At 41.4% G+C, this 260,480-nt stretch overlaps 5 protein-coding genes and 1 long non-coding RNA gene across 18 annotated transcripts; 4 read left to right on the top strand and 2 right to left on the bottom strand.

Moving 5' to 3' along the window:
* The first annotated feature begins 25,128 nt into the window (after nucleotides 1-25,128).
* Nucleotides 25,129-97,023, top strand: RLF (RLF zinc finger). 4 transcript variants are annotated; one of them, XM_070260236.1, is made up of 9 exons: nucleotides 25,132-25,436; nucleotides 51,298-51,452; nucleotides 52,863-52,944; nucleotides 56,914-57,046; nucleotides 62,711-62,799; nucleotides 63,318-63,520; nucleotides 82,832-82,968; nucleotides 88,161-88,302; nucleotides 92,090-97,023. In XM_070260236.1, the coding sequence occupies exons 6-9, from the start codon at nucleotides 63,359-63,361 to the stop codon at nucleotides 96,740-96,742; spliced, it is 5,094 nt and encodes a 1,697-aa protein (XP_070116337.1). In that variant the 5' UTR covers nucleotides 25,132-25,436; nucleotides 51,298-51,452; nucleotides 52,863-52,944; nucleotides 56,914-57,046; nucleotides 62,711-62,799; nucleotides 63,318-63,358; the 3' UTR covers nucleotides 96,743-97,023. The 4 variants fall into 4 exon arrangements, with proteins under 4 accessions (XP_001916484.1, XP_070116337.1, XP_070116338.1 ...); XM_001916449.6 differs by lacking the exon at nucleotides 62,711-62,799 and having other exon boundaries at nucleotides 25,129-25,436; XM_070260237.1 differs by lacking the exon at nucleotides 82,832-82,968 and having other exon boundaries at nucleotides 25,189-25,436.
* Nucleotides 97,024-99,584: 2,561 nt separating this feature from the next.
* LOC138923184 (uncharacterized) lies at nucleotides 99,585-105,813 on the bottom strand. Its single transcript, XR_011436438.1, has 3 exons — nucleotides 105,684-105,813; nucleotides 100,821-100,892; nucleotides 99,585-99,722 (listed from the first exon to the last, which is right to left on the bottom strand). It is a non-coding gene; the product is annotated as an uncharacterized lncRNA (long non-coding RNA).
* Nucleotides 104,225-106,975, top strand: TMCO2 (transmembrane and coiled-coil domains 2). The gene is made up of 2 exons (XM_001503332.5): nucleotides 104,225-104,561; nucleotides 106,575-106,975. The coding sequence occupies exons 1-2, from the start codon at nucleotides 104,325-104,327 to the stop codon at nucleotides 106,887-106,889; spliced, it is 552 nt and encodes a 183-aa protein (XP_001503382.1). The 5' UTR covers nucleotides 104,225-104,324; the 3' UTR covers nucleotides 106,890-106,975.
* Nucleotides 106,976-112,413: 5,438 nt separating this feature from the next.
* Nucleotides 112,414-166,369, top strand: ZMPSTE24 (zinc metallopeptidase STE24). Of its 3 annotated transcripts, XM_014737160.3 has the most exons (11): nucleotides 112,414-113,075; nucleotides 114,910-115,056; nucleotides 121,766-121,852; nucleotides 128,874-128,990; nucleotides 129,578-129,730; nucleotides 131,050-131,191; nucleotides 136,241-136,425; nucleotides 150,701-150,805; nucleotides 153,463-153,606; nucleotides 164,398-164,495; nucleotides 166,295-166,369. In XM_014737160.3, exons 1-11 carry the CDS (start codon nucleotides 112,953-112,955, stop codon nucleotides 166,299-166,301), a joined length of 1,308 nt encoding a protein of 435 aa, XP_014592646.2. In that variant the 5' UTR covers nucleotides 112,414-112,952; the 3' UTR covers nucleotides 166,302-166,369.
* On the bottom strand, nucleotides 164,867-180,145 carry COL9A2 (collagen type IX alpha 2 chain). Of its 2 annotated transcripts, XM_023632587.2 has the most exons (32): nucleotides 179,979-180,145; nucleotides 178,640-178,714; nucleotides 177,378-177,413; nucleotides 177,233-177,295; nucleotides 176,150-176,203; nucleotides 175,991-176,026; nucleotides 175,874-175,897; nucleotides 175,503-175,556; nucleotides 175,117-175,170; nucleotides 174,963-175,010; nucleotides 174,689-174,745; nucleotides 174,496-174,549; nucleotides 174,116-174,169; nucleotides 173,663-173,716; nucleotides 173,511-173,564; nucleotides 173,338-173,391; nucleotides 172,147-172,200; nucleotides 171,667-171,720; nucleotides 171,379-171,432; nucleotides 170,354-170,398; nucleotides 169,891-169,944; nucleotides 169,228-169,281; nucleotides 168,881-168,934; nucleotides 168,724-168,795; nucleotides 168,447-168,482; nucleotides 168,257-168,301; nucleotides 168,138-168,170; nucleotides 167,809-167,955; nucleotides 167,470-167,524; nucleotides 166,973-167,161; nucleotides 166,104-166,181; nucleotides 164,867-165,658 (listed from the first exon to the last, which is right to left on the bottom strand). In XM_023632587.2, the coding sequence occupies exons 1-32, from the start codon at nucleotides 180,048-180,050 to the stop codon at nucleotides 165,459-165,461; spliced, it is 2,067 nt and encodes a 688-aa protein (XP_023488355.2). In that variant the 5' UTR covers nucleotides 180,051-180,145; the 3' UTR covers nucleotides 164,867-165,458. The 2 variants fall into 2 exon arrangements, with proteins under 2 accessions (XP_023488355.2, XP_070116382.1); XM_070260281.1 differs by lacking the exons at nucleotides 178,640-178,714; nucleotides 179,979-180,145 and adding an exon at nucleotides 178,284-178,384.
* On the top strand, nucleotides 179,643-259,482 carry SMAP2 (small ArfGAP2). 7 transcript variants are annotated; one of them, XM_070260327.1, is made up of 13 exons: nucleotides 179,643-179,789; nucleotides 180,966-181,135; nucleotides 199,647-199,705; nucleotides 200,039-200,169; nucleotides 242,983-243,116; nucleotides 244,352-244,437; nucleotides 245,404-245,482; nucleotides 249,019-249,105; nucleotides 250,136-250,217; nucleotides 251,234-251,343; nucleotides 252,119-252,284; nucleotides 252,703-253,019; nucleotides 258,135-259,482. In XM_070260327.1, exons 3-13 carry the CDS (start codon nucleotides 199,692-199,694, stop codon nucleotides 258,258-258,260), a joined length of 1,332 nt encoding a protein of 443 aa, XP_070116428.1. In that variant the 5' UTR covers nucleotides 179,643-179,789; nucleotides 180,966-181,135; nucleotides 199,647-199,691; the 3' UTR covers nucleotides 258,261-259,482. The 7 variants fall into 7 exon arrangements, with proteins under 7 accessions (XP_070116428.1, XP_070116427.1, XP_070116429.1 ...); XM_070260326.1 differs by having other exon boundaries at nucleotides 179,646-179,789; nucleotides 180,792-181,135; XM_070260328.1 differs by lacking the exon at nucleotides 199,647-199,705 and having other exon boundaries at nucleotides 179,662-179,789; nucleotides 180,792-181,135.
* Nucleotides 259,483-260,480: the final 998 nt, after the last annotated feature.

Raw genomic sequence — 260,480 nt, 5'->3', positions numbered from 1 at the left:
AAAAAGACAATGGGAGACATAGAGAGGCAGTATACGATGATAAAAGGGACACTCCACCAAGAGGACATACCACATAAAATATATGTACCTAACACAGGAGCACCAAAGTACATAAAGCAACTATTAATAGACCTAAAGGGAGAAATTAACAGCAACACAGTAATAGAAGGGGACCTCAACACCCCACCTACGTTGATGGATAGATCATCCAGGCAGAAAGCCAACAAGGAAATAGTGGAATTGAATGCAAAAGCAGACCAGATGGACTTAATAGATATATATATAGAACACTCCATCCAAAAACAGCAGAATACGCATTCTTCTCAAGTGTACATGGAACATTCTCAAAGATAGACCATATGTTGGGAAACAAGGCAAGCCTCAATAAATTTAAGAAGATTGAAATCATATCAAGCATCTTTTCTGACGATAATGCTATGAAACTAGAAATCAACTGCAAGAAAAAATCTAGGAAAGTCACAAATATGTGGAAACAAAACAACATGCTACTGAACAACCATTGGATCAATGAAGAAATCAAAGGAGAAATAAAAAAATATCTGGATACAAATGAAAATGAAAATACATCATATCGATTCTTATGGGATGCAGCAGTTCTAAGAAGAAAATTCATAGCAATGCAGGTCCACCTCAACAAAGAAGAAAAATCTCAATTGAGTAATCTTAAACTACACTTTAACAGAACTAGAAAAAGAAGATCACACAAAACTCAAAGTCAGCAGAAGGAGAGAAATAATAAAAATTAGAACAGAAATAAACGAAACAGAGACCCACCCCTCAAAAAAGTAGAAAGGATTAATGAAACTAAAAGCTGATTCTTTGAGAAGATAAACAAAACTAACAAATGAATCACTAACAAAAAAAGAGAGAAGCCTCAAATAAATAAAATTAGAAATGAAAGAGGAGAAAGTACAATGGATACCACAGAAATACAAAGGAGTATAAGAGAATACTACGAAAAACTATATGTCAACAAATTAGGTAACCTAGAAGAAATGAATAAATTGTTAGACTCACACAACCTCCCAAAACTGAATCAAGAGGAAATACAGAATCTGAATAGACAAATCACAAGAGATTGAAACAGTAATCAGAAACCTCCCACAAAAAAAATCTAGGACCAGATGGCTTCTCTGGAGAATTCTACTAAACATTCAAAGATGATTTAATAGCTATCCTTCTCACACTATTCCAAAAAACTGAAGAAAACAGAATGCCTCCTAACTCATTCTACGAGGCCAACATCACCCTGATCCCCAAACCAGACAAGGACCAACACAAAGAAGGAAAATTACAGTCTAATATCACAGATGAACATAGATACAAAAATCCTCAACAAAATATTGGCAAACTGAATACAGCAGTACATTAAAAGGATCATACACCATGATTAAGTGGAATTTATGCCAGGGATGCAGGGATGGTTCAACATCCACAAATCAATCAATGTGATACACCACGTTAACAAAATGAGGAATAAAAATTACATGGTCATCTCAATAGATGCAGAGAAAGCATTTGACAAGATCCAACAACCATTTATAATAAAAACTCTCAATAAGGGGCTGGCCCGGTGGTGCAGCGGTATAAGTTCGCATGTTCCGCTTTGGTGGCCCGGGTTTCGCCGGTTTGGATCCCAGGTGCGGACATGGCACCGCTTGGCAAGCCATCCTGTGACAGGCGTCCCACATATAAAGTGGAGGAAGATGGGCACGGATGTTAGCTCAGGGCCAGGCTTCCTCAGCAAAAAGAGGAGGATTGGCAGCAGTTAGCTCAGGGCTCATCTTCCTCCAAAAAAAAAATTTTTTTTAAATAAGTAACTTCATACAATTCTTCCAGCAAACACTGCAGCTATTTTTATTTTTGCATGCCACCTTCCAGATTTTGCCCACAAGCAGACATCTTTTCAACCTTTTGGAAACACAGAAGACGCCATCAAAATTTTGTCCATGGGGAACATCTCCAAGGCTAGAGTCTGCGGCTCAGATGGGGCCACCCAGGGCAGAACCTTCGCTTCTCATAGGCACTTGGAAAGCCCCATGAGTGGAGACACAGGGATCGGCCCCGGGTATGCAGCAACTGGTAGTCATTTGGGGCGGCCAGAAATTGAGGAAAGCAAGCACTCTGCTGGTATATTCACATATCCAACAATCAGTATACTCTGTTACGGAATCTTATAAACATTTTCCTTGATTCTATAAGCTCTGCTTTTTTCCCTTTTATGACCGGGTAGTAGACACACAATAATTTATTAAACCTATTCTATATTGGATTATTGAAATTTAAGTTATACACATTTTTGAATCTTACAGAATTCTGCAATTAACTCTTCCTGCATCAAGCTTTTTACTTTCTTTGTACTATTCGCTTATTGTGCAGTAGTTAAGACTGCAGGCTCAGGAAAGACAATGTCTGGTTTTTAACACTAGTTCCACGATATCTGTGGTACTTTGGGCAAATTAGTTCTCTGGGTCTCAATATTTCATTTGTATAATGGAGTCACTGATATCACCTTCCTTATGTGATCGTTGAGGGAATTGAAAGAAAGAAATTACATGCAAAACGCTTGGTCCCAAGTTAGAACTCAATAGGGGATAACCACTACTGTTATTAATTATTCACCCAGGAGTAATTTCAAGGATATTAGTATCTTCCAGACTGTTTCGAGATTGTGGTGATGGTTGTACAACTCTGAGAATATACCAGAAGTCATTGAATTATATGCTAAATAAAAGACTATTGCTAATTATGTCTATTTTGTTTTTCCAAATGGTATTCCTATTTTCATTCCTATTCTCACATCCATTTTAGCCTGATCTCATCAGCAATGGAGGTATTATTTTAAATATAGTTTTGTTTATTTGAGAAGGGTCCAACAGAGCGTGCTTTCTTTTGAATTTTCCTTCCTGGTTACTAGCAAGGAGGAATACTGTTGCATGTATTCTTGACTCTATTTGTTCGTCATTTTCAAACCCTTTGCCGATTTAATTACTGCAGTTGAAGCCCTTCTTTAACAATCTGTTTCTTAATATATTTAATTCAGTCACAATAGTGGGTCAGTCTCTAACAGGGAGACCTTCAAAGAGGCCAACTTTTTCTCCTCAAACGGCTCTTCAATGTTGCCCCAGATTAGCCAAGGATCTTCCCACTAATTAGATCTTCTCCCAGTATAGTCTTTCCACCCTAAAGAACATTCAGTGTTTGCCTGAGGGATGCACTTTAAAGATAGAACAAGAAAAATCTTTGAACATATGCTCTTTTCTTCTTGATCTTTGTAACAGCTGATTGGGGCTGGGAATTCTGCCAAGGTAAACACGTCCTCTTTAGGAAAGTGCAAGCTTCTCTGCCATCTTCGAGGGGCGCGCTGGAAGGAACGATTACGCAGCATGCTCACAGGATAACTTTGGACTGAGAACACCCCCAATTTGGAGACGATAACACCCCAACCGGAAAGAAACCATCACTATCTTTTCCTAGTAGGACGGTGTTTCATGAAATATACAGAATGTTGTAACTCTCATGATTCCATCTAGATAAACCGAGGATGACTTGCAGGGAGGTTGGTAAGCTGCCCAAACAAGGGCCTCCTAGGCCAGCGGCTGAGCTCTGTCAGTGTGCCCAAAGGGATCAGGCTCAGAGACTCACACTAACCAAATTCACAGGAGTATAAGCCTCCATAAAGGGGTTCTGCGGGTTCTACTTGTGATGGTCATGCCCTGAAAGATGAGAAAAGGAGTAGGTGTTAGTCCGTTTATGTGGGAAAGGAGAATGGTTCAGTAGCAAAAAGACTGGAAATCTCTAAAAGGACTGAGTGGTCTGGGGGTGGGCCTGCTGCTGGGTGCATCCTGCTTGTTCAGATGGTATCCTGAGACCACGGATGACTCAGTGACTTTTTCCTTCTGAATATACAACTTAAGTTGTCAGTCCGTGAACAATCTGTGGTTCAGGAGGGGCCACTAGCAGCCCTTCCAGACTCTCCATTCTGAGAGAGAGCACCGCTGAGAGAAGGTTGGGTCATTAGAGAGAATGAGGCTATTAGCGTCATTGCTTATTTCTTTGTCTACTGTAATATTGTCTACCCAATAAGTAAGTACCCTTTCTCCCTCTTATTAATAGCCTCAAGATACAAGGGATCCATTCAATGATCTCTTATGAGTGGATTAGGAAGAATTGGAATTTCTTCTATCCTTAATTCTCCTGGCTCACTTGGGAGCCATTCAGAACGAAACAGATGCCAATTTATTAATAAATATTCCCTTTGATGAGATGTTCTTATCTGCTGAGAAGCAAAATAAAAGGTTAGCAGTTTAGCCCTTGAAAAGCGTTGGGATGCTTGAAGCTCAGCTTTATTGGATGTCAGCCAGAAACACTAAGCCATCAAACAGAGTCTGTTTAAGTGGACACAGTCAGTTATTTACTTAGAACAAATAAAAATTCTTATGTCTAAGTGAAATATAAAATGAACACAAGATTATTTCACCATACAGCAGCTACCAAAACTTGCAGACCACACAAGATAATTGAACTCTACAGAACCGGCAATCCCTGATCGCTTGCTGGTTGCCCTGAATTATTTTGATGCCAGCTACCAGAATTTGATAATTCAACTATTAGTAATAGTTGAATGGTACTTTATAATCAATAGATAAACTGAATTACAATGATCAGTGGCCCTTAATAGAATATGATTACAGCCATTGGAAAAAAACATCTACAGGTAAGAGGGAATTGGATAGGGGCACTAAGATTTTAATCAGGTTATGCAAAAATACCACAGTAGGAAACTGGTGGAGAATGCAGCTTGTCTCAAATGTATCTTCTATTTGGGACTCGGTTATAAGGTCACCTCTACCACTAAGTCCGGTCAGTGTACTAGGATTTTTCCAGAGAACACAAGCTTCAACTCCGGACTGCCGACACCCATTAAAAGTCTATCGTAATAAGTGTAAAAAGTATTTTTCAACTAAAAAATTAATTTTTAAAAAAGCAAAGTCTAACAAAATGAACTTATATTTATGGATGATTACATGAGGGGTACATTCTTTAAAACATATTTTTTGAATGCCTCCTATATGCCAGACACCATGTTGGGTCCTGGGGATACAGAGGTGAGCAAAAAGGAGTAGGCCTTGCCCTTGTGGGACCACAATTTGATGGCGAATGAGATACAAATGCAATAACTATGTAAAAAATTATAACCTTACACTTCTCATCAGTTCTGTACAGAAAAGGTGTAGAAAGAGGGTTTGACCTAGACTGGGAGGTCGGCGAAAGTTTTCTTTCAGAAGTCACGCTTGAGCTGTAATCTGAAAGATATGTTTACTTTGCAAAACTGGAGTTGGAGATGAACAGGGGAGCATTTTAGCCAGAAGACGGAGGCCCTGTGGAAAGAGTAAGTGTGGAATCTGCCCCTCATGTTAGTACTCTTAACACCATCTATGGGTCAGATCAAAACCGCCCAAAAGCTCTACATCTTTTAGTAGCCATAGCCTCCCTGGAGGCCCAGGGAGGAGACAAAGACAAATAATCACCACTAACTTTTGTGAAGTGCTTATGATGAGCCATGACCTTTGTGAGAGGTTGTAAAGGAAAATCTACACTCCTCCTGCAGCTTTCTCCTTTACTCTCACACTACGACCACACTTGATTTCACTTCTGACACCAGATAGGTGGGGCTCCCACACATCAAGCAATTCTCCAACACCAGTTGGCTGTCCTACAATTTAACTCAATTCTGACACTACAGCGTCAGATCCCACAAGTTAAGGGCTCGGTCCCACAAGACTGCTCACCCCCTTCAGGCACTAATTGCAGGTCCCAGGTTGTCACCTGTACTTATGACCAACCAGCTATAAATCTGGGTTCCCATGACACCCTCCTTGGGTTTAGTAATTTGCTAGAATGGCTCACAGAACTCATGGAAATACTTACTTATGTTTACTGGTTTATTATAAAGGTTGTAATAAAGGATATGAATGAACAGCCAGGTGAAGAGATATATAGGGCGAAGTCCATGGAATTGGGGTGCACCACCCTCCTGGCATTTAAATGTGTTCACTAACCCTGAAGCTCTCTGAACCCCGTACTTTTGAGATTTTTATGGAGGCTGCATCACGTAGGCATGATTGATCATTAACTTAATCTCCCTCTCCCCTTCCAGAGCATGTGTGGTAGGGCTGGAAAGTTCCAAGCACCTAGTCATGGCTTAGTCTTTTTTAGTGACCAGCCCCATCCTGACGCTGTCCAGAAGCCCACCAGAGTTGCCTCATTCGAACCAAAGATATTCCTATTGTCCAGGAGATTCCAAGGGTTTAGGAGCTCTGTGCTGGGAACTAAGGTCAAAGACCAAATATTAGAATAGAAGATGCTTCTAGTGCTCTTATCACTTGAGAAATTACGAAAGTTTTAGGAGCTTTGTGCCAGGAACTGGAGGCAGAGACCAATATATATATATATTTTATTATTTCACAGAGGTTTATGGAGATTATTTAATCTAAGCCAACAACAACTCTATGAAGTGAGCTCAATCATTTTCAATTTTCAGATGAAAAAACTGAGACATGACGTCAAAGCCAAGGTGAGGCAGCAAGTAAGAAACAGAATTTGAAGCAAGCAATTGTGACTGCGGAGCCCAAGCACCCAGCCTAACTGCTACTTATGACTTGCAAGTTCTCATGAGACTTATGAACTCATGAGGCACAGTGGCATCCTGGAGTCACAATTCTAAAGAATCACCTTTTACAAAGGATTTTATATGCGCATGCTAAACCGTTCCCTCCCGATCCAGCCCCTCTCCTCCATCCCACTCAAGTCCTGTATATCAGTAGCAGACGAGCAGTGGTGGGTGCAGGAGATTTTTGACCAGGAGAGATAGAAAGAGGAAGCCAGTCAGCCCGGATCAAGAGATGTTTTCCTGGGGAGGTCTGGGGTTCTTCTTGCTTTATCTTCTTGTGGCTTCTTGTAGCACCTTCCCATAAGCCTTAGTAAAGCCTTCAGATGGGCCTCCAAGAATCCTGACACCTTGGCAACAAGGCTATTCCTTCCCCAGTATCTAGCAATACACCAAGAGAAGACAAATTCTGAGAACATTTTTCCAATCATTCTCCACACTCCAAAAGAGATTGTAAAATATACTATTGGAAGGGAAACAAGGAAACGAAAGGAAGAGGAATCAGGACCACGTGTCCAAGACTGCAGAGCGCTGCACCCAAGGCCGCATGCCTGGGTTCCTCAATGAACATGGTGCCCCACTTCAATTCCTAGTTTATTGCATGTGTTCTCGCTATAAGTTGTTTCAAATGTTTTTATTTTTTATGAGTTTGGGCGCAAATAAATCTATTTATTTAGTCATACATTGTTGATATAGAAACTTCTTTTTTCGTATGAGAGATAGATGTGGTACAGAGGCCAAGAGTAGGAGACAGACCATACTATGACATCTCTTATCAGAGTTTTTTCACTTTTAAAACTGGGTGGGGCAGCGATGGCCTAAATTACTTAATTCTTTCACTTCCAAGATTCTGTGCTTCTAGGGGCTGGCCCAGTGGCGCAGAGGTTAAGTTCACATGTTCCGCTTCTCAGCGGCCTGGGGTTTGCCGGTTCGGATCCCGGGTGCAGACATGGCACTGCTTGGCAAGCCATGCTGTGGTAGGCGCCCCACATATAAAATAGAGGAAGATGGGCATGGATGTTAGCTCAGGGACAGTCTTCCTCAGCAAAAAGAGGAGGATTGGCAGCAGTTAGCTCAGAGCTAATCTTCCTCAAAAAAAAAAAAAAAGAATTACTTGATTCTGTGTGGTGGAGTTGTTGATTACTAAATAAGAGCTGCCTGACTCATGGAAATAATTTTCATGAGGAAAAACAAACTGTTGCTTTTGTGTCTGTGTGTCTGTGTGTGTGTGTGTGTGTGTGTGAGGAAGATTGGCCCAGAGCTAACACCTGTGCCAATCTTCCTCTGTTTTATGTGGGATTCCGCCACAGCATGGCTTCACAAGGCATATTGGGTCTCTGCCTGGGATCCGGGCCTGCAAACCCCAGACCACTGAAGTGGGGCATGCAAACTTAACCACTATGCCACTGGGCCAGCCCCAACTATTGCTTTTAAAGATAAACTATTGCTGTAATTTGTGTGCATGTGTATGTATGTTTATATGAGGGGAGTGTTTTCTGTGTCTGCAGTTATTTGAAAAATTTGAGAGCAAAATAAAAAATGAACAGAGATGGATCTAATTAATTTTGTTAATATCAAAATGCAGTGTGTTTCTCAAAATGCAATGGACAGAGCTAGGGTGACTAGGCTGGCCCAGTGCTTACCCGAATACAATTTTATCTTAAATCCTCAATATAGGGACAACGAGATTCTGGGAACCTAGTGAGAGTTTAACTGGCTGTGCAATTTATCTCCTGGAGACCAGCACAGCAGAGTAAGAGAATAATCTATGGACTTTCAAAAAGTCTTGTCTGGGGGCCGGCCCTGTGGCCAAGTGGTTAAGTTCACGTGCTCTGCTTTGGCAGCCCAGGGTTTCGCTGGTTCAGATCCTGGGAGCAGACCTAGCACCGCTCATCAGGCCATGCTGAGGCAGCGCCTGCATGCCACAACTAGAAGGACCCACAACTAAAATATACAACTATGTACTGAGGGACTTTGGGGAGAAGAAAGAGAAATAAAATCTTTAAAAAAAAGAAGTCTTGTCTGCAGGCAAGAGTGCATTGTTAGTATAAGTTGCAATGTATAATTCAGATTTTTTTTAATTCTTTATTTTTAAAAGTCTTTTGGAAATTTGGAATTGGTAGTGAATAGAGAATACCTATGTTTCAAAAGGCTTTGGAAATTATCAAGTTCATTTGTTCAATTCATTGAATTAATATTTATTGACAACTGCTATATATCAGATACTGTTTCAGGCACTTGGGATAAGTCTGTGAGCAAACCGGACAAAGATCCTGGGGGTGCTTATAGTCTGGAAAACAGACAACAGCAATAAACATAATAAATAAGCAAGGTGAATAATGTGTTAGAAGGCGATAAGTAAATTGGAATTAAAAAAAAATAGAACAAGGCGAGAAGGATTGCTAGTGCCTGCAAGGGTGCTGTAATTTTAAATAGGATGGTCAAGGTAGGTCTTATTGAGAAAGGACATTGTTTAAAGACTTGTAAAAGGAGAGGGGATTTAGCCATGTGATTATTGGGGGAAGAGGCTCTTAAGCAAAGGGACTAACCTGTGCACAAGTGTGCCTAGGGAGTTTGAGAAACAGCAAATGGGCCAGCGTGACTGAAGGAGAGCGTGGAGGCAGCTGACGACAGACCAGCCAGCACCAGATCAGGTAGAGCTTTATAGGTCATTACAAAGACCTTGCTTTTTCCTCTAGATCAAGGTGGCTCAATGTCGGCACTATTGACATTTTGGGCTGGATAATTCTTTCTTTCTTTCTTTTTCTTAAGGAAGATTAGCCCTGAGCTAACATCTGCCACCAATCCTCCTCTTTTTGCTGAGGAAGACTGGCCCTGAGCTAACATCCGTGCCCATATTCCTCTACTTTATATGTGTGACGCCTACTACAGCATGGCTGGACTAGCGGTGCGTAGGTGCGCACCCAGGATTCGAACTGGTGAACCCCGAGCCACCAAAGTGGAACGTGTGCACTTAACTGCTGAGCCACCAGGCTGGCCCCTGGGCTGGATAGTTCTTTGTTGTGGAGCACTGTCTTGTGCATTGAAAGATGTTAAGTAAGCGGCATCCTTGGCATCTCCCCACTAGATGCCAGTAGCACCCTGCCAGTGAGACGACAAAAAATGTCTCCAGACAATGTCAAACATGCCCTGGAAAAAAAGCCTCTTCCCCTCTAACCTTGGTCAAGAACTGCTACCCTAGAGTACATGGAAAGCCACTGGACTTGTAAGCAGAGGAGTGACATCTGCTGTATTTTTAAACAGCTTTATTGATGTACAATTACATATCATAAAATCCACCTATTTACAGTGTGTAATTCAATGGTTTTCAGTATGTAGAGTTATGCAGCCAAACCATTCATTGAAAAGATTATTCTTTCTGATTGAATTCTTTTGACACCCTTGTCAAAAATCAATTGACCATAAATATGAGGACTTATTTCTGAGCTCTCAATTCTATTCTGTTGATCTGTGTCCTTCCTCACGTCCCTGCCACACTGTTTTCATCACTGTAGCTTTATAGTAAGTTTTGAAATCACAAAGTGTGAGTCCTCCAACTTTGTCCCTCCTTTTCAAGACGGTTTTGGCTATTCGAGGTCCCTTAAATTTCTACATGAATTTTAGGATCAGCTCATCAATTTCCGCAAAAAACTCAGCTGGAATTTTGATAGGAATTGCATTGACTTTTTAGATCCATTCAGGGGGTATTTCCAACTCTGCGATATTAAGTTTTCTTATCCACAGACGTGGGATGTCTTTCCATTTATTTAGATCTTTAGTTTCTTTCAACAACGTTTTGCAGTTTTCATTGGACAACTCTTGCACTTCCTTTGTTAAATTTATTCCTAAGTATTTTATTCTTTTTGGCGCTCTTGTAAATGGACTTATTTTCTTAATTCAATCTTTGGACTGTCCATTGTAGAAATGCAGTTTATTTTTGTATATTAATCTTGTATCCCAAAATCTGCTCAACTTGTTTATTAGTTCTAATAGCATTGTGGTTTTCCTTTTTCTAAATAAATTTCTTTTTTCCAAAGCAATACTTCCACTTTATCACAAACAGTACAAAAAGACTTAAACTGAAAAAAACAAGTTTTATTTTTTTTAAGATTTTATTTTTCCTTTTTCTCCCCAAACCCCCCAGGTACATAGTGGTGTATTTTTAGTTGTGGGTCCCTCTAGTTGTGGCATGTGGGATGCCACCCCAGCATGGCCTGATGAGCGTGCCATGTCCACGCCCAGGATTTGAACTGGCGAAACCCCCGGCCTCCGAAGCAGAGCATGCGAACCCTTCTTCTGCCCTATTTCCCCGTGGGAAGCTTCTTTTTTTAACTATTAAAAGAGTTTTTCCCCCTTGCGCTTATCTTTGCATTTCTAAATAATACACCATGCTGCTATTTCTTGATTTATTTATTTTTGGCTTCCTGCTAAGACAGACAGGGGTTTAGCTTACTTAAATATACCCCGTCTCCTTCTATCAATACAATTATAGCACTATTTTAGATCCTCTCTTCTTAAGTTAGTAATTCTAATCAATATTTTACTTTTTTTTTGCTAAGGAAGATTTGCCATGAGCTAATATCTGTGCCAATCTTCCTCTCTTTTGTCTGTGGGTTGCCGCCACATCATGGCCGCTGACAAATGGTGTAGGTCTGCACCTCGGAACCCAACCAGGGCCACTGAAGCAGAGCATGCTGAACGTAACCACTAGGCCACAGGGCCGGCCCTTACATATTTGTTTTATGTCTGCTCAACAATAGAAACAGCTCTAGACTCCTCATTTAGTAAAATGCACATGTCAGCAACTTCACCTTCCCCTGGGCATTCTTCCTCCTGTCGCTCCCAACTTCTATTACCTGTATTTTTACTTTTACATGATCAAGATGGAAAATATTTACATTCAGTTTTCTGTGCTTTGTCTAAAGTTGATTCCAAAAGTTGAAAGCAACAACATAATATTTCTATTGTTTTGACTGTGGAGTTATTACTCAGAGACAAGCCAAATCCACAATTGTAGTTTATATAAATTAATTATATTTCCTTTCTTGTTTGTGTTTTTTTTTAAATTAAATCATTAGCAAAGCTGTTTAGGACAAAAACATGAGCAAGGGAACTCATTTTTCCCCTATTGACAGGAAACAGCCAAAGTACAGTTTTTTGACAAGATTTTCATGAATGTAAAAATTCAAAAGGAGAGATGAAAATAAATGAAAGATTTTATTCATATAGTAGAAATAACATATGCTTAAGATATATGGTAAATTATGGGACATCTCAATTTGGGCTTTAAGATTGTCTTAGTGAGCTAGTCTAGTTTATAGACAGCCATTTGGTGTGATGCAGATTTTATGTAATGTTTCAACGCTTCTTATTCATTGTGATAATAGTCTTGAATTGAATGTATATTGTTGGTCAAATTATTCTACATGTTAGCTCAAACGTCTAAAAATTTATCCTATTGAATCCTTATGTACCTCCCCCCAATATTTCTTTATAATATCCTTAGATAAGATTAGTTTTGATGAAATTGATATTGCTATGAGTGTCTTGAATCTATTAGCTATGAATATATTAATATTGAGTTGAATAAACTAGGAAAGTTAAATTCAGAAGTCTTGCAAGGGTAGGCCTTCTGGCCAAAAGAAATTAATAGACATCGGGTAAATTTAATGAGAACAAGCTGCCATACATTGATAATTGAACATAAATGTTTCTAAAGCTTTAAGATGCATTGCAGTTTAACCCAATGATATGGTGTGGCCATACGTGGCATGTCAGTCGAAGACCAGAAGGAGCACAACTGTAGGAGATCAAAGTGGGGCATTGCAACGAGGGAGACGGTAAACACGGAATCGGTTGGGCATCTCGGCAAGAGGATGTCATAGAGGATTTATTACGGAGTTTGAGTTTGTGCTCGATGATTTGAGGGAGGGTTTAAGGAAGCAGGGCTTTGCTCTCGATTGGATACTTTCAGGAAGCAGGAGTAATTCTATAATTGAGTATCTGAATAATTTTTATCCAGAAGGCAGGAGAAACAAAGCAGAGCTAAAGCAATACTTGGTAAAGAAACAGTAGTCACTCATATTATCCGGGGAAAGGGCATGTGCTCAGTCATTTTTGCGGTTTTTAGACAACATTCTTGTTTTTGTCTACTCAGACATGTTACAGAGCGGTCTTGTTTTGTCTGCCTCTATCATAGTCAGAGTGGCCTTATCTGATGCTTGGGCTCTGTAAAATTTTCTTATCTATGTCCAAGAGAACACCATGGCTGAGCTGAGTACCAGGCCAGCGACTCACTATGCTAAGGCCCAGGTATGAGTGCCAGGACAGCTCCAGATGCCAGAGGCTGCTTTTCTCTTTCCCATGATATTAAGAACGTGCATGGTATGAATATATCACGTATTAAAAGTTAAAAAGCTGACTATTCAGATAAGAGAATAAATGAATATTGATGGTGTGTTGGAAAATGTAAATACCATTGTAAAACTAGAACAGGCAGGATAAGAGGGATCTGGAATGTTGGGGAGGGGGAATTGCAGTGTTAAATGCCTAGAATTTTTATGTAGAATTTTAATTTTTATTTAGAATTATTGTGTTAGGGGCTGGCCCGGTGGCGCAGTGGTTAAGTTCACACGTTTCGCTTCTCGGCAGCCTGGGGTTCGCCAGTTTGGATCCCAGGTGCAGACATGGCACCACTTGGCATGCCATGCTGTGGTAGGAATCCCACATATAACGCAGAGGAAGATGGGCACGGATGTTAGCTCAGGGCCAGGCTTCCTCAGCAAAAAAGAGGAGGACTGGCAGTAGTTAGCTCAGGGTTAATCTGCCTCAAAAAAAGAATTATTGTGTTAGACTAAGATAAAAATGGTGAGGTTAAGGTTAAATTGAACTCATGACTCTGAAAGGCTTCCACTCAGCCAGTGATGGTTAACGTTTGCTTTGCTGTGGGCCAGCTGACACCCAACGGTCACTGAGAATGATACAGATGCAGCCCTAGTGCCTAAATCCTTCAGTTATTCTTCACTGGAAGGAACCACGGCTTCTTGGAGGGCAGCCAGTGCCAAATCTCCAGGCAGGGAAACTCCTGGTACATCTTGTTACTGACAGGAAGTAGCAGCTCTTTGGGGATCTCATGTATAGCGTTGGAGGAGGCAACAGGCCAGTTGGAGAAGAAAGTTTTCAGTTCCTTGGGACATGCAAGCCACAACAAGCCGAATGTTGAAATCAATGACAGAAAATCAACTGCAAAAAGTTCAATCTGTAAAAATGGCTTGAATCCAGGATAAAGTTTATAAACATTTGGAAATATTATTTATTGACTAAGCCAAATTATGCAAAGTCTACCTTAAAGCCGTGGTCATGATGTGAGTAACAATCACAGATTATCACCCTACGAGGCAGCACTGTCCAATAGAAAGGAAATGTGAGCCACATAGGTAACTTTATGTTTCTGACATTTTTTAGTAGACTTTATTTTTTAGAGCAGTTTTAAGTTCACAGCAAAATTGAGAGGAAGGTACAGAGATTTCCCAGATATCTCTGCCCCTTCACAAATGCATACACACATGCAACCATGACCACAAGCAAGATTTAGAACATTTCTGCCACCCCAAAAGGTCCTGAGTGCCTCTTCTCAACCGATTTCTACCCTCCCACCCCTGGCCACTGGCAACCACTTAATATTCACTTTATTGCCTTTTTGTGGATTTAAAATATATTTAACCACAGATGTTCCATTTATTAACAGAATATCCGTATTTTATTACTAAACCAAAAAGCAAAAGACAGGTTACAAAACAGTGCAGTTTACCATATTCTTGTTTCAATCCATCTTTTTGATTCTCTCTTTATTAATAGAGAATAAATTTGTCACATGGCATAAGGAAGGAAAGCGGAGGGGCTGCCTTCTTTTCAAGAATAATAGCAGTTGCCATGTATTGAGCATCTAATATGTATCAGGCACCATTTGCACACTTTACATGAACCATTTTCTCATTTGATCCTCACAACAACCCTGACAGGTAGATATTTATTATCCTCATTTTACATGTGGCTCAGAAATACCCCTGACCTCACTTACATTCTGTTAACATAAATGTATCATATATTTAGCAATATCCCAAATCTCCAAACTCTGAACAATCCACCACTTGTTTAAGTCGTAGTAAATTCAGTCTTTCAACTAGGTCCCCTCTTTTCCCCATTTCTCAGAAATAACTGGAACTACCGCTGTCACTCAGCTGCTTGAGAATTGCTGACGTTGTCGAAGTCTGTGCTGCCCTCTGAGACCAGTGAACTTTTCACCTGTGGCCCACTGTCTGTGCTGGGGCCAACACTGTCAGTGCTCTGCAGGGCTGCGCTGGAGCCCTCCTCTCTCTCCAGGGGGTCAGAGCAGTTCACAAAGATCCCCACATTCCTGGGATTCGGAGTCCACAAGAGTCCTCTAGGGGGCAGTGTAGATTAACTCCTTGGGCCAGCCCAACAAGGGATCTCTGCTCAAGCTAAAATTCTGTTAAACTTAAAGGATGAACCTTGAGGCTCAGAGAAGTTAAAAGACTTGGTCAAGATCACCAGCTAGGCAGTAGCAGTGTTAGGATTCGATCTCAGTCTGTCTGACTTCTGAACTACTACTGCTTTTCACTCTGTTGGGCTATCTTTGTGTCCATTCATTAGACGGAAGGGAAAGGGCCATAGCCAGTAACTGGTAATTAAATAAACATATACAGAGCAACCAGTCTGTGTGAGGCCCCAATCTATTAAGTGAACAGCAGAGAAAAGCCAGCCCTTGTGGGGAGCAGTGTTCTTTGGGGAGAGCAAGGTCTGAGTCAAAGCAGAGAAGAGATTGAGGATGTAGGGATTTTGCTGCTGATAGACCATGAGTTCCATGCACTATAACCCGTTCACTCACTCATGCATTCAGCAAACATTCACGCTTACTGTGGCCTGGCACTGTGTTAGGCACTGAAATGGGGCGGGGAACAAACAGACATGAACACTGTCTGCAAGTTCACAATCTAGTTGGGGGGGATGGTAAATAAATAAACGAATACTTAAATGTATAATTACAGATTGTGGTAAGTGCTATGAAGGAAACACAAAGAATAGGATGCTAAAAGAGAGGAAAGTAAGGGACCTACTTTAAAAGAAGAACCCTGAAGACTGAGAAGGAGCTGGGCAGGTGAAGAATGTTCCAGACAGAGAGAACAGCCAATTACAAAGGCCCTGAGGTAAGAAAAAGATCAGGGTTCCAGGGGCTGAAGGAAGGCCAGTGTAGCTGGGGGCCACTCTACCATGACTGGATGATACTGTGTCTTATCCATTTAGTACAAGTGGCAGGAAGTTCCAGGAAGAAGTGACAGATTGAGCAAAGCCACAAAAGCAGGGAAACTGTGTATAATTCGGGGTGGGGTGGTGACATGTTTGAGGAGCTTGCAAGCAACTCTGTGAAGGAATAGCAAGTGATAAGTGCTTGGACTTAAAGGCCAGGCTGAAGATTTTGATTCTATTTGAAGCAAGAAGAGGCTGAACCTTTTTAAGCAATGGAGGTAACTTTAGAAAGATGAATTGCAGGGAGCAAGTGGGATGACCTAGAAGCAGGGAGACCTGTGGGAAGCTCTTGCAATAGCCCAAGCAAGAGAAAAGCAGGACTTGTCTAAGGGAGGTGGTCCAAACAAGAGAAAATCCCCCAAAAGGCAGAGCAAGGAAGAGCTCCTGCGGGACTCCCTGGCAGGAAGGAAAAGGCTGCCACAGCGTCTGTGAGGTTTGGGGGTTTCCATCTCCTTTGGGGCTTCTCTGCCTTTGGACCCCCAGACCCTTCATCAAAACACAGCAACAAAGCCTCTTAGGAAGGAGCACTGAGCTCCTGGGGCCCCAGTGAGGTGACGACAGCGAGTCCAAGGGGGAGAGCCTGGGAGGGCGTGGTGACAGTCATGAAGGATAATCATTCAAAATGAGATTCTGAGGTATAAACACTGGTCCCCTCATCCGGCAGCTACTCGCCCTCCAAGCTTCTTAGACCTTAGAGGATGTTATGTTCTGTAATGCATACATTCTCATTCCCCAGGCATGAATAAGTGGAAATGGATCAGAGAAAAGAGGGATGGAAGAAATTCCCTGAGGACAAATTGATAGAATTTGCCATTCAACCTGGTTAGATTTTGAGGAAGAGAAAGAGAGAGAATAGAAAATAATTATGGGAGAAGCCTGGGTGTTGGAATTGGGGTGGTTTAAGATCTTCTGGCTCCCTTAACACCAATCCTACTGTCCGTAAGCTAATGCTTCTGATGTTAATTTTCTTTCCCAAGCTGACTTTTCTATAGGGATGCCATTATATTTTTCAGGATAAATTAGTAAATTAGGCTCTTGTGACTTACTCACCACCTAGGTGAAATGATAGAATCCAGTTCTTCAACTTGCAATCAGAAATTCTAGCCTAATCGGCTCCTTCAATGACCCACAATGTGGGGTGTCTGTCCTCTGATCATTTTGTCATTCACAGGACAGTCATGAAAATAGATCGTTTTCACAGTCAGTACATGTGGGGGTCTACAATAAGGGAAGCTAAAGTTATTATCTGAGACTGAACCTCATGGGAGTAATAATAATAATACTTATTGAGTGCTTTCTATGTGTCTTACTGTCCCTATTCTGGTACTTTACACACATCTCATCAGATCTTACAACATTCCTATGAGATACATGCTATTTTTAGTTTTCTTTTTAGGAAGATTAGCTCTGAGCTAACATTTACCACTAACCTTCCTCTTTTTTGCTGAGCTAACATCCAAGCCCATCTTCCTCTACTTTATATGTGGGATGCCTACCATAGCGTGGCTTGACAAGTGGTGCGTAGGTCCACACCCAGGATCTGAACCAGTGAACCCCAGGCTGCCAAAGCAGAACATGTGAACTTAACCACTGAGCCACCGGGCCGGCCCCATACATCCTATTTTTATGCCCACCTTAGGAAGAGGAACCTGAGGCTCAAAGAAGTTAAATGATCTAGAAGCACTCAATTGCTATGCAGTGGAAGTGGGATTCAAACTAAGCAAACTTGACCCCCGGACCCTCTGCTTTTTACCTGTATTGAGAGGAAGTTACCATGACCACAGCAGGCGTGCACAGTGCTTTTTGAATGTGAATAGATGACTCCGCAAAATGAAACTACCCTAAGTTGTCACTTGAAAATGTGTTACTGATGGTGTACTGAGAAACACCCAGCTTCCATCAAGGGGAACTGGGAGTATCCGTAGACCTGGAACATGACTAAAGAAAGTTACAAACAAATGAAGTGTATTGTAACTTGTGGGAAAAAAGAATACAAAACCCGGGGATGTCATGACATATTTCTGCCCCAGGACAGGACCTGAAACATAGTAGACTGTCAATGAATACTTGTTAAACAAAAATGAATGAATGCCATTCAACACAGCCCTGAAATTTTCCTGCACGTATCTAGTAAGTATTCTTTCCTATCTCATGCTGAAACAACTCTAACAAAATTTTTTCCCTCTCCTCAAATGCTCTCTTTTGTTAAAATAAAAATGTGTCTCGGGGCTGGCCCCGTGGCCGAGTGGTTAAGTTCGCGCGCTCCGCTGCAGGCAGCCCAGTGTTTCGTTAGTTCGAATCCTGGGCGCGGACATGGCACTGCTCATCAAACCACGCTGAGGCGGCGTCCCACATGCCACAACTAGAAGGATCCACAACGAAGAATATACAACTATGTACTGGGGGGCTTTGGGGAGAAAAAGGAAAAAATAAAATCTTTAAAAAAATAAAATAAAATAATAAAAATAAATAAAAATAAAAATGTGTCTCTCATTCCTACCCTAGACCAAACCTTTGCTTGTATTCAGGAGGCCATCTCCTCTTGCCTTCTCAAGGACTTTTCTCCTGCAGTTTTCCCCCCTCTTTCTTTTCTGCATCGGAACTTCTTCCCTTTTTCCTGTATCATTTCCATATGCATACAACCATAATCTAAAATGTCCTTATCTTTAGGAATTCCTTCCCAAACCTCACATCCCCTTACAGCACAGGCCCATTTTTATGCTCTTCTTTCACAGAAAAACTTTACAAAGTGGTTAACTTCCTTCGCCCCCCATCCCGGCCTCCCCTCTCCCCCCCTCCCCGTCCCCCCCCCCCGCCTTTTTTTTAACTTCCTCACCTTGCATTTAATTCTTGAACCCTCTCCAGTTAGGCTTCTGTGACAGACATCTGCAGAAACTTCTCTAGTCAAGATTATCAACAATCCCCATATATCATATGAAATGATCACTTTTCTGTCCTCATCTTAGGCAAACCCTCGTTAGCAGTCCACACAGCTGACTGTTCTCTTCCTGCCACTTTCTTCCTTCATCTTCAGGAATATCACACTCTTCTGGTTTTCCTTCCACCTCTTCGGCAGCTGCTTCTCAACATTCTTTGTTGGCTGGATCCTCCTCCAGGATGTCCACGTTGGAGTGATCTTGGACTCTCCTTCTCCTTTTTTCTGTTTAAGGTCGCATACTTTCGGCTCATCATGCAAACCAAACTCACCAGTGGGCATTATATGGCCTGCTGTTTTTTAAATGGAGAATGGTGTTTAAAAACCCCAACCACCAGGATTTCCAATTCTCTTGGAGAATTAGAAGATCTAACAAAATGGGATCTGCATTCTCACATAGCAATAATCTGCAGGAGCTGAGTATCTGCTGCCTCGGGTCATTTCTTAGTCAGTTTACTATTTCCAATTATCTGATATCCAGCCCGCTTTGTTCATTTAGGCCACCTGCCTAAGATGTGTCAGAATAAGAGTTTGTGACCCTTGACTTACACTTTCCTCAGGTGATCTCATCCAGTCTCATTTAATACCATAAGCTTTTAAAATTTCTTCTTTTGTTTAACAAATATTGTGTGGCCAAATATGCCAGGAACTACTGTACCAGACCCTAGGGATACAGCATTAAATAAAACAAGTCATCCTACTTTCAAAGAACTTACCTTCTAGCAAGGAGAGACACACAGAATAGTGATAATGTAGAGCCAATTAATATGAAAAAATGCAAAGAGAGCAAGGGGATAGAGAGGGCTATTTTAGATAAGGTCATCGGGGAATTGACTCTCTGAGGTGATACTGGAACCTGAATGAAATTTAAAAAGGAAGGATTTCCCAGGGGGAGGGAACAGTTGGTGCAAAAGTCATGGAGTTTGTTTATCTTGCTTAAGAATGTCAAGGTCAATGTGGCTGGAGCCCAATGAGTGAGATGAAGAGGTAGAAAGTTTGGAGAAATCTCAGGGGCCAATACAGGTAGGACCTTATAGTAAGGATGATGGTAAGACACTGGAATGCTCTGAACGGGGCAGTGATGTGATCTGAATTATGTTTTAAAAGGATTAATGTGGCTGTTGTGTGGAGAATTGATTGCCAGAGGATAAGAATAGAAACAGCTAGTCCACTAAAAAGGTTATTACTTAAGTTTAGATGGGAGGTGTTAGTGCAGGGGTCTAGGGTGGTAGAGCTGGAGCAGGCGAGAAAGGACATATTTGAGAATACATTTTCAATCTAGAGCTTGGATTAGATATGGAGTTGAGAGAAAGAATGGAGTTGAGCGTGACTCCAATGTCTCTGGCTTAAGCAACTGAAGGAATAGAGTGCCATTTACTAGGAGAGGAGCAGTTCTGGACATGTTTTGTGTGAGATGCCTGCTAGACATCCAAAAGAGATAGTTAGGAGGCAGAGTATGGATTTCAGGGCAGTGGTGATAGCAGGTTCACTCTTATTATTTGTAGGGCCTGGGAGCATGAGCATAAATGGAGGCCCACATATCATATATCTAACTATTTAGAAGGTATAACCAAGCTAACAAGACACTGTTAGATAAAACATGCTCTATCCTTCTACCTTGATAAATATACCTTTACAACAATAAAATTATAAAAGACATATTATAAAGCTGAGATTTTTATAACTGAATATTGGCAAAATACCAAAGATGACTGAATTTAGTTATTATTGTACATTTCTGGATGTTCTATTGATGGGCCAGGGATGTTTAGATAAATTATAACATACATAATTAACAAATTATTACATGCTTATTCCATACAATTAATTTTTCTTTCCGTAGCAAAATCACTAGTTATATTGTTGCAATACCATTTTTCACATAGTTTCTGTCTATGGTAATAATGAGCTAAAAAGGATTAAAAATTAAATGTAATTGTATTCAAAGTGTACCAAATTTAAATGTATTTTGATAAAAAGTTAAAAATGTAAAATGTCAAGAAATTGTTTTCATTAGTTTTCAAAAAAGTTATTTTTGTCTTAAAACATTCAAATCATTGGGGCCAGCCTCGTGGTGGAGTGGTTAAGTTGGCGCACTCCGCTTCAGTGGCCCAGGGTTTTATTGGTTTGGATCCTGGGTGCAGACATGGCACCACTCATCAAGCCATGCTGAGGCGGCGTCCCACATAGCACAACTAGAAGGACCTACAACTAGAATATACAACTATGTACTGGGGGGCTTTGGGGAGAAGAAAAAACAAAACAAAACAAAACGAAAGATTGGTAACAGATGTTAGCTCAGGGGCCAATTTTCTAAAAAAAAACCCCAGAAAACAGAAAACTCTTAAAAAAAAAACATTCAAATTATCTGTTAAAATTAAAACACAAAATACAAAAATAGCAAAAATTTAAATCAAAATTATATAAAGAATGCTGGAAATATAAATTTAATTTAATTTTTAAAAACTAAATTGTTTTAGTAAATATTTTTATAAAAATAAAACTATTCCCTATGCAGTAGCACTCATTGCTCGTCTATTAACAAAGTAAAGGATCAGTCTCTCTTTTCACTCATGTTACATCTAGACAGAGATATACATATGCATATAGAGAGATAAATATCTATGTCTATATAAAATTTAAGGGTTATAGGAAGTGTTTAATATTGCAAAATTTTCTTCAGCCACCATGGGAAATTATGCTAATTCATCAGCTGTTTCCCAACCATGGAGTGGAACATGAAGAGAGGCAATGAAAAAAAGGAACATTCACTACTCCTGGGAAACCATACTTGGTTACCCACGAATATCTCGAACTTGTGCTATGGGAGAGGAAGGGTATAACAAGTTAATTTGGATTTTCTCTTACCTAAGTGCTTCTGCTGTTCAAATTCTCTCGGCACTTTAAAGCAATGCCTGTTTCTCTTAAGTGGCACAACACAAAACCTTAAAGGCATTAGGATGCAACTGCCTTTCAGATTTTTTATATTGTGGTAAAATTTGCCATTTTCACCATTTTTAATGATATAGTTCAGTGGCATTAAGTACATTCACATCGTTGTGTAACCATCACCACATCCTTCTTCAGAACTTTATCTTCCCAAATTGAAACTGTACCTATTAAACACTAATTCTGTGTTCTCCCCTCCCCTCATCCCCTTGCAGCCACTGTTCTACTTTCTATCTCTATGGCTTTGGCTATTCTGGGTACTCTAGGTATGGGGGAATCATACAATATTTGTCTCTCTTTGATTTGCTTATTTCACTTAGCATGTCTTCAAGGTTCATCTGTGGTATAGCATGAGTCAGAATTTCCTTCCTTTTTAAGGCTGCGTAATATTCCATTGTATGTATATACCACATTTTGTTTATCTATTCATCTGTCCATGGACACTTGGTTGCTTCCACCTCTTGGATATTATGAATAATATTGCTGTGAATATGAGTATACAAATATCTGTTCAAATCCCTGCTTTCAATTCTTTTGGTGCTTTCAGTTTTGAGGACATAGCAAGAGATAGAGAGAAGAGGTTCGCTGGAGCCTGAACAGTGTTAGTTATAAAAGCATATACTTAGGGTCATACTTTTTGGTAAGTGCTGGATCTTGAATGATAGAGGCCTCTATGTGTTGTTTAATATAGTTATATTGTGTATGTGGAGGGGTGGACTAAGATTTGTGGAGGCAGGGCCCCTTTTTGCCTGGGCCTCAGGAGAGTATTAATGGTTATAAGTATACAGTAAATAGTACATAAGTGGTTAATACCATTTATAACCATTATAAATAGTTAATACCATTAGGCTGGATGAGTATATCAATGAGTGTACATAGAAAAGAGATTGACGGACATTTATGCCTGGGGCATTTAGAAATCAGAAAGAGAAGGGAGAACAAGAAAAGAAACCAAGAAGAAACACCAGAAGAAAGTGTAGACTTGGAAATCAAGCAAAATTAAATGTTGGGGAATGATCAACAATGCCAGGGGCTGGCCCCATGGCCTAGTGGTTAAGTTCGTGCGCTCCGCTGCAGGCGGCCCAGTGTTTCGTTGGTTTGAATCCTGGGCCCGGACACGGCACTGCTCATCAAACCACGCTGAGGCAGCGTCCCACATGCCACAACTAGAAGGACCCACAACAAAGAATATACAACTATGTACCAGGGGGCTCTGGGGAGAAAAAAGAAAAAAATAAAATCTTTAAAAAAACAACAAAAAAAACAATGCCAAATACTGCTAAGAGAGTGGATAAACCAGGCCTGAGAATTTACCATTTGACACAGCAAAAGTGGTAATTACTGGTGATGTTAAAAAGAGAAGTTTTAGTGAGGAGTCAGGATGAAAACCTGGCTGAAAATGGTTCAAGAATGAAAAGAATGTAAGTGGAAACAGAGGGTTTGGCCAGCTCTTCAGAAGAGTTTTTCTATGAAAGAGAGCAAAGTGGGATGGAAACTAGAGGAGGATGTGGTGAAGTCAAGGAAGATTTTTTTTGTCTAATAACAGGGGACATATCAACGGACAGCTCTGCACCTCCAGCCCCGCCCTCTCTGAAGCTCCACAGTCGTATATCCAAGTGCCTACCTGATATCTGTATTTAGACGTCTCATAGGAAAATCAAAAAATCTGTCCCCAACAGAACTCTTGGTTCTCCCTCCCTTTTTCCCCAATCTGTTCTTTCCTAAGTCTTCATTTTTCTCAGTCAGCATCATTGCCAACCATTTAAACCAAAATCCATGTAGCCATTCCAGATTCCTCTTTCCCTCATTCCTCAAAACCAAGGCATTAGCCTGTTGGTTCTACTTCTAAAATGTATCCTTCATCTCTTCACTTTTATCATCTGGACTGCTGCAGTAGCTGCTCTGTTTTCATCCTTGCCTCCCACCACTTATTCTGCATATGGCAGCCAGAATGTAAGTCAGATGATGTCATACCACCACTTAACACTTTCCAGTGGTTATCCGTCTGTCTCACTTTAAATCCTCGTTGCTTACCCTGCGCTATAAGTCCTTATGATCTGGCCCTTTACTCCTTCTCCGGCCTCATCTCCACCACTTTGCCTCTTATGCACCATGCTCCAGATACACTGATCGTCTCTCCTTTTTTTTTTAACCTAATTATTTGTATTGTAAAAATACCAAAAAAAGTACAGAGAAAAATATTACAGACAACCCTGTGCCCACTATGCAGATTTACACATTAAAATTAATATATGAGAGGCTGGCCCAGTGGCGCAGCGGTTAAGCGTGCACGTTCTGCTTCAGCAGCCCAGGGTTCACAGGTTCAGATCCCAGGTGCAGACATGGCACCGCTTGGCAAGCCATGCTATGGTAGGCGTCCCACATATAAAGTAGAGGAAGATGGGCATGGATGTTAGCTCAGGGCCAGTCTTCCTCAGCAAAAAGAGGAGGATTGGCAGCAGATGTCAGCTCAGGGCTAATCTTCCTCAAAAAAAAAAAAAATTAACACACGAATATAAATAACATTGACATTTAACCACATTTGTTCATTAAAATGTAAACTACATGTTCTCCTCTGCTGTCTCTTAAAACTTATTACAGAATTAACAAATTTAAAGGCAAATTCAACAATATTTTCCCTTATGGTTTGTGCTTTTTGGATCTTATTTAAGAAATTCTTCCCTATTTTGATATCGTAAAGATATTTAGTATTTTCTGAAAAATATTTTTGAGGTCTTTATCTGGGATTTATTTTTGGATATGGTTTGAGTAGAAATCTTTTTTCCCCCTTTTTGGAAAAACCATCTCAGCGCCATTTATTGAAGAGCTCATCCTTTCCCTCCCGACCTGTAACAACATCTCTGTTATAAATCAAGTTCCCATGGAGCTGGTCTTCATTTGGGCCTCACAACCTCTGCTGCTTATTTTCCTTCTACTGAAGATGCTTTTTTGTAGGCTCTTCTCAGGGCACCTTTCTCTCATTCTTCAGATCGCAGCTCAAACGTCCTCCCCCTCATATCTAGATCATGTCTACAGGTATGTGTGGCTCCACGACCCCATGACTCCAAAGGGTCTGCCAGGGCTGAGATGGGAACACGCCTCTGGCCAGTTGTTGACAGGCTGTTGCCAGGGCGGCGGATGCGGGGGCCGCCGAGAGCAGGAGCGCCCCGAGGCCGCGTGACGGAATCCGGCGGGCGCCGGCGTCGCTAGGGAGTGCGTCAGCACGCGCGGGCGGCCGGGGGCGGGGCCAGGGCTGAGTCACGTGGCTTGGTTGCCTACGCGCTGCTGGGCCGTGGGAAGATGGCGGACGGAAAGGGAGACGCCGCCGCCGCCGCCGCCGGGGCCGAGGCTCCGGCGGGAGCCGGAGCCGGAGACGGAACCGAGACGGAGTCCATGGCTCGGGGTCATCGCCCCGCATCTCCGGCGCCGGGAGCCCCGGGATTGCGACCGTGTCTGTGGCAGCTAGAGACAGAGCTGAGGGAGCAGGAGGTGTCGGAGGTCTCATCTTTGAACTACTGCCGGAGCTTCTGCCAGGTGAGAGGCTGACTGGCTGGCCGAAGGCGGCGGGGCGGGGAGGCCAGGGGAAGAGGCCCCGGAGCCGACGCCGCGGCCGGGGCCGCGCTGAAAGGCGCCACCTCCGTGTCTCGCCGCGCCCCCGGGCCGGGAAGGCCCAGCTCGGAAGCTCAACCGCTGGCCCCCCTCCGCCGCTGCCCGACTTTGGCTACCACCAGGGCGGGTTGCGCTGGGCCGGACAGAGGAGCCCGGAGGGCCCCCGCGGCTCCCAGGAAGGGCCGTGCCCTGTCGCCGGTGCCCGTGCCCCGGCCGAGTGGTTGGAGCGCCATTGCCCCCTCAGGGATTGATTACTCGTTCCTGCCAGGAGATCCTTTTTTGAGTAGAGTGCATATCTCCAAACTGGAAAACCTGGGTTTTTCTGAATAATCCGGAGATATGTGTTGTGGCCAGAGACTTATCTTTGGAGTGAACATCTTCTTGGTCCCTTAAAAGGTATGACAGTTGGCTTTGAAAGGCGTCTAGGGTTTCATGATTAGAGATTGCGGAGCCGCGTGGTGGTTGGGTTTTTGCGCTTTTTTTTTTTTGACGTTTAAGCCGTCCTTTCGCCCCTTCTGTACTCCTTTGAGGATTGTGCTACCAGGAATGAGGCTGGTGAGCCTTGTAGTGGCGGTTTGGTCCCTTGAGTAGAAGAGGATCGAGGAAGATGTGGCGTGTGGTCTCTTTTGCCAGTTGTGTGACCATTTCTGTGCCATAGTGGGTCCTAACCTGTGATTTACATATTTATTGATGTGTTTAGTTTAGTCTCCATGATCGCTCCGAGGTTTTTCTCAATGTTTTCGAGTCCTTTATAGATGTAACGATATGCCATTATTGTTTCTGCTGTTTGTTTTATCAGGTTTCAGAGCCATGCCTCTGTTCCTCACCTGGTATACCTTAGAGAATGCAAAATAATCCTAGTATGTTGGTACTTAGACTCTTAATGAGTAGTTGAGTGTGCTGAATAAATTGCGGTGTTCCAAAGTTATAATTTTGGGGGACAATTTGCTCTTTTGGTCCGGAGGAGAATCAAAAATGGACTTGCTTGATTGGCTTTTCTCCCTCCTCTCAGCTGAGCCAGAAGCACCTCATCTCTTTGAATGGAATTTTGTCTTTGCTAATTTTTCCATACATTGTATCGCTCCAGTTTTTGTGTCTACAGCCTGCAGCATTTCTGCACTATGAGGTATTAAGATGTTCTTTGCTTCCTTCCTAGTAATGAGCGTTCGTACTTACTACACACATTTATTCTACAAACTTTTACTGACTCCTTAGGATGGTGTCAGACACTTTACTAAGTGCTGAGGAAACATAAGACAGCACTCACCGCATGCAGTTTTGGTAATGATGGAAAAGGAGGTGTTGTAGAGACAGCGGTGAGGGGAGATCTCATGCGACATCCCGATGCCAACAACAGTTAACTAGTAAAAGTAAATAAAAAGGTGAACTATAGATTGTGATGTGTACTTAGAAAGAAGTAACTGGGAGAAGCCATTTTAGATAGGGTGGTCCAGGAAGGCTCCTTGGCTGAAAGGATGAAAATGAGTCATGTGAAGGTGTGTCGGGGGAGCATTCCAGTGCCAAAGGTAGAGAGGAGAAGGAAAACAGTGCTTTGGAAGAAGGGGGAGCTAATGGGACAAAGAAGAGTGGGGAGGAGGACCGGAGAAGAACTGAGAGTTTGGGGTAAGGTTTCTAAGCTTGAGTTGTCTTCCTAGAAAGATAACAAGAATGAATGTAACCAATCAAATTGAAGCTTTTCAAAGGATACTATATATATTTTTTGCTTTATGCCTAGTGCTTGCAGCTCTTATTTTAACTGAATGCTTTCATGTCTTGAGTCTTGGGGATGTCTAGAGATGTGAGGGCACAGAAGAATTTTCTTAAAAAGAACTTTTATAATTTGTCTTTTTTTTTTTTTTTGAGGAAGATTAGCCCTGAGCTAACTACTGCCAGTCCTCTTTTTGCTGAGGAAGACTGGCCCTGAGCTAACATCCATGCCCATCTTCCTCTTCTTTGTAAGTGGGATGCCTACCACAGCATGACTTTTGCCAAGCGATGCCATGTCCGCACCGGGATCTGAACCGGCAAACCCCGGGCCGCGTAGAAGCAGAATGTGCGAACTTAACTGCTGCACCACCAGGCCGGCCCCTGTAATTTGTCTTTTCTATGGAGATATTTTTTGGCCTAACATTTTTCGGAGAACATTTTTTGGACTAATAAATGAAATAAGAAAAGGTGTTCCTGTGACGATATATCGTAATAGAAAGGACATTGGATTGGGAGTTAGTTGGGTCCTAATTGCAGCTCTACCACTTACTAGCTAATAACCTTGGGCAAACTATGACTGTGAAATTATATTTTGTTCTCTGATCTTTATCTCCTTGTAATGCTTTATACAAACAATAGCAGATAAAGTTTACATACAGCTCTTTGCAATATTTGTCACAATATTTGTGTCACATTTTTTCCAGTAGCCCAGATAAAATCAACTTAGGGTGTCCTTGCTCACCAGATACAGAAAAAAAATAAAAATAAAAATTTATAATGAAGCAGGAAAAATTTCTCCATCCAAATTTGGTTGAGTAGCTCTTGGTTTCACGTTTGAAAGGCAGAATAAGATTTATTCATCCTCTTAGGAAACACTGATTGTGTGTGTGCCTGACATTGCACTGAGCGCTGGAGATAGGTACCTGCCCTCTACAAGCGGATAATATGTAAAGATAGGTAGTAGCATTACATTATCATAAAGCCCTGACCTGAGCTCTCTGGGATGCTTAACTGCCACAAAAGTATCTTCATCAGATGTTTAGTTTAGAAATGTTGTCCTAAAAACTTAGATTGTTTCAGGTAGATCCCTCAGGCAACAGACTGGATCTCCATCTCTTGCAGCGCTGAGAAGAAATGGCTCTATCTTTGGAATTGCACCAAATCAAGAAATAAACTAACATATGAAAGGATAGAGAAGCTTGTTTCATTCTGGGCATGTTTTCAATTTTCAGAAGTTTGTGAAGATGATAAAAACGAAACTCCAGAAGTAATAGTTACTAAGAAAATGATACTTAGATCAAGTTGTATTGAGTGAGAATTTGTATTCAGTGACTATGCGATGTGGGGTTTTTTTCTTCTTCTTCTTCTTCTTTCCCTTGGTTTCTTTTCTGAAAACATTGTCTGCCAGACAGTGTGGATAAGATTAACTCCAGAAAACAGTCTTTCTTTGTTTGCTGAAAAATTGATGATACCTTCTCAAGTTTTTGCTGTATTTTGGAAACCAAAATTCCTGAAGTTTTACAACTGGTAGTTCTATTTGTAACACACATGTTGAAGACTTTTTAGGTAGACTTCATTAATAAACTTGAAATTAATTAAGTGAATGATTATACTTTGAGAATACCAGGCAAAGTAGTTTTATGAGTAAACCTTGTTTATGTGAGACATTTTTAGGTTCTGGGCTAACAGTGATTTTGTAGATTTTTCAGTGGTTAAAATAGATAATTACTGCATATTTTTCAGTTTTTCCTAGATTAGTAATTGAGTACAAAGGGTCTAAGTCAGATAGGCATACTGGCTTCACCATTTAAATTAGCTGTGGTACCTTGGGCATGTTACTTTCTTTGAATCTTAGTTTTCGCATTTGCAAGTGAAATAATAATAGTACTTATTGTTCTGTATGTAAATACATTATTGTGTGTACTATGTAAGACAATCTCTGTAAAAAGAAAAAAAACCATGCCCCCGGAATTGTCTGAGTTATCACATTTCTTAGCCTTGGGCTAAAAAGTCTTCACAACCCTGCCCCCCTTACTTTTCAGCTCTTACCTAGCCAATCCCATCACCCCAGTCCTATTCTTACTTATTTGAGGGTGCTTTACTTGGAGTCCGTGGACCAAAGTGTCATCTCACTTGTTACTCTGGTTAAAATTTTGACTGTGAATTTCTAAGTGCATCATTTTGGGAAAGATAATCTTAAGTCTCATTTGATTCTTTGATCCAAGACATATTAGGCTTTCAGTAAATATTACCAACTGACTGACTGATCTCCAAAAGGAGAGAATTACTGCTTTAACAAGCTCTCAGGTCATCAAGCGTTCTTATGTCTTTCCCTTTCATTGTGCTATTCTGTCTTTTTCCTCACTTTCTGCATGGGAAATTTTCCTTCTCTAGGGCTCAGTGCAAATATTACCTCCTCTGTGAAGCGTTCTCTGATTTCACTAGGTAGAGTTCCTCTTAGTTTGTGTTCTTTTGATACTTTGTGCATACCTATGGTTTTAACTCTTGATTTTCTTTCTTACTGTCACTTTCTTGGTTCAGGCTTCATAATATCCTATTGCGGCAACCTCTTCACTAATCTCCCTTGCCTTCTGACTGGCCTTATCTACCATCTATTTGGGTGTTCTTTCTAAATTGTAAATATAATCCTGTTAGTCACGTTATTCCCTAAAATTCTTCAATGGCCTCCTGCCCCAAAGGCAAGATAAAATTCAGACTTGTTAGCCTGGCATACAAAGCCTATTAGAATCTGGACCACCCACGCTCCCCCCCCCCCCCCCCCGCCCCCGCCCACCCCCCAGCAGCCACCTTTCTAGCCTCTTTATTTTTTTGGTCCACCTTCACAACACTGTCCATCTCTCAGTCTGACTGATTAACCCCAGGATCCTCCCTTCCCATCTGCCTATTTATCCTTTAAGACCTGGCTCAAATATTTACAGTCTTTCAGAAGTGTTTTCAGATTTCAGCAGACAGAGTGAAGTGATTCTTTCACTTAGTATATTCAGTAGCATCTTGTACATAAGTGTGGCGCCTGAATGTTTGTTTCCATGTTTGTCTCTTGCTTTGACTAGTAAGCCAACAAGAGCAGGGGTCTTGTTTCGTTTTTTTGTATACTTGGTACTCAGCAATTAATACAGTACCTGGTACACAAAACTAATTTGTTGAATGAATTATATTGTAAGGACTTGATGATACACACAAGAGAAGAGTACCCAAAAGGAACACCTAAAGTAAAACCTAGTATGTAAAAAAGCAATTTTACCATATGAAATTACTGTCAAGGAACAGGATAGGAGATACTGGTCATTTCTTGAAGATGTTACTGGCAACTTAGCCTCCATTCATTTAATAATGTACACACTTAGATGTGTAGAAGGAGGGCTAGTGTTGATGGAGGGAGAAAATGGTAGGCATTCTGGTAGTTAGGAAGAGTTAGCCTAATAGGAAAGCAGTTTGGAGATGTTGAGATGGGGAGGATCACTCTTCCTAACTCCTTGGGGTTGGTGGCCATGAATACTCTTGAGCATTACCTCTTTCATTCATTTTAAAGACTTTTTAGTGCATTAGTTTTTCTCCTTGTGCTGCCTTCTTTTGGGCAATGTCTAGATAGAACTAGATGAGAGGTAGTTACAATAGCAAAAGCTACGTTTGTAGTGCATATAACCAAAACGTATTATAAATGCGACCTGTTGAAGCAGTGGGAACTTTGGGTGATGCCATTTATTGTGGTGCCATCCAGTCTCGTGTATACTGTGGCTTTGTCTACCTGTAGATCACGCTCTTCTGAACAATGTTAATAAAAAATCTAAATAGAGAGCACCTCTTATTTCAAGACTGTGAATCACTGGCAAGCTAAAATGTACTTTGTTTTCATTCAGTGTAGACACCTGTCACCTCTCCCAGAGGCCTTTCTGACTGTCTTATCTAAAACAGCTCTTTCCTGTATTCTTCCAACTCCTTAACACTGCTTTGTATTTTTTCAAGTCACTGACTACTATCTGTCTGTTTGTTTGTCTCCCCACCTGGAATGTAAGCATTCTGAGGGTGTTGACTATTTTGTTTACCTAAGTGCCTAGGATGGCCCCTGGAACTTGATGGGTACTCAATATTTGTTGATCTTTCATCTCCTCTCTTCCTTAAATCGCCACCTAGACTTCCTGAGGGTAACAAGCAAGTCTTACCGGTCTTTATCAAGAAACAGGGACATTTTTTGTCAGCTAGTTTATGCTGCTACTCAGCAGGGATTAGGTCTTAGTGTTCTTTGTATCTTGATTACGTAAGAGTAGAACCTCATTTTTATTTTATCTATGTTTTTTAAGAACTTCCTATGCCTGCTTATATTCCACAAATATTTAAAGTAATGACTTTTTCCACAAGGTTTGCTTAGCCAGATTGAAACCATTATTTTGGTGTGATTGACACCATACTTGAAAACCTGAAGATGGATAAGGGATTGAGCAAGATGGTATAAAAAATAGATTCCTAAAACTGTCATTGCTTGTGTAAAACCAACAGACAAGCTATCATAAGAAAAATGAGAGGGGCTGTTTAATTTATCGAGCATATTTTATGTGGCAAGCACTTGAGTAGGTGATATTATTTTCATTTTACAGATGGAAAACTGAGGCCCAGGAAAGTTAAGTAACTGTGCTAGGGGCATTTAGTTAATAAGTAAGCTGTAACAAAAGAGCCCATGCTCTTTTTCCTATATCAGCATTTCGTAAACTGTGTTTTGTTCCGTGAGATGTGTGTATTGGTAAGTACTTCTTGAAATAAGGATTCTGTGTTCATATAAGTTGGGATAAGTATTTTTTTTTCCCTGAGGAAGATAAACCCTGAGCAAATGTCTGTTGCCAATCTTCCTCATTTTTGGTTGAGGAAGATTTGCCCTCAGCTAACATCTGGGCCAGTCTTCCTCTTTTTGTATGTGGATTGCTACCACAGCATGGCCATTGACGAGTAGTGTAGGTCTGCACCCGGGAACTGAACCCTGGCCACTGAAGCAGAGCATGAAACTTAACCACTAGGCCAGGGGACCTGCCCAGGATAAGTGTTTTTTAAGGTGTCCTTTTATATGTTAAGTTGCACTGTGAATCTCCTAGAGAAACATTAAGTGTTGTGCAGCATTTGCTAAATTTAGCAGGTCCAAACATTTAACGTAATGCTGTGTTCTGAACCCTGTGTCAGCCCAAAAATCACATGCTTTTCTTTCATTAAGGTAAGGCAAAACACTCTGGTGAAGAGTTGATTGCCGTATATTTCTGTAGACTACTGGGTTTTGGTTCCCTAGTTTCAGCCTAAAACATGACTGTGAGCTTTTTATGGAAAAAAAAAAATCCCTCCAAAGTTTTTGCAGGTTTTAAATTATACTTATTGTCCTATATGAAAAATATTTCAGTGTACAGTATTATAATTTTTTGGAAGTTGAGAATGACTTATATTTCAGGCATATCTTGAATTCAGGTTTATTCATTTAGGTTTACCCATATTTCTGCAACATTAGCTAGCCTGGAAACTACTAATGTATTTGTTTCTCTTCATTTTTGTGCTGTGCCTGATTTCTTTAATTTTTTTTTTTTTTTTGAGGAAGATTAGCCCTGAGCTACCCACTACCAATCCTCTTTTTGCTGAGGAAGACTGGCCCTGAGCTAACATCCAATGCCCATCTTCCTCTACTTTGTATGTAGGACGCCTACCACAGCATGGCTTTTGCCAAGCGTTGCCATGTCTGCACCCGGGATCTGAACCAGCAAACCCTGGGCCGCTGAGAAGCGGAATGTGTAAACTTGACTGCTGTGCCACCGTGCTGGCCCGTCTTTAATGTTTAAGTGCCTTTCTTGTCCTTTTTTGGGGGGGTCTAGTAGCTTATTGTGCTGACATTTGATTTCATAGTATTTTTACTCCCAAGGATATAACCTGAGTATGTCACATTAGCCAACACAAGAATACTTTACTAATATGGACACTTATAAGAATTATTACCAGATACGATAGAATGAATGGCCTAGCTTGAGAATTGCATTTTTATGATATATGGTTGTATAAAATTGGCCTGCTGTTACTTGTAATTTTGTTTTCTTTAGGTTGCTTTTTTCATATATATGTTTAAAATATATGTTATCTTAAAGTAATAAAACTAAATATATGTATGTACTTTGTGATTCCAAACTAATACATGCTCGTTCTAAAAGCTTAACCTAAGAGGTATAAATGCATAAAGCAGAAAGTGAAAGTCCCATGTAATCTCACTGTTCATAGCTTGGTATATTTATCTAATTTTTGGAAAAATACATATATAGTATGTGTGTATATATAAATGTTAAAATGTTTAATTGCTGAAGCAATTCATGAATATTTTCTTTTTATTCTTAGAGATTGGCACCTGAGCTAACAGCTGTTGCCAATCTTTTTTTTTTTCCTTCTTCTCTCCAAGGCCCCCCAGTACATAGTTGTATATTCTAGTTATAAGTGCAGTTGGTTGTGCTGTGTGGGGCGCCACCTCAGCATGGCCTGATGAGCAGTGCCATGTCCGCTCCCAGGATCCGAACCAGTGAAACCCTGGGCCGCTGAAGTGGAGTGCGCGAACTTAACCACTTGGCCATGGGGCTGGACCCATGAATACATTCTAACTGTTAAAAATTAGAACAATGAAAAGAAGAGAGAGTAAAGATGAAAACTGTCACATACACCCTTATATCCCAATACTATGTTTTCCTAGGTTAACAGTTTGGAAATGTATACTTACAGAATTTTTCTATATGCTATGTACATGTATATGTACTGTTTTTAGAAAAATAATATCAAACTTTATACTAAAACTTCCTTATTTCACTTAATGTATTATCGACATCTTTCCATGTGGAATACACACATTTATCCCATTAGAAAAAAAACTACATAGAGGCTGGCCTGGTGGCGCAGCGGTTAAGTGTGCACGTTCCGCTTTGGCGGCCTCAGGTTCACAGGTTCAGATCCCAGGTGCAGACATGGCGCTGCTTGGCAAGCCATGCTGTGGTAGGCATCCCACATATAAAAGTAGAGGAAGATGGGCATGGATGTTAGCTCAGGGCCAGTCTTCCTCAGCAGAAAGAGGAGGATGGGCAGCAGTTAGCTCAGGGCTAATCTTCCTCAAAAAAAATAAAAATAAAAAATAAAGTGAAGGCTTATTTAAAAAAAATTTTAAAAAGCTACATAGCATTCCATTGAAACCTCATGGATTTTAAATTCTACGGGTAGCAAAACCTTTAACATTCTTAATTAAAAAAAATTTTTTTAAACTATCAAAGCAGTGCTCAAGGCATAAAATGCAATGCTACAAAAGGTTTATGGGGAAAGTCAAAGTCTCCTGTGCCCTCCATCCCTCCAGTCACTCCCCAGAGGAGTTAACAGTCTCTTGTGTATTCTTAAAAACTCAAAATACACACTCTTCTGTAATTCACTTTTTAATTTAATATATTGAAGACAATTTTGTGTGTCAGTACATGGTGAACATGGTACCAGAATAAACCATCTGTGTTCTTTTTTGTTGTTAACACAAATAATGTAGTGAACATCCTTGAACATTAAACATTGGTTATTTATATCTATAGTATAAATTCCGGAAATTAAAAATTACTGGATTAAAGAGAATGCTTATTTTGAATTTTCATGAATACTGGATTACAAAAAGCTGAATGTGTACTTCTACCAATAGTGTTTGAGAGTCCCTGTTTCACTGTATCCTTGCCAACTCTGGTGTTATTGAACTTTTTAATATTTGCCAATCTAATAGTAAAAAATTATCACACTTATATTAATTTGCATTTTAACAGCATTTGCTTATTTTTTCTATGTATTAGATATTTAAATTTTTTCCTGTGAGGTTTATTTTTACTTTTTATTTTTACATACCTGTATTTTAAAATGTTGCTAGTTAAAAGTCATTAAAATTTGATTGTGTTTAATCATCGAGTTATGATCATGTAATCTTGAGATTCCATGCTGCTTTGAGGTTCTCAAGAAGCAAAACATATAGTTAGTTGCAACCTAACCTGAAGCCATTGGAATGTATAATACATTCCAATAGTGATTGATTAGTAATTGCTTGTTGCTGTGAGAGATTTTCAGTGTGCTCATTTCCAACAAACATTTATTAATCTCTTATATATCAATGCTGTTAGAGTCTGGGAAGACTAAGTTATAGCTAAATAACTGGAAAGACCCTAGTGCTTTCCATTAGCTAACTTATATTGTTACCTTTATATCTTTTCAAATCAAGTGCCACCAAATGGGTGTTTGACGTTGGGCCACATGAGTTTATTTGGGGCCTCAAATTGCTTAAATGAGATGACCTTTAAGGTTTGATTCTCCTCCAAAATTATATCATTCTGTTGAAAAACATTTGCTAAGGATTGTTTTCTGAATCATCTCCAAACATTTGTCTTGTGCATCCTTATTGAAATAAATGAATATTTAAATTTTTTTTTTTTTTGAGGAAGATTAGCCTGAGCTTACTGTGCCAGTCCTCCTCTTTTTGCTGAGGAGAGGAAGCTTGGCCCTGAGCTAATATCCATGCCCATCTTCCTCTACTTTTATATGTGGGATGCCTACCACAGCATGGCTTGATGAGCAGTGCTATGTCCACACCCGGGGGCCGAACTGGTGAACTCCAGGCCGCCGAGAAGCGGAACGTGCGAACTTAACGGCTGTGCCACCGGGCCAGCCCTAATATGTTTTATTTGTACAGTACCGATATGTTATAAGCAAACAGAAAAATATAAAAGGGATGAGATTTTTGAAAACTCATTTAAATAAGAGTATTATTAATATATTCCTTCCCCCTCATAGGTTATTATTTACTCCTCTAGGGTAAACGTGCATCCCAGTGGAAACCACTCTACTAATTTGAACTGAAATTGTGTGTTTACATTAGTTGTCATGCTCACTATCCTTACTTGGCTTTTTCCTTCATAGTGAAATCTTTTTTTTTTTTTAAGATAGGCACCTGAGCTAACATCTGTTGCCAATCTTCTTTTTTTTCTTCTTCTTCTTCTCCCCAAAGCCCCACAATGCATAGTTGTATATTCTAGTTGTGAGTGCCTCTGGTTGTGCTATATGGGATGCTGCCTCAGCATGGTTTGATGAGCAGTGCTGCATCTGTGCCTGGGATCCAAACCGGTGAAACCCTGAGCAGCCGAAGTGGAGCGCTCAAACGTAACCATTTGGCCACGGGGCCGGCCCCCATAGTGAAATCTTGATTTCAGCATTTAAAGAACTTGGTAAATGAAAATGTTAAATCTAGAGCAGATTATCCCTGAGTTCTGACAGTAAGTGTGGATAAAACACCACGTTTGGTCAGTCTGATGTTTTATTGTCTTATGAAATGGAGAACATATCCAGTAGAATGTAGATTTGAAGTTAGGAGATTTCACTTTAACTCTTCATTCCAACAACTTGCTTTGGAACTATATTCTTGTCTATAAAATTGGGGATAATAGAAAACTACCCCATGGTTGGTTGTGAGGATCAAATGGAACAGTACAACACTGCCCTTAGCATAGCTTTTGGTAGCAGATAGGTATCCACTGTGTCAATTTCTTTATTTCCTTTCTATCTTGAATATTATTTTACAAAAGAATTTCATGTAGAGCAGCTTTTTCTATTTTCCGGTCAATGTACAGCCTATTGAAAGAAAAAAGAAGTTTCCTAGATCTTTACAGAGCATTTGCTAGCATAGTTTTAGATTTAGAGAGCATATGATGAGCTTTGTAGACTGGAAGTATAATTTACAATGAATGTCTGCTATATTGAAGCACTGTGGGTGCTCTTTGGGGTTTATAGTGGGTATAATGGATTTGATCTGTTGCAACCAACAGATCATTCTATATTAAAATATTTTTGATTCTTTTGGCTATTGGCTTTAACTTTGGTTTATTGTTTGGTATTTAAATTATGTATTTCGTTTTACTGAAATATGCATATATCAAAAATGATTTGAATTTGTAGTACATTAGATTTGAGTCCCTGGGGAAAAGCTGGCCGTGTTTTCATAAAATCGTAGAATCTTATGTTTAGGGGAAGAACTTTAGAGGTTATCCAGCCCATTCCCTTTCCAGCTTAAAGCTTTTAAGGGGGAACGCCCTCTCAATCTAGGGTGCTAGCTGAGGATCAGAATAGGCTATGGTAGCAATAGCTCTGAACTTTGGCATATCTGTTTGCCACCAGACAAAATTCAGGACTAGTGTATCATTGTAATCTGATGTGAGCACCCTTCTAAAAAATATGATCTAAAAAACGAAAAATGTGATCTAAGCATTCCCTTTTTAAAATTTCACAAGTGCAGTTTGTTCAACATTTTGCCGCTCTCCTCCTTTATAGGGTTTGAATGAAGCAATGAGAATTTGGAATCAAATCTACTTAGTTGAATTTGTTTTAGTATATAGGTATATTTCACTCTAATCAAAGATATGTGTCTGAAAAACTGTCTTAATCAAACCTGAAAAATAAGTTAGCATATCCTTTAACAATAGTGTCAAGCATCAAAAGCAAATAATTACAGAATACCTGCTATGTACTACTCAGTATGCTGGGTTCTGGTCTGCTTTGATGAAAAAACAGATGTGGTTCTTGTCCTTTGTGAGTTTACTGTCTAGCGGAAAATATACATATTCAACAATTTTTTGTGTTAGATTTGCTTATGATACAATACAGCAGTAGTCAGTGTTTGATCATGTGTATTTATCCACCTTCCAGCTAGTTTGTCCTTAGGCAACAGGAACATAAGTAAAACAATTCCCAGTGCCTAAGTATTGCATAATAATTTTGAAGTCTAATATAAATCATTTTGAATAAGCAACATTATTGCTCTTTTCCAAATAGGTTATAAAGAAATGATTTTTCATGCTACTTTTGTATTATCAGCTTCATTGATGTCGGTTGCTAAAGTAAAAATTTAAAGCAAATGTGTGATTAAGAAGGGAAGAACCCCGGGGGCTGGCCCCGTGGCCGAGTGGTTAAGTTTGCGCGCTCCGCTGCAGGCGGCCCAGAGTTTCGTCGGTTCGAATCCTGGGCGCGGACATGGCACTGCTCGTCAGACCACGCTGAGGCAGCGTCCCACATGCCACAACTAGAGGAACCCACAACGAAGAATACACAACTATGTACCGGGGGGCTTTGGGGAGAAAAAGGAAAAAGTAAAATCTTTAAAAAAAAAAAAAAAAAAAGAAGGGAAGACCCTACTAATTTAAGGAAGAGCAGAAATGCCAGGAATCCATCTTGGACTGGATGAGGGTTTTTAGAGATATTTTAGGTTTGGAAATGCCAAAAACTAAGTACCCTTTGAACATCCCAGAGCCATAAAACATTTGAACCCAGGAGATTATTACAAAGAATTAGAAAGCTGTTGTCTTTGTATATAAGGCATATGCACGAAATTGTTTATAGGAGTTATTTGGGGGTGAGGAGTGGGAATGGAACACAGGTGTGATCTTTCACTTCTTTATTGCAGACAAAATTTGTAGGTGGTGTGATTGTGTGAATTTTACTTTTTTGTATTTCAGTATTTTTTCGAATAAAGTTTAAACAGGCAAAAAAGGTAGTGCTATATGTATTGATATGAAAGGATATCCAAGATGCGTTGTTTTAAAAAAAAGTTAGAAAACTATCTCATTTTATAAAGCAGTGATATATAGAAAAAGTTGTGAAAGACAATTACAATTACACAAAAGTGTTATTTGTTGCCTTTCAGTGAAGAATTAATGGGACATTCACTTTATGTTACTTGTTTTTGTACTTGTGTATTACCCTTTTAAATAATTTCCATTTTATCAGCTATTGTTTTAGTGCTTGTTTTGGCTTCTCTCTCTTGTTAGATCCTCTATTTCCTGGCCGTCATGTCTTTTTCTTGTTTTACTCTCTTATATTTTGGATATGGGAGGGTACTCTCCAGTAGCTTCCTGAGTAGATCCCTCTGGGCTGGGTATAGGGAATATAGGTTGGAAATCCATTTTGCTCAGAACTTTGACGGGTATGTAACTTTTTGAAAAATAAAATATCTCCAACATGCAAAGTAGTAAAGAACGTACTAAAGTGCACACAACCTAAGAAATAAAACGATTGAAGCTAACTATGTATCCTTTCACAGATACCATGTCCCTCTCACTGCCATCCCGATTTTAGTATTTAATCATTCCCCTGCATCTTTATGCTTTGCATTTGTGCATTTCAACACAATGTATAGTAGTATTTTGTAGCTTTGCTTAAATGATGTACTGTGTGTATTCTTAGGCTTTTAAAATTCAGTATGTTTCTAAGATTCATCTATAGTGGTATGTATAGCTTTGATGCATTCATTTTTCACTGGTGTGTAGTATTTTATTATGTAAATATATCACAGTTCATTTGTCTATTCTTTTGTTGTTGGATTTAAAGGTATTTACATTAACTGCTGGGGTGGATATCTTTCCAGTATATCTTGATACATGGGTGCAAGAATTTCTTTAGGGTTTATGCTTGCAGTGGAATTCCTGGGTTCATATATAGGTCTATCTTCAATTATAATAAATACTGCCAAGTTGCTCTCCGAAGTATTTGCAGCAGTTTGTGCTAGTTATCAGTATGAAAGTTATTGTTGCCCCACGTTCTTGCCAGTACTTGGTGTAGTCACACAGTTTAATTTTAGCTATTCTGATGAGTGGACTGTGGTATCTCATTGTGGTTTTGTTTTTTTCTGTTTACTTGGGAAGGGTTCTTTATCTTTTTAGTATATATTTATTGCTATTCAGATTTCCTCTTCTGTGAATTGCCTTTTCTTATTTTTTGCTCCTTTTTTCAGTTAGGTTGTCTTTTTCATAACAGTTTTTATGAAGTTATATATTCTAGACATGAATCCTTTGTTGGTCATAGACATTAGGATTATCTTCTTTCCAGTTTATCTCTTCATTTTTTATGTTATCTTTATGCACAGAAGTTTTATATTTTATTGCAGTAAAAATTAAAAATCTGACAATCAAGACATTGAAATTTATTTAAATTCCTTTTATGATTTTGTGCATTTTATTGCCCATTTGTCTTTTTAAAAAACTTTTATTGAGGTATAATTGACTTACAATAAACTGCTCATATTTAAAATGTACAATTTGATAAGCTTTGGCATATCTATATACACATGAAAGCATCACCCTAATCAAGATAACAAATCCATCACCCCTAAAAGTTTCTTCCTACCCCTTTGTATTTCTTCTTTCTTACCTTCCTCCCCTACACGTTTCCACCCTCACTCAAACTGTTGATCTGCTTTGTCTCTATAGATTAGATTGTATTTTTTAGAATTTTATATAAATAAAATTATCCAGTCTTTCTCTTTGGCTTCTTTAACTTAATATAATTATTTTCAAATTCATGTATATATTAATAATTAATTGCTTTTATTCCTGAGTATTCATAATATGGCTATATGATGATTTGTTTATTCATTCACCTGTTGATAGACATTTGGCTTGTTACCAGTTTTTAGCTATTACAAATAAAGCTGCTATGAACATTTGTGTGTAAGTCTTTGTGTAGACAAATACTTTCTCTTTCTCTTGGGTAAATACCTAGGTGGAATGGCTCGGTCATGTGACGGGTTTTTAAGAGTAGTTGTATCATCTTACATACCCACCAATAATGTATGAGAGTTCTAGTTTTCCACCTCCTTTCCACTTAGTGTGGCCAGTCTTTTTAATTTTAGCTATTCTAAAATTAGTGGTAGCTCATTGTGGTTCTAATTTGCATTTCCTTAATGACTTACTATGTTGAGTATCTTTTCATGTGCTTATTTACCATCCTTATATCTTTGGTGAAATATCTTTTCAAATCTTTGGCACATTGAAAAGAAATTGTCATCTTATTATTGAGTTTTGAGAGGAATGTGTTTCTGGAGACAAACCCTTATCAAATACATTCCCTCTTTTTTTGAGGCTGGCTTGGTGGCATAGTGGTTAAGTTTGTGCGCTCTGCTTTGGCAGCCTGGGGTTTGCGGATTTGGATCCTGGATGCAGACCTACATACTGCTCATGAAGCTGTGCTGTGGTGGTGTCCCACATACGCAATGGAGGAAGATTGGCACAGATGTTTGCTCACCGACAATCTTTCTCTAGCAAAAAGAGGAAGATTGGCAACTGATGTTAGTTCAGGGCCAATCTTCCTCACCAAAAATATAACATAGATATAGATATTCTCTTTTTTTTTAGTGCTGGGGCTTAGATGCCAAAGGGTAGACAGATTGGGGATGGTGATTTGTATCATTTCTAAGTTACACACATTCTCTGCCTATGGTTCACTTGGGACTCTGGAGGGAACACTCTTGGCCATGACACAGATTCCATTGTGGTGATGTGGGCATGGGGAAAGGCTGAGGTGCTTTTCACCAGCTTGCAGGGAGCAGATCACAACAAGGGTGAACTGAAGCAGAAGAACATGGAGAGTGTCACTCGTTCTGGACAACTGTTGGTGAACTCATGTGAGATACCATCAAGAACTTCCAGGAAAAACTGGGTGAGACAAACAGGAAAGAAAAGTCCTACATTATTAGGTGGGCATAAGAGCAGCCAAGCCATGGTTATTTCTGTTAAGTTGATTGCTTCTATAACCACAGAGCTGATAGGGTCAAGGAAAATAGTACATGCTTTGCAAAGAAGTTCTCCTAGGCTATGGCTTGTCTTTTTATTCTCTTAACAGTATCTTTTGAAGAACGTAAGTTAATTTTGATAAACTTAAATTAATTAACATTTTTGTTTATAGATTGTTTTTTATCTTATATCTGAGAAATCTACCTAACGCAAGACCACAAAGATTTTGTCTTTTGTTCCCTTCTAGAAATTTTACTGTTTTAAGTTTTACATTTAGATCTATGATCCATTTGGAGTTAATTTTTGTATATTATGTGAGGGATGGATGGAAGTTCTTTTTTTTAATACGAATATCTAAATGTTCCAGCATCATTTTTTGAAAAGACTGCTTTCTCATTGAGTTGAGAAATTGCCTTTGCACCTTGTTGAAAATCAATTAGCCGTATGTGTGTGGGTCTATTTCTGGACTCTATTCTGTTCCATTGGTCTATTTGTCTACCTTGATGCCATTACCACACTCTTGTGTTGCTTTTTCACATAGAAAGTATAATATTATTAAAGCTGTATTGCACATTGAGACAGGAAGTAGAAGGGTGGTTGCCAGGGGCTGAAGGGAGAGGGAAATGGGGAGTTACTGTTTAATGGGTTCAGTTTCAGTTTTGCAAGATGAAAAGAGTTCTGTTGATGGATGTTGGTGATGATAGCACAACAGTGTAAATATACTTAATGCCACAGAACTGTACTCTTAAAAATGATTAAGATGGTAAATTTTGTTATATATTTTTACAAGTTTTTAAAAATCTGTATTGCACAATGCCTGCCGCAAAATAAGTACTCAGTCAATTTCAGTTGACTGATTTTAAAAAACCAAGATCCAGAGAGGTTAGCTGGTAAATGATGGAGACAGAGGTTTGAATCCACACCCAAAGGACGTTATTTCACTCTATTACACAGCTACCTCAGAATTGTGTTACTTTTCCCCAGTGTGATAAAGCTTGGATCTTAAAGTCTCCAGATTTAAGAAGTATTTCAGATCAATCCTTTTAGTAGTAGTGACTCACTGAAGCAGAAAATGGGAGATATTTGAATTTATCCTCCTCTCTCTCTCTAGTCTTCCTGTTGCACACTCACCTACTTCTGTTTCTTGAAAATTTCTAATCTAAAATGTTGAGACATAGAGGTAACTCTTTTTTTTATATTTTTTTATTGTGGTAAAATATGCATAATATAAAATTTGCCATTTTAACAATTTTTAAGTATATAGTTCAGTGGCATTAAATATATTCCATTGTTATGCAACCATCACCACCATTCCTCTCCAGAATTTTTTCATCTTCCCACACTGAACCTCTGAAACCATTAGACACTAATTCTCCATTCCTCCCACTCCCCAGTGTCTGCAACCAGCATTCTAGTCTACGTCTCTGAATTTGACTATGGTACCTCATATAAGTGGAATTATACAGTATTTGTCTCTTTATGCTTTGCTTATTTCACGTAGTGTGATGGCTTCAAGATTCATCCATGTTGTAGCATATGTCAAATTTCCTTTCTTTGTAGAGCTGAGTAATATTCCATTGTATGAATATACCGCAATTTATTTATTCATTCATCTGTTGATGGATTCTTGGTTTGCTTTCTCCTTTTGGCTGTTGTAAATAATGCTGCAATGAACATGATTGTACAAATACCTCTTCAAGTCCCTGCTTTCAGTTCTTTTGCGTATATATCCAGAAGTGGAATTGCTGGTTCATATGATAAATTGTGTTTCGTTTTTGGAGGAACCACCATACCATTTTCCACAGTGGCTCCACCATTTTACATTCTCACTAACAATGCACAGGGGTTCCAAATTCTCTACATCCTCACCAACACTTATTTTCTTTTTTTTTGATAATAGCTATCCTAATGGGTGTAAAGTGGTGTCTTGTGGTTTTGATTTGCATTTCCTAATTAGTGACGCTAAGCATCTTATGTGTGCTTGTTGGCCATTTAATATCTTCTTTGGAGAAATGTCTAATCCAGTCCTTTGCCCATTTTTAATTGGGTTGTTTTATTTTGTCGTTGCTGAGTTTTAAGTCTTCTTTATATATTCTGGATATTAATCCCTTAACAGATAGATAATTTGCAAGTATTTTCTCCCGTTCTGTGGGTTGCCTTTTTAGTATGTTGGTAGTGTCCTTTGGTGTACAAAAGTTTCTAATTTTGATGTAGTACAATTTAAGCTATTTTTGCTTTTGTTTGTGCTTTTGGTATCACATCCAAGAAATCATTGCCAAATCCCATATCATTAAGCTTTTCCTGTCTGTTTTCTTCTGAAAGTTCTATGCTTTTAGCTGTTAAATCTATTTGAGTTAATTTTTGCATATGTTGTAAGGTAAAAGTCTTAATTCATTCTTTTGCATATGGATATCCAATTTTCCTGGCACCATTTGTTGAAAAGACTGTCCTGTCCCCCATTGAATGGTCTTGGCACCCTTGTGGAAAATCATTTCACCTTATATGTGAGGGTTTATTTCTGGATTCTCTGTTGTATTCCATTGATCTGTGTGTCTGTCTGTATGCCAGTACACACTGCTTTGAGTACCATCACTTTATAGAAGATTTTGAAATCAGGAAGTATGAGATCTACAACTTTGTTCTTCTTTTTCAAGATTGTTTTCGCAATTCAGGGTCCCTTGAAATTCCATATCAATTTCAGGATGGATTTTTCTGTTTCTCCAAAACAAAACAAAAAGCTATCATTGGAATTTTGATAGGGATTGCATTGAATCTGTAGATTGCTTTGGGTAGTATTGACATCTTAACAATATTGTGTTCTAATCCATGAACATTTCCATGTCATGTCTTTCCATTTATTTGTGTCGTCTTTAATTTCTTTCAGCAAGGTTTTGTAGTTTTCACTGTGCAAGTTTTTCACTTTCTTGGTTAAATTTATTCCTAACAATATTTTTGATGCTGTTGTAAATGGAGTAATTAACTTCCTGTTCAGATTGTTCCTTGTTAATGTATAAAAACACAACTGATTTTTATGTATTGATTTTGTGTCCTGCAACTTTGCTGAATGTTTATTCTAATAGTTTTTTTGTGTGGAATCTTTCGTATTTTCTACATATAAAATCATGTCATCTGCAAACAGTGATACTTTTACCTCATTCCAATTTGGATGCCTTTTATTTCTTTTTCTTGCCTAATTACTTTGCTAGACCTTTTAGTACTATGTTGAATAGAAGTGGTAAAAGTAGGCATCCTTGTTCCTGATCTTAAAGGAAAAGCTTTCAGTCTTTCACCATTGAGTAAAATGTTAGTTGTTGGGTTTTCATCTATGGTCTGTGTTATGTTTGAAGAAGTTTCTTTCTATTCCTAGTTTGTTGCGTGTTTTTTATTATGAAAGGGTGTTGAATTTGTCAAATGTCCTTTCTGCGTCAGTTAAGGTGATCATGTTTTTTTCCCTCTTCATTCTCTTAATGTGGAATATCACATTGATTTTCATATGCTGAACCGTCCTTGCATTCCAGAAACAAATCCCACTTGGTCATGGTGTGTAATCTGTTTTAACATACCATTGAATTCAGTTTGCTAGTATTTCGTTGATCGTTTTTATATCAATGTTCATGAGGAATATTGGTCTGTAGTTTTCTGTACTTATAATCTTTGTCTGGCTTTGGGATCAGGGTAATGCCCACCTTATAGAATGAGTTAGGAAGTGTTCCCTCTTCGTTTTTTGGAAGATTAAAGTTAACTGTTGATTCTCTTCTCATCCAAGGTCTCTTCCTCACTGATATTGATAATTCAGATGAAGATACCACACAGTACTATAGTAATTAAATTTTAAGATTATATCATAAAAGAAATGTATGAAAAATTTTAACTGCAACAATAATGAAAGGATTGTAAATTGAATAAATAAAATATTGTATTTCCCCTGTCCAGCTGACCCTCAAAAAATTGTGTTTAGATTGTAAGGTACAATAATTGTGACATTTCCTCAATCTGTCACTATCTGACAATAATAATAGGAATAATTGGAACAAATTTTCTGGAGCAGAATTTGGCACTATACAAAGCCATAACAATTATTCATCCTTTGACTCAGCAATTCCACTTGTAGGACATAATTCTAAGAAAATTGTCTTGGATACATGGAAAAAATTAGGTAGAGGAGTGCTCTGAACATTATGTATAATAATGCAAAGATAGAAACTATAATGTCCAGAAATGGAGAATTGGGTAATAAATTGTGGTATGCACACAAGGCTGTGCAGCTATAAAAATACTGATATTGAAGAAAACTTTACAAAACAGTATCTAGTATGCTTCTATTAAAATGCTTAATTTAGGCATAAAACCCCCTTGAACTTAATATTAACAGTGGTCTATTTCTGGGTGGTAATAGTGTGGATTATTGAAATATTTATTTTTACTTCTCCATCTATCTGTCTTCCTGTTTTTTAAACAGTAAGTGATATTACTTTTATGATAAAACAGCACAAAGTACTTTTAAAAATCGAAAACAAAATGAAGCTAGAAAGCACAGTTAAATCCCATGACAGAATCAGTATCTAAAAATAATCTTGGTAGGCTGGATGATGGATGGAATCCAGTGAAATTTAATCAGGATGGATGAATAGGTAGATAGAGTAATAAGTAAGTCATATTTCTGGGTTTAGGGCCGGCTCCGTGGCTGAGTGGTTAAGTTAGCGTGCTCTGCTGCGGTGGCCCAGGGTTTGGATCCTGGGCGCGGACATGGCACCGCTCGTCAGGACACGTTGAGGTGGCATCCCGCATCCCACAACTAGAAGGACCTGCAACTAAGATATGCAACTGTGTACAGGGGGGGTTTGGGGAGATAAAGCAGAAAAAAAAAAAAAAAAAAAAGATTGGCAACAGTTGTTAGCCCAGGTGCCAATCTTTAAAAAAAAAAAACCAAATGTAGCCAGTGTATAAAGTGTGAGAGGGGTGCCTAATAGCAATGTATGTAACAGACTTAAAGATTTTCCTTTACTCTAGCCACTTTCTCAGTATAAGCAGCCAGCTGTTCTCTTCCCATTCCATTTCATCTCACACCCAGATTTGTCTCTTCATGGGAAGCCTCCGGTGCTTCCTTGCCGACTGACCATTTGTCCCCATCTGTTCTAGTTGTCTTTTCTGACTTTGTTCAAGTTGTTGTCTACTTGGAGCCCTCCTGTTCCCCTCACTTACACGTTTTCAGACTTGACCTATACTTCACAATTCCAGCTCAAGTGCTACCCCCTGCTGGAAGTCTGTTTGTCATAGTGCAATCGCTTTTTACTCAAATTTATTTAATTCTGGGAATTTCATCTGTTGAGAAATTAAAATCAGTAAAACTTCTCACTTTATGTGCAAAATGTGAAATAATGCAAATCCTCCTCTATTAAAAGTCACATAATTTCCTATGGCCATAGGACATGCAGCTTTAACAGTAAATACCAGAAACATTTTGTCATTTCTTTGTGAACCACCAACATTCTAAAGTGTGGAGTGTCAGTCATCACCATTACTGGAAAACTTTCCCCAGAAGCAGCCACTTTAATTGAAAATTAGATGTTGTAAACTCTCAGGAAGGAGGCCAAATGATGACCATGATACTAGTTGCTGCAAAATATTAAACATAATGCTTAAGGGGGAAAAAGCAGAATTTAAAAGTGCCCTTAAAATAGTTGTAGAATTGTGCATTCTGAAAAGACATGAAGCAAAATGATTAAGCGTGGGCTCTGGAGTCAGATGACCCTAGTTCAAATCCTGAAGTCAGCACTTACCTGCTGAGTGACTTTGGGCAGATAACTTAATTTCTCTATGCCGTCGTTTCCTCATTTTTAAAATGGGCTGGTGATAAATCATCTAGTTCACAGGGTTGTTGTAAGTATTAAATGTTAGTAGTCTGTAAAGCTCTTAGGAAAGTGCCTAGCCCATACTATTGCTCAAAAATATTAATTTTGTTTATTTCATTGGAAAAATTAGTCTTGAACCATTTGAATTTTAAATTGGAATGCATCCCTGCATAAATTATGACCATCCTGAAAGAAAATTCTCCCTCCTTGATAGTTTCAGAAAATAGGATACTGCCAACCTCTTTGAAACTATGTAGTGGGGAGTGTAGATAGAGTAGGGATGAGGGGAGATTTTTTTTCCTTCATTATAAATGTAATAATGCTTATTAAAGAAAATTTGGGGAGTTTAAAAAATATAAAGATGATAAAAAATTGTTCATAATCCTACCACTACCCCAGTGCTGATAACCGTATTAGCATTTTAGTTGAGTTCCTTCTAGTTTTTTTTTTTTCCTGTGCATTAAGTTTTTTATACAAGTATGTCATGATTATAACACATTTACAGAACTGGAGGGTATTTAGCCTAGAGAAGTAAACTGTTGTAGCTCGGGAGGGATGTTGGGGGGTTGATCTAGGTCACTGGCTATAGAAATAAAGCATAGGGAATGGAGACGAAGGTATTTCTGAGGTTGAATCAACAAACTTTGGTGTAGTGATTTCAAAGATAGTTTTTTAGCTCTAACTCCTGAAAAGAGGCAGATGGAACATAGGAGGAAGAGCATATTTGCTGAGGAACGTGTCTGTTTTGGACATGTTGAGTTGGAAATTTGAATAGGATATCCAGATGGAAATGTCTAATTGGCAGTTAAGGTATATACCGAGGACTTGAGAGTAATCTGCCTGGGATGCGAATGAGAGCACCCCAATAAGAATGTTTAAAATCATCAAAGTTGGTGCCTGATTGGGCTAATTTTTCTATACATGACTTCTCAGTGTAGTTAGCTCTTTAAGGGCAGGGAGAGTCTCCATCCTCATTACCCAGCACACTATTGGCACATGGCAGACATTTGTGGAATAAATGAGTTTATTGAAACAGAGAAGAGCCCATTAATTTGGTCTTTGCAGAATGCCAGTAAACTTGAGGGAGTCATATTATCATTTATTACTCCTTTCTCTTTCAGGTTTTTTGGTGTCTAAAATTTAAATTTCTAAAGAGAAAATGTGACCTTACTGCTTTTGGTAGAATTTTGTTTACATGAGATATGTAAAATGTTATTTGGATGGCTATAATTCATTCAGCTTAATCTTGAGCTTTTAAAAAAGATGATAGTGAAGATTGTTCCAGTGATTCTTCAGATGCCCTGAGTATGCCCATAACGGATATATTAAAGAGATCTCACTGTTTCATTGGACTAACACATGAGGGGGAAAAGATTTAGGAATATAAAAAATATTGAATCTTTAATAATATAAAAAATATTGAATCTTTGAAATTATGTGACTTGTGGAAGTCTTAATGGAATGTCTGTGTCAGAAGATATTGATTGGTGGCAGGAACATTCTAAGTGGCAAGGGGGGACTGTGGAAAGACACACCTGATCTGTATACACTCTGCCCTTCTCTTTGCATACTTTAGCCAGCAGTTGGTTAATTTGCATGTGTAGTTTCAACTGTCATGTTGTGTTGACTCGTTCTGAAAGCTCCATGAAGATAGCCTCCCATATCTTTTTCGCCAGCACCTAGCGCTATACATAGAATAGACCATCAATAAATATTTGTCAAATGAATAAAATGGTGAATGTGTTCAACAAACATTTAGTGAGACTTGAGAATGTCTGGGGGTGGGGGCTAGAAGTGAGTGGAGGAATGTTAGGCCTATATTGATAAGACATGGTATCTGACTTTAGAGAGCATAAAATCTCGTACTGAATATAAATTTGGAAAGCTCTCTGCTTTTTAGGTTAACCAGTTCGGACAATAAGTAATTTGCTGACCTAAAACAGAATTTCTTTCTAACATAGATTTTAATAAATTTTTTAAGAGAGATTATGTGAAATCTTATTTACATAACAGATAAGCACATATTCTCTGTTACTTCTCTCTATTCATTTAGCTGAAAGGATTGTTATGGAGTCAGTTCTATGATCCTGTTATTATTCAGTTTTTTCTTTTTTATTAAAATTTGGGATTTGAAAATGGGGACATAATGCTTTTCTGAAAACACAGAAGGAGCCCACTTCTCTGAAGTGTCTGTGATAAAGCAAAGATACTTAATTGAATGGATATACTAAAATAGCTTAACTGGCTTGATCATTCAGGTATGCAAAGATCAGACAATCCAATGTGTTGGTTGAGAGAGCTTTTTCTGTATATGATTTAAAGGTTTATCATGTATTTCCTTGTAAGGTAGCCCCCCCCTCCCCGCCCCAAGTAATCAAGACCAGTCAGTTCTTAATTATCAGAACTGATATAGGGACTGTTAGTGTGGAAACTGAAGCTGCAGAAAACCCAGTGGAATCCGGCATTGTTACCACGGCTATTTGTAGTTCTTTAGGCAGAAAAATCAAAGTGAAGACAGGACGTTAGGAATCTTTGAAGTTTTGGGAGTAATCAATTCAAATCATATGTAATTCACTCAAGATGAAGCTACCCTCTGAAAAAAAGACTTTCCTATTGAAGTAGTCCCAACCAAAGATTGTTAGGAACCCCCTAGCCCAGTCAGAAGGTGTATTCTGGGGGAAAAACTTGTATCCTGCCTATGTATAATTCAAGTATTAATCTAACTAGATATATCATTTAAGCATAAGTAAAACCTAATCATTTGTTAGAAGAAAGAAATATATTAATAGAAGAGAGAGCAGCTCCCTGGAACCTAGAGAGTCCCTAGACAAGAATATGGCAGTAGTTTTCCAGCACTTCCCAGAGAGAACATAAGCTGGCTTTCCACTATCATTTCAACAGATTCTTAGCGTTGGGCACATGTAACATATTAGACTTTATTGTGGTTTAATTTTCCTTTGTTTTAGATTTCCTACTTACCAGATATCTTCTTAGATACCAAACTATGGGAAATGGGGTACCTTGGGTGGTAATATGACTATCCCCCACTGTAAACAAATAAACTGGCATTTGGCCTATATGTTAATTTCAAAAAAAAAAAAAAAAATCATTAAAAATACAAATATAACATCAACCTTTTATAAATTGGTTAGTGTAAATAAAGCCTAATCAATTCTGTGTGTGCAGAAAAAAATGGATTTTATGGAGCTCTAGAACTGAAGGCCGTACTCAATAGTATTTTCTTGTAGAAGGCAGGGATCATAGTCCTATTCTTGTAGACCCAGTGCTCGGCACATGGTTGGTGCTCAATTTAATGTTGTAGTAACGAAACTCACTGAATTTCAGAGACGTTAACTTGAGACCTCTAGTGAGAACAACTGTAGGTGTTTTATGGCTCTACTATTAGATTTGTTCTCATGTCAAAAGAACAGTTCTCACTTTTCTTTAACTCAAAATAACAATTCATTAAGTGATGAAAATAGAATCCTCTAAACAAACTGGAGGAAAGTAAAAGGTATATGCACCTGTTAGGGAAAAAGAGACAGGGTGGTGTGGGTAGTGTGTTTAAGAACAAAGATAATCTATTTGTTTCATTGTTTTTATTTTTCAAATAATTAAAACTTTAATTTTATATTTTAGACCTTATTGCAATATGCAAGCAACAAGAATGCATCAGAACATATTGTGTATCTTCTGGAGGTATATCGACTTGCCATCCAAAGTTTTGCCAGTGCACGCCCGTATTTAACTACTGAATGTGAAGATGTCCTCTTAGTGCTTGGCAGATTAGTACTGTAAGTTTAAGAACTTAAATCACTTTAAAATTGAGTACTTTTGGTTGTAATGTTTGCCTGACTTCTCTTTACTGTGGCAGGACTTTATTCAGAGCACCATTAGAGCTATACCTTCTAACGAAATTTCCTTTGCTCTTAGCCTTCATGCTCAGGTTCCCAGGAGATAAAGTACAAATGAAGCTCCAGCCAAACAACATAATCTTTAATTGCCTCTAGAGTCACTTTTCCTACTCAGGCTTAGAATCCAAGAATGATACTTCTGTCCTTAGGTATAGATCAGTTCAAGTGACAGAGTATCTGCAAACCGTAGTGGTCTTTGAGGAACACTTTGGGGAGAAACACTATGAAATTCTGCGATTCAATTATATTATTTCAACTAAGAATAATTTTACTAGCAGAAAATATTGAGGTGTAGTATCAGAGTAGACTCTTAGATTACCACCCTAAGAGTCCTTGATAATTTAGCTGCTGTTTTAATATTTGGCTGCCTAGTAGCAGACAAAACTACACCTTTAATGTAGTTTTCATCTACAAATTGAAAAAATACACAGCTATTTAGTTCTTAGCTGGGGAATCCCCTTGGTTTACTTTACGGATTGTTTGATGGGATAACTTCTAGTCTGGGTGGTCCGTTTTATTTTTCTCTGGCCTTACCTGTTTTCCTTTCTATTTTCCAAAGCCCAAAACCTGAAACACCATACCTTTATGAAACACAAACATTCTTGGTTTTATAATCCCATTATTTCTCCTACTAATCCCACTTTCTCTGTTACCTGTGCTAAGGGGTAAAATAACATTCTGTAAGATTTTAGAGAGGTGTTGGTTGCTTGGTATTTTGAGTTGGTCTTTATTCAAGTTGTTAAGCATTTCCTTTTTAAAATTCTTCTTGTTATTTCTTCCAGGTAATGGTTAGGGTAGAAAGAAGAAACTGTTTTTTTTCTTGCTTCATTTGTTAGAGGTAAAGAAATGACCTTGCCGGTCTTTCTGCTTCCTCTGCAAGTGACAGGAACCTATATAGATGACAGTTACATGTATTTATCACTTTATCAGCTGAATTGACAACAGTATGAACTCCTGTTTCTGTCTTCTGGAATCAGAATGGTTCTTACATGGGTACCCTCCCCATACCCTAATAAACTAAATAAAACTGCTTGGAATATGATTTCTAAAGGGCTTATATTACTACCAAATGTCTTAAAGCAGCAGTGTAATTATAAAGCCTCTTGGTTTTTCTTCTCCGTTTTAAAGTTGAAAAGCCAATATGACAATGTTGAAGAAAATTTTGAAGAATAAAAACAAATTTGGAATAGTCTAAACAAATGTAAAATGTATATTCAGTATCACTGTTATACTGTACCTGATTATGACTATAACCACCTTTATATACTGACTTAGTTGTTTATATTGTAGGAGTTGTTTTGAATTACTGCTTTCAGTGTCTGAAAGTGAACTGCCATGTGAAGTCTGGGTACTCTTCCTTCAGACTCTACAGGTGAGTTGATTCGGGCTCAAAAAAGGTTTCTGTTTAGGTATCCAAGACACCTAGTTAATTTCTCCCAGAAAACTAAAATTGGAAACTTAGAAGAAAAACATATTTGTAGTACTGGTATTCATGAAATGAGAAGGAGGCCTTCCAGATGAAGAGGGTATCTTAAAAATTGTGGTTTTTTTCTTTCGTTTGGTTTTGTTAGCCTTTACATAGCTTGGAAATCAACAAAAAAGTTTTCATTATTCAAAAACAAACCTTTAGACAGAATAAAGCTGTTAAAAATGTAAAATCGTATATGGTTATAAGGTAGCTATATTTAGATTATTCGTAGTACAGTTGTCTAGTTAATTTCCCCCTAACGCTTCAGGGATTGTGTCAAGCATTAAAAGTCTCCTGTACAGCCATAATTGTCATCATAGATTCTGTTCATGCATTTTACTTATAAGAGAGCTACGTTGCCTCTCATTGGCTTGATTATCAGCTTTCTTAGTAGGTGAGCAGATCAGAAAGTAGCAAGTTGGAAAGGGAGAGTAGGGTAGGAGGAAAAGCAAGTGCAATGCCAGCAACAGGAGGCAAATTTGCCTGTAACTGGTAGAGACAGAAAAACTATTTTTAAAAAATACGATATAATAAATAGTAATAGCCTTCATTCATTTATTATCACTAATTATGTGCCAGTGCTCTACATGATCTTTTACGTGTTTCATATCTTTTGATCAAATTACAAACCTTATAATGTAGGAATCTCCGTTTCCAACTGGGGAAACAGGTGTAGAGAGGTTAATTAGCTCGCCCAAAGTTACACTGAGATTTGTCCCCAGAGCTTGCTTTGTTAACTGCTTCTTGGAGGACACAAACTCCATAGTAGCCTGGACCTGTTTCATGTAGACACAAGTAAAGATTTGCATATTAACAGACATGCCTCATTATCTGGAAACGTCTTTCCTCTGGGATATATAACCCAAAATGAAATGATAGAACGTTAATCATTTTCTCTTTGGGGAGGAGAGGATTCTTTCTCATATTCTTGGCCTATTTTAATCCCTGTAATGTGGTCCTAATTCCTTACATATTAATATGGCTGCTAAAATCATCTTTCATACTTGGCACATTGATTTTGTCACTCTGTGTTTTGAAGCCCACCAGAAGTTTTGTCCTGACATACAACATTCTAGAAGGGCAAATCTACTTATTAGGGCTGTTACTCTTATTTTCATTCGTATCCTTAGCACAGAGAATACTTTCATATTTCTTCATTCTTTTCTTAGATTGTATGCCTGAATAAAATATTTGCCTTTTTTTCCCACCTGTATAACTTTTTCCAGCATTTATGAGACATTTAGGGTATATTTTGGGTTTTTTTGTTTTTTGTTTTTAAAGATTTTATTTTTCCTTTTTCTCCCAAAGCCCCCCGGTACATAGTTGTGTATTTTTAGTTGTGAGTCCTTCTAGTTGTGGCATGTGGGATGCCACCTCGGCATGGCCCAATGAGTGGTGCCATGTCTGCGCCCAGGACTTGAACATGCGAAACCCTGGGCCACCGAAGCAGAGTGTGCGAACTTAACCACTTGGCCATGGGGCTGGCCCCAGGAGGTATTTTTGAATAAGTGTTCAGTAAGATAAATGCAGTAGAGTTACAGATAAATGTAAGACATGGTCCCTGTTGAAATCTAAAAAATACAACCTTGAAGTTTTCCTATTTTAGATGATAAATAGACAAGGCAGCAGAGGGTTTTGAGGATACTTTTGATAAGAGAATAGTTTTATCAGAATAGGCCATGGATAGAATACTCTCAATCACTATTGACAGTTTGTGTAACCCTTCCAGACCTTTTCCCTATGGATATAAAAATACACTCTGAAATGGATTTTTTAATAAACAAAAATAAGATCCTCATTTTTTGCAACTTTTTTAAAACTTAATTTATCATGGGCGTATGTGTCTAGGATTGCATATATAGATCTCCTTTTTTAATTACTGCCTGGGGTTGTCTTATGTGGTTGCACCATAAATTGTTTGGCCAAATCTCTTCACTATTTGTTGTAAAAAGTGCTAGAGTGAACATCTTACTCTAGTATTTCTGTATTGTAGAGTACAAGATGTGGAGCAGGATATTTTTACCTTGAAAAAGAAACAGTGGCTGGCTCAGTGGTGCTGCACTTAAGTTCATGCGTTCTGCTTTGGCGGCCTGGGGCTCACCAGTTTGGATCCTGGGTGTGGACCTGTGCACTGCTTATCAAGACATACTGTGGCAGGCGTCCCACATATACAGAGGAGGATGAGCATGGATGTTAGCTCAGGGCTAATCTTCCTCAAAAAAAAAAAAGAAAGAAACAAACAAATCTAAGTTCTAAAATTATTTTAAAAATTCCACCATAGCTTTTAAAGACTCTATTTAATGTTACTTTTAAAAAAAATTTTGCTGTAATAAATATATATCTATTGGTAACCAAGGATTACACACATCCTTCTTACTCAGAATAAACTGTATTTTGAACAGATGAAAAAGTAGAAACTGTTTTTGTTTTCAACCAAAACTGTGGCTTTTTATTTTAGTTGCTGTGTATCATGGTAGGTGATAGTGTTTTCTGCTAAAGTGTAGTAGTAGTCTGTTACATATTACCAATATGGTTAACACAGAAAATTCTGGAATGTTCATGTGGAGTCTTCATCTTCACTGCAAAGTAAATACCTGTCGCCCTAAGTGAAGGAGAAAGAAGCCTGAAGACATGTCAAGCCATTAAAGGAAAATTGCAGCATTAGTTAAATATTGCTATTAGTAAACTATTAATTGGAAATATTACTTCCTGTGTTAATTTTATATCTTAAACCCTTTCTTAGCAGAAGATAACTCAGCATATTGGGAGTGTGTATGTTAAAAACCTGTCATTTTGACATGAAAATTAAGGTGAAAAAATGAACTTTTTTTTTATATTTTACTTAAGTGAATATGGTTATATTCTTATGTCTGTGAACATTTTGTTTTGTTTTGGCTTTTTGTTTTGTTTTTTTAGTGAGAAAGATTGGCCCTGAGCTAACGTCTGTGCCAGTCTTCCTGTATTTTGTATATGGGACGCCCCCACAGCATGGCTCAATGAGTGGTGTGTTAGTCTGCACCAGAGACCCGAACCTGTGGACTCCGGGCCGCTGAAGCAGAGCACGTGAACTTAACCACTATGCCACTGGGCTGGCCCTGGAACGTTTTTAACTTACATTTTACAAAGGAATAGTCCTATAAATGGAAGCTTATGTTCTTTGAGAATTTCAGCAGTCTAAAATAAGGGAAAATGAATTCAAATTTTAGAATATGGGAACAACCAATAATCCACTAGTAATAGAAGACAGTGAGAGATACACTTAACCATTTATGTCAGGTTAAATTTCTGACCTCTTTCTTTCCAGCCTTTGTGTTTATAAGTATTTTAAAGAACAAACCATTGGCAATTACATTTTATTTGTTTTCTGAGGCGGTAGAATGACACCTAACAATGTATACTTTCCATGACAGTATAGAGAGCCACCTCATTTAAAAAGTCATTTGATAGAAAAATTTAAATAACTAAAAAAGTATATTAACAATTGGTGTTATTTAGTATTTCTCTTGGAAGAAATAGGTTGCCTGTGTGAATACTGTAGAATCCTTTAAAAGAAAGCTGTACCAAAGACCTTAAAATAATTAAATAATTAAAATAATTAGTAATGCAAAGATGTAAATTGAATTGTGATAATTTTACATACGGAGAATTCAGGAAAACATTATAAAGGTGCACTTTAACAGTGAAAACACACCCTACTTTTAAAACAGCAACAGAATTTCACAAAGCTTTCAGGATAGTTGCTTTTCTACTTGTTTCTTTTTAGGAAATCCAAGATAGAGGTCCTTGCATAGATGTCCAGATATATTGAAAAGGCAAAACTACTTTTTATATTGCTTATTAGCCTGTTTTCTGGATATGCTGTTTTTGTTTTAGGAGTCACATGATGCATTATTGGAATTTGGAAATAATAACCTACAAATATTGGTTCATGTTACCAAGGAAGGGGTGTGGAAAAACCCAATTCTTCTTAAAATTCTGTCTCAACAGCCAGTAGAAACAGAAGAAGGTAAGCCTTAAAATTTCGCTGACTATATTGAAGGAGGATTTAGTTCTAAGAGAATTAAAATTATTTATAGGTTAAAATTTTGTAAATTTCACCTGTATATCTATACCAGTCATTCTGTTCTCCTTTGAATAATAAAAGCTAACCATTAGCATTTAATGTTTTGCCTAAGGATTCTTGCATTTTTTGGTAGTGTGTTAAGTATCCCTTTGTATTTATTTTAAAATGCTGCATTGAGTGAGAATGTTCATACAAAGTTCCTGAGGAAGAAATGAATAATCTGCTTCTGAGTCTTTGGTATATAGTAGAACTTTGCTCATATTTTGTTCACTGGTTACTACAGCTGAGGACCATGAAAAAAACTGCTATTTTATTTTAAACTTATGAAATATGGAATTTAGTGTTTTGTATAGAAATGCAAAGAATGAAAATTTTTGTTTGCAAAAAATTGTTGGTTTAGGTCCAGAAGATTTATGAATTTGAGTTGACATTTGCATTCTAGACACACAAAAGTATCTCATTTGATGTGACCAACAATTGTGATTTCATTTGCTTTAAATTAGTGGAAAATTAAAAGGATCACATTCTGTTATGTTAAGTATGTTTTGGGAATAAAAATGAGTTTCAGAACAGCTTTTATTTACACTTTTGGTACCTCCTTAGTTTAGGTCTTAGTACAGGCCGTTTGAATATTGATGCTTTAAAATATTCCAGTTAGTTTATTCATTCACCAGGTTTGACAACCTACTGTATACATGCTCTTTGGGTTTTTCTGTATAGTGAAAATGAGAAGATTGTCAGTAAGGGTACTTAGATTTTCTCTTGGTCCCCTTCCTCTGATAATTCTGCTTATCAGTTAGACTGACAAAAAAGGAAAAAAGTAAGGAAAAGAGCTATTAAATAGAAAAGAGATGGGTGTTTATTTTCTGTTGAGGTTCCCAATAAATGGCATCCCTTTGTAAATATAGGCAGATGGAGGCCAAAATATCACCTTTGTTATTAAAAAACGTTGTTAGAGGACAGAGCCAAATAATTTCAGAATTGCCAGAATTAGGCAGATCCCAGTCCAGATAAGGCCTGACTAGGGTGGAGAAGAACACATGCTCTTTGTAGGCAGGTCCAAGCCCAAGAGGAAAATGGATAGAGTTCCGTTAAATGTCTCCTGTTTATTTTCCCCTGATGTACTAATTAAATATATCACCCCACCTCAGGAGTTAACAGTACTTAATTTCTTTTCATGTAGAAAAGATCAAGAAATGGGGAGAAGCACTGTTTGCCTAACATTCCATGGTATTGTATCTATTGAATAAAGATTAATGAACTACCCACTATCTATAAGACTCTGAATGGAGACAGAATACCTACATATCTAAGGAATTATTCTGAGAACCACGGTATAAGTGGTGAGCAGCCTGTGGCTTGCCTGCTTTCTCAGTTGGCTCTTACCCTAATTTCCGGTCAAAAGATTAGAAAGCTTCCTTTATAGTTCTGCTGCCCATGCAGCCCAGATACTAACATTTGATGCCAGAAAGTAATGATTATCATCTCATTGTCTTCTGTTCAATAATGTAGTAGTCAGAAGCATAAAAACACACATTTTTTTTAACATCCGAGGAACTCAATAAGTGCTTTTCAGTAGTTTTTTGAATAAAAGAAAAGTCTATAGGATTTTTGTTTTTTTCTGCTTTGAATTCTTGAATTTTATTCCCAATCCCCTCCCCCCCCATAAGCCCAGTTTATTACTGAAGTGTGTAATAATTACTAGTTCTTGATGCTTCTGCCTGACGTGATCAGCAGGGAAATGAGTGGGTCCCCCCACCCAGATTCTGGCCCATGTACTGAAGGCCTTTCCACACCCAGCAGCCTACCATAGAAGGTGGGGATGGTAAGGCCAAGGCCCCATTGATGCTTCATGGCCTGAGCCCCAGGAGTGATGGCACCAGCTGCCTGGGCATAGGCAGCCCACAGCCCCAGAGACCTAAGCCCCCATCAACAGTGGACCACATGGCCCTGGCCCCCCGACTTTCACCCCCCTTCCCCCGGAGTGATTCCACCTCAGAGCTCAGAGGACACCCAGAGTTACCATTTGGTATCTGCCAGTTTTTCCAACTGACCTATACCCTAGCCAGCACCTTCCTCCCCTACTTTCCTGATTCATGACATCAAAACACTGGCTTTTCTCCTTTTCCTTGAGGCTCAGGAGGGCCAAAGCAACAACCCTTCGCTGCTTTTTCTCTCTCCCCTACCGTGGGTTGAAGGAAGGGATCCATCTTGTGTAGAGGCACGAACTCCCTCCCCTAAATCAGGCTGAAAAGGAACCAGCCAGCTCTTAGCTCCTCCTAATTGTTTTTCTTTCCAAACCCAGTTTATTTTTTGCTTCTCTTCTACCCCTACCCCCGACCTCTGAAGCCATTTTATGAATTGTTATATGCCACCTGAGCCTCCAGTAAAAACAAAAGTAGGCTTTCCTGTTAAAAAAGAAAAAAAGAAACTGCTTTTTAACTGGGCCTTAAATATTACCATTTTTTACATGATGGAATATATACGGGGTAAACTGTCATGATATTTGCAACTTATTTTTAAATGGCTTGGAAAAAGAAAAGCTAGGTAAAGAAATATGGCAAAACAGTTCAGTTGTTGAATCTAGATGGAGGAGAGGATATATGATTAAAAATTTTTTTGTATTAAAATCTTTGGGAAAAAATACAGAAAGGATCATATTTGGGAATGAGACTTCTCAGTGTGCATTTATTATATCCTTTTAAGTATTGAAGAGTATGGGTGGATTTCCTTTTAGAAAGTAACATTAAGTAAAAATTGATTTTAACATAACTTAGAATGATTTTTAAAATGCAAGATTGATCTGTATGTTAAAAATTGATACAGCGGTTTAACTGTAGTTATAATGTATTCAGTAAAATAGTTTTACCTCATAGAAATAATAGCAGACCTATAGAGTACCTGTTATGTGATGGGTGTTGTATTAGTGCTTGCTGTATCTCATTTAATCCATAAAATAGGTGAGAGATTACATATGTCCAAGGCCACATAGTTAAAATTGTGGAGGCAGAATTTGAGCCCAGGTGAGGAGATATTAAAAGCATTTGATTGAGGAGTGATAACCATTCAGTAGCAAAATACATGATTTTATTAAATATCTCTAATATACAAGGCATTGTGCTTAGTGCTGTTGTAGGGAATACAAAAGTTAGCAAGACATGTATTTGTTCAAATTGCTGGTAGTGTAATGAGGAAGATATCAGAGAGAAATAACAACAACTAATATTGAGCATTTGCCCTCTGCCTTGCCGTGTGCTAAGTGTCTTATCTGCATTACTGGTATTTCATTTATGATTTTTTCACCTCTGTGAGGTGGATATTACAAAACCTTTTTACAGATGAAGAAACCAGAGGCTCAGAGAGGTCAGTTAATTTGTCCAAGGGTCTCATAGCTAGTATGTGTGCGAGTCATGATTCAACTTCAGATTGGTGATTTCAAAACCTGAGATCTTAACCTTTATACTCTATAACCCTTTGTTACTGTACTTAAAGAGAAAACTAAGTGTGGTGAAGGAAGTAAAATGCTGTGGGAATTTAGAAGGGGGTGGGTTGTGTAGATTACATGCCTGTTTGCAGGTGTGGGGTTTGTGAAAATGCTTACAACTTGGTAGGGCAAATACACAGAACAGAATCTGATGTCAGGCAGAATAGGATGTAGGGCTGGCGAGAAATAATATGGACAAATTAGTTTGGAGAGAGTTTTTTTTTTTTTTTAAAGATTTTATTTTTTTTCTTTTTTTCCCCAAAGCCCCCCGGTACATAGTTGCACATTCTTCGTTGTGGGTCCTTCTATTTGTGGCATGTGGGACGCTGCCTCAGCGTGGTTTGATGAGCAGTGCTATGTCCGCGCCCAGGATTCGAACCAATGAAACACTGGGCCGCCTGCAGCAGAGCGCGCGAACTTAACCACTCGGCCACGGGGCCAGCCCGCTGGAGAGAGTTTTAAAAAGAATTGCTTGGTTATACTAACTGAGTTGATATCCTTGAGGAAAGGAGTTGACAAGGAAAGATAATGCCAAAATTTCATTTCTGTATGATTGAGAGAATACCATTATGGAAAATAGAAGTAAGAATGAGGAGCTATGTAAGTAGGAGATAGTGATTGTGAGTTCATTTTGTGGGACTAAAATGGAGAAGTGCAAGTGAAAGTGATGCTTTCCATCCATGTTTTTTGACCTTGACTGCATATTAGAGTATCTACAGAATTTAAAACCAAAACAACAAACACACACACCCCGCAGTCCAGGCTCCACCTGCTAAATCAAAATCTCCAGAGTTGGAGCTCTGGAATCCAGACCCTTTTGAAGTGCTGCAGGAAATGTGTACTATCTACCTGTAAGTAGTGAGAGTAGAAATTGGTACAATCTCTGGAGATGAATTTGGCAGCAGTTCTGCTTCCAGGAATTTTATCTGTAGATACAGTCCTGCATATGTGAAACGGCCTGTGTACAGGGCTGTAAAATGTAGCATTATTGGTCATTGCCAAAGATTGGAAAGAGCTTGCAAGTGTACCAGCAGGGGATTGCTTAAATTAATTGTAGTACATCTATACAGTGGAATACTATTCAGTTGTTAAAAGTATGGCAGTAGCTGTAAATGTCCAGTGATGATAGAATGACCTGTATGATATATTAAGTGAGTAAAGAAATACGTCTTCTGTACTCAGAATGTTTCTGAAAGGATAAAGAAGAAATTGGAAATGGTTACTGTTTCTTGGAGAGAGAGACTAGGGGACTGGAGTCAGAGTAGAAAGGAGACAACTTGTGTGTGTGTGCGTGCATGCTCTTTTTGTCTGGTTTATTTTGCTTTTCATCATGTATAATCTGAATCCAGCATTAGTTTCTCACATCTTCCACAAGTGGGGAGGCAACTTTCAACTCTACCCTTTTTTGTGTGCCTTTTGAATTTTGTGTGATGTGCCAATGTGGTATTACCTATTTAAAAAAAGAGAATTTTAAAAACTGTACAGTTGATTTTGCTGTGTAGTTAAGAGTGGGTGAATGGTTTGTGCCCCTCCCCTTCAGTGGTTTATGGTTAATATTAATGATTTCTACTTCATATGTCCCCTGCAGATCTAGCAGCATGGGTATCACCTGAGAGGCTTTTTTTAGAAAAGCAAAAATCTCTAGTCCCATCCCAGACCTACTGAATTAGAATTTGCATTTTGATAAGGTTCCCCAGGTGATTCAGAAGACACTTTCATATTTGAGAAACACTATTTTAGATGAACCACCTGAAGCAGTACCTGAAGCAGTTTATTTGCTCCCTACTTGTCTTGACATGCAGTTTTCTCACCTCTGTTCTTTAAATAATACTATGTAGTGATATCACCCGCTTGTTGAGTATCTACTATTCATAAATCGAGGGCTTGTCCAGAACACTGTACAAATCAGTGCTCAGGTGCTTAATCTTCAGTACTACTCAGAGCAGCGTTTTCCAAAGTGTGTACTGAATCAGGAACATTATTAGTACATTGTACTGATAATATACGTAAAAGGGTTCTCTGGTCAAATCAGTTTGGGAAACATTGGGTTAAATAAAAGTGAACAGTTTTCTTTATTGCAGGACTGTTCAGAGATTTGACCAAGGAATCCTTTTTTTTTCTAGGAATATCTCTCAGGTGTTTTGGTCGGTGGAATACACTTTGAGAAATGCCTGGTTTAGAGGAAAGAGCACCACTGGCTTTGGAATCCTTGGCAAGTTACCTAATTTCTCTGAATATTCATTTTCCTAACCTTAAACTGGGGATAATAATACTTGCCTTGGTGGTGGTGTGAAGAATAAATGAGAGGTATATAAAAACACTCAGCTTAAAGCTTCGTACCTCCTCAGTGTTCCAATGGTATTTAATATTACATAGGTTACTTCTTTTTCTTGCTGTTATGCTTATAGTTCATTTCACTATGTCTTACTGTCCTTATCAGAAAGTGAGGGAGGAGAAGGTTAAATGATTCATTTTGGTGAAATATTAGTAGCTTTATTAAAAGTTTTGGTGTTCAAAAGAAAACTACTAAGTAATATGAGAATCATTAGCAAAATTAATTTATTTTGCTCTGCTCTATTGGATGAGTATTGAGACCAGAATAAACTTCCCAGTTATATCAAAGGAATTTTTAGTCACTAAAAACAAATCAACAACAACAAAAGATATCAAACTTTCATCTGAACACCCTTGACATGTTTTGTTAAACTGTTTTCTTTTTTCTTTTTTTAGTCAATAAATTGATTGCACAAGAGGGTCCTTCCTTTCTCCAAATGCGAATAAAACATCTGTTGAAATCTAACTGTATCTCCCAGGCTACTGCTTTATCAAAACTGTGTGCAGAATCTAAAGAAATTTCAAATGTGTCATCCTTTCAGCAAGCGTATATCACATGCTTATGTTCCATTCTCCCTAATGAAGATGCTATTAAGGAGGTGAGTAAAGCAGATAACTGCTGTTGTCATTCACACTTACTATGAATTTAATAGATTTTGATAAATATTGCACAGCAGGATGAAAACCAAGACTCATTTTTTCAGGCTACTGAAAAGTACTATTTTAGTTGTATATTTAACTGTTCAACAGATTGAATATAAAGTTATGTGTTGTAGGTGGATTTGAAAAGTAGATAATTAAAGAATATGCAGATGGATGTTTATGTGTTTGGGGGATGGTTTGCTTTTAAATCTTTAAACGTGAAAGTTGTTTTTTCTTCTTAAAGTAATGATTTCTCTGTGTTTGGGAAATGAAGAAATTATTAATACTGGTGTCAAGGGATAAACTAAAGACAATGGCGCTTAACTTTAAGTAGCTTTATACATTTAACTCTGTAAGCAGAGAAGTATAGAACTTTAGAACCCATGAATACGTTTTGAACAATGGTTAAGTGGACAAACTGGATATCATGGAAAATAATTAAGTAATTGAGTTTTTTTTAAAACTATTTTATCAGTCAGATTGCATCCTTTTTTTTTAACCTGAATCATTGTTTTCCTTAGAAAAGTTGGAATTAGTTTTCGCTAATAGTTTTTGATAAATTATACAGAGAAAAATGAGGAATTCCTAGGCTCTATTCCATCGTCTTTAATTCTCTTCCCTGTCGTTCAGATCTGACATAAGCATTCTCATTTTACCTCTACACTGAATTTTCTTATTAAATGTAGGGATCCCAAGGATCTGGTTTTATGCTGTAGTAATTTTTAAACTTTTATGACAATTTCACCTATAAATATGCAACTCTGTCTTTCCTCCTCACTCCTTTAATATACAGACTCCACCAAGACCAACAACTTATTGATCCTGTTACCTTTCGCTCTCCCTCATCCTTCTTATGGACTCACTTCCCTCTGTACTCTGCTTTTCCATAGTCACTCAGTGTTATCGCTCCATTTCATACACACTCAATTCCTCTGCTGGTCTCTCCCTTAATTAATTGTACTTATTTGACTAACCAGTATCCTGATTATCCCTAAATCTCCACCTACTCTATATTTTTACCGGCACCAGTGGCACTAAACTTGGGTGGAGAAAAATCTGCCAATGGATTTTACTTTAATTCAGTCACATTGTATTTCCTTAGTTCAGTCACTCTCCCACTCTTAGATTACCATTTCATACTTTTTCCTTTCTCTTCAAACCTATGCTATAATACCTTCTATCCCATCTCACTCTCCATTGATGAACTTTCTCCCTGTTTCTCTGAGGAAATTCGGGCAGTTGGAAGAGAATTTCCATAAGCTACTTCCATGACATCTATTCGTCTACCTGCATCTCTGCATATACACCTTCTCTTCTGTTACTAAGGATAAACTACATCTGTTCTGGGTAAGGCTAGTCCCCCTGACTTCTGCATCAGATCCCATCTGCTCTTGCTCCATCAAGGATAATGGGACAGCAGTTCTCCTTTTCTCTACTGTGTCATCAGTTTCCCCCTCAGCTGTAACCATCCCGTCAGCGTTTATGCTGTTATGTCTTCCATTTTTAAAAAAGAATCTTGAGATTCTACTTCCCCTTCCAGCTGCCACCCCATTTCCCTCTTGGTTTTCCAGTGTACTTTCTTGAGTGAATTGTCTGAATTTACTGTTTGACATTTTTCTCCTTGAACACATTCTAATATGGCGTTCACCCCTGCCAGGCCACCACATCACTAAATCCAATGATGATGTCTCAATTTTCGTTTTACTGAATCTGACTTCTTAACTTTGTCTTTTGAACTTCTGACAGAGTTTTTCCACTTGGCTTGTGGAAACTCTCCTGGTTTCCGTCTACCTAACTGGTTGCTCGTTCTCATTTCTACCTTGCTCTTCCTCCTCATCTTTCTGATGAGTAAATGTTCCCATACTCTAGGACTCTGTCCTTGCATGTCCTCTCTTTTTCTATCTACACTTACTCCTTTGGTGATGTCATCTAGACTTAGTGGCTTTGATTACCAAATGTGGTCTGAATCCCAAATGTTTTATTTCCAGCCCAGTCCTCTCCTTTGAACTCCAGACTCATATATCCAACTACCTAATCACTGTCTCTACTTGTATTACTGATAGCATCTCAAACCTAACATGCCCACAGCTAAGCTCCTGATATTAGGGCTTTGTTTTTATGAGTTTTCTTCTGAATAAAGTCAGTTTCCTTCCAACTATATTCTCAGTGTTGGAGGTGGTAGGGGCAGGGCAGGTAGTGAATAACCAGCTACTGGTTTGTTTTTTTTTTTTTTTGAGTCCTTATTATATGTTAGGCACTATGCTAAATGCTTTATGTACATTGTCACATTTAATCCTCACAACTCTTAGGTAGCCCCATTTTATTGGCGAGGAAAGTGAGGCTCAGATTAAGTAATAGGTTCATGGTTATGAAGCTTAAAGTGGTTAAGCTGAGATTCAAACCTGAGTTTGGTATACTATCACTAATATTATATTAAAGATACAGGATAATAAGTATTATCCTAGGTGGTATATATCTAAGGATTTATATACCAAATGCTGTCTTAGGCATTGGGGATACAAAGATGAATCCAGAAGCCTCCGCACTGGTGTACTTGCTTTCAGTCTTGCCCTCTACATTTTGTTCCTCCCAAATGTAGCCAGAATAATCTCTTTAAAACTTAAGTCAGGCCATGTCACTCCCTTGATCAAAACCATTCAATAGCTGTCATTTTCCTCAGAATAAATCCAGAAGTCTTTATTCTATGTGTTATGGCCCCTGGTTGCTTCTCTAACTGCCTCTGACCTTCAGTGCTCACTGCTCTCCAGCCACCTTGTCTTTGCTGTTCTTTGAACAAGCCAAGCGTTTTTCTGCCTTAGAGCTTTGTGCTTGCTATTCCTTCCACCTGCAGTACCCTTCCAGCAAGATAATTTGAATGGCTCATTCCCTTACATCATTCACGTCTCCTCAATATTGCCATATCAGAGAGGCCGTTCTCACTTTTCCATCTAAAATAACACCCCATCCCCTTACTCTCTCCTATTTTTCTTCAATAAATATCTGCTGTCATTATTATAGATATATTCAAACGCGTCTGAAATGGACCCCATCACTCTCTGTCCCCTTACTATATCTGTTTTTTCCTTATAGTACATGTTAACTACTACTTCCACTGGACATCATATTTTCTTGTTTTCTGTTTCCTCCCACTAGATTGAAAACTTTATAAGGACAGGGACATAGGTTGGTTCACTGCCATATCCCTGCATTGTAGAGGAATACTTAGCCACATAGTAGGTATTCATAAGAGACTAACTGTAAGCCTTTATGCTGATTTGTTTATTTACATGGGGAGGGTAAGGAGATGAGAAACTGCTTACCTCTAATAACTGCTGCACTATTTTGTTTTGGGGAAACTTAATAAGAGTAAGATGTAGTAATGGTTATTCCCACCACCTGATATATGCCAAAGAATTCAGAAGAAGCAAAAATCTTAGAGCTTCAATTTGATTCCTTTTCATCCTGTGACATTACCAGCTAAGTCTTCCTTTAATCTCTCAGCCTTTGTTTATTTGATACGTGTTTTGTTTTTAGCATTGTATTAGGCATTGGCAAATACAGAGGAGTATGTATGGCCTAGTTTGGTTTTCAGAAACAGTTATAGGAAGATAAGTACTAAGCTATATGGTACTGCCCGTAAATTCAGTAGAAGTGTACACATAGAAACTGTCTTTGTAGACTGGCATATGAGGCTTTATAAAAATTGATTCTTGAGTTGTACCTTGAAATAATGGTGGGATTTGGATGGGTAGAAGGAATGGTTGTAGGATAACTAATTGTGGTAGTAAAGGCACAGAAATGAATGTGTACTTTGCATGGACCCACTAGAGAACACCTTGCCTGGGGCAGAGAGTGGGTGTTGAGGTCTTGTGAGAAATAATACCTGGGGGAAAAGGAAGGCCTTGGGAACTCCAATGCATTGGAGCTTAGATTTGATGCATTAGAAATTAGGAAAGTTTTGAAGGTAGGAAGTGAAATGAGTGAAACAGTGTTTTAGGAATCTTAGAGTATACCTTAGGTTTAGGAGAAGGGATTGGAGTTAGCAAGAGGAGAAGAGACAGGATTTGCTGACAGGACAAAAGTAGAGGATGATGTGTAAAAATACCTTCCAGACACTCATAAGGCCTGGAAGAATGGCGGTGCTCTGCCACTGACTAGAATGGCAAGGGAGGGAATGGGAAGATAGTCAGCTTTGTTTTTTACGTGATCTTTCCTGGTTTATTAATAACAAGTGAATAAAACAGGATTTTTTCCTAAAGTTATATAATTTCTTTCAACAAATTTGTTGAGTTTGCAAGACACTGGACTATAGGAAATGTGATTTGATTCTCTACAACAGGGGTTGGCAAACTGTGGCCTGTGGGCCAAATCCACCCAACTAACTGTTTTTGTAAATAAAGTTTAACTGGCACACAGTCATGCCTATTTGTTTATTGTCTATGGCTATTTTTGCTCTATAACAGCAGAGTTAAGTAGCTGTAACAGAGACCACCTGGCCTGCAAGGCTGAAAATATTTTCTGTCTGGCCCTTTGCCGAAAATGTTTGCTGACCCCTGCTCTACGAGGATCAGATTTTCCAGTGTATTACAACCACTAAATAACATTTAGTTTAACCCTCCATGTTTTATCAGTGTTGAAACTAAGGCCAAGATGGTAATGTTTCCAAGGCCCTACCTGCATTAAGCTACTTATGGAGTCCAAGCCCAAGCTAGAACACAGATCTCCTGGCTGCCTGGCCAGCCCTCTTCCACTGTACAACGTATTTCTAGTTGGTAAACACTGATGAGCCATGTTCTAATAGGAAGCATCTTGGTGGTATATCATGCCGTTCATACTTATACATGTATAGGTGTGATTTAAAACATTTTTATAATGTTTGGGATTAATTTGTTAAATATATCAATGCAAAAACACTTAACACACATCCATAAAATTATTTTAAAAAGGAACACTGGTACCATCGTAATTACTCTCTTATCCAGTGATGTTTCCTTTTGCAAGTGAGAACAGAATTAAAGAGAATCTTTAAAATTTGCTTTGGAAAAGTACTAATGAATCACTAGATGTTCATTAATTGGAGTTTAAAATCAGCATATGTTCTAAGGTAGATTTATACACACTTTTTGCTATTTACTTCAGCTCAGTTCAGGAGCGAAGTCAAATTAACTTGAGCAACAGCTGGGAATAAAAGTACTTGTATGTTGGCACCTGTGGGTATCGCAGTAATGGATGTGTGTAATGGGAAACCTCTGTTGGGGAAGATTTAGCCAGACACATACAATTAAGATTAATTGATGAGGTCAGCTTGAAAGCCAAAATTCAAAACCCAAAATTTAGTACTCAGTGGAATCCTTGAGTTTTAGGTTGTAAATACTTCATTTAGAATTGAATGCGATGGCATGACACTGCTGTTAAGTTTTACGTATGAGAGGATTTTAATTTTGCATATGAGAGAGACCTGGCCATGGCCTAGTGTCCCAAGTGGATGTTTCCTATATTTTTTCATTACTGAAAGAGGAAATCTTTGCAAAGATCAAGTTTTCCACACATATGATGAAGGATAATGATGTTTTAAACATGAAGCACTTCTGTTATTATGAAGAGCCAAGAAATCTGTCAGCAGGCGTTTTGGCATAGTTAAGTAAGGTCCATTTCTGTCGATCCCTAAGTGAACTACATCTTCAGTGTCTAATGTGGTTAATAGACACAGTAGCAGAGACTTGTTTCTTCTCATGATGGGGAAAGGAAAAGAAAACAGGACCTAATCTACCCACCAGTGTAACACTGTTGGGAATTAACACCGTCACTAGGTATAAATGATAAACAGAGCAAATACATTCAAACAGGACCCACTGGGAATTCAATTTGGAAGAAAAAGTAAACAAGCATAGAAATTCCAGGTGTAGCTTAAATAAGAATCAAGATTAAAATGGATCCTGAACAAGGAATAACAACAAAATGTATAATTAAATTGAATGTTAAAATCTAAATAATTTTACTTTATTCTTATGGTCATATGGGGAATGAGATGTACACTCAAAAATTGCACTGAAGGTAGAAAGGCTGTGTGAAAAAATTGAAGATTTGCCTAATAAACATTTCATCTCCTACAGCAGAGTTCTTTTAAATAGCTTTGAAGAGACATCTTCCCAGGAGGTAGTATGTATCTGGATCTCACTTCTAGTCTGCCTTTCATGGGTTATGTATGGGTATTCTGGTTGATGTGTGATTACGCTGGAGGGATCATTATGGAGAGTTAGTCAGACACATCATTTTCAAGACTTCACTAGGACATTTCAGGCTGCTCTCAGATACACATAGTCAGAGGGTTTAATTAGAAACATCAATGACCGTTTATTTCTTTAAGAAACATACAGGTGACCATTTGATAGCATAGTGCTGGTCTGTGGTATTGCTACAGTTTAAAAGAAGGCGATTGGAAGCACAGCTTTTTTTTCAGGTCATGTCTATGAACCTAACAGGGACGATTCTCCCAAAGGTAGACTCTTAACTTCCACCATTCTCCTACTCAAAGTTGCAAGTGTGGTGAAGCTTATATGGATAACCTTAAATCCACCTTGATTCCTTTTTGAAAAAATATTTACCAGCTTCAGTTTTTAAAATCTGTTATTAGGAGCAAATTATTTGTATTACATCTCAGACTGATCAGGAAAATACTAGATTGAAAATCACTATTCTAGAGAAAGGTAAATGATAAAATATTCCAGTAATGGCACTGACCTGAATGCTAGTTTACCCTGGTAGCCGAAGCATGAAAATAACTTAGGAAGACAGATAGGCTGCCTCTACCCACCTTCTTTTATGTTAGTTGGCCCCTGTCATACCATTGATGTTTAATTTGCTGATTATTATGAAAGTCTTCTAATTGCATCTGTTCTTGTGCTCACAGTTCATTTTCTACAATAGCCAACGTGATCTTTTTTCTTTTCTTTTTTTTAGGTAATATTAGGCATTTTATTTTAAGATTATTTTAGTTTTACGTGTTAATGTAAGAAATAAAATAGATGTCCTTCCAGTCATTTAACATATATTCATTAGAGGACACTGCTAGGCACTGGGGATACAAAGGTAAACAAGACACCAGGGAGCAGACGGTATTCACACAATGTGAGACTTAGGGGAGAGGTCGGAGCTGGAAATTAAGAGTTCCAAGTCATCAGCATTTGAAACCAGAGAATGAATGAGATTAACTTTTTGAGAACTCTGGAAGTTAAATAAAGGCTTACCAGAATCCAAGGAGGTTTTATTCAAGAAAAACTGATGGATATCAGTAAGAGCAGTGAGTTTGGTGACATTTTACCTTGCCCTACTTCCCATCTCCCTCTCCCCAGGCTTGAAAACAAACAGCCTCAAAACTATGGTGACTGTGAAAACCAGCAGCCTAACAGCCACCAGAGGAAGCAGAATGGTTTTGGAATTCTACAAATTGCCCAGAGAATTGTCACTATTTGGCCTATCTGGCAACTTTGTCAAAAGCTCCCTCCTCAGGATTTGTCTTTATTTGACTCAGAGCTCCCTCTGCCAAAAGCTCTGTGCCCAGGGCATTTTCAAAAACAATTAACGGTGATTGCTTAACATGACAGTTGTCTGAGGAGGCATTACCAGTCAGAGACTGGCCAAAAAGATTGAAGAGAAAAACTGGGATATGGGATGTCCATAGGGGACTTTGAAAACCTCTGATATATTCCAAGGGCTCTGGAAAGCAACACACATGTACAGGTCTGTGTATCTGCCAAGGAATGACCTGAGAAGGCTCCAATTACTCACCTCTTGATTACCTTGAGGTGCTGCACAAGTAGGAAGTGAAAGGTAAGGCAGAGTTGGAAACTGGCTACTGAAATATTGAAGGCGTGCCCAACACACAAAACAGAGCTGCTTGGCAAAAGCAGAGATATACACTTGTTCAAGGCATTTAAGTAGATTTCTTGAATATGTTGAATATGTCGCTGACAATTAAGCTATCCAAACAGAGACTATAGTGGCCACACATGACAGACAATACAGACTTTACAGAATTATTCCAGGAAAATCACTAAACAAACAAATAGTAACACTAACAAACCCTGAAGAGGTGGGGGAGTCTGATTTCCACATTTGCCATAATATATTGTTTAAAATATCTACTTACCATATAAGGAAATGTGATAGTCCATACACAGGGAAAAAAGCAGCCAATAGAACTGTTCCTAAGGACACACAGATGTTGGGCTTAGTAGACAAAGGACTTTATTTATTTTTTCAGTTATTTTATTGAGGTCATATTGGTTTATAACGTTGTGTAATTTCAGGTGTACATTATTATGTATCAGTTTCTATATAGAGTGCATTGTGCTCACCACCAGGAGTCTTAATTTTTATGTCACCATACGTATGTGCCTCTTTACCCCTATCACTTGTACCCACTACTCCCTTCCTTTCTTGTAACCACTAATCTGTTCTTATTATCCTTGTGTTTGTCTTCCACATATGAGTGAAATCATGCAGTGTTTGTCTTTCTCTGTCCAGCTTATTTCGCTTAACGTAGTACCCTCAAGATCCATCCATGTTGTTGCGAATGGGATGATTTTATCCTTTTTTATGGCTGAGTAGTATTCCATTGTGTATATATACCACATCTTCTGTATCCATTCATCAGTCGATGGGCAGTTGGGCTGCTTCTGTGTCTTGGCTATTGTGAATAATGCTGCAGTGAACATAGGGATGCATAAATATCTTTGAATTGTTGATTTCCTGTTCTTTGGATAAATACCCAGTAGTAGGATAGCTGGAGCATAAGGTATTTCTATTTTTAATTTTTTTAAGAAATCTCCATACTGTTTTCCATAGTGGCTCTACCAGTTTGCATTCCCACCAGTAGTGTGTGAGGGTTCCGTTTTCTCCCCATCCTCTCCAACATTTGTTATTTTTTGTCTTGGTAATTAAAGCCATTCTGACAGGTGTAAGGTGATATCTCATTGTAGTTTTGATTTTCATTTCCCTAATGATTAGTGATGTTGAACATCTTTTCATGTGCCTGTTGGCCATCTGTATATCTTCTTTGGAAATATATCTGTTCGTATCCTCTGCCCATTTTTTGATCGGGTTGTTTGTTTTTTGTTGTTGAGTTGTATGTGTCCTTTATATTTTTTGGAAATTAACCCCTTCGACAGGGCTTTAAATCAGCTTTTACAAATAAGTCAATTCTTGTTATTTGTGGTAGTTATGTTTTATATAGTCACTGCAAACAATGAATTAGCAAATACTGAAACCATTGCTCTGAGGGGAAGTACAATGTTAGGTTCCTCTGGTCACAACATTTTTGTTAGCTGATCAATACATAACCTTGGGTTATGTGTGCTTCTGTTTAACGACACCATGTTTATATTGTTGATTCATTAATATTGAACTCACAGCCAACAGCACTGTAACTTGTGCCTGAATGAAGCTTATCTAACAAATATATTTTCTTTTAATGCACATCATAGCCTCTTGCACTTAGTAAAACTAGACAGCACTGCTACACTACACTTGGGGGCTGTTTGTTTTGTTTTGGTATTTTTGTGAGGAAGATGGACCCTGAGCTAACATCCATTGCCAGTCTTCCTCTTTTTGCTTGAAGAAGATTGTCCCTGAGCTAACATCATGCCAGTCTTGTTGTACTTTATATGTGGGACACTGACACAGCATGGCTTGATGAGTGGTGTGTGGTCTGCGCCTGGGATCCGAACCTGCAAACCCAGGGCTGCTGAAGTGGCGTGTGCAAATTTAACCAGCACACCACCAGGCCCCACTTGGGTGCTGTATTAAACAGCAAAATCACCAATGAAAAGCATGGAAGATCCAAAAAAAGTGGCACTAAGTAGAACGTGAAAAAGATGCTTGTTACGGTATGAGAACTGAAACAAGAAGGCAGAGCATCATTTTGTTTGATCTTAGCTGGGGACATGCACATCAGGAGACTCAAATTTTTTGCTGCTCTGTGCATATTCATGAATGACTGTGAAAGCACTGTGAGTAATGAATTTTGGGGTTAAAAAGAAATTTTAGCAAGTAGGCTAATTTGTACACACAGAATCTGCAAATAATGAAGAGCAATTGTATGTTCAGAGAACTGCGTCTAAAGAATTAAAGGAAAGTATACAATGTCTCAATAAATAGAGAATAGCAGTAAAGAAATGGGAGTTATTTAAAAAGAACCAAATAGAGATTCTGGAGTGGAAGAGTACAATAATTGAAATTAATTTGCTAGAGAGGCTCAACATTAGATTTGAATTAGCAGAAGAAAGAATCAGCAAACTTGAATGAAGGAGGTTAGTTGAGATTATCTAGTCTGAGGAACAAGAGTCCCAAAAGACATGAGCTGACAAAATTGAAGGGGGAAATAGACAATTGACATATAGTCGTTGGAGAGTTTAACACCTCACTTTCAGTAATGGATAGACCAGCTAGATTATAAGGAAATGTAAGGCTAGAGCAACACTATGAACCAACCAGATCTAGCAGACATCTATAGAATACTCCACCCAATAGCAGCAGAGTATACATTCTTCTCAAATGCACATCGAGCATTCTCCAGGATAGAGCATATGTTAGGCCACAAAACAAACATTGATAAATTTAAAAGGATTGAAATCATACAAAGTATATTCTTTGGCAAGAATGAAATGAAATTAGAAATCAGTAACAGAAGGAAATTTGGGAAATTCACAAATATGTGAAAATTAAACATACCTTCTCAAGCAATGGATCAAAAAAAAAACCCCAAGAAATTATAAAGTACACTGAGATGAATGATGAAAGCACAACATGCTAAAGTTAATGGGGTGCAGCTAAAGCAATGCTTAGAGGGAAGTTTATAGTTGTAAAATGTCAATCTTAAAAAGGAAGGATGAAGGACGATCTCTTATCACCTCATGCCTGTCAGAATGGCTATTATTAATAAAACAAGAAATAAGTGTTGGAGAGGATGTAGAGAACAGGGAACCTTTGTACACTGCTATTAGGAATGTAAATTGATGCAGTATGGAGATTCCTCAAAACACTAAAAATACAAATACCATATGATGCAGCTATCTAATTCTGGGTATTTATCCAAAGAAAACAAAAACACTAATTCAAAAAGATACATGCACCTCTATGTTCATTGCAGTATTATTCACAATAGCCAAGACTTGGAAATAACCTAAGTTCCCTTTGATGGATGAATGGATAAAGACGTGTATATGTACACACACGCGCGCGCACACACACACACACACACACACACTGGAGTGCTATTCAGCCATAAAAAAAAGAAATCTTGTCATTTGTGACAACATGGCTGGACCTTAAGGGTGTTACACTAAGCGAAAAAAATCAGAGAAAGACACATACTGTGTGATTTCATTCATATGTCGAAGATAAACACATACAGAGAAAAGATTGGTGGTTACCAGAGGGGAATGGGGGTGAGGGGTGGCAAAAGGGCACTCTTGTATGGTGACAGATGGAAACTAGACTTGTGGTGGTGAACACGATGTAGTCTGTACAGAAGTTGAAATATAATGGTGTACACCTGAAATTTACATAATGTTATAAACCAGTGTTATCTCAATTTAAAAAAAGAGGAAGATCTGAAATTAATAACCTAACCATCTACCTTAAAGTACTAGATAAAGAAGAGCAAACTAAACTTACCTTTTAATCTCTTATCCACAACTTGTAAAATCCAAACCTCTTAGTGAAATTAGCAACGATCTGGTGAGTTAGGGTAGTTCTCTAGTTAGACTTAAACATTTTTTTCCTCTTAGTGATTTCTTTTACTTTGTTGAGTGTTCAGCTATGCATTTATAAAAGACATTTGTTAGGTTTTATCCATGATTTCTAAGTGCTTTGCCACAGGAGAATTTTCAGGCATTAATCTTGTCAAATCCAACTCTTTGTTTTTATTCCTTATTCAGCATTAGGGTTGGCAGGGAGGTTTGTAACCATTATGTATAAAATTCATAGGGTAAGGTGGTACGTTTTCATCTTTCCTACCTGAGTTTCCAGCATTAGCCACTTCGTGCCTTTATCCTGAAAGTTTTGATACTGGTAAATTCAAATGCCATTGATAGTGCTTATGCATGATTTGTACTTTTGTATCATTAAGTTTATCAGACTTTTGTTATGAAGTAAATTTTAATTAGGAAAGATCTGAGGGAACTGTTTAGGATTTGGAAGAGGCTTAAGGTGAGAACATGGTGTGGAATGAATGATCCTGAGTAGTCTTTCAGATGCTTCTAAGTTCTTAGCTAGTTCTGCTCACTTTCCATTCATTTCAGTACAGTAGATGTTTATTGACTACCCTTCGAAATAAAATAATCAGCATTCCTTGTCTTCAAGGAACACACACTTGAGGAAAACCAAAGGTATACAGTTTCCTTTCTGTTTAGTCATAATATATTGTCAATTCTACTGTTAAAACATCTCAATATATTATAGTGACTAAGAGTATGGACTCTGCAGCCAGACTGGCTGGGGTAGATCCTGGGCCTCTTACTACGTGTATAACCTTTGGCAAGTTACTTAACCTCTCTGTGCCTCAAGTTTTGTAATCTGCAAAAGGGGGTGACAGTAGTGTACCTATATTGTAGAGCTATTGTGAAGATGTAATAGTTTATGTAAGCTTGTAGAGCAGTGCTCGGCATATAGGAATGCTGGATGAGTTAGAAACATTATCATCATCATCTTTATTACCTTTCCACTGCTTTTGTTTCTTCACATCTCCTTATTGCTCTTCTGTCTCTACAGTCTTCTTACCCTCTCCTGTTTATCTTGTGGGCTGACAAAAACTCTCACTTAAGTTACAGCAGAACATTACGGGAAACAAAGGAATATACAGCCAGCACAATCTCACCTTTCTTTAAAATAGGTGCATATTTGCAGTAGTCTTATATTGAATCCATCCTGTACAGTTAGTGTGTATAGACAAAATGCTGGAATAAAACTCACCACATTGTTAACATTGGTTATCACTGAGTTGTAAGATCTAAGGACAATTTTTATTCTCTGTATTTTTCAGGTTTTTGATTATAAATATTTTCATAATCAGAAATCTAATAAATAGAAGTAATCAAACTAAAAACTATTACTAATTTCAAGTCATCCCTTTCAGATGTGTATCCAAAAGAAACAACAACAGCAAACTGATTCCCCATAAAACCCAAACGATGAGTTTCATGTCTTCCAGTCTCCTACTGTCATTAGCTCACATGGTACCTTTATTGAAATCAGCAAAAAATACCATGCTCCATTATGCCCCTTTTCACATGGTTGCCTTTCAGAGGTCTCCCTTCTTCTGAGAGGAAAAACCCCATGCCAACACTTAGGGCTTGGCAAGCAGACTGAATTTTAGTCCCCACTAACCTCCTTAGCTGGTTACCTTTGTGTACTGTGAAACTGGAGAACTCTATGGCATGGCCTTATTCAGGATATCTTCCATTGTCTCTAACTTTATTTGATTCAACCTTTCATTCACGGACTGCCAGCTAGGTGGTAAATATCACTCTTTACAGTTACATCAGATAACCTACCCGCCACCCCCCACCCCCTCACACACACACGCCATGATTACTCTCACATTTATTAGTTTGCTCATTCTGGCATCTTTTTTTGAGACCCTGATATCCCCCAAGAGCTGTTTTCCTCGGAGACTTCTTTGCTTACTCCAGTCCACGTTCTTCTTGTCTTCAATCTGTCCCGCTTATTCATTCTGCCATTTGGTGACCACTAAGTTATTTATCTTGTAGTTATCTTTCATTCCAACAAATATTTATTGATGTTCCCCCATGTGCCTGACACTGTTGTAGACCCTAAAGATACAATGGTGAACGAAACAAACTTTTGCCCTCATGGAACATATATGCTAGTTGATAAGATAAGGATAATAAACAAAGATTTAATTATTTGATGCATGTGTCCTACTTGTCTTAATGGCTCTGGAAACTCCATGGGATAGTAAACTCCATAGTAAACTCCAGGGATAGGAATCATGTTTAAGAACAAAAAAATTATTTGATTCCCTATCCAGGTACAAGGTATTTTCTAGATACTCACTGAAATTCTCAAAAGCTTGTCAGTGACCTTCATTTTAATTTACTTTAGCTGAAGAGTATTTTGTGGCATATATTTGATTTTTAGTGTGGTCTTAAGCTATTTATTACAAAAGGTTGAGGACAAGTAGTGTAACTATATTATATTATTAGTGAGGTGTTAAAAGTATGTCATTTTAATTTACCTGGATTTTTCTTTTTATTTACTTAATTTTATTTCTTTGTCATACCTCTTTCTTCTCTGTATTCAAGAAAATACAAGTATTTGGGGTCACATGCTGAGATTCTCTTCAGTTAAAAAAATCTTAACTGAGTGCTTATTTGTCATGCAGAGATTCTGAAGCAGGCACTAAGGGAGATAAAAGTATGAAATAAAATACCATACCAGGGGCTGGCCCAGTGGTGCAGTGGTTAAGTGCACACATTCCACTTTGGCAGGCCGGGGTTTGCCGGTTTGGATCCTGGGTACAGACATGGCACCAGTTGGTACGCCACACTGTGGTAGGCGTCCCACATATAAAGTAGAGGAATATGGGCGTGGATGTTAGCTCAGAGCCAGTCTTCCTCAGCAAAAAGAGGAGGATTGGCAGCAGTTAGCTCAGGGCTAATCTTCCAAAAAAAGGAAAATATCGTACCAGCTTTCAAGGGATTTAGAGTCTATAAGGAGGGGCAGATAACAGACTAAAGAAACTCTGGCTTCAGTTTCTTCACTTGTAAAAATGATCAGCTTTTTTTTAATTATCACTTAAATGAAAGTGGAAAATAAGTCTAGAAGGACGTTTCTGTGTTATTAGCCTAAATAAGTGCATGTGAAGTAAATGTGTTATAGAATTGGAAGGTTGTACAAAAACACCACCATAAACTAGTCCTACTTTCTCAATAGATACCTTGATGGAAGTAAAACAATCATGTAAATGGATAATAAAAATGTGTGTAAGATACCATGCTTAGGTGTTATGGACCACTTAGAAACTTCATTATCAGGCATATAGTGGTGTTCTAAATGTCAGGTAAATTGCAATACTAAGCACAAACTAAAAGAATTTTAGTATTTTAAGTTTACTACAAAATATGTAACACTTTGAGAAAGTTGAGGTGAAGTTTGAGAAGTTAGTAGAGAGATTAGGCCAGTGTGAGAGTATGGTTATCAGCATCCCTATGGTAGACTCAGAAGGCACTGAGATACTGGAAGAACGAAAGTGCTTCCCTGTTAGGAACTCCCTAGATTGATGCTCCAACAATACTGCTGTGTTACCCTTAGCTGTATTGAGATAATATATTTCTGTTCCTCTGATATTATGCACACTCTCGCGCGTTAGGCCCTTGCATGTGTTTTTCTCCCTGTCTGGAACAATTTTTGTATTTTGCTCTACCTTTCCCCATGGCTTATTCCTACTCATTCCTTAATTCTCATCTTAATTGTGACTTCATCAAGGAAGTTGTTTTCAATCCTCCAGATTTAGGGTAGATTTTTCTTACCAAAGGTATTTGAAGAATATGCTATATACTGCCCCCTGTGTAGCATTTAACGTACATTGTTATTCTTTGTAATTGCCTGCCTCCTTATTTATTTTCCCTGACTAGACTGTGAGTTCCATGAGGGCAAAAATCAGGTTGGCTTGTATTGCCTGTATTTAGCATAGTACAGGTACTTAGTAAATAGCGCTGCTTTGACAGATATAAACATTTTAATGTGGCTGTTTTCCTTCCTGAGAGATTTTGTGCACAGAGGATTTTGGATATCATTTATAAGACTGTGTTCTTGTCCTCAAAGAATTTGTAGTCTAGTTGGAGACCAAAGTACAAGCACAAAAAAGTGAAATGAATGGTAAAGGCCAGTGTGAGTCACTAGTTCAAAAGTTGACCCAAAGAAGAAGAAAAAATAGCCCAAATAGAAGTGTTGAGGAGATGCTGTGAATTCAGAGCAGGGCAAGACACATCATTGGGTGCTAGAGCAGTCTTCTGAAGGAAGACTTCTTAATGAACAGAGTTTCAGTTGGATTTTGAAGGATGAGAAGAATTGGCTGAGCAGGGGAGAGGAGGCGGGGCTCTTTAGGCCTAATATGCACTAACTGTTAGTGATCATCTGTAGAGTATTTGTAATAAATGGAAATAATAAAACTATATATACCTTATAAACTCATCCAGATTTTTCCTATCATTTCCTTCCTCCCCCATCATTTTAGGTTAAAGAATTTTTACTTGAAATGTATATTTCTAATTTTCTTCACTTTTGTCCCTTTTTTCTTACCACTTTCTTTCCAAAAGATGAAAGCCTGTACATCTCTGAAATATACCCTTTTAAAATGTAAAGGCTTCTCCATAGGAATAAAACAACATGAGATTAGTTTTTCATTTTGTTTACTATTACTTCTGATTATTTCCCAAAATGACTTGAGACAAGAAACACTCTCTTCATAGGCCCTCCTTTTTCTTTTTCTTTTTTTTTTTTTTTGTGAGGAAGATTGGTCCTGAGCTAACATTTTTTGCCAGTCTTCCTTTTTTCCTTGAGGAAGATTGTTGCTGAGCTAACATTTGTGCCAGTCTTCCTCTATTTTTTGTATGTGGGACACTGACACAACATGGCTTGATGAGTGGTGTGCAGGTCCATGCCTAGGGTCCGAACCTGTGAACCCTGGGCCGCCAAAATGGCGCACACAAACTTAACCACTACACCACTGGGCCGGTCCCCTTAGGCTCATTTTTTATTTGTGAAGTAAAAGTAATGTTTCCTGCCTTGCTAATCTTACAGATTTATCGTGTTGATAAAATGAGATAATATAATAAAAGTTATTTGAAAAGGATAAAAAATGTTCTAGAAATGCAAGTTGTATGTTATTTCCTTTCTAATTTATGTGTGTGGTTTAGAGAGTTTCTTGTGCTGTTTCTCAGTTTGGAGATGTTATATTGCTGTCAAAATCAAATTTTAGAATTCTCGGGTTTTGACAGGAACTTTAACATGGCATGGATGGTAGGCGGTATTTCCTCTGGAACAGCTGTTTTCACTTGCAATGGAATTCTCATTTTGGTCCTTCAGTCAGTGCAGTTTTAAGTGGCCATGTGGTGGGCATTTCCTCTCTGGATGATGCTTCTGATTCATTCAGCTAGGGATGAGGACGTGGTTGTTTAGGGCATCAGTAAAATTTTATCTTCATAATGTATGATGAGGTCTTTTTTTTCCCCCTGAAAACTGAATTTAACTTTATGTTTTAAGCTTTAGCAACTTTACTTTGCCTCCCAGTACTCATTAGATATAAATTTGCATCGAGTGATATTACATCTGAGAGTGATCCTTTGAAATGCTTTCTAGTATTCTTAAGGTTCACTTTTTAAAATTTATATATTTCACAAAAACAATTTTTAATGGCACTTTTAACGTGCTGCCTATTTGCCAATCCTTTTAAAAACATTATTTTAAAACTGAGCTGTGACTTTAATAGACGCACATACTACATTTTTTTAAGTTGAGGTATAATTGACATATAACATTATATTAGTTTCGGGTGTACGACATGATGATTCGATCTTTGTATGTATTGTGAAATGATCACCACAATAAATCTAGTTAGCATCCATCACCATACATGGTTACAGTTTTTTTTTCTTGTGATGAGGACTTCTAAGATCTGCTCTCTTTTAGCAACTTTCAGATATTCAATACAGTATTAACTATAGTCACTATGCTGTACTAAAACATATTATTAATTCTTAGAGTAACTCTGTGAGGGAGGGAGGTTCTCTTACACCCATTTTACAGATGAGGAAACTGAGGCACTAAGTTACTGAGAAGTTATGTAACTTATCCAGGGTCACACAGCTAGTAGCTATAGAGCTGAGAAGAGAATATGCACAATCTGGTTCTAGAACAATTGGTTTTAACCACTACACTCTACTGCTTATGTCATCTCATTGTATTAGAAAAGATTAGGAAACACAGAATAGTAAAGGGTTCACTTTGTAAACATAAACTTTTTAACCCTGATTAAACTTGATTTATGCATTCTATTCATCAGCACCTATTTACTGTCTTCTATGTTCCAGACGCTGATAAATGCTGAGATTGAAAAAGATGTATGTAGCCCCTGACCTCATGGATTTTATATTCTAGCAGAGAAGACAGATGCTAATATGTTGTTCAACTAATGGTTGAATTGCAGTTGTGATAAATGCTGCAAAGGAGGAATTTGAGAGTAGAGTTTTTGACAGGAATTCTAACATGGTCTTAGAAGTTAGAACGATTCTGAGAGGAAAATCGCCTTTGAGCTAAGCTTTGAAAGAAGTCTTTCTGTGACTACCTAAGGGTGTGACTAAAATTAGAACTGCATGGCACTTTGGAAGAGATGAGCTAAACTCCACATACCTCATTTGTCCTGAAATTATTGTTTTGTATATTTGGTTCCTGGTATAATTGACATTTCTAATGCTGACACAGTCATGAAATAGATTATGTTCTTCCTATTCTGACAGAGAAGTGATAAAATAGAGAGTGGGAGTCGTTAGAGCTCTTATTCTCCTGTTTTACCAGTATACAAAAAGACCCCTAGGAAATTCTGCTGATTTCCCCAGAGGTATTTTTTTTTAAGATTTCTATGAATAGTGTAGATGAAAAAGATGTGTTTCTAAAAGTGTTTAGTTTGAAAAATTCAGTTATGCAAAAGATTTTTTCCTTAATTATATGAGAAAATGATATGTTAATACAGCAGTTGTATTTAAATCAGTTTCTCAGCAGGCCTCCCTTAGCCCTACTGGCAGTAAGGGTAAGCCTTGTATTTTTCTATCTGTGACTAGAGTGACTGGAATAAAATGGAAAAAGAAAGAAAGGAAAAACAAAAAAAAGATGAGGTACTTCAGGTGAAAATAACCTGACGTTACTACGCATAATTCAACTCATTTATATGGTAGCAGTGTTCATGAGTAATTTTTTTAAAACTGTACAAAAATGTTTTTATCTGTGTTGGGACTTCAGTGAAACTTCCTTATAGCATCTATTCTCTTCTCCATTTAATATTTGCCTATATGAAATAGTCATTCCAGAAGACTTAGCTGTTAGATAATAGAAGGAAATTATTTCCTTCTAATTCTTGCCTCATCAGTTATCAAAGATAGAAAACGTTATAAAGAAGCTTCACGTTATATAACAGAGTTTACAGGAAAGTCACCATTTTCCTTTTGACTTAGTCATCTCATTTTTGATAGATTGCAAAGGTCGACTGCAAGGAAGTACTAGACATCATATGTAATCTGGAATCCGAGGGTCAGGATAACACAGCATTTGTTCTTTGTACGACTTACCTTACCCAGCAGCTCCAAACTGCAAGTGTATATTGTTCTTGGTAAGTATATTTAGTTTTTATTCCCTTTATTTGTGAGTACATAGTATAGCATTTAGGATTTGTGTAAAACATTGGTTTGTTTCAAATTTGAAGTCTAAGCAAATTAAATGATAAGGTGAATTAAATCTCGCTTACAAGCTAAACTATTTAATTAAAGATGTTATTGGTTTAATCTTTTCCAGAAGAGTTCAAAACATAAAGGGTAAAAAGTTTGAGCTCCTCTTAACCATTCCAAAGAGGGTTGTCTGTTAACTCCAATATATGTTGTCGTCTTTTAAGATAAAATTATGGCAATATGAGACAAATTGGTGTTATGTTGTTTTCCTTTACATTTATCATATCTTCTGGTAGTCACTTTCCCCCTCTTATTTGGAAACCCACTAATTATCTAGGTTTCTAGGTCAGTCTTGCACTAGAGAAGGAAATCCATTTGAATAGTAATCTTTTGCAATTTTCGTACTGTATAGCAGAAGTGCATTGTTTTGGTTTTAATTCAGTTTATATCTTGTTTGCTTACAGAGTACTTAGTTGCTAAAAAGGAAACAGTAATTGTAACCCATGATTCTCTCATTCTGATGGTAGTGATTCTGTTTAGGCCAGAGGGACAAACCTGATACACAGGAAATCTCTAAAATGCAAGACTCTGTCAATAAGTATGAGATGAGTGGTGGGGATAATGCTATATGAGATAGTGAAAGGTGCTCACTGTACACCAGTGTTTTAAGAAAGGTGTCAGAGAGGAGGTAGTATTTGAGCTTTAATTCAAAGAACGGATTGGATTAGCATAATCTTGGTTAGAGGAACCTTGAATATTTCAGAACCTAAGGATGACTTGAAGTTGGAAATGAGCATTTTGTTTATAGTAAAACCTTTTGTGTACTTCAGACCTCATTGATCTCCCTCTGGAGCATCTGTGTATTTATGTAGTTTTATCGTTATTAGCATTTTGTATCTTACTGTATTTCTTTATGTTTACTATTGTATATAGAAATATTATTTTTGTACTGTAAATTATCTCACCCAATCCTCATAATAATCATTGTATAGATGAGGCAGTGGAGGATCAGAGGGATCTGAGAAGTCTTGTGATTGCCCAGGGTCTCAAGGCTAAAGTGGTAGAGCTTCGATTCAAGACCAGGGTGTTTGACTCCTAATCCAGTGCTTTTTTTCTATGTGGTTTCTTGGCACATGGCTGGAATTCAGATTTCAGTCCTCTGCCACTAAGTCCACTATGCCAGAGTTATATGTCCTGTGAGAAAGGAAATAGTGGGATAGGGACTTAAATATATTTTGTAATAATCATTGTGGGCATTTTGTTAAGAAACCAAAAAAGAGATGATATAAATAAAAAGACTGTTAAATAGCAGTGAGGTTTATGATCACTAAATCAAGTGGAAGAGGTTTTTTTCCCCTGCATTAGAGATTAAAGATTTTAACCTCAGGAAATAGATGTATTTACTTGAGGAACAAACCCCAATTTTTCTTGTTAGAGTTAATTTCTTTGCTTATAATGAGAAAATACCTGCTAGTTATAGCTAGGTTTTCAGTGCAAAGAATATATTAAAATCACATATGGGATATGTTATAGACTAAAAGTGTTTTTAAAACTATAGTCACACCGTTCTTTTAATATTCCTGATACTACTTCCCTTTGACAGTGACCCATAACTTTTTTTCTTCCCTTCTTCTCTCAGCCACCATTAGCCCTTCTGAGGATGTTAGTGGCTCTAGGATTAGTGCTGTTCCCCTGCAGCAGGAAGGGATTAACAGGGATTGCCCTCTTGTTGGCCTCCTGAGGAGCTATAATGAATGAAGGAAAGAAAATCTTAAATCACTTCACACTTTGTTAAAAGTAGGCTTCTTCCAAGCAATTCAAAGAGAAATAGAGTCTAAAATTTTAGGATTTGGAAACTTTTTTTACCCTTCTATTGTTTTCAGAGACTTTTTTTTCTTCTTTCTATTTTTTTTACTAAGGAAAATGAATCCCAGGAATTCTATTCAAATCGGGTAGATTCAAATAGGGTGTGAAAATAGTGGGCTATATAAAGTATTTGTCTAGAAAAGAAATTTTTTTTATTATGTGGTGTTTTTGATGAGAGATATTTGTAAAAATACGACAATAAAGTTGGAATAGGAAATAAAAGCCATCACTTATCTTTAAACATATATACTAGAATTTATTTATTGGAAGTATCCTTCTTGAATTTGATCATCGTGGAAGATAATAGGTAAAATATAAACTATATAACTATCACCCAAAACAGTTTTTTATTCTTTCAGAAATTTTCTCCAGTGACATTTACAAACCACAATAAAATATATCATTACTTTATAGCAGTCACCATATTATTCATCTCAGAAGGTATATTACTTAGCTTATTCATTAGCCTTGATCCAGAAGATTTTTGGCGATTTGCAAAAAGCAAAGAAGTGCTGGAGGAATGAGTTCCCTGTAGATGTCTGGCAGTGGTGACATAAGTAGAGTAGCTGTGCAAGTGGGAAAAATAACCATTTTGAATGGGACAGTGTATATAACAGACGTGTAATTACCACCAGTACTTTAAAAATAAAATCATACAGTTGAACCTTGAACCTCCACACTAAGCTTTCACTGAGTATTTGATAGGTTGAGCTTTGCTTTCTGTAATGTCTCAGAGCTTTTAAATCTTGTATGTTGTACGTTTGTGTTCCTTCAGATGTGAATTTGTGTCTCCTCTCTCCCAACTAGACTGATATACCTGGATCATCATGTATGTTGTCTAATTCACAGCTGAGTCCCTGCCACCTGGTGAAGACCAGCTATCCATACATGTTTTATTTAACTGAATCTTGTAGGGAAAAAAAGAGGTCATGAGAATCAACTACTGTATTTGCAGGAGCCTTCTTTAGGGGATGATCATTCCTTAATTCCACAAAGTTTTCTTTGCCTCATTTGTAAAATGCCTCAATTCTAGATCTCAGTGTGACATGTTAACTGGACTTCACGGGCGTGTTGCTGTGCAGAAACAGTATAGTTTAAATTTCTTGCTCAGTAGCTAGATCTTTGCCAAAATGTATTACCTACTATTAATAGAACTAAATTTCCTTTCCAATTTTATGAGCTTGTGTATAATTTGTTGACTTGAGGTAGGCAGTGGGCTAATTTGAGGGTGCAGTAAATCTGAACATTGGAAGCATACGTATGATGGGATCATTTTCAATATATTCTTTAAGGGTTGCCCATTTTTAAAAATCATGTCACTGTTGTAATTGGAGAAGTGTTTATCCTAGTGTGTGTATGATCCAGCAGGCTCTAAGTTGCTATTCATTGGTGGTTTCATTATTTCAGTGTGCAGACTTGAATGGATGACTAAGAGTGACATCTTGGCATTCTCATGAGTAATCTGCTGGTTGTCGTGGTTTCAGGCATGTTTATATGTTTGGGAGGCTAATAAATAGTGGTTTTAAATCATTGACTTGTAACTGCAAATATGTATAAAAATAGAAAATACATGATAGAATGTCCTTTTTGAAACATGGTTATTTGAAGTTAAGATAACTAGAGGTTGAAATTCTTAATTTGGAATAAATCAAGCCCTAGACCTTCTGATTTATTTTTAAAAAATTATTTGAGAGACCTTAAATCTCAACCTGTCTTTTATCACTTTAGCAGATTTGCCTAACTTTAAACTTCCAGCCAGTTGATGAATTTTAGATAGTAGATATCCATTAGCCTTTTTTCTTCATAATCAGGTTTTACTGATTTTGATACTTCTTTTCAAATAGGATCGAATTCACATACATATATTTTGATAAATACTCCCTTTTTGATCTCTGAGAATATATAATTTTCCATTTCCTTTGTTATTCAGAATTTTGCACTATGCTCAAAGGTTTTTATTACTAAGATGCTTACATCTGAATGAAGCAGTCCTGTGAGTTTAAAAAAAACAAGCAGTCATCCCAGTTACTTACCTGTCTGGTAGCTATTTTCAAAGCTGACCTGTCTTAATTTTACTTTTTTTGGTTAGGAAAGCAACACTAGTCACCAAAGACAAATATTTAAAGGCATTTTAAGCTAATTTTATTTGTTATAGCTCAAATTTGCCATCATTAAATATTATAAGCTTTAATCATATATCTTTTGAGATGTATATTCATTTCAGCCTTTGAAGCAAATTTTACATCTATGTAAGAATTTCACCATATGAGAATCCTAGTTACCTCTGAAAAGTATAAGAAAAAAAGTTCTGGTAAATATCTTTATTTTGAATCTATTATAAAAGGAGGTTATATTCATTTCTTAAGCTTTGGATTTGTACCCAACTAACTGTAATAGTTGTGTTAACAGCAAGAATAGGATATTAGTGTTCTAAAACTGACTTGTGAAAATAATATGGGGTTTTTAAAATGAAAATCATTTAACTAATATACAGCATCCATTGAAGTTGGATGGAAAACAGCCAAGGTTCTTTTAAGGGATAACATTCTCTTCAGTTTTGCTAAGTAGCTTTTCTTACATTCGCATTAGCATTTCTGTCCTGGGCATTTTTGAATTTCTAGTGCTTTTCCTTGAGAGTTTTTTCTTAACCCATTCAATCTTTTATTTAACTTATTTTTTTCAAGCTTTTCTTTGTTTCCATAATGAATATTTGTGAGATTCTTGTATTTTAACAATTTCCATAGGTGCCATTTTACTAATTTTATTAGTAATATTTAAACATTCCAAAATACAGGCCTAAACAGCATCATGACGTTTTAGAGCTGGAAGGGGCCCATGAGATTAGTGGAGAAGTGTACCATTAGAATATTCGTTAATTGTATACTTTTTGTTGGCAGTGTAGTGATGTCCAATGATCCCTGCCCGCTAGGATAGGGTTTAATTCAGTCAGTATAATTACCAGTATAAGGGGTAAAACCTTTTTGGAACAAGATGAGATCTAAGAAGTCTTTTAAAATGTCAGCATAGTGGAAGTAGTCTGTTTTATTTTTCCCTAGACACAAAAGAATAAGGAAGTAGGGAGATTTTCAAGGAGGATTCTTAACAATTTTACCAGTTTGTAAGGAAGCAGTAGGGAATATAGACAGCTTTTTCTTCTAGTTTTTGTTTACTCTACTGTCAGCTTAATTTTTACAAACCAAAAATGGGATGGGGAGGTGAGTAACAAATACTAGTTGCTTTATATGTTTGACCTTAATCTTTGTTTTTCTAGGGAATTGACTCTCTTTTGGAGTAAACTGCAAAGAAGAATCGACCCTTCTTTAGACACGTTTTTGGAGCGCTGTCGTCAGTTTGGTGTCATAGCTAAAACACAGCAGCATTTGTTTTGCCTGATTCGAGTTATACAAACTGAAGTGAGTAATTTATGCTTTTTATGCTGATCGTCCTGGAGGCAAGAAATTAGTAGGGAGATAACTTCTGCCAGGCAGCTACTTTTAGATAAGGGAAAATGGGAAATGATGGGGTTTAGTAAGATTATGGACTTGGACATATCTTGCTGTTTCTACAGATTGACTTCTTAGGAACCTACAATTTTTCTTAATGGAAAATAGTGATTTGAAGTGACAGACCACTGGAGGAAAGGAAGATTATGTTTCTTGGCTGTCACCTTCACTGCCCTTTATCTGCTTTTTCTAGAACGGTGTTCTGTATCTTACATGCATGTTTCTTTGCCAATTAATGTAATAATTATAAATGAAGAAAATATAATTGTATTTTTCAACTCCTTGAGGATGGAGTAATACCCTTTCTAGGTTTTGGAGTAATAGAACAGTTCCAGAATTGACTGTACACAATTGTAAACTTCTGTGCAAATAGAAAACAAGTTAGATATTTTTAGGAAATAACTATTTCCTAAAATGGAATGAAGTGCCATATATAAAACCTTGTTTTTTGAGTTCAGCCCTATAGACGTATGCTAAGACTACCAGCCCAGAGATTTGGGATTAATCTTATGCCATGCTGTATTTTTGTTTTGTTTTTAGTATCTCTTCCTGACTGAGCTCTGTATACCCATATCTATAATGGCTCGTGGGTATGTTCTATGGGTTACTTCTTTGACAACATCTAAGGGATGATTATACTAAAGTCAAGGCACAGTTGTATCTTTGATACTCCCCATCTCCTTTAACGCAACCTTCTATATCCTGTACTTTATTTGAAATATGTTGATCTAGCCTTCTCCAGTGAAGATATAAAAAGATAAAACAGTTATCAGAAGCAAATTCATGGTCAGATAAGTTAGGTGATAATTATTTCTAATCCCTATGAATGAGGTTGTGTTTCCTATCACAGAAAGAACGTGTTCAAGTAATTATAGAACTTGCCTTGTTTAAAAAAATTAGTGTTACAGCTGGCCTTTAAAATGTTTTGTTTTATTTTTTAATCTTCAAGGGAAATATTAGTTTTATGTTGCTGCGTAACTAATTACCACAAACTTAGTACTTAAAACAGCACCCGTTATTAGCTCACAGTTTTGTAGGGCAGAAGTCCAGCACAATGTGGCACAGTTTGCTACTCAGAGTATCACAAGGCTGAAATTGAAGTGTCAGCTAGGCTGAGTTTTTACATATACGCTCTTTGGAAAATTCACGTCTAAGCTCAATTTTACTGTTGACAGAATCCTTTCAATTGTAGTTCTAAGGTCCTCATTTTCTTGTTAGTTGTCAGCCATGGTCTGTTTTCAGCTCCTAGAAGCCTCCCTCATTCCATGCCTTCGTTTTTAAGCCAGCAAAGGCCAAGGGAATCCTCCTTTGAATCTGACCTCCTCCATGTCTGACTTCCAGACCTAGATTTAAAGGACTCGAGTGATTAGGTCAGGCCCACCTCGGTAATCTACCTGTCTTTAGATCAACTGATTTGAGGCCTTAATTACATATGTAAAGTCCCTTTTGCTAGATAGCATAACATATTTACAGTTCCGTTTACACTCAAGGTGGGGAGATTATATAAAGGTGATGGTCACTAGTGGTCATCTTAGAATTCTACTTACTACAAGGAACCACAGAAAAGGGGAAAGCTGCTAGAAGACTAGGGAAAGTGAGTTTCTGACACAGACCAAGGAATCTGCTGTCCATCTGTATAACCAGAACCCGTGTCTCTTTAATTCCAGTCTAGGGCACTTTCCACTATAATCCTCATTTATGATATTTAGCCTGAAGGTAGAAAAGATATGGACTGGTAGGTGGAAGAGGAGTGAGTGTAGAATTCCTTTCAAATTAAGACACTCACCTGGGCCAGCCCCACTGGTCTTAGTGGTTCAGTTCAGTGCGCTCTGCTGCGATGGCCTGGGTTTTCTTAAACAGCCTAATCTTGTTGAAATGGGTAAAATTTGTGACATCGTTAAGAACGCTTTTCAAAACAAAAAAAGAAACTAGAAATAGCATTATACATTTTGAACACGTATACGAAGAAGTTACTTGTAAAAGTATTGGTGAACAAATCAGAATTAGGATATGGAATGTGGAGCTAAATTTTGAGGAAGTTGATGGACATGAATAAATTGGTAGGTTTTAAACCAGGAAGCTGAAGGAACAAAGAGTGGCTTGGCATATTGTATCAAGGGCACGTGGGATATAGCCAAATCTGTTAAGCTTTGGAGTCAGTGTAAGCTGTAAAGTGGTTAAGAACTCAGGTTTTGGGAAAAGATTACTTTGTTTTAATCCTTGCTTCTCTGCTCACTAACTGGTGACATTGGGCAACTAACCTTCTGAGCCTTCGTTTTTTCACCTATAAAATGAGGATGATGTATGCAAAGAGTTTATTTAGAATAATGCCAAGGGGGCTGGCCCTGTGGCCAAGTGCTTAAGTTCGCATGCTCTGCTTTGGTGGCCCAGGGTTTCACCAGTTCAGATCCTGAGCGCGGACATGGCACTGCTCATTAGGCCACGCTGAGGCAGCATCCCACATGCCACAACTAGAATGACCCACAACTAAAAATAAACACCTATGTACCAGGGAGCTTTGGGAGAAAAAGGAAAAATGAAATGTTTAGAATAATGCTGAAGATGTAGTAAGGGTTCTATAAATTAATGGCAATCATTTCTTTGTGTTCCCAGCATTTAGAATGGTACCCTACACAGAATAATTGCTAAGCAAACTGATTACTGATTTGAATGGTGGAATTTTTCCTCAGTTATTTTACATGGTGTTCTGTTGAATATTTCTATGTGCCAACTTTGTAGTAATCACTTTATGTTATTTTCTTTCATTTTTATAACATTAGGAGGAAAATCTAATACTACCACTACTATTATCGTTTTACAGTGGAGGAAACTGAGGCTTAGAGGAGTTAAGAACTTGTCATTGTAGTGAAACTGGGGTTCAAAGACTTGAAATTCTAAGTTCTTAAGTACTGCATTTTAGGCCACTCTGCCAAATAGATCCCACATTTCTTTGCTCGTATTACTTTTGCATTCCATTTCAAGCTCTCACATAAAAGAGTCATCTAGTATGCACTACCTTTTTATCACATATGACCAGATTTTTTCTCTGATTTTTGACTGGTTTCTTAGAACTTGCTGCTATATAGAGATTTTCTAATTTCTGTTGTTTTCCCGTAAGAAGCTGAGATTCAGTACACCTGTAACTATAAAGTACTAATTCTTTTGGGAGGAAATGGGGAGAATTATTTTAGCCTTAAGGTTTTGAAAACACCCAGGTGTTCATGACACATGAGTTTCTTAAATTGAGTTCAATTTTAGACTCACTTTTATACATATGTTTCCTCTTGCACCCATTTATTTAAGGTCTATCTTTCCTACCCAGCTTAAGACAATTCTTTTTTGAATCCTTCAGTGACCTTATTTATCCTAAATTCCTTTGAATTCATGTGGCTTTATTATTTATACATTTGGCATATAGGTAAATTCCTTGAAGGTTAGGGAGTGATTTAATATGCACTGCCTTGTAAAGTTGGATGCTCTGTTAGTGTACATTGTTGTTGTTCATGGTTGTAGCATATAATTCAGTCCTTTGCATGTTGAGACAGGAAGGATCGAAATGTAACTTGCAGGAAGAAAGATTTAAGATAAAATTTAAGAACTCTGAAAGTTTTGAGAAGTTTATAAGATATATATCAGTGAAAGTTATGTCATGTTTCCATAATTTAAAAAAACTCCTTTCTTCCCTGTTTCTTTATAGGCACAAGATGCAGGTCTTGGGGTGTCGATTTTACTATGTGTCAGAGCTCTTCAACTCAGATCAAGTGAGGATGAAGAAATGAAGGCATCAGTTTGTAAAACAATTGCTTGTCTTTTGCCAGAAGATTTAGAAGTTAGACGAGCCTGTCAGCTTACAGAATTCTTAATTGAACCCAGTTTGGATGGATTTAATATGTTGGAAGAACTGTATTTGCAACCAGATCAAAAATTTGATGAAGAAAACGCACCAGTTCCAAATTCTCTCCGATGTGAGCTTTTATTAGCTTTAAAAGCCCACTGGCCTTTTGATCCTGAATTTTGGGACTGGAAAACTTTAAAACGACACTGCCACCAACTCCTAGGACAAGAAGCCTCAGATTCTGATGATGATCTAAGTGGCTATGAAATGTCTATTAATGATACAGATGTTTTAGAGTCATTTCTCAGTGACTATGAGGAAGGTAAAGAAGATAAACAATATAGAAGAAGAGATTTGACCGATCAGCATAAGGAGAAAAGAGACAAAAAACCCATTGGTTCTTCAGAAAGATACCAGAGGTGGCTTCAGTATAAATTTTTCTGTTTGTTATGTAAGCGGGAATGTATAGAGGCCAGGATTCTTCATCATTCTAAGATGCATATGGAAGATGGAATTTACACCTGTCCGGTTTGTATTAAAAAATTCAAGAGAAAAGAAATATTTGTTCCTCATGTGATGGAACATGTTAAAATGCCACCAAGCAGAAGGGACCGCTCTAGAAAGAAATTACTGTTGAAAGGCTCTCAAAAGGGAGTTTGTCCCAAGAGCCCCTCTGCAACTCTGGAGCAAAATCAGTCATTGAATGAACAAGCCAAAGGAGAGTCTCATGAATATGTCACATTCAGCAAATTAGAAGATTGCCATCTGCAAGACAGAGATTTGTACCCATGTCCTGGCACAGACTGTTCCCGTGTGTTTAAGCAGTTTAAATACTTAAGTGTGCATCTTAAAGCTGAACACCAAAATAATGATGAAAATGCCAAGCACTACTTGGATATGAAAAATAGAAGAGAGAAGTGTACTTACTGTCGTCGACATTTCATGTCTGCTTTTCACCTGCGAGAGCATGAACAAGTACATTGTGGTCCTCAACCTTATATGTGTGTATCTATAGATTGCTATGCCAGGTTTGGATCAGTGAATGAACTGCTTAACCATAAACAAAAACATGATGATCTGCGTTATAAATGTGAATTAAATGGCTGTAATATTGTTTTCAGTGATTTGGGACAGCTTTACCACCATGAAGCACAACACTTTAGGGATGCGTCTTACACATGCAACTTTGTTGGCTGTAAAAAGTTCTATTATTCCAAAATTGAATACCAGAATCACCTCTCAATGCATAATGTTGAAAATTCAAATGGAGATGTGAAGAAATCAGTGAAACTTGAGGAGCCTGCAGCAGGTGAAAAGCAAGATTGTATTGATCAGCCTCATCTACTTGACCAAACTGATAAGTCACATTTACCTGAGGATCTTCTTTTCTGTGCAGGATCAGCTAGTTCTCAAATAGAAACTGCAGAAAATCTGAAAGAAAACAGTGACAGTAATTCTAGTGATCAGTTAAGTCATAGCTCTTCAGCTTCCATGAATGAAGAGTTAATTGACACACTGGATCACTCTGAAACCATGCAGGATATATTATTATCTCATGAGAAAGTCTTTGTGCCCTCCAGTTTAAAAGAAAAATGTTCCAGTGTGGCAGTTTGTTTTGATGGGACTAAGTTTACCTGTGGTTTTGATGGTTGTGGTTCCACATACAAAAACGCAAAAGGGATGCAGAAGCATCTACGGAAGGTTCATCCATACCATTTCAAACCGAAGAAGATAAAGACAAAAGATCTCTTTCCCTGTTTGGGTAATGAACATAATCAAACAACTGAAAAGTTTGATGCAGAACCTAAACCCGGCTCAGATACAAACAGTGACTCCCCAGATGAAGGTCTAGATCACAATATTCATACTAAATGTAAACGAGAACATCAAGGTTATTCCTCAGACGTTTCCATTTGTGCTTCTAAAAGGCCATGTACAGAGGATACCATGTTGGAACTTCTGTTACGCTTGAAACATTTAAGCTTGAAAAACTCAATAACACACGGATCTTTCTCAGGGTCATTGCAGGGGTACCCATCCAGTGGTGCTAAGTCTCTTCAATCGGTTTCACCTACTATCTCAGACCTTAATTTTCAGAATCAAGATGAGAATATGCCAAGTCAGTACCTTGCACAGTTGGCAGCTAAGCCTTTTTTCTGTGAGCTTCAAGGATGCAAATATGAATTTGTGACCAGAGAGGCTTTGTTAATGCATTATCTTAGAAAGCATAATTATTCAAAAGAGAAAGTCCTTCAGTTAACCATGTTTCAACATCGGTATTCTCCATTCCAGTGTCATATTTGCCAACGGTCATTTACGAGAAAAACACACCTTAGGATTCATTATAAAAATAAACATCAAATTGGCAATGACAGAGTAACTCACAAACTATTAGATAATGAAAAATGTGATCATGAAGGCCCATGCTCAGTAGAGAGGTTGAAGGGTGATTGTTCTACAGAACTTGGAGGGGTTCCCAACAGTAACTCTGAGAAGCCACACTGTCATTCTAAAAAGGATGAATGCAGTTCAGAAACAGATTTGGAGTCATCTTGTGAAGAAACAGAAAGTAAAACATCTGATCTTTCATCACCAATAGGTAGCCATAGAGAAGAAGGAGAAGGAAGAGAGGGGAGAGGTAGCAGGAGAACTGTTGCTAAAGGAAATCTCTGCTACATTTTGAATAAATACCACAAACCATTCCATTGTATCCATAAAACTTGCAACTCCTCATTCACCAATCTGAAAGGCTTGATTCGCCATTACAGAACTGTACATCAGTACAACAAAGAACAGTTATGTTTAGAGAAAGACAAAGCAAGAACCAAAAGGGAACTTGTCAAATGTAAAAAGATATTTGCTTGCAAATATAAGGAATGTAACAAACGCTTCCTGTGTTCCAAAGCTCTTGCTAAGCACTGTAGTGACTCTCATAACCTAGACCAGATTGAAGAGCCTAAAGTGCTTTCTGAAGCTGAATCTGCGGCAAGGTTTTCCTGTAACCAGCCTCAGTGCCCTGCTGTTTTTTATACTTTCAGCAAGTTGAAGCACCACTTGATGGAACAGCATAATATTGAAGGAGAAATACATTCAGATTATGAAATTCATTGTGATCTTAATGGCTGTGGCCAGATTTTCACCCATCGCAGTAATTATTCTCAACATGTATATTACCGACATAAGGACTATTATGATGATCTGTTTAGAAGCCAGAAAGTGGCAAATGAAAGGCTGCTAAGGAGTGAAAAGGTGTGTCAAACAGCTCATACTCAGGGGCATGAACATCAGACTACCAGGAGATCATTTAATGCTAAGGCTAAAAAATGCGGCTTAATCAAAGAAAAGAAGGCTCCAATTAGTTTTAAAACAAGAGCTGAAGCCCTCCATATGTGTGTGGAGCAGTCTGAGCACACTCAGTACCCCTGCATGGTTCAAGGATGCTTATCTGTGGTGAAGCTGGAGAGCAGCATAGTGAGGCATTACAAACGTACCCATCAGATGAGTAGTGCCTATTTAGAGCAACAGATGGAAAAACTTGTCGTTTGTGTTAAATACGGTACCAAAATTAAAGAGGAGCCCCTTTCTGAAGCAGAGCCCTGTATAAAGAAAGAAGAAAATACGAGCTGTGAATCAGAGCACACAAAGCACAGCCATTCCCCAGGTGACAGTGGCATACCTGTCCAGAACATTGATTCCCTTCATCCAAGTGAAAGGGATGGAGGTCAGAAAGGATGTACAGAAGGCAGCCCAGTATTTGATGCAGGTACTCTGCTGTACAGAGGAACTTTGAAATGTAATCATAGTTCAGAAACCACTTCTTTGGAACAATGTAATATAGTTCAGCCGCCTCCTTGTAAAATAGAAAATTCCATACCTAATTCTGATGGGACTGAAAGTGGGACTTACTTCACAAGTTTCCAGCTGCCTTTACCAAGGATCAAAGACTCAGAAACTGGGCAGCAAAGTTCAGGGCAAGAAAACACTGTAAAAAATTTAACCCATGTCCCAAAAGAGAATTTTAGGAAGCATGCACAGCCCAGGTCATTTGATTTGAAGACTTATAAACCTATGGGATTTGAATCTTCATTTCTGAAATTTATTCAGGAAAGTGAAGAGAAAGATGACGATTTTGATGATTGGGAACCTTCAGAGCACTTAACATTAAGTAATTCTTCACAGCCCAGTAATGACTTAACAGGGACTGTTATGGCAAACAACATGGTGAATGACAATGACCCTGAAGTTGACATACCTCATTCTTCCAGTGACTCCACAATTCATGAGAACCTGACTGCAATCCCACCTTTAATAGTAGCTGAGACAGCAACAGTTCCTTCCTTGGAAAACCTGAGGGTCGTATTGGACAAAGCATTAACAGACTGTGGAGAGCTTGCCTTAAAACAGCTTCATTATCTTCGGCCAGTGGTTGTCCTTGAAAGATCTAAGTTTTCCACACCAATTTTAGACTTGTTTCCAACAAAAAAGACAGATGAGCTTTGTGTCGGAAGTTCCTAAGTAGCAATTTTGTTTTAGAAACAGACTGGCTCCAACACTGCAACATGGGGACAGTTGCCAACTCGAACAAAGGCTGAGAACCAACCACACCATTGTTTTAGGGTAGAATAGGCTGTGTATTTACATGAATGTATAATATCTATGTCAGCAGTATTGGCTGAGTCCATTAGCTCTCCAGTTGGTTTATTGATTGGGTTTTTTGTTTATTAAAAAAAATGGAACTGTACTCTTGTTTGGTGCTAATTAATACATCAAAATATATTGGGGCTTCCTTTTTCAAATTAAGTGTGCATGATTGTATATGGAACAAATACTAAGATCCCAGGGTGGGAGGGCTAGGGAAAGGGATACGGAGTTCTTACTTGACTTGAATGTGCACCTGAGGGTGCTTTGTGTAATATATTGTACACTACAGCATCTTATATTTTTTGAGTTGAGTTTCAATAAATTACAATTTTTCACCCATTTCTTGTTTACTCATAATGAGTTTTCATGCCACCCATAAAGTGGAATTGCACTTGTATTTTCTGGAATGTGCACTTATATTTTATCCCAGTAGTTTTTCATTTCTTACTAACCAAACCATTCAGATCAAGCTTCTTTTTGAGTAACTGTTGTCTTGAAATTTTTGTGGAAAGAAAATTCTAAGATTGAGTAATTAGCTCTAGGAGTCATGCTAGCTCTCAAAAGAGGATGTCCAGGAATTGTCCAGGTAGAAAGGAGAAGGTATGCCAAGCAGAATGTGAAGGGCATAGCAAATTCAGATGTTCGAAGTCATGTTTCAGAGACCTACAAATAATTTATTAGGCTGGCAGTAAAAGGAGGGCTCTGGGGTGGATGGGGTTATTGTAGAAATGGGTAGGCAGGAACCAAACCGTGAACACTGAGGAGTTCGGAACTGAGTCCATAGGCAGCTGAGAGCCTTTGAAGGATTTTAAACAAAATAACGATAATGTATAGATCACTTGAAATGAGTGATTTGAGGGGCAGAGGATGGAAACAGTAGATAAGGACTGTTGAAGTAACTGAGGCAAACTTGGTGAGAGTCTGTACCGACAGTTGCAGCAGAGGGAAGAGGAGATGAAATTGACAAGTTTAAAGAGGATTGTTGAGCCTTTGGTGAAAAAAATACGTTTTGAGGAAAACTTAAAAGATTCATAGTGATGCAACCAGTTGTGGAATTACAAGAGGAAGGAATGGGTTTTTGGGAAGAGGGTGGAAAGCCAAGTTGAGTTTGGTTTTTGGATGTGTTGAGTTTCAGTGGACTGTGGTACATCCAGGTCTAATGATAAGGAAGGCAATGTAAATACAGCAGCTTTATTCTCTGTTCCTTTTGAAGTTTTCAGCCACTTTCATTAGCTAGCAATGAAATGACTCAAGATACTCATAACGTCCCTTTCTTGAGCCTGCGGTTAGGATTTTAAGACCTTTTCTCTGACCCTTACACCTTGTTTCCTTGTTTTGTTAGCTCTTCAGAACTTTCACTCTGCCAACTCCTCACCCTAAGAGTCTAAAGCACCCCCCATCCACAAGTTGTTTTTTGGCTCAGATTTCAGTAGGTAACAGAAGAGTCTTACATAAGAATCTGTTGAAAGAAAAAGTGGCAGAAACAGTGGAATGTGTTAGAGGCTGAGACCACTACTGACTTCTTGGGACCTCGAGCTAATTTCTTCTGTGAGCTTCAGTTTCCTCACTTAAAAAATGAGGGGCCCGGCCCAATGGCGCAGGGGTTAAGTACGCACGTTCTGCTTCAGTGGCCCGGGGTTGGCCAGTTCGGATCGCTGGTGCGGACATGGCACCGCTTGGCAAGCCATGCTGTGGTAGGCGTCCCACATAGAAAGTAGAGGAAGATGGGCACGGATGTTAGCTCAGGGCCAGTCTTCCTCAGCAAAAAGAGGAGGATTGGCAGCAGTTAGCTCAGGACTAATGTTCCTTAAAAAAAAAAAAGGAGGTATAGGTGATCATCTTGAAAGGTCCTTTTCTGTAATCTGAACATGAGAAACAACTAGTGCCCTCATTTTTTAAGTTCCTCCTACTAGAGATTTTTAGCCCAGAACAAGAGAAAACTGTAGTTTGCTTAAGACTGAACTATATCCATTCAGCCACTCCTAACTCCTAACCCCCTGGAAGGACCAGTGGAACCAGACCCTAATTTTTAGAACCCAATTGAAAGTTTGCTTCAATTAAGCCTAAATAGTTGATCCTAAGATCATTTTTTGATTCTGATTGGAGAAGCTTGGTTCCTTTGATCTTTACTGAAGACAGTGTTTTATGTTAAAACTAGCATGTGTGGTTATGTGATAATACAGAAGGTCAAAGGGTTATTTTTGAAGTTTTTAGTACGCTCATTTTTACTTGATGTTTCTGGGATTTGTCCCAACCCTGGCACAGACTGGAGGCACTGACTTTATTTCAAAGAGTTTTTGAATTCAAGAATGCCCCTTAAAATGATAGGTGGAAATCGAGAGTGGCTGACACTCATTTTTCCCTTTTACCCACAATTCTCTTGCTTCACTGTTTCCCCATGTTCATGAGCACATGTGTGAAAGATGGTGGGGAATGATGGAGAGGAAAGTTTTTGATTAGCCTTCCTGGGGATTCCGTCCCCAACCTATCCTCTGTCAGTCCCAGGCTGCCTATTTCTGAGCTGCACTGCCAAGGACATAGTCACTGGATGACAGAGTTAGTCGTTAACCATACATTTCAGTACATGCATACTCAAAGACAGTTCCAGATGCTTTGGGAGGTAAAAATACCAAAGTAAACTTGTTGAAGTGTCTGCCATTGTGGACTTTTAATGTGAGGGCTAGAGTAGCTTAAACATTGTTAAAGTGTGGCAGTGGGCCAGCAGCACAGGCATCACCTAGGAGCCTGTCACAAGTGTAGAATGTCAGGCTCCACTCCAAACCCTCTGGACCAGCATCTGCATCTTAGATCTCCAGATGATTCACAGACGCAGAAACGTTCTATCAGCAGTGACCTAGAACACGAAGTGGGAAGTGCTGTGAGAATTCAGGATAATCACACTTTTTTTAGCTCTGTACATAAAATTATCTTATTGAATTTTCATAACTCCATGAAGTAGGTACTGATAGTATCCTTATTTGACAGATTGAAAACTTAAGATAGAGATGAAGTGTCTTGCCAAGCTGATAAAAGCTAGGAAGAGGGGGCGCCTAGCTGCCAATCTCCACTGACTGGGAAAATATTAGGGAGGGGAACTTAAGGTGAAGGAAGGGAAATGGAAAGTTGCAGGTGGTATTTTAAGTACCAAAAGGGGGCTGGCGTGGTGTCTTAGTGGTTAACTTCTCGTGCACTGTTTCGGCAGCCTGGGGTTTACAGGTTCAGATCCTGGGTGTGGACCTACACACTGCTCATCAAGCCATGCTGTGGCAGTGTCCCACGTATAAAGTAGAGGAAGGTGGGCACGGCTGTTAGCTCAGGGGCAGTCGTCCTCAGCAAAAAGAGGAGGATTGGCAGCAGATGTTAGCTCAGGGCTAATCTTCCTCAAAAAAATAAAGTGCCAAAAATACCACAGTTCTGTCATTAAACTCTGTTGTTTGTGAAAGTGAATAGTGGGAAATAAAGTTCAAAGCGTAGGTAAAAGCCAGGTCATGCAGATCCAACTCCAGCCGTACAACCAGTGTTGACGTTTCCTCGTTTGAGAAAGAGATGGAAAACTGCTGCATGTTGTTTCTGTGAATAACATGTGACCTATGAAGAAGTCCGTTTTTCTTTCTGTAAGAACCTTCTAAAAGTCAGAAAACTTGCCCAGTCCCCTCTCCACCCCACAGGAGACTGTGATGCCTCCTGGCTTTATACTAATTCAGGGGCAAAGCCTCCTATGACAAAGCTGAGATTAGAAAGAGTGGCCCACTCTACTCTGACCTGCTTGGTCTACACCTGCAGGGGTAGATTCTATGACAGACTGCAGTTGGAGGTCTGGCCCACTTTGAGGAAGGTAACCAGGATAGTCAGGAGATTTAAAAACCTGTCAACCTGTATTTGGCAGGTTTAGCCTGGAAAGGAAGACAGGAGGCACAGGAAAGCTATAGCCAAATATTTACTGAGTACATACCATCTGCTAGCTCCTGGGGATGAGAGTGTCGAACGTCACAAAGTAAGTTTCCTGCGTTACGGAGATTAGAGTCTAGTGAGGAAAATGAAAATGATTAGTTAAATCAGAGTCCTGCAAAAGAAGCTCAGACCGGGGCTGGCCCGGTGGTGCAGCAGTTAGTTCACACGTTCTGCTTCAGTGGCCCAGGGTTCGCCGATTTGGATCCTGGGTGTGGACATGGCCCCGCTTGGCAAGCCATGCTGTGGTAGGCGTCCCATATACAAAGTAGAGGAAGATGGGCACAGATGTTAGCTCAGGGCCAGTCTTCTTCAGCAAAAAGAGGAGGATTGGTGGCAGATGTTAGCTCAGGGCTAATCTTTCTCAAAAAAATAAAAAGCTCAGACTGGAAAAACTTCCTTAAGGAAGCAGTGCTTAAACTGAAACCTGAAGAATCAACAGGAATTAGACAGAGAGGATAATCTAATTATGTGCCAAGGCCTTGAGGTGCAACAGCTTGGTGTGTTAGTGACATTGACGAGTCTAGTATGGCTACAGTTGAGAGAATAAATGGGAAAAGGAAAGGAGAGAAGGTTGGATAGATAAGCAAGAACCAGGTATTTTAGTGCCTTGTAACCATGTTTTAGATTGTGGGTTTTGTTGAAAAGGCAATGAAGAACCTATTGAAGGCTTTTTTTTTCAATTTAAAGAGTGGCACCTGAGCTAAGAACTGCTGCCAATCTTTTTTTTTTTTTTTTTTCTGTTTTTTCTCCCCAAATCCCCCCAGTACATAGTTGTATATTTTAGTTGTAGTCCTTCTAGTTGTGGCATGTGGGATGCCACCTCAGCATGGCCTGACGAGCAGTGCCATGTCCGCACCCAGGATTTGAACCAGCGAAGCCCCAGGCCATTGAAGAGGAGTGCACAAACTTAACCACTTAGCCACGGGGCCGGCTCCCCTACTGAAGTCTTGAAAGTAGGTGTTGCATAAGTCATGAATTGCAGTGCATAAATCAAAAAGTCCAAATAGGACATGATGTGGAAGATTACTGAGTGGAGGTGACTGAGTGATGCCTGGCTGGATGGATAGATGGAGGATGACACTATTTAAAGGTGAGCTGAGATACCTTCCCTAGTAAGAAATTCATCACTGGAGGTATTCAGGTGTCCAAGAGGGGGTCAAACAATAAATGGGTTTTTCGAACTAGATTCTTTTTGAAGCACCTTATACTACTGAGATTTACAATACCTTGTATTTGGTTATAAATGTCACCACAAATAATAGTTGCCCTTATCTATTTATATAGTATGGTCCTTTTACACAAATTATCAAATTCTCATTACAGCTCTACAAAGTAGGAATTACTCCCACTTTACAAATGAAGATATTGAACCTCAGGTTAAGTAACTTGGCCAAGGTAACAAGGTTAGTGAATAGTCAAATAGCCAAAATTTGAACCCAGATCCATTGTACTCCCAAAGGCCTATCCTCTTAACACCTACTCTATAAAGCTTCTATATAAACAAGTACACAAATATGGTAATAGGCACTTGGCGAATAAACAGTTAAGGCTATAAAGATATTTGGAATTCTAAGGGACTTTGCATTCACTTAAAAATATGTTAGGAACTGGCCTGGCGGTGTAGTGGTTAAGTTTACGTGCTCAGCTTTGGTCGCCTGGGGTTCACAGGTTCGGATCCAGGCACAGACCTACACACCACTCATGAAGCCATAATGTGGCGGTGTCCCACATACAAAATGGAGGTTGGTACAGATGTTAGCTCAGTGACAATCTTCCTCACACACATGCACAATATGTGTGTGTGTGTATATATATATATATATATATATATATTATATATTCTTTTTTTAACACCTGCTATGTGCCAAGCATTGGGGATACAGGAGTCAAATGGACATAGTCCCTGTCTTCCTTGAGTTTACAATAGAGAAGACATATTAAAACAAAATTGCACAAGTAACTAATAGTTTTAAGAGCTTTGAAAGTGAAGTCTAAGGTGCCATGTAACCAGGATCTAATCTAGTGTAGGGAGTTGGGTAGTGATTCAGTTCTCACAACCCTATCTTTCTCGAAAAAGTTTCTGGTTACCATTCTTTAATGGTTTCTGACCTACGTTTAATCTGTTACAGTCCCAAGTCTTTTCTGAATAACTTTTATTCCTTGCTAGAGAGGATTCTGGCTCTGGTCAGTCACTAGCAGACTGTGGGTTTAACATCAGTAGCAGTCACTCCTAAATCAGGAGGTCATTTCACCCTGACGTAAGTACTATATATTTCCAACAGCATTCTGGACTCCATTTTCTGGATGTGTCTCTAATACATCAAATGACTTGCCATACCTCCTCCTTTTGCAAGAACAAAACTGTAATTTCTTCTCCCCCAGGCTTCCCAAATTCATGTTCTCTGTCTCAGTCAACCAGAAGGACCAAGTTGGAATAGCATCAGACAATATTTTTCTGAAAACTACTTGTCATAACTGGGCCTTTCTCTCCTTCCTTATTGTACCCCTCCTCTCGGTGCAAACCCTCCTCTGAATTCTTGCTGTCCTTGTAGTGGATCTTACAATTTAGATTATACACTGGTGTGTGAACTATGTTTTTTTCATTAAGCTTTTGGGGAACACATCATACATTTTATATTTTCCTTGCTGAGTAAATACGTACTAGTCAGTAAATAATTGATTTGATAACATATCACATAGGTTATGGTGCAGATAGCTAGTGTTCACAAAGTGCTTAGAAAATTATACCATTTGTTCCTAATATAAACCTTGTGAAGGAGGTGGAATCCCCATCTATAAAAAGATGAGGAAAATGAGGCTCAAATATGTTAAAAGCCTTCCCAAATCACACTTTCTAAACAATAGTGACATATGAAAGAGGGGAATACTACAAAATGATCCATTAATAGCCTCCCTCCACATTTCCCGGGTAAACTATTCACTCTTTAGGAAAGCCCTCTTTAAGCGCATCTCCTCAAATCTCCACCGAACCTCAGCTTTCTCATTCGTCATGTGAAAATAATAACTGTCCATTCCATGGATTGTTGGAAATGTTCTATAATTTCACTCTCCAGGAGGGTAGCCACTAGCCACATGAGGCTACTTCAATTGAATTAAAATTAAATTAAATGTAAAATTCAGTTCCTCAGCCACACATCCACATTTCAAGTGACTAGTAGCTACCACAGTTGGACAGAGCAGACACAGAACATTTCCATCATTGCAGAAAGTTCTGTTGGACAGTACTGTGCTAGAGCTAGGACTTGCGAAAGATCAGAGAAAGCAATGTGACTGAAGTGCAAACCCAGGCCAGTGCCTGGTTGGTTTTGAGTGGGAAGTTTCACTGGGTGAGTGGGAAGCAAGCTGACCTTTGGAACAGTGACATCACAGAGCACAGCTCACAATGACTCCAGAACACCCCGGCTCCCAGGCTACTCTCCCTAGCTCATATCTAGGTTCCTGAAGCCTCTGCACATGTAGTTCCTGGAGCTGCTGTCTTACTGAAATGTCAACATCTTCATCTTCTATCTGGAACACCATCACGGATTATCTCTCTCTGAGCTCAATATGGAATTGGCTACAAGCAACTCTTCTGGGAGAGACTAGTGTGCCTCAGCAAACAAATTTGGGGCCACTAGATAATCTTGCTCCGGCTCTGCAAGTTGTCCTGGGGATTTTCTTTTTGATTTTGTTGGGAGTAGGAGTATATGCCTTATGGAAACAAAGTGTTCGGTCAATTCAGGTTATACTCTTTTTGTTACAGAGAAATTTAAATAGTTACAAATTGAAATATGATTAGTTCTCTCCCATATTGCTGCCACTCAGTTTTAAGACCATCAGATGAGCAAGGGTGAACCCTTGTCTCTCTTGGTTGAAACTAGGCTATCCTTAAAAACTTCTACCAATTAGATTTTGAGCATAAAAATGCTCTTTCTCACAATGGTCTTTGGCTTGTCTTAAAATAGATGAAACAAACAGGTTCATAACCTGAGAAGGCAGCATTACCCCCAAATTTGTTGAATCACTTATTCATCTTTGAGTGTCTTCTATGTGCCAGACACCATGTGGGGTACCTTTAATAGGAGTATAACTGGGATCTTGGGTTTGGCCTTTCTGTTCTCACGGTGCCACTGCTCTGTAACTGATGAGGAGGCATGTACATTCATGTGGTCATCGCGATGTTTTCATTATTTACTTGGTTTGACAAGATAGGGCTCTATAAATATACAAGGGCTCTTTTTGGGAGTAGGAGTATCATTGGGATTATGAGAAACATTTAGGATTTTACATCTGTTTAATCACCAATAATAATAGCTGTATTTACTGTATAGTCAAAATGCTATGAGAATCCCAATAATTCCATGAAATGGGTAGAGTTTATTTTCATATGACAAACAAGGTAACTGATGTGCATTGAGGTTTAGTGGAAATTTAAGGAGGTAGGATTTAAAGGAGACTTTCTTAAAGGGTGACTGGTTTGCTTGATAAATGCTGAGAGAAGTTATTACCGGATCATTTCGTAGCATTCACTTATTTTCATATGTCATTCCTGTTGAGGAATTGTGGTCACATGCATTCTCTTAACCTCTGAAAACCCTGCGTGGTAGGCAGGGCAGGGATTATCATCTCCATTTTGTAGGCGAGGGAACTTGGTTATCACCTATCTAAGTTGACATAGAATGTCAAAGCACATAAAAGCTGAGATTTGAACCCAATTTTTAGGATTCCAAATTCAGTTCTCCAAAATTTCATTTGATATAATCCAGCTGAACTCTATCCCCAATAGGGATATGTGTGTATACATATTCATATACACCAATTTCAGTTAGCTAGTAGAATATAAGGCAAAAAGGCAAACTCTTACCTGTAATTCTGGGTTCTTCTCTTGTTTGGTTAATGTTTAGCTCAATCACAAAGATGAATTCACAGCCCACTGAACACCTCGGCCAAGAAAAAGAGGTAGTATAATGAGTGGTAAATAGCATGGGCTCTCGGGTCAGATTTCTGGGGCTTCAATCTTGGTTTCATCACTTGCTGTGTGACCTGAGAACAAACATGCTCTAAACCCGATCCTTATCTATAAGATGGGGTTTGCTAACAGTGCCTTCCTCAGAGTTCTTGTGAGGATTAAAGGAGATGTGGTATAAAGCTTAGCACATAATAAGTACTCAATAAACAGTGCCAGTTACTATTAAAAAAAAAAAAGATGATTGGTTTTTTCTTATCCTGGCAGGAATCTATCTTAGTATAGTAAAAAAAATTTTTTCATGACCAGGAAGTCCAGTTTTTCAGACCACTGTGTTCTGAGAGAACAAACATGGAAGTCAGAATTCCTGGATTCCAGTCCTGCCTCTACCGTTTCCAAGTATATGACCTTAGACAACCACGGAGTCCAAACTGGAAATTATCTAAATGGTTATTCAGTTCTGTTTTTTCTACATAAATAGGTCATGCATAGGCAAGGAAACTCCTAGCACAGAGCCCCTGCATGTGGCAAAATTTCAGCAAATGGTATCTATTATTATAGTCTTTATTAGTTAAATGCAAATAATAATCCCTGACCTGCCTGCCACTCTGTTTTGTGGTGAAGACCAAAAAACAAAATAGATGTGCAGATGTTTTGTTAAACAGGAGGCTTGGCATAGGAATGAGGGATTATTGTTACTATTAGGTTTTCATTTTATTTTGCATCTATAGTAAACCGTGGCATTTCACATGAATAAACAAGTAACGTTCAACTTCTGTTTTATTTTAGAGAATACTGCTTTTTGTAATCACTCTCTACAAGCTTTACAAGAAGGGCTCAGATTTTTTTCAGGCTTTTCTGGTCAACCCAGAAGGAACTGTTCTCCCGAGTCAAGACAATAAGCTCTTCCTGTCCTTGGGTCTGCAAGAGAAAATTCTGAAAAAACTTCAGATGGTGGAAACCAAAGTGAAGGACCTGGAGGGGATGATCAGTTCCCAAATACCTTCCGTGAAGAGGGATTGCTCCTCTGAGCCCTACTGCAGCTGCTCCGACTGCCAGAGTCCCTTGCCCACATCAGGGTTTACTTCCACATCCGAAATGTGATGGACTCCAATCTTTTCCAGAAAAGCACTGTTTCCCTCATGTGTGCGGTGGTGTATCAATAAAGATAGACAACTATACTGAAATTACCCTGCAAGGACTGGCTCTCTATCCACCAGGGCCTAACTTCTTGTGTCTGTGGTAGTGTGATGTGTTTATGGGTGGTTAAAAACGTCTGGTATTGTGGTGCCCGCTTGGTAGGCTGGAGACTGCGGCAGCACTACAGGAAAGGATCGCCAAACTGGAATCCATGGGAGTGGGAAAAGAAGGGAAAGTCGTCAGGGATATGGCCTTGAGCTCCATGTTGAAAAAGTTGGATTGCATATAATAAAAACAGCAAGAAAGTGCTGTTTAAGGGCAATGCTGTGTAGTGTCCTATATAGGTAGGGTGGCCCTTGTGCTGGTCTTTGGCCCAAAGGTAAGTACTGTATGTAGCCTGGGAGTCTCCCTGCATTAATTACTCAGAGGTGGGCAAGGATGGGGGTGGACATAAAGGACACTGACATAAAGGAGACTGTGTAATTTTGTCTAACTTTTACTGCTGCCTACTCTGTGCTAAGCATTGTGATAATCCTTGGGAATCTGTCTTGAGTGTTTCAGGAGCACTCAGTTTAGCTGGTCGGACAGGTAATTTCAGAACAAAGAATTGTAACACAGTGGAGTCATACCTTGAACTTAGGTGAATTCTGCTCATGTGAATCCCAGCTTGACAGGGAGGGGAGAAGGAAAGGAGGCGCCTACGTGCAGGTCCACTCCCGACTGCGGAGATGGGAGTAGATGGTCCCTTTAGTGGGTCTCAGATCACACATGCCTTATAGTCTGTGCATTTTTGCCACAAAAAATGTTTACAGTCATTGACACACTTTGTAACTATCTTTTTTTTTAATTAATTTATTCTTTTTTGAGGAAGATTAGCCCTGACCTAACTGCTGCCAATCCTCTTTTTGCTGAGGAAGCCTGACCCTGAGCTAACATCAGTGCCCATCTTCCTCTACTTTATATGTGGGATGCCTACCACAGCATGGCTTGCCAAGAGGTGCCATGTCCGCAACCGGGATCCGAACCTGCGAATCCTGGGCCACCAAAGTGGATTGTGCGAACTAACCCCTGCGCCACCAGGCCAGCCCCTAACTATCTGACGCCTAAATGAAAATATTCCATTTGGTGTGCAAATGAACAGTGATCTGTTGCCATACTGGAGGAAAACTGGCTATGCTGTTCAACAGGAGACAATATAGCAGTCTCCCAAGTGGCATCTTCTTAAGGGACTTCCAAGGGTAATTTTGATCATAACTTTTGTCCAGTGCACTGGCATTTAAATACAACCCCTGTGTAAGATGAAATTTCACTACACAGTGCAAAAGCAGCTCGGTGAATACAGGGTGGGGCTAGGAAAGGCTTTGAAGAGGAAGCGACACTGAGTTGTCCCATAAAGGGTTACATAGGCAGACAACGAAATGGAAGGTATTCCTGCTGATGGGATCATCGCTGAGCCATAAGAAAAACGAGCGGCCTGTGTGGAGAACAAGGAGAGTTTCAGGATGGCTGAAGAAATGGCTATTTCCAAAGCTACAGTGAAGGATTTTGGCTTCGGGGCAAGACACACCAACCTCATCCTCAAGTCAGCTTTAATTCATGATGTGGTGAACAGAACAGATGGGAGTTATCAACCCTGCCTTATCTGACAGTGTACGTGAGAAGTTTGTTAACTATGCTGCTGAAGGAGTGTCGTGCAATCTTTTGAAGTCAATGTCTCAGTTTTTTGTGCTGTCTAAATTTCAGCATCTTCCTGCGTAGTTCCAGGCATCTTGTCTTGGTGACTGCTCTGGGGTGTAGCAAAGGAAAGTGTCAGAAGAAGGGCCTAGAAGAGAAGACTGATGTCAGGTAATGCAGGGCCTTAAAGGTCATACCATATTGTTGGAAATGGACCTTTGTAGGCCATTAAACAGGGGAGTGACATAGATTTGGTAGTCTGCATGGGAGACAAATAGAATGAGCTAGATGCGAAAGATAGAACAGCCTGTGCATCCTGTTAGGGTGCACTGTGTGGTAGAAACTGATGGGGTCACCTCGTTCCTGGCTCTCAGCTCCCCAGAAAGGATGTGTGATTCACACCACAATCATAAGAAATTGCTCCCAAGTAGTCATTCCTAGTGGGGGTCATTCTTTTCTTGAGATCAGAGCACTTATGTCCAGGGCATCAGTTAAGGGACTTTAGATTCTTGACAAGCAGAGAGTGAAGGCAAGCTGGGGAAAGGGCTGGAGAGCTGTTTTACCCTTCAGGTTAGATGGGGAAGATGAACCGCCCTACACCAGTGTCCACACTTTGGGGAGGAGAATCCTTACTCTCCAAATTCAGTCTCTTTCCTTTGGCTAAAAACCCAGACAGTAGCCTGTTTTCAGACTCCCATTTCAGTCTCCACAAAGACCTCTATTAACACTATCTTTCTGCAAAGGGGAACAAGTAATTATTCACTTTCTATAAGTCACTTCTCTCTCCACTGCCACCACGCTAGTCCCGGCTACCATCATCTCTTACCTGGATTCTTGAAGTGGCCCCTTAATTGGACTCCCTGCTTCCATCTCTGTTCCCATTCAATTTATTCTTACACAGTAGCCAAAGAGACCATGTTACTCCTCTACTTAAAACCGTCCAATGGCTTCTTATTTTCCTCTGAGTTCAAGTCAAGTTCTTTTTCTTTTTTTCGTAAGGAAGAGGTATCCTAAGCTAAAATCTGTTGCCAATCCTCCTCTTTTTTTCACTTGAGGAAGATTAGCCCTGAGCTAAGATCTGTGCCAGTCTTCCTCTATTTCGTATGTGGGATGGCTCCACAGCATGGCTGATGAGTGAGGTAGGTCCACACCCAGGATCCAAACCTGTGTGAACCTAGGCTGCCAAAGCAGAGGACACGGAACTTTAACCACTTGGCCATGGGGCCGGCCTCCAAGTCAAGTTCTTAACTAAAAAACTGTGCATGATGGCATGATCCTCACTCTCCCTCCTTTTTACTCTCTCCACTCTTACCACGCTCTTACTATTCCTCAAATATACTAAGCACTGTCTGACCTCAGGGCCTTTGCACTTGCCGTTCACTGTGCATGGCATACTTTCCCCAGATACCCACACAGCTTCTTTTCTTACTTTCCTTGGGTCTGTGCCAAAATGTCAGCTAATCTGAGAGGCCTTCCTTGAGCATCTTACATAAAGTAGTGCCCCTCATGCCAATATGTTGTATCCTCCTTTACCTGCTTTTTCTTCATAGCACTTATCACCTCCTCCACTTTTACTGTTACGTAATTGCTTATTATCTAACAACTCCTCCATCCACCCCAGCCCACTAAGAATGTAAACTTCAGGAGAGAAAGGGGCTTTGTTTGGTTCACTGCCATAATCCCAGCACTTAGAACAGTGCCTGGTACTTAGCAGACACTCTATTTGTTGGATGAATGAGTGAATCCCAGTCTTGACTTTTAGAAATCTCATACCAGCTTCCTGTTCCCCTCTCTCTGTAGACACATGGTGACAGATCAACACTATGATGGGATTCTTCCAAGTATGGGGAGCTAGTAGCTAATCTTTATTGGGCACTTCTTCAGAGTTACATACGTTGCTAAGAGCTTTACCTGATTTTTCTCATTTGATCCTCACCATACGAAGAAGTAAGTACTATGATTTTCATTTTCCTGTCGAGGAAGTGCAGAGAGGTAGAGTAAGTTGCTAATATGTGGCGTAGCTGTGACTGGCACTCAAAGCAGCCTGGCTCTAAGCCTGTGCTCTGAGCCACAAAGTGTGGGTGGAGGATCTTCTCGGAAGCTTTGGACTAACTGCAGCAGGCTGGAAGGACCCAGACAGGTGAAGACGAGAAGACTCAGGAGGACAGAGCAATGAGAGCCCAAATGAGAGAGAATTTGGAAAAAGTGTATTCCCGTATGTTTTTAAGTTGGTATCTAAAAGTTTTTATCATAAATTTAAATAGTTGCAATGGATGTAAATTCTGGCAAATTGTAAATAATGACAATTTAAGATAAAACTGCTAAACCACTTTTTATAATGTTCGCAATAGAATCTACATAACAATCAGATAACCACCATCATCCATTTAAAATTACATGAATGAGCTTTTTAACATTCGGTAATTCTACACTGTTCTTTTATCACCCCTAACTTATATTTATGTTCTACTCTCTATAAAAGGTTATCCAAATGTAAGACTTTTTATGTTTGAAAAACCTTTTATTGATCACTTCTTTGCAATAAAAACATGTATGTATTAAAGTAAAATTTTAAAAATTTTACTGTAACTGTGTGGCTCTAGATATTAGAAAGAATTCTTCTGAATTGAGTAATCATTACAATTATCTTTAATATATAGCTGCTCAAAATGACATGATTACAAATTTTGATAATACATAAGCATGAAAGGTAAAATTCTACTGGAAACACATCTCTCAGTGAGATGGATGGGGCTTCCCCACCAATTAATTCATGTATCTGAATGACTATTTTTTGCCATTAGATTAACGGGGTTCAGTTTCGATTTTACTTCTTTTTTGTTTTCATAGATACAGTGCTGAGAAATATTGCTCACATAAATAGATGGGATGCTGGTAGTTTTGTTAGAGGATTGTTAATTATTTGGTTTCCTTCTGAGTTATATGCCAAAAATCCAATGGTGTTCCTTTGTCAGCTGACAGTTCAATTAGGTCCACCACTAAGTTTGTTGAAAGCAAAGAAGTGGAAATCATCTGACTTGCAAAAGAATTCATTATTCTGTCATTAGAGTCCTTTACTTTCTCAAGTGACTTTTAATTATACTGATTACTCTCACTTAGAAGTATTTAGGAAGAGTTGGGAAATTCGAGATATTGTTAATTTCAACACATCTTTTAGCATTACAATATCACTGTAATTTATATACATATTAGTTGCAGCTGCAGATTTAGCTCAACTTATTGTAAATAATAATTATGCAAATTAGAAACGTCAGTCTCTTTGTCAAACCAACTAACCAAATCAGACATTTTTCGGTCAGAAAAATTTTCACTTTTCAAGTCAAATAAACGTGTTAACAGGCGTCCCTGCGACATTTCACATTCCTGCGACATTTCTGAATTCCAAGGCAGATATGGCTTGGTCTCAGCTGTGAGTTCGTCTCTAGATAAAGTAAGATCCTTTCATTTTAGGTATTTCTAAGCTACGCTATCCTTGCTTTGCTCCAGGGCACGCCCTCAGGCAAAATGTCGCCTCCGACTTCACTCAGGGTGGAAGAGACGAGATCTTTACAGGAGAATTCTCATCAGGACCGCCCTCTCTCTACCGTGCCTGAATTCAGAGCACCCTAATACCGGTCAAAATACTGCCCTTAGAATGCCCAGTCTCGCTCTCGACTATCCCCTTAGCCTTAGGTACGCCGGGGAGGGCACTGCACAGCCCGAAGAGCACTAGGCTGCGGAAATGGTTTCTAGAGCCTGGGAAGAAGGCTCCTCTCCGGTTCCTCCAGCCTCCGTAGGGCGGGAGCAGCGGCCCACTCTGCGTCAGTTCCCGCTTGTCCTGGCCGGGGACAGCGCAGCACCGGCCGCAGCCCGGCCAGGGCAAGCCTCGCCGCGAAGGGAAGCAACTCTTCCTCGGGAGGCTGGAAAGCGAAGAGCTCCGCCGAGCTGCCAGGCCCAGGAAGGAAGCCGGAACCCTCGGCAGGGACCGGCGTGGAAGGGAGGGGGACTAATGTTCGTGCAACGCAACTCAGCGTGATCAAGGCGTGTGCCGGGGCCGGGTCTGGCGGAGGCCGGAAGTCGGCTTCTGGGCTCTCGAGCCTCTCGGGCCGGAAGTGAGGGGGGAGGGGCTTAGCCTTTTCGGCAGAAACTAGGCAGTCCTTGGGGGCGTCGTCTTGGGGAAGAATGTTTGTGTAACACTGCCGAGTGCACGGAAGGGGTGAGATGGAGGCGGGTATCGGTGCAGTGGCGCTCGGAAGGGACGGATATCGCTGTGACACTGCGAGGAGGCTCTGAGGGGACTGGTGTCGGTGTGGCACCGGCGCACGCTGAAGGAGCTGGCGGAACCGGGTGGCCATGGGGATGTGGGCGTCGCTGGACGCGATGTGGGAGATGCCGGCCGAAAAGCGTATCTTCGGGGCCGTGCTGCTCTTCTCGTGGACAGTGTATCTTTGGGAGACCTTCCTAGCACAGCGGCAGGTGAGCCTAGACGGAGCCCACCTGACCCCGACCCCCGGCCAGCCTCGGTCCGACCCCAGTCCCTGGATGATGGCTGCCGCGCCAGCACCAGCCCCAGCCCCGACCCTGTGGTCCCAGCTGAGTCTCCTAACTCGGCCCGGTGGCGGGGTTGCCTGGCGGGGATCTGGTGTCTCAGGGACGGTTTCCGCAGCGTGATCGTGGGACCCAGGCCGGTTAGGGCCTGGTGAAAGATAGGCAGGGCTTCCGCTTTGTCAGGCTTGAGCTCTTGTGCCTGCCCCACAGCGTCCTTAGGATCCTCTGGCCCAGACTTACCTCCTTATCCTTGGCAGCGACCCATTCAAAAGGAAGCTGCTAAAACTTTAGAATCACAATTTACCCATGACACTGTGTAATCATGCTCACCCACCGGATTAGGACACCATTTTCTGAAAATAAAGATTTCACAATCCTTCCAAGGACCCGAAGGATTTTTTTCCTTTAAAAAAAGTGTATATATGTTTGCCCAAAGAACAGTATTTTCTTGTTTTTCTTAAAAGCATCTTTATTATTCTAGTTTAAAAAGAACAGCTAAGTAGAAAGTGAAAGTTACATAACCATTCCCTGGAGATTATCATAATTAATAGCTTGTAATAGATGGATTACAGATCTAAACTTTTAAATGAGATCGATTTTAAATTTAATTGACCGCTTTATTGCAAACTCTCACTCCTGGTTTGCTTTACCTACTACACTCTTCGGTGTCGTCGCTGAATTGTGTCAACCATGATGGTTTTGAAAACCTTTCTCTTTTTAACTCGCTGGAACTCTTTTTCTTGAGTATTACAGTCTTTTTCCTCTGCCAGTTTGTTCTCTCAGTTTACATTCTGCATGAATTTTTAAGTTACAAAATTTACTTTTCCTCTGTCAGTATCTGGGTTACATCTTGATCTCTTCTTTTAGCTCAGGATGTTCAGTGAGGCTAAGCTGCGTGGCACTAGGTTCTCTGACATGGCTCTTCGGATGGCTTCGTTAGTACGCAAGCTTGTAGACCTAGAGAACATCCTTTGCATAAAGTGAACACGGAGTATATAGTGTCTAAATTGGGAGTGGGTACTGAATATCTATCTGTCTTACTTTAGTAATAAGCCTAGTTACAGGAACTGCTTTTCAATAGAGTCTTTACTCAGTTATGCTTTAGTGTAATGTCTTTAATTGAGGGTTGGGTAAGGTGCACAATATATAGAGAAGCCATTTGTTGTAAAATCATTGTAGAAGATGCTGTCCGTTATATTGTTTGGTATCCCCTGTATTATGTCCCAAGGGCTGAAATTACCTGTTAGAATTTGGTATAATGAGAAAGTTTGTCTTTCTTGACGATCTGATATGCTTCTGTCTCTCATTCCTCAAATTTCCCTGAATTTGGCTTCTAGGACCAAATTTAATGACTAGCCACAATATCTGTTAATACTCACGGTTAGTATATTTGCTTCCTTCTCTCCATGAATTTTCTTTTCTCTATTACAGGATGTATGTTATACCTGGAGTAAGTGGTACCCTTTGTGATGTTACAATTTTGGTTGGCATACACAAACTGAAGTGTGATGACAACCTTGGTTTTACTTTTGCCCAGTCAGCTAGCCTCAGATTCTCTTGTTCTGCTTTTACTTTCCTGCATCAGTTGTTTTCGTGGTCAGTGTACTTGTTCCAATGCAGCGTTTGTGTATGTATAAAGCAAATTCAACAGGCTTAACAAGTTAATGCTGTAAGGCATTCAGTGTTTGATCATAAATGACTTGTAATAAATAATGAGTTGGTTTGACTGTTTCATTAAAGTGTTTTCTTCAAATTATTTCAGAGACGGATATATAAAACAACAACTCATGTGCCACTGGAGTTAGGACAGATCATGGATTCAGAAACATTTGAGAAATCTCGACTGTATCAGCTGGATAAAAGTACTTTCAGCTTCTGGTCAGGACTCTATTCAGAGATTGAAGGCACTGTGAGTAATTTACTTCTTGGAGAGACAATCTATCAAATTGTTTAATAATGTTTGGGGGCCAGCCCTGTGGCCGAGTGGTTAAGTTCGTGCGCTCCACTTCAGCGGCCCAGGGTTTCACCAGTTCAGATCCTGGGCGCAGACATGGCACCGCTCATCAGGTCACGCTGAGGTGGCATCCCATGTAACACAAGCAGAAGGACCTACAACTAGAATATGCAACTATTTACTGGGGGGCTTTGGGGAGAAGAAGAAGAAGAAGAAAAAAAAGATTGGCAGTGGATGTTAGCTCAGGGCCAATCTTTAAAATAATAATAATACTAATAATAATTTGTTATGTTTGTTTTCATTTTCACATTTTTGTGACACAGAAGAGGGTACCACACCTACACATCCCAGGGTGCTTTCTTAACCTTTGTTATTGATAGTAATGGGTGTGGAGCAAAAGAGACGAAAACATAACTGTTTAGTCAGTTGAAAATTGTAGAATATGGTAAGTGTCACGCTGAGGCCAGGTGTGAAGAAGAACCTTATGTTGTAAGTTACTCCTGTAGCAGGCCTCACTTGTCTCCCTGCCTCTGTGTTACCTCTGTGACCTGTCCTCCACGTGGCAGCCAGAGAATCCTGAAGCACAGTTCTGATCGTGTTAGTGTCCTACATCAAACCTTTCACTGGCTTGCTGTGGCCTTCAGGATGAAGTCCAGATTTCTTGGCATGGTTTTTGAGGTCCTTTTTGACCTGGCTATTGCTTACTTGAGCTTCATCTTTTTATTCCTTCCCCCAAGTTCTTTCGCTCTCTTTGTTATCCATCTCATGCTTCCCTTGGTTTCTATGACTTTGAGTCTTTTCGCACGCTGGTGTCTCTGTCTAGGGTGCCCTTCCCCTCCCTCTTCAGTCCACTCTCTCACTGGAGGCTGATGAATCCCTGCTCTTCCATTAGGATCCAGCTGAGACATCATCTCTTCTGAAAAACCATTTGAAACTTCCCCTGTCCTTCAAGTCTGGGTAAAGTAGCATCCTATCATTAATTGCTATCAAAGTGCTTATCACATTGTATTGAATTTGTCTGCTTACCTTGCAGACTGGTAGTTCCTTAAACAAAGGTTACTTTTAATGTCTTGTTCGTAATTTTATTTATTTATTTATTTATTTGAGCAAGATTAGCCCTGTCCTAACTGCTGCCAGTCCTTCTCTTTTTGCTGAGGAAGACTAGCCCTGAGCTAACATCTGTGCCCATCTTCCTCTGCTTTACACGTGGGGCGCCTGCCACAGCATGGCTTGCCAAGTGGTGCCATGTCCACACCCGGGATGCGAACCGGCGAACCCCGGGCCGCCGAAGTGGAATGTGCACACTAAACCACTGCGCCACCGGGCCAGCCCCTGTTCATCATTTTATACCTAGTGCCTGACATATAAGAAGCACATCATTCATGTTTATTGAAAGAAACAATGAGTGACAGGTCATTTTTACCTAGCAAAACAAGGCCAATGTTATCCCCATGCTAAAAGAAGAGAGGCTGTATAGTGTAGAGAAGTGTTTCTCAGTCTTTTTTCATGATCTCCCTTGGCCCCTGACCCTGAATCTTTCTAGACATTTTTTTCTTAATCGTTCCTCCATGAAATTTTAATATCACGGGTGCACTGTATATCTGTTTTGGTACTCTATGTATGTATATCTGTTATACATAAAATAAGTTAAAATTTTTTCTACCCCCAAAAACCAGTTTTTGGTTTTCCACCTCTAAGAACTGTTGAAAGTGCATGGTGTCTAGGTTGGGAGCAAACTCTGAACTCAGGTGGCTTGAGTTTGAATTTCAGCTCTACCATACTAGCTGTGTGACCTCAAAAGTCACTCAACATTTCTGTGCCTCAGTTTTCTCATCTATTAAAATTGTATGGTAATAATAGTTCCTCATTCATAGTGTTGAGAGAATTAAAATTAGTTAATATATGTAAGATGCTTAGAACAGTGCCTGATCCATTGTAAATGCTCCATAGTATTGGCTATTATTATTTTTATCATCATGATTATCATCACTATTCCTCCAGAACTCTTTTAGATCGCCTAGTACCACTAAGAGAAAGATTCCTAAATTGGAAATAATTGAGATCGGCTACCATAATTGTTTCATCAGTTACAGAGAAGGAACTGGCAATTTGTAGCTTTGTTAAATGATAACAAAATTGCCTAGCTAGTCGCAAAATTTGCCTTGACAAATACGGAATAGTAAGACTGGTGTGTTAGAACCAAGTTATTAGAAACCTCTCTCATTTCTTCAATATGATGGAAAATGGCAAAGCTTCTAGAAGAGTTAAATCTTGGTATTTTAGAAAAATTAAATGATCTGAAAAATAAAATTGCATTGGCTTTTGGGGTACACTGTGATTGCTAGTTAATTAGTCTTTTCCTTTTTTTCCCCAAAGCCCCCCGGTACATAGTTGTATATTCTTAGTTGTGGGTCCTTCTAGTTGTGGCATGTGGGACGCTGCCTCAGCATGGTTTGATGAGCAGTGCCATGTCGGCGCCAGGGATTTGAACCAATGAAACACTGGGCTGCCTGCAGCGGAGCGCGTGAACTTAACCACTCGGCCACGGGTCAGCCCCTAATTAGTCTTTTCAATATTGATTTTTTGTTACTTTCTTACTAGTTCAATCCAGGTTTAGTTACTGAGATATTGAAGATTAGTATTAAAACTTGATGCCTTCCACTGAAACCAGGAAAGGTAGCATTATTGTGGATTATGTTTGGCTTTGGTTAACTTATCTGAAGCATTTCTTCTGTTAGGGACAGGGTCCAAGCAGGAAATCAGCCTTCAGAAGAGATGAAAGTAGAGATGGTGAATTTAGACACTATCCTCGTTCTTCATTGACGTTTGATTCTTTGAAGTTCTTTGACTTAACCCCCACATGGTCATTGTAAAATGACAAGAAAACCCTTTTCAGTCTCCTTGGTTGTCACCAATAAACAGTTCCAGGAAAGATGGGCAATAGCTTGGTTGGTATGGTTGGTGATGGTGGGAATTGTTCAGTAAGTTCTAGGGGATGATAGAGGTACGGGGAGTACACGTGTAGAATGAGAGCTTTGTCATGTGCTGCGGCTCAAACTAGAAGCAGTACTGACGGGCTAAGGTTGGAAACAGTAGTAGTCATCCTCATAATATTGTATGGGTAGTGATTTTCACTTCATATGTTGTTTTTTTACTTATTATTTTGTTTGATGTTTATAACAGTGCTCTGAGGTGGAAAGTATATACATTATTAGTCCCTTTGTATGGATGAGAAAACAGACTCAGAGAAATTAAATGGCCTGCTGTTTAATGGCCAGGTGACACTAATAAATGGGAGACCTGGATTTCAAACTCTTCTCTTCTGAGTCTTTAAAATTACGTTGAAGAGGGGCCGGCCCCGTGGCTGAGCCGTCAAGTTCGCACGCTCTGCCTCGGCGGCCCAGGGTTTCACTGGTTCAGATCCTGGGCACGGACATGGCACCGCTCATCAGGCCACGCTAAGGTGGCATCCCACATAGCACAACCAGAAGGACCCACAACTAAAAATACAACTATGTACGGGGGGCTTTGGGGAGAAAAAGCAGAAACAAACAAACAAACAAAAAAGATTGGCAACAGTTGTTAGCTCAGGTGCCAATCTTTAAAAAAAAAACAAAAAATTACATTAAAGAAACCATTCTTGAAAGTCTAGCGACTGCATCACAAATGTGCTAAATTTATCCTCGGGAATCAGTAGCTATATTTACTGTTAGATAGGAAGCACTTTGTGTTACTTTGAAATCCTGTCCTGTTTGAAGACAAGTTCATTAATTCCTGTTTTGTGTTGATTAAAATGAAAAGAAGTTTGTATGCTTTGGTCACAAAGAACAAGTGTAAAGATTAATTTAGACTTCTTTCCCCTCGGTACTTTCTACCTGAGGGAACATAAGCAGAGGCCTTATGTGACCAATTACAGGTGCCACTGTTCACACACATGTGACAGAGCACCCAGAGAGAAAATGTCCAGCCTCTCTGAGACAGACTCTCCTGAAATCTCGTAGCTGTCAATAAAGAGCCCTCTTAAGAAACAGAATAGCTAGGGAGTAGAGTAGGGCTAGAAAAGTTCAAATTGTTGCTTCTCCAATTTCTGTGTGTTTCTGAGTGAGCAGTTTAGCCTCTCTGAGCCTCATTTCTCTCCTCTTTGAGATGAGGATAGATAGGTATTAAACCATATCTCATATGGTTCGTGGCAAGAACTCAGTAAGATAATGTAAATGAAGCACTTAGTACAGAGCTCAAGGCATAGCAGTTACTTAGTCCTTGGGTTTCCTTGGGCAAATTACTTTAACCTTTCTGAGTTTCGGTTGCCTCATCTGTAAAATAGAGATGACTGTGCTTCCTGCTCTGCCTGCTTTTCAAGGCTTTAGTGAAACAGTATATGTAAAAGCACTGGGCTTGCTTTTGTTGGGATCATTAGTTCTTTTCATAGGACATCGCCAGACGCATGCTCAGTGAGATTATCAGTATAAAGAAACTTTATTGTTTGCTGTGCTTTGTTTTTCATTCCCCAAGGTATGTTAGACAAAGTTTGCAACAGCAGTTTCCAAATGAATTCATAGATGCATTCAAAGTTCATATTAAAACTACCCTTGATACTTACTTAAAAGCTGGACTTTTAATAATAGGTGTTCCAGCCTTTCACCAAAAGCATTATAAATCCTTAATTCTGCATTATTTATTAGTATCGAGAATAGGATGAAAGAAGTGCCATCCCAAGTCAATTAGTTCAACAAATGGAGCATATACCATACAGTGCTGCCAAAGCACGTCTTTTGGGAAAACAGGGTTTGTGTCCAAGATCGAGTTAGTTGTAGTAAATTGGAAATAGCTGGCTATAGAGTTAAGGGAGTCTTTAAAAAGGCAGTTTATTAAAACAGAGGCTTTCAAATGTTGGTGTATGTCAGATTTACCTAGAGACCGTTGGGCCCCACTTTCAGTTCCTTTCTTTCTTTCTTTTTTTTTTTTTGAGGAAGATTAGCCCTGAGATAACGCTGTCAATCCTCCTCTTTTTGCTGAGGAAGACTGGCCCTGAGCTAACATCCATGCTCATCTTCCTCTACTTTATTCGTGGGATGCCTACCACAGCATGGCGTGCCAAGTGGTGCCATGTCTGCACTGGGATCCAAACTGGCGAACCCTGGGCTGCCAAAGTGGAACGTGCGCACTTAACCACTGCGCCACCAGGCCTGCCCCCCACTTTCAGTTTCTGATTCAGTAGTTCTGGGGTGGAGCATGAGAATTTGCATTTGCAACCCATTGCCAGGTGTTGCTGATGCTGCTCTCCAGAGACCGTATTAAACCAACCCAGCATACTGGTAAAAACCTAGAGGAGGGACAGCATCAGGTGTGGGTGAGATTGTGGGGGAGAGGAGCCCTCAAGTACTGCTGGTGGGAATGTAATCTGGTATAAACACTTTAGAGAACAAGTTGATAATACCAAATAAAGTTAAAAATCACCATGAATGGATCTAAAAAAATGTAGAATGTAAAAAGCAAGTTATCGAATGGTAAGTACAATATGATATCATTTATATATAGTCTTAAAAAGCATACATAAATCACCGTATTATTTATGGATACATATATAAACATGGAAAGTAGATTGGAAGGCTACCCATGAAATATGTGATAGTGCCATGAACCTTCAAAACTGCGAGGAACCGTGTCTGAACTGATGAGAATATTGTGCTTCTAACCAAGGAGTGTGATTGATTGTCGTGTTCCTGAGACTCCACAGAAAGAGAAAATAAATTAATTCCTCTTGACAAAATGCGTTCCACAAACTTAGTATCTGTTGTGGGAAGTCATGTTTCTTTTCTTTTTTTTTTAATTGAGTTAATGATAGGTTACAATCTTGTGTAATTTCAGTTGTACATTAATGTTTGTCATTCGTGTTGTAGGTGCACCACTTCACCCTTTGTGCCCACCCCCCACCCCACCTTTCCCCTGGAAGTCATGTTTCTTAAGCATGTATTCTCTTCTAATTTTAAGAGCTGCTCCCTCATTTGAATGTCATAGTGATTGGTGAATATCTGTGTTCACTTTATCTGCCCAAGACAAAGGGTTGCGCTGAGAAAGGGGCCTCCTCTTATGAAACCCAGACTCAGGATTCACCTTTTCCTTACCCAGAGAAGGCACAGATAGCCCATTCTGTCCCACTAGTTTGGTAAGTGGACGTGACTCTCCACTTACACCAATGCTAGTACTTTGTCTTCACTGAAGAGGGCTGTTTCCTTTCAAGGAAAAGCCAGTTATGGAGCCTTATAGCCTGGTTCAAATCCCATGTCTGTCACTCATTAACTGTGGGATTTTGACAAATTGTGTAACCTTTCTAAGCTTAGTTCCTGATCTGTAAAGCTTTTATTGTGGTCTTTTGGCAAAAGCTTTTTTTTTCTCATACAGCTTTGCACAATATATGGTATGTGGTATAATTCATATACCATACTAATTCATCCATATAAAATGTACAGGCAGAAATCTTTTACCAGTCTAAACTTGCTGTCTCAATTGGTTTGTATTTATCTACACGTATATTCTGTCCTAAATAAGGTAGGTCTCTTTTTTCTTTAGAAATAATTATTTTGTCCTTTTTTTTAATAAAATGCTCTCATGTGATAGTTTCTAGTGCTGTTCAAATGTAACTAAAGTATGCCTTGTTTTATAGCTTATTCTTCTCTTTGGAGGAATCCCTTATCTCTGGAGACTTTCTGGACGGTTCTGTGGCTATGCTGGCTTTGGACCAGAATATGAGGTATGTGATTCATTAGCATGTATTTGTCAGACTCTGTCTTTTCGCTTGGCCAGCTTTATACTAAAGTTAATTTTTTGGGTCCTACCATCATTAGGCTTGCTTCTGTCTGTATAGTGCTTGTCCACCCATGCTGTGTTAGGGTAATGCTAGTTACTGTGACAAACCCCAGAATTTCAATGGCTTATCAGAACAGTTTATTTCTCAATCACATAATGGCCCAGAGTGAGTATTTTTGGTCAGCAGGTGACATTCTTCTGTGTGGTAAGCCAGGAACCTAGTCTCTTTTTATCTTATGGCTCTGCCTTCCCTCGAGTGCCCCAGAGTTCTCTGCATCCAACAGGCAGATGGAATGAGAGGATGGAGAAAGTACATGCTCTTATTAACTCCTTTGGCTCCAAAGTCATACCTGTCTATTGTTTTCACATTTTGTTGGTAAACCAGTCATTTAGTCTTACATGCAAGGGATCTGGGAAATGCCGTCTCTGTTTAGGCAGCTGCTTCTCAGGAATAACTTGATGCAATGAAAGGGAAAGGCATGGATTTTATTGAACCCACACCAAGTAGATACTGTGTGCCACATACACCCTTAGCAGGTGCTTCAAACAAAGACAGAGTATCTCCTAGCATCTCCGTTGCACTGCTTAAGTTGGACTACCTGCTCTTCCAGGAACTCCTTACTGGGCAAAGCCTTAAACCTAAGACTCCCACCTGTAATGGATGCTGGGACACTCCTTCCTGACTTTTCCTTGGAAACTGCCAAGTCTGTTCTCTCTTTCCTGACTGTTTATTTGAAATGATGGCTCTCCTCTACATTTATAGATACCTTGGGCTCATCCTTTAATTCAGCTCATGCTGTGTCCTTTATCTGTAAACCTTTTTCTAAAGCAGTCAAACTCTTTTAAGACCTCTTCTTCCTGTGATATCTCTGTATCTCCTCAGACAGGCTCCTGACCTGCTGGACGTGGTGCCGCAGTTTTCTTAGATATGCTCTGCGTTGTTTCAGAAACAATTTAAGGGGTTTCATATAAACATCATGACTGACTCCTTATTCAGTTCTCATCTTAAATCTCACTTTCTCAGGACCTCCCTGATCAGTCCATCTAAAATAACATCCCTCTTTAGTGAAACACGTCCCCTTATTTTCTTTTCTTTGTGCAGTCATGTATTGCCTAATGACAACAATATGTTCTGAGAAATCCATCGTTAGGTGATTTCGTTTTCGTGTGAACATCGTGGTGTGTACTTACACAACCTAGATGGTATAGCTTACTACACATCTAGGCTACATGGTACTAATCTTATGGGACCAACATCGTCTGTGCGGTCCATTGTTGACCAGCATGTCGTTATGTGGCACATGACTGTAAAGGCACTTATCACTGTCTGCAGTTATCTTGTTTATTTGTTTAGTTTTAATCTATCTCCTTGACAAGAATTTTAAGCTCTAAGGGAAAAGAGACCTGATACATTTTCTTCACTGCTGTGTCACCAGTGCCTAGAACAGTGCCAGTGACAGAATTGGTACTCTATAAATATTTGTTAAATGAATGAACACAATCACATACATACACATTTAAAAGTATTCCTTACCTTAATAGGACATATTTTATGTAATGGTCTGAGACATTATTTTTGCATTTAGCAATGTTTAGAGATCTCTTCCTGTCCGCGTATATGGATTTTTGTTTTCTTTAAAGGCTGCATGGTACTGGCAGTCCTTGTTTTGCACAGTTCTGGTATACACAAATTTCAGTTACCAATATTTAGTTAAATAGCACCGGTCCCTCAAGGACGCAGTTCAGATTTCAGTTACCACAAGATATTGTATGACTAACTGTATGAAGTACAAACTTCCCTGCTAACTCTTTAGTCCACGAATCACTGTGCAAATAACAGATGCTCATAGTGATCAGTGACCAGTCACGTCACATTTTTCAGTCTGTCAGTGGTTGGCCGCTGTGCGTCTGTTAGTCAGTTACTCAGAGTGTGCAGTTGTTTTGCTTCCTGGCCTTCCAGCTGTAAATCCACATGACGTTTTACAAAACTGGATAATCGAAGGAGGGACTTAACCAACAAAGATGGAAGTGTCCCAAAGAAATGAAAAATGGTAACACTGGAAGTGAAATTCAAATCCAGCCTACATGGAGTTAGAGAAGAAGAAATAGCTAACCACAGAAATGCTGACGCTGCTGCCATTAGAGAGATTCTAGATACGCAGCCAGAGGAACTTATCAGTGCAACGTTATTGATATAAATGGGGAAAGTGGTTGTAATAGAAAGGATGAAGCTGTCCCAGAGGAAGCGTTATTGGCAAAAACTCTCACATTAAAGGATTTCTTGAAGGTATTTCATGACATTGAGAGCTAAAGAATAAAATGTTGGAAGCTGATCCAACCTTTGAGAGGAGTAAGGCAATTCACCAAGGCAGAGAAAAGATGCCCTCTCCATATCATACGTTACACAATGAGAAGGCGAGCATTGTTCACACTACTCCTGTTTTGTACAAAGAAATAAAACACTAATTCTCTATTTTTCTAATGTTTTAAATTACGATGTACTAAATAAATATTGGTTTTATTATTCTTTCCATATCCCTACATATTTAGACCTGACAGTAGGAGAGTCTTCAGTATATTAAGGAACACTTTAAAGATCAAGAACAATCGTAGTTTTTTATATTGATTATTGATTGCTCTCCACAGTTTGAGTTTGCAGTCGTTTTTACGTTCCTGCACTACTCTGTAAAGCGAGGACCGCTTGTATTCATTGTATGCATGTATCATTTATTTAATTGCTCGTCTATTGATAGGTGCAGGACTGCTTGTATTCATTATATGCATGTATCATTTATTTCATTGCTCGTGTATTGATAGGTTAGTTCCAAATTTTCCTTATTACAAATAATGCTATAGTGCACATATTTCACCTGTCTTTATGCTTATGTATAAATATTTATGGAATTAATTGGATCAAAGGCTATGTATAGTTAAAATTTTGACAGATGCTGCCAAATTCCCTCCTAAAATAGCTTTTTTTGGTTTATGTTCTTTCATAGTGTATGAAGCACTAGAATACCCTTTTCCCTGGATCCTCACCAATGTTTATTATATGCACAATCTTTTTAGTTTTGCCAGTCTGATGGGGAAAAATTTTATTGTGCTATTATTTCATATAAATTATTATTGAATGGAAAAGTCAGATTATAAAGCAACATATGTAAATAAAAGTATGTGTGAATATCCATACACATTTTTTATAAAACTAGTATCCTAGTGATAAACATGTGGATTGGTTCAGTTTTTCTTAATTGCATATAATGGTGCCCATCTTTGTGCACAACTTTCACGTCTGTAAAAGATCTGAAATAGTATATATCAAAATGCCGAAGTGGTTTTTTCTGGAGAGAATTTTGGTAATTTTTATTTCCTTATTTTTGCTTATCTCTTAAAATTCAGCAATGAGCATGTACTTCTCTTATAACTAAAACCAATTTCTACTCTAAAAAAAAAGAAGAAGAAGAAGAAAAATAGGTGAAGCTCAGCTTATCTTGGGTATAGGCAGTGTGTCTTTCAGCAGGACTTTCTGCTTTTCCAAACTACCGATAAGGGCTATTGCTATCAATGTCCTTATTTTTCAACAGTGAGGTGTGGCTCAGCTCTTCTCCGCAGGTAATGGACTTAATGACTCAGAATGCTCCAGAGCTCTGTTGCCACATCATGAGCATGAGATGGAGTGAGTAGGTTCATCTTAGACAAGGGATAAATCATGCCATTCAAGATGTGTTGGTCTGGATCACTCGGCCCTAATACCGAGGCCTTTATAATGTTCTGTGTCCTAGAGCCTTCAAGCGTTTACTGATAGGGCTAGAGCCCAGATCTTGTAGGCTTTGAGAAGCTATGAGTTCAAACTCCTTGTCATTGTCTGGTAGACCTTGTTCCTAGGAATCTTCTCCTTTCTGAGTTAGAATTAGAGATCTTCTGAGTAAAGCTCCTGGGGGTTGCATACTCTCTTATTTCCCCACTGTGACTTTACTGTCACACCTCCTTTTTTCAGCTAGAATATTTTCCCTAACTCAATCACCTTTCTAAACTTTAGCTCACACTTGTCTGTTAGGAGTGGAAGGGTCTTATAGAAGATTAGTGGGAAGTAGTTTTTTGAGGTCAGATTATGAAAATCTTTGAAAACATAATGGGTTTGAAGTGTTATATTAGAGAGCCATGAAAAGTTTTTTAAGTATTAAAGTGGGGTTTCAGATTAATTTGGTATGCGTGTAGGATGGATTGGAATGGGAGCGACTGATAGTAAGGAAGGGGACCACTTAAGAGGCTGTTTTAGTGGATTCAGGAAAAATAATTTAAAAAACTCTTGAAATCTTAGTGTTTTAAGGAGGGAATAAGCCCATTGGTTGGGGGAATAGGCAGACCTATTGTTCATTTTCTTCACGCAAGTAAGATAGTTTATGGATAGAGTTATTAATTTAAAAGTGGTATTTATGCATAAGATAAGTGAAATATATTAAGAAGGAATCAAGTTGTTTTAAGTTAATTCAAGGCTCCAGACATCGATGATTTACGTATTAGTTTGCAGAAGGAACTTGAATTTATAGCATATATTGATAAACTAGGGAGAATAGGAGATGAGCAAATGTCTAGATTTCCAAAGGGGGTAGATTCTGTGCAGAATGCTAAACTTGATATCACTGCCTTATCTAAACTCTATATTGAATTATTAAGAGATTTATGAACTTTTAAAAAAAGAATAAAACAAGAATAGAGCTCAATTACAATCCCAGAGCAGCTTGTGAGGGGCACATGATAAAACATTTTATAGTTAATCAGAAAGCCTAAGGACAAGGGAATAGCCAAAAAAATTCTGAATAAGTAAAATAATGACTGGTAACTTTTGCTCTCAGATATTCAAATCTGTCATAAAGCTTAAACACTGCATCGGTACCAGAAACAGGCCTACATAGATGTAAGATCTTGTTATATGATAACGGTGGCATTTCAGATCAGCGAGGAAAGTATAAATTATAAATTTTCTTAGGACAACTGAGAAAAAATGTTTCTATTTTATATCCTACAAGAAAAATAAAGACACAGAATGAATTGAATATTTAAATATAGACAAAGAAACTTCGAAAGTATTAAAACAAAAACTATAAATTTTAATGTGATCTAGAATTTTTTAAAGCATGACACTAAAGGTAGAAACCCTGAAGATAAAATTTAGTAGATTTGCATTAAAGTTTCTCTGTGGGAAAAACTGCCGTTAGCAAATTTAAAAGGCAAACTACAGACTGAGGGAAAATTGCCACATGTGACTGATTAAGAACTAATATATTTAATATAGAAATAACTCTTTATAGAAAGATCACTTTAGAAAAAATTGAATACCTCACCAGAAAAATGAGCAAAGGCAGAGATTCATATGGTCATTAAATACATGAAAAATATAAATCCATATTGACAATCAAATGTATTTTAAAACAATGAAGTTTCTAGGAATTTTGCCTGTTTGTTTGTTTTGGCCTATCAGATTGGGAAAAAAGTTAAAAAGGATGATAGGGCAGAATTGGTGAGGGGTAGGGAAATTGTCTCATGCTGCTGGCAGCCCGAAAGCTAGTACAGTTTTTCTGGAGGACAACTTGACAGTATGTGTCAAAAATCTTTAAAAAGCTTAACCTCAGACATTTCGCTTTTATGAATTTGTGGGAAATGAATGCAGGAGAGGCATGTATAAAGGGGTTCATTTTAGTATTGGAATGAATGCTGTACTGGAAATAGCCTAGGTGTCCGCCTATACAATGGAATACTCTAGAGCCATTAACAATGAAGAAGTAAATCTATTCATTGATATGGAAAGATGTTCATGACATGTTAAGTGAGAAAAGCAGGTATTCAGACAATCTGTACAGTATGATTGCATTTTGGGGAGATGGGATTCTGATTCAGTAGTTTTGAGAAAGATCCTGCAATTGCTTTTAAAAAAATTTTCCATTTCCTGTTTGGGAACAAATGGTGGAGTAAACTGCCCTGCATGTTGCAGCTAGGCACATCTCCTTCCTTGCTCTTACCCTTTCCTTTCCACCTATGGTAGAAACTTACATTGGTTCCATCTTTGCTACCAAATGAAATATGCTTTGGTGGTGTGTGGTATGCTCGCATTTACCTTAAAAGACTTTAGTTTTACTCTGGGGAGTAAGAGGGAGAGTGACAGTATAGTGGGAGGGAGAGAGGAAAGGTTCTGTTTGCCTCATTGCCCTTCCCCCCTCCCCACAACTCCCTTCATACTAATTAGCCCTTGTCCTCCACTATCCTAGGAAAAAGTTTGTAATGAGAAATGAGGCAGTTCTTGGATTTTTATTTCCTAAGACTCATTGTAAAGGCAATTAAAGTAATTCTTAATTCAATTAAAGTAATTCTTGAGGGTAATTTCTCTATTGGATTTTGGCTTTTCTGTGAAAACCTTAGCACAAACTGCCCCACCTGCCCTGGCCCATCTTTCTTGATACTCTAAGTTTCTCTGCCTGGTCCCAACCAGGACCCTCATCTTGTCATCTTCCATTTATAGAGTGCTCTTTTCTCTCTCTATGCTTTTGCAAATTGCGTGGTATTCTTCCTCCTTTCCTCTTCTCTCCTGTCCCACTAATTTGTCTCTTTCTTCAGAGTGGGATCCCAAGTCTTATCAGCCCTGTAAATCTTCCTTGAATTCACCAGCATATGTGGCTGTCTCTAATTTTTTAGTTCTTGGAACCATTTGGTCTATATGACTTCAGGTAATTTTCATATAGTGCCTGTGTAATAAAAGAGGAATTGTTTGATTGCCTGCTTCTCTTGAAAGTAAACCTTGAGGCCAGAGATATTTCAGACATTGTATTACCCATAGAATCAAGCACGTACTGTTTGAGACAGTAGTAACTACTCAGCAAATACTTATCCAATTGTTCACTAAAAATTCATTTGAAGAATGAATTAGTATTACACCATAAAAACTCCCATTTTTTTCCTCTTGTCTTTAGATCACTCAGTCCTTGGTGTTTCTGCTGTTGGCTACACTTTTCAGTGCATCAACTGGTTTGCCATGGAGTCTTTATAATACTTTTGTGATAGAAGAAAAACATGGTTTCAATCAACAGGTAAAATAGAGAATGGAAATGTTTTCTTTTAAATATGAAGACCTTTTGTGCTTTTGTCCTCTGCTGGTAACAATTGAAACATAATTTGCTATTTTAGCACATGATTTAATTGAGGAAAAAGGAACTGCAGATATGTAAAGATCATGCTTTAAAGTCTTGTCATAAACTCTAGTAGCACTAATGTCTAGTGTTTTTCAGCTAATAATGTTTAAATGAATTTATTGTAAACTGTAAAATGCAAGACATGTAATGTAAGATGTTAGTGTCATATAGTATAGTCTCACAGCCTTTTAATTTTTAAAATTGCTTTAATGGTATATCCTTTTATTCACTTATTAGTCATTTTAAAAGCAGTTTCTGGGGCTGGCCGGGTGGTGTAGTGGTTAAGTTCACGTGCTCCACTTCAGCGGTCTGGGGTTCACAGGTTTGGATCCCGGGTGCAGACCTACACACCACTTATCAAGCCATGCTGTGGCAGGCGTCCCACATATGAAGTAGAGGAAGATGAGCACAGATGTTAGCTCAGGGCTATTCTTCCTGGAAAAAAAAGCAGTTTCTCAGTTTCTTTTGATTATTTCTTTTTTCAGACTTTGGGGTTCTTCATGAAAGATGCAATCAAGAAATTTGTTGTGACTCAATGCATTTTATTGCCTGTGTCCTCACTTCTACTTTACATTATTAAAATCGGGGGTGACTATTTTTTTATTTATGCCTGGCTGTTCACATTAGTTGTTTCTCTGGTGAGTAAAATCTTTGTTTCATTTCTGTTACAAAAGTCCCTTGGTGAGATAACTGTGATTTAATCTTCATTAGCATGTAAACAGTTCTTAAGAAGCAGATGAAATATAAATAGATAGTCATATAAATTCCCACCTTGGTTTCTGCTTTTGGGTATAGAAATAGGAGAGTTGACTCTGACCATGGATTTTCTTCTGTTCTTGCTGACTCTTACTGATCCTAGAAGCTAGTTGTTAGTTACTTTTAATGATCCAGTTGTCAGGCAGTTTTGGGCTGTGCATTTGTGAGTTGCTACCAGAATGGATGACTAAGTTTGATAATGTAATGACTCTTGACTGAGCTCCAGTGCCTAAAAATCATGGATGTTTTAAAGAGAGAGTAGATGTAAGAGGGATGAGAAAAAGAAAGCATAAACGTATCTGCTTTTCTTCTGCCCTCCTTCCCCTGCCTTTCCCCTCCTCCTCTTTCCCTTTCCCCTTTCTCACCTCTTTACCCATCTTCTCTCTTCCCTTCTCCTTCCTCCTTTCTTCTCTTCTCTCTTTTCTCCCCCACTGCCACTTCTCTTCCTTGTCCCTCCCTTTTCCTCTCACTTCCCTCCCTCACACCTTCTTTTCCTCTTCTCTCTCCTGTATTTGAAACTGCTTCACAACACACACATCTACAACACAATCAAAATGGTCTGTTCACAGCCCCCAGAAAATGCCATCTATCAGTTCTTCAACTCCACTATTTTAGTCTGAATTACTGTGGTGCTCATTGCTTCACTTCCCACTGGTGGCATCAAGATCAGAAAATTGGCACTAGTTGGATTTACACATATCTGTTGTGTGGCAAATTGAAGTGAAAGGAAAGAAAGCAGAGGAAATGCTCCAAAAATGCTTAAGGAAGTGCTATTTCAACCAAAGTGTACGCTTGCAGACTGCAGATAATTAATTTTAGCAGACCAACCAAATAACAGACAGCACACAGTAGTTCTTTTTTTTAGCAAGACTTCAGGTCTATCATGATTACTCTGAAAGGCGGAATTCCAAGTTAATGATGGGCTTATGAAGTATCAGAAATCCCCAAGAGAGTTTTGAATGGACCATTTGACTTTTCAATTATTACCACCTAGAGATTACTCATTTTGATTAATTCGTCAAACAGATGTTGAGCACTTGCTATGTGGTACTATTTGGGGCTAGGACTAGTAGAGCAAATAAGATAAGGTCCCTGTTCTCAAGGCTGGGATCACATAGTTGTTGTAATATAAATGAACCTGTATAATGAGTAGTTTTTGTTTGAGGTGTGTTCATAGGTTGCTCTGACTTTTACTTTTCAGGTGCTTGTCACTATCTATGCTGATTATATTGCCCCTTTATTTGACAAATTCACACCTCTGCCTGAGGGAAAGCTTAAGCAAGAAATTGAAGTAATGGCAAAGAGTATTGACTTTCCTTTGACTAAGGTGTATGTTGTTGAAGGTAAGGCTTCCTGGGGGTAAGAAGTCTTTATTTGAGTAGTTTCTTTTCTTTGAGTACTTTGTTCTCAAAACTTTAATGAAAGAACGAATCAGTTTGTTTTTTTTTAATTTATTATGTAAAGATGAGGGTTTTACGCTTTGGCTTTTAAGATTTATAGGAGTTGATGACATAATCCAGAGATAGAAACTGGCGGCCTGGTGCCAAATTCTGCTGTTGCCTGTAGCTGTGGTTGGTTGTTTTAAATTTTGGGCCAAGGCCTTTATCACTCCCTGTTGTATCATGTATACTAGACTGGTTTATTCACTTCTGTTACCTGCCTGGCTCCATTAGATAGTTGAGTTGGACTCTTGCATAGTCAAATTCCATTTAGCACTAGTTTGGGGGCTCATAAACAAAACCAACGTTATTGCCTTTATCTCCTCCAACAAAACTTCCAGTGTTCTGGAGGACTCTGATCTGCAGATTACCAAAAGCTGTAGTACCGTTGGGTACTTCAGACTAGTTGAACTCTGCTTTTTTTGATGATTGCTTTTGAGAGTTAAGCTATCTGTTAGCTTACATGAGACCACTACGTCTCAAGGAGGCCTGCAGCCATGTGGAGTGAAACTGTTGTGTGGTGCCGGGACTTTCAGAACCTGTAAATTGAAATCCATGTAAATGAATGAGACTCGTCCTGCCTCTGCCACTTACCAGCTGTGGGATCTTGAATAAATCACTTCACCCCTCTAGGTTTCAGTTTTGCTTCTTCTAAACCACAATTTGGCAAATGTTTTCTGTAAAGGGCTAGTAGTAAATATTTCAGGCTTTGCAGGCTACGTGATCTCCATCACAGCTATTCAACTCTGCCATTATTGTACAAAAGCAGTTATAGGTAATACGTAAACAAATCAGCATGGCTGTGTTCTAATAAAACTTTATTTATAAAAATAAGTGGCAGATTGGATTTGGCCTGTAAGCCATCGTATGCCCATCCCTCCTCTAAACTAAAAAAAATTACCAGTGAGAAACGGCTATACTGGATGAAGGAGTAGAAACTGAGAAGTAACTACAGGATCAGGGGTGAACGGAGATGGTCACAATTGGAAAGAATGAACTAACAGCGACTAAAATAGTTTAGAAATCTCAGATATTTAGTGGCTTCTGAGGTTATACAGCCCAACTAAAGACACAATAGGGACATTTCTATGGGGAAGTGGTAGAAGAATAAGCCAATTCCTACTACTTCTTTATCCTCTGAGATCACTGCCTTTTAGCTAATATTAAACTAGTAGCAAACTGATCAATCCAATAAAACGATCTCTGAGGGGCTTTTACTGAACGGGCAGTCTAAGTTGCTGATCACTTAAGTTATAGTCAGATAACATGAAATGACAGCTAATGATATGACGGTAGAGGTACTCAATAAGATATGTGATATATACCGTCAGCGCTGTATGATTTTCAATGAAATAGTCAGGAAAGGCTTTATTGAAGGAGGGTTATAATGTGAGTTGAGACTTCATGGAAAATCAAGATTTGAGTAGGCAGAGCGTAGCATTTCACAGGTAAGGCGGTGGAGTCAGTAGGCTTGGGTTTGAATCCTAGCTCTATCACAAATTACCTGTGTGACTTTGGGCAACTTACCTTTGCTAAACAAAAGTTTACTCATCTGAAATATATGTTTTTGTTGTTAGTGGTAACAATCCTTAAAGATATTTTGAATGAATGTTGTTACTAACAATAACAACACGTTTTAGGGATATGTAAATTGATAGGGATATTATAGTGAAAAGCCAAGATTCCAGCTCTCAAAAAATGTCAGATAGCAGGTGCTGAGCAGAGAACTAAACTAGTGTGATGTGATGAAGAATGACTGAGTAGATACTTTAGATTGGGTCATCAGGCAAGACCTCTCTGAGGTCTTGAATTTAAGCTGAGACCTGAAGGAAGGAGTCATCCATGCTGAGATCAATGGGAAGACCTTCCAGAGCTTTGTTTGTTCAAGAAACAGAAAAAAGTCCAGTGTGGTTGCAGCATAGCAGAAAAGTGTTATGGCATGAAATCTAAGATAATAGGCAAGAGTCGGACCACATAGGCCTTTGTAAATCAGGGTAAGGAGCTTGGATTTTATTTTAAGTTCAGGGGAGAAAACTACTGAAGGTTTTAGGCAGGAAAGTGACACGGTCTGGTTTGTATTTTTTAAATTTCTTGAATTGCTGTTTGGAGAATAGATTGTAGGGGGAGGCAAGAGTAGAAGCAGGAAGAACAGTTAGATTGTTGCAGTAGTCTAGATAGGAGATAATGGTTGCTTAGACTAGAACGATAATAATTTATGGAGAGAAGTGGATGCACTGGGGATATGTTTTAGAGGTAGAGTTGATGCAATTTCCTAATAGGTTACATGTGAAGAAATAAGGGGGAAAGGGAGACATTAAGGATAACAACCTAGATTTTTGGCCTGAGCAATTGGATAATGGTAGTTTACTGAGATGGAAAAAACTGGAAGAAGAGCAGGTTTTTAGGGAATTAAGTTCTGTTGGATGTGTTATGTTTTGAGATATCTACTGAACATTGTATTAGAGTTCTGTAAGCAATAATTAGTTGCAAACAAGCAATAGTAACCAACTGTGGCTGGTTTAAGCAGAAAAATTCCTTATTGAAACAATATTTGATAGCTCACAAAGTCACCAGGAAAGCTAAGTTTACCAAGCTTGGAAAATGGGCTATTCCATAGGGAGACTAGAAACTCAGAACCACACTGGAGGTCCAGTCTGATGAGGACACTGCTGTTGCCTCCTGCTATTGGATTCAGCAGTGTGCAGCCCTAACATCCCTGCCACTAGCACCTGCAGAATTAATTCCTCACTGCCCTGCTGCTTTGCATAATTATTAACTATTCAGAGTCCCCAGTGGGTGCATCTGATTGACTGAGCCAGAGCGTGGGGCTAGCTGCCAGGAGTGCAGGGGAAGCAAATATCTGGCTTTGAGATTTCTCAGATGAGAAGTGGTCTCTCACAAGATTTACATGTATAGAATTCCCTAAACTCTGAAGGGAGATTCCAATAGTAGGCCAGGGGAAAACCATACATAAGAAAGTAAATAAATAAATATGCGCTATAGACATCCTTGTGAAGACGTAGAGATGTCAAATAGGTAGCTGGATATATGAGTCTGGAGTTCTAGAGAGAGATCAGGGCTAGAAATTTTGATATGGAAGTATCTGGCCCATAGATGGTGTTTAATACCATGGATGAGGGCACTTAGAGAAGAAAAGAGGGCTCAAGTCCTAGTCAGCAGGGGAGGAAAAGCCAGCAAGAGGCTAAGGAGAGACCATTGAGATAGGAAGAAAACCAAGAGAACCTGATGTTTCTTTTGAGAGAGGAGGAGAAAGTGTTTCAAGGAGGGAAATACTACATGCCACTACATGTGTGCCACTCACCACGGCAGGCACAGTGGTAAAAAAAAGCTTACAGTCTAGGGCAGGGATACTTAAACTTCAGTGCGTGTAAGAATTCCCTGGAGAGTTTATTGAAAGAAAGATTCCTGGGCTCCATTCCCAGAGATTCTGACTTAGTAGGTGTTTTTAGTATCTACTTCTAACAAGTGCCCCTAGGTGATTTTGGTGTAAGTGTTCCTTGGGCCACACTTTGAGATGCTTGGACCAGTGGGAAATATTAAGGCAGTAATTTAACTTTATTTATATGCATCCAATCTGCCTACTTCCATAAATAACTTAAGGCAGCTTCCAAGAAATATTTTAAAATTAATTTAAAAATTAGAATTGGAGAAGATCGAAATGAGAGACAAGTGTAAGACCTCAGAATGATACACAGCTTTTCAGATTCTAAGGTCCTACATTGATAAAATTGGACCACATGTTTGGCTCTTAACCTCTAAGCAACCAAACCAAAAAGTGAAAAATAAATAAATAAGAGATGCTATTTACCAAAGCCTTGCTGTATTCTAAAATACTGCCACATATACTGCTATATATATAGAATATAGTATTATTCTCAATATACTGCTAAATGTACTTTACGTTAGAAATATGAGTAGATACAAAATTCACATTTTCTGAGACATCTCAAATTCTCAAGAGAAATAAATTTTATCGTTTCTTCTTTTAAAAAAGTATGTAAGTAATAGTAATTTTTATGGATCAGGCAGTATGCTAATTGATTTACTTAGAATTTCTCTTGTAATCAGTTATCCAACCCAAGGAGGTAGATGTTAGCCTCATGTCATAAACAGGAAAATAAAACTTAAATTAAGAAAGTTCCTTACATTTACACAACTAATACATGGCAGAGCCAAGATTTGAACCCAAAGTCTGCTCTTAACCACTAAATTCACTGCATAGTGTAGAATGTTTAGAAAATAAAGGAAAATATAAAGAAGAAAATAAAAAATCAACCATTGGTCAGCTACTGTTAGCCACTGTTAAAAATTTAGGTATTTTTTTCCAGTCTTCTTAAAAATAGCTTTAATTTTTTTCTGACTATAGAAGTAAATATATTTATTTTAAAAGCCTTGGAAAAGAAGGAAAAGTATAAAGGAGAGAACAAAAATCTATAGTTCTAGAAGTCAGTGATGAACACTAATATTTTGACATATTTCTTAGTAGTCTTGTATTTATGCTTTTCTATTTCCATGTTCATGTTTTTCATGACAATTAGTGGAACCTTATATACATGAAGTTTCATATCCTTTATAGTATATTGGTGAGCTTTTTCGTATCTTGTTAAATTTCTTCAAAAGTATTTTTTTCTGGCTGCTTAAAATTCCATTTCATAGCTTCACCGTGATTGAATCCTTCCACTCTTGGATACCTAGCCTTCACTTATGTACTTATTGCTGTAAAGCTGCCATGAGCATAAATATTTGTTGGCAACACGGCAGGGAAATAGACTCTCCACGGCTGGCGGTGATTTATGTTGAGACAGTTTTCTTCAGGTATTAAACAATTTGAAAATGTTAATGTCCTTTCCAATACTTCAATTTCTAGGAGTCTCTCCAAAGGACCCCAGACTTTATAATTATTTTCCATGCTTTGAACTGTCTTTTCCTTAGGATCTAAACGCTCCTCCCACAGCAATGCTTATTTTTATGGCTTCTTCAAGAACAAGCGAATAGTTTTGTTTGACACTCTACTAGAAGAGTATTCTGTACTAAACAGAGACATCCAGGAGGAGTCTGGCATGGAACCCCGCAGTGATGGAGAAGGGGACAGTGAAGAAATAAAAGCTAAAGTTAAAGTGAGTTCTTCTTTTCCTAAGAGACCCTGGCTTAGTTTTTATAAACAGTTCCTGTGACAACTCAAAATAACCTCAATTTCTCTGTAGTGAGTGTTGAATTCAGGGAGACTATCAAATAAAAACACCATGGCCCCTTTATAATTCTGGTATTTGGGAGAGAATATCACTATTATTATATGCTGACTACTTTGCAGGCTTTTACAGAATGTACATGTTAAAATTGGAAGCATAAGATAGAAAAGTTATTATTATAAGCTATCTTTAAAACAAGGACTTTATATATATTCCTGATATGTTTATAATCAAAGAATTCCCACAGGCAGGATAAAAGGAGCTAAACACCTAATTTATAGCTTCACGGAGACGTAGTAATTATACGCTTTGGCAATAGAGAGACTTGGATGTGAATCCTGGTTCTGTCATTTAGTAGCTGTGTACAGGTACACTGTGTAATTTGGTCAGTTTTGTTTGTTTAACAAACATTTATGAAATGTATACTCTGCGCTGAGATGGCTTGCTTGGCGCTAGATGAAGAGGCAAACCTTGCTCTCAGGGAGCTTATCATCTAAAGGGGAGACAGTCATACAATCACAGTATGTTATGATAATTGCTACAGTGAAGCTGTATGTATTGGTTGCAGTGAGAGCTCGAGAGAAGACATTTATTAAATCTGACCTGAGAGTCTGAGAAAGCTTTTTCTGAATCTTTTCCTGGATGAGGTCAGCTGATGCTGATTAGCAAAATCCAAAGTACCAACACTAAATGGGGGAGAGGGGTAATGATAAGAAATAACACAAATTTAATCAGAAACGCTCACCAGTATTTGTATGTGTGATGGAATGTACCATTGGCTTTGGTGTCATTCAGAGATGGTTTTGGATCTGTGTAACCCTGGGCAAGTAAGTTAAGCTCTATAAATCTTTGATTTCTTTTTTTTTTTCCTGCTTTATCTCCCCAAATCCCTCCTGGTACATAGTTGTATATCTTAGTTGCAGGTCCTTCTAGTTATGGCTTTTTTTTTTTTATGCTTAAATCTTTGATTTCTTAACAAAAAGATGATGCCAGCAGGGTTCCTCACCTCTGCACTATTGACATTTTGGGCCAGATAACTTTTTGTTGTGGGAAGGTATTTTGTACATCACAGGATGTCTAGCAGCATCCTTGGCCTCTCCTCACCAGATGCCAGTATCAAACCCACCCCACCCCCCAACAATTGTGACAACCAAAATTGTCTCCAGACATTGCCAGATATCCCCGGGGGCAGGGACTTGGAGAGCAAAATCACTCCTAGTTGAGAAACACTGGGCTAAAGATGCCTTCCTTTTAGGGTCATGAAGATTAGGTGAAATAATATATGTGAAAAACCTTGTACTCCATTTTGTACATTCTAAGTACCAGAAAATAACTATTATCATTTGAGCATCTGTTTTGACCCTAAAAAGATGGTCTAGTAAAGTGCCTAGCCTGTTAGAAATATATGTAGATGGAACAAAATTCTGTGGAGGGGTTAAATAGCATTGGGAGAGGGTTAACTCCTTTGATTGTTTTTATTTTTTAAGTGGGGTTATCTCACTAGTTAGGATATTGGGATAAAAGTCACTTTGTTCTGATCAAGACTCATAGGATTTTAAGCTAGGACAAGATCTTAAGGTCATCTTATGAATAGGAAAACTGTGTCCGGAAAGGGTAACCCAGTGACAGCACTGGAGAATCATGCAAGTTCAGCAAGTCACCCTGCTTAAGAGGTATCCACATACGGGGTCAGTTGCATTATAGCCAAACCCAGATGTTGGTAGTCCACTGATTTCAAGCCGTGTAATGAAATACTGACCTTTCATTATCTATAGAACAGTGCTCTTTGGCTTAAATCTTTAAAAAGATTGGGTGGTTCTTTGAAGTGTGTTGAATGGAGTTTGAGTTATTTTGCTGGCTTTTTTTTTTTTTAATTTCTTTAAAGGTTTTTTTTTTTTTTTTTGGTAAGAAAGATTGGCCCTTGGGGGCTGGCCCAGTGGTGCAGCGGTTAAGTTCGCACGTTCTTCTTGGTGGCCCAGGGTTCACCAGTTCAGATCCTGGGTACGGACATGGCACCACTTGGCAAGCCATGCTGTGGTAGGCGTCCCACATAGAAAGTAGAGGAAGATGAGCACGGATGTTAGCTCAGGGCCAGTCTTCCTCAGCAAAAAGAGGAGGATTGGCAGTAGTTAGCTCAGGGCTGATCTTCCTCAAAAAAAAAAAAAAAAGAAAGAAAGATTGGCCCTGAGCTAACATCTGTTGCCAATCTTCCTCTTTTTCTTTTCCTCCCCAAAGCCCCAGTACATAGTTTTATATCCTAGTTGTAGATCCTTCTAGTCCTTCTATGTGGAGCTCCACCTCAGCATGGCTTGATGAACGATGTGTAGGTCCGCCCCCAGGATCCAAACCTGCAAACCCTGGGCTGCCAAAGCAGAGTGTGCTAATTTAACCCCTATGCCACTGGGCTGACCCCTGGCTGGCTTCTTGAAGAGCCTGCTTTATATTGTTGATAACTACAAATATTTTAGCATCTATGTGTAAGTTACATGATGTAGATACATTAGACATAGTCCTACCCTGAAGAACCTGAAGTAGAGGAGACTAGATATGTATATAAATAGCCCATAGTTTAAGGTGAAGTGTGGTAAATATCATGAGTGGCTGAAATAGCGTGGCTTTTAGAAATTAAGAAATTGATGCAGGGGGCTGACCTGGTGGTGTAGTGGTTAAGTTGTGCGCTCCACTTCAGCAGTCCAGGGTTCATGGGTTCTGATCCCAGGCACAGACCTACATACCATTCATCAAGCGAACAAGAAGTTAATGCAGACCTAATGGTCAGACCGGTTTCTTAAAAGAGACGATATTTGAACTAGGCAGAATTTTGACTTGGGGATGGGCCTTTTCAGGTTGAAGATATGGGATGAATAAAGCTATAGAGACAAAAAATGACACAATGGCTATTCTGAGACTAATGATAAAATGGATTCTTGTAGATGGGGATAGAAAGGTAGGCCAGAAAATAGCCAGTCTATAAAATACTTCTGAGGACATCAAGTGGTTGTTTCCAGTGGCCTGGAAAATTTAGATTGGTTTGGGTAGAGGCCAAAGCTTCTTTTAGGAAGATTAAAATTTGGTGAGAGCGTATAGGATAGAGCAAAGATTGGAGGCAGGGAGACTTCTAGGGGTCTGTTGCATCAAGATGCCCAAGAGAAACATGGAATGATGAGGGCCTGCGTTAAAGTCCTTGATTACTGCTATGGGGAGAGAAGGAGAAGGTCACAGTGGACTCAGCACTCACTGTGTTGCTTTCCAGTGCCTGTGCCACTGATGAGATGATTTCAGATAGTGTATCAGTATTTTAAATTTGAATAGCTAGATATTTGCTAATGTATATTACGAAAAAGATAAAACTAGCATATTGCGATTTCATGAATATTGTAATTTAAGATAAGGCTAAGTTTTAAAAATTGAATTCATTTAAAGAAAGTTAAGTAAATAATCACAGAGAGTACACAGATGAGGCAGAAGCTGAGGAAACTGTGATTTATTCAGCACCTCCTACTGAACGCCTACTGTGTACGAGGCAGTGGGAGATGCAAAGACGGTTTTAAGTCTGGATGATATAGAGACAGTGAAACGTTTCTTTTTTTTTTTTTTTTTGAGGAAGATTAGCCCTGAGCTAACATCTGCTGCCACTCCTCCTCATTTTGCTGAGGAAGGCTGGCCCTGAGCTAACATCCGTGCCCATCTTCCTCTCCTTTATATGTGGGACACCTGCCACAGCTTGGCTTGCTGAGCGGTGCCACATCTGCACCCCGGATCCGAACCAGCGAACCCCGGGCCACCAAAGCGGAACGTGCGCACTTAACTGCTGCGCCACCAGGCCGGCCCCTGGAGCATTTCATTTTTCACAGAAATTTAAAGAAGAATACTAAGGGACCAGCCCAGTGACACAGTAGTTAAGTTCGCACGTTCTGCTTTGGCGGCCCAGAGTTCGCTGATTCGGATCCCGGGTGCGTACATATGCACTGCTTGTCAAGCCATGCTGTGGCAGGCATCCCAAGTATAAAGTAGAGGATGATGGACTTGGATATTAGCTCAGGGCCAGTCTTCCTCAGCAAAATGAGGAGGATTGGCAGCAGATGTTAGCTCAGGGCTAATCTTCCTCAAAAAAAAAAAAAAGAAGAAAACTAAGGTTTTCTGAAACTCCTCCTCTTAGAGATAGCTACTGTTAACATTTTGATGAATGTGTCCATACTGGCTATTAACATTTTAAAAGATGTCTAGGAAACTAAACTCTCTGGAATTTTACCCTTCAGGAGACAATTATAATAGTTGGAAAACCTGTCTCAAAAGCAGTTTAAGTAAGAGGAAAATTAAAACTATGTAAAAGCTGTATAGAAAAGCTGCCCTTTTGGAGAAGAAAACAAGTATTTCCCTAGCACATGCCAAGGTTATGTGAAAACCTGGGTGATGTGTAATAGAAAGGGCACAAGCTCCGGAATGTGGGGGTGAGTTTTCCCCACTGTTTATTAGCAAGATGATCTCAAGCAAGACATTTTAATTTCTCAGCTTCCTTTTCTTTATCTCTAAAATGAAGATAATACCTTCCATCTTACCCAGCTTGATGTTGTGAGGAACAAATGAGTCTGTATTAATTTTACAGAAAGGAAAGTGCTATAGAAAAGTAAAAGATGTGCGGTACTTATTTTCTGTTCTTTTATGTGAAATTAGTATGAGAAGAAAAGACAATCCAATTTTGTCTGACAATCTCCCACAAATAAGCAAGTCTCCTTTTTGTGGAAAGTGATCCTTGTTTAAGCTCTTTTCATTCTGTATCTTTGAATGTGACTCCATGCAGTTCTAAATAGCTTCCTAAACCTGGACTTCAAACCAAGAGACAAGAGCCTATGCTATCAAATAGAGAACTAGTTGTTTCATGAAAGAATTCATAATTCATACTGTGAAGCAGGTAACTAGTGAAAACAGTAGCCTGAGGACCGTGTTTCTTTATATAAAATGAGGCTAATGATAATGGCCTTATAGTAGTGGAGATAATGAACTATATACAAAATATCTAATACATACAGTGCCTGGGCCATTAATGAGTCGGACCAGTTATCATCATCATCATCATCATCATTATTATTTTTGGTGAGGGAGATTGGCCCTAAACTAACATTGGTTGTCAGTCTTCCTCTTTTTGCTTGAGGAAGATTGTCACTGAGTTAACATCTGTGCCAATCTTCCTCTGTTTTGTATGTGGGATGACGCCACGGCAGGGCTTGACTACTGGTGCACAGGTCCACACCCAGGATCCAAACCTGCGAACCCTAGGCTTCTGAAGCAGAGCACGCAACTTAACCACTATGCCACCAGGCTGGCCCCTATCATCATTTTTTTTTTTTTTTTGAGGAAGATTAACCCTGAACTAACATCTGCCACCAATCCTCCTCTTTTTTTGCTGGTGAAGAGTGGCCCTGAGCTAACATCCATGCCCATCTTGCTCTGTTTTATATGTGGGACACCACCTCAGTGTGGCCTGACAAGCAGTGCGTAGGTCTGCACCCAGGATCCAATCTGGCGAACCCCAGGCCGCTGAAGCAGAACTTGAGAACTTAACCGCTGCACCACTGGGCTGCCCCCCTATCATTATTATTATTAAACAAAGACAGCCATATTTTTGCTTATTACTAAAGTAATAGAAAAGTTAGAAAACAGGAATAAGCCAACTAACCATAAACATCTTACTATATATATTTCTAGTCTTTCTAAACTATTATTTTTTTCATCCTCCTCTTGTTGGAAATATGGATTGTTTCCAGTTTTTTGCTGCTGTTAATATTCTTGCAGTGAATAGCTTTGTCAGTACATCTTCATTGCACCTCTTAATTTCCCCCTTAGAATAGATGTCTATTAATGGATGCTTTAATTCATTACTCTTTCTTTACAGCCATTCCCTGAAGGTACAAGGACACGTGTGTCTCTTAGCCATTTAAAGAACTAGGTTAGTTTTCTCATCCTTTTCTTTCTCTACCAAAGATACTCTGACCTAAATTCTAATATTTAAAAGGAAAACAGATAATAAATGTAAATACCATCTTGCAAATCTCTTTACCTGCTCGTCTCGTGCGTCTGCCCAGCCTCGCTTTAAGTGGTTATTTTCCTTAAAAATGAGAAATTGGTGAAGGAGGAGAAAAGTGGTAGAATATCTAGATTCCAATAAATCTTGCTGCCTGTGTTTCCATTAGGTTACATTTTTCCTAACTGTATGAAACAAAATCAATTCCATTTTCATCTGTTTTTTTGTACTTCCCCTTTTAAGTAGCTGGAGTTTATTTCAAAACCATTCGTCTTCACTTTCTAGGATGTATATTCTCTAATTGTTTGTTGCAAGATACTTACGTGTCCAGTAGATCAAGCTTGTTTATTATTTTGTTCAGATCTTTATATCTTTATTGATATTTTATTTGCTTGATGTTTCAATTATTGAGAGAGGTATGTTAACCTCCTCTATTATGATAGATTTGTCAGGTTTTCTTTGCAAATCTGACAATTTTGAATTAATCTATTCTAAGGTGATAGTATTATTGGTACATACAAATTTAGAATCAGTCTACTCTCCTGGTGAATTGAACCTTTTATCATTCTTTTGTGACCCTCTCTAACGATGCTTTTTGCCCTTAGGTCGGTGTTGTCTGATCCTACTGTAGCTGCGCCAGCTTTCTTTTGGTTAATATTTGTTAAGTGTCATCTTCTTACTTTTTAAAAAAGTTATTGAGATGAAATTCCTCATTTCAACCATTTTAGAGTTACAATTTTCAATTAGTATCTTCTGAGGAAATAGTATTAGGCACATTCATCTTTTTACTTCTAACCTTACTGTCCTTATGTCTGAGATGTCTCGTACACAGCATATAGACAGATTTTGTTGTTAGGGTTGTTTTAAATCCAAACTAACCATCACTGTCTTTTTTTTTGTGACAAGCTTATTTCATTTATATCTGTTATGATTGCTGATATAGTTGGAATTATTCCTACCATATTATTTTATGCCCTTTTTTCCTGCCCTTTCCATACCCCCACTCTCACCACCAAACATACACACATATACCCTCCTGCCTTTTTTTAGAACTGATTGAGCGTTTTAAAAAAAATTCCATTTGGGTTGTTATTCAGGTTTGGAGGGTCTTGTATTACTGTTCTTTGAATGATTGCTGTTAAAAATTAAGCATTCTCACATAATTTAAAATCTTAAAATGTGCAATATCTTCACTGCTTCCTGAACAATCCAGAGACCTTACACACTTTGATCCAAATACCTCTTTCATCTTGTATTTTAGTTTTATCTTGTTTAATTTTTGCACCTCAAGTAAGCATTATTATTGTTTCATACAGCCATTATTTAGATTTACCCATATGCTTACCTGTTTCTTTGCTCACCGTTCCTTATTCATCTTACACCTTCCTTTTAGAAATTACTTTCCTTCTTCCAGAAGTATATGTTTTAGAAATTTCTTAGGAAAATTCTGTTATTGTTTTAATTTCGCTCTCATTCTTGGATGTCAATTGAAGGTTGACTATTTATCTTATTGAGCTGTTTATCTTAGCACTTCAAAGATACTCTTCCATTGTGTTCTGGCTTACTTTGTTCCTGTTGAAAAAGTCTGCTCTGAGTTTATTGTCATTCCTTTTTAGTTTTCTCTGGTTGTTCTTAAGATTTCTCTTTGATTTTCGTGTTCTGCAGGTATGGACTTGTTTATCTCAGTCCGACTTGGGATGTATTGTCATTCCTCAATCTAAGGACTCCTGTCTTTCCTGAAGTTTTGAAAATTCTCGGCCATTGTATCTTTGAGTGTATCGTTGACCATTTTCTCCAGTCTATCTTTTGGAATTTCAGTTAGATGAATGTCAGACCATCTCATCCTGTCTCCCACGAGTGGTAGCCACTCTTTTATGTTTTCTATCTATTTGTCCCTTGGGGCTGCATTCTGTAATTTCTTCAGCTCTACATTCTAGTTCACTGATTCTTTCTTTAGATATATTTAATCTATTATTTAACCAGATCATTTTTTTTTAAACATTTTATTTTTCTTTTTTCTCCCCAAAGCCCCCCGGTACATAGTTGCATATTTTTAGCTATGGGTCTTCCTAATTGTGGCATGTGGGATGCCGCCTCAGCATGGCTCGATGAGTGGTGCCATGTCCGCTCCCAGGATCCGAACCAGCGAAACCCTGGGCTGCCAAAGCAGAGCACACAAACTTAACTACTCTGCCATGGGGCCGGCCCAGTTCATTGTGTTTTAATTTTATTTTACTTTTTTCTCTGTGAGGAAGATTGGCCCTGGGCTAACATCTGTTGCCAATCTTGCTCTTTTTGCTTGAGGAAGATTGTCACTGAGCTAACCCCTCTGCCAATCTCCCTCTCCTTTATGTGGTATGCCACCATAGCATGGCTTGATGAGCAGTGCTAGGTCTGCGCCCAGGATCCGAACCAGTGAACCCCAGATCGCTGAAGCAGAGTGCACAAACTTAACCATTACCCCACCAGGCTGGCCCCTATTGTGTTTTAATCTTAAAGTTCTATCTGGGGGCTCCAGCCCCGTGGCCGAGGGGTTAAGTTCACACACTCCACTTCGGTGGCCCAGGGTTTTGCCAGTTTGGGTCCTGGGTGCGGACGTGGCACCTCTCACCAGGCCACATTGAGGCACTGTCCTGCATGTCACAAATAGAGGGACCCACAACTTAAATATACAACTATGTACTGGGTGGATTTGGGGAGGAAAAAAAGCGAAAAACAAAAAAAGAAGATTGACAACAGTTGTTAGCTCAGGCGCCAATCTTAAAAAAAAAGTGTTCCATTTGGAGGACAGGCCCTGTGGCCAAATGGTTAAATTTGTGTGCTCTGCTTCAGTGGCCCAGGGTTTGCTGGTTCTGATTCTGGGCACAGACCTACACTCTGCTCATTAAGACATGCTGTGGCGATATCCCATATAGAAGAGCTAGAATTACTTGCAACTAGGATATATAACTATGTACAGGGGCTTTGGGGAGGAAAAAAAAAGAGGAAGATTAGCAACAGAAGGTTAGCTCAAGGACCAATCTTCCTCACAAAAACTATACCTTAAAAAGAAAAAAATAGTTCTATTTCGTTCTTTTCAACTCAGTCTGGTCGTTTCTGGTAGTCTCTTGTTCCTTCCTCATGTTTTTAGTTTCCTTATTTGTATAAAGCATGCTTTTTTTTCTTTAATTTTTTTTTTTTTTTTTTAGATTTTATTTTTCCTTCTTTTCCCCAAAGCCCCCCAGTACACAGTTGTATATTTTAGTTGTGGGGCCTTCTGGTTGTGCTATGTGGGACGCTGCCTCAGCGTGGCCTGATGAGTGGTGCTAGGTCCGTGCCCAGGATCTGAACTGATGAAACCTTGGGCTGCCGAAGCAGAGTGTGTGAACTTAACCACTCAGCCACGGGGCTGGCCCCAAAGCATGCTTTTTTAATATTATGTATCTGGTAATTCCATGATCAAAGTCTTATGGAGCTAATGCTGCTCTTTATTATTTCTGCTCTTACTCACTTTGGCTTGTTTTCTGAAGTATTTGGTAATTTTTATTGTGAGCTCATAATACGTTGCTGATCTTAATCTTTAAGAATCCCAAGGGGTCTGGGTTTAGGTTACAATCCTCAATAGAGGATTTGCATTTGCTGTCGGTTGTCCCAGTGCTACCCAGCTCAAAGCACTGTAATATCTCAGCTTGAGGTTTTCTGGACCATGCAGATAATGATTTTTAATTTTAATAGGAGACTTGTCTTTTTCCACTTAGATGAGACTTGGCACTATTGAGTTGTTTTTGCCAGTATATTTTTTTCTAGCTCACTCTTTGACTCAGAGTATAGCCCTTCATGGATTTATGTGAGGGATCTCAAATTTCAACTCCTCACCTTTCACTTTTCCTTATTTTCTAGTGAACTAAACTGTATGTTTAAAAGGATATTTGTTATAACCTATGAAGCATTTTTAGATGTTTGAGAGTTTTGCAGACTATCTAGTTAGTAATGTTGCCAAAAGCAGGTGTTTAGGTGTGTGTTGATCAGTGAATGTGTGTGCACATGTATGACTGTGTGTATAAGATTAAATTGTTCATTGTGTCTTGGCACTATTTACATTGAATCTGGGAAGTTTATAAACAGAATTTTATTTGGCTTTGTAAACATATTTCATCATTAAAATGACTACCATTTATTTATGTTTAATTATTTTACAGTACTGTAATAATATGTAAATTGTATATGTATCAACTAAAATCGTTTATTTGATTGGTGAATGTTGAATAATTTACTTTTACATTCTTAGTGGTATAAAAGTTCAAAACACAGGTCTCTGGCATCAGACTTCTTGGCTTCAAATCTCAGATTTTCCATTTACTGGCTGTGTGGCCGTCGGAAAACTAATTAACTTCTCTGTGCCTACATTTTCTCATCTGTAAAGTCGTAATAATAAGAGTACTTATCTTGTATAATGGTTGTGATGTATAAATGAGTTAATAAATGTTAAATATTTAGCACAAGGGGCCTGGTGGATAGTCATTGTTTAATATGTGTCAGCAACTTTTGTTGTTGTTTTGTTTTGTTTTGTTTGGTGAGGAAGATTCACCCTGAACTAATATCCATTGCCAATCCTCCTATTTTTTTTTTTCTTGAGGAAGATTAGCCCTGAGCTAACATCTGTTCCAGTCTTCCTCTATTTTGTGTGCAGCATGCCTCCACAGCATGGCTGACAAGTGGACTAGGTCCATGTCCAGGATCTGAACCCACAAACCCAGGCCCGCTGAAGTGGAGTGCACAGAACTTCAACCACTCAGCCACGGGGCCAGCCCCTGTTGCTGTTATTTTTTTCATCTTTCCTGGCCCAGGTCTTCATATGTGTTGAATAAAAATAAATGAATAAAAATGTTTATTATAATACATGATAAATATATAAAATGTTGATTTGAGAGGTTACACTAAAATTAGGAAACAGAGTTCCAACAAATTTTAACATTAATTTTTACTATATTGAAGTTAACACAAGCATGTTGTTTAAAAGTTCAGAGTACAAAAAAGCTTGTAATAAGATATAGCAGTCTCCTGTTCCTCCCTTCTCTATGCTTCCTACTCCCTGCCAGTCCCTTCTCCCCACAGATTTCAACTCTGTTAGCGTCTTCTAACATTTACCAATTTCCATTTTTCTAAATAATATATATATATGCTCTTATCTATTGACACTGTTGGCTTTCAGTTGTGGTAGATGAGGATTTAGCTCTCTTGTCCTAACATCTGCTCTGCCTCTCCTTTCCCCCGGTTCTCCCAATAGAGTCGTGTTCCACTTCTTGGTTTAATCAATGTTAAAACATTGTCGTTAATGTTATTGTAAGACAGTGTTGTACTTATGTGATTATTATTCACTGCTGAGCATGCCTTGCCTTTTTCCCCTCTTGCTTAATAATTGCTTTTTTTTGATGTGCTTAGTTTTCTTGGTATCATTTTGCTAATTCTTCTCACAACTTCCACTAACTAATCTAATTTTCTACAAGTTAGTTGCATCATCATCCTTATCAGTTTTAGTCCGCTCCTCCCTCTCACGCCCTGGGAGAGATCTCTGTTCTCTTTCTTTGGAGTGGTTTCTCTGGAGTCCTCCTGTTCAGCTCTGATATTGGACTTCTCTTTGTGGTCATCCTTGATAGTCCTTTTCTTTTTCTTTAGGTTGGAATCCATGTTGATTTACTGCCTTCTCTTGGTGGTATTCATCCTCTGCTAGGTTCTTCAGGTTAAAAAGATGGTGCAGTGACAGAGGGTGTGTGATGATGTCAGCCCTCAACAGATTGTCCTTTGAGTCATGCTGTTCAAATCTAGCACCCCTGTAGAGGGGTGCCCTCTGTATCTGCTGTGCAGTTGTCATTCCAGGATCGCCCCTCCCTCTTATCCTGGAGATTTCCTTCACTTCTCTCCTGTGTTGGATCTCCTGTGTTCTGTATTCCATGACTTTTTGTTCCTTAGTTTTGCTCCTTCATTTTGGTGGAGAGAACATCCTCCACCACCTCCTGAGAAAGGTCACATGGTAAAGTTTTTGAGTTGTGGCATCAAAATGTCTTCATTTTTCTGTCCTTTTTTCTGTCATTTTGTCTGGGGTATAGATTTCTAGATTGGGTTGGGAAGGCGTTGTTCCGTTGTCTGCTTGATGGCACCGTTGCTGGTGGAGCGTTAGAAGCCCTTCAGCTTACTGCTCCTGAGTGTGTTACCTTTATTTTGCTCTTCTGGAAGCTTTCGGTGTTCTGAAGTTTTACTTGCTTGGTGGGGGTCTGTTTTCATCCATTGTGCTGGCTATGCGTTGGGCCCTTTTAATTTGGAAATTGAGGTCCTTTGGTTCTAGGAAAATTTCTGAAATTGTTTTGTGGATGATTTCCTCCTCTCTCTTTTTTCTGTTCTCTCTTTTCAGAATTCCTATTATTTGAGTGTTGGATTTCTTATACTGAACTTTATCTTTCCCCCCTGTTTTTCTGTTTCTTTATCTCTGTGTTCTATGTACTGAGAGATTCCCTCATTATCTTCCAATCCTTCTATTAAGCTTTAATTTCCAAGAATTATTTTTCTCTGAATTTTCCGTTTTTACAGCATCCTCTGTTTTTCCATGGATGCAATATCTTATCTCTCTAAATCTTCTCCTTATATAATTTTTATTTCTTCCATATTGTTTTTTTCTGCACCTGGTCTTCCGTCTCGATGGCTTATCTTACATATCTAGCAGTTCTTGTTTGTCTACTCCTTAGTAAGAGAATGGGACTGAAAACCTGCTTGGAATCTTTGAACCTATTCATAAGGCTAGTCAACTTTGAGCTTCACTATAGGGAGGCCTGGGTGGGCTTTTTGTTGGGGAATCTGATTTTACTATGTTCAGGTCTTTCCTGGTGAGTGGTCAGAGTTCCCAGGGAATGCTGGGAGCACCCTCCAATCCTCTGCCTGGAGGGGAGTGTTGTGGGAGTCCAGTGAGGGAGAGGGTTGGCTTGGGAGAGGGAGTCTCCATATTCAGCGCACCGTAGCAGTAGGTAACCAGATACGCAGTCTATTGCTGGTGTACTCTGGCCTCAAATGTGTTGACTCCCCAGTTGAAGGTTCTCTTTTTGCCCCATTCAGAGAGAATAAACTTTCAGGCTTCTGCCGGAATGAGGGAGTAGCAGTTGCCATTTGGTGTGGAGCTAGAGAAGGAATCTGGAGCTTTAACCATTTCTCAAACAACTCTCACCCATTCTTGCTGTAGCCACCTCCCCCTATTTCCCCAGTTCCAGAAGTACCTGGTGCTGTTAGTTCCCAAGCCCTTTGAAGACTCTGTGGGGTAAATCAGGCTGGTTCTGTTTTCTCCACTGCCAGCTTGTATTCTGCTTTCCGGGATCTGCTTAGTCCATTATCATTTGTGCGTCTGCTTTCCTGCTTCCAAAATGGTGTTGCTGTTGTCACTGCTCCTGTTTTCCCAGTCCTTGTGAGTTTATATCTTTTAAAAAAAATCTCTTGATTGTAGCTTTATTGGGACTTTTGGAAGGAATAAAATTAGATGTGAATGTTCCTTCTGCCATCTTAACTTGGAAGTGTCAATTTTCAAAATGGCAATTCATGGTGTATTTGGAGGGATCATAAGTGATATGTGCTTATTTGTAGATAATCTGGAAAACAGGAAAGATAAAAGATAGTTACACATCACTGTAATTCTACCATATAGAAAAAACTAACATTTTTTATACTTCCAGTCTGTTTTCTATATTTGTCTATTTTTAAGTATACAGTCACATTTTTTCATAATTGGAATCATACTATGTATTTTTAGTTTTGTTTCCTGCTTTCTTCACCTGATAAACCATTTTCCCATGTCACAGTATAATCTTTGAAAAGAAAATTTCTAATGGGTTTATGATATGGCTGTCCTATGACTCTGTCCTGATTTCTTTAACTATTGTCCTGTTGATAAAGATTTATGTTTTTTCCAGTTTTTTTTGTAATCTAAACGGACTGTAAGCTTCGTGAAGTCAGGGAAGCTCTGTCTCGTTCCTGATTCTTCAGTGCTCACGCAGTGTTTAACGTGGAGCGGTTCAGAGAATGTTTTGTTAAGTGAATGAACAATTTTCCATAAAAGTCTGATTGTTGTCTTAAGTTAGAATCTAAGAAGGGATATTACTGGGTTAAAAGGTGTAGACTTTGAAGATTCTTGATAATTTATTTTCAATTTGTTCTTTGATTCAGAGTAAGAAACAAGGATGTAAAAATGAAGAGGTGCTTGCTGTGTTAGGCCATGAACTGGGGCACTGGAAGTTGGGACACACAGTCAAAAATATCATTATTAGCCAGGTAAGTTTGGAGTGACAATTCTGTTTTTATGGCATGGTAGTCAAACTAGAAGTAGGACAGGCATGAGAGGTCATGCAATAGAGAGGTTAAGACAGTTCCATAGCCAGGCTACCTGGCTTCATGTCCTGCCTCCCTGACTTACTTCCTGTGTGACTTCAGGCAAGTTCCTGAACCTCTCTTTGCCTCCATTCCCATATTGAATGATAATACCTCATAGGACTGATGTAAGAATTAAATGTGTTAATACGTGTGAAGAGTTTGGAGTGGTGCTTGGAATGTGGTAAGTACTCTATAAATATTTATTGTTGTCACCATCATCACCACCGCCTCCACAGTCATTTAACCAACCAGAGGAGCTGTGAAGATCCAAAGGTGTGAGCCTAGATAAGTTGGACATTAGAATGCCTTTGTAAAAACTTTTTGTCTCATCTAAAAGTCATTCTACATTCATTGAAAAGAAATTGGAAAATGTAGTAAATATAAAGAAGAGAATAATTTCTGTAACATTCCTCCTCTGGGCCTTAATACCTCTACACCAACAGAGTGACCAGTTTCCAGGCTCTCGGTGAAATAGTGCAATATTTCGTTGACTAGTTCTGAGCATATGTGGCCTGAACTGAGTCTTAAGTGGTCTTTGTACCTTTCTGGAAGGACTGGGTAACAGATTACACGGGAAGACTTGTGAACCCCTGGAGGCACTTACCTCTTTAGGTATAAAAATGAGATCCTGGGCTTGAAGCTATGTTTTATGGTTACATGGTGGTGAGTAAGACATTAAATAAGTCCAAATCCAAGTTCTAAGTAAGTGTTCCGTCTAATAAGGAAAGTCACTGCCCCTTTCATAAAGGAAGGGGTCCAGGGAAATCAGCCTGCCACAAGCTAGTGAGCTACTTCCTGAGCTGTGGCACCTTGTCAGGGCTGGAGTTGATTGCCTCTTCTGATGGATTGGGCTCTCAACGGGAGCCAGTGGGAGGATGTCTGTGTTGTTGACTAATCCATTGAGTCCACACTTGTCACCTTGGCCACTTTGTTCATGAGCCACTTGCCCAAGTCCTAGAGTGATTGGGGAAAGAGGCTGGCTAACATCCACAGAGCAGATATCTTTTCTGCCTGATCGTCGAGAGCCTCCTCTCTGGTGGGACTCTTGGGGAGCGCACACATTAGGCTGAAGCAGTATCATACTCTGTGCTAATTTTGGAAGTTTCCCCACATACCTGTTTTCCAAATCTCCTTGTTAGCCATCCTCTGGTTTGTTCCATGGCCCTGATCATCCAGCCTAGCCATGATTTGCCCACTGCCAGTGAATTGCTATATATATCCTCAGCTCAGGCCCTCTACCCTTCTAGACTGAGTGGACAATGAGACATACTACTTAACATTTTCCCCACTGAGAGTATTTCCGTTTACCACTGTTTTCTAGGGCCATCCCTGCTGGTTCTATAGTGCCACAGCGGTCTCCTTTCAGCTGGTGCCAGCATATTGTATTAAGTTATTTGTAAAATAGGCTCCAGTTTTTTCTCCTCAGATTATTATAGGGAGTTCCTCATGAGTAAGGGTTGCTTGAGGGGTGGCAGAGTGGCAGGAGTTGGCACACTAGGAGTGTGAGCCGCCTGCTCATTTAACTTACTTCTGCCTTCATGACTTTCGTTACCACTCCTTTATATACTGCCTGTGCCTGGTGATGGAGTGTTTCTGGGCAAACCAGTTTCCTGGCTAGATGGATCAACATAGCATCCATTTCAGGAGGAGCAGCTCAAGTTGCAGGACCCTGGTGTCCCCCGGTAGGAATCAATCTCTGGGAGGGCCCAGTTGCAAACCAAAAGTTACTTCTCAGAAGGGCAGTGGTTACTTGATGAAAATGGAATGTGTAGCTAATAATTCTAGGGGCTTTCCCGGTAGTTTTTCGATCGGAGCTTGTCATATGGGACCCACTGAGTGGCAGAGCTGCTCGTGCTTCATCCTGGGCCACCGGCGAGCCTTTTAATGCTCTGAGCCCCACTCTAAGCTGGCAGCTGTTTGAGTCACCTGGTAAATGGTTTGGAGCAGCACACTTAAATATGGTATACGTGGCCTCCAAGATCCTCATCTGCTAAGGGAAAGAATGGTATTTGTTCTCCAACTTTAGTCCAAGGAGTTGTATTTTGGTGTAGACTTTTGATATTTTTTTCTCTCATTTATTGTTAAAGATATATTTATCTCTGTGGACCTTGCTAATTGTTGAATTTAGCTCCAGTGATCCTAAAGGGAATTCAAGGGAAACCTGTTTCTTTGGAGCCTCCAAATCAAGGTCAGGTGGGAGGCCTTGCGTCTGGTTATGGTTTAGTGCAAACAAAGCCAGAATCCATTCTAGTCCTTTAACTTTTTACAGAAAGAAAATATCCCTTTGCTGTTGACCACTTTAGACCCTCAATGATAGGAGGCTCCATTGAAGCCTGTACTTATAGAAAACTCTACAGTTTATACACTTGGGAAAATTTTATTTTCCTTTCTAGAGTAAAAGCAAAACTATAAAACTACCTAAATAACTTTTTCTGTGATCACACTAACACCATTCTTAAAATCACATGATGATGTCTTGTTCTACTTTTTTGGTACTACTGATCCCACAGTGAAATCACCTTGGCAATAACTTAGAAATTTTGTGTCCTTCTTTCTAGATGAATTCTTTCCTGTGTTTTTTCTTGTTTGCTGTATTAATTGGTCGAAAGGAGCTTTTTGCTGCGTTTGGTTTTTATGACAGCCAACCCACTCTAATTGGGCTATTGATCATCTTCCAGTTTATTTTTTCACCTTACAATGAGGTAACGTATAATCTTTAAAATTATCTCACATATGCCCTTGCCTCTTTCAGATCTGGAACCTTTAGGGTAGTGAAAAAAGAAATAAACAAAACTGTATAGTTTTAACAAGTAGATGAAACAAAGTCTTTTAGTCCCTTGATTTACTGGCCGGTAAAAGAAAGTAGCAGAAAAACCCAAGCCCAAATAAGCAAATGCTTACATACTGTTAGGGGGAAAAAGTAGAGAATTAGACTTGAGTGGTGAAAACCTTGATCTAACACACACCTCAGACACTTGGTAGATGGAGGTTAACTCTTGCAGTGCTATGTACTGCACACATATTCACCAATACTTGGTGAAAATCTGTGTGTGAGGGGACGAAACAAGTAATAATTGAGTATATACTTGTGACTAGATAAGGGAGGCCAGATGACAGTGTTCCTCTGATTAGGTTCCCTGACCCCCTGCCTCAGAACAGCCGTAGGGGCCCACCCCAGACCCTCTGAGTCAGACTTGGCCCTTGACGCTGAGTGAAGTTTAAGAATCACTGCTCCGTGACTGCTCGGTAGAGGGCCTCCACGTATGTGATGAAACGTGGATTGATGAGACTGTAGATGAATGAATCTGATGATGGCACGTGTCCTGGTATTTATAAGTCTTCCAGATTAGCTAAGAAATAACATTGGGGATCTTGAGATGTCTTCGTTCAGAAGAATTCTTTCTTGGGACAGGTTGTAGAGTTAAGGTTTTTAGATGAGCTAAATGAATCCTGTTTCTCCATTAAAAAGGGCAGGGTCGGGGTGGTTAGGCACCAGGAAAGAAAAATGGAGAGAAATAGTTCATATTTGTGTAGCATTGTCCACATAAACCAAACAAGTTTTACCAAGGACTGAGATTTATTATCTTTAAACTCTAAATGTTTTAATTTTTTGTTTTAACTTTTGTTGTAAATAGTTATAAAATGCCTTGTACAATTTGTACTGCTTAAAGAGGTTAGAGAACACTTTATGATGATACTGTGACTTCTGTCTTCTGTCACAGTTCAGAAATGCTGTAAGGACCCTGAGCTGTGTATACTAACAACCCCAGGCTGCTCTGCATTTTAAGCAGTTGTGCTGTTTATTTATTTAACTAATTTTCTTGTCTCTTCCCTCACTGTCAGGCTGGTATTCCTTGCTACTATCAATGTGACTCTCTGTTACCGTCATCATCCCTCTCTGAGTTTCTTCTTTAACCTACTGAAGACTGGGAAATCAGATAGTCAGACTCATTAAATAAGAGTTACTAGATTCTGCCGAGTAGAAGGGTCCTCTTATTAGTAAAGGCATCACTAGTGTTAGTGGTTATCCTTTGTGGCCCCTAACTGGGCTGCTCAAAGGGTTTTTTGTTTTGTTTGTTTCCTTATATTGAGTGGTTGAGTTCACTTCAAAAATGTTTAAATAGGGGCTGACCCCGTGGCGTAGTGGTTTAGTTCAGTGTGCTCTGCTTCGGCAGCCCAAGTTCCTGGCTTTGGATTCTGGGCATAGACCTACACCACTCGTCAGCTGTGCTGTGGCAGTGACTCACGTACACAGTAGAGGAAGACTGGCACAGATGTTAGCTCAGGGCTAATCTTCCTCAAGCCAAAAAAGAGGAAGATTGGCAATAGATGTTAGCTCAGGGTGTATCTTCTGCAGCAAAAAAAAAAGTCTAAATAAATGTGGGGTAATTTGAAATGTGCTTAATACACAGAGATATCAGCAACTATTTTAAAATTCTTGGTGAGCCCAGGAGATTTCTTTCAAAAAAGCTAGATATTTAAACAAAACCTTATGTTAAAATCAGCATTTAAGAAGTCATGATAGGAAAGTGATATTTTCCTGGGGAAAATGAGAAAATTTCCTTCTTAAGAAGAGTTTGGAAGCCTATAGCAGAGCAGATTGGTGCAGGTTAGTATCTGCTTATGTTTTTATTTATGTGTTACAGTGAGATTCAAAGAACAGTTGGCCTGGGACTCTTAAAATTAGGAGAGAGAGAGAGAGAGAGATGAGTTAATGATTCTATCCAAAAAGTATATTCAAGATTTGGAAAGAAATTTCAGGCAGAATTCAGATATTAGGTTTAAACATACAAGGATGGGGAACTCCCAGACTTTATTTTGAAATCTTGTATTTACTGGTAGCAATAACAGGTACAAATGAGAGACTATTTTTAACTTTTCTTGTTGTTTTAATGCTGAAGTATTTTAAGGTAAGAAATACTTCAGTATGCAAATAAATTATTTTTCCCTCAGAAATATATGTTTTCAAATGAAATTTGTCCCCTTTGTAGTAGTCACCTTCGGAGATTGACTGTTTAGTTGGGTGATGCTGCCATAGCTCAAAATTCAATTTTGAGACAGTTGGAGGCTGTAGCATGTTTTTTAGAATATTCTCAGTGAAGACTGTCATTGTCCTTTAAAGGTGGATAAATGAGCAAGCATGTTTTGTTTTTTTTAAAAAAAAGATTTGATTTTTCCTTTTTCTCCCCAAAGCCCCCCAGTACATAGCTGCATATTTTTTTTAGTTGTGGATCCTTCTAGTTGTGGCATGTGAGATGCCGCCTCAGCATGGCTTGGTGAGTGCACCCAGGATCCGAACTGGCGAAACCCTGGGCCGCTGCAGTGGAGTGCGCAAACTTAACCACTCAGCCACGGGCCTGGCCCCAAGAATGTTTTTAAAAGAGTCTGACTATAAATCGGTGCAGCTTAACTTGGACTCTGAGGAGGGTGCTGTGGGTGGGCTTTGGAGTCATCGAGAACGGCAGCGCTCCCGCCTTCCAGCTGTGTCGAACAAGTTCCTAACCTCTCTGACCTTCCCCCTTCTCACCTGTCAAACAGGAGGCAGAGTGATTACCTTGTAGGATTGTTGGAGAATACGTAAGCACCTAACTCAGTGCCTGGCACATGGTAATTCTCAAAAATTAGTATTTTTTGGTAAGAATAGCATTATTTGGATATGTATCTGTTTCTGATCTGTTTGCTTGGGGGAAAAAAGCTCATTTTATAATAATTCCCCCACCGTAGTTTCCTAAATACTAGTGATCTTTCTCTTGGCCGGCTGTTTCTCTCATCCGGAGCCAAACCTCCTCTGGGTCTTGGCTCATGAAATCTTCAGGGACAACAGAGAGGTGGGCAGTAGTTAAAACCTTTTTATTTACTTTTTCAGGTTCTTTCTTTTTGCCTCACGGTCCTAAGCCGCAGATTTGAGTTTCAAGCTGATGCGTTTGCCAAGAAACTTGGGAAGGCTAAAGACTTATATTCTGCTTTAATCAAACTAAACAAAGATAATTTGGGATTCCCTGTTTCTGACTGGCTGTTTTCAATGTGGCATTATTCTCATCCACCACTACTAGAGAGACTTCAAGCTTTGAAAAGTTCAAAACAAGACTGAGTTGCCCAGGGTCTGCGACTGAAGACATTTCTGATTATTTCTGTCCTGGCAGCATGTTCCAGCTCTTGATGTTTTTAAACTTTTTTTTTTAAAGAAAAATTATTAAGTACAGAAAAGCCAAGATTTCAATACATTTAATATCTCATTTCAAAAATGATTTTAATAATTCATTTCTTAAAGAAAACACTGGATGAAATGTTGTGGCTTAATGTTTTTAAAGGCATAGTTTTATCCTTAAAATCTAATTTACCATCAACTTGTAAAATTATTTGAGAAAATACAGAGCTTGTTTTATTTACACATTTATATGGAATCTGCATATATAAAGTGTTTGGGGGCATATATTTAAAGGAGGGACACCACCTCTGAGTCTTCTCTGTAAGGCAGAAACCGTGGTTCCAAATAGTTGTGCTCATACCTAAGTTGAGACTTATTTTTATTTTCATGCTATTATGATTTAACCTGGCCAATCAGTGTTTTAAGTAAGAAAGAAGGTTAATAATTGGTAAGGCTGGTGTTATTTAAATGAAAGTAGTTAAAAATGTGCTCACTGTTCTATCGAATTTCTCTGTTCCCTCTCTCGTCTACACATTGATCAGGAGTTTCTGATAGTATTTTGAAATTAGAAATTATGTATAGAATGTTTTAAATCATTGGATTTTCTTTTTAAGAAAATCTCAGTCTTTGTCTTTCCTTCTGCCTGGTAGGTATGATCCCATTAGGGGTAAACTAGTATTTTCCGAAACATTCAGCTTTTTCTCATTCATACTCTTTTATTCGATAAATAGTGCATTCTTTCACTTAGCAAAAATTGCCATGTTAAACAAGTTTTTCTGTTTTTAAAGTGGCAGAATGTGGAAAGAAGAAGAATTGACATTTTAAGAGACATAAGGGTGAATTACTGATGTTTCTCATATTACAGGAGAAAATATAGTTTTCTATCTCTCTCACGGACAGAAGAATTTGTTTTTATTTTTTTAATTTTTATCAGTAGGTCATACATACGCACTGTTTAATCAGGCCTGATTCCAGTTTTGAAAATTAGCAGTTGATGTGCAGATAATTTTTATTTTCAAAACAAATGTCATGAAAAATTTCTTTTCCAGTTTTCAAAGCTGCATGTTTGACTGCTTCAAATCTCTGTCCACTTTCTGAATGAGAACTGACTTTGTGCCCAGAGTTCCCACTCACTGGTGACGTTTACCTTCTGGGCATTTATTCCAAAATGGGATCAACTGTGCACCCTTGGTGTCTGGCCAGAAAGTCTTTTGTTCAGCTGATGTTTGGGTGATGTCTTTACATGGAATTATAATAAAAATAAAGATCTAGTTTAGTACTGCATTATTATTTTCCTAAGGCTATAAAGAGGAACAGTCCTGTGATTTTATCCAGCATCCTTTTTCTGTGAATTCACGCTGTGATAACTGCCTTTCCTTCCTTCTGTGCCTTTAAATACAAATTTCAGTTCTGCACAAGTGAAACATTAAAAATTGTCAATGTAGATGGATGTACTTTGTCTTTAATTTGACAGAATTTGTGTGTCATTTGTTACCTAGATGTACGTTTCTCACCGCAGAGGAACTGGGTGCTAGCACATGGAGAGTAGTTGAAGAGATGACCCTGGTGCTGAGTGACGTCAGCAGCATCCCTGTGCCTCACTCGCAGTCTGCCTCAGCGCCTTCCTCCTGCTCTGCTCCAGAGCCTCACCTGTTCTTGCTGACGCTTCCTCAGAAGCTTCATTCAGAACCATTCCTTCTCCGTCTTCATAACCTCAAATTGTCTTGGGCCTGTCTGCTCTGCTCCACCTGCCTCTTTGGTCTTCCTTACATGTGACAGCAGTAATTAGCTTTTTAATACGTGATTGTTTTGACCTAGTCACCTACAGTTTATGGATGGCAGAGACATAGGAATGGCCAGAGGATACTGGTAGGTTCTTGAGGTCTTAACCAATCAGGGGAAGGAGTGGAGAGGTCAACCAAGGAGAGAAAGAGGCGGCACTCTGCACCCTAATACTCGGCACATATGCAGGGGCAGAATCAAGTAGATCAAGGCCTCAAGGAAAACGGCATGGCCTCAGCAGGTTTGACCTCTGAAGCTAAGGCTGAGTCCCTGTTGTGTATATAGTACCTTTATCTGACTTGGCCCTTTGCTGAAATGTGAGAGCTCCTAGTAAATTCTACCTCTGTTTAGGATAGGAGCAGAATTCCTGGCATTACTTCAATGATTTTAGTACCAGTGATGGTCCCAGCCTGCCCTTTGCCTTTGTGTTCTCACTGTCACCCCTAATCCTTTATGTAGTCTTCCCCTCCCTGAGGAACCTTCTTCCACCCGGTCTTTTTCATCAATCCTTTGGATTCTTTGTACATACGTGCTTTCTGTAGCTTTGACTGTTTTGAGTGTTCTGGCATCATTAGCAGAAAGCTTACTAAGTACCACTTGTGGGCCTTAAGTTCTTTCCTAAGTGCTATACAAAGAAAATTACAGAGAACTTACAGCCACAGACTTCTGATTCAAGACCACAAGGATGTGAGCAAGTAATTTGTGTGTCAGGCTAAGTATAGTTCCGTGGGAAGACAGAAATAGTCCATGGTGGAGTGGGATAGCCAAATTCTGACGTTACGGGTAGGGAAACCTCTGGCTCTTTTCTTCTCCAGGATGGTCTCCAGGGAGGAGGATTTCCTAAACCATTTGACCAGAGACATGTTTTTTAATAACCTGTGAAAGCAGGACTGCCCGCATCTAGAGAGCAGGATGAAGCCAGCGTCTCAGATAACAGCCTCTGCCTCCCGGTTACAGCTGCCCTCTGGCTCTCTGCATGATGGCTGATAAACAGGGAAGGTATAACTTAACGTTACGATCCAGGGCTCTAGAATGCAGCACCCCACTTACTAGTAAGACCTTGGGTGAGAAACTTGACCAAGCCTTCATTTCTCCATCTGTTATTAGTCAGCAGATATGGAGCCCCTGCCGGGACGCATTAGTAAATAAACGAATAGGATAATTCCTCACCTCAGGCAGTTTACATTCTAGTGTGGGGGAGACAGACAATCAAAATACAGCTGTCAAATGGTGATCTATATCTTGGAGAGAAAGGAGGGCCTGAGGTGTTTGTGTCGGTAGGGAGGGTGTTGCAATTTTAAGTAGAGTGGTCATAAAAAGGCATCGCCGAGGCAACGTTTGAACAAAAACCTGAAGGACGTAGAATGGTCTAAGCAGGTGTCTGCAGGGAGAGCATTCTAGGAAGAGGGAACAGCAGGTGTAAAGGCCTTCAAGTGGGAGTGAGCCTGGTCTGTTTGAAAAACACCAGAAGGCCAGAGTGGCTGGGCTGGGGTATGCTAGAAGGAAATGGTGGGAGATGATGTCAGGTAAGGATGAGCGGATTTTACAGGGCCGTGTAGGCCGTTTTAAGAACTCAGGCTTTTCCTAGAGTGCAGTGGAAGCCATTGGATTTTGGGCCAAAGAGTGACATGATCTAATTTAAGTTTTAAGAGGATCACTCGCTGCTGTGTTGAGGAGCAAGGGTGCAAGCAAGGGGACTAGTTGAGAGGCTCTCAGTACTTCAGGCAAGAAATAAAAATAGTGCTAGTCTGGAGTGGTAATTGGGGAGGTTGTAATAAGTGATTGGATTCTGGAAATATTTTGAAAGCTGAGCCAACAGGATTTGCTGATGGATCAGATGTGGCTGCAAGAAAAAACGTGGAGTAGAGGATGACTCCAGCATATTTAGCTTAAGCAACTGAAAGGACGGAGTTGCCAGTAACTGAGATGGGGTGGGGGGGAGGAGAAGGAGGAGATTTTGGAGGGGCAGATCATTTAAACATTTTGGACATGTTAAAATTGAGATGTCTACTAGATATCTAAGGAGAGATGTTGAGGAGGCAGCTGGATAAATGAATTAAGGGGAGAGATCTGGGTTGGGACTATATAGATGGAATTTAAGGCCATGAAACTGAATAAGATCCTGAGAGAAGTGAGAAAAAAAGTTGCAGTCCAAGGACCAAGCCACGTGGCACTCTGACTTTCAGATCCTGGGGAGATGAGACCCCAGCAAAGGAATCTGAGAAGGACAGAGTGGTGAGCTAGAAGCCAAATTAGACAACCTTTATTCCTATCAAAGGGAGCAAAAATATGGGATGGTAGCTTTATTAAAGGCAGAAGTGGGTATGAGAGATTTTTATTTTTTAACGTGATGAAAGGTGGTAATCCCTGCTTTACAGGACTGTTGTAAGGGTAGAATGAGATAGCATTTACAGTCCCATGATAATAAGAGCTCAAGAATTGGTTAACGATGATAACAATTGTTAATAATGATATTACTAACACCATAATTGCTAAGATGTAGATAAGCGCAAGAACAGAAGTGCCTAACCCAGCTGGCAGTTAGGTGAGGAGAGGATTACTAGAAGACGTGATCGGGTTTTGAAAGAGGAGTAGAAATCAGCCAGACAAAGAAGGGCACGGGGGTGGTATTCCAGGGAACAGGGTACAAAAACATGAGAACATAGGGCATTTTAGGAATTGCAAGAAGTTAGGAGTGAGAAATGGGGCTGGAGAAGCAGGTCTAAGGGGCTTGTGTTCCATAATAAAGCGTATGGATATTATCCTGAATAATATAATCCTTCATTTACCTAATATATATTAAGTTCCTGCTAAATACCATACATTGTTGTCGACTCTGGAAATCCCCTGCCTTCAGGGAGCTTACATTGTACTTGGGGAGACAAAGAACAGTGTTTATGGAATGAATGAATATTTGCTAAACAAAGGAGTGGAAAGGGGAGACTAACAAGGTTGGAGATGTTTGTGGTAAGGAATGAAGACAGAAGGAGTTAAAGATGATGCGGGTTTCAGGCCTGGGTCCCGGGTAGATGGGAGAACTAGTCACTGAGATAGGGTCTCCTGAAGGAGCGGGTTAGGCAGGGTGGTGCCTTCAGTTTTTACTTTGGTTTTGGGCAGGTTGAGTTTGAGGTGCTTATCAGATGGGATATGCAAAGGAGGCAGAGGCCATCTCCTCGTCCACCTAGAGCTGGATCCACTAGTTGATTGTGATGTCATGAGCAGCATGACAGAGGCCCAATAACCAAGGCAACTGGCTCTGGGTCCTATCACCAATGGAAGCCTTGCTTTATGGGTAAGAAACAAGCCTACCATTTATCCTGGGAACATTTCTGTCCCTACCAGGATCCTTCACAGCAGCCTTTCCCCTGCTGCTCCCTTTCTCTGGCCAGTGCTAACCTGGCAGAGGGCTTCATCTGCTTCTAAGCCCACCAGTGCCACCATATCGATACCCACTTCATAAATTGCCAAAATGACCAGCAGCCAACTTGAGACTCTTTGTCAGGAAAACACTAGGGCCCTGGCTGAAAGCCCCTTTCTCTGCTGATTTTTTGATGGCGTGGGTTAGATCCTGGCCGTCTAGCTGGAAGATTAGTGGTTTGCTAAATTACTTGAAACAAAATCTCGTCATCCAGACTCCTGGGGCCCTGCCAGGGGCGAGTTTGGGACTCGGAGGCATCTCAGGCCACATTCTGGAGAAGCTGCAGAACCTCCAGGCAGGAGCTGGGCTGTCTTGCCGTGGTACTCTGTTAGGCTTCCTGAATCCCCATTTTCCTAATTGCAAACAGGGGAGCTGAGTTCCTACTTCATTTTTGTTGCACTAGATTTTTCTCTCCTGAAGTTCATTTGTCAAGGGGCAGGCCCCTGTTCTTGGCAGTGGAGGGAATAACCTAGATGCTGTGTGCCATCTTGGAACACGCCTCAGCCACACAGAAAGTTCAGACCAGATCCCTTCCTTCATGTCTGATGATTGATGGGGGGTCTTCTTTGAGCATCCTGAGCATATTATTCATTCACTAATAACTTAGTGAGTACCTGATATGTCCCAGGCACTGTTTTGGGTTTTATTTTGTGTTTTTGAAACTTTTATTTTTTTCTCTTCTCAAATGATTTTTTCATATTTATATATATTATTTTTATATTTTTGGTGAAAACATTTAAGCTCTACTGTCTTAGCAAATTTCAGTACAGGACGGTATTATCAACTATAGTCACCCTGTTGCACCTGAGATCCTTACCAGTCACCGTTTTATGTGCTGGGGAATGGAGCAGCGAATGAGACCAAAGTTTCTGCCCTTATGGAGCTTATATGTTGTATGTTATATGTTGTATGTTGAATAGTGGTAAGTGCTAAGGAGAAATAATAAAGCACGAGAGGGCTCTCTGGAATGTTGGGGTGGGGATGAGAAGGTCACTTGAGTAATGACCTGAAGCGAGGTCGCTGGCCGTGATATTTTGGGGAAGAGCATTCCGAGCAGAGGGTACGTGTGTGTGGCACAGCATGTCTGAGGGCTGGCGTGGCCAGAGTGGAAGGTACCAGGGTCCAGGCATGGACATGAGGTCAGAGAGGCTTATGGGAGACTTAAGATCACAGTAAGGACATGGGTTTTTCCTGAGTGAAATTCATCCACCAGGAAGTCTTGGAAAGGCTACCAGTCACTGGTCCCTAGGGATCAGCCCCCTCAAATGCCCGAGTGATAAGGAATGAAGTGTAACTCTGCGTAGGATTTAGTAACTGAAATCCTCCAGTGAAAAGTTGCAGAGAGGGACAAGGAGAGAGCCCGGGGCCAGTGGATGAGGAAACCTCCAGGAGTAGACTGGCTCCCTACGCCCAAGGTTTCAGGCACCAGAATAAGTAAAGTGACTTGGCCTAGGGAAGGGGGAACCCCCTCCCCACCAGGTATGAAATGCCTGAGAGCCTGCTCAGGGTGGTGGGTGACGCTTCAGCTGCCTCCTGCATCCTGTTCCCCTCCTCTTCTGAGCCCTAGATTGTCTGCCTCAACAGCAGGAGGGCCTGCGGGGGGCCGGGATACTGTTATTCAGGATTCGCCAAAGCACTGCGGGCCCTCACGGCTGCCCCATTTTGTTCTTCCTGTCTGCCCATCGATTGGGGTAAGGTGGCTGAGAAGTCACCAGGGATATGTGTGTGTGTGTTGGGGCAGGGAAGGGAGTTTTCTCTGCCCCTGTGGCTGGAGGAGGAGAAAGGCGCCCAGCTTAGGTGGGGACTTAGAGCCAAGCTTAGGGTGAGGTGTATAGGAGAGCTCAGGTGTCAGCAAATTCTCAGCCCTCAGGCTGGAGTTCTGTGCCTCCAGGAGGGGCTGGGCCAGCAGAATCATTTGGGGGAACAAAAGCCCAAATCAATAATCAGGCAAAGGGATTGGTCACTCCCTGAATTTCAGAGGCTCCCATCTTTGCATGGGTCTTCCCTGTTGCTCTTGCTGCTTGGAGCAGCCTTGCTGGCCTACAAGGCTATGGGGCTGGAAGCCCCCAGGGGTACAGGTCAGATCTGATGTCCCCTTGGTGCAAGTGGTGTGAAATGAATGTCACTTCTTTTCTCATCATCCAGGTCCCTGTCTGTTTTTCTCACGGGCCTGGGAACCCCTGGAAGGCAAGAGCCAAGTCTCCCAATCTTGAACTACCAACTGCTGCCCAGACCAGCACACAGTAGGTGCCGAAACTCACAGAGGGCCTCCTATGGGCCAGGCCCTGGCAAGACACTGGGTGTGCTCTACTGGGCTAGATAACGTGTGTGGCTGAGTCCCTGCCATGGCCATACAAAGACCAGGAGGGGGTTTGCCCAGAGTTAGACAGCAGGTCATCGTCCTGACAGGACCCCCCGGGTTCTTCTCACAGAGGTTCCTCAAACGTCATGCCATCCTTATACTCACAATTCAGGATGTGCCCAGAGGAAGGTACCCCACCCACTCCCACTGCCGTCCCCTTCTGGAGCTCCTGACCATCCTGCCAGGCAATGGAGGCCCAGCAACAACCTCCCACTCCCAATCCATGAGAAATTAAGCCCAACAACTCACATCCTGGTTTCTACCCAAGTTGGGGATTTTTATTTACAGAAAGGCCTGGGTGGATCGAGGAGGGTGGTGGGAGACAGTAATGCCAGAAAGAGAAGGGAGATGGGTGTTTAAATACTCAGATGGGAGGGAGGCAGGGAGGAAGCAGTGGGGCTGGCTTAAGGATAGCCACCTCAGGGTAGTCACCCATCAGCAGTCACCCAGCAAGTCCAGGGGGTGAAAATGGGGTCAGGAACCGGCAGAGACCTCAGTCCACTTGCCCCAAGGACAAGATGGCCAGTAGAGGATGGCGCAGATTAAAGAGGCATTTGGTAACATCTGAGTGATACTCCAGGAAGGAAAGCCACCACATCCTCTTTGGAGCTTGGACGCTCCAGTGACACTTGCCCTGTCTGTTGGCCTCACTTTTTCACTTTGATGTCCTCCCTTCCCTTCCCCCATGTTTCAGATTTTCCTTGTCCTCAGGACTCCTAGGTCCCAGACAGAAAGTCCTGGGAAAGCTGGATTCCTGGGCTGAGGGATGCGGTGCTTGTCGACCCAGAGGGGACCTAGTCCTTTCCCCCCAGGATGCCCGCTGAGCTCTGTCCTGGCCTGATGCTCATGGCCCCTTGATGGATCCAGGCTCCGTGAGGCGTGCAGAGGCGTAGGCTGAGGCTCCGAGGCAGGCCGCAGGCTCACAGAAGCCTGGGAGCCCCACAGGGCCTGGTAGGCCAGGTCGGCCTGCCTCTCCAGGGGCACCTGGGGACCCTCGATCTCCATCCTTGCCGTTGATTGCCTGGCCAGGCCGGCCAGGAAGTCCTGTGAAAGGCAGAAGGTCAAGACATCAGGGCTTCCTGTCTCGACCCTGGAATTCTTAAGTTCCATTTTTCAGGTGGGGAAAATGAGGCCAAGGACACCATAGGAAGAAGGGACGCTGCCCCAGACACGGAGGCTCTGGGAGAGTCACGGGCAATTATCCATTACTCCCAACTTCCAATCAGTGAGCCTTGGGAGCAAACGTCCCTTCCTTTCCCTCCATGAAGCAGATTTTGGTGCTACCCGGGAAGTCCTCAGAATCCCAGCTGTCCACTTCCTGGCCAGACTCCACCCAGAGGCTCCTGGGTGCTCCAAAGGGGTGCAAAAGCTGGACGTGTGGGACAGGTCACTGAGCATGAGGCCTCCATGGAAGAGACCCCGTTGTCTGGGGGTCATTAATCCCAGAGCTGAGGGACAGAGCTGCAGCTGGGCAGGGCCAAGGTCTTACCTGGGATCCCTGGGGGCCCAGGCATCCCGGGATGGCCACGTCCTGTGTCTCCCTGGTCGCCCTTCTCTCCACGTTTTCCTGCAGAGAAAGAAGGGAGCCTTTAGTTTTGCAGAATCGGAAAATGTGTTTTCTACTTTGGTCGCTATTTAATTTCTATTTCACACACAGCATTTATTCCTGTTTTGTGCTAGTTTATAATAGGGGAACGTTGGAAAAGACTGCAGAACTGGTTAAATAAAGGAAGGTCCAGACAAGATGGCAGACTATACAGCTGGTGAAGTTCACTACAGGAAAGTGTCTAATAATAACAATAGCTGGCATTCACTGTGTGCCAACTCTATGTGAATTACCTCTAACTGTCATCCTCACAATGACAATGCTATGAGGTTATTGCTATTAATATCCCGCTTTTACAGATGATAAATCTAAGGCCCAGGGAGATTATCAGGTAACTTGTCCAAGGTCCACAGGGGCAAAGTGGCAAAGTCTGGATTGACACTCGTCTTGTACTCTTGTTCCCACCTGCTTTATTACTTTGCTAATCTGCCTCCCCACTTCTAGATACACAGGAGGATGTTTATGGGGTACCACTAAGTAAATTTAAAACAAAAACAAAACCCCCCAAAAAAACCCAAGTTATAAAATAGTACATTCATTTTCATCAGTTTACTACTGAGAGAGCAAGCCCAGGAGTAGTTCTGAAAAATGGCTGAGCGAATGGGGGAAAGTGTCTGTACCTCATCCTGAGAAGGTGAATGATGAAAGAAAACAGGAGGCTGAGCAATCAGCCCATGTAGCTGAGACCCACGGGGCTGGCCTTGGCCAAAGCCCCAGCCTCTGCCCCCACCCCACCGCAGAACAGCACTCACCCTTGGGCCCCGTGTTGCCGATCTGACCCACGGCTCCCACGATGCCAGGAATGCCCCGAGGGCCAGGGTGCCCATGGGGTCCCTGCTTGCCTGGGTACCCAGGAGGCCCAGGGGGTCCTGGGGGACCCACCATGCCTGTTGCACCTAGGGCCTCCCGCTTGGCACTCACAGCCACCTCTGCCAGTTGCTCTGGAGGGAGGAAGGGAGGGAGAGAGAGAGAAGTACGTGAGATGGGTGTCAGCTCAGGAAAACTGGGGAAGGCAGAGCATCCTGATGGCCCCTGGCCCCTTGGTGTGCAGACAGAAAGCTCCCATGTTGGGAAGTCAAAGGTCTGGAGAGGGCAGGGATGTATCACAGGTCCCCAACTCCTTGGAGGCAGAGCTGGAAGGAGCACCCGGGACTCCAGGCTCTCAGGCAAGGCCACTTGCAGAGGCTCCTGAAGGGTGGCCATATCCTGACATGGACTATGAGGGGGGTTTGCTGCCCCCTCCCCTCACCTTGCAGCATCTTCAGCACGACGTCCACAATGTGCTGGTCACTGGCATCTCGGCCCTGAAAGCGGAGGCGGCCTTTCAGGAAGAAGTGCCCTGCTACCAGGGCTGACTGCTCCCGCCCCTGTGACCCCCTCCTGCGCCCATTTTCCCACCGGAAGTATTTTCACCAGCTGACTGCAATCCCTCCTGCAGCACCCACACCCATCCTCTCCGAGCTGGAGCTTGGGCCCGGCCTCAGGGAAGCCAGAGGGCCTCTGGGAACTCCCCGCCTTGGGGGGATGAGCCGCACCCCAGAGAGATTTCCTACCTAGGGGATTCCCCCTCCCCTGAGGGCCAACTCACCGCCACGCCCTGTCTCCCGGGCTGTCCGGGCACGCCGCGATCGCCAGCCAGTCCTCGAGGGCCGGGGGGCCCGGGGTAGCCCTGCACCCCTGGGGCGCCCGCATCCCCGCTGGGTCCCGGGTAGCCGGGTTCTCCGCGGACTCCTTGCTGCCAGGGGCGAGGTGGGTGCAGAGCGGGGTTGAGAGGACGCACGCATCAGAGGCGGGGGCGCGTCCTAAGAAGGTGGGGGGTGGGCCTGGAGAGCAGCGGTCCCCGGGGAGCACTGAGGGAAGAGGGGCGGGGGCAGCGGGAGAGGAGGAGGAGGGCGGTGTCGCAGGGGCAGTGCTCACCTGTCCCTTGGGCCCCGGCTCGCCAGACTCGCCCTGCAGCGCAAGGAAGCGCGGTCACGAGGAGGTGGGGCCCCGGCGCCCGCCCGCCGCGCCCCAGCCGCCCCGCGCAGCCCGCTCACCTTCTCGCCCTTCTCTCCGGGGAGCCCGGCCACCCCCGGGTCGCCCTGCAAATGGAGAACAACGGGTCAGAGCAGCGGCGGAGCTGCGGCGCAGAGGTGTGACACCCTCCCCACCCCCATCCCCATTCCCCACCCCCACCGCGACAGCCAGGGCGCCCCGAAGACAGGGCGGGGGCGGCGCTGTACTCACCGCTCCGCCGCGGGGCCCGGTCTTCCCCGGGGAGCCCTGCAGAAAGCGGGAGATCGGGGCCTTGGTAAGTTCCCCTCTCCAGGGAGGGCTGGGTCCACAGCGCCTCCCAGCCCCGGCTCTTGGCCACACCCCGATCTGCAGCTCAGCCTCGCCCCCGAGGGTAGTAATTTTTCCGCGAGGATTTGGAGCAAGGGATCAAGCATCCCACAGGCCCACCGACCCCTCCCCCAGGGTCTCAGCGCTTCTTTCCCAGGTATTTTCCAGCCCCTTCTGGTACCTTGTCTCCCTTGATGCCTGGCAAGCCCTGGGGCCCTGGAATTCCTGGGGGCCCCTGTTCCCCCTTAGGGCCCTGAGGAGAAAAGAAAGGAGAGGAGTAAATCAAGTGAGGTGCCCAGACATGCGCCCCACCGCCCATCTCACCGGCCCTGCATTACCTGACGTCCTTGAGGGCCTGGCTGCCCCACTGGCCCCCTCTCACCCTGGTCGCCCTGAAATGGAATGGAAAAAGACGGTCAAACCCGGCTATCAGCAGGGGCAGCCTCCCCCTGCCAGATCCCTGACCCTGTGTGATCGGGTGCCCTCTGTTCCTGCTGTCACCAGCGTGGAGGTCCTTTGCTCCACTTCACAGAGCAGCAAACTGAGGCCCTGGCTGGGGAGGCCTCACACAGGCTGGGCAGGGCGGGGCAGATGCTGGAGCCATTGAGAGGACCCAGATCCTGGGTCTAGCAGTGCCAGCTGCTGCAAAGGCCCCCAGGGAGGGGCCACTGTGCCAGGCACTTACCTTCTGGCCCACGATGCCCCGGGGACCGATTTCTCCTCGAGGCCCTGGCTCTCCCTGGGGGACAGAGTGATTGAGATAAGCAGTAGGCCTGGGGCATCCCTCCTTTCCACACCTGGCTAACTGCTCCCCACCCCTGGGGCTCAGCTAATCTCCTTCACCGAGGAAGGCTTCCCTCACCCCTGTTCTTTTCTCTGGTTCACACTTTCCCTGCCTAGGACCCAACATAATTGTAATTAGTCGTCATGTGATAATTTATTTAATGCCTTTCTTTTCCGCTAAACTGTAAGCTCCATGTGAGGAGGAGACCATCTTCTCAGTGTCTAGCACAGTTGCTAGCAGATATTCGGTGAATGTTTATGGAATGAATGAATGAATGACTCCCTGCTGGATTCTCAGCCCCAGTCGGCTTGGCCATCTGGGGAGGTCACACCCCAGGACAGAACCAGTCCTCCCCTCACTGCATTGTACATAGGGAAACGGGTCCAGAGGGGAGAAGGGAGCTTCCCTGGGTCACTGGGTGTGGCAGAGTACTGACTGGCACCTGGGCATCCTCAGGCGAGGGGCCTACCCCACAGTCTCACCCAGGCCCCATACACTGAATGCAGGGCTGTCAGGCCTGGGGAGGCCAAAGCAGGGGCCCTTGTGTCAGGAGGAGACACTTACCTCCTTCCCCGGGGGACCAGAGAATCCAGGGAGGCCCTGCTGGCCTGGCTCACCCTGCAGGAAAACAGTTCTAAGGTCAGTCTGGGTAGCCCAGTGAGGCCTTTGGCCTTGGAGGAGCCCGATAAACCCTAGACAGACTCTAGAACCTATGAGTTGGGGAGGGGAAAGGGTGCTCTTGGTCAGGTCCTCTGGACTCCACTGATTTTCCTGTGTTTGTTCCTCCTCTGGATTTGGAGCCAGGCCATCCTGTCTCCACTGAGCCAGGATTGGGGGGGAGGGGGGGTGCGGGGCAGGGACTGACAGGAGGGAGGTGATTAGGCCCAAGGGACTTGTGTCCAGGCCGAGTTGCTGAGTCTGGGGTGAGGCCAGGGCCTTGCAGTCTACGGCATGCCCCTAGTCCCTGCCCCCAGGCTCCCCTTCCCCAGATAAAGCCAATTCTGCCCCCAGCTTGGGGTCACCTCACCTTGTCTCCAGGGCCTCCTTTTGTCCCAGGCTGGCCTGGCACCCCCTGGAGAAAGAAGCTGACATCAGTTTCTGCCCTAGCCTCGGGGAGTCCCATGTACCTGCTGCTTTGCCTCACATCCCCAGTCCAGATCCTCCCCTGCCTGTGGGAGCTGAACAGCAGAAGGCCCAGCCATGGAATCACCAACTTGACTCGTGGGAGAGGAGAGGGTACAGAGGGGCCTGCCTACTAGGGCCTGCTTCCCGGGGACAAGAGGAGCACACTTATGTGCTCACAGGCACATGTGAGTGCATACAGGAACACAGTCTGCACATGGGCACGGTAGCAGGCCTTGGCCTCCGTACCCTCGGCATGGGGGGCAGGCTCCCATGGACAGGGCTCCCATAAAGTGTGGGATGGAGCTGGGCCTGAATGGTGAGAAGGCCCAGAGAGACCGGGAAGGGCATTCCAAGCAGAGGGACCAGCAAAGGCCTGAGGCGTGGAGGTGAAAAGCCTAGACAGTGTTGAGAAGGGAGAGGATGTGGAGGGGCAGCAGCTGATGAGGCAGGAGGCGTAGCTGGGGACAGATTATGGTGGTCCTTGAATGCTCAGATGAGCTGTGAGGACAAGCATTGTGGCTGCCCTGTTCATAACTGTCTCCCTCCCACTCAGTGTACCTCGTGTACTCAGTAACTTTATGAATGACTGGACGGAATGAGTTTGTCCTGGAGGCAACGGGGGCCATGGAAGGTACTTTAGGAGGGAAATGGTCAGATTCTTCTTAGCCACCACGGAGGACTGGAAAGGCCAAAGAGAAGGCTGGAGCGACTGTCCAAATGATGAGGCCTGAGCCAGGCCAGAGGCCACAGAGGTGGTGATGAGGCCTGGGCTGCAGGGGGACAAGGACTAGAGCAGGAGCTCTGGGTGTGTGGATTTCAACCTCATCAGCCACTCATGCCACCATAGGGAGGTGAGCAACAGAGCCTGGCCTCTGCAGAGAAGCAACTTACCATGGGGCAGCCCCTATGGCTCCAGCCCATACTCACCGCGAGGCCCTGGTGGCCTGGGTTTCCCGGCCGTCCTGCCTGTCCCGCACTGCCCTGGGAGAGACAGAGAACGAGAGTCACAAATGAGACCTCCACCCAGAGGGTCCATGGCTTCCCCTGGAGTGACGGCAGGGAAACTCAGGCCCAGAGGCAAGAAGGAATGTACCAATGACACACCTGAGGATCCCAGGCTCCTAGGCCTCTAGGATCAGTGTGACAGGACTCAGGGCCTGAGCTGGTAAGGGCTCTGACCCCAGCCCCGATCCCACCAGCAGTCCCCACTCCTACCTTCACACCAGGTGTGCCTGGGGCCCCGTCCTTGCCGTCAATGCCTGGGGGACCCTGCTCAGGAGGAAAGGAATAAGGAGACTCACAATGGGGAGATGCCTGGGGTCAGGCCACCCACCCATGTCCCTCTGTGACAGCTGCAGTGTGCAGGCAGGAAGTGGGTCTGGTCATCTCAGGGAACACCACTAGCCAACTAGGGGAGGGGAGTGGAAGTGGGAAGGGGATTTCGGGGGATGGACCCCAGTCCTTTCCTTGTGTGGGTGGTGAGTGTCCCAGATTGCTGGAGGCTTCCCATGACTTCTACATCATCACCCTGTTTACAGGCGAAAAAACTAAGGCGCAGAAAGGGCATTTCCTGAGGGGACAGAGCCAGCCCTCCTGCAACAGAGTTCAGTCTAGAATCGCAGGCTCTCCGTCCTCTGGGTGCTTGGAGTGATGACTGGACCTTGCCCTCTGTCCCCGGGGGCCTGGGCCACTTACGGTTGCTCCCTTCGGGCCTGTTATTCCCTGAGGTCCTCGAACACCTTGGCTGCCCTGCAAGTAGACAGAGATGAGTTCACCTCCAGGATGCGGAACCCTGTCTGGCTGTTTGGAGAGGGGAGCAGCCGGGAACAGGGACCTCTGGGTCCCAGAGTCCCTCTGGCACAGACCACCCCGTGCAGGGGCTGGAGGAGAGGGGCCCGGGAGTGCAGTTGTTGCCCTGGACCCAGCGGGAGGGAGGAGAGGTCAGCGCCAAGCAGGACCAGGTTGGGCAGGAGCAGCGGTAGGGCCGGAAGGCACGCCGGCACCCACTGTGGCCCCAGCAAGGCCCTGAGCAAGACGTGTGTGAAGAAACACAGCAATCAAATGCACGGTGTAGACTTGGTTTGGGTCTTGATTTAAACAAGAAGCGTGAAAAGACATTTTTGAAATGGGAAAAATTTAACACAGACTGCTTATTTGATGATGTTAAGGAATAACGCATAATCTCGTTGGTGTGATAATGGTACTGTGATTAGGTGAGAAAAAGCCCTTATTTTTAAGAGATACACAGAGTATTTAGGGGTGAAATGACATGATGTTAAGGATTTGCTTGAAAATATCAGTGCAAAGCAAGAACAAAGTGAAGGAAGGATGGGGAAAAGAGCATGGGTGAGGTGGTGATGGCTACATGTTAATTTGGGGAGATGGGTATACAGGGGCTTATTGTTTCATTCTCTCTACTTCTGTGTATGTTTAAAAACTTGCATAATAAAAAACTTAAAAATAGCTTACTTTCTGCTCAATTTTTCTGTAAACTCAAAACTGCTGAAAAGAAATAGTCTATTAATTACAAAAAAAAGAGTTATGAGAACTGGGATCTGGACCAAATCCCATTAGCCCCATGGCTGATTTGCTGGAATTTCATTGTCAGGCCCCAGTGACCGTGGGACTGGAGTCTCTGAATTTGATCAGCAACAGGCTGGGCTTCGAGGAGTCGGGGCTGCGGGTGCTGACCCGGGTCTGGGCACAGATGCTCCGCCCCTGTACCAGTCACCCCCACGCACAGACGCACAGACGCGTCATACACGCTCACATACACACGTACACACACGTGCACGCACGCATGCACGCACCAGGCTTGGGTGGAGCTGAGTCCTGCCCAGTACGCCCCAGGGGCCCGCACAGGACGAGGGGTGCCTGAGGACTCACCACGTCACCCTTCTCCCCGGCGCGGCCTGGTGGCCCCCGCGGCCCTTCCTCACCCTGGCAAGAAGGACAAACAGCAATCCGGGTTACATGGGGGAAGCCACACCCCCTTCACAGCCCCAGGAGCTCCAGCCTGGAGGAGGTGTGAGTGGGAAGGTGAGCAGGAGCAGACTTACCGGGGACCCGGCGGCACCAATGGAGCCCAGCATTCCTTTGTACCCACGAGGACCCTGGGAAGAGGCAGAGGTTGTGGGTCAGTCCCGGCTGGACCCCAGAGGCCAGAGGGCTGGTCATGACAGCTTTGGCAGGACACTCCCAAATCACTTACTGTCTCTCCTTTGGGTCCCTCCATGCCCGGGTAGCCCCTGATGCCCTGGGGACCCTATGGAGACAGAAGAATTACAGCAATGGCAATTACAAGGCCCACTGCATGATTCCCTCTCCGACCCCCACTCCCCATCTTCACGATGCCCCTCTGGGGCAGGCAGCACAGTCTCTTATCTCACAGATGAGACGCTGAGGCTCAGAGATGGGGAGGGACTTGCCAGAGTCACTCAAAGAGACAGTGGCAGAACCTGGGCCTCAGCCGAGTCTTCTAGCTGACAGCCTTGGTTCCTGTCCCCCAATTTCTAAGTCAGCCTCAGCCTCCCTCTCCCCACCCAGAGACACACCACCCGGGCACAGGCGTCTTTTTTACAAGTTAGAGGCCAGAGCAGGGAAATGACTCTACTACGGTCTCCTAGGATGAGGAGAGCAGGGCCCCGTGGGGAGGGTTCCTTACCGGCGGTCCAGGGATGCCTTGCTCTCCAGAGGCACCCACATCTCCCTTGGGACCCTAAGGGGCAGGAATGAACAATCAGACAGGCAGGCAGATGGAGAGACAAATACACAGGCAACCAAAGATACCATCCCCTTCCCGGCAAAAGCAGACAGGAAGGACCCCTAGAACCCACACAGTCTCATGTGGCCGATGGATGGGGGAAATGGAGGCCCAGCAGGGACTATGGTCTTGCCCAGGGACACGTCAACCTAGCACATGGGCCTCCTGCCTCCTAGCTCAGGGCTCTGTCCCCGTAGACCCACGGAAGAAGAAGAGGAAGGGAGAAGGGAGGCCTCTGTAGGGCCCTCTCCACACACCCCCTCCCATGGCCTGCAACTCACCGGCTTCCCCTGGCGGCCCGAATCGCCCAGAGCCCCGCGTTTGCCAGGATGCCCCTGAAGCGAAGAAAAGAGATTAGGTTCGTGGCTCCTTCTGCAAGTCCCCCTTACCCACCAAGGGTCCCTCGAAGCCCTCAATGTGAGGTCCCCTCCTATCCACCTTCCCCGCCCCCCAAGACTCGGGTCCGGAGCTCACCTTCACTCCCTGCAGCCCTGGGGGGCCTTTAGCTCCCGCTGGACAGTTGGTTGGACACTGGAAAGAGAATCCCACAGGCCTCTGTTGTCACTGGTTCCCCATCCAACCAACTCCTGAACCCTCCTCCCACCCAAGCCGGGGGAACCTCTCTGCCCATCCTCTCCCCATCCTCCCCGGACTCCACCGCCTAGATGGAAACTACCTCCTTGCCCGCCCCTCTCCAGCGGACCCGCCCCCTCCCCGCGTTAGCCCCGCCCCAGGCCCGGCCTCTCACCAGGAAATCGGCGCTGCCTTCCAGGCCCGCGATGGTTCCGGGGCGGCCCTGAGAGGAGACGTGTGGAGATGGAGCCTGACCCAAACCTTCCCCACCCCAGGCTGGCGCCAAGGCACCTTGTCCTTCCACGTGTGGGAGGTCTGAGGACACTTACCGGTTTCCCAGGAGGCCCTGGGGGCCCTGATGGTCCGTCTGGTCCAGGATCCCCCTGGAAGCAAGAGAGGCCCAAATTATACCCCTGTGTAGCCCCGACCAGGTCACCTCTTCCCCCTCCTGCAGTTCCTGCAATGGCCCTGTCCACCCTGCCCTCCAGGTCACCTCCTGAGACCTGAGCTCTTGGGGAGACCAATGGCCCCGCCCTGGGCCTCCCTGAAAGACCCACCAGAGAGTGGGCTCAGCAGGAGGGGCTTCTGCCCCAGACCTGGGGGAGCTCCCTAGTGGCCAGAAGCAGGCCCAGGAACTCCTGGAGAGACTCCCAACTTGCCGGCTCCGGGGCAGAGGGCAGGAGACAGACTGAGCAGAGGGGTGGCTGGGGCTCACCTTGGGGCCTGTGATTCCAATCTCACCGGGGAGGCCAACTGGTCCAGGAGGTCCCTAGGAACAGAGACGTCAGGCCAGGATGTCTTGGAAGGTTAGACCACCCCAGACACAAAGGTAGGAACAGGCACCCAGAGCCCCCTTCCCAACTATTACTTTGCCACCAACCCCAGAGAGACTGACAGATTAGTGCTTTAAGAACCAGAGAATCCCAGAGCCAGTGGATAGGCCCAGAGTCCTCCGGCAAGTCTACCCGTTCCCGACACCAACACAACATGCTGGCCCCTCCCCATGATGACCAGTCCCCTGGAAGCCCTTCTGCATCCTCCTTCCCTGGGTGTCCCAGGGGCCCTGCCCCATCCCTGAGGACTTACAGGGGGTCCAGCAAAGCCAGGGCCCTGGAACAGAAGGAAAGATTAGGTTAATGACTCCTTCTGCAAGTCCCCCTTAGCCACCAAATGTCCCTCGAAGCCCTTATGGAGTCCACTTACCGGCAGACCGGGGGGACCTGGGAGCCCGGGCTGGCCCTGCAAGACCAATGGGAGAGGCTCAGAGGCTGGGGTCTCCTGGATCCCACAGGATCCTCTCTCCTGCAGCCCCTCCCAAACTCTGGCCCTAGATTGCTGGCCAGTCCCCAGCAGGCCACTTACCTTGACTCCAGGGATCCCCATGGGGCCAGGCTCCCCCTTGGCTCCAGTTAGACCCTGGGGAAGAAAGAGAGGACTATCAGTGAGGGGCAAGCCTGCTCCCTGACCCATGGGGTAGGGCAGGTCCAGAGGTCTCTCCTGGGAGGGTCCAGGCTGCCTTTCACCACACTCCATGAAGGCCTGGGGGCCTTGACACTTCACTCCATCCCTCCCCGCCCCCCATTCCCACAGTAACCCCGGGAGGCAGGCAGGCAGAACAGTTATCCTCTTTTGAAACATGAGAAACAAAGGCCCAAAGATTTGTCAGCCCAGGCCTCCGGCCTCTCAGTTCAGGAGTCTAGAAGACCTAGACACAGGTTTGGATTGGTCACTTTCTTGACGTCTGCCCCTGGCAACTTTTTCTGAGCCTTACTTTTCTCATCTGCAAAATGGGTTAATAATCATGCTTCTCTCTGTGGGAGGATGTGAGAACCCCTGTGGAAGGCCATGGGCTTTGTGATCTTTGCAGGGTGTGGATGAGTTAGAGGGGCCCTGGTGGCTGGCCACAGCCCTGGTGGGCACCGCGTGAGCCAGCAGGGCAAAGGCAACTCATGGGGGCCTCTTGTTCTTCCCGTCTTTCAGTGACCGACCCAAGTGTATCCCCAACCAGATGACTGTCCCAGTGCCCCTGGCTGTGTCCAGCAGCCTGTGACCTTAGGGCCCCTGATACTCTGCGGTATCAGCCAAACAATGCTCCCCTCCTGAGCTGCGCCTGAGGCCACGAGGGGGTGGGGTGGGGAAGGGAGGAGGGGAGCATGACGGGTCCGCCTAGAGTATTCAGTCTGATGCTTGGAGACTGAATCCTGGTTGCCACAGACAAACAGAACCCCTCTCTGCACCCCCATCTGCCCATGATCCGCGGCTCCTGGGGTGGGGGTGGGCTTCCAGGAGGCCACAAGTCATATGAAGGTGAGGGGGGCTCACGGCTGTAGAGTCTCTATCCTGCCGCCCCACTCTGAGCAGAAGAGCAGAGAAGATGCCAGAACTGGGCTCTGGGAGTCAGTGGGTGGGGCCCTAACCTGCTCCACCCGCCACTCAGGTACTCACATCAGTCCCCGGCTTGCCGTCTGGTCCATCGGGCCCCGCTTGGCCAGGCTCTCCCTTAGGTCCCTTGAAAACAGAGATGGGCAGATATTAGCCAGAGGAGGGGAGAACTGGAAGGGTCAAAGGTCAAAGAGGAAAAGGCACTCACCGGAGGGCCAGCTTTCCCAGGGGGCCCCTTGTCACCCTGCAAGATACAAGTCAGTGAGACAGCACATTATGGCTCATGCTACCCCCAGTGGGCTCACGCAGGCCCTGGCTGGCTGGTCCCACATGCTCCTCTCCTCACTCTCTTCTCTTCTGCCCTGGGTCCCCTCAGCCTTGTACTTTTTGGTAAAATAGCTCCTTTTCCCTCAAAAAAACTGTAGGTGAATTGAAACCAATGCCAGCCAGGATGGAGAGGGTGATATCAACATGCAGGTGGGTTTTAGACATGCCGATGCTGGGAAGGTGCCTGTGATGAGACCTGTAAATGGGGCTGTGGGCTCCAGGGTACCCGGGAGAGCCGCCGCCTCTTGGACTGGGGCAAGTGTGGGAAGAAAGCTGGGGCTTTTAGAAAAACCTGAAGGGGAGGTGAGTGAAGTGGGCAGCAGCCCTCTTCCGAATTGGGGTGAGGAAAACAAAAGACTGGAGTGGGGGGCAAAAGACCACAGGGGCCTTTGAAGGGGACAGATTCCAACTGTTCCCAAGGCGAGCACGACCTCTTCCTTCGGTGACAAAGGACCCTTGGTGGAGGACAGGCAGGGCCTGCAGAGTCACATTCAGCCCCAGAGAGGCCTCCAGGCATTTCAGAGCCTGCAGCAGCCAGCACGCTGGCGGGGTCCCAGGGCCCTGTGTTGGAGGGTGGGGGCACCAAGTTGAATAGAAGTCTGTCCAGATGGGTAAACATGGAGCTGACCTCCTGGGGGAGCCTATGGAATGAGGTATTTAACCCTCACCGTGCTAGGAGAGCAGGGAACAAGCCCAGGTGGTTCTAAATCGGGGAGAAAAATGCAAAGGGAAGAGACAAGAGTCTGGCTCCAGCTGGTCAGCGGTCTGGCCAAGGCTCCCAAGCTACCTTGAAGAAGCATCTAGACGTGCCAGGGGGCAGGGCGAGAGGTTCAGGCGTCTCCCACCCGAAAAAGAAGGGAGAGGAGGGGAGGGGGATAAGGAATCGCTATGAGCTGTGGCCGGCAGATGGAACAGCAGCTCCTTGTCCGCGGGCAGCTATAACGGGATCTGCATCTCTCTGGGCTGGTTTGAGGTTTTTGCAGAACAAACAGGCTCCTTGTAGCGCAAGCCGGCGCCGCCTACTGGCAACAAGGAACACTGCATCTCTAGGCACCAACCTCGCCCCTGCCCCCATTCCCAAGGATCACAAAGTTCCCCTTTGTCCGCAGCCTCCCTCCCTCTCCGGTCTCAGGTTAGACTCACGTCGATGCCGTCGGATCCAGGCACTCCTGGCGGCCCCGGGGGACCCGGGGGCCCCTGCTCTCCTGGCGGACCTCTCTGAAAACACACACAGGGGTGCAGCCCTCAGACAGTGCAGGGAGCTGGGCATCGCAGGGGTGCAGCTCCACTGGGAAAGGGAGCCCCGCAGGGAGCCGGGAACTCCCGTTTGTCGAGTACATACTATGTAGCAGATATCGTGTACTATTGCATATATGATCCTATGGAATGCTCAGAACTGTGAGGCGGATACTATTACGACCCCCAGTTTGCAGTTGAGGAAACAGGCTCAGAAAGATTAAGGGGTCCATGATCACAGAGAGTAAGTGGTGGAGCCAGGATTCCGTCCCAGGTCTGCCTCACTCCTTCCACTGTACCCTGTTGTCCTTGCGCTGCCATGGTGGGGAAGAGATGGAGACGGCTCCAGTCAATAACAGATGGTAGGCAAGGTGGTGCCTAGCAGACGGTTGGCCCTCAATGAATGGTTGCTCATATTATTTTTAGATGAACAACGGGTACAGATGGTGAGTAGGTACCCCTTCCTCTCCCCCTGGTGCGGAGAAAACCCAAAGGCAAAGTGGGGGAGGCGCGAGGAGGGGGGCGTAGGGAGGGGAAACATGCTCTCGCCTACCACTCAGAACACCCCTCTCCCAGCACCACTCCTCCATCCACCCCTGGGTGGCCCTCTTATGGGTGCCAGCCCCGAACCAGGCAGGGGTCCCGCACGCTCCAGGTGCCCGCACCCTCCCCCGGCTGGCGCCCTGCTGGCAGCTGCGAACAGCACTGGGCACTAGACGGTGCCCGGGCCCTGCTCCACCGCCCTCGCGTCCCGTTAGGCCCCCAGCCCCCCGGCGGCCCTCGGAAGTGAGACGCAGGCCCCCGGGCCCCGCCGAGAGGCAGCCGCCGGGCGAGAGCGGCGTCTGGCTGGAGCCGGCGCCCCCTGGGAGGCGGCGGGGGCGGAGGCTCCGGAGCCCCGTGAATGGGCAGCATTGTCTCCCCCGCCACCTGGGCTCTCCGGGCTGCCAGGACCCGGCGCCAGCTCCTGCCCCACGCTGCCTGTCCCAGGCAGGGCCGAGCATCTCCGGACGGGGTCCCTCTGGCTGCCTGGCTCATCCACCTCCTTTCACCGGCTGGGGTGCGTCCCATAGGTGCACCTCCCGAGGGAACTTGCGCCGCAAGACTCTCCGAAGCAGCCCCTCGGGCTAGAGAGTGTCAGTAGAGGGTGGGGGACAGGCAGAGCCCTTCCCCAGTCTCCTGGATCCTGAACCCCGGACCCCAGGCCCCACATCCCGGCCCCCGGCGCAGGAGTGGCCGCGGGACTTACGATCTGCGCCAGGGCGAGCCCGAGCACCTGGAGGAGGACAAGGAGGCTGCGGGGGGCGGCCGCAGCGGCCATGGTGGGCGGCGGGCTCGAGGAGGACGGTGCCCGGGTCCACGCACGCACCGACGGCCGAGGCTCCGGGCGGGCGGCGCTGGCTGCTCTCGGACGGACGGGGCGGGCCCGGCCTCCTGAATATGCGGGGGGCGGGGCGGGGGCCCGCGGGGTCTGTCACCTGAGAGGCCCGGGGAGGGAGGCCGGCGCCCTCCGCCCAGCTCCGCCCCGCTCCGTCCAACTGCCAGCGCCCACCCTCCATCCTCGTCCCGGGCTTCCCGGAGGCCCCGGCAAGGTAATGCGAGGAGCGGCCGGGGTGCAGGACCGAGATCATGGTCCCGTTTTTCTGTGAGGAGGCAAAGGGCCGTCGAGGGCCCCTCCAGCCTGACCTCCAGGACCCAGCGCCTTCCATCTGACCCGCAGCCCTCGCCTCATCACTTGCCCCACGTCCTAAACCACTTCTGCTTGCGAGTCCCGGCGTGGACCAGTCCTCTCTCCTCCAGGGCCCAGGCCGAGCCGGCCTTAGGGTCTGCGGACCTTGTAGCAGGCTCTGCCCAGCCCCCACCCTCCTCGTCCTTCTCCACGTACAAGCAAGCAGGCCTCTTCCATGTTAAAGCCTGCCAAAGCCATTCCTGGATGCTCCATCCCTTGAATACCCGCGTCCGCCTCTTTCCTCTAGCGTCACTGCTAATTCTTCAGCAGAGTTGTCCTCATCCCACCTCTAAACTTCCACACCTCCTTCTCACCTCCTTGTTTCTGCTCCAGCTGGGAGATCAGTCTCCTGAGAGTCACCAGTGAGGCCCAGCCCCTCTTCAGTTCTTCAGACAGAAGGCTGTTGGCACCTGGACCTGCCCTTGGCTGTTCTAGCCTCGAGGTCTTCCCTGCCCGGGCTTCCGCGTCCAGCAGCCTGCTTCTTCTGTGGCCTTTTCTCCTCTGCAGCTCCCTTAGGCGCTAGTGTCTCTGGGCTGGGCCTCCTCACTCGCTCTGAGAGATCTCCTCCGTGTTCATGGAAACCACCGCCTCAGGCAGCAGAGTTTATGAAGCCTGTTTGTCCAGCACCGCCTCTCCAGAGCCCCTTACCTTTTCTTTCCTTCACTTAAGCAAGATTGGTAAGTGCTTTGGAACCTGACTCTGTCACTAAGTATGACCACAGGCACCTAAAACTATATGAAGTCTCAGTATTCTTATCCGTCAAAGGGAATAATAATAACCCCTATTTTAGAAGGCTTTTGTGAAGATTGAATGAGATGACGTGTGTGAAGTGTGTTACCTAGCACCAGCACATAGTAGGTGCTTGATACATTTTAGCTTTCATTATGATTTACTGAGGACCCTCTGTTTCCCAGGCCTGCACCCAATGTGGGGAAGACCGCCATGAGCAGATCAGCTAAAATAGTCAACGAGTATGCTCTGGAACCTACAAAGTCCACCTGTGTTGGGCATGTTACCAAAGGGCCCTGGGCTTTGAAAGGGGCTCCTGGAGCTGAGTTTAGGAGAAAGGGCTCCAGAGAACTTAATTGCTCTGCTGGACTGAGTGAGGAGGAATTTGGAGTTTGCAGGAAGCAAGATGAGAGGAGGAGGAGGTGAGAGGGATGATGGGCATTGCCCGGGGGAGTGCTATAATAGGTGTACACGACTTCTAAGGAATGGGACGTCCCAAGTTGTTGGTCTTATGTTGTTCATTTCTTCCTCTCTTTGTGAGGCAAAGACACAAAGGGCTGGTGTGAATAAATTTTCTTTTTTTGTGTGGAAATTATAGACAGGAGATGAGCGTCACGCTTGGACAGCACACATTAGTGGCTTAATTGTCTGTTGCAGCATAGCAAATCACCTAAAAACTTAGCGGCTTAAAACAATTTCTTGGATCGCGAATGCAGGAATGGCTCTGCTGGTTGGCTCTCGCTCGAAGTCTGTTAGGAGGTTGCAGGCAGATGGTGCCTGGGGTAGTGTCATCTAGAAGGCTTCCTCACTCGCGTGTCTGGTGTCTGTAGTAGGAAGCCTCCAATAGCGGGGGCTGGACCAGCTGGAATTTCTTGGGCAGCTCTCTCCTTTCTGTCTTTGCGTGCTTTCCATGGGGTCTCTCCAGCATGGCGACTTCAAGGTAACTGAACTTTTTACGTAGCAGCTCAGAGGTAGGGAGAACACCAGACTGAAGCAGAATTGCCTTTTAGGACCTAGCCTCAGAAGTCACACAGCATCAATGTCACCCCTTTTTTTTTGGTCCAGGCAATGACAAAGGTCTGCCCAGCTTCAACGGGAGGGAACAGAGACCCCACCTTTTGGTGGACAAGTTTCAATATCACATTTCAAGAAGAGCATAGGGGATGGGACATACATTGGTGCAGACATCTCTGGAAAAGAGATCTCAGCCTACTATACTTGGGCTTATAAACTGAACCAATTCAGGGGAAGCTGGAGCTGACCCACAAGGGAAGGCTTTAGACCCACAAGAAATGGGCTAGAGGTTCCAGCCAATTTCATATACCTTTTAAAGAGCAGGGAGACCCTGAATAAATGAAGAGTCACAGATCCACCTTCCTGGATAGTAAGACTCCACTGTGGCAAAGATGTCAAATTAATCTGTAAACTCCATGCAATTCCAATCAAAGTCAGAGCACAGTCTTTATGAAACTTGACAAACTGATTCTACAGAGATTCTAGAAGAGACATGGCATGAAAATAGCCAAGAAAATTTGAAAAAAATAAATGAGAAAGGTCCTTCTCTATCAGAGATCAAAACATAATATAAAGCAATTTATTCAAACTTGCTTTAATTCAAAATTATCTGCCTAGGAAGAGATAAAAGGAGAGAGAGCGAGAGAGACAAGAAACACACACACACATTTATTACATAAATTTAATCTGTGATAAAGGTCTATATATTTAGTTTATGATAAAGGCTAAATTGAAGATCAGTGAGGAAAGGGTAGCTTAGTCAATGAATATTGAGGCAGTTGGATATATATTCAGAAAAAATTCAAGTTAGATTTCTACATCACCATATAAAAAATATATTCCTGGACAAATGAATTAAGGACTTAAATATAAAAATAGCAAACTATGAAAACCTAAAGGGAAATTTTTTGTAGTTTTGTGATAAGGAAAACTTTCCTGAGCAATACACGAAACCATGAAGAGATGTTTAAATTTGACTTCATAACAGTTTTCAAATGCCTGTATAATAAAAACATGGAGATAAAATTAAAAGACAGAAAGGAAATATTCACACTACACATCACCAGACAAGGAATTAATATGGATAACATACAAAGAGCTCTTACAAATCAATAAGGCAAGCTTTATCAAACAGTTCAAGGATTTTCTAATTTGAAACTTCTACAAGCTTTATAGAGAGAAAAAATAAAGAACACTCTCAAACTCATTTATGGGGCTAATATAGCTTTGATATCCAAACCAGTGGTGGGCAATAAGAGAGAGGAATATTACAAGCCAATCTGTCTTATGAACACAGATGGAAAAATCCTATTTAAAATATTAGGAGATTGAATGTAGCAACCTATTAAAAGATACGTCATGACCAAGTTGGTTTTATACCAAGAAAGTAAGGATGGTCTAAAATTAGAAAATCTGTTAATGTAATTCACCACACTATTAAAGAAGAAAGTTTAAGATCATCTCAAAGATAAAAAAAAAAAAAAGAAGAAAGAAACCCAAATGTCTACTCTTGTCTTTCCGCCTACCATAGTAATTTTCTCTGTTAGAACAAGCCTGAAAATGGGGGCCCAAGAAGCCATGTCTTGGATCAGAAGGGAGCCCTGCCAGTCTCATCTTCTGGAAGAATGCACAGAGCCTGGAAGCATCCTTGTGGACTAGAGCGAAAGAATAGGAGGGAGAGAATTTGTCCCTTCTATTTCCTTTTCATCCAAATTAACTCAGGATTTCTTTTCTTTCTTTCAATACAATTTTAAGTTTTAGTTGTAGAGATATTTTATGTTTGAGCAGAAACTGAGTCTAATTCATCCTCTGTGCTCCCAAGCTGCAGATGTCCACAGATTTTTGAGTGAGCAAATGACCTATCGCTGAATCAACCCCAACACACATTGGATCCGTGGGCTGAGACTTCCCTCAGAACCTTCCCTGGCCAGGAAGCAGGGTCTCAGGGCTTAGTTTGGAGCGATGGACTAAATCCTCTTATCTCTGGCCAAACCCACCAGGCTCACATCCTGGTTTCCTCCGTTGTTTTTTAAAAACACTTAACCTCCCCGCTGCTCTGAGTTTCCCGGCTCCTCCCCCAGCATCTGAGTTCTCAGCCAGTCTCCCCTCCCAGCCTTTCCAGTGCTCTGGAACAGTGGTTCACTGATCAGCAAACTTTCTGCCTGTTCGCAGTTTCTCAGAACACATCCTCCGCCTCCAAGCCTGGACCGCCACATGATCCTCCCCTACAGCCCGCTTTCCTGCCCCCGTCTCAGATGGAGGCGCCACGTCCGTCAGGGGTCAGGGGTGGGACCAGTGTCCACATTGTTTCTTGAAGCATTTTTCCAGACATGAGCATGTAGAAACCCCTACTCCCTCAGCCACGTGCCCACCGGTTCTGTCTCCCCTCCTCTCTTTCCTGGGCCACTTTCCCTCGCTCGCTAATGACTCCGGCACCTGAGTCCTATCTTCCCATCCTCTCGGAGTGCTGCCATCATTTGGGACACTTCACCGCCTTCTTAAATGACCCATTCAACAGCCTGGATTCTGAGTTCCTTGAGAACTCATTTCCACCTAATTTCTAGTGACCGTCTCCTCACTTCCACTTCACTCATCTTCTCAAGGGGAGAAGACCTGAGACTTCGGTCTCATCCAGAAGTGCCTCATCTCTGAAATATTAAAATCAAACAACCCTCGGATCCCTGAGCCACCATGTAAGAAGTCTGGCCGCTCTGCTAGGGACACCACATGGAGAGAGAGGAGCCCAGGCTTCCAGCTGTCCACCAAGGCACCAGGCGCATGACTGAAGCCTTTTTTTTTTTTTTTTTTTTTTTTTAAGATTTTATTTTTTCCTTTTTCTCCCCAACGCCCCCCCGGTACATAGTTGTGTATTCTTCGTTGTGGGTTCTTCTAGTTGTGGCATGTGGGACGCTGCCCCAGCGTGGTCTGACGAGCAGAGCCATGTCCGCGCCCAGGATTCGAACCAACGAGCCCCTTGACTGAAGCCTTTTTGAACCTTCCAGACCGGCCTGATCACCAGCTAAATACCACCGAGGGGCTGAGGAAACGCCACATGGAGCAGAAGGATAGCTCAGCTAAGCTTTGCCTGGATTTCTGATCCACAAAATTGTGAGATATGTTTTTTAAAAGATTAGAACTTTTTTTTACTTTTAAAATAATCATACATTCACAGAAAATTTAAAAAATAGTACAGAGGGGCTGGCCCTGTGGCCGAGTGGTTAAGTTCGCGCGCTCCGCTGCAGGCGGCCCAGTGTTTCGTTGGTTCGAATCCTGGCGCGGACATGGCACTGCTCATCAAACCACGCTGAGGCAGCGTCCCACATGCCACAACTGGAAGGACCCACAACTAAGAATATACAACTATGTACCGGGGGGCTTTGGGGAGAAAAAGGAAAAAAATAAAATCTTATTAAAAAAAAATAGTACAGAAAGGTCCCGTGTACCCTTTATCCAATTAATCTCAATGATAACATCTTATGTAATCATAGGGCGATAACAAAACCTGGAAATCAACGGTACAATCCATAGGCCTTATTCAGATTTCACCAGTTTTACCCGCACTCATATGTGTGTGTGATGCAAGTGCATATAGTTCTAAGCAATTTTATCACAGGTACAGATTCCTGTAACCATCACCACAAACAAGATACGGAACTAGTCCATCACCAAAAAGATCCCTCATGCTACCTATTTATAGTGACACCCTTTTCTCTTCCTGCCCCCTTAAACCTTGGTAACCACCAGTCTGTTTCCATCTCTGTGATTTTGTCCATTTTGAGACTGTTATATAAATGGAATCATCTAGTATGTATCCTTTTGAGATTGGCTGTTTCCACTCAGCATAATTTCCTTGAGATCCGTCTAAGTTGTTGAGTGTGTCAATAGCTTCTTCCCTTTTTACTGCTCAGTAGTATTCCAGTCCATGGTATGGACGTACCACAGTTTGTTTAACCATTCATCCTCTGAAGAATATCTGAGCTGCTTCCAATTTTCAGCTGTTAAGAATAAAACTGTTACGAACATTCATGTACATGTTTTTGTGTGGACGTAAGTTTTAATTTCTCTGAAATAAATACCCAGAAGTGCAATTATTCAGTTGTACGGCAAGTGTATGTTAAGTTCTTTTTAACTGCCAAAATGTTTTCCAGAGTGGATGTATCACTTTATATATGTACCATCAATAATGTATGAGAAATCCAGTTTCTCCACAGCCTTGCCAGCATTTGAGGTTGTCACTATTTTTATTTCAGCTGTTTTGTTATTTCAGATGTGTGATAATATCTCGTCTTGTGGCTTTAGATTTGCATTTCCCTAATAGCTAATAATGAACATCTTCACAAGGGCTTATTTTCCATCTGTGTATCCCCTTTGTTAAAATGTCTGTTCATGTCTTTTACCTTTTTCTAATTGGCTTGTTTGGTTCTTTGCTGTTGAGTTCGAGGGTCTATTGCATATTCTAGATATGAGTCCAGTGTCAGATGTATACTTTGCAATATTTTCTCCCAGTCTGTAGCTTGACTTTTCATCCTCTTAAAATAGGCCCTTAGGCAGAGAAAAAGATTTTAATTTTGATGAAATACAATTTGTTGATTTTTTTTCTCTTATGTATTGTGCTTTTAGTGTTGTATCCAAGAATTTGCTGAGCCTTAGGTCCAGAAGAGTTTCTATTTTCTCTTAAGAGTTTTATAGTTTTATGCTTTGCATTTTGAGCTAAGTTTTGTATAAAGTGTGAGGTTTAGGTCGAGGTTCTTCTTTTTTTTTTTCCTATGGATATCTAATTATCCTTCCTTCACTGAATGGCTTTTCTACCTTTTTGGGAAAAACGAGTTGGCTGTACCTGTGTCAGCCCATTTCTGGATTCTCATTTTATTCTGTTGCTCTAAGTGTGTTCATTCTTCTGCAAATACCACATTGTCTTAGTTACTATAGGAATTAAGATATAGTAATTAAATCTTAATATCAAGAAGAGTGATCTCTCTAACTTTATTCTTCTTTTCCAAATTGTTTTAGATGTTCTAGTTTCTTTGCCTTTCCATATAAATTTTAGAATAAACTTGTCTATATATAAAAAAAATCTTGTAATTTTTGATAGGAATTGCATTCAACCTGTAGATCAATTTTGAGGGAACTGACATCTTTATTATGTTGGGTCTTCCAATCCATGGACATGGTACATCTCTCCATTTATTTAGATCTTCTTTGATTTCTTTTTTTTGTAGTTTTCATTTTGTAGTTTTCGGCATACAAGTCCTATACATATTTTGCTAGTTTTATTCCTAAATATATCATTTTTTGAGTAATAGTATCGGTATTTTAAATTTTAGTTTCCACATGTTCATTGCTAATATACAATAATAAAATTGATTTTTGTATTTGATCTTGTGTTTTTTTAATTTGATGTACTCACTTATTACTTCTAGGAGCTTTTTGGTAGATTCCTTTAGCTTTTCATGTTATTTGTAAGTAGACACACTTTTAGTTCTTCCTATCTAATATGTATACCTTTTCTTTTCTTTTCTTGCCTTATTGCACTGACTAGAACTCCCAGCTCTATGTTGAATAAAAGTGGTGAGAGTGGACATCTTTGCCTTGGTCCAAATTTTAGGGAGGAAACATTAAGTTTTTCACCTGTATAAATATGATATTAGGCGTAGGTTTGGGTTTTTAAAAAATAAGTATCCTTAATCAAGTTGAGGAAAGTCCCTTTTATTCCTAGTTTGCTAAGAGTTTTTTTTCTTGCAGAAGATTTGCCCTGAGCTAACATCTGTGCCAGTCGTCCTCTATTTTTTAGTATGTGGGCTGCCAGCACAGCATGGCTGCTAACAGAGCGGTGTGGGTCTGCACCTGGGAACCAAACCCAGGCTGCTAAAGTGGAGCACACTGAACTTAACCACTAGGCCACTGAGGCTGGCCCAAGTTTTTTCTTTTAAATCATGAACAGATATTAAATTTTGTCAAATTTGTTTTTGAATCAGCCAATATGATCACATGGATTTCTTTGTTAGCCTGTTAACATGGTGGATTACATTGATTGATTTTTTTAAGTAGTGAATCAGCCTTACATCTCTGGAATAAACCTCACTTGGTTGTGGTTTAATTTTTTTTATGTATCACTTGAAATCTTTTTATATATTCTGGATATCTTCCTAATTTTTTGTTGCAGATTTTTGTGTCTATGTTTATGTTTATGATATTGGTCTGTAGTTTTCTTTTTTTGTTAGCGTTTTTGTATGCCATAGTATCAGGGTAAGAATGGCCTCTTAAAATGAGTTGGGAAGTGTTTACTCCTCCTTTATTTTCTGAGAGTTTGTGTAGGATTGGCATTATTTATTCCTTAAATCTTTGATAGAATTTACCAGTAAGTCCATCTAGGCTTGAGGTTTTCCTTGTGGGAATATTTTAAGTTATAAATTCAGGGGCCGGCCCAGTGACGCAGCAGTTAAGTTTGCTTATAAATTCAATTTTAAACATAGATATAAGGATCCATATTTTCTATTTCTTCTTGAGTAAGTTTTGGTAATTTGTGTCTTTCAAAGAAGCATTCTATTTTTGTGTAGTTTTTTTTTTTGAGGAAGATTAGCCCTGAGCTAACTGCTGCCAATCCCCCTTTTTTTGCTGAGGAAGACTGGCCCTGAGCTAACATCCATGCCCATCTTCCTCTACTTTATATGTGGGATGCCTGCCACAGCATGGCTTGCCAAGTGGTGCTGTGTCTGCACCCGGGATCCACACCGGCGAACCCTGGGCCACAAAGCAGAACATGTGCACTTAACGGCTGCGCCACCGGGCCGGCCCCTTGTGTAGATTTAAATTTATTGCCTGATGAACTTTTGTGTGTGTGTGTATGGGAAAGATTGGCTCTGAGCTAACATCTGTTGCCAATCTTCCTCTTTTTTTTTTTTTTTAATATTTTACTTTTTACTTTTTCTCCCAAAGCCCCCCGGTACATAGTTGTGTATTTTTAGTTGTGGGCCCTTCTAGTTGTGCCATGTGGGACACCACCTCAGCATGGCTTGATGAGCGGTGCCATGTCCACGCCCAGGATTCAAACTGGCAAAACCCTGGGCCACTGAAGTGGAGTGCTTGAACTTAACCACTCGGCAACGGGGCTGGCCCCCAATCTTCCTCTTTTTGCTTGAGGAAGATTGGCCCTGAGCTAACATCTGTGCCAATCTGCCTCTCTTTTGTCTGTGGGATGCCACCACAGTGTGGCTTGATGAGCACTGTGTAGGTCCATGCTCAGGATCCAAACCTGAGAACCCTGGGCCGCCAAAGCAGAGCACATGAACTTAACCACTACACCACCTGGCTGACCCTTGAACTGTCTTATATTTCTCACAGAACAAGTCTGTTGAATTTTCTCAGGTTTTGGTTGTCTGAAAAGTCTTCATTTCACTTTAAGTTTCGAAGGATAGTTTTGCTGGGTATAGAGTCCCTCCACCCCCAGCAGTTCTCTCAGCACTGTTGTCTTCTGGAATGCACAGTTTCAGATGGCAATCATGCAGTCATTCTTACCTTTGTTCTGTATGTTATGCGTCTTTTTCCTTTGGCTGCTTTTAAGCTTTTGTCTATCATTGGCCTTTAGCAGTTTGATTATGCTATGTGATGTCTGTATCATACATATGATGTGCGTTGGTGCAGTTTTCTTTGTGTTCATCCTGTGGTGGTTTCCTGGACTTTTGAGATCTATGATTTTATAGTTTCATCAAATTTGGAAAATATTTGGCCATTGTTTTTTCAAAAATGTTTTCTAAATAGCTCAGTGGTTACCAGGGGAAAGGGGGTGGAGGGTGGGCAAAGGGGGTGAAGGGGAGCACTTACGTGGTGACAGACAAGAAATAATGTACAACTGAAATTTCACAATGATGTGAACTATTATGAATGTCAATTTACAAATACATATATAAATTTTTTAAAAAATGTTTTCTAGCCATCCCTCGCTCTCTTCTCTTTCTTAGACTCCAATTACATGTGCTAGATCACTTGTTATCGTCCCATAGCTCATTGAGCCTCTTTATTTTTATTAAACTTTTAATTTTGGGATAATTGTAGATTCACATGTAGTTGTTAGAAATAATATAAACAGAGTCTGTGTATTCTTTTCCCAATTTCTCCCAATGCTAACATCTGGCAAAATTATACTATAACATCACAACCAGGATTTGATATACATATATCAATATATATATCAAATATATATATCAATATATATATCAAAAGGTACAAATATATATATTGTACCTTTTGACCACCTTCACTCATTTGCCCACCCCACCCCCCACCTCTGGCTACCACCAACCTGTTCTCTGTATCTATGAGTTCATTTTACTGTTTGTTTTTAGATTCCACATATAAGTGAGATCATATAGTATTTGTCTTTCTCTGTCTAACATATTTTACTTAGCATAATGTCCTCAAGGTCCACCCATGTTGTCACAAACAGCAAGATTCCATTCTTTTTTACAGCTGAATAATATTCCATTGTGTGTGTGTATCTGTCTATCTATCTATCTACCTACCTATATCACATGTTATCTGTTCATCCATTGATTGACACTTAGGTTGCTTCCATGTCTTAGCTATTGTAAATAATGCTGCAATGAACATGAAGGTGCACATACCTTTTTGAATTAGTGTTTTCATTTCATTTGAATGAATACCCAGAAGTGGAATGGCTGGATCATATGGTAGTTTTTAATTTTTTGAGGAACCTCTGTACCGTTTTCCATAGTGGCTGCACCAATTTACATTCCCACCAACAGTGCACAAGGGTTCCCTTTTCTCCACATCCTCTCCAACACCTGTTATTTCTTGTCTTTTTGGTAATAGCCATTCTAACAGGTGTGAGGTGATATCTCGTTGTGGTTTTGATTTGCATTTCCCTGATGATTAGTGATGTTGAGCACCTTTTCATGTACCTGTTGGCCATCTGTATATCTTCTTTGGAAAAATGTTTATTCAGATCCTCTGCCCATTAATTGGATTGTTTGTGGTTTTTTGCTATCGAGTTGCATGCTTCTTTATATATTTTGGATATTAACCTCTTATCAGATATATGATTTGCAAATATTTTCTCTCCTTTGGTAGGTTGCCTTTTCATTTTGTTGATTGTTTTCTTTGCTGTGTAGAAGTTTTTTAATTTGGTGTAGTTCCATTTGTTTATTTTTGCTTTTGTTGCCTTTGCTTTTGGTGTCAAATCCAAAAAGCCATTGCCAAGACCAATGTCAAGGAGATTACGACCTATGTTTTCTCCTAGGGGTTTTATAATTTCGGGTCTTATGTTCAAGTCTTTGATTCATTCTGAGTTAGTTTTTGTGTATGATGCAAGATAGTTGTCCAGTTTCATTCTTTGCATGTGCATCCCAGCACCATTTATGGAAAAGACTATCTTTTTCCCCTTGTATATTCTTAGCTCCTTTGTTATAAATTAATTGACCATATATGCATGGGTTTATTTTTGGGCTCTCTATTCTGTTCCATTGATCTATGCGTCTGTTTTTATACCAATACCATACTATTTTGATGACTATTACTTTGTAATATAGTTTGAAATCAGGGAGCATGATGTCTTCAGTTTTGTTTGTCTTTCTCAAAATTGCTTTGGCTATTCAGGGACTTTTGTGGTTCCTTATTTTAGGATTGTTCTATTTCTGTGAAAAATGTCATTGGAATTTTGATAGTGATTGCATTGAATCTGTAGATTGCTTTGGTTAGTGTGGCCGTTTTAACAATACTGATTCTTTCACTCCGTCAGCATGGAATATACTTCCATTTATTTGTGTCTTCTTCAATTTCTTTCATCAATGTCTTATAGTTTTCAGTGTACAAGTCTTTCTGCTCCTCGGTTAAATTTATTCCTAGGTATTTTATTCTTTTTGATACAATTGTAAATAAGATTGTTTTCTTAATTTCCCTTTCTGATAGTTCATTATCAGTGTATAGAAATGCAACATATTTTTGTATATTGATTTTGTGTTCTGCAACTTTACTGAACTCGTTTATTAGTTCTAACAGTTTTTGGCGGAGTCTTTAGGGTTTTCTATAGATGCTATCATGTCATCTGCAAATAGCGACAGTATTACTTCTTCTTCTCCTCCTTTTTTTTTGTTGAGGAAGATTGGTCCTGAGCTAACACCTGAGCCCATCTTCCTCTACTTTATATGTGGGATACCTGCCACAGCATGGCTTGATGAACGGTGCTAGTTCTGTGCCTGGGATCTGAACTGGTGAACTCCAGGCTGCTGAAGCAGAGCGTGCAAACTTAATCGCTACACCACAGGGCTGGCCCCCCGTGTTACTTCTTCTTTTCTGATTTGGATGCATTTTGCTTCTTTTTCTTGCCTAATCATTCTGGCTAGGACTTCCAGTACTATGTTGAGCAAAAATGGTGAGAGTGGGCATCCTTGTCTTCTTGATCTTACAGAAAAAGCTTTCAGCTTTTCACTCTTGAGTGTGATGTTAGCTGTGGGCTTTCCTGTAGACTCTGAAACATATTGTTCATAGTTATTTTAAAATCCTTGACTGCTAATTCCCATATCTGTGTTGTCTTTGGCTCTGTTCCTATGGACTTATTTTTCGATTTGACTATGGATAAGAGTTTCCTTGTTTGTTTGTTTTCCACATTAATTTTAAAATATTAATTTTTACTGTACACTGAACATGAATGATGTCTTATAGAGACTCTGAATTCTGTTATATTCCTCTGAAGGGTGTCAAATGTTTTTTCCAGCCAGCAGTTAGATTACTGGTGGATGGTCTTGAACTTGTGGGCGCTTACTCTTTGTTAGGATAAGTCTACTTTTGGTTTTGCTCCTAGTCTTAGTTCCAGGGCCTATGTCTTAGTTTTCGGGTATAGGGTTTTCTCGTAATGTGTGACTCTTTTAGGATTTTAGTGGAATGTCCTAGGTGTCTCCCAAGCACTTCTAACTTGGCAGAATTTAAACTCTAAGCTGTCTTCCTTGCAGTGAGCAGCAGCTAAAATCTTTGTTCAGTTCTTTTGTCCTTCCAGCTCTTGGTTTCCCATGAGTCACTTGGAGTCCTGTTTGTGCATGTGCAATTCAGAGGTTAGCCAAGGATTTGAGGGGAGTTTATGTGCAGATTTTTGGCGATCCTTCCTTATGGCTCTTTTGTTTCTGGGGCCTTTGCCTCAATTTTCAGCCACTATAGCAGTCCTGACTCTGTCCTCTGATTCATCAGACCAATAGGATTCTGGACTTCTGCTTGGACTTTTGCTTCCCTGTGCTGTGAAGACTGAGGAGTACTCTTGGAGGAAAACTGATATGAGTGTGAATCCTATCCAGTGTGGTTCCCTTATTTTTATTTTTTGAGGAATTTTAGCCCTGAGCTGACATCTGCCACTGATCCTCTTTTTGCTGAGGAAGATTGGCCCTGAGCTAACATCTATGCCCATCTTCCACTATTTTATATGCAGGACGCCTGCCACAGCGTGGCTTGCTAAGCCATGCTAGGTCTGCACCTGGGATCTGAACTGGTGAACCCTGGGCCACTGAAGCTGAATGTGCAAACTTAACTGCTGTGCCACTGGGCCGGCCCCATGGTTCCCTTATTTTAAATGCTGAATCTTCCTGCAGTTTATGCCTGCTTTTGGTCTCTTTCCTGTGCCTTAATTTGGCTTTTTGGTAAAATACTTTGACAATTTACTCTGCCATTACCAGGACTGGAACTCAGCCTAATTTAGGAATTTAACAACTGTTTAGTGAACACCTGCTTTGTACTAGGTATGTATGACTTTGAGCAAGATAGACACAGTTCCTGCCTTCACAGAGCTCACACTGGGGCGTGGGGGTTCAGATAAGAAAGAAGTATGCTGAGGGCTATATTAGGGGAAATTGGAGGATTATGGAGACCTAGGGTTTATTGATATCTACTCTCTACTAAGCGTTTTGCTAGAGATCCTATTTGCAGCCAGCCCCTGCCTCAGAGGTCCTCAGCTCAACTAAAAAACCTCCTGAAGCTTCTTTCATTCCTCTCTTCTTCCTTTCCTTCCTTTCTCTCTTCCTCCCTCATTTCCTTCCTTCCTTCTTCTCTTCTTTCTTTCTAAAATATTTCCTGAACACTTTCTCTTTATCCAGGCACTGTTCCGTCTGCTATAGAGGGTGTGGTTGTCCTCAGCTGGTCCTTAAAGACTCCGCCTCCAGAAAGTCTTTCCAGACTCTACAAGCTGGGTTAACCCAGAGAACATGACAGAAATACATTTTTAAATTTTTCATTCTGCTAATATTTCCTGAGGACCTACCATGTGTGAGGCCTCATAGTAGGAAGAAGTGTGAGGAAATAATTAAATGACATAATCATAAGAAGGGTAACTAGGAACTACCATTTATTAATAATAACACATTTATATGTTTATATTGTTATGATTATTATATTGTTGTAATAAGACATCGAACACTTGCTATATGACAGAGATTTACTTGTGTGTTATGTGCATTTCGTCAAGTCCTCACAAACACTCAGTGAGGTAGGTCCGGTGATTATCCCCATTTTATACACAAGAAGACTGAGATACAGGAATGAAATGATTTTCCCAAGGATGCTCACTGTATCGCCACGGTTTCTGGGTCATAGTAGGTACCAGTAATGCACATTTCCTTCTTTTTTCACTAAGATCACCGCCTAAGGATATGCAGTTTGGGCTCTGCGCGAGGACGGATGACAGAGCGGGGAGTAGGGCCGAAACCCGGCCCTGGCCACAGGCTTTTGTTTTGCTGGTCCTAGGCCTTCTTAGAGAAGAATTCTTAGAGTTTTCCATTCGGCTTGAGGCCTGGGCGCCTCCTGTTTATAATCCTCAGACCTCTAATCTCTAGCCTTCCAATCTCCTGATGCCTTCTCCTCGACTCTGATAGGAAGGACGGGTGGGCAAGGAGGGCAGAAGAAACGCCAGGCCCACCGGTTCCTCCTTCACGGCCCATCTCCCGGTCTGCAGTAAATCGGGCTATCTGGTGCTCTGTCGCCACCTAGTGGTACTCTGTCGCAGCACAACATGCTGACAGGTTGAACGAAAGCCCTTTTCTCAGGGAGCCCTAAGCGGGATGAGATGGGGAGAGAAGATAAAGCACTGGGGGAACTCAACGAGAGAGATCATGGCTTCTGGGGAATCCGAGTTTAGAATTTGTATTCAGCTGGACTTGGATCCTGATTCTACCACATACCGATTGTGTGACCTCGGGAAAGTCACTTCACCTCTGTGAGCATGCCTCTTGATGTCCACGAAGTACTTAACACGGTGCCCAGTAAGCTTTGGATATTTGTTTTAGGTAGAAGGAGCTTTGTGAGCAAAGGCAGGGAACAGGGCAAACAGAACACAGAGTAGGTGGCATGATTCCTCCTCCTTGCCGGGGAGAGGGTCAGTCCCAAGGAGCAAGGCGGGGGTTGGGGAGTCTCTCAACCACAGCATAGTGGGGGGAGCCGGGACCCCCTGGAGCCAGATGCCCGTTCTAGGCTGAGCCCCAGCCTAAGCAGCCTTGCTCACCTGGACTCTGGCTGCCCTCAGATGCCTGGGCAGGAATGCAACCACTATGCTTCTTAAGCTAGGGCAGAGCTCCTCTGAACTGCCCAATTCTGATCCTGGTTCCGTCTGACCCCCTATTTGTTCCATCTGATTCTTTCCCAGTTCTGGTGCAACATTGATAAGCTACAGTCTGGCTTCCATGAGCTATATTCTCCTCCTACCTCTCTATCTGTTCCTTCTCAGGCTGCTTTGTGGGTTTCTTTTCTCTGCACACCCTTACTTAACAAAGGGTCCTGTCCTGTCCTTCTCTTCTTACTGCCCCTATTCTTCCTGGGCCATCTAACCCACTCCAATGACTTTGACAATCACCCATATCTTTTCCCCAGAGTCTCAGACCCGCTGATCCAACTGCCTGTTGGATGTTCCACGGGCACCACCAACTTGATATGTCCAAAATGAAGTGATATGCTTGTCCCCAAACCTGCTCTTCTTCCTGTGTGGCCTACACAACCAGTGGGTCCACCCTCTGCCCTATTGATTAAGCCAAAAATATGTGTCTCAGCCTTGCCTCCTCCCTCCTTCCTCCCCCAGAAGTATTATCACCGTGTTCCAGTCACTATGCCTCGTGTATGCTTATCTAATCCATCCTCCTCTCTCCATCCCTGTGGCAACTCTGGACACCATCCTCTTTTGTTCGGATTGTTACAACCGCCTCTGAATTTGGCTCTTTGCCCCGGTTTTGCCCCTTGTTAGCTTCTGGTGTTCCCTCCTGGAGGCTCCAGGGGAGAGTCCGTTTCCTAGCCTTTCCCACCTTCCAGAGGCTTCCAGCGTTCCTTTGTTCATGACCCCCTTCCTCCATCTCCAAAGCCAGAAAAGTTACATTTCTCTGACGGTTCCTCCACGGTCAGATCTGCCTCTGTTTCTCTCTTCTGTTTCCTCTTCCACTCTAAGGACTCTTGTGATTGCATTGGACCCACTCGGATAAACCAGGATGATCTCTCCATCTCAAGATCCTTAACTCAATTATATCCACAAAAGCCCTCTTTCCGTGTAATGTAACAGATGCATAGGTTCTGGGATTAGGACGGGGCCGTCTTTGGAGGGCTGTTATTCTGCCTCCCACAGTCTTCTCTCTGCCCCCCAAATAGCCGTGTCTGGATATCTTCCTACATGCAAACACATTCACCTCGTTCCAAAAGTCCCAGCCCATTAAAGCATCAACTCAAAGTCCAAAATCTCATCTAAATATTGGATGAGACTCGGTATAATCTATCCTGGGGTGAAGTTCCTCTCCATCTGTGGACCTGTGAAACTAGAAAACAAGTTCTCTGCTCCCAAAATAGAATAGAGGGACCAGCGTAGGCTAACAGTCTTAGACATTCTCATGCAAAAAGAGGAAAAATGGAAGAAAGACAGGACTCACCAGTCCCAAGTAATTTCAAAATTAAATTGGACAAACTCCGTTAGGTTTCAAGGGCCTAGAATAATAATTCTCTGCAGCTCAAGGGTTGGCCCTACGAGCCCACAGCTCTGTCTTCTGAGTCATTTTTCCTTTTTCATGAAAGATACCACCTGTTTTCAGCTGGGTAGTTTTACCAACCTGTTTCCTGCCTGAAGAATTTGGGGGGATCCTACATCCTTCTTTTGTTTCTTACTCTCTCTGTCCCTTTCAGTCCAAGTTCCACTGTTCTTCCTGGTGTAAAATTCTCAAGAACCTTGTGGTTCTCTCATGTATGTCCCAGGGACTCGCTCCATTAGGCAAGAGGCTCCTACACACATCTTCCCTAGAGAGTTCCATTTCTATTTTTGACTTTTGGTCGAGGTAGCTGAGGGGATCTATGAGTCACACAGTCAATTTCTCCTGAAAGCCTTTTATGTGACTGACTACTCCAACCTTTTGATTTTTCAGAGATGTTAGCAAAAGGTTGTCCAGCGCCACCTTCAGCTCTTTCTCTGAGGCACGCTTTCCTGAGTGACTCTCTTCATTTTAAGCCATTTGTGTCTAGGGAGGCTGAGCACTCCCCAAACCATCAAGTCCTAGCTCCTTTTTGTTTGACAGTTCTGCTCTCAATTTATTTATTTCCCCCTCTCATTTTACCGTAAGCAGCAAGAAGCAACCAGGCCACACCCTTCAACGCTTTGCTTGGAAATCTCCTCAGCTAAATGACCATGGTCATTGTTCGTAAGTTCTGCTGTCCACATAACCTCAGGGCACACAATTTCTAAGCTTTTTGCCACATGTAACAAGGATCTCTTTCCTCCAGTTTTCAATAACGTGTTCCTCACCCCCTTCTGAGCCCTCGCAGGCAGCGCCTTAAACATCTGTATTTCTACTAAGTCAGTTCATGATGACTTCGGTACTCTCTAAGTTGGTTTACGTTTTCTCTACCATGCTCCTCACTTCTTTCTGAGTCCTCACCAGCAGGGTCGTTAACATCCATATTGCTACTAACAGTTTGTTCAAGATAGTCTGGGCTTTCCATCACGCTCTTCAGAATTTTTCCTGCCTCTTCTCACTGTCCAATTCAGAAGCCACTTCCACCTGTGGGTATTTGCTACGGCAGTACCAAGATCTGTATTCGTTTTTCTAGTGTTGCTGTAATGCATGACTGCAAATTTAGTGGCTTAAAACAATACAAATTCGTTATCTTCGAGTTCTGTAGGTCAGAAGTCTGACACTGGGCTAAAATCACCATGTGAACAGGGCTGCATTCCTTCCCAAAGAATCTAGAGGAGAGTCTGTTTCCTTTGCCTTTCTACCTTTCCACATTCCTTGGCTTATGGCTCCTTCTTCCGTTTTCAAAGCGAGCAGTGAGGCATCTTTCTGACCATTTTTCCATAGCACAATCTCCTCTACCTCTCTTCTGCCCCCACTCCTCCATTTTTAAGGATGCTTGTGATTGCATTGAGCCTGTCCGGAAAATCTAGGATAATCTCCTCATCCCAGGAGCCTTAATCTAATCATGCCTGCAGAATCCCTTTTGCCATGTCGTGTAACATATTCCCAGGATCTAGAGATTAGGCTGTGGACGTCCTTGGGGGGCTATTATTCTGCCCACCACACCCCTCCAAATTTTAGCCAGTGTGGTCTCTCCAAACAAACTCAGTCTCGTTAGTCCCCTGCTTAAAACTCTTAAATGAGTTTTGCCTTGAGGGCATTATGCTAGGTGAAATAAGTCAGAGAGAGAAAGAGAAATACCATATGATCTCACTTACACGTGAAATCTGAAAAAAAAAAAACCAAGCTCATAGATACAGAGAACAGATTGGTCATTGCCAGAGGTGGGGGTCAGGGTGGGCAAAATGGATGATGGGGCATCAAAAGGCACAAAGTTCCAATTATAAAATAAATAAGTCACGGGGATGTAATGTACAACATGGTGACTATAGCTAATACTACTGTTTGTGTATTTGAAAGTTGCTAAGACAGTACATTTTAAAAGTCCTCATCACAAGAAAAAAAAATTTTTTTTTTTTAAAAATTTTATTATTTCCTTTTCTCCCCAAAGCCCCCCGGTACGTAGTTGTATATTCTTCGTTGTGGGTTCTTCTAGTTGTGGCATGTGGGACACTGCCTCAGCGTGGTCTGATGACCAGTGCCATGTCCACACCCAGGATTCGAACCAACGAAACACTGGGCCGCCTGCAGCGGAGCGCGCGAACTTAACCACTCGGCCACGGGGCCAGCCCCAAGGAAAAAATTTTTTGTAACTATGTAAGGTGAGGGATGTTAACTAGACTTACTGTGATGATCATTTTGTGATGTATACAAATATAAAATCATTAGGTTGTACATCTGAAACTACTATAATATTGTATATCAATTACACCTAAAAAGTCCCTCTTAAATGGCTCCCCGTGGGCTTCAGGATACAGACCAAAGTGCTGCCACGGCTGTCGTAAAGCAGCTTTAGTGACCCAGCGGTTCTCACCTGTTGGACCCTCTCTCACCCTTCCCCTCTGTCCTGCCTCAGGCACCTGCGCCGCCGCCATATTGAACTGATTTCAGCTCAGTTTCCATGATGCCATCAAGGTCATTGTTCACTGAGTTCACTTTTAATTGTTCTTTGGGTCTAGCTCAGGCGTCATCCTCTTCCGGAAGGCTTCCCTGGGTTATGTGTCCCCCTCCCACAAGCTCCAGCGCTTTCCCCAAGTCAGGGTGTATCATATGGCATTGGAATGACCCAGGGACTTTTCGGTCTCCTCTACTGCACGGGGGCAGGAACTGTGTCTGCCTCATTGCTGTGTCCTCAGTACCCAGCAAGGGTCCACTATGAAACAGGCTCTTCATGAGTGTTTGCTTTGAGAAATAATGGACACGATTCCTTCCAGCTCACGCGTTCTGCTCTGTGAACTCTCACTGCAGGATTTGCTGGAGGATTTTGGCAGAGGTGTCCGAGGCAGCCGTCATGCTGGTGGCAGTGATTCTGAGCCGGGAATGGCAGTCGCAGAGGGAGAGCGCCGAGCAGCCAGCCTGTTGCCTTACTCATTTCTGTGGTGAGTTCAGCTGATTTCCAGCTCAGAAGGTAACACTTGGAGCCACAACTATCACACCCCAGGTTAGTCAAGGAGGAGTCGCCTTTCCATCAGTGGTTAACTCAACTCAAAAGGTTAACATTTATTTGCTTTTATTTTTTGTTGTTGTTTGCAAAAAACAAAATAGTAAATAGCATCCAGACTCCCACCTCTTAAAACTGCTTTCTTTCTCTCTCAATCTTTCTTTCCACACACACACACACAAAACACAGTTTATTTATTTATTTATTTATTTTAAGAGTTTAAAAATTTCTTTCCTTTTTCTCCCCGAAGCCCCCTGGTACATAGTTGTATATTCTTAGTTGTGGGTCCTTCTAGTTGTGGCATGTGGGATGCTGCCTCAGCGTGGTTTGATGAGCAGTGCCATGTCCGCGCCTAGGATTCGAACTGACGAAACACTGGGCCACCTGCAGCAGAGCGAGCGAACTTAATCACTCGGCCACGGGGCCAGCCCCCACACAAAGCACAATTTATGTTTCTTCAACATATCATGGATTTCTCTCCTGATCAGGACATAAAGGCTTCCTTTCTTCTTTTTTAATCCTTGCATCTATTGTGTATAACAACATAATGTTAAAACCATAGCCCACTAATGAAAGACATTGATATTGCTTCCAATTTTTCACAGTTATCAGTAGGTGTTCTCCAATCTGAACCTTAGCAGCAATCCTTCCCCAACCAAATTCAAGTTTCTTTTCCTTCTTTCTTTCTTTCTTTTTGCTGAGGAAGATTTGCTCTGAGCTAACATCTGTCACCAATCTTCCTTTTTTTTTTGCTTGAGGAAGATTAGTTCTGAGCTAACACCTGTGCCGATCTTTCTCTACTTTATATGTGGGTTGCCACCACAGCATGACTGACGAGTGGTGTAGGTCCCTGCCCAAGATCTGAACATGCAAACCCAGGCCGCCAAAGCAGAGTGTGCCAAACTGAACCACTAGGCCACAGGGCCAACCTCTCAAGTTTCTTTTTGCTCAGCTTCTTTCCTCACCCTGCTGCTATCTTGCCTTCTACGCAAAGTTCTGTCCTTTCCCAGGCTTTGCGATTCTGAGTCAGGAACAGGTAGAGAGATCTGACAGAAGGGGCAGAAGGAAACAGGGAGGGGAACAGGAGGTTGGAAGCTTGAGTTTGGAGGTTTGACCGGGACTTCAGAAGCCTGGAGAGTAAGAGAAGTGCTCCTGCAGCTTATGAAATGCTGCAGCTTCCCTTCAGTGCCTGTTGAGAGATGCAAGATTGGCGGTCCTTTCTACTGGCTCTTAATTTTGATTGCTGAGCATCTTCGAATGTGACTCCACATAGAGACTGGGCTGCTTGGAGTCCTGGGGTGTGTTAGGGTTACACAACAATGCTAGAGTGAACATCACTGAATATGCATCTTTACGTGCTTCTGCTATTCATTCTGTAGGATTCACCCCCAGAAGAGGAGTCACTTGGTCCTGTAGTATGTGCATTTCAACCCCACTCCAAAAATGTATCAAACCACTTTCCAAAAAGTTTGCAACCAATTTATACTCCCACCACAGTGTATGAGCCTGGCCACTTTTCTACACCCTGGCCAGCACCAGATCTTATCTATCTTTCATGTGTTTGCTATCGTGATAAGAAAAACCTGGTAACAGCCAAGTAATTTCTTTTCCTTTTCTTATTAGGGAGGTCGTGCAAAACATCTTGATGACATCATTTTGATCTAGTTGACATTTTCACTCTGTGTTTATGAATATAAATGTTTTCATCAGAATCATACCAAGTGTTTTACAGACCTAATGCTTCCAACACCCCTAGGGTTCCCGTGAGTTACCCAGAGCTGCTCCATAAGTGGCAGAAGTAGGTTTAGAAATCAGCAATCTTGAATTCCAGTTCCGTACTATTTCTACTAGGTCGTGCTGGCCCGCCATGGCAGGAAGCAGCTGGGTGAGAACAGAAAGGCCCGGGTTCACCTGGGCCTATTTCAGTCTTCTTTTTTAGGTTCCGAGTTTCTTATTAAACGTCTCTGAAAGAACCAGTCATGTCACCATTCTTCTGCATGCCTTTCTTGATTCATTCTATAAAATGTTTTTGAGTGCTCAGTACTGAGGCTACGTTTTTTTAAAATTAATTAATTAATTAATTATTTTCTCCCCAAACCCCCCAGTACATCGTTGTATATTCTTTGTTGTGGGTCCTTCTAGTTGTGGCATGTGGGACGCTGCCTCAGCGTGGTTTGATGAGCGGTGCCGTGTCTACACCCAGGATCCGAACCAACGAAACACTGGGCCGCCTGCAGCAGAGCGCGCGAACTTTAACCGCTCGGCCACGGGGCCGGCCCCAGTACTGAGGCTACAATGAAAGTGGTGTTTAGGCTGCAACCTGTAGATGAGCAGAAACATGCCAGATGTTCCCTTGAGTCTTTTGGGCAGGCCATTAATTTGGTGTCCACTTAAGCTGATAGTCTTTATTTATTTGGCAGAGAGGATGAGTACTATATAAGAGAAGGTTGGAGAGGGAGTCTTGTTGGGGGAAACATTCTCCTTCCCTTCCATTATCCTATGCTTAGGATTCAGCTCTGGCCCTGAACTTGCAAAACAAAAGCTCTGCTATTGACTAGACTCACGCATCCTCTTTAGAAGTTAGTTGTGTTACCATCAGTGGTTTCTTGAGCAAGCCCTTGGTGGTTCAAACTCTCCATCCCCACCGAATAGTTAGACACAGTGTTCTTGAGAGGAGTTGTGTGTGTGTCTGTGTGTGTGTGTGTGTGTGTATAATATAACAAGTCTTTATTTTCCAGGGTTTTTTCTTATGATTTGGGATCTGGATCCATGTAGGAGCTAGCCAAGTGAAGGGGAGGGATAAAGTAGGAATGAGCATGTGGAGTAAGGCGTGGTCTTCCAGGTATGGGGAACGGCAAATGTAGGCCCAGAGGAGAGGAAAATCTTGACTCTTAGAAGAACTAAAACTGCCTCTGGCTGGAGGGGATGGGGCGGAAAGTCTGACGTCAGAGTTGTTTTTATATATTACGTTAGAAAAATAGCCTTCAAACTTGGTGTTTCTGTCGTATGTCATACTTTTTCAATCATTTTTATATCTGTTATATGTATGGCATCCACCAGAATATGCATTGAGGATCTAGAAGATGAGATCAACGCGGTTGGTCTCCCTGCCCCCACCCTGCGCCCCTCCGTAAATACACTACTTAACCAGTTTCTATGTTTGCAAAAGTATGAATAATGCTGTGAAGCAAGTTACTATATATAATTCTTCGTGGATTTCTTGGATTGTTTCCTTTGTATAGTGCTAGAATGGGAGCTCAAAGTCTGCTTTTGGGGGGCAAGTATTTAATATACTGCTGTTGGTTTTCAAAAAAGAAATCTGAACTAATTTAAATTTCCAACAACAGTAAATGAAAATGCATAGTTCCCTATATCCTCAACAACACTTCATGTTATAATGAAATTTCTTTTGCTGACCTAAGTTTTTAAAAATCTCATTTAAATATGCATTTCTTTTAATAAGGCTAAATAGTTTTCTTACGTTTATTAACCATTTATACTTTTTCTGTGAATTGTCAGATAACTCTTTGTCCATTTTTCTACTGGAGGGTGTTTTTATTGATTTGTAGTATACACTATATTTGTAGCGTAGTGTTAGGATATTAACATTTTGTCAATTTTGTGGTACATATTTTTCCAGCTTGTTGCTTGCTTTTAAATATAATTTATGATTTTTTTTAAGATATAGATTTAAATTTTTGTGCATGTGAATTCTTCTCTGGTTTTTGTATTTAGAAATTTCTGTGGATGGGGCTGGCCCCGTGGCTGAGTGGTTAAGTTCCTGCGCTCCACTGCAGGCGGCCCAGTGTTCCGTTGGTTCGAATCCTGGGCGCAGACATGGCACTGCTCATCAAACCACGCTGAGGCAGCATCCCACATGCCACAACTAGAAGGACCCACAACTAAGAATATACAAATATGTACTGGGGGGCTTTGGGGAGAAAAAGGAAAAAAAAATTTAAAAAAATCTAAAAAAAAAGAAAGAATTTTCTGTGGTGATAACCTCTAGATAATCACCTTTTTAAAATTGATTTTGGAGTGTTTTCAGTTTTTCAGTATTATAAATAGTGCTTAAAGAATATCCTTGTATTCAACTATAATTACTGCTTTAGGACAAATTCCTGAAAGTGGAATCATCATGACAGAATATGCAATATTCTAAGACATTTAATAGATATTTCTGAATTGTTCTCCAGAACTGGGTTAAGAGCTTACATACCCCTCCCCCCAGCAGTATGCAAGATTAGTGGTTTTCTACCTCCCAGCCCAAAGGAGGGTATCATAATTTTAAAATCTTTCCCAGCATGATAGGTGAAACCAATTTTGTTATTCTATTAATTGGATTTATTTCTAGTGAGAGCAAAATTTTTTCTTATGTTTGTTGATCATTTTTTTGTTCTTTAGTCAAAGTGCCTGCTCATATCATCTACCCTGTTTTTCTATTGGGACATTTAATTTATGAAATTCTCCCACAAGTGCATTTCTGTACATTTTTCTTAGGTTACCATTTTTGCCTTTTGTGATTGATGTTGTTTCTATGTCATTTAACGCATAAAGTTTTGTGACTTTGGTGATAAAGTGAGGGTCAAAAATAGGCCTGCTGTTTGTAGTTAATAATAAAGACAGGTACCACTTGTTAAACATCTACACCATCCCAGGTACTTCTTCCATATTATTTCCCATTTCCATAACCACCCTTTTAGGCCCATATTCCAGAGGTGGACACTGAGGCACATAGAGGTTAAGTATCTCCTCTGAGGTCACGCAGAGAGTAAGTGGAAAGCTCTTTCTAATCCTCGTGACAACTTGTATGGTGTTCTTTTCTCTGCATTCCAAGCAGCAGTAGTCCATCCTTTCTAAGGTCACTGACAGGAGCAATTTGTCCAGTCTGGTATCTCACAGGCAGTTGTTGGAAACGGCAGAGGGCTGGAGAGTCAGAGAGAAGGCAAGGATTATCTGCAACCTTACCACACAGTCAAGGACGGTACTCTCCAGCCCGCTCAGAGGCTGTGAGGGGGAACCCCCACCAGTGAGGAGCAGCAGGTGTGCGGCCGTGGGATCCCAGTCTCGAGAAGCCATGGAGGGGCTGCCCAGCTGCCTGCTCTGAATTCACTGAATGGGCCACGTGATGAAGCCAACAGCTATGCATCACCAGCACCAGAGAGCAGGCCAGGTGAGCCAGCAGAGAAGTCACTGGTTCCCCGGCCATGACCTTCCACAGGCGACCCAAACAGAACACAAATACCCGATATGTAGGAATCAGATCAGACCCATCACACCATGCTGGGGATCAGCAAAGGGCACAGAGGGCAGTGTGCAAACCTGCGGTCCCTACCACGTGACACCATACAAGCATGACCAGAAGAGGTCCAGGAATCGGCGAGGACTTCAAGAACAGAGGAGAGTCGGCTGGGACGAATGGGTGACACATCTGTTTCCTGCTAAGAGACAAAACCAAGAGGAAGACTGTATTGTCGGTACAAAACTGAATTTGTGTGGCAACTTGCAAATCTGGGCCACTTCCTGTCCAGGCACTATTGTGTAATATACTTGGGGAAGTAGGGCTCCAACGAGCTGGATCAAGGGACGTTCCTGCCTTCGTTGAGGGCACTAACCAAGTTACTCGGAGGTCTCTTGAGTCTACCTGGGTGAATATTTCAGGTATGTGGTACCTAAAGGACTAAGACCCTAAAAGATCTCTTAAAAACTAATTGGAAAGAACCAAAATAATACCATTGATGAACAGGTTCAGTCATGTGAGGAATATTTCCATATCTTCTTCTAAAACAAATATTTCTTTATTCTGCCGTTCACTGGGATTTTTATAAAGTCGTTTTCCTTTGGATTAAGAAAAATAAGTGATGTTATTCTGCCCCATGCTGCTTGCTCACTCATTACAAATAATGACTGCAAGCTTCCGGAATTGAGACTTCTGAAGACTCAAGGTTGAGAGCAGATTCAAACGATCCTAGTCTTTACCAGGAATCAGAGGGACAAGTCTTGGACAAGATGTTCTCTTGTACTTGCCCGCTCTCCTTGGAAAAATCTACTCCTGTTCCATTTTCTGGTGCCTTCCTGGGGGGGCCAGCCTGGAGTGCCCCAGCTTTGATGGAGAGCTGGTGGCTCTCTCTCCACAGATGTCTCATCCCCTCCATCCTTGTAATTTGGGAGTGGTGATGAAGAGCAAGACTGGAGGGTTTCTGGAGAAGGGAGGAGCTCTGTGACCTGGCAAGTGTTTCTCACACACTGGATGAATACCCGTCTCTCCCCTGGCTCTTACTGGAGATTGTCCACTGCAGAGATTGCACAGGAAAGGGCTCTGGACAGGAAAAGGGAACCCTGGTTCTAGTCTGAGTTCTGTCCTTTTCTAGTTAACCTGGACTAGAATCTGGTTGGAGTATGAATTTATTCTGATCATGAATTAAACATTGAATGACTAATTCCTTGACTCCTCAAAGAAGTAATTCTTAAACTTGTTTGGGTCACACGCATCTTTGCAAATCTAGGGCGCACTCCTTGGAAAAACGTGTAACCCACAAACCCATGAAATTTGTCATATAATGCCAGAGGGCAGACAAGGTGCTAAAATCCATCTGTGGACCCAGGTTAAGATGCTCTCCAAATAGTAATGATATCAGGAACAGTGTGAAGTTCAGCCTTCTCAGCACAGCACACAAGACCCTTTGTGATCTGGCCCTTGGTGCCTTCTCCAGCTTCTCCTAATGCTTGCCACATGAACCCTCTCCAAAAATTCTCAGTTCTGCTTTCTCATTTCCGCACTTTCTTGTATACTAACCTCCTTGCCTGGAATGTCCTCCTCCTTGATTGCCTGGAAACTGACTCACTCTATTAAGGCAGAGTTAAGCACTTCTTTTTTTGTGTGGTGTGCACCAAAACAGGGCATTTTGATGGGCTGTTTGGTCAATGGTATCAAAGCAGCCATCATGTCAAATCTCCACGTCAAAAGGTAAAAGCAGTGTTTCCCTAAGCCAGTGTGGCAGGACAGGAATATCCTGTCTTCTCTTCTCCCCTCTTCCTTCCTCTGCCCATTTCTGATGGAAAGAGATCCCTGTAGTATAATGAATTATGATCAGAACCACCATCCCATGAGAGGCAGATAGTATCAATAAGAACGTGATTTCCATGTCTTGCCGATTCTCCCATCTGAAGATTTCGAAAGTTCTAAGGCTGCTTGTGCAGATGAGTGTCAAGATCTTCTGCTGCTTTCCCAGGATGGAATCAGGAATGGTGTTATCTGTGGCCCTGACCACTGTGGACCCCGTGGCAGACATTGTCTGCTGGCTGTCCACAGACATTCCCAGCCCCCTTCCCTACTGCTGCCTCCCATTGTAGGCACTAGAAAACCAAATCCATGCTTTCCTGGCCATCTTTGCGGTTAGAGGTTGAGCCATGCTGCCTCGCTAGGGAGTCTTAAGGGAAGGTCTACTGGGAGCTTCTGGGAAAACTTTTGCTTTCCTGATAAAAGGAACAACCAGACAGAGGACACGTCTTTGCCCTCTTTCTGCCTTCAAAGATGATGTGATGTTTGGAGCTGTGGCAACCATTTTGTGGCTATAAGGGGATTAGCATGAGCAGTTGGTTCTCAAACTTGAATATGCATCAGAATCACCCAGAGGGCTTCTTAAAACAGACTGCTGGTCCCTATCCCCAGAGTTTCTGACTCCCAGGTCTGGAGTAGGCTTGGGAATTTGCATTGCTAATAAGCTTCCGGGTGATGCTGATGCTTCTGGGCTGAGAACTCCCCTTGAGGACCACTGAACATGAAGATGAAAATTCAATAGGGTGATGATGGCAAAGCAGGATGATAGAGTCTGGGTGCTGATGGCCTTGTCAGGTAGCTGAATCAATGTAAATAACTGCCCTGCCTCTGGTTTCTTGTTCTGTAAGTAAATAAACCGCTGTTTGTTTAAGCTACGATTAGTTGGGTTCCTTATGACTCACATTCAAAAGCATTCTGCAATTACAGAGAGCTGGATGCTGTGGGGAGGGCAGAAAGAGAGAAAGATCCAGAGGGATGCATAACCAAGGCTAACTCAGCTTGGAGTAAAAACTGCCTCAATGGAAATGTTTTGAAACGTCTCTTAGCGTCTGTGGGTGTTGATCATAGTAAGATTGTGGGGATTTCAAATATTAGGTTAATTAAAAATTTTTTTATCAAAGTAAAACATATACATAGTTTAAAAAGTCTGGTTATACACGGCTTATAATGACAAGTGGTAATGCCCTATTCCACCTCTACCCACCCCCATACCTACTCTTCTGACACAATCATTTTCAACTCTTGTAGTTGTTTCTTCTGGAATTTCCAAATTTACCTAAATGACATGCTTATACTACCATTATATACCTCTTCAGCTTTGTTTATTCACGTCCCACTTTGGAAAAGGAGCATTTCGATTTCTTTTTCTATATGCATCTCCTCTCCCACATTTTTCCACTATAGTTAATTAACAATATTTTGTTAAATTAACACTCAATGTCTATAATATTATGACTAAATATTATTGACAGCTGGGCCTTGTATTCATTGATTATATTTTTTTCTGGTTAAACTGTTTTTCCCCTGGAGTCAATAATTGCTCCATTTTTTCTTATTTGCTTAATTTTCTATGAATCTATGATTAATTCATCCCCTAATCCTCTTCCAGGAAAGAATTTCCTCTTCGTTCCAACACATCCATAAATTTCATTCTTCTTGGCACTGTCCGTTCTGAAGTTCTGTCCCATCGCTCCGATCTGGAGTAGGCGTTCGGTTGCATAACTGTCACCCTGGAATGTCCCTTCCCCATCGCACTGGGAATAACCTTCATCCTTTTCCGGCATTGAATGCTCTGTTTTCTGGATTTGCTGTCTCCCTTTTTCTTGATTTGCTCTGTCATTTTTGACAAAGTATGTACAGAAGGTGAATCGGTTAGGGTTTCAACAGGAAGCACATGGCCAATGCGAAAGAGATAATTGAAGAAAGGACCATTTTACAAAGTATGAACAGCGTTAAAAAAAAGCCAACAAGGGACATGATGTACCTTGGGACCAGCAACAGCAGAAAGCTGTTACCCCCAAAGCCTGAACAGGCAAGAGGAGAGGGTATTTCCCAGAATGTGGTAAGAGCCACAGCTGTAGCAGGGGGAGTGCCTCATAGGCACTCCGCCTGTCACTCAGGGATGTGGTGGTTCTGCCAGCAGGAAGAGAGCAGAGAAAATAAATAACTCAGCTTCTCTCTGCCCCTCCACTCTGATTTCCTGCTCGTGCCTCTCATTGGCTGAATCCAACCAGCAGCCAGTGTATGGGGAACTGGGGTGATGCCCTTGCACAGAGGTTGTGTCTCGGGGCACAGAGCAGGGTGAAGGGTGGAGAGTGGCTATGGAGGGGCAATGGAACGCAGCCAACACATGAGGTAAAATTTTGAAATCTAGCATATCTGAAACTGTCTTTATTCAACACTGCCTCTAGAGTAATCATTTGGCTGGTATAGAATTCTGGGCTGGCAGCTCTTTTTACTCAGAATTTTGGAAGCAATGTTCCATTGTCTCCTGGCTTCCAGAGTTGGGAACTCTGCCATTCTGATTCCTGATCCTTTTTATGTGACTTGTTTTTTCCTTTCTGGAAATTCAGGATCTTGTCTTTTCCTCCAGTGTTCCACTATTGGGTAAGGGATTAGTTTCTATCGTTATATGACAGGGTCTCCAGAGTAGGCCCAGGCCAGGTGTACTTGCTCAGTCCCTCCTAGGCCCTGAAAATGTAAGAACTATGGATGTACGCATCCATCTCCTACATTATTACATAGTTTCAATGCACATATGATGTCTGGTCATTATTATGCACCTATGGACGACATGGCAAAATCGCAATGGGCTGGGATTCAGACATTGCTGGTAGAGACAACTCTGCTTCCTCCCGGAATTTGTACCGGTTGATATTCGTGGAAGGTTTTGTTGTGACACTAGGGAAGAAGAGGGAAGAGGGAGACATTTGGTAGAGGTAGGGTCACCTGTTGTCTCAAGGCAAATGATGGGTTGTATGGCATGAAGTCTGTTCCCATCAGACCCCTTGGGTCCCTGGCAGTGGGCCTGAGCCCCTAGGTTAGAGGGAGAGGTTCAAAGCCAGCCAAACTGTCTTTAAGAAAGACCTTGTGAGACTGCACACAAGTAATTTGGGGACTAGACAATAAGGTGTGGCACAGAGTTGGGGAGACGTCATTCTCTCTGTCTTTGCAAAGGATGACTACTGACCAAGGAATCCTGGTGCTTTGAGCATCAAAAAATAGTGCCATTGATATAGACACAGGCTTTCTCACAGTGGGCTCCATCAGCAATGGAAAATGTAGGCTCTTTGAAGAATATCAGGTTGTGAAAATGGACAAATGGGAGCTGGAGTAAGAGAGGAGGGGCATGTAACTCAACTGTGGGGCTCAAAGAATTGGCTTCTGAAGCAGATACAAGGCTGAACGCTTAGTCCACTGCGAGGCAGTGGAGGCTTCTAAACAGTCACAGATTCTCTGCAACGAGGAAGAAGCTTGAGAGTTGGCTGAACACAGTTATTGAGTGGACTATGAGTTCATTTGAGAACCCTCGTTCATATATGTGTGACAAACAGTACAGAACTAGCAGTCAAATGGGGAGCATAATTATCTGCTTTCTTAATGAAAGTCATTTTAAGAGTATTACCCTGAATAGGGAAAGTGGCTGACCAGTGGATTAGAAACTATTTTGTTTCAGTATATCACTCAAGAGATTTGATCTCTTAGCAAGAAGACACACTAATGAAATTTTTCAATAGCAATAGTCCAAAAATATTCGCCATACCACCCTTTTGGTAGTATTCCGGGCATTTTATCACCATGGTTACTCTAAAATAACAGTTTTTAAACCAGTTTCTATTTTGTCCTCTTATTTATGTGAGTTGGGGTTCCAAAATACTCTGGCAGGAAGATGAAGAAGAGGAATCATCCAAAAGTTGAGTGTGATAATGTGGTGTCAGGTCTCTTCCATTCATCTCAATTTTCTGAAATCCATAGATATGGTGCCACCAAACTGTGTCCACTAGCCACTGAGTCAGATGGGAAACTTTTCTTTCTGGTGGCAATTAATGCAAAACAGCTTTATGATAAGATAACGGAGTCACATTATGGAATAGAAGGGACATTTTTGTAAGAACTGTCAAGGCAAAACTCAAGACTTCAAAAAAATGTTTGTTGTTGGAAGAGAAGTTTGCTGTAGCCGACAAGAAGTCGCCAGCTATGAACCAGGAAGTGGGCTCTCACCGATACAGAATCTGTCGGCGCCTTGATCTTGGACTTCCCAGTCTCCAGACCATGAGAAATACATTTCTGTTGTTTATAAGTCACTCAGTCTGTGGTGTTCTGTTATGGTTTTCCAAACTGGACAAGAGAACCACTGTCTTGAACGTTGATGGTTGCCATGCCAGAGGGAAAGAGAATCAGAGGACGCTCAAAGCAGCAAATAAATGCTTCAGGCATAAAATGACACGTATCCTTTCTGCTCAAACTCATTGGCCACCTCCAACCAGAAGAGGGCCAGGAAATAAAGTCCTATCATGTCCCAGAAGGCAGAAAGCCAGAAATATTTAGTGAAGAGCATTAATGGTCTATCACTCACTATGTACCAAGAGCTGTGCTTAAATATATTTTAGGCATTATCTCAGCTAAGCTTCAAACAATCCTATGAAATAGGTACTATCAGTATCATTATCATTTCTATTTTGTAGATGAAATAACTAAGGCACAGAGAGGTCAAGTAACCTGATAAAAGTAACCAGATAGAAAGCGAAGCTGAGGATTTAAACCCAGTCATTCTGTTCCCAGAGTCTGTGTGCTTAACCACCAGGCTATGCAATCTCGTACAAGATGAGAAAATTTAAGAAGCACCGCCATAGATCATGGAGAGCTACTAAAGGACTTTTAGCAAGAGGGTGGGATTCAATGGAGGTTTGCCATTTATGAAGCTCTCCTTCACGAGTGCGGTGAAGGATTAATTTAACTAGGGTTAGACTAAGGCAGGAAGGCTATTTGCATAATGAAGAGATGAAGATGAAAAGGACCTGAACTAAGGCACAATTACCACAATTAGCTGGGTAATTTTGAGGCTCTGTTTCACCAACTTGAGCCTCTGTGCCATTATTTCTTGAAAAATGGTTGTGGTAATACCTATTTTTATGGGGCTTTCTGAGATTATAAAAGATAACATAAGCAAAAACTCTGACAATACTAAGGCTCTGGAATCATAAAGATCTAAGTTAAAAACCCCAGCTCTGGGGGCTGGCCCCGTGGCCGAGTGGTTAAGTTCGTGCACTCTGCTGCAGGCGGCCCAGTGTTTCGTTGGTTCGAATCCTGGGCGCGGACATGGCATTGCTCATCAAACCACGCTGAGGCAGCGCCCCACAAACCACAACTAGAAGGACCCACAACGAAGAATATACAACTATGTACCGGGGGGCTTTGGGGAGAAAAAGGATAAAATAAAATCTTAAAAAAAAAACAAAACCCAGCTCTGGGGCTGGCCCCGTGGCCGAGTGGTTAAGTTTGTGTGCTCTGCTTCCGCGGCCCAGGGTTTCGCTGGTTTGGATCCTGGGCACGGACATGGCACCGCTCACAAGGCCAGGTTGAGGCAGCAGCCCACATGCCACAACTAGAAGGACTCATAACTAAAATATACAACTGTGTATTGGGGGGATTTGGGGAGAAAAAGCAGAAAAAAAAATCCCAGCTCTACTCCTCATTAGATGAGAGAGTTTATTGTTCTAAGTCTCAGTTTGCTCATTTATAAAATAGGTGTTAAAGCAAGAAAAGTTAAGTTAAAGTAAGAAAAATTATTATAAACTGGTTGCAGGTTGAGAAAATTATCTTAGCAGGAAGGCAGAATTCCTTCTACAGAAAGAACTGAGATTTTGTTTAGGAAAAATACCATGATGAACATGTATGTTTATGAAAATCAAGTCTCCTAGGCACTAGGCATGGCTAGAAGGGAAGAGGGCTAGACAGAGAATTCAATTGTTTTGATTAATAAAGTAACAGAAAATTTTAGTTTTTCTCTGATGAGTTTTAAGGGAAGCCTGGTCTTGGGAGAAGGTAAGAGATAAAGGAGAGGGTTTCACTAGAGATAAGACTACTCTGAGCATCTGGTCTTGCCAGCTTCCCTGGTCCAATCTTCCCAGGGCATCCAGAGGGATCTTTTAAAAGCACTAATTGGATCATGTTGTTCCTCTCCCCCAGTACAGTGCCCGATACTTAGAAGTTTCTCAGTAACAACTTGCTGAGTGAATGAATGAATGAATGAAAACATTTTGCAGACGCCAGGTGGCTCCCTAAAGAAAAGGACAGCCCTTGAGAAATTCTCTGTAGTAAAGGTGGCTTTGGACAATGATGTTTAATAATGGTTTTTAAGTGGTTGCCTATTCTGTTTCCCAGCAATCACCCCTGCTCTCTATTCACCTCTCCAAATAACCTTCAGTAAAGGTCTGCTGCACAAAAGTGCACTGTTTGGGGAGGATTTAGGGAATGAAAGAACAAAATGTCTACGCAGCAGGCAGAACAATGTCCAAAGATGTCAGTAATCATAAGAGGAAAGCTCATGAACAGGGGAACCCAGATTCAGCGGAAGCAGGCCTTCCAAGTGAGAGGTGATCAGAATCTTCTGAAAATTTGAGGTGGCTGTGATGTCTCTCTAATCCTGGGTTAGGGGTTGAGCCCTTCTATTTGGTTGTTGAGGGAAGGAATAAGCTGGAGGACTTTGGAGTATCCACAACCCTCAGGTTACATAAGGACGATATTTAACTCACAGAGACATTTTGAGGATTATCTTGGGCTAGGTCATGTAAAGCGCTCAGCACAGTGCCTCGCACATAGTAAGAGCTCAGCAAAGGTTGATTGTGGTTTGCCTTCACTTTCTTCCACTCCCTCCACTCTCTTTCTGCCAGGCTCCATTCATTCTTTTCCAAGGACAAGCAGGGGGCGTGTCCACCCTCCCTCCTCCCCCCCAAAGCTCCGCCCCCCACTTCTGCCCGGATTGGTTCCCGAGAGGCGGAGAGCCCGGGACGAAGCGGCGGGGGCGGGGCGCATGCGCGGGCTGGGCCGGGTGGCGGTGGGGAGGAAGAGCTGCCGGAAGTAGGCAGCCGAGGTGGTGGCCGAGCGGGCGGCAGCTGCCAGGGAAACCGAGGCGCGGGACGCACGACCCGCAGACAGGCAGGCCCGGGGGTCGTCTCTGCGCCCGGCACGCAGGAGGCTCGAGAGCTCCTGGGGCTCTCAGGGTGGAGGGCCACCGGTCCCGCATCCTTCTCTGGACGCGGGCCTTCCCCTGAGCCCGCCAGGGGGCGCCGCACCGAGGGGCTGCGGAGTGGGGGGCGGGCGCGGCTGCCGGGAGAAGGGGCGCCGGGCGGGGGGAGAGGGCTCTCCCCCGCTCAGGAGGTGCCCCTGGGCGCGGGACCGGGAGTCCTCACCTCCGGACTGAGGCAGGGGCTTCTGGGGGCGAGGAGGGCGCGTCGCCCTCTGCCCCCGCCGGCACCCTGGCCATGACGGGCAAGTCGGTGAAGGACGTGGATCGGTACCAGGCGGTCCTGGCCAACCTGCTGCTGGAGGAGGATAACAAGTTTTGTGCGGACTGCCAGTCTAAAGGTAGCGCATCCCTCCCAGAGGGCGAGGGGTCCAGGCTCCGGGCTGTGCCTGGGAGGGGGCCGGGGTGGGGAGGGGGTTTCTGGAGCTTAGGCGGCCCAGAGCATCCTAAATGGTAACGCGTGCTGCTCTTGCTGATAAGCCTACTGGGTGTCCTGCAGCGCCGGGCTTGGTGTGGGGAGAGGTCGCGAGGGCAAGGGTGAGTGTCTTTCGGGGGGGGCGGGGGCGGGTGGAAGTGGCTGGTGTGTGCAGGTGAGAATGTGTGTATTTCAGGGCTCTGAATGAGTTCTGGGCCGACTGTCAGTCCAGAGGCAGCCCAGGGCTCTCAGCCTTCCACTTGCAAAGCTGGGGACGAACTGCAGTGTGTGTGTGTGTGTGTGTGTGTGTGTGTGTGCGCGCGCGCGCGCGCGCGCGTGAGAGAGAGGGAAAGGAGAGAGGGGGAGGAGGGAAGTGAGATGACGGGGAAGAAAACTGCTTAAATGACTTTAAAGGTGGTGATGGTGGCTGCCTGCTATTTGGTTAGCAGCTCCTTCTGTCATTTTACAGCCTCGCGGAGATCTGACAGAGCTTAGGTGGCTTTCTTCTTCCTGGATGTGTGCAGTGGGAAGCTGCCTTATGCAGTGACACGGTGCAGATTTCTAGACAGCCTAGCCCTGGCTTGTGGAGTGCGTTGGAGGCCTAGTGTGTGTGGTGGCAGAAACTAGCTGATTGTGGCTGGAGCGCAGGATCCGATTAATCAGTGGAGAGAAGGAAGCAAGGGTTGCATCAAATGTGTTGCTTCCATGGTGATTATCCTTCTAAAGGTGAAATGTGATCGTTGTAAATTGGCAGAGCCATTTAGTCTTTGTTTTCTGTGCCCTCAAAGATTCATGATTTGATACAGTTAAAAATCAGTATGATAGGAAAGCATGGTTATTAGTGAAATGTTTGCCCTCCAAATTTATAGATAGAAGCTATTATAGATATTTTATTTCCTTGTTTTTTTTCTGAATTCTTTGGAATATGATTGGAGGAGTTGGAAAAAATTGTTTCCCTTTGGTTGGGGAGAAAGAGATACGTAGTTATATTTTGGGAGCTATTATTCATTTACTTTTGTTCCTAATGCAGTGGATTTGCCAGGGTTGTTCGCCATATAGCATCTTGGGTAGAGTACACGACAAAGATTCAAATGTATTTGTATTTATCAATATTGAGAAAGGAAGTACATGCTTAATTGATGCTTTCACTTAATTACCTTTTATTTTAGAAAAATAAGGTTATGTAAGGAGAGCAGGGGAGTGATACATTGGTTTGGAATTCTAGTAGTATATTTTAGTGCCCTCTACCAATAAATAAATGGCATGTGCCATTAGGAAAGCAGGTCCCCGGACTTCTTTCCTGAATTTTTACATTTAGCAACAACTCATTTTAAAAAGTACTTCAGAATCAATTTGTGTTGGGCGGGTTAATTTCTTATAGTTGACTCCTGTTAGACCTTGTGCTAGATCTGTTGGAAGATTCAGTTTGAAATTTAGGAATGCATCTCTTGGCTTTTCTCAAATTCCCTTGTGTCCTCAGTTGACAGATCTTGAGTCACAGTGAAGCAGCTCACTGGAGGGAGCATTGCTAGGTTTGAGGAGTCAGCTAACCTTTTGATGACTAGTACCTCCCCTCCACCTCCTCATTTCTCATACCGTCATATTCCAATAAAATATAGCATATGGAAGAGAGAGATTGATTCATCACTTCCTCCCTTCAAATTGTCTGTTGCTGTTTATCAATAGCATTACTGGGGATCAGGTAATGAAACATTAGTTAATTGTTAATGAGAACTAGTGATTGCTGGCTTGTAAGCTTTATTACTTGATCCAGTTTGTGAATTATCTAGCCTCTTCTGCTCTTTCAATCCCTCTCACTCATTTTCCCCCTCCTTTTCCCTAATTTTGGTTGTTATTGTGATCATGTGGACGACTGTTAGATCACGGAAGGAAGAGACACTAGCATCAAATTACCTGTTAGCTTTGGTTAAAAATACATGTCGTGGGAGGACGAGTTTAAAAACTGTTGGCTAAAATGAGATTTAGATTTGAGTTTATTTATCTGTAGGTCTCATGTCCTTTCTTACTTAGAAAATTGAGAGCTAATTGTCCAGGACCTGGTGAGTGATTGCTGATCCGTTAATATTAAATCAGATGATGTGGTCCTGGACTGCAGATCTGTGAGCAGGTGTTTTCAAATGTTCCAGAATAACTCTTTGGTAATTGTTCTTCTTTTTAAAATCTTATAGTTATTTAAAAATGATATTATCTTTAGATATGTAATTTGCATCAGATTAGAGAACAAACTTGTGTTCTCTTTACGTAGTACAAGTTTTGTTGGTCCTGGGGTTTTTAACTGTCCTGAGCACAAGACTCACCAGTTTCCGGGACCTCCCAGGCATTGGAGTGATCCTTGTGGGGGAAAGGAAGCAGCTATGGTACTGCCTTTTTAAAAAATGCTATGAATTGCTCTAGGCCCAAAGATGTGGTTTCCTCATTTACCTTTTTGGTAAATTTTTGGACAGAGTTACGTAGTGATGAAACATAGGACAAACATACTGAAAATTCCAGATATGTTAATAGTGACTCCACCTCGCTGAGGCTAAGTCCCATTTTGGGGTAGATGCTTGGTGGGGTCGTACTGGTCCAAGGTTTAGCCTTTCGCTCTGCAGTTCCACATTTTATCAGTGTGCCTGGAATAACTCCTAATCAGCCTCTTAAGAGACTGGTTTAGACTAGACACTATCTTATTTGCCATGAAAAGATCTACCTTTCTGATGACCTGAATACTTGTGTCCACTATCGGGACACTCCTTTCTCAGTATCAAGGTTCGTAAAAAATTGAGAGCTGTTTAATGAGAAAAAGAATTAGAATGGAAGAAATTTGATGGTTTTGAGGAATGTTTACTTCTGATTGTGAAACACCACATGGAATTCTGGAGTCTCACAGAAACTTTGTAATAATTTTTTTACTTTTTGCTTCTTTTGCTACATCCTATCTCTGAAATGTTTCACCTCGAATCACCTAATCATTGCCGCTGTTGCAACTCCCATCATATGTTCTTAAATTTAAATTTACTTTTTGAAAAAAGTAGCGCTTTCATTTAGTTCAAAATCCAAATGGGTATATGTACGCTGAAAAATTGTCTTTGATCCCTTAGCCACCATTTTCCCTTCCTGGAAGTAACCACTGTTGGTCATTTCTTATGTGACTTTTAAGAGATAATATATGCGTAGACAAACAACTATGTTTAAATATATTCTTTTGCAGGGCTTCTATGCAAATAGTAGCATGTTACCCACAGTTCATGGCACCCCACATTTTTCAGTCAATGCTATAACATGGAAAGCATGAAGAGTCTCTCTCCATGCACGCTGAGGAGCTTCTTCATTCTTTCAAGGCATTTTCTAAGGCTGTACCTAGGTTATCTTGATTAAGTTCAAAGATATGGTGAAGTGATTTGGAAGATATCTGTTCTCACTGAAGGCATCTTAGAAAGTGTCTTAGGCCCATCCATAGTGCATATAAGCCCACCTTTCAGGTGACGGAGAAGCAGAGTAGTGGGAGGAGCTGTAGAATTGATGTTGGAACATCTAGTTAACTCCTTTACTCTGCTAGTTTTAGCTTTGTGACCTCCAGCATGCCACCTAACTTTCTCGGTTTAATTTTCTTCGTTTGAAAGATGAAAGCGCCTCGCCAACTAAAGGGTTCCACAAATGCAGCATTATGTATTCTTACCATTGCTGATCTTATTTATTTTTATCTTGATTTTATTCATTTTACTTGCTGACTGTATTCCCTTAAATACTCTGGTTACTGGAAGCCACAGTTAGAATGACTCACCCAATAATTCCCTAGTCTTTAAGCCAAAACCATTTCCTATATATGGGGGTTCTGGCATTTTTGCAGATGTGCTTTATGGTACCCTTGAGGGCGGTCCCTGGATATTTCCTGACTCTTCAAACTTGTCTGAAAGATTAAACCAGGGAATCTTTGTGTAGAAATTTTCTAATAGTAGTGCTAAATTTTAACTCCGGTGAATTAATCTCTAGTTTTCCTTTACTTTTGTTTTCTGTTGATAGCTAAATCGTTGCTTGTTATATCATCCCTTAGAACATGAACATTCTTATCAATTTTTAATTATTTTAGCTGTATCCATGGTACCTTTTGAGAGATTAAAAAAAAATTCCATCAGATCTAGACAACGGAAGAAGTTTTGGTTCCATTTCTAGTTCTTAAACACCCTTCTCCAGCCAAGATCAAATAACTTTCTGGGTTTCTACAGCTAATGCACCTTAACTCTGACAGTCGTGGTTAAGATGACACAGTTTTACTGAAAGTGATTTATTAAAGTCCCCATTACATTGTCTTTTAATATCAACTTGTTAAACCTGTTCCCTGGGAGATACTTTCCTGATCATTTGCCCTGTCCTTTAAATATCATTCCGTGGCAGTGGGATAGAGAGTACAAAATGTCCTGTCTTTTGGGGGAACTCTTTGCAAGCCTGCAATCCCACACTACTTATATTCATTTGGAAGATATTTCTTAAGCACCTACTGTGTGTCAGACACTGGACCAGATCTGTAGATTAAAAGATAGGGTCTTTGGTCTCAAGGATTTTATAGTCTAATGGGGCAGCAGATGTGTAAACAGATAAATGATGCAATGTAATAATTATCATTATGGCATTGTGTACAGGGAGAAATGAAAGCATTGAAGAAGGCAAACAAGTCTGCCTCAGGAAGTTGTGACTGCAAAGAGACAAGTAGGCTGTGTCAGGAATGATAAGCATGACCTTGCCAGGTGAATTCAGGGGACTTTGCCTTCTAGGCAGAGGAAGCAGAATGTGCAAAGGCTCCAAGATGTGCTGTATTGTGTGTATATGTGTGTGTGTGATTCTTTAGTATATTTTGACTATATGCTGGGAGCAGCGAGGGATAAGGTTTTTAATAGGTAGGCAGGGGCCAATAGGGTTAGAATTCTAGCTAGCCCTGTAGTTGACTTGCTGTATGGTACTGAGATTGTGAATATGCATTAGACTCCCTGTTGTATAAGAAGCCCATAGTATTGGAAGTCCACCTGCTACTCAAATGGAATTATAAATATTGCAGACATGAAATGTTTTCCAATTGCTGAGTAGCAAGAAAGGTCTGAGTATTGTGCCCACAAGATCTCTATGAAAGTGTACCTTCACAAATGCGTTGAATTATCTTAGAAAAGTCTAGGGAAATGCCAGTGGTAGATATTATATCATTTCTGGAGTTGATGACATTGATTTTTGAGGCCGAACATGCTTTTATACTCAAGCAGTCTAAGGGTACTGAATATTTGATGTGTGCTCTCGGTTGCTCAGTGCTTAGGGTGTGCAGACAGGTAGCTGCAGCCACGTCTCTTAGTGCACTTTTCTGTTCTACACTTTTCAGTACACAGATCTGTTGCTTTCAAATAAATCAGAAAACTGCTTTCTTTCTGCGTTTTTCATCTGATGTCATTATGGTGTGTAGGTGGCAGCTTTCTTGGGCACAGTTGTCATTGAGTCATTGTCTGTTTCTATTCTTCTGCTTGAAAATTCCATCTTGGAAATAACATCTTGCAGTTGATGACTGCAACACTTTACTCATTATGTACATTGCAGCTGACTTTGTGTATTATGTTGATGGACTCTACCTGTGTTCTAGACAAAGATAAAGTGACATTAAATGGACTCAGACTCAGTTCCTCCAAATGATATCCCTCGTGAAAAAGATGCCAAACAAGAATCTGCATAAAACACACATACTATTTACATTCTAAGCATACACTGCCTTTTGTTATTGTATCTATTTAAATCCTTATCACAGTTGTACTTCTATTTGAGCAAGTGGCCAGTTTAAGTTGACACTAACTTTGAAGAAGTTTTGTATTGGCCCCTGGAATGTGACAGTTCAGCATACCACATTGAAAAGGTAGGAACCAAGTCTGTGCAGAGTAGAAGACCTTAAAGTTAATTCACTTTTACCAAATTCCTCTATTGTTAAAGAGATATCCCTGTATCGGTTAATTTTTTAAAATTGTAATTCGCCACAGCTAACATGCCCACTGGAATGTAAGCTCCATGAGGGCAGGGGTTGGTGCCTGTTTTGTTTGCTCTGGTGTTTCCAGCACCTAGAACACTGCTTCGCACACATCAGGCCCTTGGTAAATATTTGTTGAAACAAATGAATTGGTTTTGTCATCCATAAACCCTTTGGTTCCTATTAGGAGAAATCTTTTACAGGTTGTCTGAATATTTGTTTAATTCTTAGGAAAGCTAGGTTTTAAAATATATTTTAAAGTCAAGGACCAGTCGGGAAACAGAAACCACTGTTTCTGTTCATACAGGCCATACAGGCAGAGGGAATTTAGTATATGGAATAGGTTACACACGTGATACAAGAGCCGAGAAGGTACATGGGCAGGGGAGGCAACCCAGAGATTAGCAACACCTGGGAGCTACTGTGCCCCTAAGGAAATTAGAAGGTACTGGTGTCATCAAAGGCCAGAAGCCTGAGCCATCTGGTGTGAGCTAGAAGCATGGAAAGAAGAGCTGTCTGGTGGCAGCTGGAACTCAGACCAAGTAAGAGAGAGCATTACCTGGCTTCCCCCCTCGTCCTGCCTCTTATCCTTATCAGTGCCTCCCGTTGGTGGATCATACCAAGAAATCAGTTGGCAGGGGAGCCTGGGAGATGTAGTTCCCTCTGTTAGAGTGCACCCAGGTAGGATCCAAGTGGAAATGGGCCGAGGCACAAAGGCACTTGAAAAAAATCTCTAAGATGTAATTCTTTCTCCTTAAAGTAAATAGTTGAGTTATTTTGGACAAGAGACGTGCAGGGTTTTCAGGCAGATACAACCTTCTGTGCTTCTAAAGGATCTTAACTGTTGCGGAAACAATAATTAGTCCCGGGAAGTAATGTAACAACTCAGTCATTGCCTATATAATTAGGATGTGTGACTAGGAAAATTGGCTTCTGTTGAATCTATATTTGACTGTTGGTTGCTGCCAGGAGCGATTTATCGTTTGATTACTTAGAAAAAAAGAGTTCCCACCCTGTCACTTCTGGGAAGCCTTGGGCAGGATGTATATACATTGAGCTTGTCCCATCTACAGCCAGACGACTTGTCAGTAACACATAAGATGTACAAAGAGAGATTTAGGGATTGCAGCCTTAAAGCACGGTACAGAGTAGTCTTTCCTTGATAGTTAAGGTAATTGCAGTGGAGTTACAGTGGTCCCCCCTTATCCGTGGGGATACGTGCCAAGACCTCCAGTGGATGACGAAAACCGCAGATAGTACCCAAGCCTGTATATACTAGATTTTTTCCTATACTTACATACCTATGATAAAGTTTAATTGATAAATTAGGCACAGTAAGAGATTAACAACAGCTAAAATTAGAACAATTATAACAATATTCTGTAATAAAAGTTACTGTAGGTCTTAGCAACCTCAGCATACAATTTTTTTCCTTGCCTTAAGTAGAAAACTTTCACCTTTTCACTTAAAGGAAGTGCTTTACAGGTTCTCTTTGGCATACCCAAATTGCCAGCATCACTACTCTTGCATTTGGGGGCCATTATTAACTAAAAGAAGGGTTCCTGGAGCACAAGCACTGGGATACCTTGACAGTGATCTGATAACCTAGAGGGCTACTAAGTGACTCCCGGGTAAGTGGGTATACAGTGTGGATACGCTGGACAAAGGGATGATTCATGTCCTGAGCAGCCGGAGAGGGCCCGTTCCAGATTTCATCACACTATTCAGAATGGCACACAATTTAAAACTTATAAATTGTTTATTTCTGGAAATTTCCATTGAATGTTTTCGGACCACAGTGGACTGCGGATAACTGAAACCGTGGATAAGGGGTAACTGCTGTAATTTTCTTTGTGCCACGTATCATTTTAACTAGTCTTATTGGTTTGTCTGATTTTTCCCCCACAGCTTTGAGAGGTTAGCACTGGGGGCAGGAGGTGAGGTCTCTGGATCTGCTTTCTTCTATCCTGGGCCTGAAAAGTATTTTGTCTTATAAGGAAGGTGGCTGCTGCTCCATTTAAAAGCAAAGCTTCTCAAGTTATTGCCACTAGTTTTCTTCTTGATTAGAAAGTTCAGCACTTTCTAGAAGTGCTTTTTTTGTTAATCAGGTCACCTGCCTTTGGGCCTCTGCTACATTAATGGAATTGGTGGAACTAGGCCAGCAAGGTTTTTCGGTAGAGTGTGAGTACGTTTGCTTTTAGGCTGCTATTTTCCATAGAGGCCACGGATAGGGGACCCTAACGGTTTGAGTAAAGCTACCAACTGTAAAAATTGCGTAGGTTTCATTGTTTTTCTCTTTTCTCCAAAAACTAATTTCCTCTTGGCAGGTGTTACTGTAATTCCATGTGTAATTAAAATGTAATTTGGTATTTTCAAAAGCGTATAAGATTGCTTCCCAGAGTACCAGTTTTTTTCAGCCAGTCCATTTCGACTTAAGAGGTACCTCTATGCATTTTTGAAGCCTCATGTTTAATAATTACAACATTTCACTACTGTGTTTGACTCTTCCATTTTCCAAACTTTCTCCTTCCCTGCCCCACTCTTCTGGATCCCGTATTTCCCCACAGGCTCTGTGGACGCTGGCCCATTGATGGCTGAACTGCAAGTCCCTCCCCAGCGGAAAACCCCAGAGATGAGCCATCCAGCAGCGTAAGGTCGCCCTGGTGGTTGTCTTCAGTTTGTCCAACTCTCCCCTTCCACCCCGCCCTCAGGTACCTCCCTCGTGTGGCTGAAACTCGCCCTGGAATCCCACCTTTGTCTCTATCACTGGGTGCTAAGAGGATTTTATTATTGCTGCTGCTTTTCATTTTTAAGTAATGTTAAGTAATTCTCTGACCATTTTTGTTGACCATAGCTCTCTTTTCCCCCCAAGATGTATATTCTCTATGAGTGTTCTGGTTTGCTTTTACATACACATATAGAATATGGTTTATTTAGAAAGTACTGAATTTCATAAGCTCACTGGAGAATGCTTTGTTGAGTTTTAAAAATTTTTATTTCAAGTCAAAACTTTCAAAAAGAAATTTCTTAATCTGAAACAAGGAGAACTGGATCCCTCAGGCTTCATGTCATTTTTCTTTGCCCAAAAAACAAATGTGTAATGTTCTCGTTTTATGATGTACTGAACAGAGTAAAACAAACACAGGAAAAAGAGAGACCTGTTCTCAGCCGTAGCTGATAAGCCTGTCCTAACACAGTGATTTGAGAAAATAGAGCGCCTTGTCTTTTCCTTTTTTCAAATAGCCATACTGTCTTTGCAGCAGTTGCTAGTGATGGAAAGACCATAAATCCCCACGCCTCTGCCACAGAGCTTACATCTTTAGATGTGGGTTTACGTGCTAATCCTACCACATTGCTTCCTGAAGTGCATGCGAAACAAATTTTGTTATTTAACTTCTTCCTCTTTTCTTGTCTCACTGGAAGTCCCCCAGTGTGTGGATTTAGAAATGAATTCTCCAGTGTTTCAAGCCTGAGTTAAAGATTTTGTCTTAATATTGTTTAGAAGATCGTTTTTGTCCTAATGCCTTCAAAAAATAATTTCTTACAGAATTTTCTGTGTGAGCTGGTCACATCGTAAGCTGCAGGATAAAGCTCGACAGGGAGGGGGCATTGGTGTCTTTTCTTGTTGATAGATTACCACTGGGGTTATAACTGACACAAGCCCTCCAGCGAGAAATGGGAAGGAAACTCCCCATTCTTATCATGATACTTTTGTTCAAAACAACTGTAAACAGCAGAGCTAATGGAACCAATTTAAGTGTGACAGCAGATTTGAGAAAGAAAGAATTAAAAGATGCAAGCTCTTCTCTTATGTGGAAAGCATTTCTATTGAAAGAATAGCCATTTGGTACCTGGACTTTGCTGCTCTGAAGGTAGGCATGAGGAGTTTGTTTAGAGGAACTGTTTCAGACCCAGGAGAATTTTGAGAAAAGGCCTTTCCTGTAGCGTGAGTGCTGTATTAACTTGTCCAGCTTGTACGTGAGAGAAAGGAGGTGTCATTAAAGGCGGCATTGGAAATCAGGAAGACCCCAGATGAGCTCCTCTGAGCGTTTGACTTAGTTCTGAGCCTAGTTTGTGATGGAAGCAGCCCGACACAGATGACTCAAATCCAGGGTCCATATTGTGGGCAGATTAAAAATAGGGCTCAGTTTCATTAGACTTCTTCTGCATTTAAGGGGAAGAAAAGAAAAAGATTTGTTACCATAGAAACAGACTCCCAGACCAGTTGTTTTTTTGTCTTGTGGGATTCTGGGGGTAGGGAGGCAGGAGGGTCCTTGTGCTTATTAGGTAAACATCATTAAATGCTGTTTCTTTCAAAAGCAAAAACTTTGTTTTTTCTAATTATGGAAGTTATTCATATTTGTGATAAAAATCATTAGAAAGTATGAAAAAGTATAATGATATAGAAGATATTTCCCATAACCTGTATCACCGATTTTTTACTTGAGTTTATACCGTAATAATTTTATATCATTATGTTTCTGCTTAAAATTTAACGTAAGCATTTTTCACGCTATTAAAAATATTTAGGGGCTGGCCCCGTGGCCGTGTGGTTAAGTTTGCCCACTCCGCTGCAGGTGGCCCAGTGTTTCGTTGGTTTGAATCCTGGGCGCGGACGTGGCACTGCTCATCAAACCACGCTGAGGCAGCGTCCCACATGCCACAACTAGAAGGACCCACAACGAAGAATATACAACTATGTACTGGGGGGCTTTGGGGAGAAAAAGGAAAAAAATAAAATCTTTAAAAAAAATGTTTAAATACCTTTATTGTACTTCATCGTTTGACTGTGTCATTACTTACTTAACTCTAGCCCAGTTGCTGGGCATTTGGCTTTTTAGTTTTTCAGTATTGTAAATAATGGTACAACGTCAATTTTTGTGTTGCTGTTAGACTGATGGGTTTTTATGTGTTCAGAGTTGAGTGGTCATGTGGGCCCTTTGTTTTTAAAAAGGTGTCAGGGAGTCCTCTGGGTTGAGTCCATGTAGAGAAGGCCTTGCCCTGGGGCCTGTCATTCTGAACTGCCTCACGGCTGTGGACCTCTGTTGAGGTAAGGAGTGGAGAGCTGGGGACAACCCTGCCTTGAGCATAAGGAACGGCTTTATGGGACATGATCACAGCAAGATGGGTGATATATTCTTATATCTCATGCGTAATCTTCTACAGTAAATACTTGATATGTGGAAATATTGTTGTGCCATTGAACGGCCTCTTATGTTGTTCACACAGGCCTCCTTCACTTAAATTCAGTCCACTGGGCAGGTGGGCTAGAGTCCCTGCATTGGTAGAAAGGGGATGACAGCTACTGCATTTTTTTCTTCCCCAAAGGCTTTCCTTAGACTGTAAATTCTATGAGGACAGGGATTATGTCCCATGTATATCTGTATATTTAATGCACAGTGGCTGGCACATGGTGTCTAATGTCTCCATCATAAGCACTATTATTCTATTATGTGTTCAGATCATATTCTTTTTTTGTTTTATTTTTTGAAAGTCACCATCATGCTATTAACTCAGATATTTGAAGATCTGTGACCTTCCAGGAAGCCGAGCAGATGAAGTTCATATTTGCTTTGTGGTATTTGCTGCTTTGTGCCATTTCTTTTGTGTGCTTCTGGCATCTGTGCCGCATTGAGAACCGGAGCCAGTCACGAAGCTCATACTCTGCCCTCACAGTGGGAGGTTCCAGTGCGACACATCATCGTGAGGAAACGTGGCATGGGGTGTGAAGCGGGTGGCAGCAGTCGTAATCCTTCAGCCTTCTTGCGGGGTGGGAGTAAATATTTAGACACTGCTCTCAGGCACGGTAGAAATTAACAATAACCTCGCAGCACTTTTAGACACTCTCCTTTTTACCCACTGGAACAGGTTTGTTTCATTTGAAGAACTTTGCTCTGGCTCTTTTGAAGCTGAGATTTTTTTCCTAGACACCTGCCCTGGGTCCCTCTGCATAATGTTCCCTTTGCAGGATGTTTCTATCTGCATGGCTGGCATCTTTGCCTTACCCCCTTGCATGACGCCTTCTGACCTGTGCCTCATTATACCCAATTCTGAAACACCTAGATTTTGAACATTATAGTGAGTGTTTTATTTTTGAAAGGGGAAATCTCTATCTTTTGCTCTCTTCCCTTTAGCCAGGGCTATTTTGATGACTTAACATTTAGCATGCCACTGGACTAACCATCTGTACTTTGATCCCAGATTTCATTTCTGTTCTGCTGTTTGTTTAGAAATGAAAGTTCTCTAGCTTGTTTGCGTACGGCTGTGATTGAATTAAACTGGCACCAATTTTCCGTCTGTTTGCCATTGGTTAGGGCTCCTGTGATGTGTTAGGAAAGCTGCTGCACGGTGTTGAGGACAGAAGCTCACATGTCCGTGGTCTTGTGCAAGGGTTCATTTGCTGACTCAGAAGGTTTTGGGTCAAGCTTTGCCTGGGTGAAAGGCTTGAGCTTCCCTTCAAACAGTTGGAAAACATTTTCTGCCTGGCCACTTGGTCTTGAGGTCTAGTCTATCACACTCTTCTCCACCTCCGGGCTTCTTTTGAGGAAGAGGAATGTGGGTGGGATGGGGTGTGAACAAGCCTTCACGCACAGTCTCAGATGTTGGGTTTCCCAGCGGAGAGAGTGAACTGTGTGTTGTAATAGAGAAGAACACCTCAAAACAGTTTAGTGGCCATTATTGGACATCTGCTACATTTAACACACATTCGGAGTCTATAAAGATGATTCTAATTCCTGTCTAGCTGATGCTTTCTTCTGTGAACGCGGGTACATGGGTTGGCCTCTCTGGGCCTTAAATTTTTCCACCTGTGCTTGGACTAGATAATCCTTAAGGTTCTTTCCAGTTTTGAAAACATTAGTTTTCCTCTAAATGTTTCACTCTTTGTTACAGAAGAAGAGTCTTTTCCACTGAATTGGTATCTTCTCATATCTCCCGTGCTCCAAACTAAATGGCTTTCAAATGCCTCCTCTAGGGCAGGGCTTCTCAACCTGAGCACTATTGACATTTTGGATACTTTGTTGTGGGGCTGTCCTGTGCATTGTAGGATGTTTTAGTAGCATCCTGGCCTCTGCCCACTAGATGCCAGTAGCAGCGCCCACCCCTGCCAGATGTGACAACTAAAAATGTCTCCAGACGTCGACAGTGCCCCTTGGCGAGGGAATTGCTTCAGTTGAGAAACACTGCTGTAGAGGGAGACGAGTGGTACTGTTTGAATTGGGGCTATTTTTAATGTCCATTTTCATATTGTTTCTCTTCTGCTTATTACCTATTCTGGGGGTAGAGGATGAAGAGCAGTCTCATTGGTCAATGGCCGTATCACCCTTCATAGCTTCTTCTAAAGATTTGCATCCCCCAAGTGGGCAGGCTCACTTTGCATCTTCGGTATTCTTTTCAGAATATGAATGGATACTGATTGTTGCAAAGAGGAAGTTAAGGCTTTAATCAGAAGTAACCTGAAAAAAATGTAAAGAACTAAATGTCCCCAGTGGGTGAAGTAATAACTTCTAGTGAACCAAGTAGCAGCTGTGACCTGAAGTAAGATCATAGGAGATTAGTGATTTCCTATGAAGTGAGTGGTAGGAAATTAGTTTAATTATAATGTCAAGTTTTGGAATATCAGGTCCACCTGGTGGACTTTGAAATGATCATCTAGCAGTTAGCTGAGCAGCCCCTCCCCCACAGCGCCTCCCCCCAGCCTACTGTCAGCCATTGATGTAGTGATTGAACTGTATCAGATCTCTGATGAGATCTAATTTTTATCCTTCTTACATTTGCCGTAACATGTCAGTTTTAGGTTGAATAACTTTGCATTTGCCCCAGTGTCATCTTTTCCTCGTGTGTTTTAAATCCACATTCTTGACTGGATTGGGTGCAGAATGGTGCTGGTTGCTGACTGGGGTAGAACGTGTTCTGTAAGCATCCTTGCTGGGGGGCTCTGGGATCCCAAAGCCATGATGGAGACGCGTGAGCCTGTGTCAGTCCCAGTCCCTTGGTCCTGGCAGCTCTGTGTTCCATTCCAGCTGAGCCTTTGCTGGAGTAATTGGCCACATAGAGCCTTCAAGCCAAACAATTGTTTGTACTGAGATAGTCTCACTGTTTAGCTTCTAATGAAATAATCTCCTTCCTGCCCCTAATGAAAGCAGCTATTTTTTTATTTCCTCCCTCCCATTTTCAGAGAAGCCATGTTTCAGCTGCCACTCTTCTAGCTTATTCATAAATGCTTTAAGCAGGGTCTTTGTGCAGAGGAAATTGGCTAGAGCCAAAATCTCATGGGCTAACCAGGAGACAAGGAACATCAAGGACACCCTTTCCCCTAACTTCCCTTTCTTTTCTTTTTTTTGTGAGGAAGATTGGCCCTGAGTGAACATCTGTTACCAATCTTCTTCTTTTTGCTTGAGGAAGATTGTTGCTGAGGATCTGTGCCAATCTTCCTCTATTTTATATGGGATGCTGCCATAGTGTGGCTTGATGAGTGGTGCTAGGTCTGCACCTGGGATCTGGGCCTGCAAACCCCTGGCCACTGAGGTGGAGCGTGCGAACTCAACCACTATGCCACTGGGCCAGCCCCTCCCCTAACTTTCTATGTAGGGTATTTAAATTACCTTTGTGTGATTTTCTGATTAAAAAGTGATTCAAACCTGAAGTCCACATGAGAAAAATACTCAGGTTTTTAAAAAAAATATACCAAATTAGGCAGGTGTTACCTAAAGGAGCTCAAAAAAATAAACAAAACCAAAAATGAAACCCAGCAACAGAACCACCATAGATGAGTGCCACAGGAGAACAGCAAAGTGGTGTAGGAGTCAGAATAGGACGGAGAAAAGGCTTGATGGAGAAAGTGCATGGAACAAGATTTTCACAGTGATGTTTTGCAGGTAGGTGTAATTGCCGTGTAAAGCTGTTTGTGAGGGCTCTTAAGTCAGTCTGGAAAGTGTAAGTAGTCCAGTTTTCGTTATTGGTCAAAACCAAGAACCTGCAAAATGTGAATTCAGGAAGGAGAATCCACAGGTAGAGATGAAAATTTGCCCAGGAAGCCCCAGTGTGCCCTGCTTCTCTTTCTCGCTTTGGGTTGCTTCTTTTGGATTATCGATGCTTTTGTCACATTGCTGCCTCTGCGCTAAAGCTCTGGCTTATATATAGACACAAATCACTTCCTTTGATTCTTTGCCCTTAACCCTGTCAGGACTGTTCAGAACTTTGAGTACAAAGAGGGGGAAAAAAGGGAATTTATCACAAAATATACAAAACTAAACAATAGTCACCCTTTCAAGGTTTAATTGCTGATCCTACCCTGCTTTGTTCTCAGTCCCTATTCAGCTTCATAAGCCTGGGGTCTCTGTGCCTTAGCTTTATAGGGCCAGGGTAGCTTCTTAATTACCTTGCCTGATTTCTTTCTTCTCAGCACCAGCCCTCCTCCATGTGAAAGGCGCTATCTAAGGACCCACCGCCCAGGAATTGACTCTCAGAGAACTTGACCTAGAGCTAAAAGCCCAACTAGCCTGGTGCTGCTGCTCGCTTAGGGCTCTTGGACTCATTTCCCAGTGGGCAGGCATCCAGGCCTCTTCTGAGGCTTCTGGCATAAGAAGAGACCTCATCCTCCAGGCGGGACTGAAGATTCTCCAGCAAAAGTGGGGTCTTCCCACTTGGAGGGCCCAGCAGTATGTGTCACAACTTTTATACTGGTCTCTCATGGGAGTGTTTATTTAACAAGAACTGTGGACATACTGGGTTTTTTTTTTTTTTTTTTAAGATTTTATTATTTCTTTTTTCTCCCCAAAGCCCCCCGGTACATAGTTGTATATTCTTCGTTGTGGGTCCTTCTAGTTGTGGCATGTGGGACGCTGCCTCAGCGTGGTCTGATGAGCAGTGCCATGTCCGCGCCCAGGATTCGAACCAACGAAACACTGGGCTGCCTGCAGCGGAGCGTGCGAACTTAACCACTCGGCCACGGGGCCAGCCCCCATACTGGGTTTTTTTAGAAGGGAAAAGTTTCATTTTGACTACATAAAATTTAAAAGCATATTCAAAACAAAATAACAGAAGTTAAAAAGAAATTTAAAAATCAGGAAACAAATAATTGCAAAATGTCAATTCTCCTAAATTAATCCATGCCTCTAGGGCTAAACTAATAAAAATATTACTAAGTTTGGCTGAGGGTGGTGGTGGTGTTTAGTTTTTGTTTTGCATTGTTATTAAAACCAATCAAAATTTATTGAGATAAATATTGTTACTTTCATAGATTTTTAACAACAGCTCATTGCATTTCCAGTATTGTTTCAGATGTCTCCACTTGGTCATGTCAAACTTCAATTAATGGTTTAAGTGATAGTGGATCTTTTATTTCAGTCAAAGAACTGTAGTTATACTGTCCAATTCTAGAAAGTTCAATGAAGTGGGAATAATATGTTCCTAAGCACTGTATTAAAAACTGTCTTAGGAATTATAGTAAGAGCAAATGTAGCATCGATTAAATAACAGCCCTTAACTAAAAAGAGAGAAATCAGAATTACTTTTAAAGAGAGAAAACGTGTGCAAATGTTCTGCTGTGGTTGTGGATTCAGGGGGCGGCTGCTGTGGAAGCTAAAACCTGACTGTGACCCGGGTCCCTCAGCCCTCCCAGTGTGACCCTCCTCCTTCCCTGGGAGCCTGGTAAGGACAGGGGCGCCCTGACCCTCTTGGTCCTCTGCTTGTTGAATGGCAAGGGCTAAGGAGCCACTGGGGAAAGCTGCAATTTCAACTCTGCTTTAGCCAATTGTTGTCTGCTGTGACCATTTTCTTAACTCCTTGAGTTTCCTCTCAGTCAACAGAGATCCCAGCTAACTTTGTTGAGCTTTTTATCTCGTGGGACATAGTCCATCTTTGATAGAAGGAAGTGTGTTTTTCCGATTCTCTCTCTAGGCCTTTGACCATCGTTCCATGGGGGTTGCACTTCTGGTGTATATTGCTGATGTTCTGATACACTTTGGGAAGTTTCCTCTTTCTTTCTAAGCAATAACCTCCTGCCTTGATTAATTTTCTGTAAAGTTTCATTATATGTTCTTCATGTAGTTCGGTCAGTATATGAAGTTTCACCGGAAGCTTTTGAATCTCACTTTCAAGCTGTGACTATTCAGACTATTAAGATGCTTGCTCAGTTTGGAAATTTCTCATTTGACCTGTAAGCCCTATTTCATTTTCTTCACAAAGCCTTTAAAATGTTTCTTCTTTTCTCCTTCAAGATTCTTTTTTTTTTTTTAAAGATTTTATTTTTTCCTTTTTCTCCCCAAAGCCCCCCCGGTACATAGTTGTGTATTCTTCGTTGTGGGTTCTTCTAGTTGTGGCATGTGGGACGCTGCCTCAGCGTGGTCTGATGAGCAGTGCCATGTCCACGCCCAGGATTCGAACTAACGAAACACTGGGCCGCCTGCAGCGGAGCGCGCGAACTTAACCACTCGGCCACGGGGCCAGCCCCTCTCCTTCAAGATTTTTAAAGGAGACATTTAAGTTAACAGCATCAATGAGTTTCTTCAAGGTGACTTCTGACTCAGAGTCTGGGTGGTCCCCATTTTCTGATCCAGTCTTTTTGTCTAATCCCAAATTGTCATCATTCATGTGATTTTCTCCAAAGAGAGAAGGCAAATTTACCATCTCCTGCACAGTTTTAGTCATAGATTTTTAGCTGGCTGTTTTCATCATTTACAACCTATTTCATTCATGTGTTTGAGTTTTTAAGCATTTCTTTCCTCAGTTCCCACACTCTTTGCTTACATTCTGTGGCTTCTTGGGAAAGCAGTTTTAGGCTTTCCTGAAGAATGTTTTCAACCATACCATCCATTCTTTCCCTCTGAAGTTGTTCTACATTCTTCTGAGATGTTTTTAGGGTGTTTTCATGCCAGTCACTAGCGTTTGCAGAGATTTTGATGTGTCTTTAGTGACCATGTATGTCCTTGAAGGCAAGCCAGCATCACTCCATGAAATGAAAGTTTAGGGGGTTCACTTTTCTCTTCTTTTTCAAGAAAGTCTATTGTGTCCTTAAGTGAAGAGGTGGACCTGTTCAGATTTGTGTTAATTTTTGCCATACTCAATGTAATGTTCAAGGACTGGCTTCCACTGGAGGCATCAGCTTGTGTCATCCGTCTAATCTTCTCACTGACTTTATGAGATTCTTCAACCAGGCAGCAAATCTTTTGGCTAGCTCTTTTCCCCTCCTTAAAATATGCTGGCTCTTTACTATCAAAACAGTCATAGCTGCACATACCAGAACCTCCTAGGGAAATCCCAAGAGACGTGGGCCTTGCCTCATACTTCAGACAGCACCACCAAGAGCACTGCACAGCTGCTCCAGGACTGGCTGGAAAGACATCTTTGTGGCAATCAAGAGGCCCTCTGGTTGGAATCAGGGACTCTCCACGCCCAGGATTCCCTCTATCTGTGTCCCATCCCCAAATCAGAAAAAGGCCTCTGAGCATCTGTGGATAGGAGTCACCCTCTCAGATTACGCCGTCTGGCTAGAACATGGCAGCTGGCACCTATATACACAGTTTTAAGGGGAGGTGATGTCTTTTTTGGTGTATAGAAGTGAGAAGGGGAGTAATAAGAATTTATTCTAGAAAGGCCCAGATAATAGAAGAATTTAAGCTATACTTAGAAGTTAGCAGTTCAGTTGACAATGGGGGTCCAGTTACCTGTCTTTGAGTAGGGTGATGACATCATTGGAATATACCTTGGCAGAATGTCCTTTTCAGAGCTAAAAAAAATTCCAAACTAGGATCTTGTCCTTTCCCTTCTGAGGTATTCTGGGAACTAGAGTTGAGTAATAATGGTGCGGGTTGATTTCCTAGTTCTTTATTACCAGAAACATCACCTAGGTATACCCTAGTTACCATCCAGTGCTGAGATAGACGGAAAGGAAGAGTTACAGCCTAACCCACAGTAAATCCCTCCCTACTAATAATATACCAGAAAGATAAGACTGATGTGGAGCTAAATTTACCAAAAGTTAACCGCCCTTCCTTCAAGTCTTTTCAAAGTAGTTTAATGAATTTGAGAGATAACACCTACTATCTTTTGTAAGAGGTAGATTTTAGAGATAACCTAATCTGGGGAAGGAAATGGACTCTCAGAGAAGTGAATTGACTTGACTAAAGTCACACAACTGATTAGTGGCACAGTGTAAATAACCCGTATCCTTAGCTCTGTGGATAGCAGGGGCCGGGGAAATAATACAAGATACGTACAAGCACGTTACTGGACTAGTTCAGAGCAAGTCCTGGTTTTCCTGGGAGTTAAAGGAGATGAATAGCCGACATATAGAGGAGCTGAGGAACGCCACTGCACCCAGCTGTAGACGTGTGCCTTGTTTTGGTCCCTGGCCCATTGGCCGTCTAATTGTTTTGGACTTATTTCTGTAGGCTGTTTTTCAGTTGTATTTAATTTTGTGGTCCTCCCTTGCCCAGGACTGAGCAAAGTCAAGACAGATCCATTGTCTGTAAGCACTGCTAACAATTAGAGAAAGATGAAGAATCTCTCCTTCCATTTTCCAGCTAGTCCCCAGTCTGCTTCCCTGTTGACTTCCTAGTGTTACAAACTTTAATGTCTTTCGAGAAAAGCCATTTTAAGTTAACTGCTAAAATAGCTTTACATGTCGATTGACTAATGGTTTCATCAGTGTATGATTAGCGGTGTTCTGCTTCACTGACCTCCTTTTTCTGGTTACCTGCTAGGAAGATAACGTTGCTTTGCTTCACCTCCACTGATGTCATAGCGTTCTGATTGCTACATCTGTTCTGCCATTGACCTCCTGGATTAAGTTGGCTTAACTGGCTTGTATTTTGGTTGAGTGTATGAGTAGCTGCTCTCTTCTGCTGGATCTCCAAACCTCTATTGTATCTTGCATACTCTGATATTTTATATAAATGTGGGAGGAGTATAGCAATGGCACCAGAGGGTAAAAATGTAAGAAGGCAGATTAATGGGACTCAGTATAAGGAGGACATCTCTGATAATCAGTGCCATCTAACAGTCGAACTGACTTAGGACTGGAGCTGTTCAAGGAGGAGCCAGGTGGTCACTTCTAGGAAGCTCTCCTGCATTCGGTGGGAGGTTAGACTCTGACTTCTAAGGTTCTTTCCACCTCTGATTTTCCTAAATTCCCTGGTGTAGTGTTCACCTTTATTCTCTAATCAATCTCAGAAATGTTTCAATTTGTTTTGCCTCAAACGTTTAAAAAACTTAACTTCTGCTTTTCTTAAATATATGAACGTGGATGGTGTCTCTTCTTGACAAAAGGAAACAACATTCTCGCAAGATAGACCGGATGGAAAGGGCCTTCTCTACAGAACATTCTGAGAGCAGAGGTTGATTGAGTAAGCCCTTATTTTGGTCTCATGGTTCCCTAAACTGTTTGTACTGTTTATGGTTATTTTGGAATAGGGAAGTAGGTGAATTCTCTTTTGGACAGATGAAAACAGACTGGTAAACACACCTCTCAGCAGCCCTACCTAATTTCTCCGAGACGGCGCTGGCGTTTGCGTGCTCTTCCTTATAGTGAATCAGGGGGTGAAGAGACAGGATGTGTGGAACTGAGGCAACTGGCTTTGGAAGTATTCTTAAAACAATTGCTGCTGCTTCTTCACTTTGCCTCCCAAATTTCATGTTGGAATTAATGACAGGCCAAATCAAAGAGAATTAACCTCTATTTTCAAATCAGAATTTGTTGATTTAGGTTCTTCCTTGTGTGTCTGTCACAGTTAAACCAGTTTTCAGTGCCAGTTGCAGGCTCCATGAACTGCATTTACTTCAGTGTGTTAGGTTCCTCAAGCCCTAACACCTTCATAAATTGATTATTTCATGTTGCATTTTCAGAACCACTGAATGTCAAGCAGGAAGGGACCTAAAAATTACCAGCAAATCACCTAGGAGCCCTGTAGGAGTAGAAAGAACTTTAGGACTCATGGTTTGCCCACCTGCTGAGCAGGGGTCATTTCTCCACCATCCCTGGGAGGCGGTCATCCAGCCTCTGCTTGAACACCTGCACCGACTGGGATTCTCCTGTTTCTGGATGTGCTGCCTTTGTCTTCACACAACCTGAATTGTTAGGAAACTCTTCCTCAGAGTGCGCTAAAGTCAACTTCTCCTCCCTGCTGCTGGTTCTGCCTCGGAGCTCCCCTCTCTGTGGGATAGCTTCGCCTTTAAGGTGTTTGAAAATGTCTTCTCCCTTCATTTTGCAAAACAGGAAAAAATTGTATACTTTTACCTTACTGATTGATGAATTCATTTAATAAGTATTTATTTTGTGTGTCCTATTTGTGAGCATTGTGCTAAGTATTTGGGATGAAAGATGAAGGGGCGTGGTCCTTGCCTTCGAGAGCTCACAGTTTGCTTAGGACAAGGGAGACCGGTAGGCGGTGAACTCGTAAGATATTGTTAGAAGAGCAAAGCATACGGTGGACTATTAGCCATAGGGAAGGTTAAGATTTATTCCATGGGAGGGCCTCCCAGAAGAGGTGACGTTGGACTGGAGTTTGAAGTTTGTCAAGCAGGGAGTCGGGGAGAAAGCTGTTCCAGGTAGAAGAATGGTGTAAGCGAAGAGGTGTGAGGAATGCATGGCATATTTCAGAATGACAACTTGCCCAGCGTGTGTAGGGCACAGGCTCCTAAAGGGCTTTTCTGTGTCATGTTAAGGAGTTTCAACTTATCCTGCAGCCAATAAGGAGCCATCGATGGCTGTGACTGTGTTGTTTTGTTTTTAAAATACCTGTACTATTTTTTTCATAGTACAAAAGTAATACAAGTTTATTGCAATCAATTCAGAGAGTTTGTAAAAATATAGAGAAGAAAATAGATATTTCACAACCCCACTACCCAGAAATAATAGCTTTTAATATTTTACATATATTCTTCTAGACATTTTTTTGTGTATACATATACATTTATTCACATTCTTAAACAAAAATGGAATTGTTCTGTGTATACTGCTTTAAAACTGAAATTTAAAATTACTGTAACATGGAGATATTTCTATATTAAATAGAGAGCTACAAAATTTTCTCCCTATTGTGTGGTGATATTGTAATTCCTTTATGTAATCTGTTGATATTTCTGATTTTTTTTTGGTGAGGAAGATTGGCTCTGAGCTAACATCTGTCTCTAATCTTCCTTTTTTTGCTTGAGGAAGACTGTTGCTGAGGTAACTCTGTGCCAGTCGTCCTCCACTTTTTTGGTGGGATGCAGCCACAGCATGGCCTGAGGAGCAGAGCGTAGGTCCGTGCCTGGGATCCAAACCTGCTAACCACAGGCTACTGAAGCAGAGTGCACAAACTTAACCACTATGCCACCAGGCCGGCCCCAGAAGGTTTCTAGTTTTTATTAGAACATTCTTAATGTATTAATGAATATTCTTAATATATTTCTATGTATATTTGACTTCTTGTTTCCTTGATGAGTTCTTACAAGTCGGGGGGGGGGGGATAGTCAAAGGATTTACTTACTTTTAATTAATTTTTAAACAAATTTTGCCTCCCTGCTGTATTCAAGGAACTGCTGTGCCCTGGGAGTATACAGTGAACATCACAGATCTGCTTTCTGCTCTTCTGGCACTTCTAGTTTAGTGGAAAAGACTGTTAAACACTCACACAAATAAATATATGATAAAATGGGGTATGACTAAGAAAGAAAAAGTAAAGGGTAAATGAAAGTTTATAATTTGTAAAAAGGCCTTATCTTTTAGAGATATATACTGAAGTAGACACAGAGGAAATGGTATGATATTTGGAATTTGCATCAAAATATTCCAGGGTTGGGAGCGAGGGAAAGTGGGTGGGAGTAAAGCTGAAGTAAGATTGGCCAGGGGTTGATAATTGCTGAAGCTGGTGGTGAATTATACTGTGCTTTTGTGTGTCTACAGTTTTCCATAATAAAATGTAAAAACCAGAAGAAAAGATGGGAGAAAGATTATAATCTGGTTTAGACTGAGGGGCCAAGGAAAGGCCCCTTTGAGGAAGAAGCGTTTCAGCTGAGACGTTCATGATGCATAGGAGATGACCAGGCTACAAGTGGTGGATGGTGGTTGGGCAAAGAGCTTTTTTGGCAGTGGGAGCAGCGTGTACAAAGGCCAGAAGCCCTAAGGAAGGAAGATGTTGGTGCCTTGAGGAAATGAAAGAAGGCTGGTACCATAGGAGGTGAGAGGCTGGGGAAGTAGGCACGGGCCAGATGATAGAAGACCTTGGAGACCGTCTTAGGGTTTTGCTCTCTGACTGAACAGTGCTAGAAGGAAGCCTTCCATAGAAGGGTTTTAGGCAGTCTAGTGACAAGGTGGCTTTTGCTTCTTTAAGAGCTCAGGCTGGCTCTTTTGTGGGCAATGGTTTTGGTTCTGGGATGGAAGAGAAGGGAATATAAAAGTAAAAGTGGAGAGCCATTATAGTCTAAGAGATCTGGTGACTTTGGATTAGAGAAATAGCGTTGCAGATGGAGAGGAGAGAGACTGATTTGAAAGCTATTTTGGTCTTGGTGATGGTATAAATATGGGGATTTAAGGAGAGAGATATCAAAGATGATGCATAAATTTCTGACTGATGCAGTTGAATGGGTGGAGGTGTAATTGACTAAGATGGAGAAGAATGGAGGAAGAGCAGGTTTTGTGGCAGAAGATTAGGAATATCTTGTTTGGCATATGCCATTCAGAAAATTAGCACCAATCTACATTTTCACCTCTATATATGAGACTACATGAAAGGTATATATATTCAGGGGCCTGATCTGTACAGCTCTGTGTTTTAGAAAGATTATTCTGCTAGGAGTCTGGAGACCAATTCGTTGTTAGTCCATGAGCCCTTTGACCGGGGGCTCTCATCTTTGTTGTCTCTGCCTTTGTATCCCTAGTACCTAGCAGGCAGAGTGCTTGGCACATAGTAGGTACTCAATAAATAATGCTAAAAGAATGAATGCTTATGGGTGAGAGATGAGGTCTAGGTAGAGATGGATGGATAAATTCTGGAAGTTTCCAAGATAGATTCCACAGGGCCTCAGTGTAAGATGGAAGAGATTTTCTCTCCCTTCCTTGACCCTTCCTGTCAAAGAGCTTTTCAATGGACAGCCATTAATTTATCAGTGTTTTTTTTTTTTCTCAACCTTTATTTGTTGGAACTTAGAGGTCAACAAGCTGTCATTATTCTAACAGTAGCTTCAAGCTATCTGTAAGTCTAGTTCTCCTTTTCTCTGCTGCGTTCTCAAACCCATAACCCTTTGAAGCCTGGCAGCTCTGCTGCTGGGGGCAGTTTGCGCAGCAAGGAAGCGTGCCGCAGGGCAGCGGTAGTTACTCCATTGGTAGGAGCTGTGCAGAAGTTGGATGTAAACTGGATATTACTTATATGCTTCCTCTTTTACAAATGGAGACTTGAGCCCTAGAAAGACGTGTCAAAACACACGCAACTAGTCAGTGTAAACCCAGATTTCCCTGCCAGTGGGCTGGCTAGTACTTCCTACAGTCGATTTCTTGATAGATCAACCAAATCCGTATACTGCCTTCATTTCCACTGATTCCTTATTGCAGAGTGCATTACAGAGAGTATATTAATTAACATAATAATTACTTATTATATGTTAATTTTAATATTGCTGAATGCTTCCTGAGCCTGCTCTGAGGCTCCTGTTGAATATGTTCACTTAGCCATGACCTTGTTCTTCTGTCATGCTGATCACTACCAGTTTATATCCCTTGTCTATCCTCCTTGCTTTCAGAATTGTTCGGAATATTGTCTCTCAGAGTCTCTTCCATTTGCAACTTCAAAATGGTATGTTTTATATTTTCTCCTTGGTTGCCATGACCAATGTGTATTGAACAATTGGTTTACTTTGCAAGCGTACCAAATTTAAGTAGGCTGGCCCTGTGGCAGAAACACCAGATACTCCGGGATCTAAGCATGGCAGGCTGGCAGCTCTGAGCCTTCCCTTGTGTGGGTGGTGGAGGCATGTGTGGGCACAAGGGCAGGGCGGGGGTGTATAGCAGAGAAGGGGAACACGTGGGGTCCAGGTAGTGCATTTTCAAAGAGTATTTTGAGGGAGATAAAGGAAGCTGCTTAAAATTTCATGTTTTCTAGAAGACTGAAATTGGATTCAGGGTAAATTTCTTCTTTCTGATATTCAGTTAGTCAGTTTTGCTTCTGACATTTTAGGACTAGAACTCACATTCCTGTCTAAAAAGAAGCATTCTGCGCTGTTGCACAGCGTGTTGGTATATACATATGATTGAGTTAACAGGCCTAATCAGTGAAGGAGATGAATGGGAAATGGGTTCTGGAAGTCTCATTCTATACCATGTTCTTATAGGTAGCTCTCTTTTATGATTATCCCTCTGTGTTCTAAGCACTGTGAGGTGGATATTATTGTCCCCATTTTATAGATGAGCAAACTGAGGCTTAGGAAGTTTACGTATCTCTCTGAAGGCCACACAGCTAATCATTGATGGAGCTGACATCCAAACCTAAATCTTTTCTGGCTGCAAAGACTGTACTTTTAATAACTACACCATTTTCCCACGTGTTCAGCCATCTAAGTAGCTTTTGTCTCTTGTGTTTTCCTCTTCTCCAATTTCAGAATCTTTTATGGAGCATGCAGTTACTGACTAACAAATCTGGCGGCTCAAAACTAAAAGGAGGCGGAGTGTCTGAGATAGAACTGCCACTCTTCCCCTGGGAAAAGGTGGTGGGAAGGGTGTGGGAGGACCGCAGTGGCGGCTCTCCTCCGACTTCTCATGAAAATATCATGGCCTGTGTTCTGTACTGAAGCCTTGTTTAGTGGCTTTAGAAAAATCAGATCTTAGTCTTTGTATCCCTCAGAGGCAAAGAGACTTTAAATACTCTGGAATGGAATCTGGAGAAATTCCATAGTTGTGACAGTGGCCTAGATGATTGGGAATATCCTTCTCTAGATTTAGGGCCAGGAAGCAAAGAGTGTAACATTCCACGGCTAACTTTTAATTAGTGTTTTTGGCTTCTGGTCTTGTTAGCAAACAAATATATTTTAACTATCTTATCATGAGTTCTAGACTCTGGGATCTAGAGCAAAGGGAAAATGGTAAAGAAACATGAAATATTAACTTTTGGTCTCGTTTTTAATCCTGTATAACTTAGATCTTATCTGAGTTCCTTTATGAAAATTGTAACCCCAAACAGACATACGGCACCCTAAGAAACTTTGTTCACGTGTGTTTAGGTTTTTCATTTTGTGTTTATGTAGCTCCCCACCACCCGAAGGAAATGTGTGAATCATCATGTGTTTATTAGCTATATGGCAGGCCTACTGTGCAAATCTATCCAGGGATTTGAAGGGACCGAAGGTCTTTTTAGATCAAGATGAAAGCAATAAGAGGGTGTTGGGATAAAATTTCAGGCAGAGAACACCACCTGGTGGTTATAAGGAGGATTTGACCCTCTGTATTTGTAATTCGCCCTAGGATCTGAGTGATACCTTTGTCAAAAAATTACATTCTTATTTATAACAATCATGGATTCAAACTTGTAAGAATAATTTTCTGCCATCTGATTCTAGCATTCCTTCATTAAAACTGCCGCCAAACCTGCAGACCGACCAAATAATCGTCTGTGTCTGGCAGAACTCAAGTCTTGTGCCTTTTGCTGTTAGAAACGCAGGTCCTGTTTATCTCTGTAGAAAATCAATTTGTGACTTTTCACCTCTTTATTGCAACCTCTAACTGTGATGTCATGCTTATTTTATGTGGTAAATTTCTGCCTAGTGGAATGATGGAGAAGGAAATATCAGTGCTTTTTCAGTAAGTCTTTGAAAGGTGTTGTATAAAAAGTAAGTTGCCTTTTTCCTGTATAAAAATTATGAAGAGGAGTTTGATAATTTTCCAGAGTGATTATTAGTGTGATCGAAGTCAGCAGGGGATGGGAAATTGTGTAACAGTTTTTTATTAAAATACACATCTGAGGGGACGGCCCAGTGATATAGTGGTTAAGTTCGCACACTCTCCTTTGGCATTTGCCAGTTTGGATCCCGGGCGCGGACCTACACACTGCTCATCAAGCCATGCTGTGGCTGCATCCCACATACAAAATAGAGGAAGATTGGCACAGATGTTAGCTCAGGGACAATCTTCCTCAAGCAAAAAGAGGAAGATTGGTAATGAATGTTAGCTCAGAGCCAATCTTCCTCACCAAAAAAAAATAAAATCTGAGATTTCCTTTTTTATTGTAATAAGCATCCTTATTACTTGACAGTCTTGAATCTAGATAATTCTATAGTTGGGTAAAGTAGGGACACTAGCCCAAGGGTAAAGGATCCTAAGTTAATCTGGATGCATATTTTATAGGCCTGGTAGGGAGGGGAGGATAAACAAAGCTTTAAATTTCAGGTGAGCCTTGGGCTGGCATGACATGTCTGTATCTTTTTTCCTCTTAGGAAAACTGAATCCAGGCCCTACCACCATTGAAAAGTTTCTTGAGTTGGGGGGCTGTTCATATAAGATGCTGAACAGAATGTGACATGGCTTTGCACTGTTCTCCTGGGATTTTTCTTTATTTAATTACAGTATTATTACTTATTGTTATGACAATGTCTGCATTTGAACACTCATGTTATCAGTCACTGTAAAAAGCTGCTCCGTACACAAATGCTCGCATATTGTATAATTCCATTTATGTGAAATGTCCAGAATTGGCAAATCTATGGAGACAGAAAGAAGATTTGTGGTTGCCAGGGGCTGAGGGGGAGGAGTTGGGAGGAACGGAGGAGTGCCTGCTCACAGGTTTGAGATTTCTTTTAGGGGTGATGAAAATGATCTGGAATTAGATAGTGGTGATGGTTACACAACTGTGTGAAGATACTAAAACCACAGTATTGTACAACTAAAAAAAATAGAACTAAACTGAAAAAAAGCCGGTCCATGGGGGAATGAACAAAACCAATAAAGGTCATTGTGGTAACGGTTCTCTCACTTATGTTCTAGCAGAAACGGCTGAGGATCTAAATGGTCCAGCTTAGGCTTTGACTCTTGTTTTAATGTGTACTTTATTGCCGTGTTCCTGACCTTCACAGGGCCGCGATGGGCCTCCTGGAACATCGGTGTGTTCATCTGTATTCGATGTGCTGGAATCCACAGGAATCTGGGGGTGCACATATCCAGGGTAAAGTCCGTGAACCTCGACCAGTGGACTCAGGAACAGATTCAGGTACGGACACAGCCCGGGCGCGAGTCGGCCGCTCTCGTGCTTCCGTGTAGAAGCAGTTCCAGAGGAATTTCGCTCAAAGTGGGCACAAAGGTGATGATAAAGAAAGGTTTAGTTGTTAAACACTCATGTCACATCCTCATACTTTAACAGAGAAATTTTTAGTCTTTCTATTTAAGATACAAGTTATTCTACCTATAATTTACCTCCTTCAAAACACAAATGGTCTGTGGTCCAGGACCCCATGGGTCCGTGAAGGTGTAAAGGGGATCTTTGGATCATTTTCTACGAGCCTTGGCATTTGCAGATCTAACATTCGTAGTTTTAGATATTCACTAAAAAAAAAAAAAATCCTCCAACTTATAAACTTATAATAATATTTTACTGCTAAAATGCATATATGAATCTTGCTTGCTGTTGGGTTGGTGGGCTGGAGTGAGAGACTTAAGTTAGTGAGTCCAGCTGGCCTAAGATCTGCACCTTGATGTGGCTTCCTTGTTCTCCCTTCTCTTCCTGCATTGAAACTTTTAAAAAGTAATTTTTTAAAAAATTGGGGAGGGTGAGGGAAGAGAAGCTGCAAAGAAAACCAGTTGGTAAAGTTGGTAATGGAAATAAGAGGTTATTCTTAACCAGAAAATGACCTTAGAGGTTAAACTGTTTTTATAGATTCACTAAAAGTCTGAAAGGTTAGTTATATTTTTCAGTTATACTTTACTGTCTCTTATGAAGGAAATTGCATACATGGAGATACTTGGGCATTTGAAGATTTGAAAAGATTTCTGGATTTGTCCCTCACAAGTGTTAAGGAGTTTATTTTAAAAGCCTAATGGGAAACACATTTATTGGTAATAGAGCTGAATAGGTTAATTAATAGTATAAGCTCAAAATTGTAATTATTGCCTGATTATTGCCTGCCAAGTAGACATTTTTATTAGTAGCTATGTGTTTTGGACTTTCAAATGGGATCTTGAATTATTACTGAATTAATTGTATCTAGTGAGACAAACCTCTCAGTAAATGGTACTGGGGTGGGAGGTGGGAAAGACACCTGTGGGGGGCCAAAGGTTTGGGAGCAGAGTAGAGGGACTCGTGGATCAGTAATCAGAATACCCAGGTTTCAGTCTTGGTTCTGCCAGTCTCGAGGTTGGTTTTTCAATTGTAAAATGCTGCAATTGGGGGAGACATTTTTCACTTCCTTCCTAATGTGACATTCTGTGTTTCCGTGTCTCTGGTTACAGTGCATGCAAGAGATGGGGAATGGAAAGGCAAACCGACTTTATGAAGCCTACCTTCCTGAGACCTTTCGGCGGCCTCAAATAGACCCGTATCTTTTCTGGAGCAACTTATAAGGCTGAGTGGTATTTTGGTGTTTTGAGAGAGTCACACAGGAGTCAAGACCCATGATCTGACTGGGCCATCTCTATATGGATTAGTCCAAGTCTTGCTTTTGCTCTCTCCTGCAACCGAGACATAGAACGCCTATATACTTTCTAATGTCAGAATGGTGGGTCTCATGGGGAAGACTCATTCAGGAATTAAGACTGCAGTGGTTCACTGTGAATTCTTCCGTAAAGAGACATCTCCAGTAGTTTTTGGGTCTTTGATGAAAAGAATAGTTTTCTGTGCTATGTTGAATCAGCAAAACTACCATTCATTTTTAAGGCCTTCTTATGTCCTATGTGAAGGAATTAACTGTTGTTGACTAGTTAATCCATAACTTTCTTCTGCCATCCCCTCAACAGGGGATAGTACCCAGCTCACAAAACCAAACCCCCTAAAGGCGGTGTTTCTCAAAATGTGGTTTGTAGACGATCTTGTTAGTTTGCTTTTTAGTGGGTGCAGGTGGATCCTGCTAAAATGCAGATTTGAGACCCTGCAGAAGACCCACTGATCAGAATCTGGCAGTGGGCACAAGAGCTTATATTTTTAAGGGGCACTCAGGTGCCTTTGTTTAAGGCCTGTGACCTAAGAGCTTTGAAATAGGTAACTGACTGCTTTACCTGTATTCTATAACAGCCAAGCTCCCCTGATGTCAATATGAAGATTAATCTCATTTGCTGCTATCATTACTCTGAACGAAAATTATAGGAAATGGTGATTCCCTGCCATACCCGTGAAGGAGGCATTTTAAGGTCTTGGTCAGAGAAAGTACATGTGAAGAGACAGGAGCCGTATGGAAACCAGGCAGGAGGGAGAGAGGAGAACAATTTTCCATGGGATATAAATTCACCTTTTATAGTCACATTGTGGGAAAGATTTGTTTGATTTATCCTTAAGAAGCTTTTTGCAGAGCTGTTGAGGGATTTATTCGAGATAAATATGAGAAGAAGAAATACATGGACCGAAGTCTGGACATCAATGCCTTTAGGGTTGGTTGTAAATCTTTCAAGTTTTGTGTGCTTATTAATCATGCTAGGGAAGAATTTGAAGAACAGCTACTAAAATACTCCAAAGCTATCCAAAAAAAAATACAAAAGTAGAAAAAAAGCCAGTTATTTGGGGCTGGCCCCGTGGCCGAGTGGTTAAGTTCCTGCACTCTGCTGCAGGCGGCCCAGTGTTTCGTTGGTTCGAACCCTGGGTGCGGACATGGCACTGCTCATCAAACCACGCTGAGGCAGCGTCCCACATGCCACAACTAGAAGGACCCACAACGAAGAATATACAACTATGTACCTGGGGCTTTGGGGAGAAAAAGGAAAAAAAAAACTGTTAAAAAAAAAAAAAAGCCAGTTATTGACTCAAGACCATGAGATACCATGGATCAAACTTTTGCCTCAGGGATGGACAGGGCAAACCATCAGTGACTTCTTTGCCTTGATCTATATTTAGATGTTAGTGATCCCCAGTTCCAAATTAGTTCTTCAAATAGACATGATGAGCATACTAGATCAAATAGAATAAAATGTATGTGTATATATGTATGTATGTATACATATGTGTGTGTACACATTTTTTTCTGTAAGTGAAGTCAACAAAATTAGGTGTAATTAAATCACCAGACTTTCCTTCATTTTGACCAGTGTATATTTCTAGTGAGTTGATGGACTGATTGCCAATGGGCCCCTTGTTCCTGAGAAGGGTTTTAGAAGGAGACTACCAGTTGCCAAGTACACTTTCCAACCTGGGCGTGTGGTTAGAATCTGAAATACAGTGTATGATAACTAGGACAAGTATAACATACAGCAGGAAATACAACATGGTTTCTGGAAGAAGAAAGCACGCCTGACTAATGATAACTAAAGGAGAACCAATAAATATGACTATTTAGAACTTCAAAAGTCTTTGATAAGATTCTACAGGAAATTCTCTTACGAATGATGGACTATTTCTCAAGCCGAAGTATAGAGAGTATGGAATTCTCCAGTTCCAGCACAGGTTCTGTCTGTCTATCTATCTGTCTGTCTGTCTATCTATCTATCTATCTATCTATCTGTTTATTTTAATGGAGGATATACTAGCCAGTGAAATCACTAAGTTTACATGGGCTCTAAGCCCTTCCAGGTATTTTAAAATCAAGCTTATTGGAATCAGCTCCAGGTTGATCTTTTGAGGTGTTGTGAAAAGGGGCATTAACTGGTAGGTAAATTTCAAAGCAAGCAAGTACAAGGTAATACATGTAGTTAGTAAAGAAAATTTCTTCTCAACTTAGTCTGAAGGACTCTTACCTCATCCAGAAAAGGGACCTGGAAGTTATCCTAACTGGCCCAAGAAAGAATTAACCCAGTGTACAGCTACAGCTTGGATGGCATCATCAAAAAGCATTTGAAACCAAATCACACACATTTCCTTTTATTTGTAGAAAGCTGTGGCCTGTCTGCTTAGCTCTGTTCCTTGTATCAGAAGGTATGAAATCAGATGAGGTCAGAAAAGGGTATCCGAGGCGATCCAGAGAGTGAGGGAGGAGGGAAGAGTTGCCACGTGAAGACAGTGTTCATTCATAATTGTGTCACTGGTGTACCGTACCCATGAAAACAGCCTGTTTCACTCACTGAGGAAGGAAATGTTTTCACTTAGGAAGGAAGTACCTCCTGTTTACCAAAAAGCTATTTCAAAAATATTTATTTGATGTATTTAGATTGTTTTTAATATTCTTGTGAAGACTTATATGCCAAGGACTAATATTTGCTAAGTGAAGACATTTAATATCAAATTGAAAAGAAACTGACTTTGTTAATTAAAGAGTATTCTTTTTTAATGGACAGATAAAACGCTTTTCACTTCAAGAAATAAAGTATTCTGCATTAAAATGTTACACTGTGTATGAAGCAGACATAGCTGCATGTGTTCTTTGTGATTATAATATCATTTTAGAGATAATATGAAAATTAAAGTGGAGAATCCATGCCTACTCTTACCATCTTTACGAGTGATTATCATCTTGGTGTGTTCCCTCTTTTTTTCTACGTAGTTACTTTCTGGAGGCATAATTATAATACAGTTATTCAGAATGTCTCCTGGGGGCCAGCCCAGTGGTATAGTGGTTAAGTTCGCACACTCTGCTTCAGCAGCCCGGTGTTTGTGGGTTTGGATCCCAGGTGCGGACCTACACACCACTCATCAGACCATGCTGTGACGGTGTCCCACATACAAAATACAGGAAGGTTGGCACAGATGTTAGCTCAGGGACAATCTTCCTCACCAAAGAAAGAAAGAAAGAAAGAATGTCTCCTGCTTTCATTCAACTTAACATAGGATGTATTTTATGTTATTTATGTTCCTTATGTAGTTTCCATAATCTTCAATTGTTGCGTCTCTCAGTGAGTAGCTAGACCACAGTTTATTTTGTCATTCTCTTTCTGTGGCATAAAGGTGGTTGTTTAAGTTTTTGTTCAGCATAAAGAATTGTGGGATGAGCTTCTTGGTGGATATAACCCTTTACATATTTTGGATTACTTTCTTAAAATATATTACGAGATAAGATATTATCTAGGTCAAAAGGTTTCAGTATTTGTCTCTTCATACTTTTGCCAATATGCTTTCTAGAAGGTGTACTGTTTTACGCTGTCTTCTCAGCGTATAAGAGTGCTGGTTTTACCTCATCCCTACCAACATTAGGTATTATTATTAAGCTCTTTCTCCTCCTAAAATGCACTTTAAATTTCGCTTTTTGATCATTAGCAAGGCTGACCATTTTTTCATATATATGCTATACTTCCTTTTATATGCCTGTGTTCTTAAGTTCACTTTGGGGTTCTGTTTTGCATTTAGATATTTGATGTCAAAAATGTGACCAATAACATTATAATCAGTGAAAGTCTTATGAAACTGCCTCTGAAAGTAACAAAAACTGAGAGAGACTTTCTAATATTTTATTTTTGATGTGCTTTTTGGTTTTATACAGGCAACTCACTCAGATACCCTAAAAGGGATACTTTAATCCTTTTTCTCCTTTTTGCCTTATTTCCTTGATTTTCCCCCTAATCTTTAAGCTTGAAATTACAGTTTATTTTTTGATTTTTAAAAAGGAGATGAAGATGGAAAGAACTTATGATTGAATTTATAAAATCACAAAGGATCTGCTGAGTAAGATGAACATGAACTTATTGACTGGTGTAGCAAGATGAGGGGGAACCCCTCAAAGAATGAGCAAGTTAAAGTTGCGTCAAAAAAAGGCAGCAAACTGGGGAAACGTCAACCTCTGTAGATAGCCCAGACCGCACATTTCCAGAACAAGGAGGGCAGGTGCTTCAGACATTTGAAAGATGTCTCTTATGGCATTGAGGCTAATGTGGAAGAGGCCAGCTCTCATGCCCCACCCCAAGAAACCCTCAAGTTCATCAGACTCCTGCATCAAATTCAATAGGGACTTTTTGTGTCCTTTTTAGACATGTGGAATTATAATTTATCGAACTGTTAGTCACCCTGGGGCCTGTGTTTTTTGTCTTGTTTTATTAAATCATTATAGAAAGAAAAAGATGACAAGTGGAAAAGAGGGAATGAACCAGCTCCAGAGAAAAAAATGGAACCTGTTGTTTTTGAGAAAGTTAAAATGGTAAGTGGGCCAGGATTTGCACTGTGTGGATGGCCTCGAGTGTGTTGGTGTGTGTGGAGGGGAGGGGGTGTGGGGTTGATAGCGTACTGCAGCACGGCACCTGGGGCTCAAGGGGGAGGGAGGGTCCATGTTTAGATGAGATCAGCTGCTGCCGTTTGTGCTGCTTTCCCATCGCCTTCTTGCTGCCTAATCCGCTCTGTAACACTTCTCTTGGGGGCCACATGGGAGCTTGGGACCTGCATCTGCCCCATCTGAGCAAGAGGCACGCTCCATGCCAGAGTGCCAGGGCTGTGTGACACCTTCTGAGCAGATGCTACGTTGTCCTTCTCTCGTTAGACTTTCTGTACCTCATCTTCCTGTTGCAGTTAAGAACAGTCCAGAAGCCAGGCCATACTAATCCATTTTAAACAATCCCTTCTTTGTATTCTTGCTCTATCATACTGAAGTAGACAGCTTTCTTTTTCCACAGGACACACTGTGGCTGTAGTAGTAGATAGTCTAATATCAGAGCTTGGAATCTTGGGAGAGGGGACTTTTTGCTATTTGCTTAAGGAAGCGCCTTTTATCATCATTTTGAATCGTCCACAGATCGCAGTCATCAGTGATTTGGCAGAGTGAATTAGGTGGTCTTTACTGATCTCCCTTTTGGTATTAAAGGTTTTATAGTCACTGGGAGATTTGTTGGCTCTCGGCTCTTGTACCATCAGACACCTACCTTTAGTCTTGGCTTTTCCTGGGACCAAAAACTGCTACTTCTGTGGGATCCCCCGATCTGTGGTTGTCTCGGTTTCAGAAAGATCTGTCTCTTCAGAAAGCCAGACAGGCACAGATGATATCTTTGTTTTTCACTTTAGGTTTGATTTATGCCCTCGTGCCTCCTGACTTGATTCTTTCACCTGACGCTTCCTGAGTCTTGTCTCTGAATAACAGCAACCATGCCACTGGAATACCTGTGGCTTTACAATGGAGAGGGGGGAAAAGCCTTCAAAAACACCTGCTTATTTCTTTCTATAACATATTTTCACCTTAGCCACAGAAAAAAGAGGATCCACAGCTACCTCGGAAGAGCTCCCCGAAATCCACAGCACCTGTCATGGATTTGTTGGGCCTTGGTAAGAGTTAGAATTTTTCACTCCCATAATCTTACAAATTTTGATGAATTCTCTGTGACCCTGGGAGGATAGGCAGAGACAAGAGTCTTCAGTTTGTGTCTTCGTCACTAAGATTGTTCTCTCTTGTTCTTCCTGTTGTTTTACATCTGAGCAGTTGTTCTCAGGAAGTGTTTATGGTGAGATTTTTCAGAGCGACAGTAAAATGTTGTGGTTAAGAACATGGCCTTTGGAGCCAGAGTCCCAGCTCTGCCACTTGCTATCTGTGTGACCCGGGGTAGCTTCCTCATTCTCTGAACATTGCTTTCCTAATCTGTGCAGTGAGGGTGATAAGAGTCTACTTCAGAGGTGTCGTTGGAAGGACGAAAGGAGATAATGCCTCTAAAACTCTTAGCCTCGTGCCTGCACTCATTAAACGTTAGCAAGTTTACTAAGCCAGCGCCTGTGAGCCCTGCCCCCGTCCTTCTCATTTTTCAGGTGAGACCTGTTTCTGAGATGGCCTATTACCTTGTGGTCATTTTCCCCCAAACCTTTGAAACCCTGAGCTAGTGATTCTGCCCCTGTCAGAAACAGAGTCTAGTCTGAACCTTTCACAGTACCGCTGGCTGTCCTTTGTTTCAGCCCATTTCCGCTGATTTAGGCTGTTGGCTACTTAGGCTTCTAATTTCTATACCTTTCATTTCTCTCTGAAAATGAATCCTACGCAGCTTTGCCCCTCAAATAGCCAGCAGGGAGCCAGCCAGCCCCCTTGCTGTGGGGCTGATGCAGCCTCCAGGCCTGGGCTGTTGCTGTCCTGGGCCTGATGGCTGGGCTACAGGCTTCTCCAGCGTGCTCTTGGGAATGTGGGGTGAGGCCTCCTTTTAGATGCCCCATCCAAGCTAGATGGTTCCAGAAAAGTCAAGATTTCCAGGTCCATGATGGAGCATGTGGGCCTTCCCTGTCTGCTTCATGTCCAGAATAGGAGGAAGGCATGGGCTTAATGAGCAGCGCTCCATTTTAACTGTGATCTCTCTTTCCAGATGCTCCTGTGTCCTGCTCCGCTGCAAATAGTAAGACCAGCAATACCCTAGAGAAGGATTTAGATCTTTTGGCCTCTGTTCCGTCCCCCTCTTCTTCGGTTTCCAGAAAGGTGAGTCTTGTGGGTTCCTTTAGAGGATTAGAGAGCATTCTGAAAAGGGTGATTTTGATAACCTAATCATGGACCCAAGTCATGCTTCCTTGGTAGAATTGGACTTTGATTTTCTTGATTCTTCCCTGAACACTGTGTCATCTCTGATACAGCCTAAGATTACTATTCATTCCATTTTGTTTCCTGCCCAAAAAGAGTGGGCTTCTGTTGAAGGTGTGACAAATTATAAAGGCTGATACTTCGGGTCAGCTCTTCAGCCTGAGTTATTGCCAGAGAACTTGTAGCTATGAAAGACTTGAAACTTTTAATGGCTACCATCTGTGGAATACCTGCAATGTACCAGGCACGGTGCTAGGTGATTTTGTATGTTTCATTTATAATTTAAAATATTCACCACAACCCTGCAAAATGGATATTTAATAGGTGAAACATTAGTTCAGAAAAGTTATATGACTTAGCCTCTCATTATGCAACCAGTAAATGGCTGCTCTGGGATCTAAACTCAGTTCTCTCTGGCTGCATCATTTGTAGGTTGTTTTTATTTCTTTGTTTGTTTTTCGCCAAATCATGTTGTTTTGCCAAAGGACCAAGAATTGTACCAGAGCTTAACTATCAGGTGTTTTCAGATATTTGTATCGTGAAAATGTCAGGACGCGATTCGCTTGAGCCGTGAATCCTTACTGCGAATGTTAGAAGCCGCAGAGAGATGAGGGCGGTCCTTGCAGAGATCCCATGAGGACCATTCCAATTTGCCCTCTGCCCTCTTTGCCGTAAGGTTGTGGGTTCCATGCCAACCGCAGGGAGTGCTGGCTCTGTTCCTGAAAACCTGAACCTGTTTCCGGAGCCAGGGAGCAAATCAGAAGAAACGGGCAAGAAACAGCTTTCTAAAGACTCCATCCTTTCGCTGTATGGATCCCAGACGCCTCAAATGCCTGCCCAAGGTAGAGTTCATGGGGGTCCTGGCAATATGCCAGATAGAGATGCGAGGACTTACATGCAGGAATTATTTGTTAAAATGGGGGCACTTGCTTTGGGGGCCAGGATGTCATACTGCAGACAAGCCTGAACATGATATTTCTTGTGAAGCCACAAAATATCTGCAGATAGCTAGAACTCAGAGCCATACTTGGGGTCTGGTTTCACACCTCCGCAAAGTCTAAAGGGAAGTGGCTAGGCCAGCGGCCCCTTGATAAGCCACTGCAAGTCTTAGAGGAAATCTAACAGTTTTTCTGTGTAAAAGAGCATTCTAGGTTGAGTAGTCCTGAGAAATTCTAGCTAGAAAGGAGTAGCCAGTGGGAGTTTGGACTGATTTTGTGTGGTTTCCTCTCTAACAGAACTGTATGTGTGTTTTCTCGGCAGCAATGTTCATGGCTCCTGCTCAGATGGCATATCCCACAGCCTACCCCAGCTTCCCTGGGGTCACACCTCCGAACAGCATAATGGGGAGCATGATGCCCCCACCAGTAGGCATGGTACCGCAGCCTGGAGCCTCTGGGATGGTTGCCCCCATGGCCATGCCTGCAGGCTATATGGGTGGCATGCAGGCATCAATGATGGGTGTACCAAATGGGATGATGACCACTCAGCAGGCTGGCTACATGGCAGGCATGGCAGCTATGCCCCAGACTATGTATGGGGTTCAGCCAGCTCAGCAGCTGCAATGGAACCTTACTCAGGTAAGCTATCCCATTTTACTCAGGACGAGAGTTTTGGCACTTTTTCTTCCACCTTATGTCTGTCTCTTATCCTTTGAATCCTGAAAGTAAATGAGATAATGCCAGAGACATTCTTAGGTTTGCTTTTTTTCCCTAGAAGGTCTATCTAATGTCAGAATATCTGAGGAATTCTGGGTTCCTGTAGAATGAGAGTAACTGCCTAAATCTAAATTTCTCCACACATTCATCGAGAAAAAAACAAAAACCTGTACAGATAAAATAGGAGTGCAGATAAAACCACCCATATGCAATCCACGACTACTGCATCTAGTAGAAAATACTACAGACTTCAGATTACATGGCACCTAAATCCAGCAGAGTCAGCATCCCAGGGAGACTGTGAAAAGAGGAGAGGGAGCAGGAGGCTAGAAGTGACAGAACACAGATAAAATCACTCCCTAGAAAGTGAAGACCTACCCTGATTGGAGATATGCTAAGAGGTCTGAGACCTGGCAGGTTAGAACCAGTAACGGTTACTTGGAGAATCAAAAAAAAGGATTGAAATATATAGGATTGTAGGTGATAGCCTTGGAAAAGCATTGCTTCTAGGGGAAATGGGGTTGAATTAGAAGGAGAAGGTGTTGTTTGGAGACCTGGTAGTAAAGGGAAAATAAATGAGAAGTGGAATAGAGAATCACAAAATCAGAAGATACACCCCCATCATTTCACTATACTAACAGAAGAGGGCGCTCTTGAACTAAGAAATCTAGTAAGCATCCCAAAACTCTCACACCTGCCTGTGTTATCGCTGATTCAGAAAAATAAGGCACTACAAAGTAAACAGAAAGTGGCAGACAACACTCACACAACACTACTATGAGAAGAAAATAGAAAATGAAAATCAAAACATTTCAGGAAATGAAAATTCTCCACCAAAAAACAGTCGTGAAGCAGAAGAAAACTGTTACACAGTCCACCAATGTGAATTAAATGTGCTTTAACAAACAACTGCAGATAAGACAAAACAGCTTGAATCAGAAATTCAAAAACTTAGAACCAACATGGACAAAAAGCTGGAGATTGTGAAATGAAAGTTTGGTAAACTGAGGAAAGAAATTTTAAAAAGACACAATTATCTTAGAAATGAAGACTGAATTACAAGTTGGCCAAAGGAGAATAGAGTCAACTGAGATATATTTGGCATTGAAGAAAGGCATGAAACAGCTAAGAGAATGAAAACTAAATATAGAAAACAGTAAAAGGAATCAGAGAGAAAGTAAGATGGAAATTAGGCAAAGAAGGCCTAACACAATTATATTTGGAGACTCCCAATGAAGAAAAACAACATAGTGGAAGAGAATTAAACTATTTAAAACTCTAATACAAGAAAATCTCCTAGAAATAAAAGACTTTAATATAATATTGAAAGAAGCCACTGTGTATCTGTAAAAATTGACCCAAAATGGTCAACTCTAACATATCCCAGTAAACTTTTTGGACTTCATAGAACAAGGAAAATTCTCAGGGCACCAGCCCTCTCCTCATCTCTCCTCCCCCCAAATCTGTCATTTCCAAAGAAAAAACAACACTCAGGTTGACATCAGACTTCCTAACAACAACATACAAAAAGAGAACAATGGCAATAGTATTTTCAGGACACTCAGGTGCATGTGAGACGAGATTTCATAGTCAGCCAAGTTATCCTTTAGGTATCAAGGCTATAAAAGAAATCTTAAATATGCAGGAAATCAGAGAATATCATACGTACAAGCCTTTCCTGAGGCATCTACCTGAAGATAAGCTGCATCCATCTAAGGACTGGGGACATTTTGGCAAAAGGACTGATGGTGAGTGAATGTTTAATTGAGAATCTGACTAAAACAAAGGTAATGACAAGGGTGGAAGAACATATGTTGTATTTTGACAAACAACTAAAATACGATACAACTGAAAGTAATGGGAGGAGAAAGGAGAAGAAAAGGGGAAAGTAGAATAAATTGTTGCAGAGGAAATAGGTGGAAGTCAAAGGACGTAATAAGCTCACAAACCAAATGGTAGAAGCTTGGGAACGGAATAAATGAGATCAAAGACGGAAAGTATTAGTAAAGGTCATCACTAGAACAAAAATATGGAACTTCATGAATACCAAAGGAATTTTTTTACAACAAAATAGAAGACATATGAAGTACAGCAAATATAATAAAACAATAAAAATATAATATGATGGAATTGAGATCAAACATATCAGTCATAGCAATAAGCAGCTCTTCCATTAAAAGAAAACGAAGTTCAAATTGGCTCACAAAGTAATGCCTGATTTTATACTAGATACAAAAAATACAGCTGAAACAAAGTGATTCAAAGTTGGAAAATAAAGAGATAGGCAGAGGAATACCAGACACATGGTGTGTGTGCACACCCACACGAGTGCATGCACGGGCAGTCTTTGTCAGGTTTACGTATCAAGATTATAATTGCTTTATAAAAAATATTTTCGGGGCCAGCCCCGTGGCCGAGTGGTTAAGTTCATGCGCTTCACTGTGGTGGCCCAGGGTTCAGATCCTGGGTGCGGACATGGCACCGCTTGTCAGGCCACATTGAGGCAGCGTCCCATATGCCACAACTAGAAGGACCTGCAACTAAGATATACAACTATGTACCACGGGGGATTTGGGGAGATAAAAAGCAGAAAAAACAAAAGATTGGCCACAGTTGTTAGCTCAGGTACCGATCTTAAAAACAAAAAAATTTCATGTTTTCCTTTTTCTGTGGTCTGGAACAATTTATGTAGTATTGATCTTTGGAGATTTGGTAGAATTACCATATGAAATTGTATGGTCCTTTTGCTTTTTTCTATAGTAATTCTTTGGTAGCTTTCTCTGTGTCTTCTGTGGAAGTCAGTTTTGGAAAGCTCTGTTTACCTAGATTATCCAGTTTACCTAGGTTTTCAAATTCCTTTCTCAAAAGTTGTGCCAAGCAGGCTCATGATTTTTTAGTTTCCTGTTTCAGCGGTTGTTTTTCCCTTGTCATTTCTTTTTTTTGAAGATTAGCCTTGACATGACATCTGCTGCCAATCCTCCTCTTTTTGCTGAGGAAGACTGGCCCTGAGCTAACATCCATGCCCATCTTCCTCTACTTTATATGTGGGACGCCTACCACAGCATGGCTTGCCAATCAGTGCCATGTCCGCACCTGGGATCTGAACTGGTGAACCCCGGGCCACCGAAGCAGAATGTGCAAACTTAACCGCTGCGCCACCAGGCCGGCCCCTCCCTTGTTGTTTCTTATTTTGTATGTTTGTGCTCGCCTTTCCCCTCTCCGCTTTTTCATTTAAGTTAGCTAGTGGTCCGTCTATTTTACTTATTTTTTTTAAAACAGCGTTTTGATTTATTTACTAGTTCTACATTTTTCTGTTTTCTACCTCAATTTCTGGGTTATCTTCACTCACTTTGATCTCCTTTTTCCAGCTTTCATACTTGGGATTTTAATTCACTTATTTTTATTCTTTCATGTTTATTTATATAAGTAATGAAGTGTTATAAAACTGATTGGAACATGTCAAAAGGCCACATGAGCCAACTCCTGCAGGCTCCCGCTGTCCAAATATGGGACAATTTGAAGATCAAAAAGAATGACACTAATGGATTATAGCACACTGAAGGAAAAAAAATCCATGAGTCCACAGTGATATTTTTAAAAGATGGATGTGGAATAGAGGGAGGGAAAGCCTTCTTGACAGAAGAATGATGACTCATAATTGTAGAAAGAACAGGGTAGTCACACATTCTCAAAGAAGGACCCCTCAGATGACATTAATTATAATGAAAAAAACGTGATGGATAATACCTTAGCCAAGTGATAAACATAAAATTCCCAACAATGGGACAAATCAATATCATGTGCTTCCTGGTATCTTGTACTGAGAAGGACACAATATCTCTTACATAGAATTCTTGCCAAAAATATTTAACTTGGATCCAATCATGAGAAAACATGAGATAAATCCAAACTGAAGGATTTTCTGCAAAATAACTGGCCTGGATTCTTAAAACAATGTCAGGAAAAAAAGAAGATAGTGGTGGTGGAACTGTACCAGATTAAAGGAGACTAAGGAGATATGAAAATGACATGTATTTTAGGATATTGTATTAATGTTAAATTTCTTGAACATGTTAATTGTATTGTGGTTCTAGGAAACTGTTCTTTCTTAAGAGATGCCTCCTGATTAAGGGGTGAAATGTCACAAGATCTGTAATTTTCAATGCTCATCAAAAATTTTTTTAAAGTTTATAAAATATGGCAAAATGTTAACAATTGGTGAATTTAAGGAAGGGTTATATAAGTTTCATTGTACTACTTTTTCAACTTTTCTGTAAGCTTGAAATTTTCTTTAAAAGTTGGTAGAAATAAAATAGACCTTCTCCTAAAGAAAAAGAACTTATACGGAAAGTATACCAGGCTTGGGAAAATTTAAGGCCTTTTTCTGTGATAAATTGTTTCTTCTGTTCACTGCCAGAGGCCAGTCTTTCAATCTAATTCATAAAGAGGCCCCAGCCCCCACCCAGGCCTTGTTCCACTAACTTTTCTCCCAGGAGCTTCCCTTCTTATACACTGAAGCCCCATTGGTCTTTTTTTTTGCCTGCCTTTGTTCGCTCTGAGCAGCTCAGTTTCTTTCTCTTGCTTTTTGTCCTGCTTGAGCGTGCATAAGCACTTTCACTCAGGCTGACAGTAATAACTCTCTGCGGGAGATGACGGGAGCGCTGGCCTGGGGGCTTCTCTTTATACTCAGGGTTGGCTACAGCAAGTTAGCGATAGGCCCTGCTATTTAGGATGAGAGACTGGCAAGGAAAAAGATAATAACTTCTCCTGCTGCTTTTATGTTGACTAGTCCAGGATTCCTTCCTTCCCTCCCAGAGCATTGGTCTCTGTCTACATCTTCCTTCTGGAAAGTCCTTCCTTTCTGTGCTCTGGTGTCCTTGAAGTGATCTAACCGGGTTCAGCGCCGTCATATACCACAGTGGTTTCCCTTTGTCTGATTCTCCTCTCCCCACAGCCGGAAGGACTCCTACCCTGCCTTTTGCACGAACTGGCTGCATGCCCACAGCCTGGCCTCAAAGTCTCCTCTCTCCCTTTCAGATGACCCAGCAGATGGCCGGGATGAACTTCTGTGGAGCCAATGGCATGCTGAGCTATGGACAGTCGATGAATGGCGGGAACGGACAGGCAGCAAACCAGACTCTCAGCCCTCAGATGTGGAAATAAAAACAGGACACCCGTATGGCTGCCACTCCTCAGCTCCCTCTCTCCCCGGTTTTCCTCTTTACCCTACTCCCCCAGCCCCATCCCCTTTTCCTACCAATCTCTGTTTGGTTTAGAAATTGCTCAATCCGTCACTTGGGGTTCGGCACTCCGCCCAGCCCAGCCACTTGCCGAACACGCACACCTCTCTGTTGCTTTATGTTGTACATGTCCCCCAGCCGTCCTGACCTCCTCCCCAGCCTCAGCCCCAGTCTTCTCCTGGCACCAGCACCTTAGAAATTGTTGGCAGAAGGCACTTAAACTGCGGGAGAAATGTGCACACCTTTGAGTACCTTTCCCACAAGGTTAAACCTCCTGTCAGACTCTCAGAAAGGTCTGTAGGTGTTTTGTTTTAGGCAAAGAGGGGAGGGTTTGGAGGTACTTCTATAAGCTATTTCTACATATTTAAATTATTGGTTGAAGAGGGAGGCATCATGCTCGCATGATTTATGGGAATGAAGAAAGTTCTGAAATCAAATTAAATTCTCCATGGATATCAGATCAGGTTGGCCCTACCCCTGGGGTGAGGCAACCTCCTCCTATGAGAATGAGCAAAAATACTACTCTGCTTTGCCCCGAATTGTTTTCTGGATCCTGAGGCTTCAGGACTTGCTGCTTCGGTCAGCCTTGTTAGCACCAAAGACTTTATGAAGGTCCCACACGCCCTTTCCCCACCTCTGTCCTGCCTCCAGTAGGATCTGGCCCCGAGGCTGGAGGACCAGCCCCTCCAGTGGGAATGCAGACCTTAACGAGTGTCCTGCTTGTGCATATATGTGTGGATTCCGCCCTCTCTCTCTCCCCATCTGCTTTGGGTGTTTTTGTTTTTGTTTCTTAGTTTTAGGTTTGCAACAGAGAGGAGTTAATTTATCAACAGCCTAAAAACTGTTGTCAGTTCTTCTTATAGTCAAAAAAATTGCAGTCTCATCGATGGTTCTCTCGTTTCCCCTCTCCCAGGCTGCCGATCACTCTTTCATGCCTGTGTGTCCCGGCTGCTCTGCTTCCCCACCTGTTCCAGGTGTGTGAGGGAGCGCGCCTGGCCACCTTTCCTCTCAGTCATTGTTCACCCCACTGGAAAATTAAAACAAGACAACTTTGCTTAAAAGATTTCCCCTGTGGGAACCACAGTTCCTGGTTGCCTTTCTCCCGTGTGTGTGTCAATTCCTGAATAAACATTGCAGGGAAGGACTGTTTGCTTGATTTACTGTGTGTCACTCTTGGAGGAGGGTGATTTACACCAGTTGTTCTGCTTTCCAGGGGCAGTTCCCTCCCTTTCTGTATTTAAAAAAATTCCATCCTGGGCCTACCCAAGGGCCAGGCCCACGCTCCGGCAGTCCAAAAGGGGGCCTTTCTCCAGGGGTGTCTAGAGTTGTGAGCTGATGGACCGTGGAGATCTGCACGTGCTAGAGTCTCAGAAGATGGAAACTTGAAGCACGCCCCCCCAATAGATGGAGAAGCGGAGACAGCCCCCTTCCTGCCTTCCTTTGAGTTCTCCTTTAAATACTTGAGACGTAAGTGAGAGGATCGCACAGTGCCTAAGAAAGTGAGCTCTGGATCAGGCTGCCAGTATTCATATCCTTTCTTACTTTGTGACCTGGGCAAGCTCCCACACCCCCAGGTGTCAGTGTAAAATTGGGGTAATGCTGGTACTTAAGGTAAAAATGAAACAATTCCTGTGTTGCATTTAGCATAATATTGGGCACTTAATACTCAAATGTTAGCAAGTATTGTATGCCAGACCTATGGTAGGCATTAATTCATTCAACAATTATGTAATGTGTGTACAATGTGCCAAACACTGTCTTAGGCTCTGGAATAAAGCAATGAATCAAAACTCCCCAATCTCACGGGATAGTGTGGTAGAAGAGATGGGCAATAAACAAGTAAATCAGTCATTTAATTTCAGATAGTAATAATACAGGTTAAGGTAGGTTAAGGGGAGAGAGTGGGTATGGGACCGTTTAGATGGATTAGTCAGAAAGTTACATTTGAAATGAGACCTGAATAAGCAGCCCATGTGTGGAGAATGGAAAAAGAGGAGAGCAAGTGTAAGTGTCTGCCCTGGAAATTGTTTGACTGGAGGTGTCGATCTGGGAGTCATCAGGGTATGGATGGTATGTGAGACTGGATGAAGTCACCTAAGGAGAAAGAGAAGAGGACTGGGCCTTGGGGCCCATCAGCTTTTAG

The sequence above is a fragment of the Equus caballus genome, chromosome 2 (genome assembly GCF_041296265.1).
Source record: "Equus caballus isolate H_3958 breed thoroughbred chromosome 2, TB-T2T, whole genome shotgun sequence".
In the NCBI taxonomy this organism is placed as follows: Eukaryota; Metazoa; Chordata; class Mammalia; order Perissodactyla; family Equidae; genus Equus; species Equus caballus.
The sequence above is the reverse complement of the archived record's forward strand: the minus strand, read 5'-3'. Positions and strand labels throughout refer to the sequence as shown.

What these genes read in the sequence shown, in the direction of transcription:
- RLF (XM_001916449.6), top strand. Translation starts at nt 25,203, where the DNA reads ATGGCGGACGGAAAGGGAGACGCCGCCGCCGCCGCCGCCGGGGCCGAG. An exon ending in ATGAAGATGCTATTAAGGAG is followed by an intron (nt 63,521 to 82,831) that starts GTGAGTAAAGCA and finishes CATTTTTGATAG; the next exon opens with ATTGCAAAGGTCGACTGCAA. An exon ending in TTCGAGTTATACAAACTGAA is followed by an intron (nt 88,303 to 92,089) that starts GTGAGTAATTTA and finishes GTTTCTTTATAG; the next exon opens with GCACAAGATGCAGGTCTTGG.
- TMCO2 (XM_001503332.5), top strand. Translation starts at nt 104,325, where the DNA reads ATGTCAACATCTTCATCTTCTATCTGGAACACCATCACGGATTATCTC. An exon ending in AAAGTGTTCGGTCAATTCAG is followed by an intron (nt 104,562 to 106,574) that starts GTTATACTCTTT and finishes GTTTTATTTTAG; the next exon opens with AGAATACTGCTTTTTGTAAT.
- ZMPSTE24 (XM_014737160.3), top strand. Translation starts at nt 112,953, where the DNA reads ATGGGGATGTGGGCGTCGCTGGACGCGATGTGGGAGATGCCGGCCGAA. An exon ending in TCACATTAGTTGTTTCTCTG is followed by an intron (nt 129,731 to 131,049) that starts GTGAGTAAAATC and finishes TTTACTTTTCAG; the next exon opens with GTGCTTGTCACTATCTATGC. An exon ending in AAAATATCATTATTAGCCAG is followed by an intron (nt 150,806 to 153,462) that starts GTAAGTTTGGAG and finishes CCTTCTTTCTAG; the next exon opens with ATGAATTCTTTCCTGTGTTT.
- COL9A2 (XM_023632587.2), bottom strand. Translation starts at nt 180,050, where the DNA reads ATGGCCGCTGCGGCCGCCCCCCGCAGCCTCCTTGTCCTCCTCCAGGTG. An exon ending in CAGGGCCTCCTGGGAAACCG is followed by an intron (nt 175,011 to 175,116) that starts GTAAGTGTCCTC and finishes GTCTCCTCTCAG; the next exon opens with GGCCGCCCCGGAACCATCGC. An exon ending in CCGGGGAGAAGGGTGACGTG is followed by an intron (nt 172,201 to 173,337) that starts GTGAGTCCTCAG and finishes GTCTACTTGCAG; the next exon opens with GGCAGCCAAGGTGTTCGAGG.
- SMAP2 (XM_070260327.1), top strand. An exon ending in TTGCCTTACTCATTTCTGTG is followed by an intron (nt 200,170 to 242,982) that starts GTGAGTTCAGCT and finishes TGACCTTCACAG; the next exon opens with GGCCGCGATGGGCCTCCTGG. An exon ending in TGCAATGGAACCTTACTCAG is followed by an intron (nt 253,020 to 258,134) that starts GTAAGCTATCCC and finishes TCTCCCTTTCAG; the next exon opens with ATGACCCAGCAGATGGCCGG.